The 288,358-nt window shown below is 35.3% G+C and overlaps 4 protein-coding genes across 6 annotated transcripts in view; all 4 read right to left on the bottom strand.

The window, feature by feature from the left end:
• The window catches only part of LOC115411734 (gamma-glutamyl hydrolase-like), a 37,708-nt gene extending 15,260 nt beyond the window's left edge, over positions 1-22,448 (bottom strand). Inside the window, exons 1-7 of one of the 2 annotated variants that reach the window (XM_030123952.1) lie at positions 22,202-22,448; positions 19,018-19,056; positions 17,320-17,428; positions 15,765-15,815; positions 15,575-15,659; positions 14,336-14,474; positions 14,137-14,243 (exon numbers count right to left, since the gene is read on the bottom strand). In XM_030123952.1, coding sequence (XP_029979812.1) covers positions 14,137-14,243; positions 14,336-14,474; positions 15,575-15,659; positions 15,765-15,815; positions 17,320-17,428; positions 19,018-19,056; positions 22,202-22,220 — 549 coding nt within the window. In that variant the 5' untranslated portion in view covers positions 22,221-22,448. The remainder of the gene's footprint in view (positions 1-14,136; positions 14,244-14,335; positions 14,475-15,574; positions 15,660-15,764; positions 15,816-17,319; positions 17,429-19,017; positions 19,057-22,201) is intronic. The other variant, XM_030123953.1, reaches the window with a different exon arrangement.
• A 5,012-nt stretch (positions 22,449-27,460) lies between these two features.
• Positions 27,461-43,415, bottom strand: LOC115411733 (gamma-glutamyl hydrolase-like). Its single transcript, XM_030123951.1, has 9 exons — positions 43,284-43,415; positions 37,196-37,304; positions 37,050-37,100; positions 35,484-35,568; positions 35,268-35,406; positions 35,055-35,161; positions 31,042-31,132; positions 30,812-30,946; positions 27,461-28,853 (listed from the first exon to the last, which is right to left on the bottom strand). The coding sequence occupies exons 1-9, from the start codon at positions 43,378-43,380 to the stop codon at positions 28,735-28,737; spliced, it is 933 nt and encodes a 310-aa protein (XP_029979811.1). The 5' UTR covers positions 43,381-43,415; the 3' UTR covers positions 27,461-28,734.
• A 4,431-nt stretch (positions 43,416-47,846) lies between these two features.
• LOC115411064 (apolipoprotein D-like) lies at positions 47,847-56,093 on the bottom strand. The gene is made up of 5 exons (XM_030123005.1): positions 56,079-56,093; positions 55,854-55,958; positions 50,870-50,991; positions 49,219-49,307; positions 47,847-48,082 (listed from the first exon to the last, which is right to left on the bottom strand). Exons 1-5 carry the CDS (start codon positions 56,091-56,093, stop codon positions 47,847-47,849), a joined length of 567 nt encoding a protein of 188 aa, XP_029978865.1.
• A 10,044-nt stretch (positions 56,094-66,137) lies between these two features.
• Positions 66,138-258,192, bottom strand: LOC115411568 (collagen alpha-1(XVIII) chain-like). 2 transcript variants are annotated; one of them, XM_030123758.1, is made up of 44 exons: positions 258,069-258,192; positions 257,869-257,954; positions 150,303-150,550; positions 148,297-148,467; positions 145,400-145,531; positions 114,534-114,608; positions 110,987-111,076; positions 103,103-103,232; positions 102,887-102,930; positions 101,304-101,504; positions 101,118-101,144; positions 98,104-98,166; positions 97,932-98,012; positions 97,623-97,670; positions 97,283-97,417; positions 96,109-96,162; positions 91,290-91,325; positions 90,410-90,535; positions 88,809-88,868; positions 88,664-88,699; positions 88,493-88,537; positions 88,323-88,385; positions 88,180-88,215; positions 86,168-86,251; positions 85,994-86,059; positions 85,789-85,842; positions 84,270-84,359; positions 84,109-84,144; positions 83,856-83,909; positions 81,568-81,624; positions 80,320-80,379; positions 80,189-80,230; positions 79,658-79,685; positions 79,469-79,537; positions 78,016-78,041; positions 77,817-77,906; positions 77,601-77,736; positions 75,793-75,866; positions 75,487-75,615; positions 73,885-73,932; positions 72,620-72,682; positions 72,332-72,529; positions 70,887-71,002; positions 66,138-66,999 (listed from the first exon to the last, which is right to left on the bottom strand). In XM_030123758.1, exons 1-44 carry the CDS (start codon positions 258,077-258,079, stop codon positions 66,798-66,800), a joined length of 3,720 nt encoding a protein of 1,239 aa, XP_029979618.1. In that variant the 5' UTR covers positions 258,080-258,192; the 3' UTR covers positions 66,138-66,797. The 2 variants fall into 2 exon arrangements, with proteins under 2 accessions (XP_029979618.1, XP_029979619.1); XM_030123759.1 differs by lacking the exon at positions 80,189-80,230.
• Positions 258,193-288,358: the final 30,166 nt, after the last annotated feature.

Here is a 288,358-nt window from a genome sequence, read left to right as displayed (position 1 = left end):
TCTAAATGGATCCAAAGGCCTCAATAGATGGTTTCTGAGGTATTTAAACCTGTTTGAACCCATTGTTCAAGGGGGTCATCAGCGCCCCCCCAGTGGTCAAACATAAGGCTATAGTTCATGCTTCAAAAAATGAAATTTTGGTCAAAATCTATATACCTTTAAAAAGAGTTCTAAATGGATCACAAAGGCCTCAATAGATTGTTTCTGAGGTATTCAAACTTATTTCAACCCATTTTTGAGGGGGGTCATGAGTGGCCCGGTGGTCAAACATAAGGCTATATAGTTCATCCTCGAAAACATGAAATTTTGGTCATATTTTTATATACCTTTAAAAATAGTTCTAAATGGTTCTAAAGGCCTCAATAGATGATTTCTGAAGGATTTAAAGTTGTTTAAACCCATTTTTGAGGGGGGTCATCAGCGCCCCCCCCCCCCCAGTGGTAAAACATAAGGCTATAGTTCATGCTTCAAAATATGAAATTTTTTTCAAATTCTATATACCTTTAAAAACAGTTCTAAATGGTTCCAAAGACCTCAATTGATGGTTTCTGAGGAATTCAAACTTGTTGCAACCCATTTTTGAGCAGGGTCATAAACGTCCCCCGGTGGTCTAACATAAGGCTATAGTTCATGCTTCAAAACATGAAATTTTGGTCATGTTTGTATATACCTTTAAAAACAGTTCTAAATGGTTCCAAACGCATCAATAGATGATTTCTGAGGTATTTCAACCTGTTTTGAGGGGTCATCAGTGCCCCCCGGTTGTAAAACATAAGGCTATAGTTCATGCTTCAAAAAATGAAATTCTGGTCTAATTTTTATGTGCCTTTCAAAACAGTTCTAAATGGTTCCAAATGAATAAAAAGCCAATTTCTGAGGTATTTAAACCTGTTTAAACCCATTGTTCAAGGGGGTCATCAGCGCCCCCCAGTGGTCAAACATAAGGCTATAGTTCATGCTCCAAAACATGAAATTTTGGTCAAATTCTATATACCTTTCAAATCAGTTCCAAATGGTTCCAAAGGCATCAATAGATGATTTCTGAGGTATTTAAACCTATTTGAACCCATTGTTGAAAGGGGTCATCAGCGCCCCCAAGTTGTCAAACATAAGGCTATAGTTCATGCTTCAAAACATGAAATTTTGGTCAAATTCTATATACCTTTAAAAACAGTTCTAAATGGATCCAAAGGACTCAGTCGATGGTTTCTGAGGTATTCAAACTTGTTTCAACCCATTTTGAGGGGGGTCATGAGCGCCCCGGTGATATTTTTATGTACCTTTAAAAACAGTTCCAAATGGTTCAAAAGTCATCAACAGATGATTTCTGAGGTATTTAAACCTGTTTGGAGGGGTCATCAGCGCCCCCCGGTGGTCAAAGATAAGGCTATAGTTCATGGTCCAAAAAATGAAATTTTAGTCATATTTTTATGTGCCTTTCAAAACAGTTCTAAATGGTTCCAAATGAATAAAAAGCCAATTTCTGAGGTATTTAAACCTGCTTAAACCCATTGTTCAAGGGGGTAATCAGCACCCCCCAGTAGTCAAACATAAGGCTATAGTTCATGCTTCAAAAAATGAAATTTTGGTCAAAATCTATATACCTTTAAAAAGAGTCCTAAATGGATCCAAAGGCCTGAATAGATTGTTTCTGAGGTATTCAAACTTGTTTCAACCCATTTTTGAGGGGGGTCATGAGTGTCCCGGTGGTCAAACATAAGGCTATAGTTCATCCTCGAAAACATGAAATTTTGGTCATATTTTTATGTACCTTTCAAAACAGTTCCAAATGGTTCCAAAGGCATCAATAGAGGATTTCTGAAGTATTCAAACTTGTTTCAACCCATTTTTGAGGGGGGTCATTAGCGCCCCCCACCAGTGGACAAACATAAGGCTATAGTTCATGCTTCAAAAAATGAAATTTTGGTCAAATTCAAAATACCTTTAAAAAAAAGTTCTAAATTGATCACAAAGGCCTCAATAGATGATTTCTGAGGTATTCAAACGTGTTTGAACCCATTTTTTGAGGGGGGTCATCAGCGCCCCCCCAGCATTCAAACATAAGGCTATAGTTCATGCTTCAAAAAATGAAATTTTGGTCAAAATCTATATACCTTTAAAAACAGTCCTAAATGGATCCAAAGGCCTCAATAGATGGTTTCTGAGGTATTCAAACTTGTTTCAACCCATTTTTGAGGGGGGTCATGAGCGTCCCGGTGGTCAAACATAAGGCTATAGTTCATCCTCGAAAACATGAAATTTTGGTCATATTTTTATATACCTTTCAAAACAGTTCCAAATAGTTCCAAAGGCATCAATAGAGGATTTCTGAAGTATTCAAACTTGTTTCAACCCATTTTTGAGGGGGGTCATTAGCGCCCCACACCAGTGGTAAAACATAAGACTATAGTTCATGTTTCAAAAAATGAAATTTTGGTCAAAATCTATATACCTTTAAAAACAGTTCTAAATGGTTCCAAAGGCCTCAATAGATGATTTCTGAAGTATTCAAACTTGTTTAAACCCATTTTTGAGGGGGGTCATCAGTGCCCCCCCCTCAAGTGGTAAAACATAAGGCTATAGTTCATGGTTGAAAAAATGAAATTTTGGTCAAATTCTATATACCTTTAAAAACAGTTCTAAATGGATTCACAGGCCTCAATAGATGGTTTCTGAGGTATTCAAACTTGTTTCAACCCATTTTTGAGGGGGGTGATGAGCGTCCCGATGGTCAAACATAAGGCTATAGTTCATGCTCCAAAACATGAAATTTTGGTCATATTTTTATATACCATTCAAAACAGTTCCAAATGGTTCAAAAGGCATCAATAGATGATTTCTGAGGTATTTAAACCTTTTTGAACCCATTGTTGAAAGGGGTCATCAGCGACCCCAAGTTTTAAAACATAAGGCTATAGTTCATGCTTCAAAAAACGAAATTTTGGTCAAACTCTATATACCTTTAAAAACAGTTCTAAATGGATCCAAAGTCCTCAATGGATGATTTCTGAGGTATTCAAACTTGTTTGAACCCATTTTTTGAGGGGGGTCATCAGCGCCCCCCCAGTTGTCAAACATAAGGCTATAGTTCATGCTCCAAAATATGAAATTTTGGTCATATTTTTATATACCTTTCAAAACAGTTCCAAATGGTTCCAAATGAATAAAAAGCCAATTTCTGAGGTATTTAAACCTGTTTAAATGGGGGTCATCAGCGCCCCCCAGTGGTCAAACATAAGGCTATAGTTCATGCTTCAAAAAATGAAATTTTGGTCAAAATCTATATACCTTTAAAAAGAGTCCTAAATGGTTCCAAAGGCATCAATAGAGGATTTCTGAAGTATTCAAACTTGTTTCAACCCATTTTTTGAGGGGGGTCATTAGCGCCCCCCACCAGTGGACAAACATTAGGCTATAGTTCATGCTTCAAAAAATGAAATTTTGGTCAAATTCTAAATACCTTTAAAAACAGTTCTAAATGGATCCAAAGGCTAGAGGATTTCTGAAGTATTCAAACTTGTTTCAACCCATTTTTGAGGGGGGTCATTAGCACCCCCCACCAGTGGACAAACATTAGGCTATAGTTCATGCTTCAAAAAATGAAATTTTGGTCAAATTCTAAATACCTTTAAAAACAGTTCTAAATGGATCCAAAGGCCTCAATAGATGATTTCTGAGGTATTTAAACCTGTTTGAACCCATTTTTGAGGGGGGTCATGAGCGTCCCGGTGGTCAAAATGAAGGCTATAGTTAATGCTTAAAAATATGAAATTTTGGTCATATTTTTATATAACTTTCAAAACAGTTCCAAATGGTTCCAAAGGCATCAATAGATGATTTCTGAGGTATTTAAACCTGTTTGAACCCATTGTTGAAAGGGGTCATCAGCGCCCCCCAGTGGTCAAACATAAGGCTATAGTTCATGCTTCAAAAATGAAATTTTGGTCAAATCTATATACCTTTAAAACAGTTCTAAATGGTTCCAAAAGGCCTCATCGATGATTTCTGAAGTATTCAAACTGTTTAAACCCATTTTTGAGGGGGGTCATCAGTGCCCCCCCCTCAAGTGGAAAAACATAAGGCTATAGTTCATGGTTGAAAAATGAAATTTGGTCAAATTCTAATATAACTTTAAAAAACAGTTCTAAATGGATTCAAAGGCCTCAATATATGGTTTCTGAGGTATTCAAACTTGTTTCAACCCATTTTTGAGGGGGGTCATGAGCGTCCCGGTGGTCAAACATAAGGCTATAATTCATCCTCGAAAACATGAAATTTTGGTCATATTTCTATATACCTTTCAAAACAGTTCCAAATAGTTCCAAAGGCATCAATAGAGGATTTCTGAAGTATTCAAACTTGTTTCAACCCATTTTTGAGGGGCGTCATTAGCGCCCCCCACCAGTGGTAAAACATAAGGCTATAGTTCATGTTTCAAAAAATGACATTTTGGTCAAAATCTATATACCTTTAAAAACAGTTCTAAATGGTTCCAAAGGCCTCAATCGATGATTTCTGAAGTATTCAAACTTGTTTAAACCCATTTTTGAGGGGGGTCATTAGTGCCCCCCCCTCAAGTGGTAAAACATAAGGCTATAGTTCATGGTTGAAAAAATGAAATTTTGGTCAAATTCTATATACCTTTAAAAACAGTTCTAAATGGATTCAAAGGCCTCAATATATGGTTTCTGAGGTATTCAAACTTGTTTCAACCCATTTTTGAGGGGGGTGATGAGCGTCCCGGTGGTCAAACATAAGGCTATAGTTCATGCTCCAAAACATGAAATTTTGGTCATATTTTAATATAACTTTCAAAACAGTTCCAAATGGTTCCAAAGGCATCAATAGATGATTTCTGAGGTATTTAAACCTGTTTGAACCCATTGTTGAAAGGGGTCATCAGCGCCCCCAAGTTTTAAAACATAAGGCTATAGTTCACGCTTCAAAAAACGCAATTTTGGTCAAATTCTAAATACCTTTTAAAACAGTTCTAAATCGTTCCAAAGACCTCAATTGATGGTTTCTGAGGAATTCAAACTTGTTTCAACCCATTTTTGAGCAGGGTCATAAACGCCCCCCGGTGGTCTAACATAAGGCTATAGTTCATGCTTCAAAACATGAAATTTTGGTCATGTTTTTATATACCTTTAAAAACAGTTCTAAATGGTTCTAAAGGCCTCAATAGATGATTTCTGAAGGATTTACAGTTGTTTAAACCCATTTTTGAGGGGGGTCATCAGCGCCCCCCCCCCCCAGTGGTAAAACATAAGGCTATAGTTCATGCTTCAAAATATGAAATTTTGGTCTAATTTTTATGTGCCTTTCAAAACAGTTCTAAATGGTTCCAAATGAATAAAAAGCCAATTTCTGAGGTATTTAAACCTGTTTAAATGGGGGTCATCAGCGCCCCCCAGTGGTCAAACATAAGGCTATAGTTCATGCTTCAAAAAATGAAATTTTGGTCAAAATCTATATACCTTTAAAAAGAGTCCTAAATGGTTCCAAAGGCATCAATAGAGGATTTCTGAAGTATTCAAACTTGTTTCAACCCATTTTTGAGGGGGGTCATTAGCGCCCCCCACCAGTGGACAAACATTAGGCTATAGTTCATGCTTCAAAAAATGAAATTTTGGTCAAATTCTAAATACCTTTAAAAACAGTTCTAAATGGATCCAAAGGCCTCAATCGATGGTTTCTGAGGTATTTAAACTTGTTTGAACCCATTTTTGAGGGGGGTCATGAGCGTCCCGGTGGTCAAACATAAGGCTATAGTTCATGCTCCAAAACATGAAATTTTGGTCATATTTTTATATACCTTTCAAATCAGTTCCAAATGATTCCAAACGCATCAATAGATGATTTCTGAGGTATTTCAACCTGTTTGGAGGGGTCATCAGTGCCCCCCGGTCGTAAAACATAAGGCTATAGTTCATGCTTCAAAAAATGAAATTCTGGTCTAATTTTTATGTGCCTTTCAAAACAGTTCTAAATGGTTCCAAATGAATAAAAAGCCAATTTCTGAGGTATTTAAACCTGTTTAAACCCATTGTTCAAGGGGGTCATCAGCGCCCCCAGTGATCAAACATAAGGCTATAGTTCATGCTTCAAAAAATGAAATTTTGGTAAAAATCTATATACCTATATACCTTTAAAAAGAGTCCTAAATGGTTCCAAAGGCATCAAGTCTGAAGTATTCAAACTTGTTTCAACCCATTTTTGAGGGGGGTCATTAGCGCCCCCCACCAGTGGACAAACATAAGGCTATAGTTCATGCTTCAAAAAATGAAATTTTGGTCAAATTCTAAATACCTTTAAAAACAGTTCTAAATGGATCCAAAGGCCTCAATAGATGGTTTCTGAGGTATTCAAACTTGTTTCAACCCATTTTTGAGGGGGGTGATGAGCGTCCCGGTGGTCAAACATAAGGCTATAGTTCATGCTCCAAAAAATGAATTTTTTGTGAAATGTTATATACCTTTAAAAACAGTTCTAAAGGGTTCCAAAGGCCTCAGTAGATGGTTTCTGAGTTATTCAAACTTGTTTCAACCAATTTTTTAGGAATTTCATCAGCGCCCACCGGTGGTAAAACATAAGGCTATAGTTCATGCTAAAAACATGAAATTTTGGTCATATTTTTATGTACCTTTAAAAACAGTTCCAAATGGTTCCAAAGGAATCAACAGATGATTTCTGAGGTATTTAAACCTGTTAAAACCATTTGTTGAGGGGGGTCATCAGCATCCCCCGGTGGTCAAACATAATGCTCTAAAAAATTCAATTTTTGTCAAATTCTATATACCTTTAGAAACATTTCTAAAGGGTTCCCAAGCCCTCAATAGGTGGTTTCTAAGGTATTCAAACTTGTTTCAACCCATTTTTGAGGGGGGTCAAAAGTGCCCCCCGGTCATCAAACTCATGCTCCAAAACATCAAATGTTGATCATATTTTTATAAACCTTTAAAAACAGTTCTAAATGGTTCCAAAGGCATGAATAGATGATTTTGGAGGTATTTAAATCTTTTTAAACCCATTGTTGAGAGAGATCATCAGCGCACCCCAGGTGTAAACCATAAGGCTATAGTTCATGCTCCAAAAAATGAAATTTATGTCAAATTTTAATATCCCTTTAAAAACAGTTATAAATGGATCCAAAGGCCTCAATAGATGATTTCTGAGGTATTCAAACTTGTTTGAACCCATTTTTTGAGGGGGGTCATCAGTTCCCCCCCAGTTGTCAAACATAAGGCTGTAGTTCATGCTTCAAAAAATGAAATTTTTGTCAAATTCTATATACCTTTAAATACAGTTCTAAAGGCCTCAATAGATGGTTTCTGAGGTATTCAAAATTGTTTTAACCCATTTTTGAGGGGGGTCATGAGCGCCCCGGTGGTCAAAAATAAGGCTATAGTTCATGCTCCACAACATGAAATTTTGATCATATTTTTATATACCTTTAAAACACTTCTAAATGCTTCATAAAGTATCAATGGATTATTTCTGAGGTATTCAAACCTGTTTGAACCCATTTTTTAAGGGGGGTCATCAGCGCCCCCCGGTGGTCAAACATAAGGCTTTAGTTCGTGGTCGAAATCATGAAACTTTGGTAATACTTTAAAAAAAGTTCTAAATGGATCCAAAGGAATCAAAAGCTAATTTCTTAGGTATTTAAACCTGTTTAAACTCATTGTTCAAAGGGGTCATCAGCACCCCCCAGTGGTCAAACATAAGGCTATAATATGTGCTCCAAAAAAAATTAAATTCTGGTCATATTTTTATATACCTTTATAAACAGTTCTAAATGGTTCCAAAGGCATAAAAAGATGATTTCTGAGGTATTTAAACTTGTTTCAGTCAATTTTTGAGGGGAGTCGATTTTGCCCCCCGGTGGTCAAACATAAGGCTATAGTTCATGCTCCAAAAAATGAAATTTTTTTGAAATGTTATATACCTTCAAAAACAGTTCTAAAGGGTTCCAAAGGCCTCAGTAGATGGTTTCTGAGTTATTCAAACTTGTTTCAACCCATTTTTTAGGGGGGTCATAAGTGCCCCCCAGTCGTCAAACATGCTCCAAAACATGAAATTTTGGTCATATTTTTATATACCTTTAAAAAGAGTTATAAATGGTTCCAACGGAATCAATAGATGATTTCTGAGGCATTTAAAACTTCTAAAACCCATTATTGAGGGGGGTCATCAGCGCTCCCCGGTGGTCAAAGATAAGGCATTAGTATGTGCTCCAAAAAATAAAAATTCTGGTCATATTTTTATATACCTTTATAAACAGTTCTAAATGGTTCCAAAGGCATAAAAAGATGATTTCCAAGGTATTTAAACTTGTTTCAGCCCATTTTTTAGGGGAGTCGATTGCGCCCCCCCGGTGGTCAAACAAGTTCATGCTCCAAAAAATGAAATTTTGGTCAAATGTTATATAACTTTAAAAACAGTTCTAAAGGGTTCCGAAGGCCTCAACAGATGGTTTTTGAGGTATTCAAACTTGTTTCAACCCATTTTTGAGGGGGGTCATAAGTGCACCCCATTCGTCAAACATAAGGCTATAGTTCATGCTCCAAAACATAAAATTTTGGTCATTTTTTTTATATACCTTTAAAAAAAGTTCTAAATGGTTCCAAAGGCCTGAATAGATGATTTCTGAGTTATTCAAACTTGTTTCAACCCATTTTTGAGGCGGGTCATCAGTGCCCCCCGGTGGTAAAACATAAGGCTATAGTTCATGCTTCAAAACATGAAATTTTGGTCATATTTTTATATACCTTTAACAACAGTTCCAAATGGTTCCAAAGGCATCAATAGATGATTTCTGAGGTATTTAACCTTGTTTCAATCAATTTTTGATGGGGGTCGATTGCGCCCTCCAGTGGTCAAACATAAGGCTCTGAAAAATGAAATTTTGGACATATTTTTATATACCTTTAAAAACAGTTGTAAATGCTTCATAGGGTATCAATAGATGATTTCTGAGGCATTTAAAGCTGTTTAAACCCATTGTTCAAAGGGGTCATCAGTGCCCCCCACTGGTCAACCATAACATGAAATTTTTGTCATATTTTTATATACCTTTAAAAACACTTCTAAATGCTTCATAAGGTATCAATAGATGATTTCTGAGGTATTTAAACCTGTTTAAACCCATTTTTGAGGGGGGTCATCAGCGCCCCCTGGTGGTCAAACATAAGGCTACAGTTAATGGTCCTAAACATGAAATTTTGGTCATATTTTTATATACATTTAAAAACAGTTATAAATGGTTCCAAAGGCCTCAATAGATGATTTCTGAGGTATTCGAACTTGTTTCAACCCATTGTTGAGGGAGGTCAACAGCGCCCCCCGGCGGTCAAAGATAATGCATTAGTATATGTTCCAAAAAATAAAAATTCTGGTCATATTCTATATACCTTTAAACACAGTTGTAAATGCTTCATAAGGTATCAATAGATGATTTCTGATGCATTGAAAGTCGTTTAAACCCATTTTTCAAAGGGGTCATCAGCGCCCCCCATTGGTCAGACATAAGGCTCCACATAATGAAATTTCTTTCCTATTTTATATCCCTTTAAAAACAATCCTAAATGGTTCTAAAGGCATCAACAGATGATTTCTGAGGTAATTAAACTTGTTTCAATCAATTTTTTAGGGGTGTCGATTGCGCCCTCGGGTGGTCAAACATAAGGCTCCAAAAAATGAAATTTTGGTCAAATTCTATATACCTTTCAAAACAGTTCTAAAGGGTTCCAAAGGCCTCAATAGGTGGTTTTTGAGGTATTCAAACTTGTTTCAACCCATTTTTTAGGGGGGTCATAAGTGCCCCCCAGTCGTCAAACATAACATAACATGCTCCAAAACACGAAATTTTGGTCATATTTTTATATACCTCTAAAAACAGTTCTAAAAGGTTCCAAAGGCATCAATAGATGATTTCTGAGGTATTTAAACTTTTTTCAATCCATTTTTGAGGGGAGTCATGAGCGTCCCCCAGTGGTCAAACGTAAGTCTATACTTCATGCTCCAAAAATTGAAATTTTGGTCAAATTCTATATACCTTTAAAAACAGTTATAAATGCTTCCAAAGGCCTCAATAGATGATTTTTGAGGTATTCAAACTTGTTTCAACCCATTTTTGAGGCAGGTCATTAGCGCCCCCCAGACGTCAAACATGCTCCAAAACATGAAATTTTGGTCATATTTTTATATACATTTAAAACAGTTCTAAATTGTTCCAAATGCATCAATAGATGATTTCTGAGGTATTTAAACTTGTTTCAATCCATTTTTGAGGGGGGGTCAATTGCACCCCCTGGTGGAAAAACATAAGGCTATAGTTCATGCTCCAAAACATGAAATTTTGGTCAAATTTTTATGTACATTTAAAAACGGTTCCAAATGGTTCCAAACGCATCAATAGATGATTTCTGAGGTATTTAAACCTGTTTAAACCCATTTTTGAAAGGTTTCATCAGCGCCCCCCCGTGGTCAAACATGCTCCAAAAAATGAAATTTTGGTCAAATTCTATATACCTTTAAAAACAGTTCTAAATTGTTCCAAAGGCCTCAATAGACGATTTCTGAGGTATTCAAACTTTTTTCAACCCATTTTTTGAGGAGGGTCGTAAGCGCCCTCCCGGTGGTAAAACATAAGGCTATAGTTCATGCTCCAAAACATGAAATTTTGGTCATATTTTCATATACCTTTAAAAACAGTTCTAAATCCTTCCAAAGGCATCAATAGATGATTTCTGAGGTATTTAAACAATTTTAAACCCATTGACATTTTGGTAATATTTTTATATACTTTTAAAAACAGTTCTAAATGGTTCCAAAGGAATCAAAAGCTAATTTCTGAGGTATTTAAACCTGTTTAAATCCATTTTTCAAAGGGGTCATCATCGCCCCCAAGTTGTTAAACATAAGGCTATAGTATGTGCTCCAGAAAAAAAAAAATTCTGGTCATATTTTTATATACCGTTATAAACAGTTCTAAATGGTTCCAAAGGCCTCAATAGATGATTTCTGAGGTATTTAAACTTGTTTCAATCCATTTTTGAGGGGAGTCGATTTCACCCCCCGTTTGTCAAAAATTAAGCTATAGTTCATGCTCCAAAAAATGAAATTTTGGTCAAATTCTGTGTACCTTTTAAAACAGTTCTAAAGGATTCCAACGACCTCAATAGATGATTTCTGAGGTATTCAAACTTGTTTCAAGGGTCAAAAACATCCCAGTGGTCAAACATAAGGCTATAGTTCATGCTCCAATACATAAAATTTTGGTCATACTTTTATATACCTTTAAAAACAGTTCAAAATGGTTCCAAAGGCTTCAATAGATGATTTCTGAGGTATTTAAACTTGTTTCAATCCATTTTTGAGGGGGGTTGATTGCGCCCCTCTGTGGTAAAACATAAGGCTCCAAAAAAAAAAAAAATTTTGGTCAAATTCGATATTCCTTTAAAAACAGTTATAAATGGTCCCAACGGCCTCAATAGATGATTTCTGAGGTATTCAAACTTGTTTCAACCCATTTTTGAGGCAGGTCATCAGCGCCCCCCCGGTGGTAAAACATAAGGCTATAGTTCATGCTGCAAAACATGAAATTTTGTTGATATTTTTATATACGTTTAAAAACAGTTCCAAATGGTTCCAAAGGCATCAATAGATGATTTCTGAGGTATTTAAACCTGTTTAAAACCATTGTTCAAAGGGGTCATCAGTGCCCCCCGGTGGACAAAGATAAGGCATTAGTATGTGCTCAAAAAAAAAAAAATTCTGGTCATATTTTTAAGTGCCTTTAAAAACAGTTCTAAATGCTTCATAAGGTATCAATAGATGATTTCTGAGGTATTTAAATCTATTTAAACCCATTGTTCAAAGGGGTCATCAGCGCCCCCCAGTGGTCAAACGTAACGCTATAGTTCATGCTCCACAAAATGAAATTTTGGTCCTATTTTTATACACCTTTAAAAACAGTTCTAAAGGGTTCCAAATGCCTCAATAGATGGTTTCTGAGGTATTCAAACTTGTTTCAACCCATTTTTGAGGGGGGTCATAAGCGCCCCCCAGTCGAAAAACATAAGGCTCCAAAACATGAAATTTTGGTCATATTTTTACATACCTTTAAAAACAGTTCCAAATGGTTCCAAAGGCATCAATAGATGATGTCTGAGGTATTTAAACCTCTTTAAAACCCTTGTACAAAGGGGTCATCAGCAACCCCCAGTGGTCAAACATAATGCTCCCAAAATGAAGTTCTGGTGAAATTCCATATACCTTTAAAAACAGTTTTAAATGGTTCCAAAGGTATCAATAGATTATTTCTTAAGTATTTAACCCAGTTTCAAATAATTTTTGAGGGAGGTTCATCAGCACCCCCCCGGTGGTCAAACATAAGGCATCAAAAAAGGAAATTCTGGTCAAATCCTATTTCCTATATCCTATATACCTTTTAAAACAGTTCTACATGGTTCCAAAGGTCTCAATAGATGATTTCTGAGGTATTCAAACGTTTTTCAACCCATTTTTTAGGGGGGTCATCAGCGCCCCCCGTTGGTAAGGTTGGTTGGTTCATGCTCCTGAACATGAAATTTTTGTCATATTTTTACATACCTTTAAAAACAGTTCTAAATAGTTCCAAAGGTATCAACAGATGATTTATGAGGTATTTAAACCTGTTTAAACCCACTGTTGAAAGGGGTCATTAATGCCCCCCAGTGGCCAAAAATAAGGCTATAGGTCATGCTCCAAAAAATGAAATTTTGGTCATGGTTTTATATACCTTTAAAAACAGTTGTAAATGGTTCCAAAGGCATCAATAGATAATGTCTGAGGTATTTAAACGTTTTTCAATCCATTTTTGAGGGGGGTCGATTGCCCCCCTCAGTGGTCAAACATAAGGCTATAGTTCATTCTGTAAAAAAATGAAATTCTGGTCAAATTCTATATATCTTTAAAACATGTTCTAAATGGTTCCAAAGGCATCAAAAGATGACTTCTTAGGTATTTAAACTTGTTTCAATCTATTTTTTAGGGGGGTCAATACCCCCCCCCCCCCCCCCCGGTGGTCCAACATAAGGCTATAGTTCATGCTCCAAAACATGAAATTTTGGTCAAATTTTATATACCTTTATAAACAGTTCTAAATGGTTTCAAAGGCCTCAGCAGATAACTTCTGAGGTATTCAAACTTTTTTCCACCCATTTTAGTGGGGTCATCAGCGCCCCCCGGTGGTCAAACGTAAGGCTATAGTTCATGCTCCAAAAAATGAAATTTTGGTCAAATTGTATGTACCTTTTAAAACAGTTCTAAGCGGTTCCAAATGCATCAATAGATGATTTCTGAGGTATTTCAACCTGTTTAAACCCATTGTTCAAAGGGGTCATCAGCGCCCCCCAGTGGTCAAACATAAGGCTATAGATCATGCTCCAAAAAATGAAATTTTGATCCTATTTTAACATACATTTAAAAACAGTTCTAAATCGTTTAAAAGGCATCAATAAATGATTTCTGAGGTATTTAAACTTGTTTCAATCCATTTTTGAGGGGGGTCATCAGCGCCCCCCAGTGGTCGAACATAAAGTTATAGAATGTGCTCCAAAAAACTGCATTCTGGTCAAATTCTCTATACTTTTAAAAACAGTTCTGAAATGTTCCAAAGGCTTCAACACATGATTTCTGAGGTATTTAAACCTATTTCAACCTATTTTTGAGGAGGGTCATCAGCACTCCCCTGTGGTCAAACATAAGGCTATAGTATGTGCTCCAAAAAATGAAATTAGGGTTATATTTTGAAGAAAGTAACCAAAGTTACAACAGTTAGCTCTTTGACTCTTTAATTTTTTTTTTTCTTTTTGAAATAATTTTGTTATTATGTGCTACTAAAAACACCCATTGCTTTCGAAGTAAAATTATCTTTCAAAATGCTGTGTTAAAAACCTCCTCACTCCATTCTAATAATAATAATAATAATAATAATAATAATAATAATAATAATAATAATAACAATAATATTAATGGATTTGATTTCTATAGCGCTTTTAAAGCCACCGAAAGCACTTAAAAGTTATGTTTTTAATAGGGGCATAATAATGACTTTAACGCAGCTGCAGTTATAATTTTAATAAAACACACCTCCACTGTCACACTCCACTTGTGAGAGTTTTCCGTCAGTGGCTGAGTTGACAGATCCTCCATGAGTTCCGGTGGGAAGTCTTTAAACATCCTGCTGTCTTTGGCTTCTGAAAACAAATCATAACATTAATCCAGCCACGACCATGTACTTCATTTTAACTGGTTACATTTGGTGGAAGCAAAAACCCAACTGACGTACCATTGGTGAAATTCAAAGGCAACCCTATACCATGTGTGTCAGTTTGCGTCCGGACACTGTTTTTGCTTGTCAAATGCATCAGCTGCTGAAATCCAAGACAGGTGCCCCACACAGGGAAATAATCGCCACTTTTGTTTGCCTAAAACATCATACAGTCGCAGAAAAAATGATCAGACTACCCCTTGTTTTCTTCAATTTCTTGGTCATTTTATTGTATTCAAGAAAATAATAAATACAGATTTAAAGAATTAATGAAAGAGTATTGATTTGCAAAACAATGCTCGGTGTCTGCCAAGGTTATTATTATAACTAACGAAAACTAACGAAATGATGAAAACTAGAATTGAAAAAACATTTTCCTTAACTGAAATAAATAAAAACTATTATTACAGGATAAAAACGTTGACTAACTGAAACTGTATTGTGTGCTTACAAAACTTACTAAAACATGTAAAAATTAAAATTTCTTTCAGGGGCCACATTCAGCCCGCTTTCATCCACCTGTCAGTTAATGATAGATTTGACTGAAAATGTCACTTTTTCTTTCAGTTTTTTTTTTTTTTTTTGGTTTCTGATTTAAAAACCCTTAAGTTTAATCTGAAGCTTTTATGAAATACGGGAAAATGTCTGATTTTCACTGAAAAAATGCAAAATAAAGATGATAAAATTATAATAAATGGTGACAAATCATGTAAGAAAAGTTAAATGTAGAGAAAATTGCTGCAGTAGTAACACTGCGTCTTTATGGGTTAATTTAATAGCTGATATTCCATTCCATTTTCCATGTTTTCTTAATAATAACCAAAATCACTTCAATTCTTACATCAATATCTATGGCATTGTACTGACAAAAACAGTGCTTTTAGGCATTCCATGTTTTCTTTTCTGTCTGTTTTAGTCACATGATACACACAGGAGTTAGTACTTGATTACAAAACCATTATTTTTGATGACTTTTGATGGTCTAATAATTTTTGCCGTGACTGTATTTATTTATTTTTTCTCTATTATTTGATTTTTTGTGTATTGTTTATCATTATTATTATCATTTTTCTATTGTTCGATTTTTTTTTTATTTGTGTATTGTTTATTATTATTATTATTTTTGTTTCATATGTTTTGTATTATGTCTGTGTCTGAAATAAACTAACCCAAAACCTAAAACTTAAACTGTATAGACCATGTAGCGTAATCCAGCATCAGTACAGAAGAAATGTTTAGGATCTTACAGATATTTACCTCAATAGCTAGGTCATAAAAGATCTGTGCAGCTCTTTGATAACCAGAAGAGGTAATGCTGGTAATTCCACCTGGGAAAAGAATCCTGCCAACACGGAACAAATAGGAAGATCCGTTATCAATGAAAATCAATGAAAAGGTTAAATAATGGAAAGTGATGTGATTTTGTTGATAATGCACATAAATGTACCCGTTAATGGAGTTGAATAGTTTTGTGTACTCTTTCACCGTCCTGTTAATCCTGCAGAAATTCAAAGGGGAGGTTAAAGGTTTTAGTTCACAAAGGCTCATGTAGAACAGGGGTCTCAAACTCATTTTCTTTCAGTGGCCACATTCAGCCCCATTTCATCTCCAGTGGGCTGAACCAGTAAAATAATAGCATAATAACCTATAGATAATGGCATCTCCATTAAATTTTGAAAAAATACCCATTAAATTTTGAAAAATACTTACTTTTATAAACTATGCAAACAAAAGAAGATGTGAATAACCTGAAAAAAACGGAAATTTCTTAAGAAAAATAAGGGCAATTTTAACAATACTATACTTCAACTTATCATTTCTACATGTGCATTATGGATTGGATCAAGGTTATTATCGTTAACGAAAACTAACGAAATGACGAAAACTAGGATTGTAAAAACATTTTTGTGAACTGAAATAAATAAAAAACTATAATTAAAAGAAAAAAACGATCACTAACTGAAACTGTATTGTGTGTTTACAAAACTAACTAAAACGTAAAAAAAATTATGGATAAAATTCCCTTCGTTTTTGTCTTTGTCAATGTCGGATTGATACGAAAGCGATTTATTTCCCTCAAGCAATTTTAGCTGCTGGCACCGTATGATATTTAACGGTCTGTCACTTGTTGTCACTCGTCGTTTAGAGTCGTCTTCTGGTCCCCACTCTACCTGGGAACATGGAGACTAAAGTTGGGAGAAAGCAGCAGAGTCCTGTCTGGGATTTATTTGAATACGACGGTGAAGAAGATAAAAGATATTAAAAAAAAATAAAACTAATACTAAAACTATGCATTTAGAAAATAACGAAAACTAATAAAAACTAACAAATCTGCTCTAAAAACTAATTAAAACTAACTGAATTAGAGAAAAAAAAGTCCAAACTAAATAAAACTAAACTATAATGAAAAATCCAAAACTATTATAACCTTGGATCGGATCTACAAATCTTGGATTTCATCAATATCAATATCGGAATCTACACTAAACATCTACATTTAACATCGGATCTACACTAAACACTTAGTAACAGACAGAAAATAGTTCAAATTGTGCTTAATTTTCTTTAGACATTTCAGGTTGTTCATATTTGTTCAGGTTATTCACATATTATTGTTAAAGGATAGTTTGGAAATGGAAATATTTGTATAATTTCATGTTATTTTTTGCACTAAAACAAAGACAAAAATTTGAAGCTGTTATTATTTATAGGCATAGTGTAATTTTTTTTTTTTTTTTTTCCCACATCAAACCTAGAAGAAAATATGGAGTCATTATTTTTTTGTAGGTTCTTCTGCTGTTATTATTTGACTGTAGATCATATTAGTCTGTATCTGGAACCGGAACTAAAATGAGTTCCACAGCCTTGACTGTGGAATTTTTGCACTTTGCAAATTCATCCAATGGGCCAGACTGGAACCTTTGCCGCATTTGGCCCCCTAGCCGCATGTTTGAGACCCCTGTTTTAGAAGGGGTTAAATAATGACAATGACACATGCTCACATAACAGGCACGACCCGCGCTCCTCCAGACTCCAGGTACTTGACATAAGAAGCAGCAATGTAGGCGGTTCGAAAATCTGTGGGATATTTAACTTCCTGAGCAAGCACACCTTCATGGAGAGACAGAAACACATGGTTCGGTTAGAGCAGTGGTTCTCTGTTTCTTTCTGCTTCACCCCTCGTACCCTACACTGTAATCACTGCGCTACATGCAAAAAGGAAAATAAATGCTTTAACTGAAAACAAAAAACATACACAGCACACAAATCCAAACTACCAACCCCCCCACCACCACCACCAGGTTCCTCAAGCACTCTTAAGTGCAAGGAAATGTGTGTGCAAATTGGCAATGGGAAAAATAAAAACCATAAAACAAGACTTAGTGGAAACAAAACAGGAAAAAAAATTAAGTGGGAAGAAAAAACAGGAAAAACAAGAAAAGCACTCGGAGAGCACAGACCTCCGCCAAGGCGGATCAGTCGCCCCCCCGATCACCACCAAAATTTAATCAGTTGTTCCTTGTGCCAGTATCAACATTTCCTGAAATTTTCATCCAAATCCGTCCATAACTTTTTGAGTTATCTTGGTAAAAAAAAAAAAAAAAAAACACGAAGCAAAGTGATCACAATACCTCCTGGTGGAGGTAAAAATGAGAGGGGAAAAAAATACCAGGGAAAAAAATTGAATGGGGAAAAAAACAGGAAAAAAATACCAGGAAAAAATTTAGTGATGGGGGAAAAAAAAAAAACTGTGGGAAAAAAATACAAGGAAAAAATTTTGCAGGGGAAAAAATACCTGGGAAAAAAATTCCAGGAAAAAAATTTAGTGGGGAAAAAATACCAGGAAAAACTTTTGTGGGGGCAAAAAAGTACCAGGAAAAAAAATTTAGTAGGGAAAAAAATTCCAGGAAAAAAAAACTTAGTGGGAAAAAAAATACCAGGAAAAAAAATGAATGGGAAGGTTGGGAACCACTGTATTAGAGCGTTATCGTCGACCACTGAGGCACATTGATGACCTCAATGACAGGTGGTTTTAAAAAATTCTAAGTAGTTTGTTACAAAATGCGTCAGTTTATTACATAATGCGGCTTTATTACAAGATGACGTGACATTCTTATTACATTTTGAACTTTTATTACATGATGGGAATTTATTACATATTGCGGCTCAAGAAGGCGTGAATACCTGACATTTTAGACATTTTTCAAGTACTTGGTAACAAATTGCTAACTGCTTCTGTGGTGTTTTAGCCTATTTTTCCAGTTTCCTCAGGTGGTGCTCAGTGGTCTCTGGTGATGGAGATGTAAGCCTATATACAATGTGCTAAAAAAAAAAAAGAATCATCATCAAACTTCTACAGTGTTTTAGATCATTTTTCAGGCTTTTTTAAAATGGGTTTTTAAGTTCACCTTGAGGTGTGTGAATATATTCCAAAGTTGTTTTTTTGTCAGGTGTTTGCCAACGTCCCCCAGTGGTTCAGTTGTAAGGTTATACTATGATCTCTGAAAATCATCATTTTGGTGTAGTTTAGGAACTGTTCTAAATTGTTCAGAGACATTCTAGTATTATAAAGTACTCTCTGGGATGTTTCGTTTGTCTTCTATGGTTTTTTCCAGGTTCAGAGTAAAACTGTGGCTCCCATAGTTTTGGATGTAAACTGTAAGGAAGGCTGAACTCATGATACTAAAACAAAAGCTTACCAATAATAGGTCGGTCATTTCTTTTGGATGCTGAATCTGCTGAACAGAGCATGTAAAAGGGAAATGGAAAACATTTATGAAATCATTGCATTTGTAAACAGTGAGAATACAGTGTGTGAAGCAGTGCATGGAAAAGAGAAAAAAAAAACAGGAATATGGATCAGATAACTGGAATAAATTTTGTAGATTTGACAGTTTACAGTAAACAGTGTTGGTTGGTGTTGTTTCAAGAACACCGATTGGTCAAAAATATCACATGACCCCATGAGCAAGTGGTTCCAAGAACAACAAACCCCGCCCCTCACACATACTGTAGTTTATTTTGGCATCGGTCCAGCTGATGTCAGCATATCAGTTACCTCTATATATGTGCCAAATTTGAAGTAAATTGAAACAAAATTAATGTTTTTATAGACATTTGAAATTTCGCCCATAAGTAAATGGGAAAAAAAAAAAAAAAACATTTCATGAAAAATTGGAAGTTTGACCTACTTTTCCCAAAATGTAACCGGATCTATTCTGGGTCACTGACAATCTATAAATCCAATTTGGTATGAATTTAGCCAATAGTTTTGCTGCTACAGATGTGAAATTTCACCAATTATAAGTAAACGGGGGGAAAAAAAAGATATTTAAAAATCCATGAAAAATTTAAACTTTAACCTACTTTTCCCAAATTGGAATCACATCTATTCTGAGTCACTGGCCAACTATAAAATCAGTTTGGTATGAATTCAATGAATAGTTTTGCTGCTACAGACATTTGAAATTTCACCCATTAAAAGTAAATGGGGGAAAAAAGATTTTAAAAATTCATACAAATTTTGAACTTTAACATACTTTTCCCAAAATATAACCAGATCTATTCTGGGTCACTGGCAGTCTATAAACCTATTTTGGTATGAATTCAACCAATAGTTTTGCTGCTACCGACATTTGAAATTTTGCCCATTATAAGTAAATAAAAAAAAAAAAAAGATTTTAAAAATTCATTAAAGATTTGAATTTTGACCTACTTTTCCCAAAATGTAACCAGATCTATTTTGGGTCACTGACAATTTATAAATCCAATTTGGTATGAATTTACCCAATAGTTTTGCTGCTACAGATGTGAAATTTCGCCAATTATAAGCTAATGGGGAAAAAAATACATTAAAAAAATCAATAAAAAATTTAAACTTTAACCTACTTTTCCCAAAATGGAAGCACATCTATTCTGAGTCACTGGCAATCTATAAACTCATTTTGGTATGAATTCACCCTACAGTTTTGCTGCTACAGACATTTGAAATTTCACCCAATGAAAAAAAAATGGGGGGAAAATTTTTTTTAAAAATTCATTAAAAATGTAAACTTTAACCTACTTTTCCCAAAATGTAACCAGATCTATTCTGGGTCACTGGCAATCTATAAACCAAATTTGGTATGAATTCAACTGATAGTTTTGCTGCTACAGACATTTGAAATTTTGCCCATTATATGTAAATGTAAAAAATAAAAAGATTTTAAAAATTCATTAAAAAATTAATCTATTTCTAGATGGTTTCAGATGAATAAACTCTCTCTCAATACCCAAAAATCTAATTTCATCATATTTTGTAACAAAAATAAGAAGTATAACAAGGAAAACAACAAAATATTCATAGATAACTTTGAAATAACCCAGGTATCTTAACGTTAAATTTTTAGGTGTTATTGTAGATGAAAAACTGAATTGGAAATCTCATATTGATCCCATCTGCAAAAAAATCATGAAGTCAATTAGCATTTTTAACAGAGTTCATTCATTGATAAATCATTCCTGTTTCTTGACTTTTTATTATTGCTTAATCTATCCTTACATTATTTATTTCAATACTGTTTGGGCGGCAACCTGTCCCATGTATCTCAAAAAGATTCTCCTAATTCAAAAGAAATTTTTAAGAATGATCAGTTTTTCTGCTCCTCTTTTCAAAACATTCAATCTTCTCTCAGTTTTTGATGTGAACGTTTACCAGACCTGGGTCTTCATGTACAAATATGGTCATTTAACTCATATTCTTCCTAAAGTTTTTCAGAATTTCTTTATGTTGTCTTCTGTTATTCACAACTTTTCAACACGATATTCAAGCAAATTTTCTCTTCCGTACTGCCGAACTTCAGTCTGTCAGTATTCTCTGAAATATGGTGGACCAAATCTGTGGAATAATCTAAGACCTGAACTTCACTCAACATCTACTTTATCACTGTTTAAAAAGCATCTGAAAAGGACTTTAATTCATGGAAGAATGTAAGGCTGTATATCACTTGATTTGTATTTGATGATTTGTAATGTGGATTACATTTTTATTGTTTTTACTTTATTAATTAAGTTATTGTATTTTTAATTTATTTTTGTGTATTTTGTTCATTTTGGGGGAGGTATGCATATAAGCCTCTTTCTTTTTTTTCTTTTTTTTGGCTTCTAACCTCTCCTGCACAAGCTTGTTACTTGTTTGAATATTGTTTTTCTTTTGCTGTTTTTATTATGTGCAAATAAATAAATAAATAAGTGCAAATAAATGAATAAATACATAAGTGCAAATAAATGAATAAATAAATAAAAATAAATGTATAAAAATAAAAATAAATAAATAAATAAGTGCAAATAAATAAGTGCAAGTAAATGAATAAATAAATAAAAATAAATAAATAAATGCGAGGTTTTTGCGCACGATGATGACGCACATGACATGACAGATCAGATCAGCTGGAGACAGTGTTGAAGCAAGTGGTAAGTGTTCAAGAAACATGTTTTTAATGGTTAAAACTGACGATATCTCTCATCCTTCCTTTATTACAGTCCTATGCATCTTTAAAAATATTCTCAAATACATCAAATAGAACTTAAAAACACATAAATGATCCATATTCCTCTGTTTCATATTTTCCTTTAAACTAGTTTCAGTATAAGCATGTAAAGTTTTAACATTAGAAGTTACTTTGTAATAAGTTACAGCGTGTAACAAGACAGGGTGATACTTTTATATGTCGTAATAACGTGAAAATATTTGGTTATAAATGCAAAGTTTTGTCGCTATAACGTTTTTTGTTTTATTTTTCCGATTTTTCCATTGTGCTTCAGTAGTCTATCACCACTCATCTGCACATTAAACCGCAATATACATGATTTTCTGCGCGTAAAAATACAAAATAGTGCACAAACCTTTGACGCCACCACTCATCGTTGTGTAGACTGTAGGTTTCAGGTCCGGACAGGGTTTTACATTAGTGTAAGAAGGGACAAGAAGGATTTAATATTCAGCCTCAGGTGAATATTCAAGTTTCTGTACATTCTGACGCTTCCGCATTTTTCATCCAGGTTTGGCTGCAGCTTGACAGACCTGCATGGATGTTTTTTGTTTTGTTTTGTTTTTTTTACTACAAAACTAAATGTTTAAAAGTACAAAAAAAAAAAAAAAAAAGTTTTTCTCCATGTAACTTCTCCCTCTGTGATTGTTTATATCTAGTGCATGAATTAACTAGGTCACATTATCCAAAACCATAACAGGTGTGCGTAATGATTGGCCACTGTACCACGTGACTCTGTCAGTGCTGGATTTACCTGTTTTAGGAACGGCACAGGACTCATTTATTAACCCTTTCATGCCTGAATTATGAGAACCTGAGTTAATATTTTTTTTGAGTGATTTTATTCCTCTTTAACCCTTTCATGCATACAGGTCACTACAGTGGACAGTTACTCTACAGCTTCATGGGTTTTGTTGTTTTAGTTCCATATCAGCCAACACAGTGGACACTTATGCATCATCTCATAAACTGTAATTCATACCATTATTGTAACTTTGCTGTTCTTGATTGGTTCTTGAGTGGAAATCAATTGTTAATATTTATTTTTTGCATATTATCTCCATGAAGTGAGTAATAACTAGTATTAGAATATGTTAAAATGTGAGAAAACATCAGATTAGCTGCATTAAACATGGTTTCATTTCACTGTTTTCATTTCACTTTATGATATTGGGTTTTAAATACATGTTTCTTTGCTTCAAGAACAAAATTCATGGTGTAGCTGAGTGGACATTTTTGTAACTCCATGAAAAACAGGTTGATTTAAAAAAAAAAAAAAAAAAAATCAATCACATTGTTTTTTTTTTCCATGCCTAAAGAGGAATAAAAACACTCAGGAAAAAAAATCTTGATTAAGGTTCTCATAATTCATGCATGAAAGGGTTAAGCATCTAAAAAAAAAAAAAAAAAAAATGCAGTTGAGGTTGTTTTTAACCCTTTCATGCATAAATTATGAGAACCTTAGTTGAGATTTTATTCCTGAGTGTGCTGTTAGGCATGAAAAAACATTCATTCATTCATTTTCTGAACCCGCTTTATCCTCACTAGGGTCACAGGGGTCGCTTGGAGCCTATCCCAGCTACATAGTGGCGAAGGCGGGGTACACCCTGGACAAGTCACCAGTTCATTGCAGGGCTGAACATATAGACAATCACTCTCACATTCACACCTATGGGCAATTTAGATTAACCAATTAGCCTATTAGTGCATGTGTTTGGATGGTGGGGGGAAGCCGGAGTACCCGGAGAGAACCCACGCAGACACGGGGAGAACATGCAAACTCCACACAGAAAGGTCCCAACCTGTCCCAACCCGTCGACTGGTGTTGGAATCGAACCCAGGACCTTCTTGCTGTGAGGTACGAGTGCTAACCACTGCACCACCGTGTCGCCAATGAAAAAACAATGTGACTGAATTTTTTTATTGAACCTATTTTTTATGAAAGTAGATTTGTTTCTTTAATGCTCTAACCATTAAAAAAAAATTTCAATCCAAAAAAGATTTGCCATAAAAAAAACCCTTTTCAATCAAAGAAAAAAAGTGTTGAATGCAAAAAAAAATTTAAGATCCAAAAAATTGCATTTGAACACTTCGTTTCTTTGAATGATTTTATTTATTTATTTATTTATTTATTTTTGATTGAAAATATTTGTTTTTGGTTTGTACTTGTAGCATAGTAAATGTACTGTGGTTCATTCCACAACTACAAAAACAAAGTCCGATAAAGCAATTTTGAGTGATTTAACTGGTAAAATATTCAATAAAATAATCACAAATATAATTAAAAGTAACAAAATAAAATGAATTAAAAAAATATATATATTCAAGATCCAAAAAATTGCATTTGAACACTTTTTTTTCCTTTGAGTAGTTTTTTTTTTTTTTTATATTGAAATGATTTTTTTTTTTGGTTAAAGCAATGAAGAAACAAATCTACCTTCATATTTTTTTCGTGGAGTTCCAAAAATGTCCAATCCACTGGACACCATGTGTTTAATTTTTGAAGCAAAGAATGCAATATCATAAAGGGATATACTGTGTGAAAACTATCAAATCAAAACATTTTTAATGCAGCTAATCTGATGTTTTCTCACATTTTATTAAATTCCCAATTTTTTTAGCAATTGATTTACACTCAAACATGTTAGTGCAGATCAGGTTTATAAAGATCAGCAAAGTTACAGTGATGGTATGAATGTCAGTGTATTATTATGGGATGGTGCATGAGTGTCCACTGTGTTGGCTGATATGGAATTAAAACAACAAAACCCATGAATATACAAGAGAACAGCTGGAGAAGAACTGTCCACTGTAGTGACCAACATGCATGAAAGGGTTAATGAACCTATTTTTCATGGAGTTACAAAAATGTCCACTCAGATGGACACCATAAGTTGAATTTTTGAAGCAAAGAAACATGTATTTAAAACCCATCATCAGAAAGTGATATACTGTGTGAAAACTATGCGATAAAAACCATTTTTAATGCCGCTAATCTGATGTTTTCTCACATTTGAACATACTCTAATCCTAGTTATTACTCACTTCATGGAGATAATATGCAAAAAAAACAACTTTTTGTTTAAGAAAACTGTTAATTACAGTCTAATAACAATCAGTAATTGATTTACCGTTCTCTAAAACATGTCACTGCAGATCAGGTTTGTCAAGAACAGCAAAGTTACAGTAATGGTATGAATGTCAGTGTATGGGATGATGCATAAGTGTCCACTGTGTTGGCTGATGTGGAACTAAAACAACAAAACCCATGAATATACAAGAGAACAGCTGGAGAAGAACTGTCCACTGTAGTGACCACTATGCATGAAAAGGTTAAGTTGTTGGCTGGTAGAAACAGAGTACACCCACTGTTGTGAATGAGACAAAAACATTTTCCATATTTATTTATTTATTTATTTAAATAATTACTACAAAAATTAAAACATTCTTCTTGTTATATTAAGCTTTTGCTCTCAAAATGACTCAGTCCATATGTGGTTCTAATACTGCTATGTAGTATTTGTACTCTTTCTATTCTCTTTCACTTCAGTCAACAAAGCAATGGGTGACGTCACAACAGCTCATCCATTCTGTCTATGGCACAGGTGTCAAACATGCGGCCCGGGGGCCAAATCTGGCCCGCCAAAGGGTCCAGTCCGGCCCCTGGGATGAATTTGTAAAAAGTAAAAATTACACCGAAGATATGAATCATTTTAGTTCAGGTTCCACATACAGACCACTTAAATCTCCAGTGGGTCAGATCAGTAAAACACTACACTGGTCAACAACAAATTTATTGTTGAAGTTTTCTGAGCTGATTTAGGATCATTTTGGTGTGCTGAATCCAAAAATCACATTAATTTTGCTCAATCAGGTCAACTTCATGAACTATGCTACATATTGGCTTTTTAACATTTTTGCTTACATTTATGGGCATTTTCACATCATATGATATAAAATTCTTTCATATTTCTTGCAATAAACGAGTTCTGAAGATTTTACTTTTGCCAATTTATGATTAATGTTTTTTTTAATATTACAGGTGAATGAAATGGCTTCGACTAGAAGATCTTGCAAAAATAAGCCTGACGTATTCTGCTACATCTGCAGTGAATACACCATTGTACCTAACAGGAATCCTGTTAGAAAATGATTTTTTTTCTCTTAAAACCTATTTTGGGTGAGAACTATATAAAAAATCACTGATAAAGTCACAAAAATGTAATCAATTTTGTGAGAAGATCCATTTTTTCAAAATCAAATTAGCAAAAAAAACCTGACCTGATTGAGAAAAACAGATGTCATTTTTGGATTTAGCGGTGCAAAATGGTCCTAATTCAGTTGAAAAAACCTAGACAACTTGCAAAAAACATTTTTTTTGTAACCCAGTGCTATCATAACCTATAAATACTCACAACTCCAAATTTTTCCCTTTGTAAATGTCAACATTTTCATGTCATTTTACTGTATTTACACTAAAAGCAAACTAAATTTTCACAAAGACACAAACAACCTCAACAAATATGAACATATTGAAATGTCTGAAGTGTAATTTTAACAATATTCTGCCTGTTATAAAATGTTTTGTGTATTTGTTGATCCACTGTGATTTGTATGTTGTAATTTACATGTGTAAATGATAAACTGAGACATAATATTGTTAAAATTGCACTCATTTGTTCATGTTATTCACAGCGTTTTAAAGGATAGTTGGTAAATGTAAACATTTTCATTGCATAATTTTACTTTTTTTGCTCCAAAACATAGAGGAAAGTTTGGAGTGGACATTATTTATATGTTATTATGTTATTATTTCACTGGTGTGGCTGACTTCAGATTAAATTTGGCTTAATGTGGCCCCCGAACTAAAATGAGTTTGACAAAGGTGTCAAACATGCGGCCCGGGGGCCAAATCCAGCCCACCAAAGGGCCCATGGGATGAATTTGTGAAAAGCAAAAATTACACTGACGATATTAACAATCAAAGATGTTAAAATCATTTTAGGTCAATTCAATCTAATATAATAACCTATAAATAATGAAAACTGATAATTTTCTCTTTGTTTTAGTGTGGAAAAAAAAAAAAAGTTACATTACAAAAAAAATGTTTACATTTGCAGACTAGCCTTTTAGAAAAAAAAGTGAACAACCTTAAATGTCTTAAAAGAAGTATGTGGAATTTAAAAATATTCTCCCTGTTATTAAATGTTTTGTGTATTTGTAGATCCACTGTGATCTGTACGTTGTGAGGCACTCGGAGAGCGCAGACCTCCACCAAGGCTGATCAGTGGCCCCCCCCGTGGGCCCCCCCCACCCCCGATCACCACCAAAATTTAATCATTTCTTCCTTATTCCATTTCCAACAAACCCTGAAAATTTCATCAAAATCTGTCCATAACTTTTTGAGTTATGTTGCACACTAACGGACAGACAAACAAACAAACCCTGGCAAAAGCATAACCTCCTTGGCGGAGGTAATGATAAACTAAGGCATAATATTATGGTTAACATTGCACTTTGAATTTTCAGGTTGTTCATATTTGTTCATGTTGTGTTCAAGTACAGTTCGAGGATTTAAACAATTTCATTACAGAATTTTTACTTTTTTCGCTCAAAAGTTCTTATACTATTATATATATAATTTTACTGGTCCTGCCCACTTTAGATCATATTAGGCTGAATGTGGCCCCTGAACTAAAATGAGTTTGACACCCCTGGTCTATGGGGACTGACTGAGCCCCCAGTGGACATTCAAGGTACTGCAGATTCTGACACCACACTGGCTTCACTTTTTCAGACCCTGACATTAAACACAGTCCCTCCAGAAAAACGCAGGCAAACATCCTTGATTACATAATGAAATATGCAGGGTTTTTATGTGATTTAATGCGGTGAAATTGCAGGAATCTGGAAAAAAAATATGTGGGAACTGGAAAAACATGTATTTCAATGAAAAAAAAAACATTCTTCTCCCACACCCTGTTCTAACTCAACTACTACTAAATGAAAAATGTCGAATTACGTCCTATGAAAAGCATACACTACACCCCAGAAAGTGCTGGTTATGTTTTAGTTCTTTATTTTCTAAGCTTGGCTCAAACATGACTAACATTTCTGACTCGTGTCAAAAATAACATAATTGCTTCTTCTTTCACAACAACGAGGTAGAACAGGCCATCTGTTTTAAGGTTATTACAGCCTTTACGTTCATATAACATTATTATCGCTGCAGAAGCAATTTTAAATTTTTCACGCTGGAAAAGTGGCTCCAGCGTCGATTTTCTCTTATGTTCCGACGCACAGTTGCATTGGGTGTAAAATAGTATGACCCTGCTTTCCTGTAGGACATCAGGTACTGGTTTGCTCTGTCTTTTGTAGATATTTGTAGACAAATGAGCTGCATTTTTCATCATGTTGCAGGATTTTTGTGAGGTTTGCGGTTAGTTTACCTTTTAATGATGGTGCGCTTCACATATTACATCACTACACATGTCAAGTTACAATGCATTTTAGTTCAACTTTATGCAGAAAAATGCGGGGATTATGAAATCATGTGAGCCCCACATATTTTGTGGATTTGCGTGGAAATATGCAATTATTGTGGGGAATATGCGCCCTTTTTGAAAAAATGCGGACGCCCACATAATGTTCACTATTTGCTTGATTACGCATTGAATCGCGTTTTTCTGGAAGGACTGATTACAGCTCACTCATAAAGCGAGTAGCTGACCAGCAAAAAAGAATGAGTCTGTGTTAGCAGCAGTTCTGAATTTCATAAAAGCACATTATACGTCACACATTAAAAGTCCAATTTTGGTTAACATTCACATGTCTTGGGATTGAAATAATCAATAAGCAGCTAAAACAGCATCAGTGCACAGACAGACATCAGAAATAGTATATTTGCTCAAAGGTGCTCATGGCCCCGGTGTAAACAGGACTGTAGTTGTATATCAGCGCGTCTCTCTCCCCCTCTTGAGTTTCAAATGCATGGAAATTCTTCCTTGCTGTAGGAGAAGAAAAAAGAATGACACCTCAAATTACCAAATATATAAATATATAATATATATACTAGCTATCCGCCTTTCTCAATGAGCAATCCGTCTGGAATCACGGGACTTGAATGCAAATATGAAAGTGGGACTAACAGGTGCCGAGTAAACCAATCACAGATAAGATGGCCATGAATACAGAGTGTAATCTGTAATTCAATCCAGTGTTTCCTGTGGAATTTATCTCTTGGTGTGGCGATCTTCGGTCGGTTTCCATACTAATTATAATTAGTAATTTGGGTTTGTCAGCCGGTTTCCGTTCTACTTGTAATAAGGGGGGGAGGGTTGTATGAGCTTGTGCGGAAGTGAAAGTTTACATACTAATTATAATATTTATAATTTGGGGGGATGTCGCCGGCTGGTTTCCATCCTACTTATAATACTTCTAATAATGGGCCAGGGGGTCATATGGGGTGGTGCGGTAGTGAAAGTCAAACTTAACAGCATTACTAATTACTCTACGTCTCCCACTGGTGTGAAGCCCACCTTTTCCCCACCATCTGAATCTTCACAAACTTTCATTTGAGGGGGTAGGATGTTTGTCCTGGCCTATTTTATATTATACATACCATATTTTCCGGACTATAAGTCGCACTTTTTTTCATAGTTTGGCCGGGGGTGCAACTTATACTACGGAGCGACATATATGTAAAATTATTAACACATTATTATATAATTTCACATGTTCGTTATTTTCACACTGACAACCGCAAGAGGGCGCTCTAGGCTTGTGTGCTTGTACCTGCTACTTCTGTACCACTGAAAATTTAAAATTTCAACATTACCGGTAACTTAGAAAGACAACTGGGAAGGGCTGAAAAAAATGCCATCAAAAAGAAAAAAATATTCTCCAGATTACAAGCTGCAAGTAGTGAAATATTCATCTGACAACAGTAATCGAGCAGCAGAAAGAAAGTTTGGAGTGAGCAAGAAACTTGTGAGGGACTGGCAAAAAGCAGAGGTTACTCTGACTGCAATGAAGAAAACAAAAAAAGCTAATCGCGGGCTAAAAGCTAGGTGGCCACAGCTAGAGGAACGAGTTCACACATGGGTGCTTCAACAACTTGCTGCCGGGAGAGGCTTGTCAACAGTGCAGCTGCGTCTCCACGCCCAGGTAGTCGCCAAGGAGATGAATATGAATGACTTTGTGGGAGGACCTTCTTGGTGTTACCACTTCATGCAATACAACCGCCTCTCTATCAGAGCAAGGACAACACTGTCCCAAAAACTGCCAGCAGACTTCCAAGCCAAGGTCGACAGTTTCCGTGAGTTCATTGAAAAGCATGTGACTGAGCACAACGAACACCGGATCACATTATTAACATGGACAAGGTCCCCCTCACCTTTGACATGCCCATGGGCCGAAGTGTCGCAGAGAAAGGGCTAAAGAGTGTGAATATAGCAACAACTGGTCATGAGAAATCACACTTCACTGTGGTGCTGGCATGTTGTGGCAAAAAAATGCAACTTATAGTCCAGTGCGACTTACATATGTTTTGTTTCTTCTTTATTATGCATTTTTTGGCTGGTGCGACTTATACTCCGGAGCAACTTATACTCCGAAAAATACGGTATGTACAAGTCTAATGCGACGGTGATGACTTTTTTTTTTTTTTTTTTTGGTGTAGCAGCCCGGATTTTGCAGCAAAACCTTACCAGCAGAAACGCTGCAATACTTACTTCTGAATCAAGTAAACAATCGACAACAGTTGTAAAGAGATTTGCAGACTTGGAACTGACTCTGAGTCGCAACTAAAAGAAGTCGCAACACAAAACACCCGCCCCCCAGACTTGTGATTGGCCGGTGTTGAATAGATTGTGCATATTTCACAGCGACTGGCCCAAATCCAGACTGTTTTTTCAGTACTGAATACACTGAGAAAACCGGATGGCTGGCCAGGCTAGGTTCATACCTTCATTGACGAAGAACTCTGCCATGAAGAAGGTGGTTCTGACTGCAGATCGTGAGTGTGGATAATAAGACTTATTCCATTCAAAGGCATTCTTTTCTGGATGCCATTGCGTCCCGTATATTGGATAATCATAAGCTGCCAAGATGAAAAAAAAAAAAAAAGTCGTAAGTCAATCAGAATCGTAGTATTTCACTGTTTTACCAATAAAGCGGTATTTTATTTTTAACTACCTTCCATTGTTGAAATAAATTCAATATTTCCATCTGTGTTTGTGGAAAGAACTTTGTAAAAATTCTTCAGTTCCTCGTCTGTGTTCAAAGTCTGAAAGAAACAAACAGATAAATGTGATGAGATTTTGCAGCATTTTTCTCCACAAATGAGCCTCTCACCCACATGTAAACAACATATTAGGTTATGCAAGTCATACTCATCACTTAAAACATATTTTCTGAGGTGGAAACAAAGCAATATTTTTAGTAATTCATTTTTACATAACAATATTTTGATGAAATGCATCCAAGCCTGTGATAATGTGCGTAAAAATTGACAAAAGGACTGAACCCACCACTTCCTATTTGAAAATATTCTTACGCTTTCCCAGTGTGATGATTGTACTTTGTATTCATTGCTTTATTTGTCAGTGACAGTGCTTATTAATCAACCGAAACATAAGAAACTATAGGAAAAAGTGAAAAAATACATTAAAATTCAATACATTTATGTAGAGTCACACATTAGCATTAATGTAGAGCACAACTCTACACCATGAAATGAATAAAAATATGTTACTGCCTCTAATCTGAGGTGTTGAGACCATCAGTCCTTTAGTAAAATCCAGCCACACTTAATTCATTTTCCGATGGGTCAAACCGAGGCCACGTTATCGCTCCATTCAGAGCTGCAAGACTCAGGTGGAGGTAGTGATTTTGCATAAAACCACTGCCTCGATCTGTTAATTTATTTGTTGGTTTCAGTCCAAAAAAAAAAAAAGTACTGAAACAAAGCAGTGACACAACAACGCTGGCAGATGAAGTCCTCTTTCAGTTGGCAAATTGGTAGGTTTAACAGGCCTCAGGACTTCAGCTACATGTGGAAAAGGACTATATAAAGAAAAGAAAAAAAGAGGCAAAGATATTCTAAATATAGCTTACACATAAATGAATACTCATTTTCAGACAGGCCATTCTCAGGTGGAAAAACCTGTTTTAAAAAAAAAAAAAAAAAAAAAGCACAGGGCAGCCATGACCTAGATCACAGGTGTCAAACACACGGTCCGGGGGCCAAATCCGGCCCACCAGAGGGTCCAATCCGGCCCCTGGGATGAATTTGTGAAATGTAAAAATTACACTGACGATATTATCAGTCAAGGATGTTCAATCTAAAGTGGGTCAAACCAGTAAAATACTATCATAATTACTTATAAATAATGGAAAAAAAGCTATTTTTTTCTTTTTGTTTTAGTGTCAGAAAAGTAAAACTAAATGTTTACATTTAAAGACTGGCTTTTCACAAAAAATATGAACAACCTGAAATCTCTTAAGAGAAGAATGTAGTATTTTAACAATATTCTGCCTATTATCAAATGTTTTGTGTATTTGTAGATCCACTGTGATCTGTAAGTTGTGATGCATATGTATAAATGATAAACTGAGGTGTAATATTGTTATTTTTCTTAAGAATTTTCAGGTTGTTCATATTTGTTCATGTCACGTTCAAGTATGGTTTGTAGACGTAAACATTTTAATTACGGAATTTTACTTTTTTCGCTCAAAAACATGGAGAAAACTTTGGAGTTGACATTATTTCTAAGTTCTTATCCTATTATTTACATTATTTTACTGGTCCGGCCCAGTTAATTTCATATTAGGCTGTATGTGGCCCCTGAACTAAAATGAGTTTGACACCCCTGACCCAGATGGCTAGAGAGTCATCTAGAGAGTCAGCTTATGACCAAAGGGTTGCCTGTTCGATTCCCTGGACTAGTGGACTAGTGTGCCTTGATGGGTTCAAATCAAATTTTATTTCTATGGCCCCAAATCATAACAAAAGTTATCTCATAATACTTTACATATAGAGCCGGTCGAAACTAGACTCTCAAGCCAATTTACAGAAACCCAACAGAATCCTCCAGGAGCAAACACTTATGACTGATGACGGTGGCGAGGAAAAACATCCATTTAAAGGTAGAAGACAAATTTTGGTGTGTGGTGCATGTGTACGTGTGTGACAAACTACAACTGACAAAATAAAGATTCTATTCTATTCAAAAACTCAACCTCTTCACATGGTTTTGTGTCACTGTCTAGTGATTCTCTATCATGCGGATGTCCTTGAACTACTCCTACTCCACATCTGGACATTCAGGCACAAACCTACACACTCAACACACTGATGACCTCATTTTATGTCTATGTCTGAAACCATAGGAACAGCAGATATATGGCAGATATATAGTTTTCTTTACACATTGTTAGCTCTTGCAATTACAAAGGAATTAAGTTGGATTTACTGCTCATCTTCGTGACAGTGTAAAGCCTCTGCATATGCTGCGTTCATTACTACCTGATCCACAACGCCCACAGTTTAAAGCCCTTCATGAACACAGGTTTGTCTTATTATTTGTAGACATTTTCAAGTGTGCATGGGTATATTTTGTAAAATAAAGATCATGTGGGCAGAATTTTTCTAAAAAGAATGGGGAAAATTGGAAGATATCTGTATTGGTATTAACTAGGGGTGTGACGGAACAGAAAAATTTCGGTTCAGTACATTTTCGGTACAGGGGTCTTCGGTTTGATATATTTTTGATACGTTTTCGGTACAGTGGGGGGGGGGGGACTCTGTAACTACCTGTGGTACAAAAGACATTTATACAAAATACTGTTCAATCATTTGTGCATTAACAGGCACCCCACATGTGTTAGGTATTTTTGTACTTTTGAATGTTCGTTTATGGCAAACGCTGTAATTTACTGAGTGTTTTTGAACGCCTCACAGTACTCTCCGAGGTACTGTGAACGTGACCTCACAGTAACACATATATATATAAAGGAACCCGCGGAAACCAAAAGTGAAATTAATCATGCTTTAAACATCTGACTCGACTTCTATGCCTCTGTTATACTTTCTATTGTCATGTTTTGGTGTTTTTTTGTAGTAGCACTGAGAATTCGCCACTGCTGAATATATATATAGAGAGTATTTGCGTTCTTCACATTGGCTACATGTATTCGTTCAGTACACCTCCGCATTGTATCAAAGGCCCCAAACTGAAATGGTTCGGTACAATTGAGTGCACCATTGCACCCCTTGTATTAACAGGGTATAATGTTATACAGAGTACTCCTAGTTCACAGATATCAAACATGTGGCCTGGGGGCCAAACCCGGCCCGCAAAAGGGTCCAATCTGGCCCGCAGGATGAAATTTGTGAAATGCAAAAATTACACTGAAGATATTAATTAAACTACAAAATAATAATGTGGAAAAAAATTAGCAAAACATTTAAATAAAGTAAAAGAATAAAATTAACAACAAAATGAGCAAAAACAGCTAAACTAATAAATAACAAAAACAACAAGAATTAATAATAAATCAACATGAACAAAATAAGACAAACTGCACAAAAGCGAAGAAAAACTAATAAGTCGTGTCAAAATCATTTTAATTCAGGTTCCACATACAGACACATACAGTCCAATGAGATTTCAAGTGGGTCAGAACCAGTAAAATATTATCATAATCACCTATAAATAATGACAACACCAAATTCTTTCATTGTTTTTTTTGGTGTAAAAAAGTAAAATTACATGAAAATGTTTACATTACCAAACTATACTTTTACAAAAAAAAAAAAAAGGGAATAACCTGAACAAATATGAATAAACGGAAATGAGTTAAGAAAAGTAAATGCAATATTACCAATATTCTGCCTGTTACTAAATTTTTGTGCGGTTGTAATGCACGTGTAAATGATAAACTGATAAACACAGGCATAAAATTGTTAAAATTGCACTTTTTTTTGTAAGAAAATTCAAGTTGTTCATGTTATTCAGACTTTTACAGGAACTTTGTAGATATAAACCTGATCATAACATAATTTTACTTTTTTCGTCTGTTATTATTTTACTGGTCAAATTTGGCTGAAAGTGGCCCCTGAACTAAAATGAGTTTGACACCCCTGTCCTAGTTAAACAACACTATATTCTTCAGCGTCTGCAGATTAGAATAATAATGAAACACACCTCCACCGCCACGCTCCACTTGTGAGAGTTTTCCGTCAGCGGCTGAGTTGACAGATCGTCCATGAGTTCAGGTGGGAAGTCTTTAAAAATCCTGCTGTCTTTGGTTTCTGGAAACAAATCATAATGTTAATTATGGGCCACTTATGTCAAAAATAAAGTACTTCATCATGGCAAAAAACACAAATCCTGGGTACTTTTATTAAGCAGACGTACCATTAGTGAAATTCAGAGGCAACGCCACTCCAGTAGTGTTAGTGGGTGACAGAACACTCTTTTTGCTTGTCAAATAGGCCAGCTGCTCAAACCCAAGACAAGTGCCCCACACTGGGAAATAGTCGCCTCTTTTGTTTGCCTGAAAAATCACATAGAGCATGTAGTATCATCCAGCATCAGCACAGAGGAAATGTTTATGATCCTACAGACATTTACCTCAATAGCCAAGTCATAAAAGATCTGTGCAGCTCTTTGATAACCAGAGGCGATGATGCTAACACCTCCGCCTGGGTAAAGGATCCTGCTGACATGAAAGACAAAGGAGCGTCCGTTAGCAAAATGATGAAAGTGCAAAATAATAGAAAAGCACACCAATAAACACGGTTCGTACACATTTTTCAGGCACTTTGAAGGGTCATTTTCAAATTTTTACAGCACAGCACCTTATCACTGGGGTAAAATATATCTACAAAACACATCTACAAAAATACATATACTCATGATAATTTATTTCACTCTCTATCACAATGATGTACATTGTATTATGCTAAAAACATCTAAAATGAAGTTTCATAATAGCAAAAAGTTCAAAAATTAACAGAGAACACACAGTTTTATCCCAAAAAAAAAATAGGACCAATGGCTCTGTAGCTTACCGGCCAAATTAAAAGCTTTGGGAAATGTATCCAGATGCCATTTATTATCACCTAGTTATGTGTATTTATTCTATTACAGAAATAGCCCATGTTTTGGTCATATTCCAATCAGATCTGTAAAAAATTCAAATTCCAACTTGATACCATTGATACTTGCTGATTTATTGTATCAATCCACTTCCTATCTCTTATAATGGGAAAATTTTTCAAAGTCGCACCAAATCCAGAATCAGATCCGGATGGAAATAATTTCAATACCTTGTGCTGACATCATCATAAAGAAGCTGTATACCAAGTTTGAAGAAATCAGAACTGTAGTTGGAGAGAAAAAGACGATTGAAATTTTTTCCCCATAAGAGCCCATGTTAAATTTTCCGCAAGTTCTCAGATCCGGATCCAAATAATTTCACTAACTTTTGTTGACATCATCATAAAGAAGTTGTATACCAAGTTTGAAGAAATCAGAACTGTAGTTGGAGAGAAAAAGACGATTGAAATTTTTTCCCCATAAGAGCCCATGTTAAATTTTCCGCAAGTTCTCAGATCCGGATCCAAATAATTTCACTAACTTTTGTTGACATCATCATAAAGAAGCTGTATACCAAGTTTGAAGTCAATCGGAATTGTAGTTTCGGAGAAGAAGACGATTGAAATTTTTGTAACGGACAACAGATGACGACAACAGACGGCGACGACGATGCCGGACGCCGCATGATGACGATAGCTTACAGCCTGTCAGCCGGTAAGCTAATAAAGGGAATCCACTTGGTGTTCTTCAGGCACACTCGCATCGAGCCAAAAATTAAGATAAAAATGTACCTGGAATAGAGCTGAGAACACCCGCTAATTATCTTTTTTTACATAAAGTTTTATTTTTCTAAATGTATCACCTCTCTGTAAGTACCTTTGGCTTGCCATCTAACCTGGCAGAGTTAATATTAAAAATAAATAAACAAATAAATCACAGCGTTATAACTGGAAGCACTTTCAAGCACTTGAACCAAAATTCAAGTACTTTTCAGACCTCGAAAACACAACATGGGAATTCAAGCATTTTCAAGGATTTCAAGCACCTGTACGAACCCTGACTTGTGATCTAACTCAATTAGAATTCAAATAAATGTACCCGTTAATGGAGTTGAATAGTGTCTTGTACTCCTCCACTGTCTGGTTAATCCTGCAAAAATGTAAAGGGGAGGTTAAAAGGTTTTATGCACTTAACAACCCAATAACAACTTTTATTACATGGTTATAATGATAACACATGCTCACATGACAGGCACGACCCTCGCTCCTGCTGACTCCAGGTACTTGACATAAGAGGCAGCGATGTAGGCGGTTCGATCGGGTGTAGGATAACGGACCTCTTGAGCCAGCACACCTTGATGGAAAGAAATAGAAAAAATGTCTGCATTAATAGGGCATAGTATATTATTTCATATGACTCTATACTACAAAAGTTGTTTTTTTTTTTTAGATCCAGGTTGTTGTAAACAGGTACTGGCATTGCCGTAGAAAGGTTACACCATGTGACCTTTGGACAGTGTTTCAGCAATGTTTTAGATCACAGGTGTCAAACATGCTGCCCGGGGGCCAAATCTGGCCCGCCAAAGGATCCAATCCGGCCCCTGGGATGAATTTGTGAAATGTAAAAATTACACTGAAGATATTATCAATCAAGGATGTTCAATCTAAAGTGTGTCAGACCAGGAAAATACTGTCATAATAACCTATAAATAATGGAAAAAAAAGCTATTTTTTTCTTTTTGTTTCAGTGTCAAAAAAGTAAAATTACAAAAAAAGGTTTATATTTACAGACTGGTTTTTACACAAAAAATATGAACAACCTGAAATGTCTTAAGAGAAGTATGTAGAATTTTAACAATATTCTGCCTATAATCAAATGTTTGTGTATTTGTAGATCCATTGTGATCTGTAAGTTGTGATACACATGTATAAACGATAAACTAAGGCGTAATATTGTTAAAATTACACTTATCTTTCTTGAGAATTTTCAGGTTGTTTGTATTTGTTCATGTTACGTTCAAGTACGGTTTGTAGATGTAAACATTTTAATTATGGTATTTTACTATTTTCACTCAAAAACACACAGAAAACTTCGGAGTTGATATTATTTCTAAGTTCTTATCCTATTATTTACATTATTTTACTGGTCCGGCCCACTTTATTTCACATTAGGCTGTATGTGGCCCCTGAACTAAAATGACTTTGACACCTTTGTTTTAGATGCTTGCTAAGGCATCAATTTGTTCACTGAAGTGTTACAGGTTGTTTCAAGAGCTTTTTCAGGTGGTTGCCAATGATAGAGTAGTAAGGTTATACTTATGCAGCATTTCTACCACGTGGTACCGGCTCGACTCGACCTTCTTGCGTCTCCATTATGTTAAAGAACCTGGAATCTGGTACCCGGTAGGCCTACTAGTTTTTTGGTATCTGCTCGGCTGATGTTCCAAAACGGGTGAAGAGACACTAAAATGTGACATGTAAACACTGCAGACCACTGACTGGTCAGAGAGTAATCTCTGCGTCAATGTGTCATCAATGTGCCACCTGCCATTTTTAAAAAGACAGATTCAGAAGTTTACAGTAAATATACCAGTAGGTTAATCCACATGATGACAGCATGCAAAACTACACAGTGGTCGGGTGAGGAGGTTCAGACATTTCTGTCCTTGGTGGCTGACGAAAAAATTCAGTGTGAGCTTGACAGGACAACACGCAATGAGCGGGTTTATAAGCAACTCTCTGAGCAGACGTCATGTAAGTTGCGCGCCGCATCACTATGACGTCCAGGTACTCTAAAGTTGGTAGTACCCTGTAATGGAAACAGTTTCCAGGAATAATATCTGGTACCCGAGTCGAGTCGAGCCAGTTCCACATAGTGCCACATAGTGGAAGTGGTCATTTTTGGGTAGTAAATGTTTAGATACTTGAGGAATTAACTGCTATAAATGTTTCAGGTTCATTTTACAATTTCTTCAGGTGGTACTCAGTGGCCTCTGGTGATGGAGTACTAGCCTAAGTCTCCGAAAATCCTATTTGGACAAACTTTCAGAAATATTTCTAAGGTGTTTTTTTTTTATCCTCTGGTGGCGAATTTATAAAACTATACTTTAAAAAAGTTCATTTTGAACAGGTTGCCATTTATGTTTAGAACATTTTTTGACACTCTGTGAGGCATTGGCAAATGTTTCCTGAGGCATTTTATGTTTTTTTTGCAGCTTGACTGGACTCCAACCTGCCCAGTGTTTGCCTGTGTCTGTGTTGTTTTCTTTTTTCTTTCGTCTGTCCACTAACCCCAGCCAGTTGAATCTGTCAACATGGAGCCTGGTTCTGTCTGACGGTTGTTTTTCTTTCTACAAAAGAAGTTTTTCCTGCCCCTTTTTGCCTTGGGCTTGCTCATAAAGGATTTGTTGGGTTGGTTTTCCAGCCAACAAACTATCAGTGTGGTGCCTTGAGATAATCATGTATTATGTCTGGTGCTACATAAATAAAACTGAATTGAAGTACACTTCTTCAGGTGGTCAGTAATGGAACAGTAAGAAAAGAAAAATCTGTTTTTGCAGAAAGTGTTTTAGATAACTGCCAAGGTATTATCAATAAGTTATCTCTGAGGTGTTTGAGTGTATTTCACAGTTTTTTTTCTCCCTGGTGGTTGCCAGAGGGATCTAGTGCTATGGCTGTAAGGCATTACAGTAAACCAAAAAATAATTTTTAACAGGTTATATTTTAGACATATACATTCTGCTTCCAATATTGGAATAGTACAACTATAAAGCTCTGAAGGTATGATTTTATATGTAATTTGGACATAATACTAATAATGTGATGATTAGGGAGTGTCCAGATTTTCATTTTACACCCTATAAGTTACACTAACCAGTTACCCTGTCACATACACTACTGTGCAAAAGTCAGCAGGCAGCCTTAGCTTTGTTGTTGTAGGGTTGTAACAGGCATGTCATTATTTCTAACAAGAAATATACAGAAACTATGTGAACGGAAAAATCTGAACTAACAGCTTCTGCAGGTAAAATCAGTATTTAGTGTGACCTCCATTTGGACTGAGTAAATCTTCAACTCTTTTGGGTTGACTCTGGATGTTCAAGGACTTTAATATTTTTCTCTGTCCAGATAATTCCTTATAGCTTTGACAATATTTTTTTTTTCTGAAATACATGGCCACACATTTGTCTTTGCAGAAATATATATGTACAACTATAATATAAATCAATTATGTAAAAAATCATGAAAATAAAAATGTACTTTCAGGTGGGATCATCTGGACAGAGAAAAGACCATGAAAGCCTCTGGGATATTCTGAAAGTCTGTAATGAAGCGAAATATTATTTTAAAAATCTTCCACACAATCAACCTATTCATGAAAAAAATTCAGTTTCTCCTAAGCGAAGTTGAAGTGATCTTGATCAAAACGTAACTTCTACTCAGTGCAATTGGGAGTGTGGGATCCAAATAAGGCAACAGGTCTTTTTTGTTGTTGTATTCCCACCAGCCTTCACACTTTGGTGCAACACAACTGTAAAAAGGATATATTTGTGAAACATTCAGTACACTCAGTATCTAAGATTTATCTATACAGCTGCGGAAAAAATTATTAGACCACCCCTTGTTTTCTTCAATTTCTTGTTCATTTTAATGCCTGGTACAACTAAAGGTACATTTGTTTGGACAAATATAATCATAACAACAAAAATAGCTCATAAGAATTTAATTTCAGAGCTGATACCTTTCCATTTTGAATGGTTTTCTTGATAATAACCAAAACCACTTCAGTTCTTACATCAATATCTATGGCACTGTACTGACAAAAACAGTGCTTTTAGGCATTCCATGTTTTCTTTTCTGTTTGTTTTAGTCACATGCTACACACAGGAGTTAGTACTTGATTGCATAACCATAGTTTCTGATGACTTCCGATGGTGTAATAATTTTTTCTGCAACTGTATATCCATTGAATCCAAATGGAGGTCATAACGGTAAAATTACAGCAGTATTAAATTCTAATTATCATGATAACCGTATTTGATTACCGCACTTTTAGGGGAAAAAACCCTGTGTAAAGACATGCTTTTATGTCAAATATTTGAGTATAGTTTATATTTATTACAAATTTGATTTTCTATACCAAATATTTGGAACCAATATTCACTTTTAAAGTCTTTGAAAAGGTTCGTTAAGCATCTTTGTGTTATTTAAGCAATAACGTATATACATTTTTCAAATTGGATTTTGTATATGTATATTTTCTGTGCTTTTTGTCCTTTTGTGTTGATATAGTAGGTTAAAGTGAAAATAGGCAGATGATACAGATGAAGTTGTGCTGAAAAAAAAGATACCAAACATGGGTATAGTAAACATTTGTTTATATAGTATATAAAGGCAAAATCAGAAGTACTTAAAAACAGCCAAAATAGGCTCAGACCCCTAAGGGTTAATATTTGAATGCCTCTGCCAAGAGAAAGTGCATTGTGCCTATTATTTTATTTTATTTTTTATTTTTTTAAAATACAACTTGGTTAAATTACTTCACTGTGTGTATACATACTTTTTGAACATTTCGAGCACAATTTCAACAATACTGCGATAATAAAGATAACTGTGATAATTTTGGTCATAATAACCGTGATATGAAATTCTCATATTGTTACATCCCTACACTCAATACTGACTAGTGATGTGACGTTCACGAACGAATTGAATCTTTTGAACGGCTCTTTGAAATGAACGATGGGAACCGAGTCTTTGTAAAGAGCCGTTCGTTTTTGTTTTTTTTTTTTGTTAAGGAGGAAGTGTCCGATTGCCTGTCAGTTTCACGTCACTGGGGAGGCATCGGCTTTATACAGAGTAGAAGTGAGAGAACTCCTGATGTGGTATCATTTTGATATTTACATTAGAGATATCAGGTATTTTGCAATGTTACTTGAACTATTTTATTTGCACTACAGTTTTTTAGATATTTAAGTACTGTAATTGCAGTGATTAATCACTGTTGTGTTTTGTGCAATTTTTTTTCCGTTTGTTTACACACATTTATTGTTATTGTTTTGAGAATTGCACTGTAGTTTAGGTATTTAAGTAACTGCAGTGATAAATCACTGTTGTGTTTTGTGCAATTTTTTCCGTATGTTTACACACATTTATTGTTCTTGTTTTGAGGAGAATAACATGTTATTTCTTATGAAAATTTTTTATTTTCTTCTTCAATTTTAGGCTACAGACTAGTCCATATAATGTACCATGATGTTTTTGGTCAAATTCCAGCATTTGCCTAATGTCACCTCTCATGTCATGTATTTAGCCCACACATTTTAACTAACTATTCTTTTTTACGGTAAGATAATATTTACAATTAAACACCTTTAAAATGTAATGTCAGTCATCACATGAAGCCTATTTAGTCATTAAAACATTGGTGTTTCAAAATACTGCAAAAAAACATAAAAGAGCCAGTTTTAGAATGGTTCTTTTTAGTGAACGGCTCCCTTCAAAGAGCCAAAAGTCCCATCACTAATACTGACTTCACCTATTTGCACAGTACCATACATCAACATTTTTGTATCATATATTACTAATTCACATCATATACTATCAAGCCCAACTATCACACCACATGGGTCTGCTCGAGGTTTCTGCCTGTTAAAGGGAAGTTTTTCCTCGCCACTGTCACCAATCCCAAGGTTTGCTCCTGGAGGATTCTGTTGGGTTTCTGTAAACTTGATTTGACAAAGCACTTTGTGACCTTGTCTGTGAAAAGTGCTCTATAAATAATATTTACTTACTTACTTACTGACGTACTTACTTATTAGGCTATACCTTCATATGTCTCTTATATACTATGTATGTTTGCTTTGTAATAAAACTGTCTGTATATAATGATCAGTTTTCTTATTGCATACAACACCATGATCACATGTTATGTCATAGTGTTTTATGACCAATTCACGTGTCTATTCTTAAACCAGTTTTTCCATGAAAATATGAATGTATTTATCATTTAATTGTTTCAGTAGTAGCCTAAGTTTCACCTCACTTTTATTACTCCTGTCATATATGCCTGTTTTCGTACAGTAACTTTTTTTTAATATGTATAATAAAATGTAATTTTACTTATTTAACGTGTAGATTTAAATTAATAGTGTCTCAAATCGGACTTTTTTGATAAAAAACTGAAAATAGACGAACGGCTACCAAAATCCAGACTATGACCTAGCCTTTAGCTTTTAATGTTTTATACTACGGTACTAAGAACTGCTACTAACTTCACCCTACTTTTCTCTATGAACTATATATGAATGAATTTATAATATTAAAAACTTACCAATAATAGGTCTGTCATTTATCCTGGCTTCCGACTGTAACGGTGTAAACAAAAGGCAACTAAAAAGCACAACTGGAATCATGATTTTAGCAAACATTGAGGCTAGTGTGCGTTTGTTTTTCACTATCGCCATTTGATGAAAACCTGCATCGTTCGCACTTCCGGGCAAACGCATCACCAAAATAAATGTTAAACCTCAAAATACAGTGTACAAAACTTGATTTATAGTCGAGAAATGTGACGTTTGACCTGAAAAAATATATATGTTTCATATTTCAGTGCTATAATTTTTCAGAAAGCAAGAAAACAGGTATTTTGAGACTCTAAGGATATACGACGTTAAAGTTTACAACTTTAGGACTTTTATTTTGAAATCCAGACAAGAAGCGGAAGTTTTGTCTATATCAACAATGAAATTGATGAAGTGATTATGAAACTTTTCAGATGGTCAATGATACTGCATATTCTGGAAGTTTCTACGGTGGCCCAGAGGTGCAACAGGCCAAAAAATTATCCACTGTAAGAAAAAAAAAAAGAAAACAGCCCAAAAAATTATCCACTAGCCCAAAAAATTATCCACTATAAGAAAAAAAAGAACCGCCCAAAAGATTATCCACTAGCCCAAAAAATTATCCACTATAAGAAAAAAAAAAGAAAACAGCCCAAAAAATTATCCACTATAAGAAAAAAAAGACAACAGCCCAAAAAATGACCCACTATAAGAAAAAAAAAGAAAACAGCCTAAAAAATGATCCACTATAAAAAAAAAAAAAGAAAACAGCCCAAAAAATTATCCACTAGCCCAAAAAATTATCCACTATAAGAAAAAAAAGAACCGCCCAAAAGATTATCCACTAGCCCAAAAAATTATCCACTATAAGAAAAAAAAAAGAAAACAGCCCAAAAAATTATCCACTATAAGAAAAAAAAGACAACAGCCCAAAAAATGACCCACTATAAGAAAAAAAAAGAAAACAGCCTAAAAAATGATCCACTATAAAAAAAAAAAAGAAAACAGCCCAAAAAATTAGCTACTATAAGAAAAAAACGAAAACAGCCCAAAAAATTATCCACTATAAGAAAAAAAGACAACAGCCCAAAAAGTTATCCACTATAAGAAAAAAAAGAGAACAGCCCAAAAGATTATCCACTAGCCCAAAAAATTATCCACTATAAGAAAAAAAAAAAAAGAAAACAGCCCAAAAAATTATCCACTATAAGGAAAAAAAGAGAAAAGTGAAAAAATTATCCACTCAAAGAAAAAAAAGAGAACAGTCCAAAAAATGATCCATTAGCCCAAAAAATTATTCACTATAAGAAAAAAAGAGAACAGCCCAAAAAGTTATCCACTATATATTTTTAAAATAACTTTATTTTTAGTGCATCGACCTCCACTTCTGGTAGGTTGCTTCGTTAGCATTAGCCACATTAGCTGAAGGCCTTAAAAATTTTCAGCCTATGCTTTTATTTTTTGTGGTGGCCTTAATTTTAAAGCACAAAACCTTTCAGGTAAACAGCACCCCCTTAATTGAAAAGGTAGATGATGTTTTTTTTTTTTTTTCTTAGAGTGGATAATTTTTTGGGCTGTTCTCTTTTTTTTCTTACAGTAGATATTTTTTTGGGCTGTTCTCTTTTTTTCTTAGAGTGGATAATTTCTTGGGCTGCTCTCTTTTTTTTTCTTATAGTGGATAATTTTTTGGGCTGTTCTCTTTTTTTTCTTATAGTGGATAATTTTTTGGACTGCTCTCCTTTTTTCTTGTAGTGGATAATTTTTTGGGCTGTTCTCTTTTTTTTCTTAGAGTGGATAATTTTTTGGGCTGCTCTCTTTTTTTTTCTTATAGTGGATAATTTTTTGGGCTGTTCTCTTTTTTTCTTATAGTGGATAATTTTTTGGGCTGCTCTCTTTTTTTTCTTACAGTGGCTAATTTTTTGGGCTGCTCTCTTTTTTTTCTTACAGTGGCTAATTTTTTGGGCTGCTCGCTTTTTTTTCTTATAGTGGATCATTTTTTGGGCTGCTCTCTCTTTTTTCTTATAGTGGATAATTTTTTGAGCTGCTCTCTTTTTTTTCTTATAGTGGATCATTTTTTGAGCTGCTCTCTGTTTTTTCTTATAGTGGATCATTTTTTGGGCTGTTCTCTTTTTTTTTTTTTCTTACAGTGGATCATTTTTTGGGCTGTTGCACCTCTGGGCCACTGCAAAGTTTCTGTGGATTCAAGGAATAACCAAGCTTTCTTTGGTTTTTGCATGGATACAAGACAAATTTAACTGAATGTTCAGAACTAAAAGAGGAAGAAATAGAGGGAAAATAGAGTAAATAATCAAGTTTTGATTACCTGTAATGAGGACAATTCTAATTTTTGGGCAATTATTCATCATTCATGAATGTTGACATTTTTAAATGAAGAACTGCAAAAATATGTCACTATTATCAGTTGTTTTTGTAATTAAATGTATTCTTATGGTTTGATCATTTACTTTGACTCATTTGTATGTATTGTATTTTTGTATGCATATATTATTGAAACATGGATTCTCTTAAACAATAAAAAAAAATACACAGTAGGTCATAACACAAGCAAATATGATGAAATACAAACGTGCAAAAGTGTGTGCAGGAATGTGTCAGTGGTCAGTTTTCATCGTAAGTTTCATTTTGACACACAATAAAAAACATGGTTCTGCAAATGTGGGTTTGGGATGAAAATAATTTCCAGTGCAAGTCACAGTGACATTTAATTATGTGTAATAATTAGAGGAGACAAAGAGAAAACACAAAATGCCAAATAAATTATCATGAGAAGAAAACAAAATGCCTATTATGTTGTTTAACCCTTTCATGCTACTGGTCACTACAGTGGAAAGCTATTCTACAGCTGTTCTCTTGTATATTCATGGGTTTTGTTCTTTTCTTTCTTTCTTTTTTTTTTTTTTTTTTTTTTTTTTTTTTACACATATCTTTATTACAGTTTTAAGACACTATATATCTTTTCTGAAATGAATTGGTAACATTATGTAGATCTCTCCTGAGCATAAACCCCCAGAATCACAAGCCCTCCCCATAGTTTTCACACAGTTTATCAGTAAATACATGTTTCTGTGCATCAAAAATTAAATGTGTGGTGTCCAGCTGAGTGGACATTTTTGCAACTTCATGAAAAATAAGTTCATAAGAATTTTTTTTTTTTTTTCATTATTATTATTTTTTTTTATGTAGTTTTAAATTTTTGTTAAACTTTTGTTATTTTAATATTTATTTATTTATTTTATTTTATTTTTCAGAAGAAATTTTTCAATCGCATTGTTTTTTTCATGCCTAAAGAGGAATAAAAACACTCAGGAAAAATTTTTAATTAACACTTTCATGCACACAGGTCACTCCAGTGGACAGCTATTCTACAGCTGTTCTTTTGTATATTTATGAATGTTGTTGTTCTTTTTGTTGTTGTTGTTGTTTTTTTACACATATCTTTATTAAACTTTTAAGACACTACATATCTTTTCTGACATGAATTGGTAACATTATGTAGATCTCTCCTGAGCATAAACCCCCAGAATCACAAGCTCTCCCCATAGTTTTCACAGAATTTATGAGTAAATACATGTTTCTGTGCGTCAAAAATTAAACGTGTGGTGTCCAGCTGAGTGGACATTTTTGCAACTTCATGAAAAATAAGTTCATAAGATTTTTTTTTTTTTTTCATTATTATTATTTTTTTTAATGTATTTTTAAATTTTTGCTAAATTATTTTTATTATATTTATTTATTTATTTATTTATTTTTCAGAGGAAAATTTTCAATCGCATTGTTTTTTTCATGCCTAAAGAGGAATAAAAACACTCAGGAAAAATTTTTGATTAACCCTTTAATGCACAAATTATGAGAACCTTAATCAAATTTTTTCCTGAGTGTTTTTATTCCTCTTTAGGCATGAAAAAAAAAACAATGCGATTAAACATTTTCTTCTGAAAAATAAATGACAATAAAAAAAAAACAATAATAATTAAAAAATTTTTTAAAAATACATAAAAAAAAATAATAATGAAAAAAAAAAAAAATCTTATGAATCTATTTTTCATGAAGTTGCAAAAATATCCACTCAGCTGGACACCACATGTTTAATTTTTGACGCACAGAAACATGTATTTACTGATAAATTGTGTAAAACTATGGGGAGGGCTTGTGATTCTGGGGGTTTATGCTCAGGAGAGATCTACATAATGTTACCAGTTCATGTCAGAAAAGATATGTAGTGTCTTAAAACTGTAATAAAGATATGTGTAAAAAACAACAACAAGGAAAAGAACAACAAAATTCATAAATATACAAGAGAACAGCTGTAGAATAGCTGTCCACTGGAGTGACCTGTGTGCATGAAAGGGTTAAGGTTCTCATAATTTGTGCATGAAAGGGTTAAGCAGTTAAAAAAACAAACAGGAGTAGTTCAAGGACAGAGAATCACAAGACAATGACGCAAAACCATATGATGCAATACTTGTACTGGTAACATGACTTTTATAATAATATCACAACTTGGTGATTCACTTTATTTTGTTGTTCGTACGTCAGTTCATGACACCACAGTCAGTCTGGTTGGTGACTGTTAGCTGCTTTATATTTACACCGGCAGCCTCCAACTTCCCACGGAGCTGATTCACAAAGTCTTCACTCAGCACACGAGTACGGGCCAGGATCCAGGCAAAGTCGATGTGGAAAAGGCTCAGATAATCAGAGCAAGAGTACACCAGAGAGTATGACTTATAGTCTGTAGAGAGGACCCAGTATGGGGAACCTGGAAGACCTGGAACAATCCAAAAAGAATAGTGTTAATTTCACTTTTAATATGAAGCATTTAACCCTTTCATGCACAGTGGTCACTACAGTGGACAGCTGTTCTATTCATGGATTTTGTTGTTTTAGTTCCATATCAGCCAACACAGTGGACGCTCATGCATCATCCCATACACTGCAGTTCATATAATTACTGTAACTTTGCTGTTCTTCATAAACTTGATCTGCACTAACATGTTTGAGTGTAAATCAGTTGCTTGTTGTTGTTATTAGACTGTAATTAACAGGTTTTTTTTTTTTTTTTTTTTTTTTTTTAAACAAAATGATGACAAAAGTAGCACTGGGTTTTTATGGGTTTTGCATATTATCTCCATGGAGTGAGTAATGACCAGTATCAGAGTATGTTAAAATGGGAGAAAACATCACATTAGCTGCGTTAAAAATGTTTTTATTTAATAATAATAATAATAATAATAATAATAATAATAACTTTATTTATATAGCACCTTTTAAAACAAAGTTTACAAAGTGCTTTGACAAACAAATAAAGGGTACAACAGCAGGATACAAGATGTAAATAAAAACACTAAAATAGAAGCAGCATAATAGGAGAGATGTGTACAACAATGCAGAAACAAGACACTTCAAATAGATTAAATGAATCGGAATAAGGAGGGCAGGGGTAATGTAACATGATGCTGTTAAATCAATGCAGAAGTAGAGGTGTGAGATAAAACAACATCATGTATGAGAATATAAACCAACAATCAAACAGGATAAGATTCAAATTAAAAAATTAAAAAATTAAAAAATTAAAAGGGACAAACATCACATAAAAGCAAGTCTATAAAAGTGTGTTTTAAGAAGTGACTTAAAAGACTTAAATTTCATAGTTTTCACACAGTATATCAATAAATATGTTTCTTCATTTCAAAAATTAAATACATGGTGTCCACCTGAAAGGACATTTTTGCAACTCCATGAAAAATAGGTTAAAAAAAAATGTTAATCGCATAGTTTTTTCAATGCCTAGAGGAATAAAAACACTTAAGAAAAAAAAAATTAAGGCTCTCATAATTCATGCATGAAAGGGTTAAAGATATTCCAGTACGAACAGGCCATTACAAAATACTATGACAATATTACCTTTAAAGAAGCTGACAGACAAAATAGCAGGTTGAGATGGGTCTTTGACTTCAGCCACACCCTCGATTGAATTTATTTTTCCATCAGGCCTGTAATTTTAAAGCAAACAAAAAAACATGACATCCTTACATATTACATGTGCATATTTGTACATAACTACTCCTTCACCAGCTGAACTGAAGAGTGTTAACCCTCCGGTATCCGGGTGCGCTTTTTTGGCACACTTCGTACTTCATGTTAAAAAACTTCACTTTATTTTTCACAATTTAAATAAGGTTAGAATTCAAAAGTTGTTCATTTTTGCATGATCTTTTAAATTCTGGTCACCAACTAAAATGTGCACATTGTAAACAAAAGAACATGACAAGACTAGCATCTGTCTCCCAAGTGTGCCTAAAACGCACTATTTCTTCCATCAGAACCACTGTTTTTGATCCGAAAGCCATTAAGGCATAAATCCTGCTTTTACTGATATCTGGGTTTCATTTGAGAGGGGAGGGTCTAAATTAATTTATTAACGTTGTTAATGTTGCTGCTAATCATTGACATATGCCAGGCTGCAAAAATCAAATAATATTTAATCCAATTTTTATGTAGCATTTTGAAAAAAAAACCAACATATTTTGTGGTTTTTTTGGAACAAAAAATGTAGTGACATCAAGATGAAAAGAGATCGTTGAAAGGGTTAAAAAAAAAAAGTAAAATGAATGATTATTTGATATGTATGATTAGGGCTGACCTTGATTTACAAAAATAAAATCAAATTAGAGCAGAAAAATAAATCAATATATAATATTTAATAGTTGGATTTATAGGTGTGCATTTTACGCACACTTGGTGACAGATGCTAGTATTTTTGAACATTTGACTTAGTGCCAAAAATAACAATGCAAATTAACCAATGTTGCTGTTAATCATTGACATATGCCAGGATGAAAAAATCAAATAATATGTGATCCAATTTTTATGTAGTATTTTGAAAAAACAAACAAACAAACATATTTTGTGTTTGTTGCATCAAAAAATATAGTGATATCATGATGAAAAGAGATCGTTTAAAGGGTAAAAAAAAAATGTAAAATGAATGATTATTTGATATGTATGATTAGGGCTGACCTTGATTTTCAAAAATAAAATCAAATTAGAGCATAAAAATAAATCAATATATAATATTTAATAGTTGGATTTTTAGGTGTGCATTTTACGCACACTTGGTGACAGATGCTAGTATTTTTGAACATTTGACCTAGTGCCAAAAATAACAATGCAAATTAACCAATGTTGGAGTTAATCATTGACATATGCCAGGATGAAAAAAATCAAATAATATGTGATCCAATTTTTCTGTAGTATATTGAAAAAAAAAATTTTTTTTGTGTTTTTTGCATCCAAAAAAACAATGGTTTGTTTACATTACAAACATGGCATTTAAAGGGTTACAAAATGTGACCATTATTGAGTATTTGGTATTTTTATTTACAGCTCAAGTTGATGAAATAGAAAAAAGTGTAAAAGAATTAAAAACAAACTGTATGAAATTTTTTTTTAAATTTTTTTATTCCACAAGTGTACCAAAAAGGCACACTTGGTGCTTAGTAAGGGCCTTGCTGGACAGGATACCGGAGGGTTAAATCACATATTTAATACTTACAGGAGCTCTTCATTGTAAACTTTGACCATCCCATCTGGAAGTCGACTGTACGTAGCCTGGACACATTCTCCTCTTTCAAATGCAGCTGGAAGCTTCTCTATTTCATACCAAGTGCCCATATACTACAAAACCAGAAAGAATATAAAATGTAGTCTTATGAGGACATTAGGTACATTATTAGGAGCTTCTCTAATGTTGATTAACCCATAAAGACCCAGTGCTACTTATGTGGCTGTTCCCAAGTTAATTTTTCAGTAAATTTAAGTGATTTATCACCATTTTTAATAATATTACCCTCTATATTTTGCATTCTTTTTAGCGAAAAGCAGGTATTTAACTGTTTTTAAGTCACTGATTATGTAGATTTTCATAAAAGTTCAGATTCAAGTTCAGGCTCAGAGAAAACTGAAGAAAAAGTGAGTTTTTCTGTAAAATATATCAACTGAACATAAACTAAATCTCTCCATCCACTGTCATTGATCCAACTCCATGGGTTTTACTGGTGAATCAATGTTATAGAAGATGACAGTGTTTCCATGGTAACTATGGAGCCTCTGAACATCCAAATGGGTCATATGTGATGACCATGAAAAGATGACAAACTGTATTTTACACCAATTATTTACATGAATTGATAGGATTAATGGATCAATAGGTATTAAACAGTTTATATCAGTAGATGATTTTGGCTGCCAGTGGATGTTTGGGTCTTTATTGGTTAAGCCAGGGGTGTCAAACATGCGGCCCAGGGGCCAAATGTGGCCCGCCAAAGGGTCCAGTTTGGCTCCTGGGATGTTTTTGCCTAGTGCAAAAATTCCAGTCTTGAATTGAATTTTTAAAAAAATTAGCTTGAATTAAGGGAAAAATCTTGAATTAAGCAAAAAAAAAAAAAAAATCTTCAATTAAGCTAAAAAAAAAAAAAAAAAAATCTCAAATTTAGCAAAAAATCTTGACTTAAGCAAAAAAAAAAACTTCAATTAAGAAAAAAAAAAAATCTGCAATCAAGTAAAAAAATCTTCAATTAAGCTAAAAAAAATTGTCAAATTTAGCAAAAAAAATCTTGAATTAAGCAAAAAAAAAAAAAAAAAAAAATCTTCAGTTAAGTAAAAAAAAAAAAAATCTTGAATTAAGCCAAAAAAAATCTTGAATTAAGTAAAAAAAATTTTGAATTAAGCAAAAAAAAAAAATAAAAAATCTTGAATTAAGTAAAAAAATCTTGAATTAAGCCCAAAAAAAAAAAATAAAAAAAAAATAGAATTAACAACTTAATTTTTTTTTCTTTGTTGTAGAGCAAAAAATAACATAATTATGAAAATATTTACATTCACAAACTATCCTGTAACACTAAAATGTGAATAACCTGAACAAATATGAACAACCTGAAATGTCTAAAGAAAATTAAGCACAATTTTAACAATTTTTCTTCCTGTTCCTCAGTGCTTAGTGTCTTTGTAGATCTGATCCATAATACACATGTAGAAATGAAAAAGTTGAGGAATAATATTGTTAAAATTGCATTAAATTTTCTTAGGTTTTTAATTTAAATTTCAGTTGTTTTTTTTTTTTTTTTTTGTTTTTTTGGATAGTTAATAAAAGTAAGTATTTTCATAATTTAATGGTTGTTTTTTTTTACACTAAAACAAAGACAATTAAAGCCGCAAGCGGCATCTAAAGGCCCTCGCCAAGGGCACGTCCAGTGGAAGTATGCTCATCGTTCAGCAGGTGGCGCTCTAGCCCCAAATTTTGTGTCCTCTGATGAATGGGTGTAGGCCTGGGACATTGACAATTGATTTGAGACAAATCAGTGTTCGTATGTCCGAACTGAACAAAATTTTGTATAAATAAATCTGTAGGGGGCGCTATAAGCCGAAATTCAATTTGTTCCATTGAATGGGTGTAGGCCTGTGAGATGTACCACTGAGTCAAATTTGAGCCAAATCGGTGTTCGTATGTCTGAACTGATGCAATTTTCGTGAAGGTAAATTTGTAGGGGGCGCTACTGAGCGAAGTGGCAATTTCTTTTGATAAATGGGTGTAGGCCTGGGAGATTGACAACTGATTCAAATTTGAGCCAAACTGGTGTTCACATGTCTAACATGAAGAAATTTTCGTAAAGGTAACATTGTAGGGGGCGCTATGGCGCTGAATTTAAATTTTTTCTGATAAATGGGTGTAGGCCTGGGATATAGATGTCTGAGTCAAATTTGAGCCAAATTGGTGTTCGTATGTCCGAACTGAAGCAATTTTAATAAAAAATATTAAAAATTTTTGCAGGGGGCGCTGTATTGCAAAATTTCAGTTTCTTTTGATAAATAGGTGTAGGCCTTTGAGACAGATGTCTGAGTCAAATTTGAGCCAAATCGGTGTTCGTATGTCCGAACTGATGTCATTTTTGTAAATGTACATTTGTAGGGGGCGCTATAGTGCGAAATTTAAATTTCTTTTAATAAATGGGTGTAGGCCTGGGAGATGGACGTCTGAGTCAAATTTCAGCCAAATCGGTGTTCGTATGTCTGAGCTGAAGCAATTTTTGTGATGGTAAATTTTCGAAAAAACTTCGCAAAGTTTGCAACCTCGTCACACAAAAACGGTGATGCCGATTCAAAAAATTCGGCTAACTTTTGATGCCCCACTTCTCTAGATACTGTACACTGATTTTGAGCTCATTCGGCCAAACGGCTTAGTAGGAGATAGTTAAAATACAACTTCAGTGAAAACGCTGACTCAGCATTTTGGAAATTTCAATCCAATATGGCCGACAAAGGGTTGGTTTAGGGGTGTGGCCATAATAATATTTTTTGTTTGTCTCCTCATGATGAATCTGTCTACCGATTTTCGTGGCTCTACGACAAACTTTATGTTGGACGCGCTCCCATTGGCGCAATGCATTTCCACTTTTCAAGGGGGCGCTGCCGCAACATTTCTTTACCGACATCTACGAAACCCATATGTAAATTCAATTTCTCGCACTTCTGAATTTTAGGCAAAATTTGGTGAGTTTTTGTAAATGTTCAGAGGGTCAAAATTGAACTCAAAGCGCAGGAGAAAGAAAAATTAAAGCCGCAAGCGGCATCTCAAGGCCCTCGCCAAGGGCACGTCCAGTGGAAGTATGCTCATCGTTCAGCAGGTGGCACTGTAGCCCCAAATTTTGTGTCTTCTAATGAATGGGTTTAGGCCTGGGACATTGACAATTGATTTGAGACAAATCAGTGTTCGTATGTCCGAACTGAACAAAATTTTGTATATATAAATCTGTAGGGGGCGCTATGAGCAAAAATTCAATTTGTTCCATTGAATGGGTGTAGACTTGTGAGATGTACCACTGAGTCAAATTTGAGCCAAATCGGTGTTCGTATGTCTCAACTGATGCAATTTTCGTGAAGGTAAATTTGTAGGGGGCGCTACTGAGCGAAGTGGCAATTTCTTTTGATAAATGGGTGTAGGCCTGGGAGATTGACAACTGATTCAAATTTGAGCCAAATTGGTGTTCGCATGTCTAACGTGAAGTAATTTTCGTAAAGGTAACATTGTAGGGGGCGCTATGGCACCGAATTTAAAATTTTTCTGATAAATGGGTGTAGGCCTGGGATATAGACGTCTGAGTCAAATTTGAGCCAAATTGATGTTCGTATGTCCGAACTGAAGCAATTTTAATAAAAAATATTAAACATTTTTGTAGGGGGCGCTGTAGTGCAAAATTTCAGTTTCTTTTGATAAATAGGTGTAGGCCTTTGAGACAGATGTCTGAGACAAATTTGAGCCAAATCGGTGTTTGTATGTCCGAACTGATGTCATTTTTGTAAATGTACATTTGTAGGGGGCGCTATAGTGCGAAATTTAAATTTCTTTTAATGAATGGATGTAGGCCTGGGAGATAGACATCTGAGTCAAATTTCAGCCAAATCGGTGTTCGTATGTCTTAGCTGAAGCAATTTTTGTAATGGTAAATTCACGGAGAAACTTTGCAAAGTTTGCGACATTGTCACACAAAAACGGTGACACCTATCCAAAAAATTCGGCTAACTTTTGATGCCCCCCTTCTCTAGATACTGTACACCGATTTTGAGCTCATTCGGCCAAACGGCTTAGTAGGAGATAGTTAAAATACGACGTCAGCGAAAACGCTGATTCAGCATTTTGGAAATTTCAATCCAATATGGCCGACTAAGGGTTGGTTTAGGGGCGTGGCCATAATAATATTTTTTGTTTGTCTCCTCATGATGACAAACTTTATGTTGGACGCGCTCCCATTGGCGCAATGCATTTCCACTTTTCATGGGGGCGCTGCCGCAACATTTCTTTACCGACATCTACGAAACCTATATGTAAATTCAATTTCTCACACTTCTGAATTTTAGGCAAAATTTGGTGAGTTTTCATAAATGTTCAGAGGGTCAAAATTGAGCTCAAAGCGCAGGAGAAAGAAAAATAAGACAAAAAAAAAAAAAAAAAAAAAAAAAAAATAATCTGAGCAAGAACAATATAGCCGTTTCTATGGCAACCACGTATTTGCCCTTTTTTGAAAGTTCTCGAGGTCCCCAACATGTCTGTGGGGTCAGATGTCACCTGTCGTGCACTTACACACACGTGACTGACCCCGAGTGGGCGTGTCCCATTGACTCCCATTCATTCTGAGCAGGTGTAAATATGCGATTTGTGCACATGTCATATACATCGTCGGAAAGGTCTCAGTGCCGTGAATGTGAATATGTGTGAGAGTGGCGACAGTGGCGAAAGGCGACCGCGTCACTGGCAATTTCGTCCCCATGCGCCCACTGCAGACTCAATAGGCCCTGCGCCGGCTTTACTCGGCTCGGGCCTAAAAATGTGGAGTTGTCATTATTTATAGGTTATCATGTTATTATTTTACTGGTCTGGCCCACTGCAGATCAAATTTAGCTGAATATGGCCCCTGAACTAAAATGAGTTTGACACCCCTTTGGTTAAGCAATAAAAGACAGACATAGTAAAATGAGTATTTCACCTTTGTAACATTGAAATCTTCTTGGACAGATGGTTTGGGGCACGTGCCGAGGTGAAAAGACTGGCCTTCAGCTGTTTTTGCAGCCAGGAGAAGGACAAACACAACCTTTACACCAAAGAGGAGACAGGTAGTGTTAGACTAAAGGGTCGAGTCTTCTATTTAAAATGCAAATAATCATCCGACATGTGGCAAAACGCTTGTATTAATGATAAAAAATAACAGTACCTTTAATGCAGTCATATCCAGGCAGTCCGAACACTTGAATATAAAGGTTAACGACCTAAAAAGTCTTTAATAAATTTTAAGACAGAAAAAAAAAAGCGCTTCGTATGCTATATTTCAAACAAAACAGATGAAATCACAGTCATTATCCTCAAAGCAGGTTGAGCACTGTTTGTCTTTGTGTACCAGACCTTTGGAAGTTCTACCTCAGTGTTTTGAAAGTTATTTTTAGCTTCTATTTACTAAACCTTTGACCATCAGCACATCCCAAACTCCACCTCAGGTCTAAACACTAAACCTCCACTGACTCATTTAACACCACCTGTGTGTGCAGCTGTAGACGCTGAATGAGCTGGGAATAGTGGAATAGGGAGGAATGAGAAACGGCAAAAAAGAAAGAAAATATGTGTTTGCATGCACCGCTGTAGGAAGTTAAAGTTAGCTAAGTCACGAACATTTTCAAATCCTAATGTGTCATAAACGGTGGAGTGTTTTAAGTCTCATCTTAAGACCCACTTTTATTCTCTGGTTTTTAACTCCGGATGAGTTGTGTGGTCCTTTGCGTCTTTTATTGATTTATTTTCAAAGATTTTATTTAGTGCTGGGCAGCGATTACATTTTTTAATCGCAATTAATCATGTGGATGTCTGTGATTTCTTGCGATTTTTAATCTTTGTGGGGTGAAATATACACTATTAAAAATCTCCGACACAAACAATTAATTTATGCATATCATCGTCAGTCCAGCCGAAAAAAAAAAACAGGTGAGGATAAAAAAAATTCTAATTTCTCTTTTAGTTTGTTACAGTTTACTCAGGCATAGTAATAGATACAATATTTTAGACAATGGGAATAGATTCTGTGAGGTCTCTAAATGCCCATAGACACCAAGAACATCCATATGAACCTTATTATTGGGAAGTAATTCTTCATTTACTTTGGGTATGTCTGTTTAGGTGTTTTTCCCCTGAAAATATGGTCAGGGTTTAACAGGTGAAGCCTTTTTTCCCTATAGGCAGGTGTCTATAAATGAATACACAGCTGTACTGTTAGAAAGTACTGTTGTAACAGTGACATCCAGTGTTATTGTATAAATGTTGGGGGAAAAAGTCTTTTCTCATGGGACACTATTGTTTGGCATTATATTGATTTAATCAAGATAAGATAAGACAAGATAAAATAAGTTAAATGATGGGGAAATTTGCAGTGTTAAAGCAGTATAAGGATAGTAATAGTATAATAAAAGTAAGGATTACAAGAAATATAAAAAAAAGTGTATAAAGTTTAGAAAGTTGCTTTTAGTAAAACCAGTAATACAAAGAAGTACAAAATATGTATGTAAAATGAAAATATGTAAACGATTTGGGCTCCCATACATTTGTAAAATTAGTTGCCTTTGGTTAAATACATTTCTTTTTTTTTTTTTTTTTTTTTTTTTTTTTACTCCTTGTACAGTATTATGCTTTGCCTTTCCCATTTTGACTGTTTAACAATAAGTGGAGCAGACATTTTGGAACTCCACACTATTTATTTTTAACCAAGTAATAATTTTCTTTTCTATGTTTTATAGTATAGCTGTACACAGTTGATTTTATGTGAAAAAGTCGAAAACTTTACTTTTTTATAAGGGAATCACAAAACATACAGTTATAATATATATATATATATATAAATAAAATTGTTTTTTATTTCATGCCTATACTTTTTATTGCTCCCCTGCTGTAATGTTTTTAATGTTTTATGTAAAACACTTTGAATTGTTTTGTACATGAAATGTGCTATACAAATAAACCTGCCTTGCCTTACTATTTAGAAAATTATTTACAAAAATTATTCCTTATTAAAAGATAGAATCAATTAAGTATTATCCTTGGCAGTGGCGGCACCAAGGGGGGGCATGGGGGGTCAAATGCCCCCCAGTCACAACCTTTGCCCCCCCTCCAGATTTGGGCAAATCTTTGGGAAAATTCGAGCAGCTAAGAAATATGAAAAATCTGTCAGTGAAAGCGTACATAACACATTATGATCCACTTATAATACAAGTTAGTGTACCTAAGTCTACAGATGTTGTCAGTGATTCTATACATGTGCATGTAGTGGAAGCCATTGTATACATTTGATTAGTTGGTTAGACTATTAGTTTTATTTTGTTTTCAACATTAATTAACTTGCATACGTTGGCATTGCTGTTTGTTTGCTGCATGTTTTTCTGATGTGTTTAGAGAAATATGAGAAAGTAAATTGTACCTATTAAACAATCAGAACAGAAAGTCTGAGTTGTTCATGCTGTAGTTTTTAACAAATAGCTTGAATACATTAACCCTTTCATGCACAAATTATGAGAACCTCAGTCAGTGTTTTTGTTCCTCTTTAGGCATGAAAAAAACAGCGCAATTGATTTTTTTTTTTTTTTTTAATGAACATATTTTTCATGGAGTTACAAAAATGTCCACTCAGCTGGACACCATGCATTTAAGTTTTGAAGCAAAGAAACATTTCTATAAAAATCATCATCAGAAAGTGATATACTGTGTGAAAACTATGAAATAAAAGCATTTTTAATGCCACTAATTGCTAAATTGCTACTGTTTTCTCACATTTTATCACACTCTAATATTAGTTATTACTCATTTCATGGAGATAAAATCCTCCTGAGACCCAGGAAATAGACAGTTTTAGCTTTTTTACCTTAAAAAAATTGTCTTGATTGGAAACTGCATAATGCAACAGTTTTTTCAGATATATTTTTAAAACTATTTTTATTGATTGATTGATTTTTTTAAATGGAATGTCCCTTGTAATGGACAGCATTTTTAAAGTAAAACTGTCAAACTTTTCTCCCCTACAGAGGACAAAATGCATTGCTGAGTCTCAGGAGGATATGCAAAAAAATTAAAAAATTAAAAAATAATAATAATAATTTGTTTGTTAATTACAGTCTAATACCAATTAGCAATTGATTTACACTAAAACATGTTATTGCAGATCAGGTTTATCAAGAACAGCAAAGTTACAGTAATTGTATGAATTGCAGTGTTTTGGATGATGCATAAGAGTCCTGATATGGAACTAAAACAACAAAACCCATGAATAAACAATAGAACAGCCATAGAATAACTGTCCACTGGAGTGACCAGAATGCATGAAAGGGTTAAGTATTACCTGATTTTACCTAAAATTACCCTCTATACAGGGGTTGGACAAAATAATGGAAACACATTAAAAAATCAACAAAATATAATTTAATATGGTGTAGGTCCGCCTTTTGCGGCAATTACAGCCTCAATTCTCCGAGGTATTGATTCATATAACTTGTGAATTGTTTCCAAAGGAATTTTAAGCCATTCTTCAGTTAGAATACCCTCCAACTCTTTTAGAGACGATGGCGGTGGAAATCGACGTCTTACTTGAATCTCTAAAACTGACCATAAATGCTCAATAATGTTGAGGTCTGGGGACTGTGCCGGCCATACGAGATGCTCAACTTCATTAGAATGTTCCTCATGCCATTCTTTAACAATTCTAGCTGTATGGATTAGGGCATTATCATCTTGAGGTGAAGGTGTTTCCATTATTTTGTCCAACCCCTGTATAAAGTGTAACGGATAGGCTATACATTTTACAAATATACAGGGTGGGGAAGCAAAATTTACAATGAACATTTAGTTGTTTTTTCTCAGCAGGCACTACGTTAATTGTTTTGAAACCAAACATATATTGATGTCATAATCATACCTAACACTATTATCCATACCTTTTCAGAAACTTTTGCCCATATGAGTAATCAGGAAAGCAAATGTCAAAGAGTGTGTGATTTGCTGAATGCACTTGTCACACCAAAGGAGATTTCAAAAATAGTTGGAGTGTCCATAAAGACTGTTTACAATGGAAAGAAGAGAATGACTATGAGCAAAACTATAACGAGAAAGTCTGGAAGATACTATTAAAGAAGAATGGGAGAAGTTGTCACCCGAATATTTGAGGAACACTTGCACAAGTTTCAGGAAGCGTGTGAAGGCAGTTATTGAGAAAGAAGGAGGACACATAGAATAAAAACATTTTCTATTATGTCAATTTTCTTGTGGCAAATAAATTCTCATGACTTTCAATAAACTCATTGGTCATACACTGTCTTTCAATCCCTGCCTCAAAATATTGTAAATTTTGCTTCCCCACCCTGTATATATAAATAAAGTGTTAATTTTGTGCTATGCGCCAAATTTTTTTGGTTCGCCCCCCCCAACATTTTCTTTGCCCTCCAGTTGCCCCCCCCACTTTTAAAATCCTGGTGCCACCACTGATCCTCGGTTAGTATGCTTCCATTTGACCACATTAGTTGACGTTGTATCAGAGCCCTTATGTACTATGAACTATTAACAAGTCCCTCAGGAAAGTCTGTGGTTATGCAGCTTCACTGATAGAACACAAATTAGCACATCTCCGTCCTCATGTACTTGCAGATTTGGCAGTCGGACAGCTCACAGACTTTGGAAACCAGCCTTGAAATCCTAAGTGTGAAGACTTGAACTGGGGCCAGGTCCAACAATCACAGAGTGCAAGGAGTGACTGTGCTTTAATGGACCACATATGGAAGTACATCAGCTCCATCAAACTTTGAATTATAAAAGCCACTGAAGTTCTTGCATTGGATTTTTTTTACACTGTAATTAAGTATCTGAATATTTTTTTTTTTGCACTGAAATTAACCCATAAAGACCCAAACATCCACTGTTGACCGAGCGCATTGACTAATCTAAACTACTGATCCATTAATCCTATCAATCTATGTAAATAATTGGTGTAAAATACAGTTTGTCATCTTTTCGTGGTCATCAGATATGACCCATTTGGTCGTTCAGAGGCTCTGTTGTTACCATAGAAACACCATCTTCTACAACATTGATTCACCAGTAAAACCCATGGAGTTGGATCAATGACAGTGGATGGACACACTGGGTTTATGTTCAGTTAATGACAGATTGAACCGAAAGTAACTTTTTCTTCATTTTTTTCTGCTTTTATAGAATAACCTTTAATTTACTCTGGAGCTTTTATGAACATCTACGTGATAAGTGAATTAAATATAGAAAAATTTAATTATTTTTACTGGAAAAAATGCAACATTCAGAGAATATTATAATAAATGGTGATAAATCAATTAGGGAAGGTTAAATAGAGAGAAACATGTATTTGGGAACTGACACAAAAGTCACACTGGGTCCCTATAGGTTAAGTAACTGAATTTTTTTGCACTGAAATTAAGTATCTGAATTTTTTACATCTGAATTTGGCCTATTGAGTTTGAGCTGCTTGAATTTATATAACTTGAATGTTTTAAGAGTGATTTTTTTATTCTGAATTTATGAACATTGAAAAATTAAAAAAAAAAAAAAGGTATTGAAAACATGAAGAGTTGAATTCAGAAAAAAAAATTCAGATACTTAATTTCAATGCAAAAAAACAAAAAACTCAGTGCTAGAAATTCAAGGGCTTTCATAATTCAAAATTTGATAAGACAGATTTGCTTCCATAACCAAATATTATTTAACTAGCAGTTAATGAAATCTCTCTCCATATTGTTGACAAAATATGCAATGTGAGTGTTTTTGCTCAATATAAACACTGGAAAAAAAATGCCCCTCCAAAAAGAAGTAAAAAAAAAAAAAAAAAAAATACAAGATATTTTTGCTTGAATTCAGCAAATTAAAAATCTGCCAGTGGAACAAGTGAAATTTATCTTGATAAGATTTCTTGAAATAAGATTTTCAAGATCTATTGTCTAAAAATAAGTTCTTATATCTTACTGAAAAGTTACTTACGGAAGAGGATTAGGGCCACTAAAAAAAAAAAGAAAGAAAAAAAAGGTTCAATATGTTGTTTTTTTTTTAATTATCATTTTTGTTATTATGGAAAAAAAAGTCAGAATTCTGACTTTTTTCTCAGAATTCTGACTTTAATCTGAGAATTCTGACTTTTTTTCTCAGAATAATAATAATAATAATAATAAAATATTTGACCTTTTTTGTTTTTTTCCCGGTGGCCCTAATCCTCTTCCGTAGTTACCCTTTAGGTGATTATGTCTTATTTTAAGTGTGTTGAAATATTTTGACTAGAAATGAGAAAAACACACTTGGTAAGATTGGGATTTTTACCAGTGAATGAATGACTTTACATTCATGTTGGTCTGCAAGTGGCGTGTTATTGTTTAAGCATACGTTTCAGAGTCAGTTTTTGTACAGCACTAATGAAATAAAATATTTTTTTTCCTGTGCAGTTACTGTCACCCACACATTCACTCTCTTTCATTGAAAACTCAACACTGTGGGTTAGAGATCATCGAGGCTGAGAATGAAGCAAGCCAAGGTTATGAAAAGAAAAAAAAAAAAAACTTTATTCAACAAAGCACCAATATTTATACAAAAACACGTGTTCTCACTTTTACCCCTGGACTTTCTTTTGCTAGTGTTTTCTTTTCTCCAACATAAAAATTATTGCTTGTATGAACAATATTTTTTACACACAACATGTAATTTGGCTTTGACTGTCATGTCATTCTACGGAAATTTTGAAAAAACAATGTATAAAACCTAGAAAAGAGGCAAAATGTGAGAAGAAAACAGTCTTTTAACAAACAAAGATAAATTACATTCTTAAATTTAATCATCTGATTTCATGTTATGTGCTGTGACAGCATAAATAAGTAATTGAACTTAAATTAAATAGCCTATTGAGACAAAGAGCTGCTAAGAAGTGAGATCACCAGCTGTCTGGAACGCTAACAAACACCATGTTCAAATAGGAAAATGTTGAACTAGAAAAGATTTAAAATGAAGTACAGTGCATTAAAATTACTTTGGTGGCAACACTGGTTGTCTGGGCATCCTGCTGTTGGATAAGGGATTTTGTAAATTGCGGACGTAAAGTTCAGGCCCTTAAACTATTGAGTAAACGTCTCCTGAAAAATCATAAAAATAGGATTAAAAAACATCCATGACAACCTGTAAACACAAACAATAGAAGGTAGCCCTTTACAAGTCCATCACAAATGTCTGTGGAAATCTATCACTGGTTAAATCTACACGTGTCCTAAACACGAAGACACACCAACCCGACTGCTGATCGTCACCAGAAAAGGTAGTCCGACTAATTAGGCAGCTCCCGTCTCCCTGACACAGTCAAAAAGTGTGAAGAACACACCAAATCAACTACCGACTTGAGCGTATGTTCTGCATTCGCTCGAGGTGGAAAACTGGAAATGACAGAAGATCTCTCTAAACACAGAGCACTGTCGTCAGTCGTTGTCAGCAGAGTGTCGAGTAGTCAAGAAGGGCTGTTGTTGTGCTTGTTGAATGGATGGCTAGTAATGAGAAAACTAAGGAGAAATCGCACTATGCTAACAATGCTAACAGTGTTCACTTAATGGAATGAATGAAGTCTATACGCAACAGTAGTCGCTTTTCCATTGACCCTCAAATTGCTCAAATATAACTTATGCATAAAAATTTACCTAATGAAAAACGACAATTTCGCCAAAAGTCAAATTTTTCGATTAGAAGTTTTTGCGCTGGCAAGAGGTGGTTTTTCGGGCGTAGCGCAAATGGTATATAACGCAAAACTGCAATGGAAAGACCTTTTTTTGCAATTAGAGCCGGGTGAGCTAATAAAAACGGATGCTGACATATGCTACAACAAGCGAAAAAGAAGAAAAAGCATGTCGCGGTATGTGTGGACACACCAGGAAACCCAATCATTTTTTAATTTAGTATGAGATAGAGGGGTAATATATAATAATAATGAATATATCTGTAAATCAACACCATATTTACATTCATCATCATGTTTATGGAATGACTTCTCGTGTCATCTCGCGATAATAAATAAACAAATCATCGCATTTGTGATTTAATGGAAAAACCGACATTACGCACTTCTGTTTTTTCAACATTTAGTAAATATTGGTAAAAGTTTGGCGCAGATATCCAATGGAAAAGCGACTAATGCTAACAGTGTTCACTTCATGGAATGAACGAAGTCCATAGGCAACAGTAGTCACTTTTTCATTGACCCTCAAATTGCGCAAATATAACTTGCGGATAAAAATTTACCTAATGGAAAAATGACAATGTCACCAAGTCTCATTTTTTGATTAAAAGTTTTTGCACTGGCAAGAGGTGGTTTTTCGGGCGTAGCACAAATGGTATTTCACACAAAACTGCAAAAGAAAGACATTTTTTCGCAATTAGAGTCAGGTGAGCTAAAAAAACGGATGTTGACGTACGTTACAACAAGCAAAGAAGAAGAAAAAACATGTCGTGGTATGTGTGGACACACCAAGAAACCTGGTCATTTTTTCATTTAGTACAAGATAGGGGGGTAATATATAATAATAATGAATATATCTGTAAATCAACACCATATTTACGTTCGTCGCTGTGTTTATGGAATGACTTCTCGTGTCATCTCGCGATAATAAATAAACAAATCATCGCATTTGTGATTTAATGGAAAAATCGACATTACGCACTTCTGTTTTTTCAACGTTTAGTAAATATCGGTGAAGTCTGGCGCAGATGTCCAATGGAAAAGCGACTAATGCTAACAGTGTTCACTTCATGGAATGAATGAAGTCCATAGGCAACAGTAGTCGCTTTTCCACTGACCCTCAAATTGCACAAATAACTTGCGCATAAAAATTAACCTAATGGAAAAACGACAATTTCACCAAAAGTCTAATTTTTCGATTAAAAGTCACTGGCAAGAGGTGGTTTTTCAAGCGTAGCGCAAATGGTATATAACACAAAACTGCAATGGAAAGACCTTTTTTCACAATTAGAGTCAGGTGAGCTAAAAAACCAGATGTGGACGTACGTTACAACAAGCGAAAAAGAAGAAACGTGTATGTGTGGACACACCAGGAAACCCAATCATTTTTTAATTTAGTACGAGATAGAGGGGTAATATATAATAATAATAATAATAATGAATATATCTGTAAATCAACACCATATTTACGTTCGTCGCTGTGTTTATGGAATGACTTCTCGTGTCATCACGCGATAAAAAAAAAAAAAAATTGCATTTGTGATTTAATGGAAAAACCGACATTACGCACTTGTGTTTCTTCGACATTTAGTAAATATCGGTAAAGTTTTGCGCAATTGTCCAATGGAAAAGTGACTAATGCTAACAGTGTTCATTTCATGGAATGAATGAAGTCCATAGGCAACACTGACTGACACTCATTCAGATATGACATTGTGTAAATAATAGTGGGAAGTGTCTTGGCACAGCTGTATTCACATGGAAACTTCTCCTTCACTGATTCACTAGTCAAGGGCTATCCCTCCACCAATCAGATTGGTCCAACTGAATGACTGGTAGTGGCCGATCACACATGTTGAATCGGCCAAAAAAAATGGTGACGGCATTAACAATGATTGATCGCACGGAACAGAACACGCCAAACACACTCATGTCACGATCTCGCCAGACTGCCCGATGATGTCCGACCGTCGAAAATCAGGTTGGTGCATCTTCGCCTTAAGACTTGTGGAAGCCAATAATGTAATAACTGCCGATAACGTAATAAATTTGCCATTTTTAAAATGCAATAAGCCAATAATGTAATATGTGGCCAACAATGTAATAAAAGTCCTGAACCGATAACATAATAACTTTTGGTCAATAACATTATAACTTATTGGCTAGTTATTACGTTATCGGCCTGGTAAAAAAAAAATTCTTTGCAAATGTAAGAACTGAGCCAATAACATAATAAGTTTTAACGTTATTGGCCAAAAGCTATTATATTATATATTATATTAGCTCAGTTATTACATTTGCAAAGAATTTTTTTTTTTACCAGGCCGATAACGTAATAACCAGCCAATAAGTTATAACATTATTAGCCAAAAGTTATTACGTTATCGGTTCAGGACTTTTATTACGTTGTTGGCCAGATATTACGTTATTGGCCTATTACATGTTAAAAATAGCAAATGTATTGCATTATCGGCCGTTATTACGTTATCAGCTGTTATTACATTATTGGCTTCTACAAGACTCTTCTTCTATTTATGGACAAATCCATCTGTGTTACCTTTAAGACACTAACACTAATACGAACATACAGTATGCTAGTCGCAAAGTGACACAGATGCATCTTGCAATTTAATCCAGTTGCCGGGGATAGACGACAAAGGTGCTGCATGTATCACTTAACATTATTGATCATCACCACATTCACTTCCAGATGTTAGTATTATTACTGATGTGAATACGTATGGCTCCATAAGCATCTGTGCTTGTTTTCCTTTATGTGCCACCAGGTTGGAGTTGATAGGAACTCCACGATAATGGGACAGTCCTTTTTTAAATCCAGGGTTTGCATTCAAATCAGCTCCTAACATTATAACCCTCTTCCATACGATCAATATTAGCTGACTTTGCTTATTGGCTGTTTGTGTTTGTTGCTGCCATTCAAACCTCTCTCTCAAAAAACAGAGTAGAGTGAGAGGAGAAACAAGTAGCGACATCCTCTTTGCAAAAGAACGTGAAAGGGTGTTAATGTAGTCTGTTTGTGAAACACGTAGCACCAGTGCTGCGCTGACAATGACATCCAGAGTTTTTCCACATCAAAAGATCTGCTCTGTTTTCCCCCGCAGCATCTGACATTTCGGTGGCAGGGACGGGCTCCTCGAGTGGAGTGGCATCTGGGAGGTTTTAAAGGTTTTTGTGGGTCTCAATACAAAGGATGATGTACTGGTTTGAGCAGCTCCGCGTCTGCTGACCCAGGAGCAGGCCTGAGGTCAGGCTTGAAGACTGGCCCATGACAGACATGTGATCGGCTCGCCACGTCTCGCAGTGTTTGTCGACGAGTCGGTGACCTCTGCTGGTGGAGCCGTGCCAGATGTTCTTCTGTGGCCTGTAACGTGGATAGTAGATTTATTATTGTTCCTGGTTGGGTTTGTTTGTTTCTTTGATTGTTAACACTCGAACAGTAAAACTATTGGTTGAATTCATACCAAACTGGGTTTATAGATTGCCAGTGACCCAGAATGGATCTGACAAAATTTTGAGTAAAGTACGTCAAAGTTCCCATTTTTTATGAATTTTAAATTTTTTTGTTTTTGTTTTTTTCCCCACATTTACTTATAATAGGCAAAAATTCAAATGTCTGTAGCAGCAAAACTATTAATTGAATTCATACCAAATTGGGTTTATAGATTGCCAGTAACCCATAATAGATATGATTACATTTTGGGAAAAGTAGGTAAAAGTTCCAATTTTTTATGAATTTTTAAAATCTTTTTTTTTTTTTCCCCATTTACTTATAATGGGTGAAATTTCAAATGTGTGTAGCAGCAAAACTACTGGTTGCATTCATACCAAACTGGGTTTATATATAGATGTCTTTATATTTTGGGAAAAGTAGGTCGAAGTAAAATTTTTTTAATGATTTTTTTTACATCTTTTTTTTCCATTTTCTTATAATGGGCAAAATTTCAAACATCTGTAACAGCAAAACTGTTGGTTTAATTCATATCAAATTGGGTTTATAGATTGCCAGTAACCCAGAATAGATCTGATTACATTTTGGGAAAAGTAAGTCAAAGTTCCAATTTTTAAAATAAATTTAAAAAAATTTTTTTTCCCCCATTTACTTATAATGGGTGAAATTTCAAATGTGTGTAGCAGTAAAACTATTGGTTACATTCATACCAAATTAAGTTCATACATAGATTGCCAGTGACCTAGAATAGATGTCATTATATTTTGGGAACAGTAAGTCGAAGTAAAATTTTTAAAATGAATTTTTTACATCTTTTTTTCCCCCATTTTATTATAATGGGCAAAATTTCACATGTCTGTAACAGCAAAACTATTGGTTGCATTCATACCAAATTGGATTTATAGACTGCCAGTGACCCAGAATATATGTCTTTATATTTTGGGAACAGTAGGTCGAAGTAAAAAATTTTTGATAAATTTTTTTACCTCTTTTTTTTTCATTTTCTTATAATGGGCGAAATTTCAAATGTCTGTAACAGCAAAACTGTTGGTTGAATTCATATCAAATAGGGTTTATAGATTGCCAGGTGACCCAGCATAGATCTGAGTACATTTTGGGAAAAGTAGGTCCAAGTTTAAATGTTTCAAGAATTTTTAAACTCTCCCCCCCCCCCATTTACTTACAATGGGCAAAATTTTAAATGTCTCTAAAAACATCAATGTTACTTTAATTTACTTCAAACTTGGCACATATATAGAAACAACTGATATGCTGACATCAGCACACACATAGACATGATGACATCAGCTGGGTCGATGCCAAAATAAAATATAATACGTGGGAGGGGCGACCACTTGTTTGTTATTTTGTTTCATCAACCCTTATTTAATCCTTTACTGAGTAAGTGACTATTTTTGGTAATTTTTGGTAATATTACAAGACAGTGACAGAAACAGTTCCAGTGAGGACAGTGAGTCAACAATCTCAGGTCCAATGTGGTCTACAGGGTCTGTAAGGTCCACCTCTGCAAGAACAGTGAGTGTACCTGCTTTGTTAGGTACCATGAAGTAATGGTACTAATGTAAGGAATGATGTTCAAGGGGAAAATGTGGATGTGGACAGGGGTCTGGATCAGCACTTACAGGGATTGGACAAAATAATGGAAACACCTTCACCTCAAGATGATAATGCCCCAATCCATACAGCTAGAATTGTTAAAGAATGGCATGAGGAACATTCTAATGAAGTTGAGCATCTCGTATGGCCGGCACAGTCCCCAGACCTCAACATTATTGAGCATTTATGGTCAGTTTTAGAGATTCAAGTAAGACGTCGATTTCCACCGCCATCGTCTCTAAAAGAGTTGGAGGGTATTCTAACTGAAGAATGGCTTAAAATTCCTTTGGAAACAATTCACAAGTTGTATGAATCAATACCTCGGAGAATTGAGGCTGTAATTGCCGCAAAAGGCGGACCGACACCATATTAAATTATATTTTGTTGATGTTTTAAGGTGTTTCCATTATTTTGTCCAACCCCTGTATGTTGGTCTAGTGTTCTAAAAGTGATGTTCTTTTCACCTTGCATGTGTATTTCTTGCATTTTTCATATTTACTTTTTTGCCACTTATGGGTAAAGAACCAAATTTGTTAACTTCACTGACCATGACAATACATTTTTTTTTTTTTAAATTTCACAAAAGTAATATGTCCTCCTGTAATACTCAGAGTATTTGTATGAGTGCCCGATAAATGGTTAACCTGGAAAAAAATACCTCGTCGAGGTTAAAAGCGTCTTTTGCTAGTGTCCTGGTGAAGAAAACAGCAGCAGAAGTTACAAAAAATAGAAATTTCAGCCATACGTCCACACTAAAAACATAAAACTCAGCTCTAAAACCATACATGAAGCACCACACTAAAAACATACATATAGAACACCACCAATAATTTCAAAGGCACTAAAAGAATACAATAATGTTCCTTAAACGCATCTCGAAGAAGAACCTGATTCAGTCAGTCGGAAAAACATCTACATCCCATGGAGTTGGATCAATGACAGTGGATGGAGACACTAAGTTTATGTTCAGTTAATGATATATTTGCAGATAAACTTCACTTTTTCTTATGTTTTCTCTGTTTCGATAAAATAACCTTTGAATTTACTGTGAGTTTTCATGAACATCTGAAATAAATATAGGAAATTAAATACAGGAAAATACATAATTTACAGTGAAAAATGCAAAATACACAGGATAATGTCCTAATAAATGGAGAGAAATCACTGAGGAAAGGTTAAATAGAGAGAAAAATTCATTTGGGAACTGCCAGAAAAGTAGCACTGGGTCTTTATGGGTTAAAATGACTGTGTATGTATTTAAAGAGAGCAGCTCTTACTCCTTTGGTTATATCTTATTTTGTCAAGGATCCATCTACAGCTTTATGCTGGAGAAATTGTGGTAAAACAGGTGACCATACACACGTATTTTGGGACTGTCCGAGCTTGTTTATATACTGGAAAAATATCAAAGAAGAAATTGAAAGAATTGTACAAAGAGAAGTCCCTTCAAATGTTTTGTTCTATTTACTTGGAGTCATACCGGTCAATGATTTTAATGCAGAGCAGAGATATATTTTACATATTTTACTATTGATTGCTAAAAAAATAGTAACAGTAAATTGGAAGAGTGTCAAATCACCAACGGTAATAGAATGGAAACAAAGACTGAAACAAGTGTACACTATGGAAAGAATGACCGCATCATTACAGATGAAAATGGATCTTTTTAAGTGGAGATGGCACATGGTCGAAGACTATTTGTATAATTAAACTTTTTGGGTTGTTAACGAGAATTGCTCTTATAAGCCCTGACATGAGGTGTTTTGTATTTATATAGATGTGTGCATATGTATACAAATATATGAATATTTCAATATTTGGCAATGTATCTATAGATGTAGTATAATATTTGTAACAATAATAATACTATGTGGTGTAATTTATTTATTTTTTTATTTATGTCTTGTCTCAGATGTTTTGTTCTGTTTTATATTGTGCAAAAATCTAAATAAAAAGTAAATAAATAAAGCGAGCAGCTCTTTCTGGAGGTTGTTTTAAATCTTCCTTCCCCTGTTCTGTTCTGACTTTTGGAACACATAGAGATAACAGATCCTGGGAGCGGAGACTATAATTATAAAGTCATTCCGATGGATGTAGACCAGTAAATATAAAGGAAGAGATTAGAAACATGACAGACACAAGCCATCAAACAAAGACAAACACAGTCGGCTGTGTTTACTGACCAGAAGGGGTCAGCTAAAACATCGCGACCATCAAAGGAATAGATTGGTATCCTGGTATTGATTGCCCCCCCGTCGCCGTTGAAAATGGATCGCCAGTTTCTAAACATTATATCCCCCTGAAAGAAAAGACAGCAGGTTAGACACAGTCATGGGCACTCTGTCTGTGGTGTGATGAAACAGATTCTATGAAAGTAAAAGGGTGCTTCTATGAAACTGGGTTCATTTTGGTATCTGGTACTTTGCCAGCTTATTAGAGCCAATAATAAAAGAGAAATGTAAACATATTTCCCCCCAGGATGTACCTAATGATGACCTCAGATAAATGCAAAAAAATTTTACTCTTGCTCTGAGCCATCCCAAAATTATTGAATTTTTAATCAAATATTGGGGCCAAAAATAGGACCCAAATTGGGACAGGAAAAGCTTCCTAGGTGTCAGTGCATTTAATCTTGAAAACATGGCTTGAAATGGTCTTATATACAGCTATAAATAAAGACACTGTTAAATTTGACGATCCTAGTGGTTTTCTAATCCAGACATGCAGGTTTTCCATGAATCTCAGTCTCATTCCAGGTTTTGTGTGTAACCCATCGTGTCCACTCACATTACATACAGAACCTGCCCATTTAAACATGTAAATCGCGAATGATTTTGCAACAGCGGTCATTTTTGTGAAACACCCTGCCTTGCATAATTAGTTAAATTCCCAAAATGCACCTGTGAGAAAATAAAGAGTTATTCAAAACAATAGTGGCACGTCATTTTTGTGTCTTTTTGACCGTGTTACATGCAGATTTTAAAATTTCAGATACACAAAAATAAATATGCCAAAACGCGCCCAAATTTTAAAGTCTTTCTGATTGAATTTGAAAAAATATATTAAATCAATGGAATTTATCTTTAACAAAAAACAGCACTAACAGTGGCAATTCATAAAGAATTCTTTAAAATGGACTGAAGTTACTCTCTGATGTATTTATTTGTGTTTCTTAGATCTGTATATTTTAATTTTTTATTATTATTATTATTATTTGTCTATTCTTCTTTGTGTCTCAAAGTCTTTGCATTATTTTAATTTATTTGTTTAGATGCTTTTTCCTTTTGATATCTTGATGTTTGTTCAAAATTTCTCCGTTTTGTATACCTATATATTTTCAATAAAGCTGAGGAAAAAAACAAAAAAAACAAAAACGTACTAAAAATAATGTAAAATAATTAAAATTAAAATTAATTAAAAATAATTTTTTAAAAAAGTGTTTTATCTGAAAAAATAGTTTTTCTTCTATTCCCAGTAAGTATTTATTTTTAAAATAGACCATAAGTGCTTCCAAACTTGCTTCCTAACATTAGTCTACATCTGGTTTTAATTTTCAGCCCCTCTGTCCTGTTTTTAGGGACCAGTTTCATAGAAGCCTCCAAATAAGTGCGAAAGGTTACGGGCTCACCCTGAGGTTGGTAACTGGCAGGGTGTCACGGAAACCGGGGTAGACCACATGGACTAGGTCTTGTCTATGTGAAGAGATGAAGGCACGGTAGTTTGGAGCCAAGCCCATGGCCTTGGCCTGGTCGTAGCACATACGGTCTGCAGTGTCTAGACCCATCATGTCGCCTGAGTGGGGTTGGTTCAAGGCCACCAGGTTGAGCTACAGCCAAACCAAACACATTTAGTCGAATAATTAGGATTTTAGCAGTGAATTGTGGAAATAATAATATAAACTGTGACCGACACTTACCCTCTCTTTAACTGAACGCACTCGCTCCATTGTATCTCCTCTTATCTGATATGCGACTCGAGGCTAAAAGATTAGATTAGATTAGTTGAGTTTATTTATTTGTCATTGTAAAACAAGTTACAACAAAATTGAGGGTTACTACTCCTTCAGTGTCGGCACAATGTATAAAAATGTATATTCAAATGATTAAAAACACAATACACAAAACAACAACACCACAGCAGGAAATATATAAAAAAAAAAAGATTACATTACAAGATTACAAAAGATTAGATTAGATTAGATTAGATTAGACTTTATTGATCCCACAGTGGGGAAATTCAACAGTCAAGAATAAAGAGCAAGAAAAAGTGTGCATGCATAAAGATAGTGCAAAAAAACAAACCAGGAAAAATAATAATAGTAATAAACATAACGTGTTGTGGACTTTTAATACCCCTCGGCCAAATATGGTGTAAGATTCTGTTGTGCTGTTAATGCCCTATACAGTCGCAGAAAAAATTAATAGACCACCCTTGATTTCCTCAATTTCTTGTTCATTTGAATGTTTGGTACAACTAAAGGTACATTTGTTATAATATAATATATTACATAATGACAACCAAAAAAAAGTTGCTCATAAGAGTTTAATTTCAGAGCTGATATCTAGCCATTTTCCATGTTTTCTTGATAATAACCAAATTCACTTCAGTTCTTATGTCAATAGCTATGACGTTGTAATGCCAAATTTTCATAGGAATTTCAGGCACATGATACAGACGAGAGTTTGTACTCGATTGCATAACCATTGCTTTTGACGGTCTAATAATTTTTTCCACGACTGTAATTTAGATTAGACTGTCCTTGTATAAAATTTATTCCATACATTTTACATATTATACATTATTAACTACTCAGATATTATGCACAAGGCCATGTAACCTTGAAAAAGTAGGTCAAGGTCACATATTTTCAATAGGCTTCTGCTCCATGTCAAAATGCATCCACAGTATAAATCTGGTGCAGATATCTAAATGCATTCTTCAGATAATGCAATTATGTTGTTGAATGGACAGACAGACAACAAAATGATTACACTACCTCACTGGCCAGAAGGGGGTAAAAACTATACAGACTACACGCATATTTGCAACAGAGTGCAACAGAACATTAAATATTAAATCATAGTAATAAATATTCAACAGAATATTAAAATGCGATGACATAAATGGGTTTACATATTCCATGAGACTGACTGGTAATTAGTGCAAATAATAAATGCGTACCTCGTCTTGTGGAATGATGTTACTGGAGAGGTAGATCAGACTGCCAAGCTGAAGGACAAAAACAAATGGAAAAACAGATAATCAACTCTATAGTAACACTAATGTTGACTTTTTACACTAGAGCTGCAATGGCTTTTAAATGATACCAAATATCAGTATAAATGTGATCATGGATATCACTGCTCGACAATTTTTTTTTTTTTTTTTTTTTTTTTTTTTTTTTTTTTTTTAGAAATTATCTACCTCAGAGATTAAATGTGCTAAATGTTACATATTTTAACCCAAACAACCACTGGTGACCGACATCATCTACCAATATGAAATGTTTCATAACTTCTGATCCATTAATCCTATCAATACATGTAAATAATCAGTGTAAAATACAGTTTGTCATCTTTTCATGGTCATCAGATATGACCCATTTGGAAGTTCAGAGGCTCCGTAGTTACCATGGAAACACCGTCATCTTCTACAACATTGATTCACCGGTAAAACCCATGGAGTTGGATCAATGACAGTGGATGGAGACACTTGATTTATGTTCAGTTCATGATAAATTTTGTTGGAAAAAGTCACATTTTTTTTCATTTTTCTCTGTTTCTGATATTATGACAATTAACTTTAATATGATCCTTTATGAACATCTACATGACCAGTAAATTAAACATGAGAAAATACCTCATGTGGTAAAATTTCCCTACTTAAATCAATGACAGAAAATTCCAGTTCTTATTGGTCCTTCTGAGCAAGATAACTTTTTTTTCAAAAATTAATTTCCATGTATGAGTTTCAATTTTGTATCATATTTGATACATCAGATCTCAATGCTCAAATATTATTATTTTTGAACAAACAAAAACATAATATAACACAAACATGTCTAACAAATTGGTAATTCCTTTTCAAAATTGGCAAAGTTCTGCCACCCTTCCTTAGTCATGACAGTCTTGTAGTGTCACTGGAAAGGCCTCTGATGAATGAATTCCTCCCCCTGGTGGAATATCTGTGTATTGCATGTATCTAATTGTATACATCAGGTTTTTCAAGAAAAAAAATATAACACTGATCATGTAGAGTGCTTAAAAACTCATGTATTAAAATATGATACGTTGGGTATTATAGGGTTAAAGGTTATTATATCAGAGAAAACTAAGGAAAAAGGGATGTTTTCAGCAATTTTATCAATAACTGAACATAAAAACAAGTGTCTTCATCCACTGTCATTGATCCAACTCCATGGGTTTTACTGATGAATCAATGTTGTAGAAGCTGACGGTGTTTCCACATTTACAACAGAGACTCTGAACGTCCAAATGGGTCATACCTATGCTTAACATGTTACATAACTTATACATGTTTAACAAAATTTTCCTTATTTTTACGGAATACACTATATGCCAATGTGATAACAGCCTAAATAGTTGCAGCCTCATTCAGAAAACTTAAAATCCATGCTACACTTGGAAGTAAAAAAGCCTCAAAACACACACCATTTAATATTCTGAATTAATGTGGCTACATAATGATTCAAAGTACATTTAGCACCATTTTCAGATTTTCTGTTCTACAGTAAATATCCAACACCAATCATCGAATCCGTACCTGTATCTCTTTCCAACCCTGTGACACTTTGATGAAGAGACTTCCTGTCCCAGTGACGAAAGACAGAGTCCCCTCCGTGTCCCTGAGGGTGTTCTGCATCATATTGTCACGGGTAGAAAATATTTTCAGCTGAAACATAATAGATGAAGATGAGATCGTGAATTTGGGCGTGTTTTTGTGTTGGATTTCAGAGCAATAATGAGATTAACTCAAGAGAGTGAGAGAAAATAACACATCATACCACCGCACTGAGCAAGCTTTGGGTAGTAGTTGTACAATATGTTTGGTAGAAACAAACTAACTTACAGATGCAGCGTTTCCTGAAGCTCCAGGTGGTCCAGGTGGTCCAGGAGGTCCCGGGGGCCCAGCAATGGTTATAGCTGACATAAAAAAGTACAAATAGAATAGAATAGAATAGAATAGAATAGATCTTCATTGTCACTGTCACAGGAACAATGAAAATCAGTTTATCAGCTCTGTTCTATTTAGCAGCAAAAACACTTGGTGCAAAAAGGTCTGAGTAAAAATATCACACAAAACACTAAAGATGTGAACATGGGGAAAAGCTCCACCCATAAAGACCCAAACAGCCACCAGTGACACAAACCATCTACAGATATAAACTGTTTAATTCCTGTTGATTCACTAATCCTGTTAATACATGTAAATAATTAGTGTAAAATGCAGTTTGTCATCTTTTCATGGTCATCAGATATGACCCATTTGGACGTTCAGAGGCTCCGTAGTTACCGTGGAAACACCGTTATCTTCTACAACATTAATTCACCCGTAAAACCCATGGAGTTGGATCAATGACAGTGGATGGAGACACTTGGTTTTATATTCACTTAGCAATATTTTTGCTGAAAAAGTCATTTTTTAATTTTTTTTTTTTCTGTTTTGATATAATTAACTTTGAATTGACTCTGAGTTTATATGAATATCTACATGATCTGTGAATTAAATATAGGAAAATACATGATTTACACCCAAAAAAGCAAAATGCAGAGGATAATATTGTTTTTAAAATTGGTGATGAATCAGTTAAGAAAGGTTAGAAATGCAGAAAAAATTATTTGGGAAATGCCACAGAAGTAGCACTGGGTCTTTATGGGTTAAATACACATATGCTACTAAAGTACTACTAGAATATACAAAAGCTAACTCTATGATGAGAGATATGTTCAACTAATAAGAATTTACAATCAATATAGGATGTGTACAGGGTAAGATTAATGTGTAAATGTGTTCATTAGAATATACACTGTAAAAAGTGACTGTAGAATTAACACCAAAAAGTTGTAAAATTTCAACATAAAAAAACTGTAAGTGACAATACAATGCAAAGTTGTTTATTTGAAAAGAGTTTTGTGTTAACGACTAAATCAAATATAGCAGGAGTTTTTACAGGAAGAGTATGTGAACAAAACCAGATTTGTAAGTCGAAATGATGTACTTCTATTGTTTTTAGAAACTAAAACTGTAAATGGAAAAACAATGTGATGCCGTTTAAACTGCAAGACCACAATTTTGAAATAATGGCCTATTTGCTTTATATATATATATATATATATATATATATATATATATATATATATATATATATATATATATATATATATATAAAATTATAAAATTATAAAAAAGTAAACATTTAACAATGCAACATTTTAAATTTGTAAATTGATGGGTTGGCAGAGTTGGTAGAGTGGCTCATCCAAAAACCAAAGGGTTGGTGGTTCGAATCCTGGCTCTGACTGTCCATATGTCCAAGTGTCCATGGAAGACACTGAACCCTAAATTGCTCCCAGTTGGACCTGGTGGTTTTGGAAAGTGCTTTGGACACCATGAAGGTGTAGAAAATGTGCTAAATAAGTGCAGTCCATTTACCAGTTAAATCCAGTGTTAAATCTACATGTTTAAAATGTTAAATCTACATGTTACTCCATAAATATGTTTACAGTTGGATGTGTTTTTTACAGTATTGTTCTGGAAACCCCAGCTGCCAGTTTTTTTTTTCCATAAAACAACAGGATTTTTTTTTTTACAGTGTACATACCATGAATTATGCCATTATCATCTGAGTATAACAGGAATAAGACTAATGGTCATACCTGGGCCATATCTTGAAGGGGGCCCAGGGAGTCCCGGGGGCCCTGGTGGTCCAGGACGGCCATAGCCTGGTACACCAGGTGATCCTGGAACCCCAGGGTGGCCTGGAGGACCCAACACAGACTCTCCCTTGGGTCCCTGAAATGTGCCAAGAAGAAGTGGTTGATTTTGTTCTGATAAAAATCATATAGTTCTGTTTGCCTGAAGCACTGACTCACCACTGGTCCAGGTCTCCCAGGAGGACCCGGTTGTCCAGGAAACCCTGCATCCCCTTTGTCTCCCTTCTCTCCCTTGATGCTCTGTTTACCCTGAGACCAGACACAGGTGTGATGACACACAGAAAAAATAGTTTTGCTCTGTACCTTACAAAACCAGTATGTCTCAAAAGCATCCAAAAGGTTTCTGTGTGAAACTTACCCAACCTCCTCTTGGAAGAAACGAGTCTAGAAAAAAAAAACAAAAAACATATGAAGGGAACAGGGGAGAACATCTGATCAATATACAATGCACATACAAAGTCCTAGATATATTCCAAAAGACAATTAAAACACACAGAGTGAATTTTACCAAGAGATATCATTAGAATTTACAATAAAACCTGTGTCTGCAAATTTTTTTGTTTTGTTTTTTACTCCAAAGAAATTCATTATTCATCCCTAATGATTAGTAGAGGTATTACTGAGGTTTTTTTTAACTCATAAACACCCAAACATCCACTGTCAACCTAAACCATCTACTGATCTAAACTGTTTAATAACTGTCCATCCATTAACCCTATCAATACATTCAAATAATTGGTGTAAAATACAGTTTGTCATCTTTTCATGGTCATCAGATATGACCCATTTGGATGTTCAGAGGCTCCATAGTTACTGTAGAAACACCGTCATCTTCTACAATATTGATTCACCAGTAAAACCCATGGAGTCTGATAAATGACAGTGGATGGACACACTGGGTTTATGTTCATTTAATGATATGTTTTACTGAAAAAGTAACTTTTTCTTCAGTTTTGTCTGTTTTTAATATAATAACCCTCAACTTTAATCTGAGCTTTTATGAACATCTACATGATCAGTGGATAAAATATTGGAAAATAGATGATTTTCACTAGAAAAAATGCAAAATGCAAAGGATAATGTAAGAATAAAATGGTGATAAATCATTTAGGAAAGGTTAACCCTTTCACGCATGAATTACAAGAACCTTAATCAAATTTATTTTTTTCTGGAGTTATTTTATTCCTCTTTAGGCATTAAAAAAACAATGCAATATATATATATATATATATATATATATATATATATATATATATATATATTTGTTTTTTTTTTTTATTAAGCTATTTTTTATGGAGTTGCAAAAATGTCCACTCAGCTGGACACCATGTGTTTAATTTTTGAAGCAAAGAAACATGTATTTATTGATATACTGTGTGAAAACTATGAAATAAAAACATTAAATGCTGCTAATTAGATGTTGTCTCACATTTTAACATATTCTAATACTAGTCATTATTCACTTCATGGAGATAATATGCAAAAAAAAAAAAAAATGTTGTTAATCACAGTCTCATAACAACAACAAGGAACTGATTTACACGCAAACATGTTAGATCAGGTTTATTAAGAATAGCAAAGTTACAGTAATGTTATCACTTATAGTGTATGGGATGATGCATAAGTGTCCAATATGTTGGCTGATATGAAACTAAAACAACAAAATCCATGAATATACAAGAGAACAGCTGGAGAATAACTGTCCACTGGAGTGACCACTATGCATGAAAGGGTTAAATAGAGAGAAAACTGTATTTGGGAACTGACACAAAAGTCATACTGGGTCTTTATGGGTTAAAGTGTAGACATACTTGGTGGAGCCGGTAGTCCAGGTAGGCCTCTATCTCCCTTTTCTCCTTTTAATCCCGTCTGACAGTTGCCTTGGAGACAAAAAGTCAGGTTTATATCAACTGTTTATGAATCCTAAAGATACAACATGAATTCTATGTACAGTGAAAATATTCCTCACTGTATATAGAAAGTAAAAAATTCCATCTTACCGGCTGCAATGGTTCCATTCGGGTTAAGCTACAAAAAAAGGATGAACAAAGACGTTAATAAGAGCCACAGTTCCATCTTATCTGTACTATTATTCACCATATCACCATCACCTTGAACATGCAATAACACGTGCAGATTTTTTAGTAGATGTGATTTTAGTTCTACCTCGGTTCGATTACGGCAGTGAACCATCACTTTGCCGGACTTGACATGCAGCATGCAGGAATATTTCAGAATCATCCCTGAAATATTCTGAGCAAAAATAGTTAGAAATATGAATGCAATACTGAACAATATGTGCATGTGCTGAATAAATGAAGGAAACAGTCAATGTAAAAAAAAAACAAAAAAAAACATCCAAGTGTCAAAGAGGAAAACTGATGTTCGGAGGTGTGAATGGGATCGACATAAAAGTGCCAGCACAGGACTGGGTGTTACGATGTGAGATTATATAGGCGAGTTTAATAAGGGAAGACAGACACTATGGGTGTTCAGTTCAGCTTTTATAACTGAATGACCCAGAAACTTACAGCCATTTTGCAGTGGGGTCTGGGAGGGATGGGGAACACTGTCTTCAGACAGCAGAGCGGACAGTGAATACATCACAAATCAGACACTATTATTCAACAGTTCAGTGTGACGTGTGATGTGTTTGACTTACTCCTTTGGGGCAGTTGAAGATTCCTGGTCGGCCTGGTGGTCCTGGAGGGCCCGGAGGTCCCTTGGAAAAAAGAGGAAAGTGAGCTGAATCCATTAAATAAAAAACAGAGATAATCAACTAAAAGTGAGGGGATTTGATTTTAACCCATAAAGACCCAGCGCTACTTTTGTGCGAAAATTGAAATGAAATTTTCTCTATATCTAACCTTTCTTAAGTGATTTATCACCATTTATTATAATATTATCCTGTGTAAACATTATATTTTCCTGTATTTAATTTACTGATCATAAAGATGTTCATAAAAGCTCAGATTAAAGTTGATGGTTATTATATCAAAAACAGAGAAAACTGCAGAAAAAGTCACATTTTCAGTAAAATATGGCTTTAATTGAACATAAACCTGGCATTGCCATCCACTACCATTGATCCAACTCCATGGGTTTTACTGGTGAAACAATGTTGTAGAAGATGACAGTGTTTCCGTGGTAACTATGGAGCCTCTGAATGTCCAAATGGGTCATATCTAATGACCATGAAAAGATGACAAACTGTATTTTATACCAATTATTTACATGGATTCATTGGATTATTGGATCAACAGGTATTAAACATTTACATCAGTAGATGGTTTTGGTCAACGGTGGATATTTGGGTCTTTATGGGATAATTTTTCTGTAGTTTTAGGATGTTTAGGTTGGAAAACATATGATTACTATTGACAGGAATGTATGTGATTGTTTTTCCTTCAGTGTCACTTACTTGTCAAAGTTATTTATGGCTAATTTTCTTATTTTTGCATTGAGGGATATTATATCAAAAACAGAGAAAACTGCAGTAAAAGTGACTTTTTCAGTAAAATGTATCATTAACTGAACATAAAAACAAGTATTTCCATCCACTGTCATTGATCAAACTCCATGGGTTTTACTGGTGAATCAATGTTAGATGACAGTGTTTCCATGGTAACTATGGAGCCTCTGAAAGTCCAAATGGGTCATATCTGATGACCATGAAAAGATGACAAACTGTATTTTACACCAATTATTTACATGTATTGATAGGATTAGTGGATCAACAGGTATTAAACAGTTTAGATCAGTAGACGTTTTTGGTCCATGTTGGATATTTGAGTCTTTATGGGTTAAATGAAATATTCTGAAAGGACTTATAAATCAATAGACTGCATTCTGTGGTTGTTCCAGTAGTGTACAGTGTATCCATATGCTCTTAACTGAGTGTATGACTCACCGGCTGCCCGACAGAGTCCCCCCTCTCTCCTTTAGGTCCCATCAGACCTGGACGACCCTATATAAGAAGTAAGACATTATACAGAATGATCTAAGTTCTCAGTCGAATGCAAATTTAGATTGGATTTTACTTTAATGATTCCCGCAGGGAAATGTGGGAAATTGGGTAGTTTGTTGACTGTGTCAAAGTGTGATTTAATTTAAAGTAAAACCAATCAACAGCAAGTTTATTGAATTTAAGCCACGGGCTTCAAGCATCTGCGCTGATAGACAATTCTTTTTTAAAAGGGATTTTTTTTTTTCCATCTACTTTATTGAACTTTTACCCCACTGAATAACCTGAAACACAGTGATAGACCCAAAAGTATAGGTCTCTTCATGTGAAGGGGTAGGGGTGTCCTGATTTTCAGTGAGTTGGAGAGGAAGGGCTAAGACGGAGGTCTGTTTGGGCCTCGAAACTGAGATTTTTCAGGACCACACTACAAACGGAGGGGTATGAGAAATCTCCCATAACTCTGTTTAAATTTTCGTTGAGATGGAGGTAAACACAGCCAAAAAGTGCAACAGTGTGATGAAAGAAACACACAAATGTACATATTTTCTTCATAAGCAACTTAATCATTTGATCGACCGTTTAATGCAGTTTCACTGTGTTATAGATCGCATTTCTGCAGTTTGTGGTTGATAGCTGTAAAAAGATGATCTAAGCCCATGGAACAGAGACAGTTACAGCTGCTGACGGCATGAGGAATTTTTTCGGAAACAAATTTGCCGCATCTGTTTATAGTGGCATCGATAACTGCTGATGACGTAACAGGTGTCGAAGGGTTGTCTCATTTCATAGGGGAATGTTTCAACCCCTACCTCTTGCAACTCCGTTTGACGGGGTAGTGCCAAATGCAAGGGTCAAGGGGTAGGGGTAAGGGCCTGTTTCTTATTTATAAAAAAAGAGGGGGAAGAGGTGCATGTAGGGTGTAAGTTTGTAGATGTATATGTGTGTGTAGACATGTGTATTAGTCTAGGCCAGTGTTTTTCAACCTTAGGGTCGTGACCCCACTTGGGGTCGCCTGGAATTCAAATGGGGTCACCTGAAATTTCTAGTAATTGATAAAAATAAAATAAAAACTTACTAATAAAAATATATGGTGAGTTGAGAGAGACAATCACAATCCATAAAAGACATGACAAACTGTGAAGCTGAAACTGAAACACTGTGGTTCTGTTTATCTGTCAAATGTTCATTGTGGTCAGTTTCAGATGCTGCAGCTCTTTCATAATTCATAGTTTGAGTTATTGTTTGTTCAGTATTAATTGTCAGCCTTGGAAATCCAAGCTGGACTGACTGTACATATCCTGACCAAGGAAAATCAAATTCTCACTTTGTGCAGTAATCTACACCTGGCTTTTCTGTCTCCGTCCATAAGAATATACATTATATAGACTAAATGTCGTCTAAAATTAATGTTTATTACAACATAGTATAGCAAACTATTAAATGATCAAAAACAAATTAATTTTAGCAAAAAAAAAAAAAAGTCTCCATTTTGAATGTCTTGGGTTGCCAGAAATTTGTGATGCTAAAATGGGGTCATGAGCCAAAAAAGGTTGGGAACAACTGGTCTAAGCACATATGCATTTGTTATTGTAAATATATGTGTTGGTGTATATTTATATGTGTGAGTGAATATACAGATATTTTATCTATGTGGGGTCAAAACAGTATTCGAAATCTCACTGACGGGATATTTTAGAGACAATTTGACAGATTAGTGTTGCTAAATAACTTACGTTTTTAATTTTAAATTCATTTTTTCTTTAGTTGGACCATAAGGGATTATCCAAAACAAGGAGCTACGTTATATTGAAATAAATGTTGGAATGACAATCAATTAAAGTTCGATCTCTGACGGGACATTAATGTGTTTTGACCCTTATTCATCATCGTGAAGTGTATATTTTTATGAGTGGGTGTATATACAGGAGGGGAAATATGTATGCAGTTATTAAGTATAGATGGATATGTTTTTGTGTTTTGTAATGATTTGTAAAATCTCCTTAAATTAAATAAAGGCTATTAAAAAAAAAATTAATTAAAAAAAAGGAAGGGGGAGGGCCAAGGGGTGAACTGGGATTGGGCCTCGGAGTTGTATAACTGATGAATAGTTTTAACTGCTGATGTACAGAATTCAAATCCAGAAACCAAAATCGCTCCTTTTTGTTCTTTAATGTTATTTTTAGTTTTCATTGTACATGTAGTGCCTCAGAAAATGGAGAGTTCAAGGTACTTACAGGTCGTCCCGGAAAGCCAAATTCTCCCTTAGGTCCTTGTGGTCCCATAGGTCCCTGTTGTGAACAAATCAAAGTCACTTACAGCGTTTATTGAAGGTACTGTATCTACAGCACAGGTCACAATGACAGAGAGGGTCATGGTGTAATTTTAGAATCTATTGCTTTACATGACAGTGGAGAGAAACCAATCACATGCATGTATTATGATGCAAATGTAAATTCAACATATAGAATAGAGAGTGAAGCGCCTTACTGTAATTCCAGGAGTTCCGGGAACACCATTATCTCCCTATAAATATGTAAAATGTATGTCATGAATAATTCTACAATATGCATTCCCCTGAGGTACATTCATGTAACTAACAGAATAAAGAAATTAAGGGAAATCTGTGCATGGGAATTGGGAAATCTAACCTTGACTCCTTTGGGTCCCGTGGGACCAGCCAGACCTGACATCATGGATCCATCTGCTGCAATGACAAGTCCTGGTTCACCTTTTTCACCCTGTGCATAATAAAGCAGGTAAACAAACCAAGCAGACTGATAACCTTCATGAATGTGTTTTTGTATTTGTTGTTATACAGTATTACAAGGTTAAAAGAAAGAAACAAAATAAAAATACCCAAATATGTGTGGAAACAATTATGGTGTCGTTGTGAAGCTGTGGTAAAATTCATAAGAAATACACAATTATTCTAAAGATAAATGCATTACCCTGGCCCCCGAAGGGGAGGCACGGGGTATTGTTTTTGGTTCGGTTTGTTTTATTGGTTGTTAACACTCTAGCAGCAAAACTATTGGTTGAAATCATACCAAATTGGGTTTATAGATCACCAGTGACCCAGAATAAATCTGATTACATTTTGAGAACAGTAGGTCAAAGTTCAAATTTTTTATGAATTTTTAAAATCTTTTTTTTTTCCCATTTACTTATAATGGGCAAAATTTCAAACGTCTGTCGCAGCAACACTATTAGTTGAATTCATACCAAATTTCAGTTATACATTGCAAGTGTCCCAAAATAGATGTCATTATATTTTGAAAACAGTAGGTCAAATTAATTTTTTTTTAGTGAATTTTTAAATTTTTTTTCCCCATTTATTTATAATGGGCGAAATTTCAAATGTGTGTAACAGCAGAACTATTGGTTGAATTCATACCAAATTAGGTTTATAGATTGCCAGTGATCCAGAATAGATTTGATTACGTTTTGGGGAAAGTAGGTCAAAGTTATAATTTTTTATGAATTTTTAAAATCTTTTTTTTCCCCATTTACTTATAATGGGTGAAATTTCAAATATCTGTAGCAGCAAAACTATTGATTGAAGTCATACCAAATTACAATTATACATTACAAGTGTCCCAGAATAGATGTCATTACATTTTGGAAACAGTAGGTCAAATTTTACATTATTATTATTATTATTATTATTATTATTATTATTATTATTATTATTATTATTATTATTATTATTTTATTTTATTTTTTTTCCCCCATTTACTTATAATAGGTGAGATGTCAAATATCTTTATCAGCAAAACTATTGGTTGAATTCATACCAAATTTGGTTCATAGATTGCCAGTGACCCAGAATAGATGTGGTTTGGGAAAAGTAGGTCAAAGTTCAATTTTTGTATATATTTTTAAAATCTTTTTTCCTCTCCCCTTTACTTAAAATGGGTGAAATTTCAAATGTCTATAAAAACATCAATTTTGTTTGAATTTACTTCAAACTTAGCACATATAGAGGCAATTGATATGCTGACATCAGCACACACATAGACATGATGACATCAGCTGGATCGATGCCAAAATAAACTACAATATGTGCAAGGGGTGGGGTTTGTTGTTTGTTGTTGTTCACTTGTTTTTTTATTTTCTATAGATTTTGTGTGCATGTGACTAGAAACAACAGATGTACGTTTGACTTACTTTCAGTCCTGGAGGTCCTTGAACACCTGGAATCCCAATGTCACCCTTTAGACCCTTTGAACCATGGAAACAGCAAGGAAATTCATGCATTTGAATAAACCACACATCCGTACATATTATATCTCAATGTTGAAGTGTTAGGAGGAACATATTTGTCAAGCTTTGACAGGTGAAAGTCTGTGTTTTCTTTTGGTCTGGTACTCACAGCAGGTCCCTGAGCTTCAAAAATCCCTGAGTAGTTGAAGGCACCATCTGTGTCATTAAGCAAAAGCTGGATAAAAGCAGAGGGAGAGATCCATCAGTAAATACACACTGACTAATTCTATTTATCTCTCTTCTGTTGAGCTTGTCTTGATGCTTTTAGTGAGATGCTACTTACATCCTGGAGGTTGATAATGGGTCCTGGAGGCCCGGGTGGTCCCGGAGGGCCAGGTAGACTGATGCCATCACGTCCTGCCTCTCCCTGGGAACACAGTTAGATGTAGTGTTATATTTGCAGTTTTACAAACGTATGACTGTTTCTATGGACGATGTACGTGGCATATTCCATGCGTTTACATGACAACTTTTACTCCTGGTTTAATCTGATTAAAGGTTAGATCCTATTTCAGATGCCCATGTAAACACCTTATGCCAGTTGAAAAAGAAAAATTCGGATTAAATTTAAACCCGATTAAAGTCACTGGTTTAATCCACTTTTAATTCTGGTCTAAACTCTTCCTGGGACATGTAAACCCTTAATTCCATTTGGACTTTATTCCTGCCATTCTGCACATTCTCGTTGTCTTGTCCTGTTGCGATGACGCACACATTCTGCGCTGGCGGAAGGATATGCAATGCAGTCTAGTCAACCCAAACTGTTCCAGTGGGCTATTCTGATGGGATCTACCAGCCTGGAAAACCCTGAAGGAAGAGTTCATCACCTGTTTTTTTATTAATTCATTTGTCATGCACCAATGAGTTCGATAAGTGGGCAAATCAGTTTGCACTGCAGTGCACCGATTGCCTTGTTCTTGCAGCCCTTCCGTTAGCTTAGCTTAGCCTAGTTTAGCATAATTGTTTCATTCCTATGGTCAGACGCAGCCAGGCTTTTATAGGTGATTCGTAGTATTTTATGAGTGATTTTGTGAAATTCAATTCTCTTTAATCATTCCTTTAGTCCGGTGGGGTCAATATGATCACAAATTGAGGCTCAAATCATGGCAATGTGACTTACTGCAGTAATAAAATCTTGGGAAACAAAAACTAATGCAAAGCTAAAATGGTAAAGCTAAGCTAATTTAGCGCATGCATCCATTCCAACAAAAAGATTTTCCAACTTCCGTCAACACAACAGTCCCAAGATTGTATGAGTGCAGTAAGTCATGGATCTAAAGAAATAATTAGGGAGAATCGGATTTCAGAAAATCACTTACAAAAGACAACAAATCAGCTTTAAAAAACTGGCTACGTGTGACCATGGGAATACAGTGACTATGCTAAGCTAAGCTAACAGAAGGGCTGCCAGAACAAGGCAATGTTAGCACTGCAGCACAAACCCTTTAGCTCACTTATCTACCTCATTAATACCTCATGTAAACCTTTATTCGGGTTTAACATTTCCATGTAAACAGAAGAGAAAATACTTTAGTTCCAAATTAATTTCTTCTGGAAAAATAAATCGGATTTAAAAAACATCATGTAACCATACCCACTGTGTTTACTGCTATACTCCATGTTGAACAGGTTGGTTTTTGCCACTCAGTCTGATTTAGAGGGATGTGGCTCGGGGGGGAGTGATGTATGTGCATACCCTCTATAGGTGATTTGTAGTATTTTATGAGTGATTTTGTGAAATTCAGTTCTCCCTAATCATTACTTTAGTCCAGTGGGGTCAATATGATCACAAATTGAGGCTCAAATCATGGTCATGTGACTTACTGTAGTAATAAAATCTTGGGAAACAAAAACTAATGCAAAGCTAAAATGGTAAAGCTCAGCTAATTTAGCGCATGCATCCCTTCCAACTAAAAGATTTTCCAACTTCCGTCAACACAACAGTCCCAAGACTGTATGAGTGCAGTAAGTTGCGGATCTAAAGAAATAATTAGGGTGAATTGGATTTCAGAAAATCACTTACAAAAGACAACAAACTGGCTATGTGTGAGCATGGAAATGCAGTGACTATGCTAAGCTAAGCTAACAGAAGGGCTGCGAGAACAAGGCAACGTTAGCACTGCAGCGCAAACCCTTTTACTCACTTATCTACCTCATTAATACCTCATGTAAACCTTTATTCAGGTTTAACATTTCCATGTAAACAGAAGAGCAAATACTTTAGTTCCGAATTAATTTCTTCTGGAAAAATAAATCGCATCATGTAACCATACCCATTGTGTACACTTTTATTACCTTTGGTCCCAGGTCCCCTTTATCACCTTTTTGCCCCTGTAGAAGACACAACATAAAACCACCAAGGTTAAACATGCTGTTGTGCTGCAGATTTCAACAATGACACATGAGATTTATTAGTTCGTGTCAGTCTGTTTACTGACCTCTGCCCCTTTAAGTCCTTCCATTCCTGGAAACCCTGGTGGTCCTGTAAAACCTGGCTCCCCCTACAGACACCATTAAAAACAGCTGTGTTTGAACATGGATGTGTTTTGGTGTTACACACAGTTAGCTGGTGTGTTTCTTACTGGACTAGACATTACAGTAGACTCACCTTCTGACCTGGCTTTCCTGGGGGGCCAACTAAACCAACTTCACCCTGCAAGACGAAAAGGAGGGAAAAGGGGAAATTCAGGAAGCAACGTCAAGCAAGCTATCAATATTAGATCAAAACACTCTAACCATAATCGAAAAACTGTACTGAATCTTAATATACACATCTTACCTTTGGTCCTGGAAGTCCAGGAATTCCTGCAGGACCCTGAGGGAAAAAGATAAGTGCTAAAGTGATTATGTAAAGGCTGAAATGATGAAAGGCATAAAAGGGTCATACTGTAGATTGCTGTTTGTTTTACAAAATATAGCTCTACCTGAGGACCTCTGGACAGCACAGCTCCAAAGCCACTCTGCAGCTCAGATCCTTCCATATCCTTAGAAGTGGAATAAATTATTAATGATTAAACTAGACTTGAACTTACTGTTTTAATCTTACATAATCTTACTCCATGGATACAGTGAGCAATTTGGTGCATTAGTGTAAATACAAAAGTAAAACACGGTGCAAACTTGGAAATAAGGGAGATATATGCAACATAAAAACAGAGTTTTTTGCAGGTGTTTGCATGTCAGATATTACAATAACCAGTAGTGGGGAGTAATGATGTACAAAGGCTTAATTCTGTACTTTTGTACAGTTCACAGATAATTATTTGTCTGATGTTTTACTGTTCCATCCAGTAATTTATAATATCTGTAAAACTACCTATCTAATATCTGTATTACTTCCTACATTATTTCCAATTAAACAATTTTAACCGTAACCCTTAGGAGTCCACGGTCACGGCCCCATGACTGAATCACATGACATTTTCAACGTGTCGTAGCGTTACAAGTCGGTCACGTAGACCACTGGGGATGTGGTATGACGTTTTGAAACCAGAGCAAACAAACGTAAATAAAAGTATGAAAATGGGGTGGGGCGGGCGTTATATTTCTTACCATATCTTTGTCATTTTTTTTGAGTATAGTTTTAATTTATTCCAATTTTGATTTTATATACCTAATATTTGGAACCAATATTCACTTTTAAAGTTTTTGAAAAGGTTCATTAAGCATCTTTGTGTTATTTATGCAATAAATTATATACATTTTTCAAATTGGATTTTATATATTTTGTGTGTTTTTTGTCCTTTTGTGTTGATATAGTAGGTTAAAGTGAAAAAATAATAGGCAGATGAGATAAAGGAAGTTGTGCTGAAAAAAAAGATACCAAACATGGGTATAGTAAACATTTCTTTATATAGTATATAAAGGTGAAATCAAAAGTACTCAAAAACAGCCAAAATAGGCTCAGACCTCTATGGGTTAATGTATTCGACAATATGCCATAAAAACAATGACAATTTCTGGTGTAGCCATTGTTAGATGTCATACATAACAAGTATGCAAGTATTTGTACTTCTGCTTGAAGAAAGAATGTGTGTAGTTTTGCCATCTCTAACAAAATTGTTTTATGATTGCCTTTATATAAATAAAACTCAGCTGAATTGAATTGATAATAACTCCCAATGGAACAATCATATTCATCCTGTCTACAGTTGTGGAACAAATTATTAGACCATCAAAAGTCATCAGAAACAATGGTTATGCAATCAAGTACTAATTCCTATGTGTATCATGTGACTAAAACAGACAGAACAGACAACATGGAATGCCTAAAAGCACTGTTTTTGATGTAAGAACTGAAGTGATTTTGGTTATTATCAAGAAAACCACGGAAAATGGATAGATATCAGCTCTGAAATTAAACTCTTATGAGCTATTTTTGTTGTTATCCTTATATTTGTCCAAACAAATGTACCTTTAGTTGTTTAAAATGAGCAAGAAATTGAAGAAAACCAGAGTGGTCTAATAATTTTTTCCACGACTGTATGTTATATATCCTGGTCATCACACTGTAAACATTGTGTACCTCAAAGTCCAAGGTATAGCTCCTTCCAGGGGGACCAGGAGGGCCAGGTGGACCCCTTGGTCCAGGCTGCCCCTCTGAACCATCTGATCCTGGTAGGCCTGGGAATCCTGGTGGGCCCTGATCTCCCTGGGGAAAACAGTTGATTTTGTGAAGTCAAGGCTAGATCAGGTTTTAAACTGTTGAAGCGCAAACTCAAAGATAGCTACTGGACTGAAACCAGCTTTTTAACACGTTCAGTGACATTAACTTAATCTGTCAGTAATCGTTCTTTTAGTTCGGAAAGTGGCTACAGTTACTTCATTTAACATACTGGCCGATCAGCATCCTTCCTATTATTTCTAAGGATTTCTGTGAGGTAGGTAGCAAAGCTTTTAAACAGACAAAATAAGGGTTATTCTGTTTTTCTTTCTGCGCAGTTTGGTTTCTGTATAAACAACTCGACAGAATCAACCCACTTTTTTAGGAAATAGTCAGATATTTACTGCACAAAAATGACTGGTTTGGCGCTAAAGAAGGCATTTGAGAAGGCAAACCATCACATTATTTTATTTAAATTAACACATTTTTCTGCAGAAACTAGACTATGGATAAATTCATACCTGCCCTGTAGAAAATAAGTGTTTGTTTTGACAGTGCTGAATCTGTTTATCATTAATGGCCAATTGGGGTCCCACAAGGCTCTATTATTGGCCCATTAATATTCTCACTTTTTACCAAAGATGTACATGTCATTTTTTTTTAAAGTTTTTAAATGGGTTCTCCACATTATGTTTTATTCTAATATGGATGTTCATCAATGAGCACTCTTCCTGTAAAAAAAAACAAACAAAAAAAACTAATAATATTTAATGTTCAATCAAGACTCGCAAAAAATCTTTACCTTTGGCCCTGGTGGTCCACCCATGCCATTTTCTCCCTGTAGACAAATCAAACAGACAAATGTTAAAAAAAAAATTCCTATCTAACTTAATATTTCAATGTTTTCCCCTGAGTGTTTTCACTAATAAAATGCTTAATTACAAACATTGTGTAGGCGGGTCTGAAAATTACATCAAGTACTGCAAAAAAAGTGGTTGAACAACAAAGGAAAACAAATCGATGTTTTGAGCTGTGATGACTGACAAGTAAGAGATAAGGCAGCTGTTTACAACACAGACTTGTTTACACTTAAGCCTGTCAGGATTATTAGTGCTTGGGATCACCTCATTAAGAGCCTGGCTCTTTGTGTTAATTATTTTGTTTGTGGGTAATTGTTTTTGCTAAGTGTGAAGTGCTTTAAGAGCTCTGCACAAGGGAAATCAGAGTGGCTCATATTAAAAGGCAGTGTCACAACAGCAGCTACACAACCATTAGCCCGTTCAGTTGTGTTAGTGCTTCAGTCACGTGTGAGAAAATACTTCAGCAGTTTTCATGCACTATGTGAACAAATGCATGAATTCAAAGAACATTTTTAAAAACTTCTTTTAACCCATAAAGCCCCAAACAGCCACTGGCAACCAAAACCATCTACTGACATAAAATGTTTAATAACTTCTGATCCACTAATTCTATCAATACATGTAAATAATTGGTATAAAATATAGTTTGTCATCTTTTCATGGTCATCAGATATGACCCATAGTTACCATGGAAACACCATCATCTTCAACAACATTGATTCACCAGTAAAACCCATTGGAGTTTGATCAATAACAGTAGATGGAGACACTTGGTTTATGTTCAGTTTATGATAGATTCAACTGAAAAAGTCAGTTTTCTCTGTTTTTGATACAACAACCCTCAGTTTTGTGTCTGTGCTTTATCACCTCACAGGTTTTCCCCGAATAATCACAGGTTTTCCAAGGACCAATTCTGGACCTGCTGCTGTGATCCTGCCCCTCTCCTGTGATAGTATTTATTATATAGTCCCATAGATGGTAGAGGTTTCTATTATTTGTACTAACTGTTGTAGTAGTAGTACAGTACAGGCCAAAAGTTTGGACACACCTTCTCATTCTTTGCATTTTCTTTATTTTCATGACTATTTACATTGTAGATTCTCACTGAAGGCATCAAAACTATGAATGAACACATGTGGAATTATGTACTTAACAAAAAAGTGTGAAATAACTGAAAACATCTCTTATATTCTAGTTTCTTCAAAGTAGCCACCCTTAGCTCTGATGACTGCTTTGCACACTCTTGCCATTCTCTTGATGAGCTTCAAGAGGTGGTCACCTGAAATGGTTTCCTAACAGTCTTGAAGAAGTTCCCAGAGATGCTTAGCACTTGTTGGCCCTTTTGCCTTCACTCTGCGGTCCAGCTCACCCCAAACCATCTCGATTGGGTTCAGGTCCGGTCACTGTGGAGGCCAGGTCATCTGGCGCAGCACTCCATCACTCTCCTTCTTGGTCAAATATCCCTCACACAGCCTGGAGGTGTGTTTGGGGTCATTGTCCTGTTGAAACATAAATGATGGTCCAACTAAACGCAAACCGGATGGAATGGCATGTCACTTCAGGATGCTGTGGTAGCCATGCTGATTCAGGTTGCCTTCAATCTTGAATAAATCCCCAACAGCGTCACCAGCAAAGCACCCCCACACCATCACACCTCCCCCTCCATGCTTCATGGTGGGAACCAAGCATGTAGCATCCATCCGTTCACCTTTTCTGCGTCGCACAAAGACACGGCGGTTGGATCCAAAGATCTCAAATTTGGACTCATCAGACCAAAGCACAGATTTCCACTGGTCTAATGTCCATTCCTTGGGTTTCTTGGCCCAAATAAATCTCTTCTGTTTGTTGCCTCTCCTGAGCAGTGGTTTCCTAGCAGCTATTTGACCATGAAGGCCTGATTCACGCAGTCTCCTCTTAACAGTTGTTGTAGAGATGTGTCTGCTGCTAGAGCTCTGTGTGGTATTCATCTGGTCTCTAATCTGAGCTGCTGTTAATTTGCGATTTCTGAGGCTGGTGACTCAGATGAACTTATCTTCAGCATCAGAGATGACTCTTGGTCTTCCTTTCCTGGGGCGGTCCTCATGTGAGCCAGTTTCGTTGGAGCGCTTGATGGTTTTTGCGACTGCACTTGGGGACACATTCAAAGTTTTTGAAATTTTCTAGACTGACTGACCTTCATTTCTTAAAGTAATGATGGCCACTCGTTTGTCTTTACTTAGCTGATTGGTTCTCGCCATAATATGCATTCTAACAGTTGTCCAATAGGGCTGTCAGCTGTGCATCAACCTGACTTCTGCACAACACAACTGATGGTCCCAACCCCATCAATAAGGCAAGAAATTCCACTAAGTAACCCTGACAAGGCACAGCTATGAAGTGAAACCATTTCAGGTGACTACCTCTTGATGCTCATCAAGAGAATGCCAAGGGTGTGCAAGGCAGTCATCAGAGCTAAGGGTGGCTACTTTGAAGAAACTAGAATATAAGAGATGTTTTCAGTTATTTCACACTTTTTTGTTAAGTACATAATTCCACATGTGTTCATTCATAGTTTTGATGCCTTCAGTGAGAATCTACAATGTAAATAGTCATGAAAATAAAGAAAATGCGAAGAATGAGAAGGTGTGTCCAAACTTTTGGCCTGTACTGTATATCCACTGTTAATACTTGTACGTGTAGTAGTAGTAGTATTAACAGTTATGGACATTTGTTCTGGTTAGTGGTATTTATACTAACACCAGCTGATCGACTTTTGACAGTTCTAGTTAATTTTTCTGTGCATCATGTTTGCTCCTGGAGGATTCTGTTGGGTTTCTTTAAATTAGCTTCAGAGTCTAGTTTCGACTAGCTCTATATATAAAGTGTCATGAGATAACTTTTGTTATGATTTGGCGCTATATAAATAAAATCTGATTGACTGATTTTAATCTGAGTTTTTATGAACATCTACATCAGGTGTCACCAACCCTGGTCTTGGAGAGCTAGACTCATGGCCAAAAGACTGATACTTGTTTTTACATTCAGCTGTCGATATCTTTGCTCAAAAAAAGTAACTTCCTCTGTTTCTGATATAATAACCCTCAACTTTAATCTGAGCTTTTACACTGTAAGCCCGGCCTTTGTATTTACTAAAATGCCTTAATTACAATGTACTTAAATGATTTAAGTTTTATTACATTACTATAGAATCTTAAGTATATTCTACTAATTTGTACACATAGTCGAAAGTACAAAAAAGTTGAAGATGAATGGATTTAAATCACTAAGTTGTAGTCGTGACCACACCTTTTTATCTCAACATTGCATTGTGGGTATTGGGCATGTTGTTGAAAATGTGTTATTTTTATGTGCAGGGGTTCAGCGGGGTTGTGTTGTTAGTGCTAATTTTGACTTGATATGTGTACGGCAATGTTTATTGGCCTTTTTGTGTTTGTTTTTGTATTTTTGTAGAGCTGCACCATGAGTCAGAGCCATAGGCCCAACAATGGTTTTCCTGTTCCTCTATAATTGTTTTAGTTTTATGTGAATCTTTATGCTTTGCCAAACTGAAAACACTTCCTGTACTGACAAATTACTTTGAGTTAACTTCCTGCCTAACTTCCATACTTGCTACAATGTATTAAACTGAATAAATAAAACAATTTATATGGCAAAATAGTTAAATTTAAATCTACTTTGAATTGAATACAATGAACTGATGATATTAAGTCTAATGATTAAACAAAGCAATTGACATTGCAACAAATTTTAAGTTAAATTAATTTGGCATTTAGTGTGTTCTTTAAATAGCAATTCCATTCAAATCAAGCATTTAAGTTGAATACACTCAAGTTTTCATTACTTCATTACTTAAAAATTTTAAGGTAACCGGTTTACTAAAATTTTGAAAGTAAACTCAACTTACTCGGTCTTACAGTGTATGAACATCCACATTATTAGCAAATAAATAAAGGAAAATACCTGATTTTTATGGGAAAATGCAAAAGACAGAGGATAATATCACAACAAATAGTGATAAGTCACTGAAGGAAGGTTAAATAGAGAGAAAAATTCATTTGGGAAGTGACGTACAAGTAGCACTGGGTCTTTATGGGTTAAGACCAACAATGCTGACAGATTCTTAAAGGTGCTGGAGTCTTTCGTGACCAATTTTTCATCAAATCTGTCAAACCTCAGTCATAGCCTAAGTATCACGAATCTGTGAGTCTTTCTGTGATTACTCACCTGAATCTCTTGCATTACGGTGAACAATTTCTTCGTGCCATCCACCATAAACAGTCCATGTGTTTACAAACAAGCTGTGAGGTTACTTGGGCATCTTTGGAATTTTGTCGCGACGTGCATTGTGGGAAGCGAAGGCTCGCGCAGCCACCTTATAGCAGCAGCTGAACAGACAAGATTGGAAACAGCAGGAACTCCCTTCCTTCTGTGCATATTCCTCCAGTTGTTTTCATGTTTCTGCGTGTTTGTTTCATCCATATAATACCATATGGTCGTGCTGCCGCTGTCAGGTGGCTGTGTGAACCTAAGTTTCCCACAATGCACGTTGCGACAAAATTCTGAAGATGCCCGAGTGACGTCACCGGTCGGTTTGTAAACACACGGTTAACAACAGAAAGACTTACAGATTCGTGATAATTAGGCTATGACTGAGGTTTTACAGATTGATGAAAAATTAGTCATGAAAGTCTCCAGCACCTTTAAAAGTCAACTTAGTATATATCACACGTGTGTTTGTCTTTAGTGTGAATACATTCTCACCTTGTCTCCCTTCTCCCCTGCAGGCCCTGGATCACCATCCTTTCCATCGACTCCCTGCAAAGGTGATAAAATGCTATTAACATTTCAGACTTCACATGAATACATGACCTTTTTGGGAGAATCTGCACTTTCATTTAATGGCTTGCATGGATTAAAAAATTTTTTTTTTACAACAAAGGTTTAACCTAAGTTCAAGCAAACAAGACTAATTAGCTCCCACAAAATGATGAGGCTAAATCCTTGAAGCGTTTTAAGCACTGTAGAAACATTATAACCCTGTGAGTTTTATTTTCTTACGGTTAGTAAAAGCATCTAACATTGTAAAAAGACACATTTTCCCCAACACACACTGCAGCTCAAAACCATGTTCAGAAGCTGTTGAAGTTTCTGCCAAAAGGCTGTTAGCTCTCTATGGTAAAAAAAAAAAAAAGTGCATGACCTGTTTGAGCTTCTGATGTCTCAGTGCATATGTATTCTAGTGCCCTGCTGAGGAGTAACATCAACTAGACACACTGATCCTCTTAAACCAGCTTTTTTTTTTTATTCACTCTATATACACATGCTTCAAAAAGTCCTGTTTCCATTACATCTCAATACTTTATTTTCTTATGTCTTAGGGCAAAAAGCAGTGGCTGGAAAGCGGTGAATGAACATGGTATTTAGAATAAAGCTGGGGAAAATACTGTCTTTTCAGCCCCTTGGATTTGCAGGGACCACATCTGAATACCTGACCAGACCCAGAACCAGACCAAGAGCCAGACCCAGAACCAGAGCCAGACTCAGAACCAGACCCAGACCCAGAACCAGAGCCAGACTCAGAACCAGAGCCAGACCAAGAGCCACTAAACCACTCTTCAATGACCTGAAAACAGATTCTAAATCAGTAATAACAAAGGTTCTGAATCCCAGAGAGACTGAGGTGTAGTTGGAAAACTGTACAGACACGGAGCTTGTGTAGTTTTACACATCACTAGCTACAATAAATCACATTTGAGAGAAATTCTTGATCGTATGTCTCCTCTGGCTTTCTAAAGTTAAGTTAATAACTGATGTTACTTGCAGGAGATCATCAATAAAAGCTGACGGGTCATTATCTACATTTAATAAGATATTAATTATGAAGAAGTAATTGTGAGATCGTGTATGTAAAAGGAGAAAGGAAAGAAAAACTCACAGGGAGTCCAGGTTCACCCTTCTCTCCATCTATCCCATCTCTTCCGGGAGCCCCAGGCGGTCCCGGAAACAGGTCCTCGCTCGGGGGTCCAGGAAGGCCTGGCTGACCAGGGGGCCCCGGAGGTCCAGGAGGTCCCTAGAAGAAGTCACACAAATAGGAACGGTAATGGTATATATGTATTTTTGGGTTTTCTGTACAGCAACAGGAAAGGAAAGCTGTAACATGATGATGAGAAACAGAACAAAGATATAAAGAATCAATGCAAGATGAGTCACAGCAAAAGAGGAATCCGATGCCAAATAGAGAGAAGAATGTTGAAGAGTTCCTGAAGGTCACTCACTCTAAGAATCTCTGCATCGCTATCGAAGTCTTCAAATCCTGAACCCTCCTGCAAGACATAACCAGGCCAGACAGTTAACGAACTATTGAATAAGATTGGGCCATATTATGATTATAAATGATTAACTCCTCTACTCAAAATTCACACCTGAGTATAAAGTTTGAGCCATAATAGCCTGATATCACCCCATTTATTTGACAGTAATCCCATAAAGTCATTCTTACATGTACGCAATAAAGTGAAAATACCAACCAGGTTTTATGGCGACCTTGTGAAAGTCAAAATAAAGGATCCTCAATAATAGCCTACCATGATTATAGATGACTTGCTGGGTCGTCCCGGAGGTCCAGGAGGCCCTGGAGGACCCGGCAGTCCAACACCGGTATCACCCTAAAGGTTAGGAATTCATATATTCTTGTGTTTGTTTTATATATTAGTGTGATATCATATAGTGTGGTTGAAAAACAGGGATGTTATCTACCTTTTCCCCTTTAGGTCCAGGGTCTCCAGGCATACCTGGGAATCCTGGAATCCCAGTCTGTCCCTGATGAGAGGACGGAAGGGTCAAAGATAAAGCTAAGCACACTGATACCATTTTAGAAGTAGATCCAGTAAAGGAAAGAGGGGTGATGATTTAACCCTTTCATGCATGACTTATGAAAAAAACTTGTGTATTTTTTTTTTTGTTTGTTTGTTTTTAGATTGATTTTATTACTCAAAATTAGGCTAAAGTTGAAATGCATTTTTATTTTTTTTAAATTTTTTTTGGTACATATTGTTTTATTAAGAAGATATTTAACCTCCAGGGACCCAGGAATATAAAAGTTTTGGCTTTTTTAAATAAAAATAGTTGCCTGTATTGGAAAAGTCATGATGCAGCAGTTTTTTCAGATGCGTTTAAAAAAAAAAAAAAAAAAAATGGAATGTCCTTTGTGGTGGACTTTTTTTTTTTTTTTTTGTATAAAGCTGTGAAACTCTTGTCTACAAATATGGACAAAAAAACGATTGCTGGGTCTTAGGAGGTTAAATTTATGAGATCACAGCAGACCAAATACTAAAACTAAAATGATATTTTTTTCATTGTATTGCTTAGGGTCTATAGCGACTGCCCCCATGTGATTTGGAGAATATTGTCTTTATAACCCTTTGGAAAGTGAGCTTCAACTATGGCTACGTTCAGACAGCAGGTCTTAATGCACAATTCGGATTTTTTGGAGAAATCTGATTTTTTCATGTACTTGTTCATATTACACATTAAATGCGACTTGTATCAGTTTTGAGTATGAACAGAATGTGACCCTGAAGTGACCCACATGCGCTAAAGAGATCCTGATGTAATACGTGACAACGTAAGCACGCACTGTGTTTATAGAAGTAAGTATGGAGGGATGCAGAATTGTGACGGTTGTCGCATTTCAGTGATGTAAAGGTCGGATAAATGCGACCTGGCTGTTCAGACTGAAGTCGCATTGCAAAATATCAGATATGTATCGGATTTAGGACCATATATGAAAGTGGCCTGGGTCGGATTTGAAAACATCGGATTTGTGCTGTTCAAACTGTCTTTAACAGATCGGATACAGGTCACATATGGGCAAAAAAATCGGATTCGGGCCACATTTGCCTGCAGTCTGAACGTAGCCTTAGTGTCTCCAACTCCATGGGTTTTACTCACTGTTGTAGAAGATGACGGTGTGTTGAGCCGCATCATGTAATAAATTCCCATTATGTAATAAAAGTTCAAAATGTAATAAGAATGTCACGTCATCTTGTAATAAAGCCGCATTATGTAATAAACTGACGCATTTTGTAATAAACTACCTCAGTGCATTATGTAGTAAATTTTTTCGCATATATCGGATTTGTGCTGTTCAAACTGTCTTTAACAGATCGGATACAGGTCACATATGGGCAAAAAAATCGGATTTGGGCCACATTTGCCTGCAGTCTGAATGTAGCCTATGTGTCCACAAATGTGGACGTCATGCATGAAGGGGTTAATACTGTTGCTGCCGTAAGTTTGGGGGAAAAAAATGGTATACAACATACAATTGACAAAATATATATAAACTTATTGAAAATGTATTAATGTTCCATTGTGGGAACTTCATGGTATCCAGTATAATCAGCGAACATGATTTAATAAAGTCACAAATTCAGTTGCTTCACATGTTAGCATGAATGGGTCGACTTGCACAGGATATTAAAACCAGTAAAACTTTGAAATATTGATCTTGTTTGTATTTACACTTGTATAATTTCCGGATATTGGTTTATTATTCTCATCTGGAACCATGAAACTTCTGTTAGGTTTACTTTTTTTTTTATTTATTTATTTTTTTTTTAGAGTTTTGTCCAAGTGTTGTCTCCTGTGAGAACATTGTTTACATATATAGTTGCAGAAAAAATTATTAGACCATCAAAAATCATCACAAACAATGGTTATGCAAACAAGTACTAACTCCTGTGTGTATCATGTGACTAAAACAGACAAAAAAGAAAACATGGAATGCCTAAAAGCACTGTTTTTGTCAGTACAATGCCATAGATATTGATGTAAGAACTGAAGTGATTTTGGTTATTATCAAGAAAACATGGAAAATGGATAGATATCAGCTCTGAAATTAAACTCTAATGAGCTATTTTTGCTGTTGTCATTATACAGGGGTTGGAAAAAATAATGGAAACACCTTCACCTCAAGATGATAATGCCCCAATCCATACAGCTAGAATTGTTAAAGAATGGCATGAGGAACATTCTAATGAAGTTGAGCATCTCGTATGGCCGGCACAGTCCCCAGACCTCAACATTATTGAGCATTTATGGTCAGTTTTAGAGATTCAAGTAAGACGTCAATTTCCACCGCCATCGTCTCTAAAAGAGTTGGAGGGTATTCTAACTGAAGAATGGCTTAAAATTCCTTTGGAAACAATTCACAAGTTGTATGAATCAATACCTCGGAGAATTGAGGCTATAATTGCTGCAAAAGGCAGACCTACACCATATTAAATTATATTTTGTTGATTTTTTAAGGAGTTTCCATTATTTTGTCCAACCCCTGTATTTGTCCAAACAAAAGTACCTTTAGTTGTACCAGGCATTAAAATGAACAAGAAATTGAAGAAAACAAGAGTGGTCTAATAATTTTTTCCGCATCTGTAAATACAAAAAAAAACAAAAAAAAAACATAGTCAAATTTGATTAAAAATAGTGAATACATAGAAAAATTCTGTAGAGTTAAATGTACATACATCATAATAAAGGACAGTCATATCAGCCAAACTAAATCTGTGAGTTATCCAAGTGTCCAGTCAACAGTTCCCTACAGACAATAGGTTTGAGCATCCGGCCGACTGTAATGTGAAGCATACACTGAAACAGTATCTGCATACTCAAAATGAGAGCAGTCCAGTCCTGCAGAAGTTTATTTAGACACTAAAAAATGACTCCTGCCTGGACCTATAAATCTATTGGACTGAATCCACTTTACTTACTGGGACGCCGGCTTCACCTTTGCTTCCCTGGAGAAAACACAAAAATGGAAACCAGTTCATTATTATATTTTGACCTGAAGGACTGACGTAAACAACAGGCTGTGCTCTAAATAACTCCCATACACTTAACTAAAACACACACCTTTAAGTACTGCAAATGCTATTAAAAGACTACATTTAACTTACACGCTCTCCATCTTTCCCAGGAGCTCCGGGCAGGCCTGGTGATCCTGGTTGCCCTTGTGGACCCCGGGGTCCAGGTAATTCTTCCCCTCCAGACACCCTCCACTCCTCTGATGCTTGCCCTGGTGGGCCAGGAGGTCCTGGGGGACCAGCTGGACCTGGATCACCTCGCTCCCCCTTTTGCCCCGGTGACATCAGGATGGGCTGATGGGAGGACGGACTCACATTTGACTAATGTATTCATATATTGACTGAAATATAATAATAATAATAATAATAATAATAATAATAATAATAATAATAATAATAATAATAATAATAATAAACTTTATTGCAGACACAAGTCCACATCCCACAAGCACACAACATACAGAATAAATAAATGTAATAATAATAATAATAATAATAATAATAATAATAATAATAATAATAATAATAATAATAATAATAATAATAAACTTTATTGCAGACACAAGTCCACATCCCACAAGCACACAACATACAGAATATATTATTATTATTATTATTATTATTATTATTATTATTATTAATAATAATAATAATAATAATAATAATAATAATAATAACAATAATAATGAACTTTATTGCAGACACAAGTCCATATACCACAAGCATACAACATACAGAATATAATATTATTATTATTATTATTATTATTATTATTATTATTATTATTATTAATATTAATATTAATAATAATAACTTTATTGCAGACACAAGTCCATATACCACAAGCACATAATAATAATAATAATAATAATAATAATAATAATAATAATAATAATAATAATAATAATAATAATAGATTTTATTTATGTGGCACTTTTTGCAGAAAGTGCTTTACAATAAAATCAGGAGTAAAATACATTACATACACAGACACAGGCGTAAAAGTATAAAACCAAAAGGTTATAAAACCCACCCTTAACTAAAAAAAATGTCTAAACAAGAAGGTCTTCAGTTGCTTTTTAAATAACTCAATGGAGTTTAAGGTCATATTTAAGATAATATTACTTATCTGTGCAGAGGAGTTATAGTATCTAATAAATCTAATATTTTTAGAACTTCAATGATTAATCAACTACTTGCTGACTGCTACATTTATTAACTAAATTTGATAATCAATAATTAGTTTGAGTACTTTTTTTTTAGTTTAAATTACCAGATTCCATCTTCTCAAATGGGAATATTTGGTGTTTTCCCTCCACTGTGTCAATTTAGACTTTTCAGAACAACGTATTGGCCTTTGGGAAACACTTTTTCACTGTTTTTTTTGACGCTTTAGGACCAAAAATTAACAACATTAGATGAAAATTTTATCAGCAGATTAATTGACACTGAACATTATTTTAATTTTATTAATTAGCTGCAGCCCTACTTTTTATGAAAGGATTTCTTTTTATCGCTAGTATTTCCTGTGACGGGTGAGAAAATGTTGAGTTTTATTTATAAAAGGAAGTGATAATCCCACTGCAGAATAGAATGATACTATACAACCTTATAGACAAATGTACTGTATGTATTGCATTATTTCCTCAAACAGACAAAAAAACAAAAATACTTACTGTGTCAGGTGTGGAGACTGGAGTAGTAGTGTATGCTGATCTTACTGTGACACAGAAAAAGTGAACATGTTAAAAATACAGCAACATTTTAACACAATTACCACAGAAATGTATTAAAATGTATAGAAAACCATTGAGGTCAGTATGTCTTTCAGCACTCTCTGCTGGTAGATTTAGGAAATAACACATCACTGGCAGAGTTAGAATAGTTTGTACCTCTAACTGTGGTCATCTCCATCTCCTGTCCTGAGGTTTCAGCTGCATCTTCATCATCATTGTCGAAGGACGCCTCAGTGGGCGGAGCTGGGACTGGAGTGCTGTGAAGGTTCTCCAACTCTGGGAGGGGCTGCAAACAGTAGAAGAGTAAAGCGAAAGGTTTTCTCTTCGTGTGGATACAATTATTATTAGTTTTATTAGTTTATAAAGAGCCACTGTGGTGAATGCAGAAACAAAAACCACTAACTTTGACTGTGTCTTTTATTTTCTTTTTTCTATGTTATGACAGCTAGAGTTATTTTCTGTATTTTTTCTTTTTTTTTTTTGTTTGTAGGCTTTATTTTTGCCTATTATATGTCATGTTAAACCAAACAATTCTGATTCCAATATAACAAATACACCGCAGGGGAGTTGGGAAACTATTACTGTTGCATGTCTCTTTATTGTTTTTTTTTTTTTTTTTTTCTTAACTGTCAACTGAAAAAACAGAATGTGCTCATACCTCATAGTAATCAATACATCTCATGCAAAATGACACGTACTGTGACAGTAAACATAGAAAGCTTGCTGCCATATTTATTGTTGGTTATGTTATGTTCAATTAGCATCATTTCACCAGTGGCAAAGGCTGAGATTTTTCTGTTATATCGAAAAAAAAGTTTAATGAATATATAACTTCACTATATCATTTAATACATGATGAGTGATAAATAACAACAAAACAAAATAAATAAACAGAAAATAAGTCTGTTATTGGCCGAACTGTCATTTTAACCCATAAAGACCCAGTGTATTTTTGTGGCAGTTCCCAAATGATTTTCTCTCACTGTTTATCTTTTCTTTAAGTGATTTATCATCATTTATCACATTATTATACTCTGTATTTTGCTTTATTTCAGTGAAAATCATGTATTTTCCTATATTTAATTCACTGATCATGTAGATGTTCATTAAAGATCAGATTAAAGTTGAGGGTTATTTTGTCAAAAACAGAGAAAATTGAAGAAAAACTGACTTTTTCATTCAAATAAAACTGCAGGTCATTTCTTTTAAATCATGCGTGTCAAACTCATTTTGGTTCAGGGGCCATATTTGATCTCAAGTGGGCCAGACCAGTGAAATAATGGCTTAATAACCTATAAATAATGATAAATCCAAGTTTTTCTTTTTTTTAGTACAAAAAACCCCAATTAAATTATGAAAATATTTACATTTTTCAAAAAAAACATGTGAATAGCCTGAAAAAACAAAAATTTCATTTGAAAAATTAGTGCAATTTGAACAATACAGGGTGTCCCATAAGTCTCCATACATAGGAAAAATAAACGTTTCTTGACATAAACCATTTTTATTTATATAATATGCTCTATATGACTGCCATTTTGTCGGGAACACATTTCAGTGTGTGTCCTCCACTGCTGAAGAACTATAAAGAAGAAATATAAAGAAATACATGTTAGAACCATATGTATTATGTCTCCTATGTATGGAGACTTATGGGACACCCTGTATTATGCCTCGACTTATTATTTATACATGTGCATTACACACAATGTTACATAAACATTTGGTAACAGGCAGAATATTGTTAAAATTCAGGAAAAGTTTGGAACTAAAATTTGAACAATTTCTACAATAATCCATCTCTTATTATTAACACAACTCCAGATGACAGTGGATCCATAAATGCACCAAAACATTTAGTAACAGGCTGAATATTGTTAAAATTGCACATTTCGGGTTGTTCATCTTTGTTTTTATTTATGTATTTATTTGCGTTTTATTGTGGAAAAAATAGTTTTGTAAATGTAAATATTTTCGCAGTGTAATCTTATTTTTTTCACTTAAATTTTTTCCACATAATTTTTCACAAAGAAAATCTGTTGTTGTCATTATTTATGGGTTATTGTGTTGTTATTTTTACTGGAGATCACATTGGTCTGTACCTGTGGAACCTGAACCAAAATGATTTTGACAGCCTTGACTGTTAGGTGAATTTTTGCTCTTTCATCCTGCGGGCTGGAATGGAACCTTTGGCGGGCCAGATTTGGCCCCCGGGCCGCATGTTTGACACCTGTGTTTTAATTCAAGGTTAAAGACTCATTTGTTTCCTTCGATTAAAGAGTTTTTTCAGTTCTAATACCTGCACTGCAACTCACAATTTTAACTGTCTTGATTGATTTAACATTAAATTCTTAACTTTAGTCCAGACTGTTTCTAGCTTTTGTTTTAACTGTCTCTTATTCCTGTTTTAATTGGCTTCTTTATTATTATTATTTTTTTTTTTATCTTTTCTGCACGTTCCTTTTTGTTTAATGCTTTATTCTCTATAATTTTAATATAATTTCATGCCTTTGTAAAGCACTTTGAATTGCCTTGTGTATGAATGGCGATATATAAATAAATTTGCTGTGCCTTGCAAAAAAAGGTGACATTTTCATCATAATATATCATTTACTGAACATAAACCCAGTGTGTCCATCCACTGTCATTGCTCAGACTTCATTGGTTTTACTGGTGAATCAATGTTGTAGAAGATGACGGTGTTTCTGGAGCCTCTGAACGTCCAGATGGGTCATATCTGATGACCGTGAAAAGATGACAAACTATATTTTACACCAATTATTTACATGTATTGATAGAATTAATAGATCAGAAGTTATTAAACATTTTATATCAGTAGATGCTTTTGCTTGCTGCCTGTTTGGGTCTTTATGGGTTAAACTGGTACCAGCATGAGTGCCGAATTTGCAACCAATGCATCCCTGAATAAATCTTTTCCTCACTGAAAAACCTCTGATCTGGGATTTATTAAGTTGCTGACAGCCTCACGATGCTAAAGAAAAAATATTTCAAAGACCCGCTTCAAACTGTCATAAAAAGAGCTCACGCTTCCATAACTACTACGATCCCAGTTATAACATAAGACACAGATGAGTTTGTGAAAGAATTCCCTGAGCATCAGTGAAGAATAGTCAAACCAAATGGGCTTAGTTCAGCACAAAGAAAGGAAATGGATGGTCTGCTTTTGTGTATTTAATCTGGGCAAATGGTCATTTATTTAATCTACTTCTTGGATGGAAGGTCAACAAGCAGTCAGACGGTGGAGACTCCAGGAAATTACATGCACTATCACCTCTGTCTCATAACAAACTATGCATTTTTCCAAGATATTAGATGACAGTCGCGGAAAAAATTATTAGACCACCTTTGTTTTCTTCAATTTCTTGTTCATTTTAATGCCTGGTACAACTAAAGGTACATTTGTTTGGACAAATATAATGATAACAACAAAAATAGCTCATAAGAGTTTAATTTCAGAGCTGATATCTATCCATTTTCCATGTTTTCTTGATAATAACTAAAATCACTTCAGTTCTTCCATCAATATCTATGGCATTGTACTGACAAAAACAGTGCTTTTAGACATTCCGTGTTTTCTTTTCTGTCGGTTTTAGTCACATGATCAAGGTCAAGGTCAAGGTTACTTTATTTATACCTGTAGGTAGATTTGTTTTGCAGTCTAGGTGATTGCCTTGGCATTACAACAACACATACATTGAACATGCAAGACAGGCGCTTGATCACGCTTACAGACAGGACAAAAAGTGCTCAGTGTTTCACCATTCATCGGTATAGCAGCATTGATAGGTAAAAGAATAAAATAAATAAAAACAAGATGCAATAAAAACACAATAAAAACCAGAAAGGGTAAAATAAAAACTATCTGGGATAAAACCAGGATAAGAACATAAAATTTAAAAAAATGTAAAAATTTAAAAAATTTGAAGTTGCAATAATAATACATAAAGCAAAGAAATGGGATAAATAACTAAATAAGTTGGTAAAGTGCAATGTCACATGATACACACAAAAGTTAGTACTTAATTGCATAACCATTGTTTTTGATGACTTTTGATGGTCTAATAATTTTTTTGTTTGTTTGTTTGTTTGTTTTTTTTGTTTGGACAAATATAATGATAACAACAAAAATAGCTCATAAGACTTTAACCCATAAAGGCCCAAACATCCACCGGCGATGTAATGTACTGATGTAAACTGTCTAATAGTTGTTGATCCACTAATCCTATCAATACATGTAAATAATTGGTGTAAAATACAGATATTCATCTTTTCATGGTCATCAGATATGACCCATTTGGACATTCAGAGGCTCTGTAGTTACCGTGGAAACACCGGCATCTTCTACAACAGTGATTCATCAGTAAAACCCATGGAGTTGGATCAATGACAGTGGATGGAGACACCTGTTTTTATGTTCAGTTAATGACAGATTTTTACTGAAAATGTCACTTTTTCTTCAGTTTTTTTTTCTCTTTCTGATATAACAACCCTTAACTTTAATCTGAGCTTTTATGAACATCTACATGATCAGTACAATAATATAGGAAATTCTATAATTTTTACTGAAAACATGCTAAATACAGAGGATAATATTATAATAAATGGTGATAAATCACTTAAGAAAAGTTAAATATAGAGAAAATTGCCACAGTAGTTGCACTGGGTCTTTATGGTTTAATTTAAAAGCTGATATCTATCCATTTTTTGTGTTTTCTTGATAATAACCAAAATCACTTCAGTTCTTCCATTAATATCTATGGCATTGTACTGACAAAAACAGTGCTTTTAGGCATTCCATGTTTTCCTTTCTGTCTGTTCTAGTCACACGATACACACAGGAGTTAGTATTTGATTGCACAACCATTATTTTAGATGACTTTTGATGGTCTAATATTTTTTTTTGTTTGTTAGTTTGGACAAATATAATGATAACAACAAAAATAGCTCATAAGACTTTAACCCATAAAGGCCCAAACATCCACCGGCGATGTAATGTACTGATGTAAACTGTCTAATAGCTGTTGATCCACTAATCCTATCAATACATGTAAATAATTGGTGTAAAATACAGATATTCATCTTTTCATGGTCATCAGATATGACCCATTTGGACATTCAGAGGCTCTGTAGTTACCGTGGAAACACCGTCATCTTCTACAACATTGATTCACCAGTAATACCCATGGAGTTCGATCAATGACAGTGGATGGAGACACCTGTTTTTATGTTCAGTTAATGACAGATTTTTACTGAAAATGTCACTTTTTCTTCAGTTTTTTTTCTCTTTCTGATATAACAACCCTTAACTTTAATCTGAGCTTTTATGAACATCTACATGATCAGTACAATAATATAGGAAATTCTGTAATTTTTTACTGAAAAAATGCAAAATACAAAGGATAATATTATAATAAATGGTGATAAATCACTTAAGAAAAGTTAAATATAGAGAAAATTGCCACAGTAGTTGCACTGGGTCTTTATGGTTTAATTTAAAAGCTGATATCTATCCATTTTCCATGTTTTTCTTGATAATAACTAAAATCACTTCAGTTCTTCCATCAATATCTATGGCATTGTACTGACAAAAACAGTGCTTTTAGGCATTCCATGTTTTCTTTTGTGTCTGTTCTAGTCACATGATACACACAGGAGTTAGTACTTGATTGCAAAACCATTATTTTTGATGACTTTTGATGGTCTAATATTTTTATTTTTGTTCGGACAAATATAGTGATAACAAAAATAGCTCATAAGACTTTAACCCATAAAGGCCCAAACATCCACCGGCGATGTAATGTACTGATGTAAACTGTCTAATAGCTGTTGATCCACTAATCCTATCAATACATGTAAATAATTGGTGTAAAATACAGTTTGTCATCTTTTCATGGTCATCAGATATGACCCATTTGGACATTCAGAGGCTCTGTAGTTACCATGGAAACACCGGCATCTTCTACAACATTGATTCATCAGTAAAACCCATGGAGTTGGATCAATGACAGTGGATGGAGACACCTGTTTTTATGTTCAGTTAATGACAGATTTTTACTGAAAATGTCACTTTTTCTTCAGTTTGTTTTCTCTTTCTGATATAACAACCCTTAACTTTAATCTGAGCTTTTACGAGCATCTACATGATCAGTACAATAATATAGGAAATTCTATAATTTTTACTGAAAAAATGCTAAATACAGAGGATAATATTATAATAAATGGTGATAAATCACTTAAGAAAAGTTAAATATAGAGAAAATTGCCACAGTAGTTGCACTGGGTCTTTATGGTTTAATTTAAAAGCTGATATCTATCCATTTTCCATGTTTTTCTTGATAATAACCAAAATCACTTCAGTTCTTCCATCAATATCTATGGCATTGTACTGACAAAAACAGTGCTTTTAGGCATTCCATGTTTTCTTTTCTGTCTGTTTTAGTCATATGATACACACAGGAGTTAGTACTTGATTGCAAAACCATTGTTTTAGATGACTTTTGATTTTTTCTGTGACTGTATGCTTTTCTAAGATTTTAGTTTCTAACATGTAGTGGCATCTAGTGTTGAATCTGCAGATTGCAACCACTTAAAATCCTATTGGAAAAAGCCAATGTTTGTTCTGTCTGGTCCTCACTCAAACACAGTTAAAAAGTAAAAATCTACCTTAAGACAGGACGCCAAATGCTATAAAATGTAAAAAAGGAGAAGGGGTTTAAAGAGGAGCTACTGTAGAAACAACAGTGTATGCTTTTCTTCTGTGGATAGAAAAGGTTCAGTCTACGTTAAAAACAAAACAAAACAAAACAAAACAAAACAAAACAAAACAAAACACAATGACTGATATTTTAAAAACATTATTATGAATTCTGTATTTTATTTCTGCATATACATCCTCCTAAATTTTATACGTTGCTTTCTAAAGGTGCAGTCTATACGATTTAGAACAGGGGTGTCAGACTCATTTTAGTTCAGAACATTAAAATTAAAAAAAAAAAAAAAAAAGAAATTATGCAGATAATTATTTACATTTACAAACTATCCTTTCACAAAAAAACATGTGAATAACCTCAAAAAAAAAGAAATTTTGTGAGAAAAATATGCGCAATTTTAACACTTAAATGCCTCAATTTATCATTTGTACATGTGCATTACAAACATTTGGTAACAGGTTTAATATTGTTAAAAATTTGGAGTTTGGAACTAAAATAAAAACAATTTCTCATTCAATATCTCATTTGTTAGTCATTATTCTTTTTGGTTCTCATCCCATCTGGTCACTTTCTCACAAAGAAATTTAGAACTCATTTTCTACTCACCCTTAATGATAATTTTAGGTCATTTTTTTATATTTCAAAGTAAAAATACAGTAAACATACAGCCCCTTTAAACAAAAACTTCATATATTTACGATAGAAGTCGACCGATATGGGTTTTTCTAAGGCCAATGTGAATTTTTTAAAAATTTGGTAAGCTGATGGTTGATATTTCAAGCCGATTTTTTTTTTTTTTTAAGCACATTGACCGTAAAATGCAATTGAAACACTCAAATAATTAAGATTTTTATGCAGCAAAATAAATGAAATTATTAATACACATACATATACACATACACATTAACATTTACTGACCGTCAAGTGCTGCCCAAACAGCTGCCTGATCAAATATCTTATAATATTTTTACTACTGATAAAATATCGGCTTAAAAAAAAAAAAAAAAAATTAAGACCGATGGCCGACACTGAAAAAAATCTGTATATCGGTTGGCTGATATATATCGGCCTACCTCTAATTTACGGCCTGGCTACGAGACGCCCCATAGTATCAGAGTTAGCTAACGTCGGAGGATTACTCTGTCCTCACTTTCTTTTTTCTAAAAGCGCAGAGCGGGCAGAGATCAACTCATAAGGCCATGTTCCAGCCTCTACCAGGCCTGTAAAGATAAGAACTGTTGCTTTTGGTCCGAGTCCAGCCGGCAAAAAAAGAAAACCGTGGACATTGTGTGTGCATTCATACACTCACCATGTACTCTCTCTCCTCCACAGTCTTCTTCACTTCATCCATTCCCTCAAGGTCGTCATATGCATCATCACCACTTCCATATCCTGAGGCCTGGACATAGATATGAGAGCAGAGAAGAAGGAGTCACAACATCAACACCATTAAATGTTCTTTCACTGATGTATTAGTATTAGTTACAAGGTTTAATTTGTCCTGTGTAAAGTATGTGTCTATGTGTACATGTATATATATGTGTGTATATGTATGTATGTGCATGTATGTATGTCTATATATATATATATATATATATATATATATATATGTATATATGAGCTCGTTTATTAACTGACTACTTCCTTGCAGTGTATTTATTTATTTTATTTTATTGTCTCCTGGGTCAGTTTTTATGCACTTTTTTATATAAATATTTATAGATGTACGTGGCTTTTTATAGAATTTTTTTTATAGAATGTTCTTTCTAGTATTTATTATCTGACTCTGTGAAATGACCGCACAGGAATTCCTATATGTATATGCACAAATGGCCAATAAACTTTGGAATCTTTTTTTTTTTTTTTTTATTCTACTAAGCTCTATTCTTATGGCACTTTGTTAAATTGTAATTTTTTTTTGGTTATATTTTCTTAACTTTTTTTTTAGTTTTTGTAATTTTATATTCACTGTATTCTTTTTTCTGTAGCAATGGTGTTTGCAAATACTGCTACTGCTTCTATTCTATTCTATTCTATTCTATTCTATTCTATTCTGTACATATTTATTCTTTCATTTTATATTTAGTTATTTATTACACTACCTCACCAGTATCTTATAAGTCATTTAATCTCAGGTGTTTTTTTTTTTTTTTTTTTAACTATATGTGTTTTTAATGTTGACCTGCATCGTTATTTCATTCTGCAGCGCATCTTTGATGTAATTTGCCTGAATGACAATAAAGTAATCTGATTTTTCTTTTCTCTTCTCTTCTCTTCTCTTCTCTTCTCTTCTCTTCTCTTCTCTTCTCTTCTCTTCTCTTCTCTTCTCTTCTCTTCTCTTCTCTTCTCTTCTCTTCTCTTCTACTATTCTATTGTACACTTTCACATTGTATTCTATTCTACTCTATTCTATTGTACACTTTCACATTCTATTCTATTCTATTCTATTCTATTCTATTCTATTCTATTCTATTCTATTCTATTGCTTTCTATTCTATTCTACACTTTCACATTCTATTCTATTCTATTCTATTCTATTCTATTCTATTCTACACTTTCACATTCTATTCTATTCTACTGTTCTATTTTGTGTAGAATGTGTAGAGTGTAGGATATAATAGAATAGAACAGAATGCAATAGATAGAAAAGAATAGATAGAATACAACAAAATAGAACAGTAGAATACAATACAATAGAATAGAATAGAACAGAATGCAATAGAATAGAATAAAATAGAATGTGAAAGTGTAGAATAGAATAGAATAGAATGTGAAAGTGCATTATAGACTATTGCATTCTATTCTATTCTATTCTATTCTATTCTATTCTACACTTTCACATTCTATTCTATTCTATTCTATTTTATTCTACACTTTCACATTCTATTCTATTCTATTCTATTCTACACTTTCACATTCTATTCTATTCTATTCTATTTTATTCTACACTTTCACATTCTATTCTATTCTATTCTATTCTACACTTTCACATTCCATTCTATTCTATTCTATTCTATTCTATTCTATTCTATTCTATTCTATTCTACACTTTCACATTCTATTCTATTCTATTCTATTCTATTCTACACTTTCACATTCTATTCTATTCTATTCTATTCTACACTTTCACATTCTATTCTATTCTATTCTATTCTATTCTACTCTACACTTTCACATTCCATTCTATTCTATTCTATTCTATTCTATTCTATTCTATTCTATTCTACACTTTCACATTCTATTCTATTCTATTCTATTCTATTCTATTCTATTCTATTCTACACTTTCACATTCTATTCTATTCTATTCTATTCTACACTTTCACATTCTATTCTATTCTATTCTACACTTTCACATTCTATTCTATTCTATTCTATTCTATTCTATTCTACACTTTCACATTCTATTCTATTCTATTCTATTCTATTCTACACTTTCACATTCTATTCTATTCTATTCTATTCTACACTTTCACATTCTATTCTATTCTATTCTATTCTATTGCTTTCTATTCTATTCTACACTTTCACATTCTATTCTATTCTATTCTATTCTATTCTATTCTATTCTATTCTACACTTTCACATTCTATTCTATTCTACTGTTCTATTTTGTGTAGAATGTGTAGAGTGTAGGATATAATAGAATAGAACAGAATGCAATAGATAGAAAAGAATAGATAGAATACAACAAAATAGAACAGTAGAATACAATACAATAGAATAGAATAGAACAGAATGCAATAGAATAGAATAAAATAGAATGTGAAAGTGTAGAATAGAATAGAATAGAATGTGAAAGTGCATTATAGACTATTGCATTCTATTCTATTCTATTCTATTCTATTCTACACTTTCACATTCTATTCTATTCTATTCTATTCTATTTTATTCTACACTTTCACATTCTATTCTATTCTATTCTACACTTTCACATTCTATTCTATTCTATTCTATTTTATTCTACACTTTCACATTCTATTCTATTCTATTCTACACTTTCACATTCCATTCTATTCTATTCTATTCTATTCTACACTTTCACATTCTATTCTATTCTATTCTATTCTACACTTTCACATTCTATTCTATTCTATTCTATTCTATTCTATTCTACACTTTCACATTCTATTCTATTCTATTCTATTCTACTCTACACTTTCACATTCTATTCTATTCTATTCTATTCTACACTTTCACATTCTATTCTATTCTATTCTATTCTACACTTTCACATTCTATTCTATTCTATTCTACACTTTCACATTCTATTCTATTCTATTCTATTCTACACTTTCACATTCTATTCTATTCTATTCTATTCTATTCTATTCTACACTTTCACATTCTATTCTATTCTATTCTATTCTATTCTACACTTTCACATTCTATTCTATTCTATTCTATTCTATTCTATTCTATTCTATTCTATTCCATAACACCGTAGACATTTCTTTGGGTCTCTTTCTGCCAGTTTTCCTTAAACCTGTTGAATACCACTCAGGTCCCTCCAGACCCTTCAACTCCTTTCACGCTAAACTCAGAAAAAACAGTCCTCAACAGTGTTGGCTTAGTTCTTTTTGACATTTCATTGAAACCAGAAAGAGCCGTCAGTTCTATAAAATATGCTACAGCAATAAGATTGACTTCCATAGGAACTGAGCTGTCCAAAGCACTAAAAACCAGCTGCAGAACACGCAGAAGGTATGTCGACATCATTTTGGCTGTGGGCCCTGTGCTCTGAATCCCCTGTAGTACACTGGTTCTACCACTAGAGGGTGGTGTAGTTATGCTGTTTGACTGCACCGAATCTCTGGGTTCAATTTGGGGGTGTGTGGTGTTTGTGCGCACACTCACATAAGGATCATCCTCCTCACACTGGTCATCTGGGGCCGTGGGATCTGACTTCAGAACCAGCTGCTGGATGGAGCCCTGGAGGGAGAAAGAGGAGAGTCTGGGTTATGTTGCACGGTAATTTAGCTCATTCTCCGTCCTTAAATTTTTATCGAAGCAAGAAGCATATTTCCCACACACTAACACACTCCCCCCTGTCTTTCAGAACAACTATGGCGTCCTCATTTAGCTAAAACGCACATTAACACTCACAGTGAAAAGAGCAAAATCCTAAACATCTGCACAACGCTCATTAACTCTTTTCATGCATGAATTATGAGAACCTTATAGTTGAGTTTTTTTTTTTTTTTTTTTTGAGTGTTTTTATTCCTCCTTTGGCATGAAAAAAACAATGAGATTGAGTTTTTTTTTTCCAGAGTTCCAGAGTTTATTTCAGTGAAAATCATGTATTTTCGTATATTTAATTCACTGATCATGTAGATGTTCATTAAAGCTCAGATTAAAGTTGAGGGTTATTTTGTCAAAAACAGAGAAAACTGAAGAAAAAACTGACTTTTTCATTCAAATAAGCATATTTCCCACACACTAACACACTCCCCCCTGTCTTTCAGAACAACTATGGCGTCCTCATTTAGCTAAAACGCACATTAACGCTCACAGTGAAAAGAGCAAAATCCTAAACATCTGCACAACGCTCATTAACCCTTTTCATGCATGAATTATGAGAACCTTATAGTTGAGTTTTGTTTTTTTTTTTTTGAGTGTTTTTATTCCTCCTTTGGCATGAAAAAAACAATGAGATTGAGTTTTTTTTTTCCAGAGTTCCAGAGTTTATTTCAGTGAAAATCATGTATTTTCGTATATTTAATTCACTGATCATGTAGATGTTCATTAAAGCTCAGATTAAAGTTGAGGGTTATTTTGTCAAAAACAGAGAAAACTGAAGAAAAAACTGACTTTTTCATTCAAATAAGCATATTTCCCACACACTAACACACTCCCCCCTGTCTTTCAGAACAACTATGGCGTCCTCATTTAGCTAAAACGCACATTAACACTCACAGTGAAAAGAGCAAAATCCTAAACATCTGCACAACGCTCATTAACTCTTTTCATGCATGAATTATGAGAACCTTATAGTTGAGTTTTTTTTTTTTTTTTTTTGAGTGTTTTTATTCCTCCTTTGGCATGAAAAAAACAATGAGATTGAGTTGTTTTTTTCCAGAGTTCCAGAGTTTATTTCAGTGAAAATCATGTATTTTCGTATATTTAATTCACTGATCATGTAGATGTTCATTAAAGCTCAGATTAAAGTTGAGGGTTATTTTGTCAAAAACAGAGAAAACTGAAGAAAAAACTGACTTTTTCATTCAAATAAGCATATTTCCCACACACTAACACACTCCCCCCTGTCTTTCAGAACAACTATGGCGTCCTCATTTAGCTAAAACGCACATTAACACTCACAGTGAAAAGAGCAAAATCCTAAACATCTGCACAACGCTCATTAACTCTTTTCATGCATGAATTATGAGAACCTTATAGTTGAGTTTTTTTTTTTTTTTTTTGAGTGTTTTTATTCCTCCTTTGGCATGAAAAAAACAATGAGATTGAGTTTTTTTTTTCCAGAGTTCCAGAGTTTATTTCAGTGAAAATCATGTATTTTCGTATATTTAATTCACTGATCATGTAGATGTTCATTAAAGCTCAGATTAAAGTTGAGGGTTATTTTGTCAAAAACAGAGAAAACTGAAGAAAAAACTGACTTTTTCATTCAAATAAGCATATTTCCCACACACTAACACACTCCCCCCTGTCTTTCAGAACAACTATGGCGTCCTCATTTAGCTAAAACGCACATTAACACTCACAGTGAAAAGAGCAAAATCCTAAACATCTGCACAACGCTCATTAACCCTTTTCATGCATGAATTATGAGAACCTTATAGTTGAGTTTTTTTTTTTTTTTTGAGTGTTTTTATTCCTCCTTTGGCATGAAAAAACACAATGAGATTGAGTTGTTTTTTTCCAGAGTTCCAGAGTTTATTTCAGTGAAAATCATGTATTTTCGTATATTTAATTCACTGATCATGTAGATGTTCATTAAAACTCAGATTAAAGTTGAGGGTTATTTTGTCAAAAACAGAGAAAACCGAAGAAAAAACTGACTTTTTCATTCAAATAAGCATATTTCCCACACACTAACACACTCCCCCCTGTCTTTCAGAACAACTATGGCGTCCTCATTTAGCTAAAACGCACATTAACACTGACAGTGAAAAGAGCAAAATCCTAAACATCTGCACAACGCTCATTAACTCTTTTCATGCATGAATTATGAGAACCTTATAGTTGAGTTTTTTTTTTTTTTTTTGAGTGTTTTTATTCCTCCTTTGGCATGAAAAAAACAATGAGATTGAGTTTTTTTTTTTCCAGAGTTCCAGAGTTTATTTCAGTGAAAATCATGTATTTTCGTATATTTAATTCACTGATCATGTAGATGTTCATTAAAGCTCAGATTAAAGTTGAGGGTTATTTTGTCAAAAACAGAGAAAACTGAAGAAAAAACTGACTTTTTCATTCAAATAAGCATATTTCCCACACACTAACACACTCCCCCCTGTCTTTCAGAACAACTATGGCGTCCTCATTTAGCTAAAACGCACATTAACACTCACAGTGAAAAGAGCAAAATCCTAAACATCTGCACAACGCTCATTAACTCTTTTCATGCATGAATTATGAGAACCTTATAGTTGAGTTTTTTTTTTTTTTTTTGAGTGTTTTTATTCCTCCTTTGGCATGAAAAAAACAATGAGATTGAGTTTTTTTTTTTCCAGAGTTCCAGAGTTTATTTCAGTGAAAATCATGTATTTTCGTATATTTAATTCACTGATCATGTAGATGTTCATTAAAGCTCAGATTAAAGTTGAGGGTTATTTTGTCAAAAACAGAGAAAACTGAAGAAAAAACTGACTTTTTCATTCAAATAAGCATATTTCCCACACACTAACACACTCCCCCCTGTCTTTCAGAACAACTATGGCGTCCTCATTTAGCTAAAACGCACATTAACACTCACAGTGAAAAGAGCAAAATCCTAAACATCTGCACAACGCTCATTAACCCTTTTCATGCATGAATTATGAGAACCTTATAGTTGAGTTTTTGTTTTTTTTTTTAGTGTTTTTATTCCTCCTTTGGCATGAAAAAAACAATGAGATTGAGTTTTTTTTTTTCCAGAGTTCCAGAGTTTATTTCAGTGAAAATCATGTATTTTCGTATATTTAATTCACTGATCATGTAGATGTTCATTAAAGCTCAGATTAAAGTTGAGGGTTATTTTGTCAAAAACAGAGAAAACTGAAGAAAAAACTGACTTTTTCATTCAAATAAAACTGCAGGTCAGTTCTTTTAAATCAAGGTTAAAGACTCATTTGTTTCCTTCGATTAGAGAGTTTTTTCAGTTCTAATACCTGCACTGCAACTCACAGTTTTAACCGTCTTGATTGATTTAACATTAAATTCTTAATTTTAGTCCAGACTGTTTCTAGCTTTTGTTTTAACTGTCTCTTATTCCTGTTATAACCCTTTCATGCATGAATTATGAGAACCTTAATCAAGATTTTTTTCCTGAGTGTTTTTATTCCTCTTTAGGCATGAAAAAACAAACAAACAATGTGATTGATTTTTTTTTTTTTTTTTTTTAATCAACCTGTTTTTCATGGAGTTACAAAAATGTCCACTCAGCTACACCATGAATTTTATTCTTGAAGCAAAGAAACATGTATTTAAAACCCGATATGATAAAGTGACATGAAAACAGTGAAATGCTCAGCTAAATCAGCTAATCTGATGTTTTCTCACATTTTAACATATTCTAATACTAGTTATTACTCACTTCATGGAGATAATATGCAAAAAAATAATTGATTTCCACTCAAGAACCAATCAACAACAGCAAAGTTAAAGTAATGGTATGAATGTCAGTTTATTAGATGATGCATAAGTGTCCACTGTGTTGGTTGATATGGAACTAAAACAACTAAACCCATGAATATATAAGAGAACAGCTGGAGCAGGGGTGTCAAACTCATTTTAGTTCAGGGGCCACATTCAGCTAAATTTGATCTGAAGTGGGCCGAACCAGTAAAATAATAATATAATAATATATAAATAATGTCAACTCCAAACTTTTCTTTATGTTTTAGAGTGAAAAAAGTAAAATTACATTATGAAAATGTTTGCATCTACAAAATATCCTTTCAAACAATGTGAATAATATGAACAAACTGAAAAAAAGTGTAATTTTAACAATGTTATTCTTCAGTTTATCATTTACACATATACATTATTACTTATAAATCACAGTGGATCTACAAATACACAAAACATTTAGTAACAGGTGGAATATTATTAAAACTGCACTTACTTCTCTTAAGACATTTCAGGTTGTTCATATTTGTTCAAGTTATTCAGATATTTTTGCGAAATTATATTTTGTTTTCGTATAAATACATGAAAATATTTACATTTACAAAGAGAAAAATTTGGAGTTGTGAGTGTTTATACGTTACTATGATCCACTTGAGATTGAATTGCTCTCAATGTGGAACCTCAATGAAAATGATTGTTAATATCTTAGGGTACGTTTACACGGCAACACTCCGCAAAGATTTCTCCTTTGCGTTATAAAATCATTCCGCGTTAAGACGAAGCCGCTATGATAACGATCTGCGTTAACATGAGTCCGCGAGGACGGCTGAATACGCTGTAGTGGCCATGCCAGACCAGTAGCTGGCGATGTAGAGCTGTAGTGAAACAGTGGCGGTACCTGCGCACAAACGATTTCCGGTTTAGACAGCCTTTAAATGAAGAGAAGAAGAAGAAGAAGAAGAAGAGGAGGAGGCGGACAATACTATTTACAAACAACAGTGGCGAGTGGTCGTACAAAGACGCAGGACTTCTTTGTCTGGACAGACGATCTGAGCACAGTTAGCAGCACGTATTTTGTTCTGACACCGGCCATTGTTGTTGTGGTTGTTCGTTCTTTTTCTGCAGCTTTATTGTGTCATAGAGGCTGGCAAACCAGCTTGGAGGCGCATTACCGCCACCAACTGGCCCGGAGTGGGTTAACTGGCGGTTCTTGGCTGCGCGCGCATGCGGTGACGTCATATATTTTACCCCGGAACGCTCCGACTCACGTTAACACGGAGCTGGAATGCGGAGCGTATCGATAACGTTCCACCCTGGACCCTGGTATCAAAAGTTTCCGGATTCAGGCACTCTAGGCACCGTTTCCATGTTAACAGAAGGCTAATCCGCGATGAAATCTTCCCGGAGTCGACTGAATCCGACGCCGTGTAAACGGCCCCTTAGTGTAATTTTTGCATTTCACACATTCATTCAAAGGGCCGGACTGGACCCTTTGGCAGGCCAGATTTGGACCCCGGGCCGCATGTTTGACACCTGTGAGCTGGAGAATAGCTGTCCACTGTAGTGACCACTATGCATGAAAGGGTTAAACACTTGAGATTTTTTCAATCAACCATCAGGTTTTTGAGGATTTCATTTAGGGATGCACGGATAAAAACCAAGATGTAGATTTGCAAGAGTTTCTCCTTTCTTTAGAACACAGAATGTCGTCTCTATAAGGGTGTATTCCAAAAAAAAAAAAAAAAAAAAATAGGACCAATGACCCTGTAGCTTACCGGCCAAATTAAAAGCTTTGAGAAACGTATCCAGATGCCATTTATTCTCACCCAGTTCTGTGTATTTATTCTATTACAGAAATAGCCCATGTTTTGGTCATATTCCAATCAGATCTGTCAAAAATTCAAATTCCAACTTGATATCATTGATACTTTCTGATTTATTGCATCCATCCACTTCCTATCTGTTATAATAGGAAAATTTTTCAAAGTGGCACCAAATCCAGAATCAGATCCAGATCCAAATAATTTCAATACCTTGTGTTGACATCACCATACAGAAGCTGTATACCAAGTTTGAAGTCAGTCAACTAAAGGCCAGCACAAACCGTCTGAAAAACAGTTTTTATCCCAGGGCCATAATTGCACTGAATACTGCTGGAGATTAATTAATTGTGTGGAATGCTGAATGTTGTCCAGAGTATATGATGTTTTATGTCTCTTTTATTCTTCTAGTAACACTCTTTTTTTATGCTGCTTTTTAGATATTTATGCTGTCAGGGTTTTCTTTTTATATTTTAGTTTTTATACTCTTTTATATACATTATTTATACTTTTTTATGACACCTAGGACGATTGCACTTTTTAATTTTGTTGTACCTGTACAATGACAATAAAGACATTCTATTCTATTCTATTCTATTCTATTCTATTCTATTCTATTCTATTCTACACTTTCACATTCTATTCTATTCTATTCTATTCTATTCTATTCTATTCTGTATACCAAGTTTGAAGTCAATCAGAACTGGAGTTTCAGAGAAAAAGACGATTGAAATGTTTTCCCCATAAGAGCCCATGTTAAATTTTCCTAAGTTCCCGGATCCAGAAGAAGATCCTGATCAGCATGTGGACATTATGTTTTGGTCATCTCCCCATCAGGGCTGGACTGTAGAAATTTACACTGGATATCATTTATATTTACTGAGTTATTGCATCCATCCACTTCCCATCTCTTATAACGGGGAAATTTTTCAAAGTGGCACCAAATCCAGAATCAGATCCGGATCCAAATAACTTCACAAACTTTTGTTGACATCATCATAAAGAAGCTGTATACCAAGTTTGAAGTCAATCGGAATTGTAGTTTCGAAGAAGAAGACGACGATTGAAATTTTTGTACCGGACGACAATAGCTTACAGCCTGTCGGTCGGTAAGCTAAAAACAAATTAATTTTAGCAAAAAAAATGTCTGGGGTCACCAGAAATTTGTGATGTTAAAATGAGGACATGAGCCAAAAAAGGTTGGGAATCACTGGGTCAAAGGGTTAAACTATTTATTTACTATGTGCAGGTTGAGAAGCTAGCAAGTTTGAAGTCAATCGGAATTGTGGTTTCGGAGAAGAAGACGATTGAAATTTTTGCACCGGACGACAGACGATGACGATGCCGAAGGACGCTGCATGATGAGAATAGCTTATGGCCTGTCGGCTGGTAAGCTAAAAAAAACGATACATTTTGAAAAATTACCCCCAGTTCCGCATTTGATCATTTTTGGAATTTTCTTTTATGGACGTCGGTAGGTAGGGGATTGGTGGATATTTGTTCAAATTTACAAATCCAGGTTTTCATGCATGAGTGAGCAGGGGACAATTTTGCAATCCAAGTTAAAACTAGTTTGCACCAAGTAGCGGTGGGATTTAAATACATTCAAAGGTCATGGGAGGGGACAAAGCTAATTGAAGGGTTAGGGTTAAAAGAAAGAAAAGAAAGTTAAAAAAGCATTTAAGGTAATGTTACAACATGAGGTCCAATTAAACTGTGCATGCATGAAGGCTGTCCCCTATTGGACACCATATGTGATGTTTAACCCTTTCATGCATTAATTATGAGAACCTTAATCAAGATATTTTTCCTGAGGGATTTTATTCCTCTTTAGGCATGGAAAAAAAAGGAAAATTTTTATGAGCCTATTTTTCATGGAGTTGCAAAAATGTCCACTCAGCTGAAGAAGCAAAGAAACATGTATTTACTGATATATTGCATGAAAACTATGAAATAAAAAAACATTTTTAATGCTGCCAATCTGATGTTTTTTCACATTTTAACATACCTGCATGGAGATAATTTGCAAAAAACAAAACAAAAACCTTTTTGTTTAAAAAAAACTAAATAGTTAATCACAGTCTAATAACATTTAGCTTTATTTATTTATTTATTTATTTATTTTTTAACACTCAAACATGTTTCTGCAGATCAGGTTTATCTAGATCAGCAAATTTACAGTAATGGTGTGAATTACAGTGGATGGGATGGTGCATAGGCGTATCCACTGTGTTGGCTAATATGGAACTAAAACAACAAAATCCATAAATATACAGGGTGGGGAAGCAAAATTTACAATATTTTGAGGCAGGGATTGAAAGACAGTGTATGACCAATTAGTTTATTGAAAGTCATGAGAATTTATTTGCCACAAGAAAATTGACATAATAGAAAATGTTTTTATTCTATGTGTCCTCCTTCTTTCTCAATAACTGCCTTCACACGCTTCCTGAAACTTGGGCAAGTGTTCCTCAAATATTCAGGTGACAACTTCTCCCATTCTTCTTTAATAGTATCTTTAAGAAAGTCGACATTGCTGTGTGATGTTCTATTGGTAGCATGTTCTAAAACGCCCCAAATAGCAGAATCCAGAGGGTTTAGGTCTGGGCTAGAAGGCGGCCATAAACATGATTCCCAAAAACTGCTGAAGTTGGATTTGTTGCTGTTGTCAACAAGTGTTTTGGTGTTCTTGTGTAAGATTTTAACTTCATATCATATTTTATGTATTTCTAACGGTCTTGTTGTCTACCTCAAGTTCAATTACCATTTTTCTCATGGATTTGGTTGGATCCTTTAGGATTTTGGATTTGAGAGCTTTGATAGAAGCTTTTGGTACGTTTTTTTTTTGCTTCCTCCACTTCCAGACTTTCTCGTAATAGTTTTGCTCATAGTCATTCTCTTCTTTCCATTATAAACAGTCTTTATGGACACTCCAACTATTTTTGAAATCTCCTTTGGTGTGATGAGTGCATTCAGCAAATCACACACTCTTTGACGTTTGCTTTCCTGATTACTCATATGGGCAAAAGTTTCTGAAAAGGTATGGATAATAGTGTTAGGTATGATTATGACATCAATATATGTTTGGTTTCAAAACAATTGCCGTAGTGCCTGCTGAGAAAAAACAACTAAATGTTCATTGTAAATTTTGCTTCCACACCCTGTATGTTCAATAAAAGTAGAGTATTTAATGACCATACAGTTCCAGTGATCTGAGTATTAACAGAAGATGCTTCACAAACATGTGCATCCAATATAATAGTGGGTGTTTATCTGTTAAAAAAAAGATTTTGCTTTAAAACTCACTTTTTCTTCAGTTTTCTGTGTTTTTGATAGATTAATGCTTCATTTTAACCTGAGCTTTTATGAGCATCTACATGATCAAGTGAATTAAACACAGGAAAATATAAGTTTTTCACAAAAAAAAGCAAAACACAGAAGATAATATGACAATAAATGGTGATAAATCACTTCAGAAAGGTTAAATATAGAGAAAAAATCCTTTGGGAACTGTCACAAAAGTAGCACTGGGTCTTTATGGGTTAACAAAGACAGAGATCAATGTGGTGAATTCATTTTTGAGTGGCTTTGTTAGCATGTGTATATCCTGTATTCAACATTATACTGTATTGCACAAAAACACAACGGTTACTTTTTTATTATAATGAAATAACCAGGTTCATTTATGAGCACAGGCTTCGCTACCCGTTTCTAGCAAAAAACTTGAAATATTAACACAATAACAGTTTGGTTTTATTGCACAAAGTCACTTTGCACCTGATTAAATCTCTATCAGATCTAATCCATTTGCATGAGTGTGTTTTCATAGAAACACCCTGTACTCTCTGTCCTCCACAGACCATCATCCACTCCCTCAAGGTCTTCACATGCATCACACACTAATTCAATTACAGTTTTATTTGCAAATGAACTGTCAAGAAAACAACATTCATCAGATTTGGCCATGGCCGTGGAAAATAACCGGACTAATAAAAGGCAAAACAAAAACGTAGGATTCTCCAGAGGATTTACGTAGTCTGATAGGAGTTGATTTTTTCTTCTTTTTTTTTGCCATTTGTGGTACAAGTTTATCAGTCAATAAAAGATTCACTGAAAGCATCTATTTCCATAAAACCATGGCAAAGATTCTTGTAAACAGTTTGTGATCAGCTGTGTGAATAACTGAGTAGGTCCAGCAACTTTCATTGTGTCAAATTTACACTTAAAGGGGTTATACGTAGTATTTCTATTTTTTGATATAAAAGAAGAATTTACAAAAACTATAATTTGTGTTTAGAATAAAGAGTTATGAACTTTTCTTCCCCTCTAATTTGTGGTCATTTTCTCCAGTTTATTAAACCAAGTTCATAAGCTCAAAACTGAAGAACCCCAAGACCAAAGTTAATCAATGACACCCCACCTTTGAAAAGTAAAACCTCTAGTTCCAGGTTTTTTTTTTTTAACCCATAAAGACCCAGTGCTACTTTTGTGTCAGTTCCCAAATGAAATTTTCTCTTGATATAACCTTTCTTAAGCAATCTATCACTATTTATTACAATATTATCCTCTATACTTAGCATTTTTTGCTGTGAATTATGCATTTACCTATATATCAGAGAACACATCTGGACACCAGACATTGAACTTTTGTCGGTGTTGTTGCGCCCATTTTACCTGCAATGGGAGTTCCCTCAAGGCCCGGAAAAAAACAAACGTCTTGCCCCCTCAAATTAAAGTTTGCAAAGTTTCAGGAGGTACGGGAAAGATAAAAGAGCTTTACAACAGTGGGAGACTTAGAGGAATTAGGAACATGTCTTAAGTTTCACTTTCACTTTTCAAAGGGAAATGCCCATTCTGCCTCCCACACTGTATTTGATGTTGTACAGAGATCGCAGACTATCTCACCGGATGCTCCGAACTTTATATTGTGTAATTATAACCATGTCTCACTGAAGAAGCCCCTTGTAAATTTCTTTCAGTATGTCTCCTGTCTTGCCTCAGGAAGTTTACCAGCATCAATGGCTTGACAACAAATGTGCGAGTATTACAGAGATAGAGATTTTACAACAGTTGTTACTGACAATACCGTTTCTTGACTTTAGGGGGACCCCGCAAGCAAAAGTTCTGTGGTGTTTACTTTAACTATCAGTAGTCGTTTTTCCATTGAACCTCAAATTGCAGGAATGTAATTTGCGCAAAAAAAATGTGCCTGATGGAAAAAGGACAATATGAAAGAATTTTGTATGATATGATGTGAAAATGCCCATAAATGTAAGCAAAAATGTTAAAAAGCCAATATGTATCATAGTTCACAAAGTTGACCTGATTGAGCAAAATTAATGTGATTTTTGGATTCAGCACACCAAAATGATCCTAAATCAGCTCAAAAAACTTAAACAATAAATGTGTTGTTGACCAGTGTAATTTTTATATGTTTTAGTTAGTTTTGTAAACACACAATACAGCACAGGTGTCAAAAATGTGGCCTGGGGGCCAAATCCGGCCCGCCAAGGGGTCCAATCTGGCCCGTAGGTTGAATTTCTGAAATACAAAAATTACACTGAAGATATCAACAATCAATAGTGTAAAAATCATTTTATTTCAGGTTCCATACATACACATAGAAACCAATTAGATCTCAATTGGGTCAGACCAGAAAAATACTGTAATTTAACCTATAAATAAGGACAACTGCACTCACTTCACCAAAATTATCCTAAATCAGCTCAAAAAACTTAAACAATAAATTTGTTGTCGACCAGTGTAGTCTTTCAAACTTGAGAATCAGCAGGCACGTCTTCTTATTAGATCAGTAAAGACGTTCTATGGAAATGTTATTAATATCGAGTGTGGGCTAGAGGATAAACACCTGTTTCTAATGGATTAAATCACGGTCTATGAACTTTAATGTGGGTGAGGTACTGGGGAATAGCGCTGAGACAAAAAAAAAAGTAAAATGGGTGCACATGGAATCGGAGAAACAACCAAATTAGAGACATGTGTATGAGCACTGAACACGTTGGAAACAAACAAACAGTGTACCATGCGACTTCTTCCGCTCTGTAGCTGAAATCCCCCCATCGCAATGTAGTGGAATTATTCTTCAGAATGTCAGTTTGTAGATTTGTGTTATTATAAAAGGCAGTGTATTCAAAGGATATTGGCTATTTATGTCAAATGCAGACTTGCTTGTATGAAACGTGCCCTATCTGCTCATGATTATTATTTTTTTTTCTGTGTGTGAATCCTGTGGCAAACTCTGAACGGTTGCTATGCGTATAAATCTCTTTATACACGGAAAATGTTGGCGTGATACTTACAGAATAGCTTGCATGCTTCTTCAACTGTGACAGAATACAAGGCGTGAACACTCTGCTTGTGCCTTTTATGGTCCAACCGTGCAATCATAACAGTCTTTCCAGATTATACACCGGATGTTGTGCCACGGGCTAGTATTTAAAATGTTTTTTTCCTCTCACTAAGGTTATAACAAGTCTGCAGAGTACTGGATATGAATGAGGACAGTTTGTGTATATATATATATATAGCAGTCTGTTTAACGTTCACAGGATGGTACTGAGGATTTCTCAGATGTTAGGGATGCCTAAATAAAGGTTAAGTACTTACAGGGAACTGCTTTTTGTCATCCTAGCACTCACCATATCGGGGATGGTTAATGTCGTAACATCAAACACCACATTAGTTCAACCGTTCTTTGCTTATAAAGTCAAAAATAGATGTGTCATTGAAAAAGACTGTATGAGAGTGTTTATGCCACAAGAGGGTGCCATTTAAACTGAATGTAAATTGATTCAGACATGCTATCCATAGGCATTTGTGCAGAACATCCAGTTTTATTTAGCTATAACATGCACATAACTTGAACTTTTGCATGCATGCATTATTATTTCATAAACTGGACTATCATGCTACACTTCACTGATGCTGGTTCATACACAATATTTCACATGAATCTACAGGATAAGTTGTCGCTACATACAGGCATTGCTCGGTAAACCTTAACTCTAAAACACAGGTGTCAAACATGCGGCCCGGGGGCCAAATCCGGCCCGCCAAAGGGCCCAGTTCGGCCCTTGGGATGAATTTGAGAAATGCAAAAATTACACTAAGATACTGACAATCCTTTTAGTTCAGGTTCCACATTCAGACCAATTCAATCTCAAGTGGGCAGGACCAGTCAAATATGATCATAATTACATAAAAATAATGACAAGTCCTCATTTTTCTCTCTGTAAATGTAAATATTTTCATGTATTTACACTAAAACAAAGTTTAATTTTGCAAAAAAATGTGAATAACCTGAGCAAATATGAACAACCTGAAATGTCTAAAGTCAAGTACATACAATTTTAACAAGGTTCTGCCTGTTAATAAATGTTTTGTGTGTTTGTAGAGCCACCGTGATCTGTAAGTTACAATGTACATGTGTAAATGATAAACTCAGACATAATATTGTTAAAATTACACTTATTTTTTCAGTTTGTTCATGTTAATAACATTGTTTGAAAGGATACTTTGCAAATGTAAACCTTCTCATAATGTAAATTTACTTTTTTTGTTCTAAGACATAGAGAAAAGTTTGGTGTTGACATTATTTATAAATTATAATGTTATTATTTTACTGGTTCGGCCCATTTCAGATTAAATTTAGCTGAATGTGGCCCCTGAACTAAAATGAGTTTGACACCCCTGCTCTAAAACCTTTTGCTGGTTGACTTCTCAAATTCTTCTGAGTTCACCTGAGAAATACTCAGAGTTCAGGAAAACTTCAAATTTTATGTATGCAACACGTGCATGGAATTGATTGTGAAGCATCATTTTTCTTAAGAAACTACTTCAAATGGCTTGAAAGACATTTTAGGTGCTGATATTAAAGAAACATGTTCATAATTTTACATATATCTATGTAGAAGTATGTGTTCTTTTCTTACATATTTTCATGTTCCTTTCTATATCGCATGTTTTATATATGAATTGTGTTATATGTGAAACTGCAGTAGTGGCCAAAATAATTGGAACACTTCATCATTCAGATTCTATCTATCTATCTATCTATCTATCTATCTATCTATCTATCTATCTATCTATCTATCTATCTATCTATCTATCTATCTATCTATCTATCTATCTCTCTCTCTCTCTCTCTCTCTCTCTCTCTCTCTCTCTCTCTCTCTCTCTCTCTCTCTCTCTCTCTCTCTATCTATCCATATACATACATATATAAAGCTATAAATAAACAAACATACATATATATAGTTCTAAAAAAATATCTAAATCTATATCCATCCATCCATCCATTCATCCATCCATCTGGTGGCCCTTAGCACAACAAATATCAGATGAAGTGAGTACAGAGGTTATTATTGTCAATGAAAACTAACAAAATGAATACTGAAATCGGAAAAAAAAAAAAAACAAAAAAAAATTCATTAACTGAAATAAATAAAAACTACAATTAAAAGAAAAATGATAACTAACTGAAACTGTATTGTGTGTTTACAAAACTAACTAAAACATGTAAAAATTATGGATAAAATTCCCTTCGTTTTCATCTTTGTCAATGTCGGATTGATATGAAATGGATTTATTTCGCTTGAGCAATTTTAGCTAGCGGCACCATATGCCACTTGACAGTCCGTCATTTCTCATCTCTGTCGTTTAGAGTCGTCTTCTCGTCCCACCTCTACCTGGCAACGTGGAGACTAAAGTTGAGAAAAAGAACCAGAGTCTTCTATGGGATATACGACGGCGAAGAAGATAAAAGATATGAAAAAACTAAAGTAAAACAAAGCATTTAGAAAACACGAAAACTAATAAAAACAAGCAAACCTGTTCTAAAAACCAATTAAAATGAACTGAATTAGAAAAAAAAGTCAAAACTAAGTAAAACTAAACTATAATGAAAAATCCAAAAGTATTATAACCTTGGTGAGTACTGATATTTTCATCCTTTTTTAATTAACTTTAATATTTACTTAATGGGCAGGATAGGACTTGTATATTCAACAGAATCCCACAGCTTTGTCCTAAGACTCACTCGACCATCAATTTAACCACAATCACACCTGAAAATGCACAAAACAACACAATACACAAGGAATTTAGCTTCTTCTATGAAAGAGCATGATTGTGTAATACTGACATGAAATAGGCCTAGCTTCTTTACTGTCAGGAAAATGACCCAAATCTCCTTATGATGGCTCTATTCTATGGTTTATAGAGCATTTATAGAGATGTTTCATTCATTTTATGGGTGTTTTAATGCACACAGATGGAACCTCTGAAATATGCTCATTGTTTTAATTATTTTGGCCACCACTGTATTTGCTTCTGCCATGTCCAGGATTCCACCGAAGAATACAAATTGTGTCTCGGTGGGAGCTTTATGGATAAATAAAGGACGGACAAATAAAAAACAGACCTCAGCACGAGCTCACAGACAAATTAAACATGTCCTTACAGAGATACATATATAGAAACAGATAAAGTAAATGTAATGATGCTAAAAACATCAACGCTATGGATTAAAAAAAGAGCTAAAAAACTTGTTAAATCACTTTTGCCTTTGACCACTTGCACTTGCAAAGAGTGAAAGTAGATTTTTTTTTTACTGTTTATATCCATTTGCATGTGTGTGCTATGGCGAGGCTTAGTTTGAGTGCAGTCTCAGAGCTACTGTGGCTGAGATGGATGACCTGAAAGAGCTGCCAGTTCAAACATGGAAACAGCTGGAAACGACTGGAGAGAGGAAGACGGTAGAGACGAAGACGGAGATTCATTTAACCCATAAAGATCCAAAAGCATCTACTGATCTAAACTGTTTAATACCTGCTGATCCACTAATCCTATCAATACATGTCAATAATTGGTGTAAAATGCAGTTTGTCATCTTTTTTTGGATGTGCAGAGGCTCCGTAGTGAACATGGAAACAATAGTTGCTTTTCAGTTGACCCTCAAATTGCGCAAATATAAAAATTTTCCTATTGGAAAAACGACAATTTTGCCAAAAGTCTCATTTTTCGCTTAAAAGTTTTTGCGCTGGCAAGAGGTGGTTTTTCGGGCGTAGCGCAAATGGCATATCACGTAAAACTGCAATGGAAAGACCTTTTTTCGCAACAAGAGTCAGGTGAATTAAAAAAACTGGATGTTTACGGACGTTACAACCAGCGAAGAAGAAGAAGAAACATGTCATGGTATGTGTGGACACACCAGGAAACCCGAACATTTTTTAATTTAGTACGAGATAGAGGGGTAATATATAATAATAATGAATATATCTGTAAATATTTTTGTTCGTCGCCATGTTTATGGAATGACTTCTCGTGTCATCTCGCAATAATAAATAAAAAAATAATCTCATTTGATTTGATTTGTGATTTAATGGAAGAACTGACATTACGCACTTCTGTTTCTTCAACATTTAATAAATATCGGTAAAGTTTGCGCAGATATCCAATGGAAAAGCAGCTACCGTCATCTTCTACAACATTGATTCACCAGTAAAACTCATGGAGTCGGATCAATGACAGTGGATGGAAACACTTGATTTATGTTCAGTTAATCATATATTTTGGTGAAAAAGTCACTTTTTCTTCAGTTTTTATGAACATCTAAATTAAATATAGGAACTTAAATATAAGAAAATACATAATTCACAGCAAAAAATGCAAAATATGGAGGATAATTTGTTATAAATAGTGATAGATTGCTTAAGAAAGGTTAAATCAAGAGAAAAATTTATTTGGGAACTGACACAAAAGTAGTAGTGGGTCTTTATGGGTTAAAAGAAAGTTAAAAAAAAAACCCAAACCTTTAAGGTAATGTTATTGCATGAGGTCCAATTAAACTGTACATGCTTGAAGGTTGTCCCCTACTGGACACCATATGTGATGTCTAAATAAAGATAGAGTATTTAATGACCTTATCAACACAAGATGCTTCACTAACATGTGCATTAAATATAATAGTAGGTCTTTATGGGTTAAAAAAAAAAGATTTTGCTTTAAAAGTCACTTTTTCTTCAGTTTTACCCTCAATTTGAATTTGAGCTTTTATGAGCATCTACATGATCAGTGAATTAAATACATTAAAATACCAGTTTTTCCCAAAAAAATAGAGGGTTAAAAACATAGATTTTGCTTTAGAAGACATTTTTTCTTCAGTTTTCTCAGTTTTTGATATAACAACCCTCAGTTTTAATCTGATCTTATATGAACATCTACATGATCAGTTTATTAAATACCGGAAAACACCAGTTTTTCACTAAAAAATGCAAAACACAGAATATAATATTAGAATAAATGGTGATAAATCACTTCAGAAAGGTTAAATATAGAGAAAAAAATCAATTGGAAACTCTCACAAATGTAGCACTGGGTTTTTATGGGTTAAAAGAAAGTTAAAAAAAAAAAAAAAAGGATTTAAGGTAATGTTACAGCATGAGGTCCAGTTAAACTGTACATGCATGAAGGTTGTCCCCTATTGTGATATTTAAATAAAGATAGAGTATTTATTGACCATACAGCTCCAGTGATCTGAGTATCAACAGCAGATGCTTCACAAATACATGCATCAAATAGAATAGAGGGTTAAAAACATAGATTTTGCTTTAGAAGTCACTTTTTCTTCAGTTTTCTCAGTTTTTGATATAACAACCCTCAGTTTTAATCTGATTTTATATGAACATCTACATGATCAGTTTATTAAATACAGGAAAACACCAGTTTTTCACTAAAAAATGCAAAACACAGAATATAATATTAGAATAAATGGTGATAAATCACTTCAGAAAGGTTAAATATAGAGAAAAAAATCAATTGGAAACTCTCACAAATGTAGCACTGGGTTTTTATGGGTTAAAAGAAAGTTAAAAAAAAAAAAAAAGGATTTAAGGTAATGTTACAGCATGAGGTCCAGTTAAACTGTACATGCATGAAGGTTGTCCCCTATTGTGATATTTAAATAAAGATAGAGTATTTATTGACCATACAGCTCCAGTGATCTGAGTATCAACAGCAGATGCTTCACAAATACATGCATCAAATAGAATAGAGGGTTAAAAACATAGATTTTGCTTTAGAAGTCACTTTTTCTTCAGTTTTCTCAGTTTTTGATATAACAACCCTCAGTTTTAATCTGATTTTATATGAACATCTACATGATCAGTTTATTAAATACAGGAAAACACCAGTTTTTCACTAAAAAATGCAAAACACAGAATATAATATTAGAATAAATGGTGATAAATCACTTCAGAAAGGTTAAATATAGAGAAAAAAATCAATTGGAAACTCTCACAAATGTAGCACTGGGTTTTTATGGGTTAAAAGAAAGTTAAAAAAAAAAAAAAAAAGGATTTAAGGTAATGTTACAGCATGAGGTCCAGTTAAACTGTACATGCATGAAGGTTGTCCCCTATTGTGATATTTAAATAAAGATAGAGTATTTATTGACCATACAGCTCCAGTGATCTGAGTATCAACAGCAGATGCTTCACAAATACATGCATCAAATAGAATAGTGGGTTAAAAACATAGATTTTGCTTTAGAAGTCACTTTTTCTTCAGTTTTCTCAGTTTTTGATATAACAACCCTCAGTTTTAATCTGATCTTATATGAACATCGACATGATCAGTTTATTAAATACAGGAAAACACCAGTTTTTCACTAAAAAATGCAAAACACAGAATATAATATTAGAATAAATGGTGATAAATTACTTCAGAAAGGTTAAATATAGAGAAAAAAATCAATTGGAAACTCTCACAAATGTAGCACTGGGTTTTTATGGGTTAAAAGAAAGTTAAAAAAAAAAAAAAAGGATTTAAGGTAATGTTACAGCATGAGGTCCAGTTAAACTGTACATGCATGAAGGTTGTCCCCTGTTGTGATATTTAAATAAAAATAGAGTATTTATTGATCATACAGCTCCAGTGATCTGAGTATCAACAGCAGATGCTTCACAAATACATGCATCAAATAGAATAGAGGGTTAAAAACATAGATTTTGCTTTAGAAGTCACTTTTTCTTCAGTTTTCTCAGTTTTTGATATAACAACCCTCAGTTTTAATCTGATTTTATATGAACATCTACATGATCAGTTTATTAAATACAGGAAAACACCAGTTTTTCACTAAAAAATGCAAAACACAGAATATAATATTAGAATAAATGGTGATAAATCACTTCAGAAAGGTTAAATATAGAGAAAAAAATCAATTGGAAACTCTCACAAATGTAGCACTGGGTTTTTATGGGTTAAAAGAAAGTTAAAAAAAAAAAAAGGATTTAAGGTAATGTTACAGCATGAGGTCCAGTTAAACTGTACATGCATGAAGGTTGTCCCCTATTGTGATATTTAAATAAAGATAGAGTATTTATTGACCATACAGCTCCAGTGATCTGAGTATCAACAGCAGATGCTTCACAAATACATGCATCAAATAGAATAGAGGGTTAAAAACATAGATTTTGCTTTAGAAGTCACTTTTTCTTCAGTTTTCTCAGTTTTTGATATAACAACCCTCAGTTTTAATCTGATTTTATATGAACATCTACATGATCAGTTTATTAAATACAGGAAAACACCAGTTTTTCACTAAAAAATGCAAAACACAGAATATAATATTAGAATAAATGGTGATAAATCACTTCAGAAAGGTTAAATATGGAGAAAAATTGATTTGGAAACTGTAACAAAAGTAGCGCTGGATCTTTATGGGTTAACGAAGATGGAGATTAATATAGTGAATCTGTTTTTGGTCACAGTGGCTACATTACCATGTGCAAATCCTGACTGGATTTTACAGATTTTGTCGGATTATTGGGGTGAGAGTTTAGATTTTTTAAAACTGTTTTTATGTATTTTTCCCCTCATTTTATATCTCCTTAAGCTTCTTGGCCACATCCTAAGATAACTCAGGATGCAGTACTTTACTGGAAGTTTTTTTATTATTATTTCACAAACATATTTCACAGATTATTTCATTCCCATGCACTTTTGACTGCCATTACTGAAGACCTGTGGGATAGAATAACCTTCATTTAATCTTAGTTCATCACTGAATTGAATTATTGAACAGCATAACTCTAAGAACTATGTAATTTCCTGTTGCCGTTATTATCTGTCCACCCCCACGGAGTCGCAATAAAGCACGAGTATTGGTCCCATGTCTGCTAAAAATACAAGTCATTATGCGGAGCTTTGGGTCGGTAACACAATGCATTTCACAGTATTGACCTTTATTAACCTATAAAGATCCAGTCCTACTTTTGTGTGCAGTCTGTTGGGTGAAAAAACAACTTTAAGATAGACTTATTTTGTCTTTTGTAGCTGATCCATGACTGTTCGGGAGTCCTAAAACCAACTTTACTGTTTCTAAATGATGTCTACCAAAAAAAAACAAAAACAAAGAGAGAGAGCCGATTGATTTTCATTGGTTTAAAAGAGTATATTTAACGTCCACATTTAAATTTTTGTGTCATACTTTACTCACCCAAGAGAGTACTGGCTTATATCTTTTTTTCTTTTCTTTTTGCGTGCATCATTATTTTATGCTTCCTTGAATTTTCATTTCTATATTATGTCATTTAAAGAAGTCAGTTTGTAGCAATCAGGAAGCTTGTATCATTTTCATATTCGAAATAAATCAATAATAAAAAAAAATAAAAAATAAAAAAAATATCTCAACCTTAACCCTACAACACCAAACGTATCATATTTGATACATGAGTTTCGAAGCCCTCTACATGATCAGTATGGTATTTTTTTTTTTTTTTTTTTTTAATCGAAAAACCTGATGTATACAATTAGATACATGCAATACACAGAAAATCCACCAGGGGGGAGGAATTCACTCACCAGAGGCCTTTCCAGTGACACTACAACATTGTCATTAGTGAGGAAGGAAGCAGAACTTTGGCAATTTTGACAAGAATTTACCAATTTGTTAGATGTGTTCTGTTTTTGTTTGTTCAAAAATAATAATATTTGAGCATTCAGACCTGATGTATCAAATATGATACAACATTGAAACTCATACATGGAAATTGATATTTGAAAACAATGTTTTTGGTTGTTCAGAAGGACTAATAAAGGCTCCACTTTCAAAGAACTGGAATTTTCTGTCAATGGTTTAATGGTTCAGGCTTTACAGGGTTAAAGATTATAGGTTTTAAACATCATTTATACTTAAAATTATTCACTCCAAGTATGATATTGGGATAGTATTAAATCATTTGTGCTTGACATATATCTGATTACCAGCCTTGAAGATTTGAGAATTTACCCTACGTAACAAAAATCACTTAATCCTACGTAACCAGACTTCCCTTCATATTGATATCCCCCAATCCTAGACCGATTCGTTTTTTTCCACCAAAATTGTAGGAGTTGCAGTCAACAATATACCTGACACTATGGTAATGTTAATTTTGGCAACTTTAAGTGAAAACAGCAACTTTTGATTTGCCAATTTTTTATGTAGTTTTTTTTACCCTATGCAACCGAAATGTTTTTATTAAGATTTTTGGTGAAAATTGTTAAAATTGAAAAATGTCTTTGCAAGGCCTCAAAGTACTAGAAATACCCTTTCCATCCATGTATGACACTTACATGCCAGGTAAATGTAGGCCGACTCATTATCATCTGATCTATTTTTTTTTACCCTACGTAACCATACCCAGCATGTCCCAAGTGGATTTTTGTCTCTATTTATCCTTTCTTAAGGGTTTTATCACCATTTATTATAATATTATCCCTTATATTTTGCATTTTTTCTGTAAAAATCTGGTATTTTCCCATATATTAATTTACTGATCATGTAGATTTTCATAAAAGTTCAGATTAAAATTAAGGCTTATTATATCAGAAACAGAGAAAACTGAAGAAAAAGCGACTTTTTCTGTAAAATATATCATTAACTGAGCAAAAAATAAGTTTCTCCATCCACTGTCTTTGATCCAACTCCATGGGTTTCACTGGTGAATCAATGTTGTAGAATAGGGTCATATGTGATGACCCTGAAAAAATGACAAACTGTATTTTACACCAATTATTTACATGTATTGATAGGATTAGTGGATCAACATGTATTAAATATTTTAAATCGGTAGATATTAGGGATTTCCGATAATACCGACCAACCGATATTATCGGCCCGATATTGGCATAAAAATGTAATATCGGTGAATATCGTTATCGGTTTTTTTGCCTATCATTAAAACCGATAAAATAATGCCTTGATTTCACCAGCATTTACCGACGCGTAAATGAAGCATTGTTTGTAGCTGAAAGAAATGCGGGGTTTTCAAAATTGTACAGTAGAGTTGCCACACTGTAATAGACTCATGGAGGGAGGGAGAGAAAATAAATAAATATGGCATTTTTTCCACAACTTAAGTTGAAGTATGTATTCTTTGCACAGACAGTGTTTACATTTTGAAAGCCTTGTTGCATTTGAAAATGCATCACAATAAAATTAGGCATGATGTGTTAATTCCATGACAGGAGATATGTGATGTTACCTAAAATTAGTTTAATATCCCACATATATCGGCAGCGGTATCGGTAGATATCAGAATCGGAAATTAAGCATTGGACAATATCGACATATTGGTTTTTGGCAAAAAAGCCAATATCGGACATCCCTAGTAGACATGTTTGATTTGCAGAGGCTGTTTTTTTTTTTTTTTTTTGGTTAAACGTGAATGTCACAGAATGCAAAAAATGACGGTGAAACGGAACTCTGTGTGATGTAAAATCCCACGTCAGAGGTTGTTTTAAGGCACATTAACCCATGAAGACCCAAACATCCACTAGCAACCAAAACCATTTGCTGATATATAAAGTGAAATTCCTGTTAATCCACTAATCCTATTAATCAGTGTGAATAATTAGTGCAAAATGCAGGTTGTCATCTTTTTATGGTCATCCGATATGACCCATTTGGATGTTCAGAGGCTTCGTAGTTACCGTGGAAACACCGTCATCTTCTACAACATTGATTCACCAGTAAAACCCATGGAGTTTGATAAATGACAGTGGATGGACACTCATGTTTTACTGAAAAAGTCACTTTTATCTCCTTTTTCTCTGTTTATGATATAATAACCCTCAACTTTAATTTGAGCTTTATGAACATCAATATTGATCAGTAAATTAAATATAGGAAAATACCAAATTTTCATTTAAGAATGCAAAATACTGAGCATAATATTAGAGTAAATGGTGATAAATCACTTAAGAAAAGTTAAAAATAGAGAAAAAAATCATTTGGGAACTGACACAAAAGTAACACTGGGTCTTTATGGGTTAAACTGCTGCAAACTGTTCCAGCAACAAAAACTGACTCATATATTTCTGAATAAACACACTGGATTTCTTTGAAACTCTCCTCAGATTTCTCTAATAAAACCTTAATAAGAAAAACCGCTTGGCGATAAGGACTTCTTTCCACTGTCCTGGAAACTAAACGTCTGGTAGCACGTCTGTTAAGAGAGAAAAAAAAGGGTGGGGGATTAAAGGTTTGGATTTGTGTTGTTGTTAAAGAAAAGTACATAGGTTACTTATTTGTCTGTCTCAAACATCGGGGCAGAGCTGATTTACTCTGGAAAAGAAGCGCTGCCAAATATGTGCTTAGCCGCTCTATTAAACGTAATACTCTCACATTGCTTTGGATTACGTTCAGGTTTAACATCTTGACTCAAACACTGAAACTCAGATACATTTTCTGGCTCGGACAAACATAAACCCCACTTCTGCTGCTCCCTGCTTGTTTTCAGAAAGGAGCATTTTCCGAATTACAAGTGATGCTAATGCGAACATGCTACTATAGTTCCAGTTTTATCAGGATCTATAAAACACACAGAGTGAATCTAATTTGCACATTTTACCACATGTTGCAAAACAAGAAAAACTGGGTTAAGACCTAGAACTATTTTGCGGTCACTTCTAATGTGCCTTTCTCTGCATTAACTTCTTCCTAAGTGATTTAGACTTGTTAAAAATCAGATTTTTTTTGTATTTAATTGACTGGTCATGTAGAGGTTCATAAAAAGCTCAATGTAATTTCAAAAGTTTCTGTATTAAAACAGAGAAAACTGAAGAAAAAGTCACTTTTACAAGAAACTATTGTTAATCGAATGTTAAAAAAAGTATATAAAACCACCGTAATTTGTCAAACATTTAAAAATCAGATATTTTTCTGTATTTAATTTACTGATCGTGTAGATGTTCATAAAAGCTCAATGTAAATTCAAAGGTTTCTATATTAAAACAGAGAAAACTGAAGAAAAAAAAATACTTTTACAAGAAATCCTATTGTTAATTGAATGTAAAAAAAAAAAAAGTATCTACAACCACTGTAATTTGTTAAACATTGAAAATCAGATATTTTTCTGTATTTAATTTACTGATCACGTAGATGTTTCGCTTTCTCTTTGTGACCACAATTGTCCAATTTTTAACCTGCCTTTTATTTTTTATTCTCTTTCATTGCTTGTTTTATATTCTCCTGTTTACTGTAGGGTGTCCTTGAGTGCCAAGAAAGGTGCCTATAAATAAAATGTATTATTATTATTATTATTGTTATTGTTATTATTATTATTATTATTATTATTATTATGTTCATAAAAGTTCAATGTAAATTCAAAGGTTTCTACATTAAAACAGAGAAAACTGAAGAAAAATGACTTTTACAAAAAGCTGTATTGTTAATTGAACATAAAAAAGCATCTAAAACCACTGTAATTTGTTAAACTATGGGTTTTGCTGGTTATTTTGTTGCTCCTTTTACACAGCAGTTGTTATGGGAATATGTCGCCTTTATTCGGGAACGAAGTCTGTGTAAACGAAATGGTGGGATCATTTGGTCCCACCTTTATCGTGGCTTTGAAACGCTTTGTAAGGTGGAACCATGATTCCGGAACACTATGTAAAAGGAACACCTCTCGTTCCGCAACCAAGGTGTGATGTTTTAAAGACAAACATAACAAGTTATACTTCCTCCCACTCCATTTCGAATGTGCAAATGAAATCATGTATATGTATATGTTTTTTTTTTTCCATGACCTCTCACTACCTGTTTTAATTCTAAGGACTAAGTAAGATTACTGTGTCTAATTGCATATTGAAAATAAACTAAACTACAGGGTGGGGAAGCAAAATTTACAATATTTTGAGGCAGGGATTGAAAGACAGTGTATGACCAATTAGTTTATTGAAAGTCATGAGAATTTATTTGCCACAAGAAAATTGACATAATAGAAAATGTTTTTATTCTATGTGTCCTCCTTCTTTCTCAATAACTGCTTTCACACGCTTCCTGAAACTTGCGCAAGTGTTCCTCAAATATTCGGGTGACAACTTCTCCCATTCTTCTTTAATAGTATCTTCCAGACTTTCTCGTAATAGTTTTGCTCATAGTCATTCTCTTCTTTCCATTATAAACAGTCTTTATGGACACTCCAACTATTTTTGAAATCTCCTTTGGTGTGACGAGTGCATTCAGCAAATCACACACTCTTTGACGTTTGCTTTCCTGATTACTCATATGGGCAAAAGTTTCTGAAAAAGTATGGATAATAGTGTTAGGTATGATTATGACATCAATATATGTTTGGTTTCAAAACAATTGATGTAGTGCCTGCTGAGAAAAAAACAAGTAAATGTTCATTGTAAATTTTGCTTCCCCACCCTGTAACAAAAACCAAAAACTGCGACCAGAAAGATGTTGAACTGGGGAGACGCCAAGCTCCGCGAGCTGTTGTCACTCAGGGCGGATGACTCTATCCATGCTAACATTTGTGGAACGGTGAAAGACGGGCCAATTCTGGAGAGGCTAGCAACACCACTATGCTTTAAATTTCCGACATGCAAGTTATACGTCACACTATACGCTGCACCACCACCCCTTTGATTCCGGAATGCAGGTCCGTTGGGTAAAACTCCAGCCTGTCGAACCTCTGTTACTCCTTTGGCTCAGCTGTGGAAATCGGTCAATAGTGGAAAAAAGGTGGGATCACCATCTCACCTTTCTTTGTAAAAGTGCCTAATGTCACAGACGATCATGGTGTTTCCACAATGGAGCTTCAGGACATCCAAACGGTGACAAACTGCATTTTATTTTGTTGATTCTTAACAAGTATTGGTAAGATTATTTAGTTTAGTTTAGTTTATTTCGAATATGCAACAAAACCAAGTAATCCCATTCAGTCTTTACAAATGAAACAGATTAAAAGAAAACAAAACAAACAAAAACCTGTACATATTCATGAAAATAAAGTGACGTCATTTGCATATTTGAAAAGGAGTGGGAGGAAGTATAATTTATTTAATCCCACCCGTTCTCCACAAACAGTCTATCGTTTAGCTTCCTATTAGCATAATATGTGAAAAATCAAGTCCCTTGGATCAGTTAACCTCACTTCTCTTCAATTGTCATCATTCTTGTCATTCTCATCATTATCAGTTCAGAAGTTATTAATCACTTTAGATAAGTACATGCTTTTGGTTTCTGGCAGTTGTTTAGGTCTTTGAGGGTTAAAGACAAAAATCCTCTGGAGTAAAATTCACATTTCTTCCCAGTTACTGTTAACCCATAAGGACCCAGTGTGACTTCAGTGTCAGTTCCCGAATGAATTTTTCTCTCTATTTAGCCTGTCCTAAGTGATTTATCACCATTTATTATAAAATTATCCTCTTAATTTTGCATTTTTTTTCTGGTGGAAATCATCTATTTTCACAAGTTTAAGTGACTGATCATGTAGAAGCTCATAAAAGTTCAAAATAAAGTCAAAGATTATTGTATCAAAACAGAAAAAGTCACTTTTTCTTCAGTTTTTTTCTGTCAAATCTCTCATTTACTGTGTCTCCATTCACTGTCATTGATCCAACTCCATGGGTTTTACTGGTGAATCAATGTTATAGAAGATGACGATGTTTCTACGGTAACTATGGAGTCTCTGAACGTCCAAATGGGTCATATCTGATGACCATGAACAGATGACAAACTATTTTATACTAATTATATACACGGATTGATAGGATTAATGGATCAACAGTTTAGATCAGTAGATGCTTTTGGTCGACGGTGGATGTTTGGGTGTTTATGGGTTAAACATCACGACGGTGGATATCAACATGCTTGTAAATATGAGTAAATATCAAAAAGCTGATATTTTTAAAGAGTATTTGTAACAACAGGAAAGGGTTGAGTTCACACAGTAGAACATCTGTCGCCAGTGGAAAAAGTCTGAATGTAAACAGGAATATTAGGGGGAATATCCATATTCATCAGCCATGTAAACAGCTGATGAGCTGTAACACTCACACGTTGCTTTGGATTACTTACAAATTTAACATCTTGAATCAAACACTGAAACTCAGATACATTTTCTTGCTCAGATAAAACATAAACTCCACCTCCCTGCTCCATACAGAACTGCATTCCCTTTACTCTGAGCTATTTCCTTTTCATCATCCCTCCTGTTACTTTGGGACAAACACAGCCTTCTTGTGCAAATACCGATCGGAGATGATTGGAAGGAAACTGACAAAGCATTATTTTCATTTTACAAGACCACTGAGTGAAGAATACAACTTTACATATGTTGCTACCTCTTCTACTCTGCCTCATTAGTTTTAGCTTTTCCATTGACCCTCAAATTTCGCAAATAAAAATGTACCTAATGGAAAAATAACAATTTCATCAAAAGTCTCATTTTTTGATTAAAAATTTTTGTGCTGGCAAAAGGTGGTTTTTCGGGCGTAGCGCAAATGGTATATCACACAAAACTACAACGGAAAGACCTTTTTTCGCAACTAGAGTCGGGTGAATTTAAAAAACAGATGTTGATGTACGTTACAACAAGTGAAGAAGAAGAAATATGTTGCGGTATGTGTGGACACACCAGGAAACCCAATCATTTTTTAACCCTTTCATGCATGAACTATGAGAACCTTAATCACAATTTTTCCTCCCTGTTTTTATTCCTCTTTAGGCATAAAAAAAACAATGTGATTAACATTTTTATATGAACCTATTTTTCATGGAGTTGCAAAAATATCCTTCAGATGGATATGATATGTTTAATATTTGAAACCAAGAAATGTATATTTACTGATCTACTGTGTGAAAACTATGAAATAAAAACACTTTTAATGCTCCTAATCTGATGTTTTCTCATATTTAAACATACTCTAATACTAGTTATTACTCACTTCATGGAGATAATATACAAAAAAAAAAAAACATTTTGTCAAAGAAAAAATGATAATTACAGTCTATTAACAATCAGTAATTGATTTACACTCAAACATCTCACTGCATATCAGATTTATCAAGAAAAGCAAAGTTACATGATGCATAAGCGTCCACTGTGTTGACTGATATGGAACTAAAACAACAAAACCCATGAATATACAAGAGAACAGCTGGAGGATAACTGTCCACTGTAGTGACCACTATGCATGAAAGGGTTAATTTAATACAAGATAGAGGGGTAATATATAATAATAATGAATATATCTGTAAATCAACACCATATTTACGTTCGTCGCCATGTTTATGTAATGACTTCTGATGTCATGTTGCGTTAATAAATAAACAAATCATCGGATTTGTGATTTAACCCTCCGGTATCCTATCCAGCAAGGCCCTTACTAAGCACCAAGTGTGCCTTTTTGGCACACTTGTAGAATAATATATATAAAAAAAAATTCATACAGTTTGTTTTGAATTCTTTTGCACTTTTTTCTATTTCATCAACTTGAGCCGTAAATAAAAATACCAAATACTCAATAATTGTCACATTTTTTAACCCTTTAAATTCTGTGTTTGTAATGTAAACAAACCATTTTTTTTGGGATGCAATAACAAAAAAAAAAAAAAAATTTTCAATATACTACATAAAAAGTAAGTGGATTGCATATTATTTGATTCTTGGAGCCTGGCATATGTCAATGATTAACAGCTACATTGGTTAATTTGCATGATTATTTTTGGCGCTAGGTCAAATGTTCAAAAATACTAGCATGTGTCACCAAGTGTGCGTAAAATGCACACCTATAAATCAAACTATTAAATATTATATATGAATTTATTTTTCTGCTTTAATTTGATTTGATTTTTGTAAATCAAGGTCAGCCCTAATCATACATATCAAATGGAAGAAATAGTGCGTTTTAGGCACACTTGGCAGACAGATGCTAGTCTTGTAATTTTCTTTTGTTTACAATGTGCACATTTTAGTCGGTGGCCAGAATTTTAAAGATCATGCCAAAATGAACAACTTTTGAATTCTAACCTTATTTAAATTGTGAAAAATAATATGAAGTTTTTTAAAACAAAGTGCAAAGTGTGCCTAAAAGGCGCACCCGGATACCAGAGGGATAATGGAAAAACCAACATTACATATTTCAGTTTTTTTGACATTTAGTAAATCTCATTAAAGTTTTGCGCAGATGAACTTCCCCATCGTAAACTCCCGCTATAGTCACACGGGGATATTTTCACTTACAATTACATGGCATTAAAATCTCCACCCTTGTATTCTCACTATTGTCCGATCCTGCTCTTCTTTTTAATTAAAGAGTTGGCGTTCACAGTAGCGCCATGTGTGAGTCACTCAACATGACAGAACATCAGCTATATTCCAGAAATGTAAATCACATGCAGCTTGTCATTTATGAGCTCTCACAGGATAACGCAGTGCTCATAAACACATGCACTCATTCATTCCTCCTCTCCTGTGGTGGTCATAAAATTGCCAACAATGACTATTGTATTCACGTCTCAAATGTATAATAAGAACCCGCCCGAATGCCACGGTTGTTTCTGCAGTCAACAGTGAATTTAACATCTATTCTTTAATTACTGATCCAAACAAACTCTACACTGTCAAAGCAAAGAATAAACAAAGAATAAATTAAAAGCTGAAGATGAAGAGACAGAACAGGAAATAGTGGGAATATGCTCATTGCTGCAATAGGCGATAACTGGTTGTTCACAGTATTTTTGCACACTTATATATGTATATTTCTTTAATTATCATTTTGATAATATATTGTCTAGTAGTTAATATTGTACAAACTGCTGTTGTAATTGTCTCTTAATATCCTAATAAAGTGATTTAATATGTATATTGGTTTGTTTTTGCTTTGTTTATTTATCTATTTAAAATTTGCATTAAAACCAAACAAAAGGATTATATAAAAGAAAATCCAACATTCAAAAAGGAGCAAGATGAAGTTAAACTTATAATTTTCTGCCCCATCCTTCAACCTACCCTAAATTCCTACACAAAACACGAAATTACTATACATATCAAGGATAGATTGTCCGTTTTACAGCAGCGTTTTTCATTAAAAAAAAAACAAAAAAAACCTGTCCTTTTCGTAGCAGTAATAGTGCACATATCAAAAACAAAAATAAACTCTGTCCTTTTCATAACAATAATACACATATTAAAAAAAAAAAAAAAAAAACTGTCCTTTTCATGACAATAAGACACATAAAAAACAAAAGTAAACTATCCGTTCCATAATAATGCACATAAAAAAAACCCTGTCCATTTCTTTCTATTTTAATTGTCTTAATATCTTCATAGAGTGATTTAATAGATAGATAGATAGATAGATAGATAGATAGATAGGTAGATAGATAGATAGATAGATAGATACTGTAGATAGATAGATAGAATCTGAATGATTCCCCCAGTGCAGTTTCGCATACAAAACAATTCATATATAAAACATGCAATATATAAAACAACATTAAAAAAAAGTTGTTGACTGATTTGCCATTGAGCAAGGCACATTTGTTCCTCAGGCGCTTGATATGGCTAGTGATGAGTTAAAAACAAAAGGTTAATTTTAGTGTGTGGTGCACGTCTACACGTGCCTATATACTGACAAATAAAGAATCTTTATCTTTGTGGGGTTTTTTTCTGTTCTATTGATCATTTCTTTCCTGCTACTTTTCATTTTACTTGATTGGAGCAACTGTAACACCCACCCTAGGATTAAAAAAGCATTCTGATTGTGGTTCTTGTATACAGACACGGTGGTAAATCCAGGATGTTCCAGACTCACCACAAACCTCGCCAGACCCGTTCCTCCAGCGTTCCCGACAAAGATCCCTGAGCTGGCCTCGAAGGTCAGAGGCTGAGGGCTTCTGGTGAAGGCGACCCGGTGATACTCCTCACAGTCCATGTAGAGACGCACCTGAGGGAGGAGGACACCATGAACACATGATGGATTTACTGTTGAAATGAGCTCATATTTAAGCCAGGGGTGTCAAACTCATTTTAGTTCAGGGGCCATATTCAGCCCACTGTGATCTCAAGTGGGCCGGACCAGCAAAATGATAACTGTGAAAAAAGTAAAATTATATTATGAACAGGTTTACATCTACAAAGTTTCCTTAAAAATCTGAATAACATGAACAGCTTGAATTGTCTTAAGAAAAACAAGTGCAATTTTAACATTTTAACAATATTCTGCCTCGGTTTATCAGTTTATCATTTACACATGTGCATTACAATCGCACAAAAGAGTTAGTAACAGGCAGAATATTGGTAAAGTTGCATTTACTTTTCTTAAGACATTTCCGTTTGTTCATATTTGTTCAGGTTATTCACATGTCTTGTAAAAGTATAGTTTGGTAATGTAAACATTTTCATGTAATTTTACTTTTTTACACCAAAAAATAGAGAAAATGTGGGGTTGTCATTATTTATAGGTTACTATGACAATATTTTATTGGTCTGACCCACTTGAAATCTAATTGGACTGTATGTGTCTGTATGTGGAACCTGAATTAAAATGATGTTGACACCATTGATTGTTAATATCTAAAGTGTAATTTTTGCATTTCACAAATTCATCCCGCGGGCCGGACTGGACCCTTTGGCGGGCTAGATTTGGCCCCTGGGCCGCATGTTTGACACCTGTGAGTTAGATAAACACTGAAAGGCCTTTCTACTAATTGAAAACAAGTCATACACACAATAATTAATATTCAGGTATTAATCACAATATAACAATATTCTCAGTATGTCAGGTGTTCCCTTTAGATATTCTGCATTATACCTATTTCTGAAAGTAGAATTTTCCAATTACGACAAGTGATGCTAATGTCCATCCATCCATCCATTATCCACCGCTTATGTGGGGCCGGGTCGCGGGGGTAACAGTCTAAGCAGGGATGCCCAGACTTCCCTCTCCCCAGACTCCTCCTCCAGCTCTTCCGGGGGGACCCCGAGGCGTTCCCAGGCCAGCTGAGGGACATAGTCTCTCCAACATGTCCTAGGTCTTCCCCGAGGTCTCCTCCCAGTGGGACATGCCCGGAACACCTCCCCAGGGAGGCATCCAGGAGGCATCTGAAACAGATGCCTGAGCCACCTCAGCTGGCCCCTCTGGATGTGGAGGAGTAGTGGCTCTACTCCGAGCTCCTCCCTGGTGACTGAGCTCCTCACCCTATCCCTAAGGGTGCGCCCAGCCACCCTGCGGAGGAAACTCAATTCGACCGCTTGTATCCGGGATCTTGTCCTTTCGGTCATGACCCAAAGCTCATGACCATAGGTGAGGGTAGGAACATAGACTGACCGGTAAATCGAGAGCTTCGCCTCTCGGCTCAGCTCCTTCTTCACCACAGCTGACCGGTACAGCGACCGCATCACTGCAGACGCTGCACCAATCTGTCTGTCAATCTCACGCTCCATCCTTCCCTCACTCGTGAACAAGACCCCAAGATACTTGAACTCCTCCACTTGGGGCAAAGACTCTCCGTCGACCCAGAGAGGGCAGACCACCTTTTTCCCGTCGAGAACCATGGCCTCGGATTTGGAAGTGGTGACCTGCAAACCGCCCCAGGGCACACTGAAGGTCCAGGCTCGATGAGGCCAACAGGACAACGTCATCTGCAAAAAGCAGAGATGAAATCCTGTGGTCCCCAAACCGGACCCCCTCCGGCCCCTGGCTGCACCTAGAAATTCTGTCCATAAAAATTATGAACAGAACCGGTGACAAAGGGCAGCCCTGCCAGAGTCCAACATGCACCTGGAACAGGTCTGACTTACTGCCGGCGATGCGAACCAGACTCCTGCTTTGGTCGTACAAGGACCGGACTGCCCTTAGCAAAGGGCCCTGGACCCCATACTCCCGAAGCACCCCCCACAGGATACCACGAGGGACATGGTTGAACGCCTTCTCCAAATCCACAAAACACATGTGGACTGGTTGGGCAAACTCCCATGAACCCTCGAGCACCCGATGAGGAGTATAGAGCTGGTCCAGCGTTCAACGACCAGGACGAAAACCACATTGTTCCTCCTGGATCCGAGGTTTGACTATCGGTCGGATCCTCCTCTCCAGTACCCTGGAATAGACTTTCCCCGGGAGGCTGAGGAGTGTGATCCCCCTGTGGTTGGAGCACATCCTCAAAAAGGGGGACCACCATCCCAGTCTGCAAATCCAGAGGTACTGTCCCCGACTGCCACGCGATATTACAGAGACGTGTCAGCCAGGACAGTCCCTGCACATCCAGAGACTTAAGGTACTCAGGACGAATCTCATCCACCCCCGGGGCCCTGCCACCGAGGAGCTTGCCAACCACCTCGGTGATTTCGGCTTGGGTGATGAACGAGTGCACCTCTGAGACCTCAGCCTCTGCTTCCTCTATGGAAGACGTGACAGTGGGATTGAGGAGATCCTCGAAGTGTTCCTTCCACCATCCGACAACATCCCCAGTGCTAAAACAACAAAACCCATGAATAGACAAGAGAACAGCTGTAGAATAGCTGTCCACTGGAGTGAAGGCTATGCATGAAAGGGTTCAACTGTTGCTATCTTATAATTTAATCATGCTTTTAGATGTAAAGCACTTCAGTCTTCTTTATGTTGTTGTAAAATGTTATATAAATAAACTTTGATTAACTGATTGATTGATTAATTGATGTAAACAGGCTCCACGCTGACATTAAACCCACCTCTGTGTCCTGAACTGTGAGCGTAAACCTCGCCCATCTTCCTGTCATGTCTCCCATTTTGAAGGAAGCGGCTTCTTGGGTTCCACCTGTCGTTCCGGGGTCGGTGTAGTACAGGATGACTCTCTGAGCACCATCCTCCACTTCTGACAAGGCTACACCTAAGTGCACGATCTTTACAAAAATAAATAAATTAGAAGACATAGAAGTATCATCGACATGTACGTACAGCAGAAATATTTGTGTTGAATTTGTGTTAAAGGGGTCATATTTTGCTAAACCCACTTTTATCAGTCTTTGGTTCATTTATTTGTGTATTTGGACCCTAATAGTTCATAAAGTTTGAATTTGAACCCTCCAGGTGCTGCAAAACTATCTTTATATTCATTCCGGCAAAAATCAAGTGGATTTCTTTCTGTTTACTTGGAGTCATACCGGTCAATGATTTTAATGCAGAGCAGAGATATATTTTACATATTTTACTATTGATTGCTAAAAAAATAGTAACAGCAAATTGGAAGAGTGTCAAATCACCAACGGTAATAGAATGGAAACAAAGACTGAAACAAGTGTACACTATGGAAAGAATGACCGCATCATTACAAATGAAAATAGATCTTTTTAAGCGGAGATGGCACATGGTCGAAGACTATTTGTATAATTAAACTTTTTGGGTTGTTGACGAGAATTGCTCTTATAAGCCCTGTCATGAGGTGTTTTGTATTTATATAGATGTGTGCATATGTGTACAAATATATGAATATTTCAATATTTGGCAATGTATCTATAGATGTAGTATAATATTTGTAACAGTAATAATACTATGTGGTGTAATTTATTTTTTATTCATGTCTTGTCTCTGATGTTTTGTTCTGTTTTATATTGTGCAAAAATCTAAATAAAAAGTTCCAAAAAAAAAAAAAAAAAAAAAAAGTCAAGTGGATTTCTACAACCTGTTTCAATTCCTGCTTAATTTGTTACATTTTATAACTAGTTACGTCACATATAAGGTCAAGACTTCCGATGAGGATTTCTCAGAGTACAACATAATTGTTTGTCAGCAGCAGCACTTGCTGTAAAAACTGAAAATATGTCCAAACTTTTACCTAAAATGATCAATTGTTGGTCGTATTAACAGACACAAGTGGCTGAACAGGACAGAAAAGCAAGGTCAAAAACCTGGAAGGGGCGGGGCATGAAGTGGCTCATTTGCATTTAAAGGGCCAGCGCTCAAATCAACCTTTCTGGTGTCATTACTCAGAAATAAGGTTGAAGATGGACCTGTGGAGTTGAATTAATCAAGAATTCAGACCCAAACACAGCATTTACAGTTTATGTAGACCACAGGGAAAAGTTTTAAAATGCATAATTCCATAAAAAAAAGCAAAATATCACATCTTTAAGTGATTTACACCCTTGATTGTAATAATATCCTCCTTATTTTGTGTTTTTTTTTTTCAGTGTAAATCATATATTTTCCAATATTTAATTTAGGGGTTGGGCTCATTTGCATTTAAAGGGCCAGCGCTCAAATCAACCTTTCTGGTGTCATTACTCAGAAATAGGGTTGAAGATGAACCTGTGGAGCTAAATTAATGAAGAATTCAGACCCAAGCAGAGCATTTACAGTTTATGTAGACCACAGGGAAATGTTTTAAAATGCGTAATTCCATTTTTTAAAAAGCAAATTATCACTCCTTTAAGTGATTTACACCCTTGATTGTAATATTATCCTCCTTATTTTGTGTTTTTTTCAGTGTAAATCATGTATTTTCTTATATTTAATTTAGGGGTTGGGCTCATGTGCATTTAAAGGGCCAGCGCTCTAATCAACCTTTCTGGTGTCATTACTCAGAAATAGGGTTGAAGATGGACCTGTGGAGTTGAATTAATGAAGAATTCAGACCTAAGCAGAGCATTTACAGTTTATATAGACCACAAGGAAATGGTTTAAAATGCATAATTCCATTTAAAAAAACAAAATAAGAGAAGGAAAAGTATCATCTTACTTTCTGGTAGGCGTCTGTGATGGCGAAGAGCACACCTCCTCGCCGTGTTGTGGGTTTAGCCGTGACCGTGATGGCAAAGTCATTGTAGAACGGATCTGGGATGAAGGACTTCGTCAGGCGGCCCACGTTAGCGTCTGGTCCGAAGCTGTAGGCGGGGTAGCCCTCGAAGCCCGTAACGAAGGATACGGAAGGAGGGAGGGGAACGCCGATCAGCTCCGTCAAATCCAAGGAGCGATGACCATCACGATCTGAGGAGAACATGGAGGTGGAAACCATTTTAGACAAAATGTTTCAAGTCATAAAACTGTCTGATTTATTAGTGATGTACTCACACTTAAACCCTTTATAGAACACTCACAGAAATACTCTGAAATTCAACATTTCAACATGAGTGTGTTATTGGAGGACCTGACAAGAATGTATTACTTTTGTGAAATGTTTCAAAAATTTTTATTGTTATGTATGAAGTTACAATATTTGGTTCCTTTCCTTTATGTGGCAAAAAATAAATAAATCCAAGAAGTATATACCGTAAATTCTGGACTATAGACCGCACCTGAATATAAGAAAATAAATTTTGTACACGTATAAGCCGCGCCAGTTTATAAGCCGCAGGTGTCCACCAGTGGCGATTTCTCATAGACTGCAAGAGAAGCCCGGCTTCCCCTATCATTATGAAAATTAAATGGTTAAATATGTTCGGTTGTGTTGACATTTCATTGACTACACGTGTTAAAACACGTTCATCTCACAGACGAGTTCGTTCAGAATCAGCTTTATCACAAATCATCAGACTCCATGTTGTTCACTTCTCATACATTCCCGTTGCGCTGTTTCCTCATACGATCTATGGTCAGTGCATTTCCCCGCTGAAGCCTGGCTTCTATGGGAGTCTATGGGACCGAGTGGAACCTTTTTTTTCATTGCGTCAAAACTGGACGGTAATTGGATAAAGGTTTTCTTTGAGTTCAAATGAAATTATTCCCTGTATGTAAATGGGTATGATATGTGTGAGCTTGCTGTCATATCTATAGGTTGATTCGTTGTTAATATGATGATTAAAAAACAAAAGACAAAAAACGAGGCAATAAAAGGATAGTAATAAAAGCACATTTTCTCTTTCTTTTTTTTTTGTCGGTGGACTTATCGGGGTTTCCTTTGGATTCGTGCCGATAGGGGATTGACTTGCTTTTGCGCCAGCTGTGGATTCACGGACTTAAAATGACTTGAAAGACACTTGAAAGTGAACAAATTTTTGTTTTTTGTTAGAGTAGGACTTTTAATTTATTTTTTTAAAATATAAAGATTAAAAACAAGTAATTATGTCTGTTGTGATATCATTTTCATTTAACATTACGCACGACGTGCAGTAGGGACGAGATGCCACGGTACCGAGCCGTGGTACCGAGCTGAGCTGTGGTACCGAGCCATGGTCCCACGGCGCCATGGCACCTGGCACCGAGCCGTGGCACCGCAGTACCACGGCTCGGTACCAGGTGGCGCAGCACCTCGGGGCCAACGCTAGGTGCCGTGGCACCGGTAAAATCGTCGTATAAGCCGCGTCGGAGTATAAGCCACAGTGTTTAAAGCGTGGGAAAAAAGTAGCGGTTTATTGTCCGGAATTTACGGTATATAAAAAAATACAAGAAAAACATATGTATTTAAGAATACTAGAACATCCCTTTTAGAACTGCTGATCCAGACCCCTGTCCACATCCACATTTTCTCTTTGAAAATCATTCCTTACATTAGTACCATTACTTCATGGTACCTAACAAAGCAGGTACACTCACTGTTCACGCAGAGGTGAAAGGTAAATGGTTAGTACTTACATATACAGACCTTTATGGTGCCCAAAATGCTTTACAAAGCCACACATGCACCCATTCACAGTCATACACCAGTACACCAGACTCTGACCTTGCAGACTCTGCAGACCACATTTGACCTGAGATTGTTGCCTCACTGTCTTGTAATGTGTGCAAAACTGACAAAAAATAGTCACTTGCTCAATAAAAGGTTAAACCAGGGGTGTCAAAGTCATTTTCTTTCAGGGGTCACATTCAGCCCAGTTTGAAGTGAAGCAGGCCGGACCAGTAAAATAATAGCATATGAATGAATGAATGAATGTTGAATGAATGTTTTTATTCTTGTGTCTTGCATAAAAAACATGCCCAGCCCTTACATGGGCTTACAAGACACCAAAAATACAAACCAAAAATCAAACACCAGACAATTGGCACAATAGATATGAACAAAACAAAATACGGACCTATTTAAACAAACACATCTGCCGCTTTTTCCAGGCTTTACAAACAAATAATGCTAATTTATATACATTAAAACTAAACAACCATTTCATCTTGTCATCATCAGTGCTCCAAAACAAATCAGGATTTCGGATACACATATCATCAAACAAAGGGGCTCTCAGTTCATCATATAGAGGACAATACAAAAGAAAATGTGATTCATTTTCCACTTCCCCCAAAATCACACAGTCCACAAAGTCTGTTTTCTTCTGGGGTTTGGGTCAATCTCCCAGTTTCTACGGCCAAGGGAAGGATTCCTGTTCGCAACTGAGCAATTAGGGACATAGCATAATAGCCTGTAAATAATGGCAACGCCAAAATTTTCTCTTTGTTTTTGTGCAAAAATACTACTTAAATTTTTTTTGATTATGAAAATATTTAGATTATGAAAATATTTTTATTTTATTTTTAATCTCCTTTCACTAAAAAATGTTAATAACCTGTAAATAGTGAAATTTCTTAAGAAAAATAAATGCAATTTAATAATATTACGCCTCAACTTATTATTTATACATGTGCATGTAGAAGCCAATAACGTAATAACAGCCGATAAACACAAAATACGTAATAATAGGCAGAATATTGTTAAAATTGCACTTCATTGTCTTAAGCCATTCCAGGTTTTTCATATTTCTTTGGGTTATTCACATTTTATCATTAAAAGATAGTTTGTAAATGTAGAAATTTTCATAAACTAATATTATTTTTTCACATTAAACCCAGAGGAAAGTTATCATAATTTATAAGTTGCTATGCTATTACAGTTCACCTTCACTGTTAATATCTTCAGTGTAATTTTTGCACTTTGAAACCTTTATCAGGCCAGTTTTGGCCTGCGGGCCTCATGTTCAACCCCCTGCTTTAAACAAATACACAAGTAAGTAACCATCAATCAAAAGGAGAAACAAAGAAATAGTCAACTTTTCGCCCCCCAGAAACAACAAGAGTAAAAGAATTATTAAACACTGGAGTTTGGCAGGCGTGTATTGGCTTTTTGCTGTTGCCAAGAACCTCTTTAATCTCAGTCACAGCAAAACAAAGTTTGTTTGCCTTAGCATCTAAAGCCAGATGTCCCTCTTATTAAAACTAAAAGCTTCAGATTGCTTCATTTTCATCTCTGGGGTGAAGTTAAACTTTTAATTTCACCTTTTTACTTTATGCTTTTGCTGATTCATTTGACGTGTATTTTAATCGCCTTGGGCATTCTGAAAATTGCATTGTTTTTATCAACTTGTTGTAATTCCTTCAATTAGGCTATGGCTTTTATTGTTGACTGAATTACCTTTTTATTACTCTTATCACCATTGTTTCTGTTGTTCGCTGCTATATTGCAAAAGACGCTCCTATCTTAATATGCTTTAATATTGCTACATATGTCTTAACGTGGAAATAAGTTAGCGTTCTCAGTAGAATTAGCATTATCGCTCATTCGATTTTCTGGAAAGCTCCGGGGTTGATCGTAAAAACTGCTGCCTGGTGAGGTCGATATAGATAATACACAGAGAGGAGGAAGGATAAGGAGCTAGGGAGGGCCTGGAGTCTATGTTTACCCTGGTGGGTTAACCTGGCCTTGGGTCAGAAGACGGAAACGTGGCTCCAGAAATGTAAAGCCCTCCACACACAGTGACAGTACAGACAGTGTGTGAGTTGCTTCATTTTATAATTCACCGTTTTATTCCCAGCTGCACCGCTAACACTCATCCGGTGATGTAATAAGCCCTTCAAATATTAAAATCTGAGTAATCACTATTAATATTTAACCCATAAAGACTCACTGGTTCTTTTGTGGCAGTTCACAGATTATATTTTTTTTCTATAATTAACCTTTCTTGAGTGCTTGAGTACCTTTCTACATAGATTTATGTAAATTATCAACATGTGTACAACATGCATGAAAGGGTTAAACCTCAGAGTAAATTAAAAAAAAAAAAAAAAAAAACTGAAGAAAAAGTCATTTTTTCAGCAAAGATATCAGTAATTGAACATGAATCCAAGTGTCTCCATCCATTGTCATTCATCAGATTCTATGGGTTTTACTGGTGAGTCAATGTTGTAGAAGATGACAGTGTTTTCACGGTAACTACGGAGAAATGGGTCAAATCTGATGACCATGAAAAGATGACAAACTGCATTTTACACCAATAATTTACATGTATTGACAGGATTAGTGGATCAACAGGTATTAAATGGTTTAGATCAGTAGATGCTTTTGGTCAGTGGTGGGTTTGGGTCTTTATAGGTTAAGCTAGGGGTGTCAAACTCATGTTAGTTCAGGGGCCATATCCTTCCAATATGATCTGCAGTGGGCCGGACCAGTAAATTAATAACATAATAATATACAATTTCAATTTCAATGTGTTTTATAGTGAAAAAAGTAAAATTACATGATGGAAACATTTACATCTATAAACTGTCCTTTTAAAAATGTGAATAACATGAACAACCAGGAAAAAACTGAAATTTACTAGGAAAAATAAGTGCAATTTTAACCGTATTACGCCTCTGCATTACAACTTACAGATTATAATGGATCTGCAAATGCACAAAATATTTTAGTAACTGGCAGAATATTAGTAAAATTGCACTTACTTCTCTTAGGACATTTCTAGTTTGTCATATTTTTTGGGAAAGGCTAGTTTGTAAATGTGCACATTTTCATGTAATTTCACTTTTTTTTTGATGCTAAAACAGAGGAAAAATTTGGAATTGACATTATTTGTAGGTCATTATGATAGTATTTCACTGATTTGACCCACTTGAGACTAAAGTATAGCCCCTAAAGTAAAAGGATTGACTGTTAATATCTTGAGTGTAATTTTTGCATTTCACAAATTCATCCCGGGGGCCGGATTGGACCCTTTGGTGGGCCGGATTTGCCCCCATGTTTGCCGCATGTTTGACACCTATGGGTTAAGCAGTGGGTTGACCACAACATCAGCCATCACCACCAACACCACCATTAGCAAAGTAGGTCAGTGAAATATCCTTTTGATTTCTTCATACCATATTTTAGGCCTGTATAAATTTCTGTCAGATATATGAATATGTTAGAACATGTCAGATACACCCAATTAAGTCAAGCAAGAGGTCAAGAAGGGCTTCCATCTGCGTAACATACATATTCAGCGAACTTACTATATAAAAGTACACCGACCTGCTCTATATCTGTCATACATGTACCCATAAATTAACGCAAACACAAAAATGAGCATCCATGCCAAAATGCACACACTTCCACTTCTGTCCGAAAGGCAAAATAAAGCACTTTGTGAATACCTGCTTATTGGAACATCTCTTTTTCTTGCACCCAGATCCCCTCTACACCTGGTTCTCCTTAGTGGGAAGACCCCTGGAACAATCGTCTATTTTCTCAGCGCGTACAGGCGGCGGGGTATAGCCGGGCTGGGCATCTGGAAGGCATTAAGTTAGACTAATACACGCGTGCAGCGCAGTGGCAGCTCCTGTAAATGAGGCTTACCGCGTGGCATGGCGTTTGTGTATATGTGTATATGCACGTGCGCTTTTCTTTGTGTTGACAAAGTAAGCGGGGGGAAAAGGGAGACAGAGTGGGAGCGACGGTGCAAACGTTCATGTCTTTAATGGCCATGATATAAAGTGGAAAGTAAACATGGCTGGTAAAGAGCAGTGCACTCCTTTCCCCTCTTGCATTAATTGGATTGAAACCCATGCAGACTCAAGTTCAACCCACACTGTGACCTGTGCTGTAAATGATTACTATACAGCAATTTAAAGCTGCTCTCCTGAAATCTTGTGTACAGTAATGGTTTTAAAGCTATTCTCGTCCCTTTTAGATTGAGTCGCTGAATGTGTTTACAGTTAACTGTTCCTAATTTCATAATAAATTGTCAGGTTGGAATGGGTGGAACTGAGTCGACTAATGGCACTTTCTTTGCAGCTTGGACAATTCCCAGGCACATTTAACCCTTTCATGCATAGTGGTCACCACAGTGGACAGTTCTTCTCCAGCTGTTCTCTTGAATATTCATGGATTCTGTTGTTTTAGTTCCATATCAGCCAACACAGTGGACACTTACGCACCATCCCAAACACTGCAATTCAGACCATTACTGTAACTTTGCTGTTCTTGATAAACCTGATCTACAGTAACATGTTTTAGTGTAAATCAATTGTTATTTGTTAGACAAAAAGTTTTTTTTTTTGCATATTATCTCCATGAAGTGAGTAATAACTAGCATTAGAATATGTTAAAATGTGAGAAAACATCAGATTAGGAGCATTAAAAATGTTTTTATTTCATTGTTTTCATATCACTTTCTAATATTGGGTTGTAAACACGTTTCTTTACTTCAAAAATTAAATGCATGGACATTATGTAACTCCATGAAAAGAAAAACAAAACAAAACAAAAAACTCAACATTGTTTTTTTCATGCCTAAGGAGGAATAAAAACACTCAAGAAAAAAATTTTGACTAAGGTTTTCATAATTCATGCATGAAAGGGTTAAACACAACCAGTGTTGGGCAAATTACTTAAAAAAAAAGTAATTAGTTATAGTTACTTTCCCCCAAAAAAGTAATTGAATTAGTAACAGAATTAATCCTTCATAAATGTAATTAGTTACCAGGGAAAGTAATCATGGTGTTACTTTTTTGAAAAACCTTCAAATACATATTATATATATATATATATATATATATACACACATATAAAAAAAATCTGATTTTTGTGCATGTTTCATGGGCCAGTTGCATAGAGTAGAAGAGCATAGATGGGTACTTCATTTAAATTAATATTTATTGGAGTGTGAACAAAATTAAAGACATTATCTCATACTCATACTCATTCAGATGGAACCGATGTTCCCACTAAACAGAGCTTCTGTACCATGACTTTGTTGGTAAGGCTGATGTGCACCAGGGCCTGGCTTTTCCACCACATAAGTGCACATCTGCATTTATAGGAAGAAGATGCTCCTCCAGTTAATCCCGCATCTACTCTTTTTTCAGTTGTTCCTCCCTGATCCAGCGGTAAATGTCTTCAGTCCAGTCAGTCAGACTCACTGATAACTCCTTCCCTAAATTAGCTGCACACGTAGCTGCGTTCAAATGATGAGGTGTGCTGTGGACAACTCCAACTCGGAGATGTCATAAATCGTTCACCTGAAGGCAGCGTGGGCAACTCTGACTCATGGGGCACACAGTTGAAGCATGAAGGCAGTGTGTGCAATATGAATATAAGAACGGTTCGTAAACGAACGGCTCACAATGAATCGGATCTTATCGTTCACTGAAAAGAGCTGTTCAAAAGACTCGACTCGTCCGCAAATGTCACATCTCTCGTGCCTGGCGGATAACAGCTGTCAGATATCAGTGCATAGTAATGTGCCATATTTCACTGCCGGCAACGGTAACGGCGTTGTAACGTTTCAAATGGTAATTAATTAGATTATGCATTACTGGAAAACAACAACGTAAGTAACACCATTATGTTTAACGACATTATTCCCAACCCTGAACACAACACTGTGAACAAGTTTATAGCACCATGTATTAACCCTATAATGCCAAACATATCATATTCGCCCTCTACATGATCAGTGTGATATTTTTTTTCTTGAAAAACCTGATGTATACAATTAGATACATGCAATACACAGATAATCCACCAGGGGGAGGAATTTGTTCACCAGAGGTCTTTCCAGTGACTATATATAATGAGGAAGGAGGCAGAACTTTGCCAATTTTTGAAAAGGAATTACTAATTTGTTAGACATGTTTGTGTTATATTGTTTTTGTTTGTTCAAAAATAACAATATTTGAGCACTGAGACCCAATGTATCAAATATGATACAAAATTGAAACTCATACATGGAAATTGATATTTGAAAAAATAAAAATATAAAATTTGGGGGGTTGTTCAGAAGGACCAATAAAGGCTCCAGTTTCAAAGAACTGGAATTTTCTGTCACTGATGTAATGGTTCAAGCTTTACAGGGTTAATGCTAAGTATTCTAAAACAATGTCAGAGACATATTTTTCAAGTATCGTGAAAAGTTTTCGAAATTTCAAAGGTTGAAAAGCTCTGCCCACATGTCTTCTACCTCTTTGTTATTAACCTTACATCAGTGTTTCCTTAGTTTATAATAAAAGCTCCAGTTAGGTGTTAAAACTCCATGCAAAAGTGTGTTCGATGTTACGTTACTACGCGCTCTCAATCAAAACAACAGCTAAAGATGCATCTGTAGATGACGTAATACATAATGTGGAATATATTATTACATAGTATAGCTTTAAGGTGTTTTTCCTGTACATGAGAAAAACTAGTAAAGATTATGGAAAAGTTATGAATTCTAATAAAGTTTCTTGTTCATAATAAAACCTCCCTTTGGGTACTACAACTCCATGCATTAGTATGTTCAATGCTATGTTAACACGTGATCTCAATTAAAATCAAAATCAAAAATAGTAAAAGACACAGCTGTAGGCGACAGTAACACAGAATTACTGCAGATTGCTTATCTTACAAGACTCAAGCACTGTATTAAATTCTTACACACATTAAGTTTAGTGATATATTTTCACATTATGTCATTTCTTTCTGATGAAACAGCTGTGCGAAAAGTGAAATTGAACGGTAGTAAAGGTGATGTGACAGTACTGACCGGCAACCAAATAGAAAAGGGCTAACAGAGTGTACAAAATAAAATGTCTCAGAAAAGTTTAGGAAACATTTGACATATTTGACTGACATGTAAAGCCCTGCACACACAGTGACAGTACAGACAGTGTGTGAGTTGCTTCATTTTATAATTTACCATTTTATTCCCCACTGCACCGCGAACACTCATCTGGTGAAGTAATAAACTCTTGAAATATTAAAAATCTGACTAATCACTGTTAATATTTAACCCATAAAGACCCAGTGGTACTTTTGTGGCAGTTCACAAATGATTATTTTATCTATATTTAATCTTCTTAAGTGATTTATCACCATTTCTTATAATATTATCCTCTTTATTTTGAGTTTTTTCAGTGTAAATCATGTATTTTTCTTTAATTCACTGATCATGTAGATTTTCATTAACCCTTTCATGCATGAATTATGAAAAAAAATTATCTAGATTTTTTTTTTGGTATTGATTTTATTTCTCTAAATGAGGCTAAAGTTGAAATGGATTTTGATTTATTATTTTTTTTAAGTGATTTATATCCATTTATTGTCATATTATCCTCTTTATTTTGAGTTTTTTCAATGTAAATCATGTATTTTTCTTTCTCGTCTTCTTTCTCTTTCTTTTTTTTCTTCCTCTATTTTACTTACATTTTTTTTTACTGACCATGTAGATTTTCATTAACCCTTTCATGCATGAATTATGAAATAAATTATCTTTTTTTTTTTTAATTGATCTTATTTATCAAAATTAGGCTAAAGTTGAAATGCATTTTGATTTATTTAAGTGATTTATCACCATTTATTGTCATATTATCCTCTTTATTTTGAGTTTTTCCAATGTAAATCATGTATTTTTCTTTCTTTTCTTCTTTCTCGTTCTTTCTCTATTTTACTTAAATTTGTTTACTGACCATGTAGATTTTCATTAACCCTTTCATGCATGAATTATGAAAAAAAAAATATCTAGATTTTTTTTTTGTATTGATTTTATTTCTCTAAATGAGGCTAAAGTTGAAATGGATTTTGATTTATTTTTTTTAAAATGATTTATATCCATTTATTGTCCTATTATCCTCTTTATTTTGAGTTTTTTCAATGTAAATCATGTATTTTTCTTTCTCGTCTTCTTTCTCTTTCTTTTTTTCTTCCTCTATTTTACTTAATTTTTTTTACTGACCATGTAGATTTTCATTAACCCTTTCATGCATGAATTATGAAAAAAATTATCTAGATTTTTTTTAAATTGATTTTATTTCTCAAAATTAGGCTAAAGTTGAAATGCATTTTGATTTTTTTGAGTGATTTATCACCATTTATTGTCACATTATCCTCTTTATTTTGAGTTTTTTCAATGTAAATCATCATGTAGATTTTCATTAACCCTTTCATGCATGAATGATGAAAAAAAATTATCTAGATTTTTTTTTGTATTGATTTTATTTCTCTAAATGAGGCTAAAGTTGAAATGGATTTTGATTTTTTTTAAAAAAAAGTGATTTATCACCATTTATTGTCATATTATCCTCTATATTTTGAGTTTTTTCAATGTAAATCATGTATTTTTCTTTCTTTTCTTCTTTCTTTCTTTCTCTTTCTTTCTTTTCTTCCTCTATTTTACTTAAATTTTTTTACTGATCATGTAGATTTTCATTAACCCTTTCATGCATGAATTATTAAAAAAAAGTATTGACTTTTTTTAGATTTATTTTATTACTCAAAATTAGGCCAAAGTTTAAATGTATTTTTAATTTTTTTTTTTTTTTAACAATATCGATTTATTAAGAAGATATTTAACCTCCTGAGACCCAGGAATATACAAGTTTTGCCTTTTTTTTTTAATTAAACAATTGCCTATATTGGAAACATCATGATGCAACAGTTTTTTCAGATGTATTTCCAAGGTACATAATACAAAGTGAAGGCCAAGTAACTGTTGGATATTTTAAGGTGCAAATATTACAAATTATAGCTTTAATCTGACTTTTCCAAATCAGTAAAGAAGAAATACTAAAAAAGATATGCAATAAACTTGTAGTAAAATGCTTTGTCGTTGCCTTAAATAAATAAAAAATTGATAAAACAAGCTTTGAGAAATATTTTCCAAATCCTCTGACCTATATTCTGAAATTTGGACGTGGAATTTGGTGATTGGCTGATGGGCCGGCTGCCTTCAGACGCTGACATTATATCTTCTCTGTGTTGTCAGTGGTAAAATCCTGCCAAAGTACGTCTGCCAACATTCCCACAGCTCAGCCTGTCACTCTGCGCCGACTTTGCCTGAAGGTGACATCACCACAGATGTCGGTCTCTCCACTGGGTCGGAGACTGAACAGCTGGACACGTCGCCACGGTAACCAAGACATGTACACACTGTAGTCACCCAAGTTGCAGCAGCAGGAGAAGCAGCAGCATCTTGCAAGTTATTTATTTTGGGATTGCACCAACTCACATGTATTTTGGATTGATTTAAATAATTTCATAAACACCAAAATTGACCCTTCATGTAAACTGAATTTTCAACATGTTTTATTTGGCCTTTCACAAGTTGATAAAATCACTCCAGAAAAAAAGATATATCATCAACCTTTTAGTAATATTTGGCAAATTTCATATTCATTGCACTAAATTTGCACACCAGCGTCCTAATATTATTGCTTTTAAAGCACTTTTTTCCAACTATTTAGATAATTTGACGAATATAATAAACACTAAAGTAAGTAAAATAAAAGGACTGTGCCAAATATATAATCTTACTTAATTTATATAATTTCTATTTTTAACTTGAGCTTTATTATTTTATTTATTTATTTATTTTACTATAATTATGTCATCTTTTTATTTTTTACTTACATTTGTATTTACACTCAACAAAAATATAAACGCACCACTTTTGCTTTTGCTCCCATTTGTCATGAGCTGAACTCAAAGATCTAAAACTTTTTCTGTGTACACACAAGGTTTATTTCTCTCAAATATTGTTCACAAATCTGTCTAAATTTGTGTTAGTGAACACTTCTTCTTTGCTGAGATAATCCATCCACCTCACAGGTGTGGCATATCAAGATGCAGATTAGACAGCATGATTTTTGCACAGGTGTGCCTTAGGCTGGCCAAAATAAAAGGCCACTCCAAAATGTGCAGTTTTATCACACAGCACAATACCACAGATGTCACAAGTTTTGAGGGAATATGCAATTGGCATGCTGACTTCAGGAATCTCCACCAGAGCTTTTGCCTGTGAATTGAATGTTCATTTCTCTACCATAAGCCATCTCCAAAGCTTTTTCAGAGAATTCATGAAGAAGACTGTGCGAGGAAAATGGTGGTCACACCAAATACTGACTGGTTTTCTGACCCCCCTGGACCACCCAATACAGTAAAAGTGCACATTTTAGAGTGGCCTTTTATTGTGGCCAGCCTAAGTCACACCTGTGCAATAATCCTGCTGTCTAATCAGCATCTTGATCTGCCACACCTGTGAAGTGGATGGATTATCTCAGCAAAGGACAAAGGAGAAGTGTTCACTAACACAGATTTAGACAAATTTATGAACAATATTTGAGAGAAATAGGCCTTTTGTGTACATAGAAAAAGTTTTAGATCTTTGAGTTCAGCTCATGAAAAATGGGAGCAAAAACAAAAGTGGTGCGTTTATATTTTTGTACAGTGTATATCCTCCTGAGACCCAGGAAAGTCAATTTTTTTTTGGCTTTTTTACATTCAGTAATAATCTTGACTGGAAAAAGCATAATGCAACAGTTTTTCCAGATACAATATTTATTTTTATTTAATTGTTTTATGGAATGTCCTTTGCAGTGGACAGGATTTTTTTTTTTCTAAGTAAATTTGTGAAACTCTTGTCCCCTACAGAGGACAAAAATGCATTGCTGGGTCTCAGGAGGATGTATTGAAAAATTTAAATATTTTGTGAAATGTGACTATTTTTTTTTTTTATCCTACTTTGATGTAATATTATATATATGCATACTGTTCACTTAGAGCTGCAACCGATTAATCAACTCAAAGTGATCCAAAAAATGTCATTCAACTACAATTCTCTTGAATCAAAGCTTTGTTTCCTTCATTTCTCTACTGTTAAAGATTGGTTCCATTGTTGTGTTTCACACGGACGCTTATTGTGACGCACAAAAAAGCTTCAGTTCAGGAACAGTGCAATAGAATATCTCCCTTCAATTAATTCGAGTCGATTAATCGAATCGGGAATTTTTGCATTGGCTTTAAGCACCTAGTCGATTAATCGGTTGCAGCTCTATGTTCAATTGTTCATTCAGTTAAATAAATAAATGCATTGTGGGCATTGAAAAAAAAAGAAAAGAAAAAAAAAGCATCTTGCAAGTTGTGTCGACTTGCATTTGCACCGTCAACATACTAGTACGCAAACGGCAGCTCATGTTAGAGGAATTTAGCCCCGCTGATGAGCTATGAATGTCCTCGTTTTCAGAATGTGAATAATACGGACAGACTAATGAAAATGTAAAACATCCCACCGCGAGGTAATGTCAGCTGTGAGAAACTTCTGAGTCATTCTGCTAAGGGTGTGACTTCTCATTGCAATCAGCCTTGGCCGAGTCTGAACACCACCTGCACCGAACAGGCAAGAAAACAGAGCAGAGATGAGGAAGAAGACTCAGGAGATACAATGCGAGTCTTAGTGTTTACAGTAATAACTTCAAGGTGTTTGAGAAGAGCAAGTTAAAACGCTGCTGTGTCATTGCATTCTTGAGTTATTGAGAAATAATACTGGAGAAAGTTAAGTAAACTCCCCTGTGTTGAGTCTTAAGAGTGCTGTCTTTGCATCTATTTCCATGTATTATCTTTAACTTTATACAGTGATAAGCGATCACAACAACAATCGAGCAGGGAGGATGCATCAGTCACATACACAGGAGGATTAAAACCAAGATTTATTTCATCAAAGCTTTTTTTTTTCCTGGTTATAATAATTAAAATGCATAATTATTTCTGCCACTAGGGGTCCTTCTGTCAAAACACTTCTAAATAGCAGTAATTCATGGTGCCACGAAGCAATGTGAGATCGTGGGAGTTGATGATATCATATTATAATGGAGGCAATATGTTAAAATTTTATTCATATTATGTCATTTAGTTCTCATGAAACATTTGTGTGTAATGTTTAGCTTTTTGGGAAATGATGCTATTGACAGGTGAGCAAATGAAAGGGGATGTTAGCGCTGGAAACATTTAATTTAATGAAAAAAACATGTTAATAAATTATGTTTAGACTAGTTCTGGGTGATTTAATTAAATAATTTGATTGTGATTGATCTTAATTTAAGGTTAATTCACTTATTCTTCTCCAAATTTGGTGTCTTTCTACCCATACTAATTCAGACAGGAGCTAGAATTAGCATTAGCATTACTTTTGTGAGCAATCATGCAGATAATGTCATTAAATCCTGTAAATGTTTTTTTTTTTACTGCCTTTTTAAAACTTGGCCAGGGGACTACAGATGAAAACTAGCCTTCTGGCTAATTCTGGCTTTTTTTTTTAACCATGTGTAACCATGTGTTTTATGAAAATGCTTTGTCCCATTTCAAATAAACTAAACTAAACTAAACTAAACTAAACTAAACTAAACTAAACTAAACGAAAGAAAATAATATAATAGAGCTCTTAAAACTTTCCTTTGCGGCAAACATTAGTTTTAAATGTCTTGTTAATCAGTGTAATTGTATATTATAGAGCACATTGCACTAGCATTAGCATTGCCAGGCTGTTGCTAGGCTAGTGAGTTTTAAGTCTGTTTATAATGATACTTTAGCATCTGTCTACATCAACGCGTTCAGCTTTACTAAACTAGCAGAGTTTACGTAAGATCTTTGCTGTTGCTGATAATGATGAAACCACTGCAAGTCTGACTCCTGAAATGTGCAGTGGGGCTGATTTACACAGATACTTTACAATGATTATACAGGGAAAGATGTTTCTGATTCATTAGAAAACTCTGGTGGGACTAATCAGGTCAGCACAATAAAACACTGAAGCAGTTTGCACAACAAAATGTGACTAACGCTAGTAATTCATCTAGATATTGTCAACATTTTAGCAATTTGGGTCCAAACTGAAGCAAAAATGCAGATGTTTCTAGTCAAATATAACAAGAAAAGGCCAGTACACACAACCTAAGTATTCAAAATCAAGAGAAAATGGTTGCAGTTATTTTTTTTTGTTTTGTTTTTAATAACACTGGGGAACACAATTTTTGTTGAGTTAGGTCTGACAGCTGTTTTTAAACAAATTTTTGGATGCGGAATCCAAACCTGATCTCAGTTTTTCTCTATTATGTCAAGTTTTTGAACTATAGGATAACGTTTTTGAACTATAAGATGAATTTTTGAAATGCAAAAATTACACTGACGATATTAACAATCAATGGTGTAAAAAATCATTTTAATTCAGGTTCCACATACAGATCAATTAGATCTCAATTGGGTCAGAGCAGTAAAATAGAATCATAATATCCTATAAATAATGACAACGGCAGATTTTATCTTTGTTTTAGTGTAAAAAACTAAAATTACATGAAAATGCGTGCATTAACAAATTATTCTTTACAAAAAATATGAATAACCTGAACAAATATTAACAACCTGAAAAGTCTTAAGAGAAGTAAATGTGTAACCAATGTTATTTCAAGAAATCTTACCAAGATAATTATCACTTGTTCCACTGGCAGATTATTTTGCTTGAATTAAGGAAAAAAAAAAAAAAAAAAAAAATCTGCAAATGGAGCAAGTGAAAATTATCTTGGTAAGATTACTTGAAATAAGATTTTCAAGATCTATTGCACAGGTGTCAAACATGTGCCTGGGGGGCCAAATCTGGCCCGCCAAAGGGTCCAATCCGGCCCGTAGGATGAATTTTTGAAATGCAAAAATTACACTGAAGATATTAACAATCAATGGTGTAAAAAATCATTTTAATTCAGGTTCCAAATACAGATCAATTAGATCTCAATTGGGTCAGAGCAGTAAAATAGAATCGTAATATCCTATAAATAATGACAATGGCAGATTTTATCCTTGTTTTAGTGTAAAAAACTAAAATTACATGAAAATGCGTGCATTAACAAATTATTCTTTACAAAAAAATATGAATAACCTGAACAAATATGAACAACCTGAAAAGTCTTAAGAGAAGTAAATGCAATTTTACCAATATTCTGCCTGTTACTAAATGTTTTGTGTATTTGTAATAATAATATAATTTGTAATACACATGTATAAATGATGAAATGATAAACTGAGGCAGAATATTGTTAAAATCGCACTTGTTTTTCTTAAGACATTTTAAGTTGTTCATGTTATTCAGATTTTTAAGGAAATGTTGTAGATGTAAAAAAAATTATCCTGATGTAATTTTACTTTTTTCACTGTTATTATTTTACTGGTCTGGCCCACTTGAGATCATATTGGGGTGAATGTGGCCCCTGAACTGAGTTTGACACCCCTGGTCTATTGTCTAAAAAAAAAGTTCTTGTATCTCACTGAAAAGTTACTCTTTAGGTGATTATGTCTTATTTTAAGTGTGATGAGATATTTTGACTAGAAATGAGAAAAATACACTTGGTAAGATTTAGATTTTTTTTTTTTTTCTTCTGCAACAAATTAAACTGTAACAAAACAACATATTTAACAGTATTCTGGTAAGTCAAAAGTAGAACAAACAATTCAGCAGAACATGAATAGGACCCTCAAGAGAGGTCTGTGAAATAAATAATGAACAAATAAGATTCTAAATCCAGAACAACCATCATTTCAAACCAAATAAATACATCTGCTTTGGTTTATTAGTCGAGTTTGTTCTACACTTGGCAAAGATGTAACGATATTCAAGCTCCATCCGAAAGAAAGCGAAGAATAAAAGGTCATAATAAGGCGGTGATGACGGATACAGTATTTGGACAGCTAAGGCCAAAGTTATTCAGCTGTCAGTCAGTCCACAGCAGCTTGTAATGAGCTGTCAAAGCAAATGACAGAGACTTTGTTTGGAATCTAATCAAATCTCAATTATCTACGGTACCACGCCACGTCATCGGAGATAGTCTTATAGATCCTGTTAAGGCATTTACGAGTGCGCACACATGCACCGGCAAAACCTCACTACAGCGCAAACAAAGTAAATGGATTATAAACATTATCCAAGCATTTAGAGATTGAAAACCTCAGTGTTACACAGCAAATCCTCTGTGGCTGTGGTCACACCACATGTTACAAACCCACTGCGCTCTTTTCCCAGGACCCACCTCAATGTGTAATCACGTAACCTTAGTCTTTTCCCAAACATCTTTAAGCCTGAGTGACACAAACTTCAAACTTGTACGTAGAAAAAAAAACATAGAAATAGAAAAACATGACAATCATCAAGAATCAGCTCCGGAAAAAGAAGACTGTAATAATAAGCGATGCAATGGAAAGCAACAAACAGTGTGAAAATGCAGAAATAATCAGGTTTCATTGATGACATAAAAATGAACAAATGTTGAGTGTTTTCTCATGTAACGCTGGGTTTGCACCTGACATGTTGACAATCACAGTAGACTACACAATAAACTTCCTGTCTGCTACTGCTAATTCAAACTGTTCTGTCTTTATAGTGTTTTTAATGAACTTAAAGGGGTTATATTTTGCTAAACCCACTTTTATTAGTCTTTGGTACTTTTATTTGTGTATTTGGACCCTAATAGTTCATAAAGTTTGAATTTGAACCCTCCAGGTGCTGCAAAGCTATTGTAACGTGAGGGTTCGTTAGTGGTTAATAGTTCATTCTTGATAAAATGAGACTGCAGGATGGAGACGGATTTCTTCATACAACAGTGCTTAACTGTGCATGTGTCGTGACAGCTACAACACTTCCTGAAACAACAACTCACATGACCAAAAACCAGCCAATCAGGAACTAACAGTACCTAGACCGGTAAATGTAAATGATTTAGAAAAGGCACATTCAACACATTATTTTAGCTGCTTATATACAACAAATGAAAATAATTAAATGTATATATGTGTAAATAATAATTCTGCAACACAAATGTAAATAGTTATTTGTGTAAACACTGTCAATATATATTTTTTTTAACAAATACCTGAGTTAACTTATTCCATGTAATTTACTCCATTGTTAAACCTTACATTCCTTCAGCATAAATTATTTTAACTTCTGAGCCTTACACTATCTTTATATTTATTTCGGCAAAAACTGAGTGGATTTCTACAACCTGTTTTAATTCCTTCTTAATTTATTGCATTTTATAACTAGTTACATCACGACATTTGCACATATAAGGTCAAGACTTCCGACGAACATTTTTCCGAGTACGACATAATCGTTTAGCAGCAGCAGCGGTTGTAGTAACAATTGAAAATATGTCCAAACTTCAAGCCAATTACCTAAACTGTTCAGTTATTGGTTGTATTAATGAACACAAGTGGCTGAATGAACTAAAAGGATTGTTAATATCTTCAGTGTAATTTTTGCATTTCACAAATTCATCCCAAGGGCCGGACTGGACCCTGTGGCGGGCCGGATTTGGCCCCCGGGTTGCATGTTTGAAACCTGTGTTCTAGGGGATTGAAAATCAAATCAACAATTGAGCTTTTCATTTTAAAAAAATTGGATTTTTTTTTTTTTTTTTTAGGCTGTATATGCCTTCATCAGACATTATATTTTATTGTAAAGTTGCTGTAGAGCTCTGTGTGCAATGACAGCTGAGTTAAAATGAATGCTCAGAAGAAAAAAACAAAACAAAACAAATGCTCAAATAAGGATTTTCTTTGTCTTAGCTTCAATTCTTTCATCTTTCTTTATGCAGACAAAAGCAGCCCCCTCACATCCTTTCCTTAAAGCCTCAGTGTTTGACTGACAGGCCAGAGGTGATGTCAGCCATGTGCTGTTGTGGGAGGCAGGAAGTTGTAGGTAAATTGCAAAGACCACACAGCCTGTGTATTCAGCCACTGAATGTATACATGTCTGTGTGAGACCAGGTGAGACTACAGGCCTCCTATTTAGCACAAAGCTGGTCTGTTAGCGTTGAGCTAAAGTGTTAAGTCTGCCCGGTCATTAAAAACAGGAGAGTGGAGTGAAGTGTTAATGCTCCCACTGTGATCAAAGAGCCACAGCGCTTAGTTCAGCAATGAACAGATGTAAAGGATGACGTCCAGAAAACAGAATCGCTGAGATTTGGGTATTGTGTATGAAAAAAACAGAGCTCAAACAGTCTAGTAATAATAGGGTTTGTTCTGTGGAACGAAGTTTTGATGAACGTGTCGTGTGTTGATATATCAAAAATATAGCATCAATCTGTTTTTCTGTTCTATTGATATGAGCAGGGTGCGATTTGTTGGGGGGGGGGGGTCCAGTCCCCCCTCTGGTTTTTACATCCCTACTTCTGCTCAATGAATTTCATCCTGGGGGGAGGGGGGGGGGTATAACCAACCAACTGAAATGACAGACAGGTTACTGAGTTTTCTTAGACCTACACTACACTGTAAAAAATGACTGTAGAATTAACACCAAAAAGTTGTAAAAGTGCAACATAAAAAACCTGTAAGTGACTATACAATGCAAAGCTGTTTATTTGAAAAGATTTTTGTTTTAACGATTAAATCTAATATAGCTGTAGTTCTTACAGGAAGAGTATGTGAACAAAACCAGATTTGTATGTAGAAATGATTTATTTCTATGTATATCTGTATAAATTGCAAGACCATAATGTTGAAATAACAGTGTATTTTCTTTTCTTTTCTTTTCTTTTTTTTTTTTTTTTTTATAAAAAAGTTATTTAAAAAATAGTAAACATTTAACATTGTAACATTTCAAATTTGTACATTAATGGGTTGGTAGAGTTGGTAGAGCAGCTCGTCCAATAACCAAAGGGTTGATGGTTCGAGTCCTGGCTCCGACTGTCCATTTGTTAAAGTTTACATGGAAGACACTTAACCCTAAACTGCTCCCAGTTGGACCTGGTGGTTTTGGAAAGTGCTTTGGACACCATGAAGGTGGAGAAAATGCGCTAAATAAGTGGAGACCATTTACCATTTAAATCCAATGTTAAATCTACACGTTTAAAATGTTAAACCTATATTTTACTCCGTAAATATGTTTACAGTTGAATGTGTTTTTTACTGTATTGTTCTGGAAACCACAGCTGCCAGTTTTTTTTCTGTAAAAACAACAGGATTTTTTTTTTTTTTTTTTTTTTACAGTGTACAGACAAAAAGTTAAGGATATTTTGAATTTTTGGGCCATTTTTTTCAGTTGGGATTCTTTCACAGCTCTTTTTACTTTTTTGTGTGTAAACTGAATTGAAACACTTTTTTTTTTTTAACCCTTTCATGCACAACGTCCACATGTGTGGACACATAGTTTAATCTCACTTCCCTAGGGTTTATAAAGGCATTATTCTCCAAACCACACGGGGGCAGTCTCTACAGAGCAATAAAATGAAAAACAATTTCATCTTAGTTTTACAATTTTGACTGTTCTGTAATCTTATAAAGTTAACCTCCTTAGATCTCACTATGGGTTTTCTATCCACATTTCTGGACAAGAGTTTCCCAGCTTGATTAAAAAAAAAAAAAAAAAAAATGCGGTCCACCGAAAGGACATATTCCATTAAAAAAATTTAAATGCAGCTGAAAAAACTGTAGTCTCATGATGTTTCCAATATATGTAATTATTTATTTTTTAAAAAGGCCAAAACTTGTACTTTCCTGGGTCTCAGGAGGTTAAATATCTTCTTACTAAAACCCTATTTAAAAAAAAAATTCTAAATACATTTCAACTTTAGCCTAATTTTGAGTAATAAAATCAATCAAAAAAAAAAAAAAATCTAGATACTTTTTTTCATAATTCATGCATGAAAGGGTTAATGACCAGATATAGTTTTATTTACAAATGGCAAAAATGACAAAAAAATAAATAAATAAATAAATATCCTTAACTTTTTGTTTGTAGTGTATATCCTACATTACTAGCACTAACGTTCACCTGAACCAAACTGTCAGCAGTCTCAGAATTCGGGGGCCCAGCATTTGTGTGTGGGGGGTATAGAGTAGTGGAGGGGGTCCAGTGGATACAGGGTAGAAGTTGTGAAAATTTCGTGTAAGATTCACTGTATAATAGAGGAATAGAACCCAGGAGTTGGACGTTGAAAGTATGTAAAGTTTCAGTTTCGTTTTACGCCAGCATTAGTGACGTTAGTTATGGACTGCACCCCCACATATATAAGTGCTGCCCCCACCACTCCAACAAAAAATAAATAAATAAATAAACCTTTTTTTGGTCAAATCCCACCCTGGATATGAGCATAATCTAGTGTGAAAGAACAATACTTTGATCACACTGACTATTGAAAGTCCAAAAATGGCTGATAGAAAGAACAATACCAAATTTCAGCACTTAAAGACGTACATTGTAAGCCCAGACTTTGCATTTACTAAAATGCTTTAATTACAATGTACTTAAATGATTTAAGTTTTATGATGTTACTCTAAAATGTTAAATATATTCTACTAATTTGTAGACATAGTTGAAAGTATGAAAAAGTTTAAGTTGAATGGATTTAAATCACTAAGTTTTAGTCATGACCACACCTTTTTATCTCTGCATTGCATTGTGGGTATTGGACATGTAGTTGAAAATGTGTTATTTTTCTGTGCAGGGGTTCAGCGGGGTTGTAGTGTTTGTATTAATTTGGACTTAATGTGTGTATGGCAGTGTTTATTGGCCTTTTTGTGTTTGTTTTTGCATTTTTGTAGAGTTGTACCATGAGTCAGAGCCATAGGAAGAACAATGGCTTTACTGTTCATCTAAGATAGAAATTGTTTATTGAAAATCTTTATGCCTCACCAAAATAAAAGCACTTCCTGTTCTGGTAAATTACACTGAGCTATCTTCCTGCTTAACTTCCATCCACGCTGCAATATATAAAGTTAAATAATTTCATAAAGCAATTTATACAGCAAAAGATTTTAGTTTAAATCAACTCGGAATGAGTCCAAAGCACTGATGATATTAAGTTAGTGATTATCCGAAGCAATTGACATTGCAACAAATTTTAAGCTAAATTAACATGGCATTTAGTGTGTTGTACTTAAAATAGCATTTCCATTCAAATCAGGCATTTAAGTTTAATGCACTCAAGTTTTCATTACTCATTACTTAAATTTTTTAGGGTAACTGGTTTACTCAAAATTTTTAAGTAAACTCAACTTATCCGGTATTACAGTGTAATGACAGTTGGCTTTAATCCAATTTTATGAAGTGGTGTTACAATACTAAACAAAGTGCCACTTAGCCATCAGCCCTACATGGATAAACCTATTGTGACCCACAGGATGTACTCTGTGGGAATAATCCTCCCTCTGGGCAACTATTTCAGTCTGTGTTATTCTTCCTGTTTGTGTCCCATTTACACTGAACAAAAATATAAACGCACCACTTTTGTTTTTGCTCCCATTTTTCCATGAGCTGAACTCAAAGATCTAAAACTTTTTCTACAAACACAAAAGGCCTATTTCTCTCAAATATTGTTCATAAATTTGTCTAAATCTGTGTTAGTGAGCACTTCTCCTTTGTCCTTTGCTGAGATAATCCATCCACCTCACAGGTGTGGCATATCAAGATGCTGATTGGACAGCAGGATTATTGCACAGGTGTGACTTAGGCTGGCCACAATAAAAGGCCACTCTAAAATGTGCACTTTTACTGTATTGGGTGGTCAGAAAACCAGTCAGTATTTGGTGTGACCACCATTTTCCTCGCACAGTCTTCTTCATGAATTCTCTGAAACAGCTTTGGAGATGGTTTATGGTAGAGAAATGAACATTCAATTCACAGGCAAAAGCTCTGGTGGAGATTCCTGAAGTCAGCATGCCGATTGCATATTCCCTCAAAACTTGTGACATCTGTGGTATTGTGCTGTGTGATAAAACTGCACATTTTGGAGTGGCCTTTTATTGTGGCCATCCTAAGTCACACCTGTGCAAAAATCATGCTGTCTAATCAGCATCTTGATATGCCACACCTGTGAGGTGGATGGATTATCTCAGCAAAGAAGAAGTGTTCACTAACACAAATTTAGACAGATTTGTGAACAATATTTGAGAGAAATAAACCTTGTGTGTACACAGAAAAAGTTTTAGATCTTTGAGTTCAGCTCATGAAAAATGGGAGCAAAAACAAAAGTGGTGCGTTTATATTTTTGTTCAGTGTACAATGTCCAAAAAAAACAGCAACCTCCAAGTTCCAACTACACACTGGAAATGCCAAGCACTGAGAAGATAGGTGCTTCCTTTATGATACAGTACGATATTATATACTATACTGGGGTTTGGGAATCAGTATTGTTGCATACATTACAATGAATGAAGCTGAAATTATTAAGTGAAAGCTCAAAATCAATTTAGAAAAGCAAAATCAATGGATAAATAAGGATGTAGTTAACACTTCTATCACAGTCGGAAGGTTCTGTGTTCAAAAGTGAGACTTTCTGTGTTGAGTTTCTTTGTTGTCTCATTGCTGTATGGGTTTCCACCATCAGAAACAAGTATAAGTATGTTAATTCTTCTGTTAGTGTCCTTGCCCTCGGTAGTGATGAAGATCTGGAGTCGGTTCCGATCGCCGTCAACACAAGCTCACAGTTCCTAATGGGCTAATGCTAATCACTAATGCTAATGCTAAGTGCTGTATATATTAGGATGGCTAAAGAGCATAAAGCGAGTTAACCATCAATCCTTTACTTTTACCAAAAGCTTGTTTCTCCACCTTCCCAGCCAAGAAACAAACCGGCAACCCATCCAAGACCAACCCTGCATTCACCTGATGTGAGCTGAAATTGGCTCAAATTATCACTCCTTCAATAAATTAATATAATTAATATTAACAGACTTCAGGTGATAATTTTTTTTGTCTACTACTGCTTCATGTTTCAAAGTATAAACCTGCAAATGAATGGATATATTTTCTAAAAATGTGACGTTATATCAGTAAAATCATAATTGGTATTAAAGCCAAAGTGGTAAAAAAAAAAAAAAAAAAAAAAAAAAAGAGAGACTAGAAAAAGAAGATAAATGAGAGAACAGGGTGCTTGTTCTTTATCCAAGTAAAATTCCATCCAGACTTTTTCCGTACATTTTCCAAACTGATATTTTTTGCCCCGAAGACCTTGACTTTATGTACTTTTATACTTGCGTCCTTACTGTTTTTTGGTTGAGATCGTACCTGATGTGTGTAGTAGAAGAGTTGATTTTAATAAATGTATGAATGAATGAAAGCAGAATTTGCTATAAATTACGTTACAGTGCCAGAAAAGTTTTCAAAACATATGAAAATCACAAAAGTGCAATATCAAGTTTTTTATATGCTTCCTCATGTATTTTTTATCGTACAAGATTATGTGCCTTTGAGCATACTTTAAAATTTGACTATGAGAGAAACTTTTTTCCATACTTTAAGAGCTTCACACAAAATCCCAGTCTTTTCAGTGTTTGTTAAAAAATGTTTGAAAATTCCATACTTTTTAAGACTTTCAAGACCTGCACAAACACCCTGGAGAAGAAAGAAGTACAACTGATCATTCATTTAACCCTTTCATGCATAGTGGTCACTATAGTGGATAACTATTCTCCTGTATATTCATGGATTTTGTTGTTTTACTTGCATATCAGCCAACACAGTGGATGCTTATTGGTCAAAACACAGTAATGTCCCGTCAGAGAGCGAACTTTAATTGACTGCCATTGCAGCATTTATTTCAATATAAAGTACAGGGGTTGGAAAAAATAATGGAAACACCTTCACCTCAAGATGATAATGCCCCAATCCATACAGCTAGAATTGTTAAAGAATGGCATGAGGAACATTCTAATGAAGTTGAGCATCTCGTATGGCCGGCACAGTCCCCAGACCTCGACATTATTGAGCATTTATGGTCAGTTTTAGAGATTCAAGTAAGACGGCGATTTCCACTGCCATCGTCTCTAAAAGAGTTGGAGGGTATTCTAACTGAAGAATGGCTTAAAATTCCTTTGGACACAATTCACAAGTTGTATGAATCAATACCTCGGAGAATTGAGGCTGTAATTGCCGCAAAAGGCGGATCTACACCATATTAAATTATATTTTGTTGATGTTTTAAGGTGTTTCCATTATTTTGTCCAACCCCTGTAGCTCCTTGTTTTGGATAATCCCTTATGGTACAACTAAAGCAAAAATGAATTTAAAAGTAAAAATTTGGGTCATTTAGCAACTCTAATCTGTCACATTGTCTCTAAAATGTCCTGTCAGAGAGATTTCGAATACTGTGTTTTGACCCTTATGCATCATCCCATACACTGTAATTCAAACCATTACTGTAACTTTCCTGTTCTCGATAAACCTCATCTGCAGAAACATATTTGAGTGTAAATAAATTGCTAATTGTTATTAGACTGTAATTTTTTTTAAACAAAAAGTTGTTTTTTTTGTTGCATATAATCTGGGTGAGTAATAGCTAGTATTATACAAGGTGGGGAAGCAAAATTTACAATGAACATTTAGTTGTTTTTTCTCAGCAGGCACTACGTCAATTGTTTTGAAACCAAACATATACTGATGTCATAATCATACCTAACACTATTATCCATACCTTTTCAGAAACTTTTGCCCATATGAGTAATCAGGAAAGCAAACGTCAAAGAGTGTGTGATTTGCTGAATGCACTCGTCACACCAAAGGAGATTTCAAAAATAGTTGGAGTGTCCATAAAGACTGTTTATAATGGAAAGAAGAGAATGACTATGAGCAAAACTATTACGAGAAAGTCTGGAAGTGGAGGAAGCAACAAAAAACGTACCAAAGCTTTTATTAAAGCTCTGAAATCCAAAATCCTAAAGGATCCAACCAAATCCATGAGAAAAATAGCAACTGAGCTTGAGGTAGACAACAAGACCGTTAGAAATGCAGGAAAATATGATTTGAAGTTAAAATCTTACACAAGAACACCAAAACACTTGTTGACAACAGCTATGAAGGGAAAGAGATTGGAAAGGTGCAAGAAAATTATAACATGGTTCAAGAAAAAGTCCTCCATTGTAACGATCTTTTCAGATGAAAAGATCTTCACTGTCGATGCTGTTCTGAACCACAGAAATGACAGATTTATCGCAAAATCTCCTTTGGTGTGACGAGTGCATTCAGCAAATCACACTCTTTGACGTTTGCTTTCCTGATTACTCATATGGGCAAAAATTTCTGTAAAGGTATGGACAATAGTGTTAGGTATGATTATGACATCAATATATATTTGGTTTCAAAACAATTGACAAAGTGCCTGCTGAGAAAAAACAACTAAATGTTCATTGTAAATTTTGCTTCCCCACCCTGTAGTATGTTAAAAATGTGAGAAAATATCAGATTGGCAGCATTTTAAAAAATTGTTTCATAGTTTCAGTCAGTAAATCCATTTTTTTTTTTGCTTCAGGAATTAAATGCATGGTGTCCAGCTGAATGAACATTTTTGTAACTCCATGAAAAATAGGTTCATAAAAAAAAAAAAAAAAAAAAAAAAAAAATTCAATCACATTGTTTTTTTATGCATAGAGGAATAAAAACACTCAGAAAAAAAAATCGTGAATAAGACTCTCATAATTCATGCATGAAAGGGTTAAGTTCAATAGAATATTATCTAATGTCTCTTTATGATAAAGGCCAAAACCTCCTCAACCTACTGCACGAAGATTGTAGAAATATACGGTTTCCAACAACGTTTCTGTCCACGGAATTTGAGAAAAGTCCACGTAACAAAGTCCACACAGTAGCAGATGAGTTAGCTGTATCTTGGGAATGTGGTTTTCAGGTTGAAGTAGAAATGTGAGATTCATATATCCTAGGAATGAGGCAGCACCTGTGTATGTGGCAGTCATGTATGTTAGGAATGCGATAACCATGCTCCGATAGGAATAAGAGGTCTGCATGGGACCGTGTGCGCAGAAGGAGACAGTCTGACACACAAAGAATGTCTCAAAATCAGCGAGCTACCAGATTTCTTCAATCTGATGCAGCTTTTCCACAGTGTTTTATCCAAAGCAGACAGCCTGTGGTCGATATTAAATCCATTTATTGATCCCAGTGGGACAAAGCAATTATATAGTGTTGCAAGTACCTTACTGCAGCATCTGAACCATCTGAGCCACACATGGAGACAAAAAACGCGAAGATGCGCCAGGAATGATTTGTATGGGAAAAGTTCTCCTGTTTCAAGTATGAAATCACCCAAATAAAAAGCAAAATATGACAGTTATTGTGCAACATTATCAGCCATGTGTCTTTCATGAATGACAACAGTACTGTCTGTGTTTATATGTATTTTTAACTACTAGTTTGCTTTCTAATACATTTCAGGGAATAGCACAACATACTTGGATTATTTTTACTGGAAAAATACATGTTTTGCCAGTCAACGCCAATGCTGGATTTGCAGCATTTCTGAGGTGGGATAGTTTCAGGGGATTGCAACAAAGAACTATTTGATTCACCCTAGATTCACCTAGTCAGTCAGAGAAATGCAAATATGTATCTGGGAAGTAGCTTTAATGTACAACATGAGTATAAAAGGGGCTTGTTCTTAAATGGGGGTGAAATTCCAAAACCGTAAACATGACGCTCATTTAAAGTTAGGAGAAGTGAAATTACTTTGAAGTTTTTGTGACCGCCAACATACATTAACCTCAATTCAAAAAGTTGGGACACTAGGTAAGGCGTAAAACACAACATATGCAAATTTCTTGAATAAGCATGTAGCAGTGCAAAAATGTAAATCTTACCAAGTGTACTTTTCTCATTTCTAGTCAAAATATCTCCTCGGACTTAAAATAAGACATAATCACCTAAAGCAGGGGTGTCAAACTCATTTTCTTCCGGGGGTCACATTCAGCCCAATTCAATCTGAAGTGGGCTGGACCAGTTAAATAATAGCATGATAGCTAATAAATAAGGACAACTCCAAATTGTTTTAGCACAAAAAGTAACATTCAATTATGCCAATATTTACATTTACAAACTATCCAAACAAAAAGGATGTGAATAACCTGAAAAAAATGAAATTTGTTAAGAAATGCAATTAAAATCTTAGCAATATTCTGCATCGATTTGCCATTTATACATATGCATTACAGATCCGATCTACAAAGGCACAAAACATTCAGTAACAGGCAGAGTATTGTTAAAATTGCACTTCATTTACTTCAGACATTTCAGGTTATTCACATTTTATTGTTCAAGGATAGTTTGTTACCGTAAACATTTTCATATTTTAATGTTTTTTGCACTAAATCAAAGAGAAAAAAATTGGTGTTGTCATTATTTATATATTATATTATTTTTGAGTTTGATGCCCTAACTTGCACTTCGCAAATTCATCCCACGGGCCGGATTGGAACCTTTGGCGGGCCAGTTTTGGGCCCCAGGCCACATGTTTGACACCTGTGACGTAAAGAGTAACTTTTCAGTGAGATTTAAGAACTTCTTTAAGCACAATGGATCTTGCAAATCTTATTTCAAGAAATTTTACCAAGATAATTTTTACTTATTCCATTGGCACATTTTTTTGCTCAATGCAAGATTTTTTTTTTACTTCACTCAAAAACACAGTACAAAAACTCAACATCATTATGGACTCTCCTACAGACCCTTGTAACATCAGTGCAACAGCCCAATCGCAAATTCAAATAAAATTGTCATTATAAAAACGCACAGCAATCTTACCAAGATAATTTTCTCTTGTTCCATTGGCAGATTTTTTTTTTTTTTCTTAATTCAAGACTTTTTTTTTTTTTTTTTGCTTAATTCAAGCAAAAAATCTCTCAATAGAACAAGTGAAAATTATCTTGGTAAGATTTCTTGAAATAAGATTTTCAAGGCCTATTGTCTAAAAATAGGTTCTTATATCTCAGTGAAAAGTTACTCTTTAGGTGATTATGTCTTATTTTAAATGATGAGATATTTTGACTAGAAATGAGAAAAATACACTTGGTAAGATTTAGATTTTTTCCAGTAAGGCTAGTTTAGGTCCTGGTGTTTTTACACTGTCTTTTTGAAATATGCAAGGCCTTCATCTGGATGTGAGCATATGACCCTCGTAAAACCTGTATAAACCTGTCAGCACTGATGATGTCTTTCCAGATGTGCAAGTTGTCCATTCTATAGGCCAGGGGTGAGCAATCCTGGTCCTCAAGGGCTGGTATCCTGCATGTTTTAGATGTTCCCCTCTTCCAGCACACCTGAAGGTCATTATCAGTCTTCTGCAGAGCTTGATGATAGGCTTATCATGTGAACCAGGTGTATTGGAAGACGGAAACATCTAAAACATGCAGGATACTGGCCCTCGAGGACCAGAATTGCCCACCCCTGCTATAGGCACTAATGCATCCCCATACCATCATAGATGCAGCCACTGATAACAAACTGGATAGTCTCGGACCTCATTAGTCTGGAGGATGCAGCGTCCGTGGTCCATTTCCAACATGATATCGTGAAATTGCGTAAATATACACGCCACTTTTAATTGGCGTGTTATCTGTGTGCATTATAAGTTTGTGAACTGGAGATCTTGGCGTAACTTGACAGGCGATCACATGGCATTGAATAACACACGAAAGGATGAAAATGCGTACATATAGCACGCCAAATGCCATAAGAACTGGTGTGGCATACAATGCAATTTGATGAGATCAGTCTCCCATTTCAATTCAGCAGATCTCAGAGCCATTTTGTCTCAGTCTATTTCAAATGACCTTTGGTCCAGAAAAGACAACAGCATTTCTAAATCAGGTTCACATATGTCCTCACGTTTGCATAATAGAGGTTTAACCTGTGTTCCTGAGTCTATGTAATAATTTCTGTAACATAATCTTCTCTGATTTTAATGCAGTGCAGACTGAGGGCCTGAAGATCATGTGCTGCACACAGATATTTCTCCAGATTCTCAGAATTATTTTGATTGTGTAGATCAGGGGTCACCAATCCTGGTCCTCAAGGGCCGGTATCCTGCATATTTTAGATCAGGGGTGTCAAACTCATTTTGGTTCAGGGGCCATATTCAGCCCAATTTGATCTCAAGTGGGCCAGACCAGTAAAATAATGAATTAATAACCTATAAATAATGACAAATCCAAGTTTTTCGTTTTGTTTTAGTACAAAAAAAACCCCAATTAAATTATGAAAATATTTACATTTTACAAAAAAGATGTGAAAAACCTGAAAAACAAATTTCATTTGGAAAATTAGTGCAATTTTAACAATAGTATGCCTCGACTTAATATTTATACATGTACATTACACACAGTGATTTATAAACATTTGGTAACAGGCAGAATATTGTTAAAATTGCACATTTCGGGTTGCTCATCTTTGTTTTTATTTATGTATTTATTTGTATTTTATTGTGAAAGAATAGTTGTGTAAATGTAAATATTTTCACAGTGTAATGTTATTTTTTTCATTTAAATTTTTTCCACATATTTTTTCACAAATAAAATTTGTCATTGCCATTATTTATGGGTTATTGTGTTGTTATTTTTACTGTAGATCACATTGGTCTGTATGTGGAACCTGAACCAAAATGATTTGGACAACCTTGACTGTTCAGGTTAATTTTTGCATTTTCATCCCGTGGGGCCAGAATGGAACCTTTGGTGGGCCAGATTTGGCCCCCGGGCCACATGTTTGACACCTGTGTTTTAGATGTTTCCTTCTTCCAGCACACCTGATGGTCATTATCCGGCTTCTGCAGAGCTTGATGATAGGTTTATCATTTGAATCAGGTGTGTTGGAAGAGGGATACATCTAAAACATGCAGGATACCGGCCCTCGAGGACCAGGATTGATGACCCGTGGTGTAGATGATGAGATATTCAATGTCTTTTTTGGGGGAAATTACTCTGAAATTGTAGGTGTTTTCAGGGATCGCTAAACCTCTTTCAATATCTTTACCTTGTAGAGACTCTACCTCAAAGATGCTCATTTTTATGCCCCTTCATGTTATTAACCTGTTTCCAATTCATCTAATTTGTTTCAAAATGTTTATCCTGTTTCTTTTTAATACCTCTGAGTTTTCCAGCCTTTTGTTGCCCCCATCCCAACTTTTTGATGACATGTTACTGCCAAGAAATTGCAAATTAATGTAAATATTTCATAAGTTTTCCATTTTCTATTGTGAATAACATATGAAACTGAAGGATCTGGTTTCGTTGGATACTTTTAAGAGGATGTTGTATGACTTAGAGAGGGAGATATCTGGCTGCAGATGTTTTACCTGACACACTTTTGTCGACATTTCATGAGCACTTTTTGCAGAATGAACTTTGGAAGGTTTGACTTGTCTATGCGCTTTTTGTGTATTCGTTTTATGTATGGTAAAGATATTGAAAGAGGTTTAGCGATCCCTGAAAACACCTACAATTTCAGGGTAATTTTCCCCAAAAAAGACATTGAATATCTCATCATCTACACCACGGGTCACCAATCCTGGTCCTCGAGGGCCGGTATCCTGCATGTTTTAGATGTATCCCTCTTCCAAACGATCTGATTCAAATGATAAACCTATCATCAAGCTCTGCAGAAGCCTGATAACGACCATCAGGTGTGCTGGAAGAAGCAAACATCTAAAACACAGGTGTCAAACATGTGGTCCGGGGGCCAAATCTGGCCCGCCAAAGGTTCCATTCCGGCCCGCGGGATGAAAGTGCAAAAATTAACCTGAACAGTCCAGGTTGTCCAAATAATTTTGGTTCAGGTTCCACATACAGACCAATGTGATCTACAGTAAAAATAACAGCACAATAACCCATAAATAATGACGACAAATTTTCTTTGTGAAAAATTATGTGGAAAAAATTTAAATGAAAAAAACAACATTACACTGTGAAAATATTTACATTTACAAAACTATTCTTTCACAATAAAATACAAATAAATACATAAATAAAAACAAAGAAGAACAACCCGAAATGTGCAATTTTAACAATATTCTGCCTGTTACTAAATGTTTTGTGCATGAATGGATCCACTGTGATCTGCAGTTGTGTTAATAATAAGAGATGGAATATTGTTGAAATTGTTCAAATTTTAGTTCCAAACTCCAAAATTTTAACAATATTCTGCCTGTTACCAAATGTTTATGTAACATTGTGTGTAAATGTACATGTATAAATCATAAGTCGAGCCATAATATTGTTAAAATTGCACTAATTTTTCAAGTGAAATTTCTGTTTTCTGTTATGGTCTGTAACTATTTAATGTACTGCTGCCCGTCTTGGCCAGGACACTCTTGAAAAAGAGATTCTTAATCTCAATGATGTTTTCCTGGTTAAATAAAGGTTAAATAAATAAATAAATAAATATGGGTGTGAGATATATGTACATTTTATTAACCACCACAACTTTTAGAATTGAGTTTATATATCTAAAATGTATAATATAAATAGTTAATTAAACACAGACAGCCGACTCCAGGAGTCCTCAGAAACTCCAAGGGTATTTTCAACAATATCCAGCAGGACTTTTCAAGCACTAATAGCCCTGCAACAGGACATCAACACAACCGAGCACAGCTGACTGTCCCATAAAATGGAAACAGCTTTTACAGCCTTTTAACGACTGCTTGTGAGATGAAGCAGATGGTTTATGGGAATGTGAATAAGGTGTTTCATGCCATGTCATCCTTAGAATTGGATGACAGCCAAACATATCTCCACAGGTATTTGGATTCACATTTATATAAAGCTAACACCCCACTTTCAGAGCTATCAAAAGACTCTTTTCGACCGTGTTTATCAGTGTAAAAGCCGAAAAAGAAAAATATACACAAATAATATGCGGAAATAATCAGTCTTTGCAAGATAAGAGGTCCTTCCGTGATAAAACTGTATTCAAAAAGTTTCCCCAACGCTCTGTTTTTGTTGTTGCATTCTGCATTTATGAGTGTTGACGATGAATAAGTGTGCTCTACATGCACTCTTGATGGTTGCTATATAAACAAGAGTATCCCTGACGCAGCTGCTGAGAACCAAACAACTTAGAATCGTTAAAATCTGGAGAGGAAAAGAAAATCTTGCCTGCATTAATTTGACATTACCAAAAAACACTGCCCTCAATCACATCCAAATTCAATTTTCCATGACATATTATGTTTTTGGCTTACGGAGAGTGCTCTACAAATTCTCAGCGCCAAGAATGACTCAACCAAACTGTGTCCATGTCCTCAGTTACCCCTATGTAGAGGTCTGCAGAGAAAAGGCCACTTCAGCATTGTTCTGCAGTCTGACTATGTAGACACAAGTGATTAGTACCCAGAGTGGAAAAAGAAAATAAATACACTAAAATGCAATTAGCTCACTAGGCAAAAGGAAACGAATCTTAAACCTTAAATGTTTGGGAGGAAATTCCACAGTAGCCAAACTTGTATAAATAATACACGATTCCTCTGGGAGGGAAGGATAAGCTGGAGATGGAGACTTAATACTAAGTGGCATTGGTTGCAGACTGAGCAGCGCTAATCTCTGTGGTTTTGTTTAGATGTCACATTTTCCAGAAATCTCCCCCAAAAAAACACACACAACAAAGACTTTTTCATTATGGCTTTGATTGTGTTGTTTTGTTTGTTATATCTTACTTTTCCAATAAAGAGAGACTAACCCATAAAGACCCAGTGTTACATTTGTGTCACTTCCAAACTATTTTGTTCTCTATATTTAACTTTTCTTAAACGATTTATCATATTTTATTACAACATAATCATAATCATCTGTGTTTTGTGTTTTTTCAGCGTACATCTGGTATTTTCCTATATTTCATGTAGATGTTCATTAACCCTTTCATGCATGAATTCTGAAAAAAGGATCAAGATTTTTTTTTTGGGATTGATTTTATTACTCAAAATTAGGCTAAAGTTGAAATGCATTTTGAATTATTATTATTATTATTTTTAAATAGGGTTTTATTAAGAAGATTTTTGAGCTCCTGAGATCCAGGAAAATACAATTTTTAGCAATTTTTTAATCAAATAATTGCCTATATTGGACTGGAAACATCATATGCAACTGTTTTTTCAGATGCATTTTTGAAAATTTTCATGGAATGTCCTTTGAGGTGAACATTTTTTTAACGCTGAGTAACTCAAAACCCATAACTGGGTCTTAGGAGGTTAACTTTATGAGATCACAGAGCAGTCCAAATTATAAAACTAAGATGATACTTTTTTTTCCACTGTATTTCTTAGGGTCTATAGACACTGCCCCTATGTGGTTTGGAGAATATTGCCTTTATATCCCTTTGGAAAGTGACTTTAAACTATGTGTCCACAAATGTAGACATCATGCATGAAAGGGTTAAAGCTGAGATTAAAGTTGAGGGTTATTGTATCAAAAACAGAGAAAACTGAAGAAAAAGTGACTTTTTCTGCAATCATAACAATAACTGCACATAAAAACAAGTGTCTCCATTCACTGTCATTGATCCAACTCCATGGGTTTTACTGTTGAATCAATGTTGTAGAAGATGACGGTGTTTCCATGGTAATCACAAAGCCTCTGAACGTCCAAATGGGTCAAATCTGATGACCATGAAAAGATGACAAACTGTATTTTACACCAATTCTTTACATGTGTTGATAGGATTAGTGGATCAACAGGGAATAAACAGTTTAGATCAGTTGATGGTTTTGGTCGTCGGTGAATGTTTGGGTCTTTATGGGTTAAAGAAGTTTTAGGTAGTACTGATAGTTCAAACTCTCAATAGCACATACCAGAGCACATTTAAGACTATAAAAACTACCAACAAATCAATGCTATGTATCCACAGACTGGAAAAGTTAGATGTAGTGGAACATTCATTTGGAAGTCACAACAAAAGTAGTTCTAGGTCTTTACCCCTTTATTGGGCAATTTCTGCATACATTACAAAACAGTGACAGTTACACAGATTCCAGTGAGGACAGTGAGTCAACAATCTCAGGTCTAATGTGGTCTACAGGGTCTGTAAGGTCCACCTCTGCATGAACAGTGAGTGTACCTGCTTTGTTAGGCACCATGAAGTTATGGTACTAATGTAAGGAATGATGTTCAAAGGGAGAATGTGGATGTGGACAGGGGTCTGGATCAGCACTTATGTTGGTTTAATGTTCTAAAATGCATGTTCCTTTCACCTTACATGTGTTTTTCTTGGATTTTATATATATATATATATATATATATATATATATATATATATATATATATATATATAAAGTTCTTGGATTTTTTATTTTGGTCATTTATGGGTAATGAGCCAAATATAGTAACTTCATTGACCTTAATTTTCTACATGACAATAAAACATTTTGACAAAGGAATAGGGTGTATGTTGACAGAATGTGTATCAGCACTTATGTTTTTGTTACCTCCGCCAAGGAGGTTATGTTTTTGTCGGCGTTGGTTTGTGTGTCTGTCTGTTTGTCCTTTTGTGTGCAAGATAACTCAAAAAGTTATGGACGGATTTGGATGAACATTTCAGAAAATGTTGATACTGGCACAAGGAACAAATGATTAAATTTTGGTGGTATTGGGGGGGGGACTGCCATGGCGGAGGTCTGTGCTCTACGAGTGGTTTTCTAGAAAAGACAGCGCAGACCTCCGCCAAGGCAGATAGATCAGTGCCCCCCCCCCCCCACCACCACCACCACCACCCCCGATCGCCTCCAAAATTTAATAATTTCTTCCTTGTGCCAGTATCAACATTTCCTGAAATTTTCATCCAAATCCGGGACACTGATCTGCCTTGGCGGAGGTCTGCACTCTCCGAGTGCTTCTAGTTTTGGATTTTTTTTTTTTCATATAAAATTCTTGGATTTTTTTTTTTTGTTTTTTGGCCATTTATGGCTAATGAACCAAATATAGTAACTTCATTGACCTTCATTTTCTACATGACAATAAAACATTTTGACCAAGGGATAATGTGTATTTTGACAGAATGTGTATCAGCACTTATGTTGTTGTTTATGTCGTTTTTGTTTTTTTTTTGTTTTTTTTTTTAAATATTTTTACATCTTGGATTCTTATTTTTATTTTTTGCCACTTATGGGTAATGAACCAAATATGGTAACTTCATTGACCTTGATTTTCTACATAATAAAAGATTTTGAAAATTTCACAAGAGTAATAAAGTCTTGTTATGTCGTCCGATAACACACTAAGGTTGAAATTTTGACTTTCAGAGTATTTCTATGAGTGCCCGATAAAGGGTTAAAAAAAAAAAAAAAGAGCTTCTTCTTCTGACTCATTTTATTTCTTCTCAGTACATTAGCTTTCCCCTTGGAATTAATACTAATAGAGACACACCTCTTCATGTTGTTGCTTAATCTTAAGACTTATCCTTCTTCATTGTGTCAAACCCCGCTCCAAGAAATGATGCGCTGTACCCACCACAACGAAATGAGGTAGTGCATAGTGTCTGATTTTTATTGATGCCAGCTGTAGAACCGAAACCACCGAGCAAGACTGCCACATGAGAAGAGCCAGGATTTATTGTTGCAGAGATTTTTAGCCTTGTTACAGATTCTGTTTGCGTCTACAGATTTGGTCTTTAGAAATCACAGTCGATGAGGTCGTTGGAGTCTGATGTAATTCAGTTAATGTCATCAGTCCATGACTTCCAGGATGCACTAAGCTTAAATACTAACAAACATTAGCTTGATACTCCAACCTCCTCTGTTCTCCTTAAAAACGACTAAGATTTAAACTAAAGTGACGTGGGCACATCCAGTCAAATCTTAATCTATGTTTTGACTTTGTTTCATCTCAGTTGCTAAATCCTGTGAAACTGACACCACGCTGCACTGAGGAAATACACGGAGTAGTTCCTGCTTTTGGAGTGTTTTTTCTTTCCTTATCCAGTCACATGGAATTCATAATGAATCATAAGGTGTGATTCCATAAATACATTTTAAAACACACATAAGAAAGCATTTAGAGAAAACTCAAAAAAGTTTATTTGCAAACTTGAGGTGGTATTTGTCATTATTTGTTAAATATTAAATGCAGACAGACAACACAGAAACACCGTTTTTGAATAAATCCTGTAGAGAACATTTAAGTCATGATTGGCTGTTTGTTTTTTCCAGATATTCCCATATATTTTTTCCAAATATTCTGATATAGAATGAAAAAAAATAGTCGTGTAGCAAAGTCTCCAGCAGTGTTTTTCAACCTTGGTGTCATTGTCTGGAATTCAAATGGGGTCGCTTGAAATTTCTAGTAATTGATAAAAATAAAAACTTAGTAATAAACGAAATATATGGTGAGTTGACAGAGACAATCCCAATCCATAAAAGACATGGCAAACTGTGAAGCTGAAACTGAAGCACTGTGGTTCTATTTATCTTTCAAATGTTCATTGTGGTCAGTTTCAGATGCTGCAGCACTTTCATAATTCATAGTTTGAGTTCTTGTTTGTTCAGTATTAATTGTCAGCCTTGTAAATCCAAGCTGGACTGACTGTACATATCCTGACCAAAGAAAATCAAATTCTCACTTTGTGCAGTAATGTACACCTGGCTTTTCTGCCTCCTTCCATAATAATATACATTATATAGACTAAATGTCGTCTAAAATTAATGTTTATTTGCAACATAGTATAGCAAACTATTACATGATCCAAAACAAACTAATTCTCGCAAAAAAAAAAAAAAAAGTCTCTGTTTTGATTGTCTGGGGTTGCCAGAAATTTGTGATGTTAAAAATGGGGTCACGAGCCAAAAAAAAGTTGGGAACCACTGGTTTACAACATTAAAGCTGTATTAAAAACCCGAGTCCCGACATGAACAATTTCGAAGTGTGCTCCACCATAAATACTGTATGTGTTTACAAACAGTCGGGCAATGCATGTCACGACGAATCTCCGAAAATGTCTGAGTTACCTACCGGCTCTGTTTGTAAAGAAATGGACTGTTTATGGTGGAGTATACTTTGAAATTGTTTACCATGAGTGAAGAGATTCAGATGCATAATCACAGAAAGACTTACAGATTCGTGATACTTACGCTATGACTGGGGTTTTACAGATTTGATGAAAAATTGGTGACGAAAGTCATACGCAGCTTAATTAGCCTATATGTTTTTGCTTCAAACCAGTTTAAGGAAACTGCTATTGATGATTGTGTTTCCATATATAAAAGGATCAGAATCAATGTATCAGGATGATATTTAATCTATTCTTGTATTTTATTCTTTCATTTTGGTTTTATCTATTCTTCTGTATTTTACATTTTTTTTTAATTTTTAATTTTATTTTTACAATTGTTCTGTCTTTTAATCTATTCTTGCATTTTACTCTGTTATTTTGGGTTTTTTTTTAATTTATTTTTCTGTACAGTACTTTGGTCCACTGTGGTTGTTTTAAAGTGTTTTACAAATAAAGTTGGATTGGATTGGTTTGGATATCAGTACATGGTGATTTACTCTGTTTCCCACCTGCTAGATTTCTGTGAAACCTCATGGTAATCTCAGTTTTTTCTGCATCATTTCTGCAAAACTAGGTTGAATAAACTTCCCACTATAGCTAATGTAATGAAACCAATTTGATTTCCAATTAATTAAAACAACATTTGGTTTACGAAATGTTTCCTGTAAACTAGCATAATTTGCTTGAATGTCTTGTTTTTTTTTCCCCATAGAAATTCAGTTTACAACCACAGAAAACGACAGAAACCAAGATTTTTTTTGCCTTTTCAGCCAAAAATCACTTCATTAATCCATGCAGTTCTATATTATTATTATTATTATTATTATTATTATTATTATCATTATTATTATTATTATTATTATTATAGTTGTTATATTTTGGACAATCAACCATCATATCCAAACAACATGCTCTTCTTCCACAGGATGGACGTAAATGTTTATCCATCATTTTTATTTCCATGTTTTTCCTGGATAGAGTGCTTCGTATTGGCTTTTCCTTTTCAGTCATTTCTGATGCTTTTAAAGGAATTTCTGCTGAGCCCAAATATTCTGTGGAAAAAAGGACTAATGTGCAGCAGCTCCCGGATTTGGATGATATTCATTTGATTTCAGCCGAAATGTTGCTGTTATAAAGGTTTTTTTCTTCGTTCTATAGCCTTCGAACACAGGCCTACACACAGAGACACATGCACACACAACGGGAGCTTTATATGTGACAGGTAAAGTGAGGTCTGGTCTGGGGTAAAAGGGGCTGAGCGGTAAGCGGAACACATTCTTGTGTTTCATCCAGGATTCATGTTAGGGAGCGGGGTTGAGTGTTTCTCACTGAGGCGGACCAGTTTCTTCTCTGCCGGTGGTCTTATACACTACCGTCCTCTTAATGTATGATAATGTATACAGTGGAAAGCTCGCACTGAAATACAGAGACAGCTTGTGTACAAATGATCTCTAATCTACTTTCACTTGAGGTGTCATCACTAGTCGCTTTTAAATTGGACATCTGCGCAAAACTTAACCGATATTTATTGAATGTCGAAAAAACAAAAGTGCGTAATGTCGGTTTTTCCGTTAAATCTGTCTGTTTTTAAATCCCTTCTTAAAACCTGTCTTTTCTCCTTTTTTTTAAAAATTAGTGATAGTTAACAAGACAATGGGTACGGTTACATGATGTTTTTTAAATCCGATTTATTTTTCCAGAAGAAATTTATTCGGAACTAAAGTATTTTCTCTTCTGTTTACATGGAAATGTTAAACCCGAATAAAGGTTTACATGAGGTATTAATGAGGTAGATAAGTGAGCTAAAGGGTTTGTGCTGCAGTGCTAACGTTGCCTTGCTCTTGCAGCCCTTCTGTTAGCTTAGCTTAGCATAGTCACTGCATTCCCATGGTCACACGTAGCCAGTTTTTTAAAGCTGATTGTTTGTCTTTTGTAAGTGATTTTCTGAAATCCGATTCTCCCTAATTATTTCTTTAGATCCGCGATTTATTGCACTCATACAATCTTGGGACTGTTGTGTTGACAGAAGTTGGAAAATCTTTTTGTCGGAAGGGATGCATGCGCTAAATTAGCTTAGCTTTACCGTTTTAGCTTTGCATTAGTTTTTATTTCCCCAGATTTTATCACTGCAGTAAGTCACATGACCATGATTTGAGCCTCAATTTGTGATCATATTGACCCCACTGGACTAAAGTAGTGATTAGGGAGAATTGAATTTTACAAAATCACTCATAAAATACTACGGATCACCTATAAAAGCCTGGCTACGTCTGACAATAGGAATGAAGCGATTATGCTAAGCTAGGCTAAGCTAAGCTAACGGAAGGGCTGCGAGAACAAGGCAGTCGGTGCACTGCAGTGCAAACTGATTTGCCCACTTATCAAACTCATTAGTGCATGACAAATGAATGAATAAAAAAACAGGTGATGAACTCTTCCTTCAGGGTTTTCCAGGCTGGTAGATCCCATCAGAATAGCCCACTGGAACAGTTTGGTAAGACTAGACTGCATTGCATATTCTTCCGCCAGCGCAGAATGTGTGCGTCACCGCGACAGGACAAGACAACGAGCATGTGCAGAATGGCAGGAATAAAGTCCAAATGGAATTAAGGGTTTACACGTCCAAGGAAGAATTTAGTTCGTAATTAAAAGGGGATTAAACCAGTGACTTTATTCGGATTTAAATTTAATACGAACTTTTCTTTTTCAACTGGAATAAGGTGTTTACATGGGCATCTGAAATAGGATCTAACGTTTATTCAGATTAAACCAGGAATAAAAGTTGTCATGGAAACGCACGGAATGTGGACAGAAAAACAACAACGACACATAAAGGGAAAATCCAATAAACAAACTAGAAGCACTCGGAGAGCGCAGACCTCCGCCAAGGCTGATCAGTGGCCCCCCCCATGGGCCCCCCCACGCCAAGGAGGTTATGTTTTTGCCAGGGTTTGTTTGTTTGTTTGTTTGTCTGTCTGTTTGTCTGTCCGTTAGTGTGCAACATAACTCAAAAAGTTATGGACAGATTTTGATGAAATTTTCAGGGTTTGTTGGAAATGGGCCCTCCCGTGGGCCCCCCCACCCCCGATCACCACCAAAATTTAATCATTTCTCCCTTATCCCATTTCCAACAAACCCTGAAAATTTCATCAAAATCTGTCCATAATCTGTCCATAACTTTTTGAGTTATGTTGCACACTAACGGACAGACAAACAGACAGACAGACAAACAAACAAACCCTGGCAAAAACATAACCTCCTTGGCGGAGGTAACAAACAAACCAAAAACAACAACAACAGCGACAGAGTATTGACAAACAACAATGACAACATCATATTACAATGAAAAGGATCATAAATGTAAATAGCAACTAAACAATATAGCTTGGTTAGGGGCAATAGGGAAAAGGGGAAGGGGTGTGTGTGAATGAAAGTGAGAGGGGGGGGGGGGGTAAGGGGGAAAATAATAACTGTTGTAATAATACAAAAATATAATAATAATAATAATAATAATAATAATAATAATACCAGTAGCCTAATTTGCTAGTATTATTGTGGCGGCGGTAGTGGCGGAGGCAGTCACAAAACAACTATGAGTTCAATAATTTAATATTTATAATAATGTATTTGTATCAGTTACTTTCTGTTTTGAGTTTATAAACTAATATGGCAGTGGGGGTGGTGGTGGTGGTGGTGGGGGGGTTGGCCATCTTTTCTCCTTGGCTTTTGAAACCATTTGAGATGTTTTAAGGTATTATTTTTATTCTATTGTTTTATTTGGTACCGGTTTATTGTTCTTATTTATCTATTTATTTTATTTATTTATTTTGTTGTTTTAAATTCTATGGCTTTTTATGTTTTTTTTTTTTTTTTTATCAATTCTTGTATTTTATTCTTTTATTTGGGTTTTATTCATTCTGCTGTATAGCACTGTTTTCTTTTTAGTACAGTTCTATGTCTTTAAATCTATTCTGTATTTTATTCATCTATTTTGATTTTAATTATTCTTCTGTACAGCACTTTGGCCCACTGCGGTTGTTTTAAAGTGCTTTACAAATAAAGTTGGACTGGATTAAATCCCAAATGTGATGATTTGTTTATTTATTATTGCGAGATGACATGAGAGGTCATTCCAAAAACATGGCAACGAATGTAAATATGGTGTGGATTTACAAATATATTCGTTATTATTATATATTACCCCTCTATCTCGTACTAAATTTAAAAAATGATTGGGTTTCCTGGTGTGTCCACACATACCACAACATGTTTCTGCTTCTTCTTCGCTTGTTGTAATGTACGTCGACATCTGTTTTTAGCTTACCGGCCGATAGGCTGTAAACTATTGTCGTCATGTGGCCTCCGGCGGCGGCGGCGTCTGTCGTCGTTTGTCGTCGTCTGTTACAAAACTTTCAATCGTCTTCTTCTCCGAAACTACAATTTCAATTGACTTCAAACTTGGTATACAGCTTCTTTATGATGATGTCAACAAAAGTTAGTGAAATTATTTGGATCCGGCTCTGATTCTGGATTTGGTGTGACTTTGGAAGTGACAGTAAGCTACTAGGCCATTGGTCCTATTTTTTTTAAATTCACCTGACTCTAGTTGCGAAAAAAGGTCTTTCCATTGCAGTTTTGCTTGATATACCATTTGTGCTACACCCAAAAAACCACCTCCTGCCAGCGCAAAAAATTTTAATCGAAAAATTAGACTACTGGCAAAATTGTCGTTTTTTCCATTAGGTAAAGTTTTATGCACAAGTTATATTTGCGCAGTTTGAGGGTCAATGGAAAAGCGGCTACTGTTTTACCAAGAATAGATACTTGAGGAAGTTAGTTACATTATACGCACTTATATTTATGCCAAAAAAAATACACAGAACATGATAAAAACTGTTGGAGTCGACAAAAGTGGGCATTCATACACAGCCTCCATCCTTACTGAACTCTGAGTTGTCTTGGAAAAATGTCTAAGTCCTGCCAGGAAAGACTAGTTGACAGTCCACTGGGTTTTCAGGCCGGCGCTGCTGTAGGTTTCACAAGGGGTTAAAGGTCTCGGTGCGACTCCAGCCGACCGAGACAGAGGAGCATATAATGACTTCCTAATGACAACAGTGTAATTGTAGCATCTGTAAGAAGTGGGGTTATTACAGGTCAGGGCCGCATATTTTTGTAACGTCTTGATTTATGTGTATTTTCTTTTCACGTGTCGCAGGTTTGATTGAAGAAACTAAGGTAAAGTTCAGGATTGGGTCTGGCTCAGTACGATGGGAATCCAAAGTGTTTTTTTGTTTGTTTTTTGCATATTTAACCCATAAAGGCCCAATGCTACTTTTGTGTACATTTTCTGTATATCTAACCTTTCTTGAGTGATTTATCACCATTTACTATAATATTATCCTCCGTATTTTGTATTTTATCAGTATAAATCAGGTATTTTCCTGTATTTAATTCACTGATCATGTAGATATTCATAAACATTCAGATTTAAGTTGTGGGTTATTATATCAAAAAAAGAAAGCTGCGGAAAAAAAATTACTTTTTCGGTTAAATAGAACTGCAGGTCAGTTCTTTTCAATCAAGGTAAAAGACTCATTTGTTTACAGCTGCCTTTGATTAGAGAACGTTTTTTTTTTTTTTTTTTTTTCAGTTCTAATACCTGCGCTGCAACTCACAGTTTTAATTGTTTTGATTGATTTAACATTAAATTCTTAATTTTAGTCCAGACTTTTTAGCCTTTGTTTTAACTGTCTCTCATTCCTGTTTTAATTTCCTTATTTTTTTTTGTCTTTTCTGCACTTTCCTTTTGTTTAATGTCCTATTCTCTGTGATTTTAATGTAATGTTATGCCTTTGTAAAGCACTTTGAATTGTCTTCACTGCAAAAATCCAAATCTTACCAAGTGTATTTTTCTCATTTCTAGTCCAAATATCTCATCACACTTAAAATAAGACATAATCACCTAAAGAGTAACTTTTCAGTGAGATATAAGAACTTATTTTTAGACAATAGATCTTGAAAATCTTATTTCAAGAAATCTTACCAAGATAATTTTCACTTGTTCCATTGGCAGATTTTTTTTGCTAAATTCAACATTTTTTTTTTTTTTTTTTCTTAATTCAAGCAAAAAAAATCTGCCAATGGAAAATTATCTTGGTAAGATTTCTTGAAATAAACAAAAACAAAAAAATAACTGTTGTTATAACCAAACTGTAACCATTTTCTGTTGATTTTGGATGCTTACGTGCATTAAGCAAAAAAAAAAAAAAAAAATTGCCAATGGAACAAGTGAAAATTATCTAGGTAAGATTTCTTAAAATAAGATTGTCCAGATCTATTGTCTGAAAACAAGTTTTTATATCTCACTAAAAAGTTACTCTTTAGATGATTATGTCTTATTTTAAGTGTGATGAGATATTTTGACTAGAAATGAGAAAAATACACATGGTAATATTTTGATTTTTTTTTCCATGACAAAGGAATTTTTATATGATATATATATTTTATATTAATATGTATATTAATGGTGCTATATAAATAAATTTGCCTTGCCTAAAATATGTCATTAATTGAACATAAACCAAGTGTCTCCATCCACTGTCATTGATCCAAGTCCAATCAAGGTTAAAGACTCATTTGTTTACAGCAGCCTTTGATGAGTTTTTTTTTTTTTTTTTTTTCAGTTCTAATACCTGCACTGCAACTCACAATTTTAACTATTTTGATTGATGTAACATTAAATACTTAATTTTAGTCCAGACTTTTTAGCCTTTGTTTTAACTGTCTCTCATTCCTGTTTTAATTTCCTTATTTTTTTTTTTTTTTGTCTTTTCTGCACTGTCCTTTTGTTAATGTTCTATTCTCTATGATTTTAATGTAATGTTATGCCTTTGTAAAGCACTTTGAATTGTCTTCACTGCAAAAATCCAAATCTTACCAAGTGTATTTTTCTCATTTCTAGTCCAAATATCTCATCACACTTAAAATAAGACATAATCACCTAAAGAGTAACTTTTCAGTGAGATATAAGAACTCATTTTTAGACAATAGATCTTGAAAATCTTATTTCAAGAAATCTTACCAAGATAATTTTCACTTGTTCCATTGGCAGATTTTTTTGCTAAATTCAAAAAAAAATTTTATTTTATTTTTTTTTCTTAATTCAAGCAAAAAAAATCTGCCAATGGAAAATTATCTTGGTAAGATTTCTTGAAATAAACAAAAACAAAAAAATAACTTTTGTTATAACCAAACTATAACCATTTTCTGTTGATTTTGGATGCTTACGTGCATTAAGCAAAAAAAACAAAACAAAACAAAAAAACAACATTAATCTTGAATTAAGCAAAAAAAAAAAAAAAAAATTGCCAATGGAACAAGTGAAAATTATCTAGGTAAGATTTCTTAAAATAAGATTGTCCAGATCTATTGTCTGAAAACAAGTTTTTATATCTCACTAAAAAGTTACTCTTTAGATGATTATGTCTTATTTTAAGTGTGATGAAATATTTTGACAAGAAATGAGAAAAATACACATGGTAATATTTTGATTTTTTTTTCCATGACAAAGGAATTTTTATATGATATATATTTTTATATTAATGGTGCTATATAAATAAATTTGCCTTGCCTAAAATATATCATTAACTGAACATAAACCAAGTGTGTCCATCCACTGTCATTGATCCAACTCCATGGGTTTTACTAGCGAATCAATATTATAGAAGATGACTGTGTTTCCACGGTAACTACGGAGCCTCTGGACGTCCAAATGGGTCAAATCTGATGACCATGAAAAGATGACAAACTGTATTTTACACCGATTATTTACACGTATTGATAGGATTAATGGATTGACAGGTATTAAAGAGTTTAGATCGGTAGATGCTTTTGTTCGACGGCGGATGTTTGGGTCTTTATGGGTTAAAGTGGTTTTGGTGCATGTCTGGAACAAATGATTCAAAGCTCTGGTGTGTGCCCATATAAGCCAACACTGGACAGGACTGGGGTCACTGATAAGGGTCTTTTTTCTCCATTCTTGTACAAGCTGGCACATCCAAGGCTGCAGAGGGCTTAAGGCCAAATAGTTTAGTCGGTTAGGTCAGTACAGCCAAGTATCCCTCCTGTCTGTCTGACCCAACACACACACACACACACACACACACACACACACACACACACACACACACACTGCCGCCAGCCCTCAGCTCTTATCTTCCATCTTAATATGGGGAACCAAACTTGGCAGCATCAGTGAGAGAACAGTATTACCTTTGTAGAGCCGTGTATTTGCTGTGTTTTTTTCTTAATTTTTCACTTAAAAGCCCTCAGGTCACTTTTCAGCAAAATATTGCCGTTACATGCTGGTTTGGCATGCCTGTTTGTGCCGTTTGAACCAACCAGATATCAAACATGTCCTAACCTCGCCTTTGCTAATGGACATCTTATCTGTCAGAGTTGGACAAATGAAGTTAAGAGACTTTTTAGAGTCCACGGTGGACAGCTTGAACAAATTATAAAATAATAGCTGGAGATGTAATGCTGTCATGGTAAAACTGGAGTGATTATTCAAGATAATCTGAAAAAGTATCTGAGAAATCCCTGAATGTAAAACAAAACAAAAAAAAACACAGCTTTTAACCCATAAAGACCCAGTGTTAGTTTTGTGGCAGTTCTCAAATGATTTTTTTCCTCTATATTTCACCTTTTTTAAGTGATTTATCATCATTTACTACAATATTATCCTCCGTATTTTGCATTTTCAAGTGAAAATAAAGAATTTTTCTGTATTTAATTCACTGATCATGTAGGTGTTCATAAAAACTCGGATTAAAATTGAAGGTTTTTATAACAAAAACAGAGAAAACTGAAGTGACTTTTTCAGTAAAATATATCATTAACTGAACATAAACTGAGTGTCTCCATCCACAGTCATTGATCCAACTCCATGGGTTTTACTGGTGAATCAATGTTGTAGAAGATGACAGTGGTCAGTTTTCCATTGGACAAAACTTTACCGATAGAGTCCACGGTGGACAGCTTGAACAAATTATAAAATAATAGCTGGAGATGTAATGCTGTCATGGTAAAACTGGAGTGGTTATTCAAGATAATCTGAGAAAGTATCTGAGAAATCCCTGAATGTAAAACAAAACAAAAAAAAAAAACACAGCTTTTAACCCATAAAGACCCAGTTCTCAAATGATTTTTTCCCTCTATATTTCACCTTTTTTTTAAGTGATTTACCATCATTTACTATAATATTATCCTCTGTATTTTGTGTTTTCAAGTGAAAATCATTTTTTTTTTTCTATATTTAACCCAAAAACACCCAAACATCCACTGTCGACCAAAAGCATCTACTCATCTAAACTGTTGATCCACTAATCCTACTAATACATGTAAATAATTGGTGTAAAATACAGTTTGTCATCTTTTCATGGTCATCAGATATGACTCATTTGGACGTTCAGAGGCTCCGTAGTTACCGTGGAAACACCGTCATCTTCTACAACATTGATTCACCAGTAAAACCCATACAGTTGGATCAATGACAGTGGATGGACACACTGGGTTTATGTTCAGTTAATGCTATATTTTGCTGAAAAAGTCACCTTTTCCTAAGTTTTTTTCTGTTTTGATACAATAACCTTTGACTTTACTCTGAGCTTTTATGAACATCTTCATAATCAGTCAATTAAACATATGAAAATAGGTGATTTTCGCTGGAAAAAAAGGCAAAATTCAGAGGATAATATTATAATAAATGGTGATAAATCACTTAGGAAAGGTTAAATAGAGAGAAAAATTCATTTGGGAACTGCCATAAAAGTCACACTGGGTCCATATGGGTTAATTCACTGATCATGTAGGTGTTCATAAAAACTCAGATTAAAGTTTAAGGTTTTTATAACAAAAGCAGAGAAAACTGAAGATCAAGTGACTTTTTCAGTAAAATATATCATTAACTGAACATAAACGGAGTGTGTCCATCCACTGTCATTGATCCAACTCCATGGGTTTTACTGGCGAATCAATGTTGTAGAAGATGACAGTAGTCGCTTTTCCATTGGACATCTGCGCAAAACTTTTCTAAAAGTCAAAGAAACATAAGTGCGTAAAGTCGTTTTTTCCATTAAGACACAAACGCGATGATTTGTTTATTTATTATCGCAAGATGACACGAGAAGTCATGCCATAAACATGACGACGAACGTAAATATCATGTTGATTTACAGATATATTCATCATTATTATTATTATTATTATTATTATTACATATCACCCCTCTATCCAATCTGAAATTTAAAAAATGATTGGGTTTCCTGGTGTGTCCACACATACCGTGCCATGTTTCTTTTAAAACTCTTCTTCTTTGCTTGTTGTAACGTCCGCCAACATCTGTTTTTTTTGTTTTTTTGTTTTTTTTATTCACATGACTCTAGTTGCAGAAAAAGGTCTTTCCTTTGGAGTTTTGCGTGATATACCATTTGCGCTATGCCGAAAAAACACGACCTCTTTTAATCAAAAAAGGAGAGTTTTAGCGAAATTGTTGTTTTCCCATTAGCTAAATTTTTAAGCGCAAGTTATAATCGCACACTTTGAGGGTCAATAAAAAAGCGACTGGTGTTTCCACGGTAACTACGGAGCCACTGAACGTCACATGTGATGACCATGCAAAGATGACAAACTGTATTTTACACCAATTATTTACATGGATTGATAGGATTATTGGATCAACAGGTATTTTACTTGATGGGTTAAGGATACACTGATTCAGATAAGTGACACAATGGGACCAAAAAAAAGAGTTAAATTGTTCAGTGATTCTCTAGCAAAGTAAAAAAAAAAAAAAAAAAAAAAAAAAAAAAGTTAAATGACTGTATTAAGGCAGAAATCTTAGATGTCAAACACAAAACAAATGCTTATTCAGGAACAAATCTTTTAATCTAGGGTCATGTGAATCTATTGATAAGTGAGATGCCTTGGATTTTTCTTCGAGGCGGTCTCTTTTCTGCTTTCAAGTTAATTAAAGCAGCTAGAGGCCGGTGGTAAAGGCGGATGTCCACAGGGGTCAGAAGTCAGGGGCTCCATGTAAATGGCACGTTGTCTGGGCTTACCCCAAGCTGTGTTTAACCAGCTGTAGAAACTGCACTCTGACCAAAGTGTCGGAGGAATTATAACCCAGCTTAAAAAGAAAAACAAAATAGTGCCTGTTTTTGGCAGCTGGCCACTATAAAGCCCCGCTTTCTGTATTGAACGTTTGAAGAGGTGTAAGGCCTTTTTCTTCCATGTACAGGAAGAAGGCCAACTTTGATGAATTGGCTAAAGAGTGCAGGAGTGAAAAGAAGAGAGAATCGAAGAGATGAAAAGTGATAATGAAGCAGAAACCTCAAAATATACAGTTGTTGAAAAAATTATTAGACCATCAAAAGTCATCAAAAACAATTGTTGCGCAATTAAGTACAAACTCCTGTGTGTATTATGTGACTAAAACAGACAGAAAAGAGTTTATCAATTTAATGGTCCACAACTAATCAATTATTCATGCAAACTGTACACTGTAAAAAAAAATCTGTAATTTAACAGAATATTTTACAGATTTTTCCTGTATTTTTAAGATACAGGAAAATATCAATGAAATGACAAAAAATAGGCTGTGATTTTACACGTCAAATGTAAAATAACACGAAAAAACTGTAACTGTGAATAACCAAAAAAATTTCCATTTTTTAAAAGAATTTTTTTTCTTTTTTTACAGAAAAATACAGTTAAAATACATTTGCAAATGTATTGCAATTTCACAAATATTTCTTTTCTATTTATGAGATTAAACTGTTAATTTAAAGTTGTCAGTGAAAATTAACTGTAAAAGAAGTATTTGTTCTATAAGTTTAACAAGACTTGTTTGTTAATTGTCAAATATCTTGTGTAATTACGGGAGGTATTCACACCAAAAATGTTGAATAAATGTATTTTTGTGAATGTATAACATTATAAGCACTGATAAACTGTCAAAATACAGTTTTTATCAGTGGATTGTACAACTTAGTCTAATTAAAAATAATATATATATGTAATTTAATTGTTTTAATACAGGTAAATATTCTTTATTAAACACTAAAAAGTCACAAAAAAGCAAAATCTCATGTAAAGTTAGGGCAAAAAACTGTATTTCAATTACGGAAAATTACCGTATTTTTATGAGACGGTTATTTTCCGTTACTTTACAGTATTTTTTCGGTGCCCCTGCTGCCGGAATAATGTTGTTTTTTTATGTTTTTTTTTTTCAGTGCATATAAAAGTGCCAACGTTTGCAATTATTAAGTGCAGAAAACTAAATAAATATTCAATAAAAAAATCAAAGTACAGTTACTGGTAATAAGTACAAAGTACTAATAATTGACAATGAAAATAGTCAATCAATTTAACAGTCGACAATTAAACAATATTTCGTGGCTGTTCTATATAAAACTACCAGCTGTTGTTGCATTAAATGCAGAAAACAAAATATTCAGTGCATTGATTACTGGCATCTCCTAAAATATGACACCTCCAGTCATGGAAAAAATTATTAGACCATCAAAATTCATCAAAAACAAAGGTTATGCAATCAAGTACTAACTCCTGAATGGGAATTCTATGCAGCATCAGTTTCACCGTCTCTTTATCAGTGCTGAACCCAAATGTGGCCTTTACCTCCAACCACCAACTATACTCATTCTTTAAAACAACCCTGGTGGTCTGCATAATTTTTTACGTTGTAGTGATCTGACTCATTTTCTTGACGAATCTCTGAGATTCACTTGGTCGCCATCTTTGTTGCTCTGAAAATTTTCGAAAATGCCCGAGTGATGTTTCGGTTTGTTACGTAAACAAGTGGACTGTGTTTATGATGGAGTCATCTTCGAGGTTGTTCATCGTGAGGGAAATTATTCAGGTGTGTAATCACGGAAAGACTAATAGATTAGTGATAATTAGGCTATCACTCAAGTTTTACAAATTTGAAAAAAAAAAAAGTGATGAAAGTCATACGCTGTATTAAGAGAGGCTAAAGCACAGGTGTCAAACATGTGGCCCGGGGGCCAAATCCGGCCCGCCAAAGGGTCCAGTCCAACCCCTGGGATGAATTTGTAAAATGCAAAAATTACACTGAAGATATTAATAATCCTTTTAGTTCAGGTTCCACATTCAGACCAATTCAATCTCAAGTGGGTCAGACCAGTAAAATACTATCATAACAACATAAAAACAATGACAACTCCAAATGTCTCTCTTTGTAAATGTAAATATTTTCATGTATTTACTCTAAAACAGTATAATTTGCAAAAAAAAAATGCGAATAACCTGCACAATTTTAACAATATTCTGCCTGTTACTAAATGTTTTGTGTGTTTGTAGATCCACTGTGATCTGTAAGTTCTAATGTACATGTATAAATGATAAACTGAGGCAGAATATTGTTAAAATTACACTTATTTTTTCAGTTTGTTCATGTTATTCACATCTTTTGAAAGGATAGTTTGTTGATGTAAACCTGTTCGTAATGTAAATTTGCTTTTTTCGCTCTAAAACATAGAGAAAAGTTTGGAGTTGACATTATTTCTATATTATTCTCTTATCATTTCACTGGACTGGCCCACTGCAGATCAAATTTAACTGAAAGTGGCCCTTGAACAAAAATGAGTTTGACACCCCTGGGCTAAAGAGATGTAGGTGCACTTAATCTTCTAAACAACTGGGACCGTTCGACATTGCCTCTGCTGGACGAGAAGAAAGCATAAAGGAAAGTACTGACTGCTTGAATGAGAAACAAAAAGCCTGGGAAATGAAAAAAGACAACCATAGAGAATGTGCTTAGGTGCAACGTCAAGCATCAAGATGTGCAACTCAACATAACCCCCCTGACCTTTTCATCTCCATGCATATCAACTCTTCAAGCCATAAAAGAAATCCCTTAAGATCCCGTTTCCTTTTTTTTTTCCAGAGACGAATGCCAAAGATTTGCGGTCAGCCGAAGGTTTGGCGTGTTTGTATTCATCACACAGAAGATACTCGTGTAGCTTATCCAAACTGTTCTTACAGGAGGGAGGGTAGGTGGGGAGGGGGGTCTGAGTAATACCATCTGCTTTGGCTCTGCAGTGCTAACTTGCTTGCTACAGTTTTAAGAGTAGGCGACGGGCCAATCCACTCGAAGCCCCGTCCATTTATTGTATGAACTCTGGCCATTTCTTTGGACCGGTCATGCTGACCCGGATGACAATGAACAGAGTGACCCGATTACAACACGCTAATTTCCAGTATGTTATTACGCTCATACAGTATCTAGACTATTCCCAATGGTACAACACCTATACGTATGTTCCATCCCGGCTTTGTCAAACTGCATCGGTCAATTAGCCGCTAAAATTGGGTCAAAATGGAGTCCAGGCCCACAGCGGGAGGAAATGACTCTTATCCTTGACCTCCAACCGAGAACACTCAGCAGCTGTTAGCATCATTTGTCAGGTCACAAGCAGGTCAAGCTCATTGGCTTGTTATTTTAACATAGAAATTCCTCTTGTCTCTCAAGTGCTTGGATTATTACGGCCTAAACAAGGGACACCCCACTAATTTGGAAGTGGACTGCTATGTAATTCTATGATTTTTTTTTTTTTTTGTAAAATGAATAACATTGACAGGAGAATGCTGAACGTGTCCTAAATTTGGGTAAAGAAAGCGAGGGTAGAAAATCCAAACCAGCATTTCCCATAGCTTTCTTCAGGAGACCCTTTTTACCTCAGCCAAGGAGGTTATGTTTTCATCGGAGTTTGTTTGTTTGTTTGTCTGTTAGCAAGATAACTCAAAAAGTTATGGAAGGATTTTGATGAAACTTTCAGGAAATGTTGATACTGGCACAAGGAACAAATAATTACATTTGGGTGGCGATGGGGAGAGGTCGGCCTTGGCAGAGGTCTGTGATCTCCAAGTGCTTTTCTAGTTTTTATTAGCTTACCAGTCGAGAGGCCGTAAGCTATCGTCGTCATGCGGCGTCCGTCGTCGTCATCGTCCGTTACAAAACTTTCAATTGTCTTCTTCTCCGAAACTACAATTCCGATTGACTTCAAACTTGGTATACAGCTTCTTTATGATGATGTCAACAAAAGTTAGTGAAATTATTTGGATCCGAGTCTGATTCTGGATTTGGTGCGACTTTGAAAAATTTCCCCATTATAAGAGATAGGAAGTGGACCGATACAATAACTCAGTAAATATAAATGATATCAAGTTGAAATTTCTACAGTCCAGCCCTGATGGGGAGATGACCAAAACATAATGTCCACATGCTGATCAGGATCTTCTTCTGGATCCGGGAATTTACGGAAAATTTAACATGGGCTCTTATGGGGAAAAAATTTCAATCGTCTTCTCCGAAACTACAGTTCTGATTGACTTCAAACTTGGAATACAGCTTCTTTATGATGATGTCAACAAAAGTTAGTGAAATTATTTGGATCCGGATCTGATTCTGGATTTGGTACGACTTTGAAAAATTTCCCCATTATAAGAGATAGGAAGTGGACCGATACAATAACTCAGTAAATATAAATGATATCAAGTTGAAATTTCTACAGTCCAGCCCTGATGGGGAGATGACCAAAACATAATGTCCACATGCTGATCAGGATCTTCTTCTGGATCCGGGAATTTATGGAAAATTTAACATGGGCTCTTATGGAGAAAAAATTTCAGTCGTCTTCTCCGAAACTACAGTTCTGATTGACTTCAAACTTGGTATACAGCTTCTGTATGATGATGTCAACACAAGGTATTCAAATTTTTTGGATCCAGATCTGATTCTGGATTTGGTGTGACTTTGAAAAATGTCCCTATTATAAGAGATAGGAAGTGGATTGAGCCAATAAATCAATAAATATCAATGATATCAAGTTGGAATTTGAATTTTTTACAGATCTGATTGGAACATGACCAAAACATGGGCTATTGCTGTACTATAATAAATACACATAACTGGGTGATAGTAAATGGCATCTGGATACATTTCCCAAAGCTTTGAATTTGGCCGGTAAGCTACAGGGCCATTGGTCCTATTTATTTATTTATTTTTTTTAAAGCAGTCATGAAAAGACAAAAATCGTGCATAAACAAACAATCCTGACCATTTGTACTGCTATTTCTGCACCATCTTACAACATTTAAAACAATTATAAAGGCCATTTTGTAGTACTTCGCCTATACACTGCATAACTATAAAAAAAAAGCTGAAAACACAATGCGTAAAACAAAATGACACATTAAAAATAAGACTTTTACAAGACCAAATAAATGCATGTAGGCTAAGGTAACCGTTCTGAAAACATGCACTTAAACATCCTGCTTTTTCTACTTGGAACTAAATGCAAAATGACTTGAAACTTAAGGAGCTGGTCTCATTAAAGGGATTCAAAGTGATTTTAGATGACTTACAGGCAGAAACATCTGGCCCTAGAATGTTTGCCTGATTCGATTGTATGTTGATGACTCTCATGTTGATGACTGTACTGATGACAATTACGTGACACGACAGGTGAACATGGCGTGTTAAGGAAATCGCTATATACTATATTCTCTGCCAAATAACACTTTTAACTCAAGTTTTAGCCTAACTGCTGGAACTCAAGCTGGTACTACTCAAATGTCTGCACAATGGCCTCAGAGGAAATCTCAGAGGAAACGCTGAGGTAGGTTCAGCATCGGCGATTTTGACATCCTCCAGAGGTTGATCCCAGAGTAACAAGACCAAAGTTGTAATTAACAGAACATCTATTGCAGGAGTACAATACTGATGGAGCAACAGTAAAACAACTCCTAAAGCATGTTAAACCTCTGCATTAAAGGGTAATAAACATCAAGAGCATAGGAAGAAGGAACAACAACCGAACTTTTGGGCTGAAAGACTATGCTGATGGACGATGATGAAGACTATTGTTGCATCTATGCTTCTCCTGAGCTCCATAAGAAATTGGAAAGTGACACAAATGTATTCTTGCCTCTGTACACCACCACAGAAGAACTGAAGTAAGGCAACCAAGGTGCAAAAGAAATGTGAACTGTAGAACTTCCATTTTCAGTAACTGAACACACTAAGACACAGGTGTCAAACATGTGGCCCGGGGACCAAATCCGGCCCGCCAAAGGGTCCAGTCCAGCCCTAGGGATGAAGTTGTGGAATGCAAAAATTACACTAAGATATTAACAGTCCTTTTAGTTCAGGCTCCACATTCAGACCAATTCAATCTCAAGTGGGTCAGACCAGTAAAATACTATCATAATAATCAATAAATACTCACAACTCCAAATTTTTCTCTTTGTAAATGTAAATATTTTCATGTATTTACACAAAAACAAAGTATAATTTCACAAAAAAATGTGAATAACCTTAACAAATATGAACAACCTGAAATGTTTTAAGAGAAGTAAGTACAATTTTAACAATATTCTGCCAGATATTAAATGTTTTGTGTGTTTGTAGATCCATTGCGATCTGTAAGTTATAATGTACATGTGTAAATGATAAACTGAAGCAGAATATTGTTAAAATTACACTTATTTTTTTCCGTTTGTTCATGTTATTCACATTGTTTGAAAGGATAGTTTGTAGATGTAAACATTTTTCATTGTTTAATTTTACTTTTTCACTCTAAAACATGGACAAAATTTTGGAGTTGAAATTATTTATATATTATTATGTTATTATTTTACTGGTTTGGTCCACTTCAGATCAAATGTAGCTGAATGTGGCCCCTGAACTAAAATGAGTTTGACACCCCTGCACTAAGATGACTGTAAATATAAGGATTGTTATTAATAGTTGAATGAAATTCCAGTGTGGTTAATAACTACCTGAAGTGTGGAAGCCATGAACATCACCAACCCCTGATGCTTATAGACTGGACTCTGTATACAGCTAATTCTAATAAATTGTGCTGCTTCTGGTCAAGGACAGTCAGAAAATCTCAAGGAGGTTTCCTGGTTAATTAAGACGAAGACCACAATGATAATTTAGTTGGAAGTCTAAAACATCTACTATAAATAAAGTCGTTCAATAATCCCTCCTGAGGTATAAACAGTAGGGATATACCATTGTCAGACTGAATCTGCTTTTATTTCCTTCTTGGACTGAGACACAGGGAATGATGTAGTATTAATATTAGTTTGTCAAGCCACATCAGCATCTCAGGTCAATGGAGTTATCCAGGCCCACTCTGATCTAACAGAAGTCACTCTCTACCTGCAGGAGCAGTTACACCTGTATGGAATGCTAAGTCCCATGGTTCTCCCTAATCACTACATCCATAGCAAGTAACTGATACAAGATCTTGTAATTTTGAGATCCAGATCTAAATGTTTTCACTAAAAGAAATACTTTTTTTTCTCCTTAGCTGAATGCAATGTGCTACCATAGGTTACACACTAAAAGAACATGACATTTGTATTTGTATAGTACAGGGGTAGGCAACTCCGGTTGTTGAGAACCAGTATCTTGCATGTTTTAGAAATTTCCCTCTTCAAGCACACCTGGTTCAATTAATGATCAGCTCATCATCAAGCTCTGCAGAAGCCTGATAATGATGTAATGGCTTCCAGGTGTGCTGGAAGAGGGAAATATCTAAAAAATGCACAGTACCTGCCCTCGAGGACTGCAGTTATCTACCCCTGGTACAGTGTACATACATACATACATACACATACATACACATATATATATATATATATATATATATATATATATATATACATACATACATATATATATATATATATATATATATATATATATATATATATATATATATGTTTTGGGGTTTTTTTTGTTTTTTTTTACCCTCGCCACAGGGTATTGTCATCAGTTTGTCATCCATCTGTATGTGCAAAAATTTTGGCGTGGACTGAAGACTGAGGGTTTTCAAGTGCGGGGACGTTAGGTTTAATCTTAAATTCATTCTTTGTTAAACAGAGCAAATATAAAATTTTAAAACAATAACGCAATACAACAAAAGGCCAATACACACAGCCTGAGCATCCAAAATCAAGAGAAAACTGTTATAGTGTGGTTGTAACAGCAGTATATATATATATATATATATATATATATATATATATATATATATATATATATATATACATACAGGGTGGGAAGCAAAATTTACAATGAACATTTAGTTGTTTTTTCTCAGCAGGCACTACGTCAATTGTTTTGAAACCAAACATATATTGATGTCATAATCATACCTAACACTATTATCCATACCTTTTCAGAAAATTTTGCCCATATGAGTAATCAGGAAAGCAAATGTCAAAGAGTGTGTGATTTGCTGAATGCACTCGTCACACCAAAGGAGATTTCAAAAAGAGTTGGAGTGTCCATAAAGACTGTTTATAATGGAAAGAAGAGAATGACTATGAGCAAAACTATTACGAGAAAGTCTGGAAGTGGAGGAAGCAACAAAAAACGTACCAAAGCTTTTATTAAAGCTCTCAAATCCAAAATCCTAAAGGATCCAACCAAATCCATGAGAAAAATGGCAATTGAGCTTGAGGTAGACAACAAGACCGTTAGAAATACATAAAATATGATATGAAGTTAAAATCTTACACAAGAACACCAAAACACTTGTTGACAACAGCTATGAAGGAAAAGAGATTGGAAAGGTGCAAGAAAATTATTACATGGTTCAAGAAAAAGTCCTCCATTGTAACGATCTTTTCAGTTGAAAAGATCTTCACTGTCGATGCTGTTCTGAACCGCAGAAATGACAGATTTATCGCAAAATCTCCTTTGGTGTGACGTCAGATTAGCAGCATTAAAAATGTTTTTATTTCATAGTTTTCACACACAGTATATCAGTAAATACATGTTTCTTTGGTTCTAAAACTAAATGTATGGTGTCCAGCTGAGTGGACATTTTTGTAACTCCATAAAAATAGGCTAACAAAAATCAATAGAATTATTATTTTTATCCCTAAAGAAGGATAAAAACACTCAGGAAAAAAATCGTGATTAAGGTTCTCATAATTCATGCACAGAAGGGTTAAAACCCATCATCAGAAAGTGATATACTGTGTGACAAATATGAAATAAAAACATTTTTAATGCCATTTTGTCACATTTTAACATACTCTAATACTAGTTGTTACTCAATTCATGGAGATAATATGCAAAAAAAAAAAAAAAAAAAAAACTTTTTGTTTAAGAAAACTGTTAATTACAGTCTAATAGCCTAATAATTAGCAATTGATTTACACTCAAACATGTTACTGCAGATTAGGTTTATCTAGAACAACAAAGTTTTATCTAGAACAACAAAGTTACAGTAATGGTATGAATTGTGGTGTTTGGGATGATGCAAAAGTGTCCACTGTGTTGGCTGATAAGGAACTAAAACAACAAAATCCATGAATATACAAGAGAACAGTTGGAGAATAGCTGTCCACTGGAGTGATCAGTATGCATGAAAGGGTTAAATGAACCAAATAAAAATGGGGTTATCCTGAACCAGATGATACTTGACACCTGTTTGTTGATGCTTGACTTTAGAAATATTTAATACTACCCTAGTAGGGATTGAAAGCTATTCTGGGTCTCTCAAGGTTAAATATCGGCGAAGTTCTTCCTTCTTCTCGGATTAAAAAAATAAATAAAATTAAAAGAAAGAAACAGAAGTGAATTGGAGGTTGCCAAGCCTCATTAGGATGATTAATACGCATTGAAGTTAAACCCTCTGGTCTGCCAACTCTAACTGACCTCACAACGCTTTAATCAGATATTAATGACCAAAGAACAGTTTTTTGCACATGTTCGTATTTAAAAAAAAATATAAGGAAAATAAAATTGATTCCATGGAGGAGCTGGAAGTTTTCTAAGCTTCGTGACCACAATCCCAGCAGTGTAGTTACTTTTAATGTGCAGTGTAACGGTCCAGCTCCTCAGGATCCCCAAAGCGTGTGATGTCTCACCTCCATCTGCGCTGTTCTGCATTGTGAAAACATCAGCAGTGTTTTTACAGTCGGGGTTAGCGGCTTCCAACGCACTGTTATTCCCTTTGTGAGCGTATTACCCCACGGGGAATATCTCGGACTGTATGTGTGGCTTTATTATATCAACATGTCAGTGAAAAACTGGCTGCATGTATGGATTGATGATGAGTTTTTGAAGTGTAGTGTTTTGACAAAAAACTGTAAGGGAAAAAAAAAAAATCTAATCCATAACGTCTACGGTTCAACGACTTCACTGCGAAGATGAAACAAATGAGAGGAAAAGCTATTGTTGTGTTTTTGATGTCTCCAACGGCTAACACTTCATTCTGTGGAGGATCAAATTTGGAGCAAGAGACAGTCCTGGCAAAAACCAATGAAGACTCTTGAAGGTTTCCAGCAAACACATATGGCAAAGAAGAAAATGGAAATAAAGTAGAGTTACAATACTAGACACTCCAATTAAAGAAAAAGGACATGAAAATTACGTAAGAAGAAGAAGATCTTTACTTAAGAATGGCTGAAAAGTCAGAAGTTAATGAACATGAGGAAACAATACTGGCTCTGAGAGGTCATTTTTTTGAGAACAGAAGTGCAATTTATCATTTTTGGCATCATGAAATGTGTCCGTATTGTTCACATTATCTTTAAAAAGGTTAAATATGCACTACAGAAGCCAGAAATGTCTTAACCCATAAAGACCCAGTGCTACTTTTGTGACAGTGCTACAGTTGTGAAGTGATTTTTCACCATTTGTTGTAATATTATCTTCTGTGGTTTGCATTTTTTTGTGAAAAACTAGTATTTTTTCTATATTTAATTTACTGATCTTGTAAATGTTCATAAAAGCTTAGATAAAAATTTAGCATCACACAAGGAAGAAATTATTCAATTTTGTTGGTGATCGGGGGGGGGGGGGGGGGGGGGGGGGCTCCACTGATCTGCCTTGGCGGAGGTCTGCGCTGCCTTTTCTAGAAAAGCACTCGGAGAGCGCAGACCTCCGCCAAGGCAGATCAGTGGGGCCCCCCCACCCCCGATCACCACCAAAATGTAATCATTTCTTCCTTGTGCCAGTATCAACATTTCCTGAAAATTTCCTGAAAATCTGTCCATAACTTTTTGAGTTATCTTGCTAACAAACAAACAAACAAACAAACACGGGGGGGGTGGGGGGGGGGGTGGATCTGTCTTGGCAGAGGTGTGCGCTCTCTGAGTGCTTTTCTTGTTTGGTTTGTGACCCCATTTTAACATCACAAATTTTTGGCGACCCCAGACATTCAAAACGGAAACATTTTCATGCTAAAATTAATTTGTTTTTGATTATGTAATAGTTTGCTATACTATGCTGCAAATAACAGTTAATTTTAGATGAAATTTAGTCTATATAATGTATAATATTATGGACGGAGGCAGAAAAGCCAGGTGTAGATTACTGCACAAAGTAAGAATTTTATTTTCCCTGGTCAGGATATGTACAGTCAGTCCAGCTTGGATTTACAAGGCTGACAATGAATACTGAACAAACAAGAACTCAAACTATGAATTATGAAAGAGCTGCAGCATCTGAAACCGACCACAATGAACATTTGAAAGATGAACAGTACCACAGTGCTTCAGTTTCAGCTTCAGTTTGTCATGTCTTTTATGGATTATGATTGTGTCTCAACTCACCATACATTTTCTATTAGTAAGTCTTATTTAATTTTTATCAGTTACTAAAAATCCCAGGCGACCCCATGGTTGAAAAACACTGGATTAGCAGATCAACAGGCATTAGACATTTTAGATCAGTAGATGATTTGGGTCTTTATGGGTTAAATTGCTCTGATGGGATTCCGTTTATAATAATTGAAACAAATGACACAAAGCTTTGGCCAAATAAAAAAAAAAAACAGTGATTTGTATCAATATAAAAACTCCTGCACACACACGAACACTTCAGCGACCTTTCCTCAGACCTCATAAGGACTGATTTACAGAGCCATTGTCGCAGTAACTTAATCCAGAAGCGAATGTTACAGCTCAGGTTTAGCTTTGCTCTTACACCCCAGGTGTGCCTGTGGATGTGTGTTCGACTTCTTGCATGGGTGTAAAGCTTTCCAGATTTAGCAGCTGGCTTCGCTCCTCGCTAACAGGCATCTTAAAACGGAGGATATTACACGTAACTGTTAGCCTCCATAAAAAATCCTCAGCAAGTACCCGCTTGGCTGCCTGACAAGCTCAGTGGTTCGAGCTGAAGTTCATATAAGAGTCCAGGAGATAAACTGCTGACAGGACGACGAGGTTGAAAAAACGTTTTAGCCTTTTGACCGATTGAAGAAGTGAAAATAACTGCTGGTGAACATTCGAGAGGTATCCAAAGACAAAGCAGCCGACTATGTTGAGTTTGTTTTACTGCAAGCCTTTGCTCTAAATAATCACAGGTGCATTTATGCTCTAATTCAACTTGTTTCCAAACTCTTCACAAAACAGTTTACCGTACGTGTACTGTATATAAATATGACTTTTCAACAAAATTGGTTCCAGCCCTTGGACTATGTACTGACAGCACATACAAATTGCTAACAAATGCTCCAAAACCAAAACACCTGTTGGGATAGTTTAGGATGGACGACCGCATTTCCCGAATGATAAGACATAATCCGCTTTAAGAAGCTTTGATGTAAATTTATGTTGTCTGTGATTCTTTGCCAAAATCATCTTCACTGGATCTGACATAGACTGATGAGACAATAACAAAAGTTTGTTTCTTTAAGAATCGGTCGGTAAATTTTGCATCTGTGCAGCAATTGAATCACTTCAGCGTTTAAAGTGAATTTTCTACCAGTGTGACCTCTTTTGTCTACATTCATCTGAAATGAGATTACACATTATCATCCTCCAAATGACTCAATACAGATAAGACGCTTCAGTAATGAAAAATAAACATCACTATTTTGGAGCTCTTGTCTTTGGTCTTCCTTTTTTTCATTTTGCTCCTACTTTTTTTTTTTTTTTTTTTACCTAGGTATAAGCACAGATTAACCCTTTAACCCCTGATGTATCTGTGGTGAGTGTTCTGAACGTATGATTTATTTTAACCCTTTAATGCCAAACGTATCATATTTGATATACGAGTTTTGAAGCCCTCTACATGATCAGTGTGATATTTTTTTCTTGAAAACCCTGATGTATACAATTGGATACATGCAATACACAGATAATCCACCAGGGGGGAGGAATTCGTTCCCCAGAGGCCTTTCCAGTGATACTACAAGATTGTCATTAATGAGGAAGGAGGCAGAACTTTGACAATTTTGAAAAGGAATTACCAATTTCTTAGACATGTTTGTGTTATATCCTGTTTTTGTTTGTTCAAAAATAATAGTATTTGAGCATTGAGACCTGATGTATTAAATATGATCTATAATTGAAACTCATATATGGAAATTGATGTTTTTGGTTGTTCAGAAGGACCCATAAAGGCTCCAGTTTCAAAGAACTGGAATTTTCTGTCAATGATGTTATGGTTCAGGCTTTACAGGGTTAAATATTCATGAAAATTCAACCATTTGTTCAACAGGAATAATTTCAAAACGTGCTGATAGAATAGACCTTGCACTTCCCCTAGACATTTGAGCATGCTCAGTGCACCCCCACCACCTGTGTAATAGGGGGCAAAACACTGAGCAGTGAGAAACACCGACTCACCATAAAAATAGACGATTTGGACTTTTTTTTTTTTTTTTTTTTTACAGTTTTCCTGTTGTAATTTGCTTTTACTGTCATCTGCAGTGTTATAATTTTCCTTTACTTTTTTACAGTGTTTTTACCGAGTTTTGATCATGTAACTACTTTTTGGAGTTCAACCAGGTGCCAAAAACAGATGGACTGGTTTAGAAAAAAAGAGCCCCAAAAAAATAAACTACTAGGCCAAAATTCAAATACTTGTTCAGTGTGTTCCAGTTCACACTTCATGTTCAACACCCTAAATCTCTTATTGATGTACATTCTGAGTGCCTTATTTCGAATTCTATTTAGTGAAACTTCAATTCCTGTCTTTCTCTGTTATTCCAGCCTGTTTTGAGCCTAAAACACACAGTAAAACAAAACCACTGAAGAAAAGGAACAAAAGCACATACTCACAGCAGCTTTTATGACACTGAAACAGACACAAATTCACTGCATCATTGAAATAATGTCTCAGGAGTTGAAGGGTCTGTTTTTGGCAACAGAAACAACTTTTTAACAGATGTTTCGATATTTTTTACACTATTTACCATTGACCACTGATTCTGATGACCATCATTGCTCTCATTTCTTTGCAGGCCTCAACTCTTTACTCCAAATTCTGTTGCCAGGTAAATATACAGGGTGGGGAAGCAAAATTTACAATATTTTGAGGCAGGGATTAAAAGACAGTGTATGACCAATTAGTTTATTGAAAGTCATGAGAATTTATTTGCCACAAGAAAATGTACATAATAGAAAATGTTTTTATTCTATGTGTCCTCCTTCTTTCTCAATAACTGCCTTCACACGTTTCCTGAAACTTGCGCAAGTGTTCCTCAAATATTCGGGTGACAACTTCTCCCATTCTTCTTTAGTAGTATCTTCCAGACTTTCTCGAAATAGTTTTGCTCATAGTCATTCTCTTCTTTCCATTATAAACAGTCTTTATGGACACTCCAACTATTTTTGAAATCTCCTTTGGTGTGACGAGTGCATTCAACAAATCACACACTCTTTGACGTTTGCTTTCCTGATTACTCATATGGGCAAAAGTTTCTGAAAAGGTATGGATAATAGTGTTAGGTATGATTATGACATCAGTATATGTTTGGTTTCAAAACAATTGACGTAGTGCCTGCTGAGAAAAAACAACTAAATGTTCATTGTAAATTTTGCTTCCCACCCTGTACATTATATGGACTAAAATATTTGGACATGTTACAACTACAGCTTATAGGACTTCCCATTTCTGTTGTTGTTATTATTAGCTGTCCATATTTATCCTGATAAATCAACAATTCTTTTAAGTTTTAAGAGTTGTGAGACAGGAAAGACCTGAATTTCAAGGTGTCCAAAAAGTTTTGTCCCTATAATGTTTTTTCAATGCTGGTATCGTAGCACAATATTTATTGAGATAGCAGATTATTCGGAAATACTGCTATTAGCTCTGGCAGTATCCAATATGGATTCTCTTAAAGTGGATAAAGTGCATAAATCTGGAAGGTTCACATCTTTAGTTAAAAAACTAGCTGTGCAACCATTGCCAAAGGAATTAAATGTCGATGACAGATTTGTTTTAGGAAAAAATTGTAGCTACTGGAGAAGTCTTAATCCAAATCAAACTACATTAAAGGTACATTAAGCATATGTAACATGTCAAATAACCTGCCTCTTTAAAGAAAAAATGATGAAACACTGCAGACTCGCTGTAACTGAAGTGTGTACCAGGTGTTGTATAGTCACTATAATAGACCTTTAATATTATAATATACTCTGGGGCAACGATAATTTAAGTGATATTTTCCAGATAACCGGGGGTGGGCTGTTGTAGCTAAATGAACATGGAAGAAGCATATCACTGAAACCGCAACAGCCATAAACTCAGAAAGGCCCCAGTCATGACCCTGAGGAATGCCACGATTCCTTCCACTTCAGAGCTGCAAGGTTACAATACAAGCTGTTGCACAGGACTAGACTGTAATAATCATATAACAGTAATTAGAATACTGAATGTCTCTCACATCTTGTTCCATTACTGCGCGTGGAAGTTTACATCATCTGTCCTACAGCCTTGAAACCAACTTTAACACAGTGAGAATGGAGGCAGGAGTGATCCGTCAGCTTTATTATCCTGCCATCAAAAACATGCCTTTCAGGAGAGGGATGAGGAAAACGTAGAAGGAAAGGAAACTGTTACAGTGTTTGATGCATGTTGTCAAGTTTCCAGCTGGGCTTTACAACAAGCAAAAAGCAGATCAGAGAGTCAGTCTTAAGTTTTATGTGAGGGTCTTTTATGTGCATTAAGCATCTTTGTTTCATGCAGCCTTTTCTTTCCGTTGCCACGTTTCTTTCTAATCATAAAACTTTGAAGGAAAACCTCTAATCTGCTTAACCCTTTATAGGGCACTTCATAGAAATACTTTGAACTTCAAAATTTCAACTTAAGTGTATGTGAATTTTTTTTTTTAAATTGTTATGCACAAAATCAAGGTCAATGAAGTTACCATATTTGGCTTCTTACCCATAAGTGGGAAAAAAAATCCAAGAAGCATATATATATATTTAAAAAAAAATAGGACCTAGGGTCTAACGACATATATAAAGACATCAATTGACATTTGTTTGACCTTTCAAGGTCACTCAAGGTCAAAGGTCATGGCACCAAATGAAAGCCCATATATGACTTCCTATCTATTGTCAATAGTAATACATCAATATCTTCAACTGTTTTGAGCACTTTGACATTTTTCCTGTTATAAACCAAAGAGGATTTTTAAAATTTCAAAAATTCATAAAAAATTCAAAAATCAATATTTGTCAACTATTTGAACATACTTGGTAGACCTTACCCCAAGGAACATCTGCTGTGAATTTTAATTGATTGTGGTTGACTCTTTTGGAGAAGAAGTTTCTAGAATTCTGGACATTGATGACCTTGGGTTTGACCTTTCAAGGTCACTCAAGGTCAAAGGTCATGACACCTAATGAAAGCCCAGATGTGACTTCCTATATCTTGCCAGTAGTACTTATATCAATACCTTCAACTGTTTTGAAGTTATAGCATTTTGACATTTTTCCTGTTATAAACAAATGGGAATATTGTAAATTTCAAAAACTCATAAAAAATTAAAAAAATCAATATTTGTCAACTATTTGAACAAACTTGGTAGACCTTACCCCAAGGAACCTCTGCTATGGATTTCAGTCAATTGTGGCTGATGGTTTTGAAGACAAAGTTTCTAGAAATCTGGACACTGATGAACTGGGACTTGACCTTTCAAGGTCACTCAAGGTCAAAGGTCATGGCACCAAATGAAAGCCCATATGTGACTTCCTATCCATTGCCAATAGTAATTATTCCAATATCTTCAACTGTTTTGAAGTTATAGCACTTTGAAATTTTTCCTGTTATAAACCAATGGCGATTTTTAAAATTTCAAAATTTCATAAAAAATTCAAGAATCAATATTTCTCAATTCTTTGAACAAACTTAGTAGATCTTGCCGCAAGGAACCTCTGCTATGAATGTCAATAGATTGTGGCTAACAGTTTTGGAAAGGAAGTTTGTTGAAAAATTGTTTATGGACAGATGGACGGACGCCAACTGATACCAACAGTCAATCAGACCGTTGGGCTATTGGACTAGAAATACAAGAAAAACATACTTAAGGTGAAAGGTGTTCTCACTGTCTTGTAATGCTTGCAGAAATAACCAAAAATAGTCGCTTGCCTGATAAAGGGTTAAGTTTATATTGAACTGTCTTAATAATAATGAATTGGATTTATATAGCGCCTTTCTAGACACCCAAAGCGCTTTACATTATTGACCCATTATTCATTCGCTCTCACATTCTCCCTGTAGTGGTGGTAAACTACATCTGTAGCCACAGTTGCCCTGGGGCAGACTGACAGAAGCATGGCTGCCATTTTGCACCTACGGCCCCTCCGACCACCACCAAACATTCATACACCAGTGTGGGTGGCACGGGGCAAGGGTGAAGTGTCTTGCCCAAGGACACAACGGACTGACTAGGACAGAGCGGGATTCGAACCGCCAACCCTTCGGTTATTGGATGACCCGCTCTACTAACTGAGCCATGGCCATCTTCCATAGGTATTTTGTTTATCTGAAATGTCTTCTATCAAAAAAAAAAACTAATAACAAATTATACATATATGGAAAAAAAACCAATCCCTTCCAAAACTGGAGGTCTAGCATTCATAGTCAAGTTGTACTCAATAATGCATCAAAGATAGAAGTGATTTCCCAGTTGCTATTATCTGCTAAAAAGAGATAATATTCAATGGGAGGCTTTCAAAATCCAGGATTTGCTGCCAAATGGAAAAAAAAAAAAAGAGTCTCCTCAAGCAAACACACAATCTCATTAAACTGGCTCACCTCACCTTGGCTGCATTACCAGCTTTAACTCAGCTGTAAAGTTTGCTGATGAATGGATATGAGGGGTAGTGCTGAAAACTGGGAAGACGCAAGAATACTTGGATCGCTGGTTCAGTCCGGAAGCCGATTTCTGGTTGAACAACGTGCAAATAAAACGGTCCGTATTCCCACCCAAGATTATTCTATAAAAAAAAACCAAGTCATGTTTACTATAAAGCAGAAAACTATGATTCTTTCGCATCCCAGATCTTTATAATTGCAAACCACCGACAGCTGCAGTAGATGAAAAAACACAACATAATCTAAGAGTTAAAGCCATTGCTTCCTACCAGAGAGACAGTTAGGTTTGCCAGACAAGCCACAGGCAGAATTTACCATCATTTCACTGTTGAGCAGTTAATTTCAGGCCTTGCTTGCCAGATACATCCTTCAAACCACCAGTGTTTTCCATCAAACCTACCACCTACCGCTCCCCCACAGAGCCTAGTTTCATTTTGCTTTTATGGCTTAAGACGCCGCTGAACCATTAGAGAAGCAGCTGTTTTTTGAGGAAGGAGACTTACTGCATATCATGGCTACTTAGGCTAAACAGACATTCAGGAGATAGTCCCTTTCCAAACTAGTGAAATCAACCAGCGACAGAAGACATTTCACCGACATCTTACATCATATTCTATATGACTTAGTGGGCTGGATGTCATGAACCATCCGTAGACAAAAACACTGGTTTATGTTCATCTATAAAGCTCTGCTGGGTGAACTCCCAAAACACCTCAGTGATCTTCTTTCTGTTAGCTCTAGTAGTTTTCACTTACGTTCCTCCAGGTGGTTGCTTTTGACTGTTCCCCGAGTTCTGACAGACTTTGGAAAAAACGCATTTTCCTACCATGCACCATGGTCGTGGAATAATCTTCAAAAAACTTTTCTATTAATGATTTTAAAAGTATCATGGAGAATGCAGTGAAGGAGGAATGTCACTGTTTTTCTTGATGTCATTATGGTTGAATAGTTACTTGGCGGAGGTTATGTTTTCATCAGGGTTTGTCTGTCTGTCTGTTAGCAAGATAACTCAAAAAGTGATGGATGGATTTTCATGAAATTTTCAGGAAATGTTGATACCGGCACAACGAAGAAATGATTAAATTTTGGTGGTGATCGGGGACGGGGGAACGGGGGATTTTTTGTTTGTTCGTCTGTCTGTTAGCAAGATGACTCAAAAAGTTATGGACGGATTTGGATAAAATTTTCAAGAAATGTTGATGTTGTTGTGTTTTATTGTTCATTGTGTATCATGTATGTGTTTTATGTTGTTTGGACTTTGAATGGCTGCTACGTTGGCCAGGTCTCCCTTGCAAAAGACATTCCTAATCTCAACAGGACTTCCTGGTTCAATAAAGGTAAAATAAAATAAAACTAGAAGCACTCGGAGAGCGCAGACCTCCGCCAAGGCTGATCAGTGGCCCCCCCCCGTGGGCCCCCCCACGCCAAGGAGGTTATGTTTTTGCCAAGGTTTGTTTGTCTGTCTGTCTGTTTGTCTGTCCATTAGTGTGCAACATAACTCAAAAAGTTATGGACAGATTTGGATGAAATTTTCAGGGTTTGTTGGAAATGGGCCCCCCCGTGGGCCCCCCCACCCCCGATCACCACCAAAATTTAATCATTTCTTCCTTATCCCATTTCCAACCAACCCTGAAAATTTCATCAAAATCTGTCCATAACTTTTTGAGTTATGTTGCACACTAACGGACAGACAAACAGACAAACCCTGGCAAAAACATAACCTCCTTGGCGGAGGTAACAAGAAAAGCACTCGGACAGCGCAGACCTCCGCCAAGGCAGATCAGCCCCCCCAACACCACCAAAGTTTGTTCCTTGTGTCAGTATCAACATTTCCTGAAAATTTCCTGAAAATCCATCCATAAGTTTTTCAGTTATCTTGCTAACAGACAAACAGACAGACAAACCCCCGATGAAAACAGTGGCGGAGGTAATACAATTTCAGTTTATTCACTAAAATCAGCAAAAATTAGAATGCCAACACATGCAGTAAATCAAATAATATTCCAGGTGTTTTGTTAATATTCATGCTATAATCCACTTCTTTAACCATGTTGACACATCTGACTCAGGGCTTTCAGACTAACTGGAAGGATGCTGCTGAAACAGCAAGGAAATTGCATTGTTCAAAGGAAGAGGACTAAAAAAGGACTGGCCTCTGCTCCAACATCACCAGGATCTGATGTTGGAATCTGGCCTTATGACAAATGAAGTGGGCTCTTTCCTTTGTTCCCGCCAAAGAAAGCCAAAGCAAATTATGCATAAAACAACCAGTTTTCCAGATAAGTGTAAAGAAAACACCAGGCCTGTTTTCAGAGGCTGAATAAGTGTTGAAGTTGCTTTCAAAGACTGAAAGCTTTTTGGGGAAATTAATCTGTTTTTTCTCTGCACTCTGGTCCAAAGAGGCTGTTGAAAGCTTTAGGGGCCTGACCACCAGACTGTCTGGACTTGCCTGAGGGACTGACTGATGACAGCTTTGTTCAGCTGAAGCCTAAAGCAGAAGAACAGTTCTCTGCAGCTCATGAAGGAGATTTTAGAGCTTTAGTTCCACACGCTAGATGTTCTTCCATGTTTAAATGGTTTTTGTGGCTTCAGTAAAGAAGGAATAAAGAGTAAGGATCCACTGTAGTAACCCAAACGCAAGAGCAAGTGAGGGCTGTGTGCATTTTAGTTCATGGATATTTGAGAAGTTGTTTATCATTTCCATAATTTTGTGACATTATAGTAACTAACAATCAGACATAATCTAGATCCGATATTGTCAAGGAAGTAATATCAAATTTCTGTAACTGTAGGTTAAAGCATTGGACAAATACACAGAAATGACTACAGTCTGCATTTTACAGTTACTTTCATAATTTGTCTTTAATTAAGATTCAAGTGCTTGCTAACAACTGTATGCTAACTGAGCTAACATTAATTAGCATCTTACCTCAGGGTTTCAGTAGATCAGATTAACAATGTATTGTGAAAAGATGTACTATTTAGTACACTACAAACAAAAAGTTAAGGATATTTTTTAAAAAATTTTTGGGCTATTTTTTTTGTTGGAATCCTTGCACAGCACTTTTTACTTTTTGGTGTGTGAATTGAAACACATTTTTTTAATGACCAGACAGACATAATTGGACAGATTTAATGAATAGCACCTGGGAATAATAATAATAAAAAAAGGAAATATCCTTCACTTTTTGTTTGTAGTGTATGTGCTTTCAGACACATTTTTGATTGTTTCCTTTGTAATATCACTCTGCTAACATGTAAAGTTACATGGCAGGTTCCAGTGTTTACATCAACTAAGAGGGGAGCACTTAGTGAAGGGTCAATAGAGAACTGAAGTGCTGACAGACCTGAGGATTTTGTTCCTATTTTCATTGGGCAAACAAAATGGGGGCCAAATTCAAAGACAATTTTATGAGCCAAGAATCTCGCATGGCAAAGATAGTAAGAAAACATCTAGTTTAATGTCAAACAGTTCAATAGACTGTGTTTCTCATCGTACGTGATACATGTCGCTAACATTAAAATAGCTACTGCCTTGGCACATTTTCTCTCAAACTTTAAGAGTGAGGTGAAAAAGCATTAAAACAGGTTTAAATCCCTACAAGTCTGTTGGTGTTGTAGCTCCAGACACATCTACAGCCTTTTAACAGATAGTGGGGAGAAGACGTGATGACACCACCTCTGGTACTTTCAGGTATGTCATCTTTATCTTCATGTAGTTTCAATATCTGACACTTCAACAGTTTTAACGGAGGCCTTCTTGAATGTAAAATTATGTTTTAAATTGACAAACATTCATTTACTCATTCATTCATTTTCCAAAGATCATTGAGGTGCTAAAGCCGATCCATCCTTCCAGTGGGCTGGGGTGCCATAAAGGGGGGGTAAACGTGACAAATTCATGGGGCAAGCATTTCTGGGGGGCCCATAGAACAGTGGAGGGGGTCCATTGGATACGGGTTAGAATTTGTGAAAATTTCGTGTAGGGTCCGCTGTATAATAGAGGCACAGAAGCCAGGAAGCATATTAAGTTTCACTTTCGCTTCACGTCAACGTTAGTTACGTTGGTTATGGACCGCACCCCCATGTATATAACTGCTGCCCCTACCCCACATACATACCCCCCCACCCCCGCTCCAACAATTGGACAAGATACTAAAGGGCCTGCAATGTCTAGCTTGCATGGAGCCCACACTTGCTAGCAGCACCCCAGCTAACGGGTGAAGGTTGAAGGTTCAAGGTGACTTTATTTATACCTGTGGGTAGATTTGTTTTGCAGCAAGCTCTCACTCAGGTGGATTACACCCTGAATTTTGTCGCCCATTCCTTGCGTGGATGACATAAACAGATGAACATATGTGTAAACGATGGTGTAATTCAAATCAGATAAAAAAAAGTGTCTTCAAACCTGGACCGCCATTCATATTTTTCCAAAGGAAGCTGACGGGTGGTAATTTGCTCTGTGTATTTAGTGGTAATATAACTGAATCCCCTTGAATGCTGGCAGCGAGTCTAATTGAGCTGCAGATTCAAACAGAGTTGAACATTTCTGCAAATCAACACCGGAGTATTAAAACAGAGACGTGTTCTTACAGAAACTAAAACCTGCCAAATGGAAAAGGATGAAAAAGGGGGTTACATTTGCTTTGCTTGTTTGAAAACTTGATGAATTAAATCAAATTTTACTGCCTGGGATGATATTAAGCAATAATCCGCATGGTTTTGACGTTAAATGAACCAATTAGAAAGTAATCAGAATGGTGATTACTGCTGCGCTGCATTGCTCTTCCACTCCGGTACACAAACCTGGTTCTCATTTGGATCTTGGCGGTGAATGAGTCTGACTGTCGTCCTTCATTAAGAAGAATCTAAACACAACCGGACCGTCCTCGTCCTGTGTTGTCTTTACCTCTAACACAGGTGATGGACAGTGACGGTCAACACAGTTTGTAGCTTGTTTTTCCTTCCACTTCTTTACCGCAAGCTCTTTCGACCTTTTGCTTTTCGTTTCTTCACAAAAAAACCCCCACAACTGAAATAATCCAAGTCGCATATATCTGCTGGATCTCACTTCAGCTTGTATTGCTTCACAACTTTAGAGTTTTCCAAAGAAATGAAAAACACTTTGTCTCATCAAAATTCGAGATTTGCGGGCAGATAATGTACTCATGACCACATCAGTAACATTTTATCGCAAACCACAGACAAATACAATTACAGAGTCAATAATTCAGGACTTATCATTCCCGTATGATGCTGCAGAAAAGAATAACATTTACATCTGATTTTCACTTAAACTAACATTTGTCAAAGCACCTCTAGTTCAGCCACAGATTCAGTAAAAAGACACCACTCAAATGTTTATCCCATAAAGACCCAAACAGCCACCGGCGACCAAAACCATCTGCTGATCTAAAATGTTTAATAACTGTTCCATCCATTAATCCTCATAATACATGTAAATAATTGGTGTAAAATACAGTTTCTCATTTTTTCATGGTCATCAGATATGACTCATTTGGACGTTCAGAGGCTGTTTCATTCCCATAAGGCGTGAACTCTAATTTTCTTTATTTTCAGGAGTGTTAATGAATGGCAAAATGTACTCGGATGTAAACAGCTGCTGGCAGCCAAAAGCATCTACTGATCTAAAATGTTTAATAACTTTTTAACGACTAATCCTATCAATGCTGTGAAATAATTCAGGTAAAATACAGTTTCTCGAGTAAACATGGAAACACTATCATCCTCTGCGACATTCACCAATGAAACCAAGTAGTTCGACAAATGACAGTGGTTGTAGACCAGGGGTGTCAAACTCATTTTAGATCAGGGGCTACATTCACCCAAATATGATCTCAAGTGGGCCGGACCAGTAAAATAATACTAGGGGAAAAAAGTAAAATTACATAATGATAATGTTTATATCTACATTGTTTCCTTAAAAATCTGAATAATGTGAACAACTTGAAATGTCTTAAGAAAATCATGTGGAGTTTTAACAATATTCTGTCTCAGTTTATCAGTTACACATGTGCATTACGACTTACATTACAATTACAAAAACACAAAACATTTAGTAACATGTATAATATTGATAAAATTGCATTTACTTTTCACTTCACATTTCACCTTGTTGGTATTTCTTCAGATTATTCACACTTTTTTGTAAAAGGATAGTTTGTTAATGTAAACATTTTCATGTAATTTAACTTTTTTTTTTTTTTTTTTTACACTAAAACAAAGATAAAATCTGCAGTTGTCATTATCTATAGCTTATTATGACAGTATTTTTCTGGTCTGACCCAACTGAGATCTAATTGGTTTATATGTGTCTGTATGGAACCTGAAATAAAATGATTTTTACACCACTGATTGTTAATATCTTCAGTGTAATTTTTGCATTCCACGGGCCAGATTGGACCCTTTGGCGGGCCGGATTTGGCCCCCGAGCCCCATGTTTGACACCTGTATTGTAGACACTTCAGTTAATGATATATTTTGATGGAAAAAGTCTAATTTTCCTTAAATATAGGAAAATCCCAGATTTTCACAAAAAAATGCCAAACCAAGAGACTAGTATTACTTAAAAAAAAAAAAAAGGTGATAAATCAGTGAGGAAAGATTAGATGTAGAGAAAAACTGATTTAGAAGTTGTCCCAAAAATAGATCTAGGTTTTTAAGGGTTAATAAGAAGGTAACACAGCTGGGCATTTACAGAAACACATTCTAAGGTAAGGTAAGGTAAGGTAAGGTAAGGTAAGGTAAGGTAAGGTAAGGTAAGGTAAGGTAAGGTAAGGTAAGGTAAGGTAAGATAAGATAAGATAAGATAAGATAAGATAAGATAAGATAAGATAAGATAAGATAAGATAAGATACTTTATTGTCATTATACAGAATGCACAATGAAATTCAGGTGCACTATCAGGATACAGACTCATAAAACAGCAATAGTAATAAATAGTATTAATAACTATAAAATATAAATATATAATAAAAACAAAATATAACAACAAAATTTACAGAAACACATTCTCATTTAATGAAGGAAAAAAAAAAAGAGTTTCATACAATCAAACAAGGGCTTTTCTGCTCTCTTTTATTTCTGGAAAGAGGTAACACATGGCTTGTTTTACAGCTCTAATTCAGACACATGCATAAACATTAGCTTGTAGCGCTAATGAGAGGCTAACAGCCGAAGCAGCAGGAGAACGCTAACCACAAACCAAGGTGAATATTGGACAAGTGAACATTTGTATGCTTACTACTTGCAGCATGAATTCCTAATATAAAACCCAGATGGTAAATGTCAAAATAAGACAAAAAAAAAAAAATAAAGGATATAAGTGTGTAAAAGAGAAACAGAGAAGAGTCGACCGACAGAAGAAGAAGAGCAGGGACACGCTCAGATGTTTACTGATGTTTACCAGCCAGTCGTCCTGAAACAATAGAGTAAATTAAGGCCAAACCATTAATTAGATTTGTGACGGGACTCTGAGGAAGTGAGTCGACAGCGTGCTCAGAACCAACGCAGCTGCGGACCAGCTGAGCGCATTCCCACAAAGAGACGCCGTCGCCACAAAATGACCATCAACACACCTCCCACTGCGAACACCCACTACAGACGCTCCTCTGAGGACGTTTCTGTCTCAACACATAAAGACCCAGAGCTAATTTAAACAACATTATGCCTTGATTTATCATTTACGCATTTGCATGAAAACGTACAGATTCCAGTGGATCGATAAATGCATAATACATTTAGTCGCAGGCATCTGAAATGAAAAAATGTAGGATTTAACCCATAAAGACCCAATGCTACTTTTGTGGCATTTTTCTCTCTATTTAACCTTTCTTAAAGGATTTATCACCATTTATTATAAAATTATCCTCTGTGTTTTGCTTTTTTTCAGTCTAAATCAAGTATTTTCCTATATTTAATTCACTGATCATATAGATCAGTGGTCTCAAACTCATTTTCTTTCAGGGGCCACATTCAGCTCGATTCGATCCGAAGTGGGCCAGACCAGTAAAATAATAGCATAATAACCTATAAATAATGACAAATCCAAATTTTTGTCTTTGTTTTAGTGCAAAAAAACACATCATTAAATAATGAAAATACTTACTTTTATAAACTATGTGAATAACCTGAAAGAATTGAAATTTCTTGAGAAAAATAAGTATAATTTTAACAATATTAGCTTCAACTTATCATTTCTACATGTGCATTATGGATCGGATCTACAAAGACACTAACCACTTTGTAACAGGCAGAAAATTGTTAAAAGTGTGCTTAATTTTCTTTAGATATTTCAGGTTGTTCGTATTTCTTCAGGTTATTCAAATTTAATTGTTACAGGATAGTTTGTAAATGTAAATAATTCATAATTCAATGTTATTTTTTGCACTAAAACAAAGAAAAAAAAATTGAAGTGGTTCATTCAAGATTTTTTGCGAAATCTGAGATTTTTTTTCAGCTTAATTGAAGATTTTTTTTACTTAATTGAAGATTTTTTTTTTTTTTTTTTGCTTAATTCAAGATTTTTTCCTTAATTCAAGCTACATTTTTTTTTGCTTAATTCAATTCGACTGTGGAATTTTTGCTCTTGACAAATTCATCCCACGGGCCGGATTGGAACCTTTGGCGGGCCGCATTTGGCCCCCGGGCCGCATGTTTGAGATCCCTGATGTAGATGTTCATAAAAGCTCAAATTAACGTTGAGCGATATTATATCAAAAACAGAGAAAACTGAAGAAAATGTGACTTTTTCATCAAAATATATCATTAACTGAACACAAACCAAGTGTCTGCATCTACTGTCATTGATCCAACTCCATGGGTTTTACTGGTGAATCAATGTTGTAGAAGATGAGGTGTTTCCATGGTAACTATGGAGCCTCTGAATGTCCAAATGGGTCAAATCTGATGACCATGAAAAGACGACAAACTCTATTTTACACCAATTATTTACACGGATTGATAAGATTAACGGATGAACAGTTTTTTCACTTATTATATCAGTAAATTACATTGGTCACCAGTGGATGTTTGGGTCTTTATGGGTTAAGTGGTTCCTTCGTTTGTTTGTGTTTTGTGTGTGAAACGTTCAAGATTCTACTCTGGGAATTTATTTATTTATTTATTTATTTTAACTCTTCTTCTTGAAATTAGAACAATGTTGGTGTAACGGAGTTAATGTATGTAGTATGTGATTCCACTTGCCATCTCACACTGTTTTATTGTATTAATTACAATTTTATTTTATCGCCACTGAACGCAACTTCCCTGCAGACTAGGGTCGTGCACCCTAGGGAGATAGCAACAGTTTCATTGTACTGTCTACCTGGTAAGTACACACATTGTCAGTCCCGTCATTATTTTACATTTTTTAAATTTTATTTTCATATGTAAGTGGTTCTATTACACTATTATATTTGTGTAACGCTTAGCTCCCTATCGGTTGAGCATATTCTTGAGTGAATATTATGATATCTTTTAATTATTTGTTCATAGCATGATTAACATGTGGTGTGTTAGCTAACTTTGACTGTTTTTATTTTAGCTTCGCAGTGTGAGAACAAGACTCGGGTGTTACTAATGAGACTGTATACTTTTCTGCCAGGAATAAACGGCAAGTGTCCAAAGAAGTTTGGTTTTGTCGTATCTAATACAACCGCTACTTTGGCAATATAAAAAAAAGTCATATCGGCTAAAATTTGCTTAGAGGTCTTATTTATGTCTTTGTGCATAAGAAATCAATATAAGTGAATCCCCAAAGGAACTTTGTGTTGGTAAATGCAAGTTCTGCAAACTGACAGGATTTCAGTTCTGTTCAACATGTTGATGCTCATATGAACTATGTTTTCAGGTCAAAAATGTCCAATTTCATCACAATTAATGCTATATTTTCATGTCACAAATGGCCAAGTTATATTTGAACTGAATTTACCTGAAAAACAAATATTCTATTCGTTTAGATTCCCCAGTTTTTCTTACAAGATTCTATCCTACATATCACATGTTTTATTTTTACAGGTTCAATATGGAGTATGGTGCTGATCCATCCTGCTTATGTTACACCAATACATACATTAAGAATGTCACATGTCACTTTTTAAATCAACAGTTTTCTAATAATAAGCATTTTTATAAAGAAAGAACAATTCTATATTGTTATTTCCTCTTTAGTATGATGATAAACTATACAATAAATAATTCTGATCCTAGTTTTTGCACAGGGATCATTAGTGTAAACGGTGACATGGCTGCCGAGCATCAGTATGATGGGATCTGTAACAACCATGTCACATCCGTCCACTGCCACATTTTGTGTTTTTGTGTCAGCTGTTATTGTTTTAGATCCACAATACTAACATTTATGAATAAGAGGAGAATTAGCAATAGTAAGTCTATAAGTTTATTACTAATACAGTACTGGTACTGACCAGAGCATCATGGGTAATGTCACGTCCGTCCACCAGTAAAAGTTTTCACATACACGTGCTATTCAAAACCCAATATTTCTGAAAATATAGCTTCCACTGTCAAATAATATCAGTAGTCTGTGCACAAATGGATTAGCATTATTTCAACACAGTTCGATAATAATAATAATAACTAGAAGCACTCGGAGAGCGCAGACCTCCGCCAAGGCTGATCAGTGGCTCCCCCCGTGGGCCCCCCCACCCCCGATCACCACCAAAATGTAATCATTTCTTCCTTATCCCATTTCCAACAAACCCTGAAAATTTCATTCAAATCTGTCCATAACTTTTTGAGTTATGTTGCACACTAACTATCAGTGCCCCCCCCCCCCCCCCCCCCCCCGTGGGCCCCCCCCACCCCCGATCACCACCAAAATTTAATCATTTCTTCCTTATCCCATTTCCAACAAACCCTGAAAATTTCATCCAAATCTGTCCATAACTTTTTGAGTTATGTTGCACACTAACGGACAGACAAACAAACAGACAGACAAACAGACAGACAAACAAACAAACCCTGGCAAAAACATAACCTCCTTGGCGGAGGTAATGATGGATTAGATTTATATAGTGCTTTTCTATGAACACATACTCAAAGTGCGTACAGAGGATCCAATATTCATTCCCTCTCACATTCTCCCTCTGGTGGTGGTAAACTACATCTGTATCCACAGTTGCCCTGGGGCAGACTGACAGAAGCGTGGCTGCTAATCTGCGCCTACGGCCCCTTCGACCGCCACCGAACATTCACACACCAGTGTGAGTAGCAGCACTGGAGGCAAGGGGGTTGAAGTGTCTTGCCCAAGGACACAACAGCACATGGATAGATCGGGATTCGAACCACCAACCCTTTGATTATTGGACGACCCGCTCTACCATCTGAGCCATGGCCGCCCAGTTCTATGGCTTCTTTACAACTTTTTTTTTTTTTTTTGACAAAAATGGCCGCTCATTTGACCCCCTAAGTAAATTTTAGCCGATATACAGTATCCGATATATGTGATGTCACACTACACCTACACCTACATTTACACCCACACACAAAAAAAAAAAGGGGTGGGGGGGGGTGGGTCTACCTCTACTTACTTAGTATTAAAGTAATCTATAAAGGGCTGTGTTTGTAATTTTTGAATCAAACCATCTTCAGCTGGTCTCATCCTGTCTTGTGTTCGGTGAAACAGCCGTCTCACAGCAGTGACAATGGTCTCATCACACAAACACTTTATAAGCTCAACAGCCATCCAGCAGGTGGTCTTCAGACTGGGCAAATAAGTTCCAACTAAGCAAACAAGACACAGAGTTTAACAGAAGATCCACGGCTCAAGTTCCTGTGGTAAAACAGTCCTATTCCCAAACACAACAGACCTCCTTTGAAGTCCGTCTCTTTGGTTTTGCTCGTGATCAGAAGTCATCCATTAACTAGACAAAAGATGAACCCAGAGCCTAAAGGGCCAAAGTACAAGAACCACTGAGTGTGACCGTGTGGAAGACTGTCTTATCATGACTTTCAGGTAGGTATGAATCAACAATTATCACTTGAATGACACTCGACCCCATGCAATGTTTCCCAGACTTAGGGTCGTAGGTCATGGAACTGTTTTTACAAGGTCGCGACTGAGGAAAATATACAGCCTGGTAATAAAAAAAAAAAAAAAAAAAAAAAAAAAGTTCCCACCTGGATTTAACCAAGTCAAGAGGTAAGAGCCTTTCACCAGATAAGTGCTGCTAAGATTAACAGGCTAAAGCTGGAAATTAGCTTTTTAACCCTTTCATGCATAGTGGTCACTACAGTGGACAGCTGTTCAAAGGTGTTCTCTTGTATATTCATGGGTTTTGTTGTTTTAGTTCTATGTCAATCAACACAGTAGACGTTTATAAGCATAAAATTCATACCATTACTGTAACTTTGCTGGTCTAGATAAACCTGATCTGCAGTAACATATTTGAGTGTAAAAAAATGGCAATTGTTATTAGACTGTAATCAACAGTTTGTTTGTTTTTTACACAAAAATTTTTTTTTTGCATATTATCTCCATGCAGGTATGTTAAAATGTGAGAAAACATCAGATTGGCAGCATTAAAAGTGTTTTTATTTCATAGTTTTCCCATTGTATATCAGTCAATGCATGTGTCTTTACTTATAAAATTAAATTCATGGTGTCCAGCTGAGTGGACATTTTTGTAACTCCATGAAAAATAGGTTCATAAAAAAAAAAAAAAAATCAAATTGTTTTTTTTTTTTCATTCCTAAAGATGAATACAAACACTCAGGAAAAAAACCTTGATTAAGGTTCTCATAATTCATGCATGAAAGGATTAATGCAGTGGTTCCCAACCTTTTTTGGCTCATGACCCCATTTTAACATCACAAATTTCTGGTGACAGAGACATTTTTTGCTAAAATTAATTTGTTTTTGATCATGTAATAGTGTAAATGTCATCTAAAATTAATGTTAATTAATGTAAACATTAATTTTAGACGACATTTAGTCTATATAATGTATATTATTATGGACGGAGGCAGAAAAGCCAGGTATAGATTACTGCACAAAGTGAGAATTTTATTTTCCTTGGTCAGGATATGTACAGTCAGTCCAGCTTGGATTTACAAGGCTGACAAATAAGGTTTCAGCTTCTGAGTTTGTCATGTCTTTTAGATATTGTAATTGTCTCCCTGAACTCACCATATATTTTTTATGAGTACAATTTTTTATTTTTATCAATTACTATAAATTTCAGGTGGCCCCATTTGAATTCCAGGCAACCCCGTGTGGGTGTTTTTCGACCCCGAGGTTGAAAAACACTGCTCTAACAGATGCAGTGAGTTGCTTCTTATTTCTTAAGCAACCAGCATTTTTTTTTTTTTTTTGAGAGAGAATAAAACTGGACAATGTCAGTAATCACTGGGCTTATCAGGCTTGTGAAAAAGTGATTAATGGAGCATTAAATGTAATTTTCACACATGGATCTGGCCACCATAGAGTCCAGAATCATTGAAAATCTTTGGGATGCACAAATTAATGCAGCTATGGATGAAAAAAAAATGTTTTGACACGTCTTGTGACATTACATAAGCATTATGTAATGTAAACAACACCACAGTGAATGTGTCCTGTAACCGAAGCTTAAGGTGGTTCAACAACACTTTGCACATGGGGCATTTTTTGTGGTTCATAAAGCAATAAAATAATCTGTGAAATCATTTTTTTTTACTTAAGTGCAGGAAGAGAAGTTGAAGCCACTAAAGCCATGCAAAATGCACAGGAGAGGTGTCAGTATTTAGACAAAAATGATGGATGTAATGTGACATAACAAGATATAAACAAGTTAAAGTATTCTAGTCTGTGAATGCATTTTATCTCTGATGATTTTAATGTCTATTTTTTCCCTTTTTTGATTTTAATGCAATTTCAATGTCTTGCTTTTTTTTTCCTTCTGTGATTTTTTTTATGTTTGTAAAGCACTTTGAGTTACCTTATGTATGAATAGTGCTATACAAATAAACTTGCTTTGCCTTAAAAGATGCAACAAGACAAGACAGAAAAATGTCCTGTGTTGAAGATATGAGATGAATATGACATGATGATTCAAATATAGCATTTGTGACATATTTTTGTACTTTTAGATCCAGAGGAAACACCAAATTGCTCTTTTGGGTTTGAGGATTCTAACCTTAACATAATGTCTGGATGCCTACACGTTTTTGGCTGCGTAGTGAATCTATAAAAACAATGACATTTGACATTTCCAGGCTCCGAAAAAAAGCAATGATGCTTTCACAACTGATCCACTTTCTGCAGATGATTAGCTCAAAATCAGTGATTAACCCTAACCTTGTAGTCGACTAATAATCAGCCTTAAACAGAGAAAACATCCTGATCCACTGCACCGACATCCTGCCTGAAAGCATCTTAGGAGCAGAGATCAGACGGAAAAGGTGATACGTCAGGTGAAATGTGGAAAAAGGAAGTGTTCATAAATCTGTCCTCACTGTTGACTGCTCTGTCATTAGATGAGTTGTCCTCCTGCAGTGCAACAGACAGAAAAACATGTAGAAACATGCTCATATACCCAAACATGCATGCACTAAATAGAATAGAATAGAATAGAATAGAATAGAATAGAATAGAATAGAATAGCCTTTATTGTCATTGTGTGTACAATGAAATTAGTCCAACTCCACTCAGTGCAGCAATATTTACAAACACCAGAGCTACCGAAACACAAATAAAGTGAATATAAAATTACAAAAATGAAAAGAATATAAGAAAAAATAAAATTTTGAAAAAAAAAAAAAAAAAAAAAAAAAAAATATATATATATATATATATATATATATATATATATATATATATATTCATTCATGTATTTATTTATTTATTTATTTACAGGGTGGGGAAGCAAAATTTACAATGAACATTTAGTTGTTTTTTCTCAGCAGGCACTACGTCAATTGTGTTGAAACCAAACATATACTGATGTCATAATCATACCTAACACTATTATCCATACCTTTTCAGAAACTTTTGCCCATATGAGTAATCAGGAAAGCAAACGTCAAAGAGTGTGTGATTTGCTGAATGCACTCGTCACACCAAAGGAGATTTCAAAAATAGTTGGAGTGTCCATAAAGACTGTTTATAATGGAAAGAAGAGAATGACTATGAGCAAAACTATTACGAGAAAGTCTGGAAGATACTATTAAAGAAGAATGGGAGAAGTTGTCACCCGAGTATTTGAGGAACACTTGCGCAAGTTTCAGGAAGCGTGTGAAGGCAGTTATTGAGAAAGAAGGAGGACACAGAATAAAAACATTTTCTATTATGTCAATTTTCTTGTGGCAAATAAATTCTCATGACTTTCAATAAACTAACTGGTCATACACTGTCTTTCAATCCCTGCCTCAAAATATTGTACATTTTGCTTCCCCACCCTGTGTATATATATATATATATATATATATATATATATATACAAAAAACAAAGTAACATAAGAATAGAGCTTATTAGAATAAAATATACAAAATAAAACTGGATAAAATATGAATAGGTGCAATTTATAGTATTAACAGTATGTATTACCATGAATAACAGTATGTATATGAGTTTGTATCTCTATTAACAGTATTAACAGTATGTATTTCCTATAAAAACACTATGTATATCTATGTAAAACATACAAATATTGAATAAATATTGCATTAATATTGCAGGACAGAAGATTATTGCACGGTTATACTTACTGCACATAATTCACATATGAGGAATTGTTGCACATTATGGGAGTGCAGTAGCAATAGAATAGAAAGAAACCAGAGTTATATACTGTATATCTATGTGACATATCATGTGCATCTATATTATAAAAGCCAAGTAGCCTCTGTGAGTGTGTGTGAGTGTGTGTCCGGGGATTCACACAGAATCCTCAAAGAGCTGACTGTTGCAGTTTGACATACATGTGTATTTTTGGTCAAGGAACAGACTAGTGAAAACAGCAAGATGACAGGACCAATATTTTGGGAGATATTAGTAATTTTGGAATACAATAGCCTTACAATCACGTTGCTATGGCCAGAACACTTTGGCGGTGACTGCTGGACAAATCCGGTACAGTATGCACAAATAGACAACAGCATAAAAACTGTCATATCTACAGTCACGGAAAAAATTACTATTGTGATACTGCAGGTCTTCCATGTAGTTTTTAAAAAATTGGTAACAATCTTTTGTTAAATAATGGTTATTTCAAACATCCTAAAAGCACTTTTTACTGTCTGAAAGAGGCAAATATCACTTTTCCAGGAAAACAATCAAATAAACAAACAAAAAAATATCGCCTTGTTAACAATATTGTGATATATTGCGATATATCATATTGTGATACTAGTATTGGGATTTGTATCATATTACCAGATTCTTTTTATTTATTTTGAACATGCAAAGAAAAAAACTAAAACAAAACGAAGCAAATTAAGACAAAAACAAAATAACATTTAAATGAACAGAATCTATCTTCAAGTAAGGGATGTAACGATTACCGGTATAACGATAAACTGCGGTAAAATTGCCAACGGTTAGTATTACCATTTAAATTCCAATTATCATGATCACCATGTTTGATTACAGCATTTTTCCGGAGAAAACGCCTCTGTAAAGATCTGCTTTTATGTCAAATATTTGAGTATAGTTTTAAGTTTATTACAATTTTAATTGTATATACCTAATATTTGGAACCAACATTCACTTTTAAAGTCTTTGAAAGGTTCGTTAAGCATCTGTGTGTTATTTATGCAATAAATTATATACATTTTTCAAATCTCATTTTGTATTTTTTTGTGTGTTTTTTGTCCTTTTGTGTTGATATAGTAGGTTAAAGTGGAAAAATAATAGGCAGATGATATAGATAAAGTTGTGCTGAAAAAAAAGATACCAATCATGGGTATAGTAAACATTTGTTTATATAGTATATAAAGGCAAAATCAAAAGTACTGAAAAAAAACCCAGCCAAAATAGGCTCAGACCACTGAGGGTTAATATTTGAATGTTTCTGCAACAGAAAGTACATTGTGCCTATTATTTTATTAGGTTTTTTTGTTGTTGTTGTTTTTTTAAATGCAACTTGGTTAAGTTATTTCAGTGTGTGTATAAGTACTTTTTGAACATTTTGAGCACAATTTCAACAATACCGCGACAATAATGATAACCGTAATAATTTTGGTCACGATAACCGTGATATGAAATTTTTATATCGTTATATCCCTGGGGTGGAACTGGGTCGACTAATGTTACTTTGTGCCCCAAGGCTCTGTCCTGGGACCAGTCCTATTCTTACTCTATGTCCTCCCACTTGGCCACATTATCCAACAGTATAGTGATGTCTCCTATCATCTATTCGCGGATGACATCCAGATATACTGCTCCTTTAACTCCTCTGAGCCCCACAAACTGAGTTCTTTAATCAACTGCTTGTCAGAGCTGAAGCAGTGGCTAAATGATAACAGCCTCCAGCTGAACTCCAGCAAAACTGAGACCCTCATCATTGCCCCGGATAGTGCAATCCCAGGGATCAAACATCACCTTGGAGACCTGAGTTCCTCGGTAAAGACAAAACTGAGGAATCTGGGTGTCATCTTTGACCAGGACATGTCTTTAGAATTCTACTCCAAACACCTAGTCAAAAACTGTTTCTTCCACCTACGCAACATCTCCAAACTCAGATCTATGGTGTCCACAAATGAGCTCGAGATGATCGTTCACGCTTTCGTATCTTCTCGCTTAGACTACTGCAACAGCCTGTTTACATGCTTAAACAAGAAGGAGCTGGCCCGTCTACAGTTTGTCCAGAACTCTGCTGCCAGGCTCCTGACCCGCACAAACAGGAGAACCCACATCACTCCCATCCTTAAATCTCTCCACTGGCTCCCTGTTCTATATCGTCTTCATTTCAAAATTCTTGTGCTAACTTTCCGGGCCCTACATGGCCAGGCCCCTGCATACATTGCTTCCCTGATCCAGCCCTACAGCTCAACTCGTAGCTTGAGGTCTTCAGGACAGTACCTGCTGATGGTTCCACGGACCTGTTTTAGCACACGCGGTGACAGGTCTTTTAAAGCTGTGGCACCACGTCTATGGAATGACCTGCGTCTACACCTACGGTCCATGGACTCTGTAGAGAGCTTTAAGAAACACCTCAAAACCCTCCTGTTCAAAAAGGCTTTTTAGTCTCCCACCTGACCCAGGACCACCACAGACTGATTACACTCTATGTATTCATCATAACGTACTCCATGTGTCACCCCCCCCCCCCCCCGCCCCCCAGTCTCTCTATATCTCTATCGCTCTCTCTTTTCTCCTCCTTTACTCTCTCTCTCTCTCTTTAACCCCAACTGGTCAAGGCAGACAGCCATCCTTCAGGAGTCTGGGTCTGCTCGAGGTTTCTGCCCGTTAAAGGGAAGTTTTTCCTCGCCACTGTCACCAATCACAAGTGTTTGCTCCTGAAGGATTCTGTTGGGTCTCTGTAAACTTAATTTGATTCTGATTTGAATTGATAAAGCACTTTGTGACTCTGTCTGTGAAAAGTGCTCTATAAATAAAATTTACTTTACTTACTTTACTTTCTTTGCAGCTTGGGCATTTCCCAGGCACATTTAAACACAACATAGCAAGCAAGCATACCCATGTTTGGAATCTTTTTTTTCTCAGCATAGCTTCATTTATATCATCTGCCTATTATTATTTTTTTTTACTTTAACCTGCTATATCAACATAAAAAGGCAAAAAACAAAAAATATATAAAATCCGATTTGAAAAATGTATATAATTTATTGCATAAATAACACACAGATGCTTAACGAACCTTTTCAAAGACTTTAAAAGTGAATATTGGTTCCAAATATTAGGTATATACAATTAAATTGTAATAAATTAAAACTATACTCAAATATTTGACATAAAAGCAAATCTTTACATTAATAAAGTGCGGTAATCAAACACGGTTATCATGATAATTAGAATATAAACGGTATTACTAACAGTCTGCAATTTTACCGCAGTTTATCATTATACCGGTAATGGTTACATCCCTATTTGGGATCCTGAATGTTTTTACACCACTGTTCTGTACTCCATTTACTCTCCATAACAGTCAGATGCTCCACTGCTCTATGACACCACTCATCCTCTGTGGTCTCCATACAACTAAACAGACACCTGCTTGTTTCGACTATCTTTCCGCTCTTTCCAGACTGTTATAAATTCCATGTTTTCACCCATCCAGATTCTGTGGTGCAAAGCCAGGAAGCCTGCCTCTCCCAGAAAATAAACAGGCCAATTCAGATCACTTTGCATGATCATAAATTGCCGTTCTGATGCACATCTAAGGTCTTATGACAGCGACCCATGAAAGCGCTATTTCCTACAGGAATGCACGACGACTCACACCACAGTATAATTATATTTTAATGATTTCATTCAGTACACAGGGTTCACTGTTGGTCACTCACAGCTGTGCCTATTACAGCCGTTTCCATGTTTTCATGCTGAAATGTTCCAACACTCAGCTACCGAGATTCATTTTCATTTCATCTTGGAAACATTGACCCAGAATCTTTGACCTTAAACATAACAAGCCTTCTACTATTAGACATTTAGCAACAAGTGGGAGTTAAGAGCATTCACTGGAGGGTTTTTCCATGTTTGGAAAGCGATGATAAAAGAAGCCAAAGTGTTCATTTGATCAACCCGACTATCAACAGTTCAACTCAGGCCAAAAGTAAAATGGAAGCAGTCGACCACATCAGACAAAAGCTCCATGATGGACAAAGTTTGGATTTCGGTAAGTGACGATAAATGTTAACCCCGCTGCTGGCAACCAAAGGATCCACTGATGTAAAATGTTTAATAACTTCTGAACTAATTATCCCATCAGTACTTGAACCCGTAAAGACCCGGTGGTTCTTCTGTGTCAGTTCCCAAGTGAATTTTTCTATCTGTTCAATCATTCTTCATTGATTTATCACCATATTTTCTGTATAAATCATGTATTTTCTTATATTTAAATATCTCATCATGTAGATGTTCATAAAGCTCAAATTAAAGTTGTGTTTTATTATATCAGAAACAGAGAAAACTGAAGAAAGAGTGACTTTTTCAACAAAATATATCAATAACTCAACATAAACCCAGTGTCTCCATCCACTGTCATTGGTCCAACTCCATGGGTTTTACTGGTGAATCAATGTTGTAGAAGATGACTGTTTCCACGGTAACTACAGAGCCTCTGAACGTCCAAAAGGGTCATATCTGATGACTATGAAAAGATGACAAACTGCATTTTACAGCAATTATTTACATGTATTGATTGGATTAATGGATCAACAGGTATTAAACAGTTTATATCAGTAGATGGTTTTGGTCGCCAGTCACTGTTTGGATTTTTATGGGTTAAATAATTCAGGTAAACACAGTTTATCAGTTTTCCATCAGTTTCAGATATGACTCATTTGGATGTTCAGGCTCTGTATTGAACATAGAAAAACAGTCATCTTCAGCAACGTTTGTTAATTACTAAAACCAATGTAGTCTGACCAATGGCAGTGGTCGTAGATGGCTCCGTTAATGACATATTTTACTGAAAACACTTTTTCTTAATTTTTGTCTGTTCTAATATAATAACCTTTGAACTCACCCTGAGCATGTTCGTAATCGGTGAATTAGCCTCAGCCTAGAAGGCTGGAGAGTCGGCTTGTGACCGAAGGATCGCTGGTTCAATTCCCTGGACTGGCAGAAAAGTTGTTGGCTGATGTGTCCTTGAGCAAGGCACTTAACTCCCCAGGTACTTGATATGGCAACCCCATTGCTGCTTGTGATATGTTCCTGCATGCTCTAGTGAGGGGTTAAAAGCAGAAGGTTGATTTCGGTGGTTGGTGCATGTCTATCAGTGGCGGCTGCTCGTCTTTCAGACAGGGGAAGCTCATTGTCGGCTTACGTAAAAAAAAACAGTCAAGTTATTTAAACATAAATTCGTCCCTCTGTTCCTTTTTAAGAAAATGGTCAGTGACCTTATCGTACCAACTAAACAAGAAAACATTGAAATTACGTTAAATTGAAACAAGGAAGTACAATGAGTGTGTTTTATTTCCAGTGCAAGAAATGAACGAGTAATTTCGTAGTGGTTTCTCTCTCCATTTCACAGCAGAATGTGTGACGGTATTAAACTGAACTGTGTCAGTGATGGAGTAGATCTCAAAATAGCTGTCAATCAAATGGGATTCAGCCTTTCAACTGATCCTCCAATCAGCACGTGGAAGCCCAGCATCCAGCCCGGCCAAGCTCCGCCCACAGCTCCATTCACCCCCAGAGACACAGAGCGTCTGGGGGCGGGACAACATCGTGGCATTTATCTAATTACCGTCCAGTTTTGAGGCAATGAAAAAAAACAGTTCCACTCAGTCCCATTGAAGCCCAGAGTCTACGGGCAAATGCACTGAGCAGAGATCGAATGAGAAAACAGCGCAACGGGAATGTATGAGAAGTGAACAACATCTAGTCCGCTGATTTGTGATAAAGCTGATTCTGAACAAACTCGTCTGTGAGATGAACGTGTTCTAACACATTTGTAGTCAATGAAATGTCAACACAACCGTACATATTTAACCATTTAATTTGAGTAATTTTAGGGTAAGCCGAGCTTCCCTTGCAGTCTATGAGAAATCGCCACTGATGTCTATATACCAGGGGTCTCAAACTCATTTTCTTTCAGGGGCCACATTCAGCCCAATTTGATCTCCAGTGGGCCGGACTAGTAAAATAATAGCATAATAACCTATAAATAATGACAACTCCAAGTTTTTGTCTTTGTTTTAGTGCAAAAAAAACCCCATTAGATTATGAAAATACTTACTTTTCTAAACTATCCAAACACAAAAGATGTGAGTAACCTGAAAAACTGAAATTTCTTAAGAAAACTAAGTGCAGTTTTAACAATATTATGGATCGGACCTACAAAGGGAACAGCAACAGGCAGAAAATAGTTAAAATTGGGCTTAATTGTTTTTTTTTTTTTTTTAGACATTTCAGGTTGTTCATATTTGTTCAGGTTATTCACATTTTATTTTTACTGTGGAATTTTTGCACTTTGCAAATTCATCCAACGGGCCGGATTGGAACCTTTGGCGGGCCGCATGTTTGAGACCCCTGCTATATACCGACAAATAAAGGATCTGAATCTTAAATACAGAACCATCCCTGTTTTCGCTGGATAAAGTAATATAATAGACGACGAAGGAAAGGTTAAATGTAAAGGAAAATTCATTTGGAAGTCCCAACTAAAGTAGTTCTTTAAGGTGGAAGACAATTACTTGAATGAAAGTAAATATATTTTTTGTTTGTGTTTTTGATTAAACAAATGGAAAGTTAATTAGACACATGAAAAAATGTCATTGTCTGATTCAGTGCAAGTCCAGGTTTTTGATAACAATAGGACTGACAGCAGGATGGACAACGGACACAAAAGCAGAGGCTGAATTGACGTTTGGTGAAACACCTTCACCCTCCTGTGCAGAAACACTCCTGACACTTCCTGTGTTTGTCCTCCCATTTCTTGCTTTGAAGAGCTTCATCCATCTCATCTGACACCATCTGTGCTCACGCTGCGTCCGTGACTTAAAATAGTGACTCCTGTGATTTGTTTAGTCCAGGACAGATTTAGCTATTCCTGTTTACCCGCCAGGATAACGCACATGTTCTAGGCTTAAGGTTTGTTTTAGATTATTTGCAGATGCAGCCAGTGAGGCTCTGAGAATGTGGAGCAGCTTTCCTTTAAGTGTTATGTCAGCAGAATCCGCAGATCTTTATTAAATTTGACCCACGAGGACAGTGTGGCCGCGATGTGAGGTAACAGTTTCCAGCCAGTTTCCTTTCGAGAGCTTCTTTATCAAATGTATTCATCCAAACAGCAAAAAAACATTAGCCACGTAGTGCCTTTACACTTCATCACAAACAGATGCGGACAGTAACGGCTCTGATATTCACTGTCCTCTGGAGGAAAACATGAACACTGTGAGATGCGATGACATGTGCAACACACGACCTGCGGCACATCTTGAATCCATTTGAGTTTGCCGACACATGAAAGTGTCAGAAGTCCTGAGAATATCACAAGTCGGTATCCACTGAACAATAAAACAATGGAGCTCAGGACGCCTCTGAGCAAAACTAAGATGAAACTGATTTTACATTTCAGTGGTGCTCAAATGGGTTGAATTCGAAAATGTTTAAGAGGATCAATTTTACCATCAAACGCAGGCAGATGTCCTATCTCAAATGCTTGAGGCTGACTGCTTTTTCTGTTTTGTAAAAGAAGAGGTGTGACCTTACATTACCCCAGTAAAAACCCACAACAGTTGTGACGCATTTTGACAAACAGAAGTCGCTTTTCCATTGGACATATATGCAAAACTTTATACAGGGTGGGGAAGCAAAATTTACAATGAACATTTAGTTGTTTTTTCTCAGCAGGCACTACGTCAATTGTGTTGAAACCAAACATATATTGATGTCATAATCATACCTAACACTATTATCCATACCTTTTCAGAAACTTTTGCCCATATGAGTAATCAGGAAAGCAAACGTCAAAGAGTGTGTGATTTGCTGAATGCACTCGTCACACCAAAGGAGATTTCAAAAATAGTTGGAGTGTCCATAAAGACTGTTTATAATGGAAAGAAGAGAATGACTATGAGCAAAACTATTACGAGAAAGTCTGGAAGATACTATTAAAGAAGAATGGGAGAAGTTGTCACCCGAATATTTGAGGAACACTTGCGCAAGTTTCAGGAAGCGTGTGAAAGCAGTTATAGAGAAAGAAGGAGGACACATAGAATAAAAACATTTTCTATTATGTCAATTTTCTTGTGGCAAATAAATTCTCATGACTTTCAATAAACTAATTGGTCATACACTGTCTTTCAATCCCTGCCTCAAAATATTGTAAATTTTGCTTCCCCACCCTGTATGTGTCCTCCTTCTTTCTCAATAACTGCCTTCACACGCTTCCTGAAACTTGCGCAAGTGTTCCTCAAATATTCGGGTGACAACTTCTCCCATTCTTCTTTAATAGTAGACATTGCACAGAAGTGTGCAATGTCGGTTTTCCATTAAATCACAAATACAATGATTTATCTATTATTGCGAGATGTGACGAGAAGTCATTCCATAAATATGGCGACGAACGTAAATATCTGTTGTTTTGAATCTAGAATTCTCGTTACCCCTCTATTCCGTACTAAATTCAAAAATGATTTGGTTTCCTGGATAAGGCTAAAGACGTTCATTTTGTCTTCTGTTTATGTAATTATACTTCTCTTTTTTCCTTCTGTTCAGACAAGGTATAGCTTTTTTTAGATGTTTCCTGCTTGACAGTTTTGACAGTCGAAACTGTCAAGCAGGTAACATCTAAAAAAAGCTATACCTTGTCTGAACAAAAGAAAAAAGAGAAGTATGATTTGGTTTCCTGGTGTGTCAACACATACCACACCATGTTAGTTTTAAAACTCTTCTTAGCTTGTTGTAACATCCATCAATATTCTTTTTTTTTTGGTTCATGTGACTCTAGTTGTGCAACAAGGTCTGATGTCATCATGTCTACAGGGTGGGGAAGCAAAATTTACAATGAACATTTAGTTGTTTTTTCTCAGCAGGCACTACGTCAATTGTTTTGAAACCAAACATATATTGATGTCATAATCATACCTAACACTATTATCCATACCTTTTCAGAAACTTTTGCCCATATGAGTAATCAGGAAAGCAAACGTCAAAGAGTGTGTGATTTGCTGAATGCACTCGTCACACCAAAGGAGATTTCAAAAATAGTTGGAGTGTCCATAAAGACTGTTTATAATGGAAAGAAGAGAATGACTATGAGCAAAACTATTACGAGAAAGTCTGGAAGATACTATTAAAGAAGAATGGGAGAAGTTGTCACCCGAATATTTGAGGAACACTTGCGCAAGTTTCAGGAAGCGTGTGAAGGCAGTTATTGAGAAAGAAGGAGGAAACATAGAATAAAAACATTTTCTATTACGTAAATTTTCTTGTGGCAAATAAATTCTCATGACTTTCAATAAACTAATTGGTCATACACTGTCTTTCAATCCCTGCCTCAAAATATTGTAAATTTTGCTTCCCCACCCTGTATGCATGTGCTGATGTCAGCATATCAATTGCCTCTATATATGTGCCAAGTTTGAAGTAAATTGAAACAAAATTGATGCTTTTACAGACATGAAATTTCACCCATTATAAGTAAATGGGAGAAGACAAAAGATTTTAAAAATTCATAAAAATTTTAACTTTGACCTACTTTTCCCAAAATGTAGTGACATCTATTCTGGGTCACTGACAATCTATCAATGAAATTTGGTATGAATTCAACCAAAAGTTTTGCCGCTACAGACATTTGAAATTTCGCCCATTATAAGTAAATGGGGAAAATATAGAGCACACGTGTCAAACACAAGGCCCAGGGGCCAAATCCGGCCTGCCAAAGGGTCCAATCCAGCCCATAGAATGAAATACACTGAAAATATTAACAATCAGTGGTGTAAAAATCATTTTAATCCAGGTTCCACATACAGAACAATTAGATCTCAATTGGGTCAGGCCAGTGAAATATTATCATAATAACCTATAAATAATGAAAACTACAGATTTTGTCTTTGTTTTAGTGTAAAAAAGTAAAATTACATGAAAATGTTTATATTAACAAACTATCCTTTTACAAGAAATGTGAATAACCTGAACAAATATGAACAATCTGAAATGTCGTAAGAGAAGTACATGCAATTTTACCAATATTCTGCCTGTTACTAAATGTCTTTTTGTATTTGTAGTTGTAATGTACGTTGTAATGCACATGTGCAAATGACAAACTGATAAACTCAGGCAGAATATTGTTAAAATTACACTTGTTTTTCTTAAGACAATTCAGGTTGTTCGTGTTATTCAGATTTTTAAGGAAATATTGTAGATGTAAACATTATCATAATGTAATTTTCCTTTTTTCACTGTTATTATTTTACTGGTCTGGCCCACTGGAGATCATATTAGGCGGAATGTGGCCCCTGAACTAAAATGAGTTTGACATCCCTGATATCGAGTTTAAAAATTCATAAAAAAAATTTAAACTTTGACCTACTGTTCCCAAAATTTAATGGCATCTATTCTGGGTTACTGGCAATCCATGAACCCAATTTGGTATGAATTCAACTAATAGTTTGGCTGCTAGAGTGTTAAACAAACAAACAAACCAAGCCAAAAACAATACCCCTTGCCTCCCCTTCAGGGGGCAGGGTAATAAATTCAGTTTATATCTGTGCAATCCAATACACTGGCATCTTTGGTGGAACATCAGAGCTCTTTACTCTAAACCACAGGTGTCAAACATGCGGCCCAGGGGCCAAATGTGGCCCGCCAAAGGTTCCATTCCGGCCCGCGGGTTGAAAGATTAAAAATGAACCTGAACAGTCCAGGTTGTTCAAATCATTTTGGTTCAGGTTCCACATACAGACCAATGTGATCTACAGTAAAAATAACAACACAATAAGCCATAAATAATGACAACTACAGATTTTCTTTGTGAAAAATTAGGTGGAAAAAATTTAAGTGAAAAAAATAACATTACACTGTGAAAACATTTGCATTTACAAAACTATTCTTTCACAATAAAATACAAATAAATACATAAATAAAAACAAAGATGAACAACCCGAAATGTACAATTTGAACAATATTCTGCCCGTTACTAAATGTTTTGTGCATTTATGGATCCACTGTGATCTGTAGTTGTGTTAATAATAAGAAATGGAATATTGTAGAAATTGTTCAAATTTTAGTTCCAAACTCCAAAATTTTAACAATATTCTGCCAAATGTTTATGGAACATTGTGTGTAATGTACATGTATAAATAATAAGTCGAGGAATAATATTGTTCAAATTACACTAATTTTTCAAATGAAATTTCTTTTTCTTTTTTCAGGTTATTCACATCTTTTTTGTAAAATGTAAATATTTTCAGAATGTAATTGAGGGTTTTTCGTTCTAAAACAAAAAAGAAAAACTTGGATTTGTCGTTATTTATAAGTTATTAAGTCATTATTTTACTGGTCTGGCCCGCTTGAGATCAAATTGGGCTAAATGTGGCCCCTGAACCAAAATGAGTTTGACAGCCCTGCTCTAAACACTCAACAAACATGACTTTTTTTTTTATATCTGAAAGTAAAAATACTATATATAGCCCACTTACTAACAGATAACAGTATCAGTTCGGTAACCAAAGTGCTAAGTAGATGCTAAAATGATGCTATCAGTGTTTAACTGTAAGACAACAACTAAAAGAATGTAATAATTAGATGATAATCTATCAGAGAAACCACTTCCTTCTGTGGAAATTCCTTCAGCCACTTTGTATTTGACACACAGTTGCAGCCAAAGAAAACATCTGGCTACTTTTAACGTTCTAATGGTCAAATAAATTGGTAATGATCTTGATGTCTTTTGTGTTTCTTATTTGACAACAGTGTTGGTGCTCCGAGTTCACAACAGATCAACTTAACTTCATGTGTTTGAAGAGAAAAAAAAAAAAAAAAATTTCCCTGAAGTGGATCTAAGTGTTTCTGTTACATCATGTAGCGAATGGAAACAAAGTGGACATTCATTTATAGGAAAATGTCACAAGCTCTTACAGATGCCAGCGCTGTACGTGTTTTTTCTCACTCATTCATGAAATCATAGTTGGACGCGGTTGACGATCTTACCGTACGGGAAGTTAAATTACGCTTTTAATCAAAACCTGACGGGGTTACCTCTGTACGGGGCTGCTGTCCAGATGACCTACATCAAACTGAAGCCAAATTGAGTCACAATCAAAACTCAGTGGATGTGATGAGTCTGTTGCTATGGAAGAATTTACACATCATCTTCAATGATTATGATCGGAATAAAACTCAGCAGATGGACTTGAAAGCTGCTCAAGAGTGGATCTCTGAGTTTAAACAGTTCTGTCTGAGTTTTACTGTGTCCTTTGTGTTGAGGTCAACGCCATGAAAGGCTGTTTTATGACTCTGCTTCTTGTTTTTTTTCAGCAACACACTATTCAAACTTCCTTCATGTTTCTATTCTATCTTTTATGATTCGATACGATGTCGATGACTTTTTTGGCATTCATATTCGATACCTGATACCAATACTTGTAGTGATTTTTTAAAAATTAACCCATAAAAACCCAGAGTTATTTTTCTAGCAGTTCCCGAATGAATTTTTCTCTGTTTAACCTTTCTTAAGCAATTTATCACCATGTATTATAATATTATCCTCTATATTTTGCATTTCTCCGATAATAATCTGGTATTTTCCCATATTTAATTCCCTGATCATGTAGATGTTCATAAAAGCTCAGATTAAAGTTAATTGTCAGAGAAAAATGAAGAAAACGTGAATTTTTCAACAAAATCTATCATTACCTGAACATAAACATCCACTGTCATTGATCCAACTCCATGGGTTTTACTGGTGAATCAGTGTTGTAGAAGATGACAGTGTTTCCACGGTAACTACAGAGCCTCTGAACGTCCAAATGGGTCAAATCTGATGACCATGGAAAGATGATAAACTGTATTTTACACCAATTATTCACAAGTATTGATAGGTTGAATGGATAATAGAATAGAATAGAATAAACTTTATTGTCATTGTACTCATGTTACAATGAAATTATGCAGGCCTCCCCCCCAGTGCAATCCAGCATAAACAACATAAAAACACAATAGTATATAAATAAGGCTTAAGAATATAGAGATAATAAAAATATTAAAATAAATAAAATAAATATTTAGGCATAACAGTTAAAAACTTAAAAGCTTTAAAAGTTTAAAAGAAGTTATCAAACATTTTATATTAGTAGATGATTTTGGTCGCCAGTGGTTACGGGTTAATATGTTGCACTTAAAAGACATGTCACATGACAAATACTGTCCATTTAACAGCTTTAATGTGCATAACCTTTGGTGGCCATTTATTAAGCAATGAAATAAATTTCGAAAAACATATAAATAATACATAATTAACTAAAATATAAAAACAAAACAAAAAATACATACAAATTGAAGTAAATAAAAATGTCATAAATAATAAATAATCAACACATATGAATTAAATAAATAATAAAGAAATAATACACATGAATAAAATGGTCACAACTCCAAAGACCTTTTTTTGTCAACAAAACTTACACATTTCACATTTTTACAACAAAATGAAGTTAGAAAAGAATAAAATTGACAGCAATTCTGACGGAACTGGACTCATTTTCAGGTGTTTAAAGGTTGCAGGTGTTGCTGCAGTTGTTTACATTTTTACAACACAAACTACACTTTACTGTAGTTTTATCCACAGGTGAAAAGTACGCCCACACCACACTCTTTCTCTCAGCCATGTTCTCCTTTCGTACTTGTGCAGCCGCAGACTGAACTGATGCTAACAGGCTAACGACAGCTAACTGGAATCACCACACATCTGGTCACATGACATGGATGAACTAGTTACCCCGACCCCTGAAAGAGAGGGCAAGGGGTATTATTTTTGGTTCAATTCATACCAAATAGGGTTTATAGATTGCCAGTGACCCAGAATAGACGTCGTTACATTTTGGGAAAGGTAGGTCAAAGTTCAAATTTTTTTATGATTTAAAAAAAAAAAAATCTTCCCATTTACTTATAATGGCCGAAAAATGTGCAAGGGGCGGGGTTTGTTGTGTCTGGCACCACTTGTTCAATTTCATGCTGCTGGGGAGGGGGGGGTTGATGGTACAAAATCTTGACGTAAGTTACCTTATGACATTCAGACATTACGCAGGCGCTTCTATTTCACATTTATTAATTAATATCGATACTTTATTAACACAATCAATCCTCAAATGAGTAGTGTGTGAGTATCGTTATAATCAATACCACAGAATCAATACACCCACTACTAGTTTCTAATCATCTTCACGACCCTTACCATCACCGTGACGACATTCTCTGATACACGCATCTTCTCATTTGTTATCCGTAAATGCCAAATACATCCCGTGTGATCATTTTGTTCCATCACGATCATTAAAAACATTATTATTCGTCAGTAATTACCATGTGTACAGCAGATGCACCGCAGCAGTGTGTGTGTGTGTGTGTGTGTGTGTGTGTGTGTTTGTGTTGTTATTTATGTGCAGTATACAGGCAGATGTAAGCTGGTGAACGTTGTAGAGTTCACATCTATAGCTGGAGATGTCATCGCCGGGTTTGTTTACATGCTGCTCATTAGGGAAGATCTACAGCGGCTGATTCCCAGAGGGTGCACTTTTATGACTTTATGTAGAATGAAAACCATAACTAAAGCAAAACAAAGGAGGTACTCATGTTGGAGAAGTTCTTGTTAAAAAGACATCCCACTGCTGGATGGAGATGGAGATGGAGAGTACATACATTAACTCTATTTTTTTTTTTTTCCATTTATCCATTCATTCATTATCCTGTGTTTTTCTTCCCATTATTAACCCTTTAAGAACTGTTTTTGTGGCAACTTCAAAATGGATTTCTCCCTATATCAACCCTTTCCTAAGGGATTTATCACAATTTCTTGTAACATTATCATCTGCATTTTGAAGAGGAAATGATATATTTTCCTATATTTCATTTGCGGATCATTGAGATGTTTGTAAAGTAGAGAAAACTGGAGTAAACGTGAGCTTTACAGCAAAATATATCATTAAAGGCACATAAAAACAAATGTCTATAATAGAGCTGCAACCGATTAATCGATTAGGTGCTTGAAGCGAACGCAAACATTCATGATTCGATTAATCGACTCAAATTGATTGAAGGGAAATATTCTATTGCAGTTTTCCTGAATTGAAGCTTCTCTGTGCGTCACAATAAGCGTCCGTGTGAAACACAACAGTGGAACCAATGTTTAACAGTAGAGAAATGAAAGAAACAAAGGTTGGATTCAGGAGAATTGTGGTTGAATTATTTTTTTTGGATCACTTTGAGTCGATTAATCGGTTGCAGCTCTAGTCTACAATGGTTTTATTGTTGAATATTTATCAGTCTCCTCCAGTTGTCTCTGTCCTGATATAATACCGTACTTTCCAGTGTATAAGTCGCTACTTTTTTCCACACACTGTGAACTGACTCTAAAATGATGCGGCTAATTTATGTTTTCTTGGGCTAACAATCGATCTGGCTGATGAAGAAGGAAATAGAGCTGCTGCACATGAGCTTGGCATCAATGAATCGATGGTGAGATGTTAGAGACAGGGTGGGTGTGGCTTATTGTCCAGAAAGTACGGTAATCAATGAAATGTCTTTGTCTTGTGTGTGTATATTAGCGCTGTTGAACAATTAAAAATTTTAATCAGATTAATCGCAGGGTTGCTGTGGATTAATTTTTATTAATCATAATTAAATATCATTCATTTTTAGTCTATATTAATCGCGTTTCTTTTTTCATGAGCAAACAGACTCAAGAAAGAAGGGAATATATATGCACTTAACGACTTTGTGGCAAGCTGGGTGACACATTAGCTGAAGTGCTAGCAGAATCCCCAACTAACGTATGCTTCGCGTTAATGTGGTATTTTAAGCTGGAAGTGCTTCAGTGAAAAGAAAACTCCTTCCAACAAAGTGTGTTTAATACTTTTAGTCAATCTACTGTTCCATCTTGGGGGTTTTTTGTACTCAAATTCCCCATCCAGAGGGCCAACGTGCTGCTTAGCTGCCTGTCACCACTGGATTAACTGCCCACTGGTTCATGTGCAATGCGAACTCTACTTGGATGAACTGCCTCAAATGTGTTGGCAGAGACGTTCAGAGTCATTCTGTGCTACAGATGGCTTAATTGCGTTAAAAATTTTAATCAGATTTATCATGACGATGGATTAATCCGCATTAATTTCGACAGACCTAATGTATACAGGGTGGGGAAGCAAAATTTACAATGAACATTTAGTTGTTTTTTCTCAGCAGGCACTACGTCAGTTGTTTTGAAACCAAACATATATTGATGTCATAATCATACCTAACACTATTATCCATACCTTTTCAGAAACTTTTGCCCATATGAGTAATCAGGAAAGCAAACGTCAAAGAGTGTGTGATTTGCTGAATGCACTCGTCACACCAAAGGAGATTTCAAAAATAGTTGGAGTGTCCATAAAGACTGTTTATAATGGAAAGAAGAGAATGACTATGAGCAAAACTATTACGAGAAAGTCTGGAAGATACTATTAAAGAAGAATGGGAGAAGTTGTCACCCGAATATTTGGGGAACACTTGCGCAAGTTTCAGGAAGCGTGTGAAGGCAGTTATTGAGAAAGAAGGAGGACACATAGAATAAAAACATTTTCTATTATGTACATTTTCTTGTGGCAAATAAATTCTCATGACTTTCAATAAACTAATTGGTCATACACTGTCTTTCAATCCCTGCCTCAAAATATTGTAAATTTTGCTTCCCCACCCTGTATATGTATTTAATTTACATGATCAATAAATCAAATACAGGAAAGTGCCTGCTTTTCACTGAAAAATGCTGAAGATAATATAATAACATCACCAATAAATTTGAAATATTTTTTAACCTCTCCTCATAAAATGATGGCGATAGTGTGATTTATTACTGATAGATAAAGTGTAACTGGGGCTCAGTATGTAATCACTGGATATGGCCAAAGGTCATCACTGATGTGTATAAATAAGAATACAAAGAGGAATTTGTCTGAAAATTCTTCCAACTTTATGCTTTATCGCTGCTGCAGAACATGACAGAGTTTCCATATTTACTACGGAGCTTCTAAACGTCCAAATGCATCATATCTGCTGCTGATAAAAAAGCTAAGAAACTGCATTTTACCTGAATTATGTACATATATTGATAAAAAATAGCAGTCCAAAAGTTATTAAAGATTTTAGATTAGTAGATGCTTTTTGTCACTGGTGGCTATTTAGGTCGTTGAGGGTGAACTTATTCAGTTTTGCACAGAATCTGCCCTTTTAAGCCAATAATAAACACATGCGACTTGGTTTTCTGTAGCTTCCATTAAAGTCCCAGCAGCTCTCAATTCAGTTGCATCCACCGGTAAACCACTAAGAAAACAGTATGCACTATTTCACATAAAGGAGGAGCATTATATCAGCGTTATTTTACAAAGCGTGCATAGAAATGTGAGCGTTGCCATGGCGACAGCTCTGTTTTCAAGAACATTTTACAGCGTGCAGCCTGGAAATATTTGTCCCTGGTGCTCTCTGTCTCTGACAAGTGAGCCAGCATGAGCGTGCACACATACTGTTCTCTCTTTCTCTTTCTTTTTTTTCTTTTCTTTCCCCTCTTGAAAAAGTGAATCATGGAGGATTATGAAAATGGCAAACACACAAGCAGCCTGACAGTGGAGCTTCTGGCTGGATCTACAGCGGAGGAAACTGGACCATGAAATCACACTGTGAAAACTTCTCTGGAGTCAGACACCGACCCAGATCCACCCACCAAGACCTAGTCCTTCTAAGTTGCAAGTTTTTAGTCCCCTCCTATTACGATCCATCCAAAATGTCATTACAGCAGAACAGTTTGCCTTTAGATTTTTAAAGGTCACTCGTACAAATACTCTGACATTCAAGATTTGGAAACCAGTGATGTCATATATGGAAAGGTCGGACAGTTAAGATCCACTACATAAGCAGTACAGTGATCCCTTATTTTTCGCGGTTAATGGGGACCGGCGCCCCCTGTGAAAATCGAAAATCCGCGAACTGGAGCCAGAGCCCCCCGAGCCTATCCTAAACCTAGGTACATGTATGTACGTATCTATAAATAGTATATAAGTACTGCAAATGTAATAATTATGAAATGAATGAGATATATGTAAAAGAAAACAATGATTAGTACATGTATACATGCATATATATATAGATCGGATACATGTACATGTACGTACTGTAAAACATCTGAAAGAAAAGAATGATTAATAACACAAGAAAATGTCAGTCGGATATGTACATGTACATGCACAAAAATATATACATAAATTTAATGTACATGTATACAAATGATAATACGTACTACATGTATAAATTACATAAAAGAAATTACATATAAATAAATATATTTTATGAATAAGTAAACAAAACACACACATGCATACGTACTAACAGCTGATACGTACTCTCTCCTCTCTTCATTCGTGACGCTTATCCATCGTATACGTACGCATGAACACACGCACATCTACTCCCAGCTCTCTTTTCCTCTCATACACACAAGAAACGAATCAGTTCTCTCTCTCTCTCTCTCTCTCTCTCTCTCTCTCTCTCTCTTTGGTCTCGAGCATCAACACACACAAACACACGTACATGGGCATGCATGAACTGACATTTCTACATTTTCTCTCTCTCTCTCTCTCTTTTAACATTTTTATATAAAATAACACAAAAAATCCGTGAATAACTAAAACCGCGGAACTTAAAGCGCGAATTGGCAAGGGATCACTGTAGTCCACAGCATAGCATTACATCGATTTATCTTAGTGGCTCTGGGGATGGGGAGGGGGGTTGGAGGGGGGGGTGACATGTCAAATTGTGTGCATGCGTTGTTGTTTTTTTTTTTTTTTCTCTAACTTTACCAATGTTTTCATTTTATTTCTGATTGTGCATTTGTTATGTTGATATCAAAAATGAAGCATAACGTACCAATCGGGGGGATCTCAAATCTGTACTATGATAAGGCTTCGCAATAAAAAATATGCGAAACAGAAATATTCTGAAATTCTAAATTTCAACCTTAGTGTGTTATTGGAGGACCTAACAAAACTTTAGGCTAATACTTTTGTGAAATTTTTCAAAATGTTTTATTGTCATGTAGAAAATGAAGGTTAAGGAAGTTGCCATATTTGGTTCCTTACCAATGAGTGGCAAAAAAAAAAAAAAAAAAAAAAAAAAAAAAAATCCAAGAAGTGTATATGTAATAAATTAGTGGTGTCAAACGATTAAAATTTGTAATCAGATTAATCACAGGGTTGCTGTGGATTAATTTTCGATTAATCACAATAAAATATACATTTTGAATCTATATTAATCAAACTTAAGGGCGTTTTCACACAGCGTACTTGAGTCTGTACCGTACTTGGATACGTTCACACATTTCCCGCAGATGTTGCGTTCACATGCGAGTACTGCGGCCCATGCCCGAGTACGAATGGGTGTTACAGGGCCGAAACAGTAGGTGGCAGTGTGAAAGGAATTCTGTCGCTATCCTACAAATGCAGAAGTCAGAAGAAGACAAACCCTTACCTATCTGTTAGCCTGTTTGAGGCAAAGTGAAGCAGAGCGACCTTCGTTGTCCCTGATATATCACCGAGTGGTTCGGTTGATAAGGCGAGTCCGTGCTGCGCGAATCCGAGGCTTTTTCAGGAGACAAAAGGAGTACCACCGGAGCTCATAAATATCACTTCACTCCCTCTCTTCAAATCCAAACTCAAAACCCACACTTTTTCTTCAGTTTTCTCTGTTTTGATGTAATAACCTTTGAATTAACTCTAAGTTTTTATGAAAGTTTGTGGAATGACTTCTCGTTTCATGTCGCGATAATAAATAAACAAATCATCGCATTTGTGATTTAATGGGAAAAACCGACATTACGCACTTCTACAGGGTGGGGAAGCAAAATTTACAATGAACATTTAGTTGTCTTTTCTCAGCAGGCACTACGTCAATTGTGTTGAAACCAAACATATATTGATGTCATAATCATACCTAACACTATTATCCATACCTTTTCCGAAACTTTTGCCCATATGAGTAATCAGGAAAGCAAACGTCAAAGAGTGTGTGATTTGCTGAATGCACTCGTCACACCAAAGGAGATTTCAAAAACAGTTGGAGTGTCCATAAAGACTGTTTATAACATAAAGAAGAGAATGACTATGAGCAAAACTAGAACGAGAAAGTCTGGAAGATACTATTAAAGAAAAATGGGAGAAGTTGTCACCCGAATATTTGAGGAACACTTGCGCAAGTTTCAGGAAGCGTGTGAAGGCAGTTATTGAGAAAGAAGGAGGACACATAGAATAAAAACATTTTCTATTATGTCAGTTTTCTTGTGGCAAATAAATTCTCATGACTTTCAATAAACTAATTGGTCATACACTGTCTTTCAATCCCTGCCTCAAAATATTGTAAATTTTGCTTCCCCACCCTGTATTTTTTCGACATTTAGTAAATATCGGTAAAGTTTTGCGCAGATGTCCAACGGAAAAGCGACTACTGTTTTGCAATGTATGGAGAAATGACCAAAAACAGTCACTTACTCAATAAAGGGCTAACAATTATGATTTTCCAGACCCTGTCAATTAAACTCTGTGGGGCCATGTTAGCTAAAGAGACTGAGCCCAAACAATGAGGCCTTTAGACATGAAGGTCCCCCCTGGTAATCATAGGTCAAGATATCCCCACACAAACACACACACACACATATACACACACATAAACACACACAGTTGCAAATGTCAGCGTGGATGCCAGCGTACTGACGAAAGCAGCGATTACATACAGGCCTGTCTGTCTGAAGGCCGGGGATGAAAACTCATAAAACGAACCTCTCACACATAATTGCTGATGACCACAGACGCACACTCATTAACAAACTCTACCGCCACAGCATTACATCATCATCACCGCCTTAATTGTGCGGTGCTACTGATTGCTGGTCTGTCAGAGATTTGCCTGCTTCCAATTGGAAAAGAAAATCCACTGCTCTTTTTTTGCCCTAATTGGGAACACATTGAAGACTCTTGATTGATCCATTAATTGCGGTTTTGGAAAAAAAATCAACTTTAAAGCTGTGAAAACACACAAGGAGAAAATCCACATGGTCTCCAAGAAACATATCAGTCAGAGGAATAATCCAAACCATCACATGGCACAGAAGCTTTTACAGGTACTTTCCCTCGCGGACTTGAAAATACAGGAATTAGAAGCAGGGAAGGTTTTTTTTTTTCTCACTTCGTCTATAAACGGTTACGCACAGTTACTCTGGACCAGGTCCAATCTGGCATTAAGCATCCCCCGGGAGGTACTGATCTTATCAAACAGGGGTCTAATGTAAATACATCCTTGGTCACTTTCAAACCCCTTAAGACTTTCCCAGGGTCTTTCCAATACGTGTTGTTTCATTTCAATAAAATGTGCAAGAATTAAGAAGAAGTTTTGCTATAAAAGGAGATTAAAATGTGGTACTTTGTGATGCTACATAGATAGTGCACCTATTCTTGTATTTTATTCTTTTATTTAGGTTTTATTTATTCTTCTGTATAGCTTTGTTTTTGGTTTCTTTTTGCACAGTTCTATGTCTTTTAATCGATTCTTGTATTTTATTCTTTGATTTTGGTTTTATTAATTCTTCTGTACAGCACTTTGGTCAACTGCGGTTGTTTTAAAGTGCTTTACAAATAAAGTTGGATTGAATTGGATTGGATAGATGGAGAATGTAATGAACTATGCCTTAAACACCTAAACAGCTGCTAGCAACCAAAAACATTTATGCGTCTAAAATGTTTAATAGGTCTTTAACCACTAATCCTATCAAATTCAGTAGTTACTATATCAGACTAGAGAAAACTGAAGAAAAAGGGAAGTTTTAGCAAAATATATCATTAACGGGACATAAAAACAAGCATCTACAGCCACTGCCACTTGTCAAACTACACAAAAAAAAGCACTGTTTACAAGTGAATCCTAAAAACTGCACAAAATGACTGTTTCTGCATTCACTATGGAGTCTCTTAACATCCAAATAACACATATGAAAAGTTGCGCACCTGATTTATTTCAATGCACACTGGAAAAAATCCAAATATTACCAAGTGTATTTTTCTAATTTCTAGTCAAAATATCTCATCGCACTGAAAATAAGTCATATTCACCTAAAGAGGAATTTTTCAGTGAGATATAAGAACTTATTTTGAGATAACAGATCTTGAAAATCTTATTTCGAGAAATCTTACCAAGATAATTTTAACTTGTTCCATTGGCTGATTTTTTTTTTTTTTGCTTAATTCAAGATTTTTTTGCTTCATTCAAGCAGAAAAAAATCTGCCAATGGAACAACTGAAAGTGATCTTGGTAAGATTTCTTGAAATAAGATTTTCAAGATCTATTATCTAAAAATAAGTTCTTATATCTCACTGAAAGGTTACTCTTTAGGTGATTATGTCTGATTTTAAGTGTGATGAGATATTCTGACTAGAAATGAGAAAAATACACTCGGTAAGATTTGGATTTTTTCCAGTGTGCATTGAAATAAATCAGGTAAAATGCAGTTTGCCCAACTTTTCATGTGTTATTTGGATGTTCAGAGACTCCATAGTGAATGTGGAACCAGTTATTTTGTGCAATTTTTATGATTCACGAGTAAATTGTGCTTTTTTTGTATAGTTTGACAAGTGGCAGTGGCTGCAGATACTTGTTTTTATATCCAGTTAATTATATATTTTGCGAAAACTTCACTTTTTCTTTAGTTTTCTCTAGTCTAATATAGTAACTACTGGATTTTCTTTGATCTTTTATGAACATTTACACTGATCAGTGCCCGTAAAGTTGGAATAATTTTGTTTTCAGACACATTTCTCTTTTATTCCCATTTATACACATCAGTCTTCACCTTTGACTTGTTGCAATGATTACATACCTAGTCCCAGTTAGACTTTATCTATGAAGAATAAATCACACAGTCACAATAATTTCACTGAAGGAAGTAAAAATATTTCACTCCAACTTTATGGGCAAGTGCACATATTTGGTAAATTAACCCATAAAGACCCAAACAGCCACCAGCAACCAAAAGCATCAACCGATACAAAATGTTTCATAACTTCTGATCCATTAATTCTATCAATACATGTAAATAATTGGTGTAAAATACAGTTTGTTGTCTTTTCATGGTCATCAGAGGCTTCATAGTGAACATGGAAACAACACTGATCCACCAGTAAAACCCATCAATGACAGTGGATGGACACACATGGTTTATGTTCAATTAATGATACATTTTGATGAAAAAGTCACTTTTTCTTCAGTTTTCTCTGTTTTTGATATAACTACCCTCAACTTTTATCTGAGCCTTCATGAACATCTACATGATCAGTGAAAAAAACATAGGAAAATGCATGATTTTCAGTGAAAAAATGATAAATACAGAAGTTAATATTATGATAAATGGTGATAAATCACTTAAATAGAGAGGAAAAATCATTTGGGAACTGCCACAAAAGTAGCACTGGGTCTATATGGGTTTAAAGCTTTGAATGTTTTTAAAATTTATTATATCAGAATAGAGAAAAGTGGAAAAAATGACTTTTTCAGCAAAAATATATCATTAACTGACATAAAAACAAGTGTCTACAACCACTACTATGGTCTTTATGGGTTAAATATAGAAAAATACCTGCTTTTTAAGTGTATAAATTGGAGGATAATATATAAAAAATGATGATAAATCACTTAGGAGGGATTTAACCCTTTCATATATGAATTATGAGAACCATAATCAAGATTTATTTTTTTCTTGAGTGTCTTTATTCCTATTTAGGCGTGAAAAAAAAAAAATGCGACTGAATCTTTTTTTATGAACCCATATTTCACAGTTACAAAAATGTCCACTCAGCTGGACATCATTTGTTTAGTTTTAGAAGCAAAGAAAGATTCATTTACTGATATACTGTGTGAAAACTATGAAATAAAAACATTTTTAAAGCTCCTAATCTGATGTTTTATCACATTTTAACATAGTCTAATACTGGTTATTACTCACTTCATGGAGATGAAAAACCCAAATTTTTGTTTAAAAAAACAAAAAATAATAATAACAATTAGAATTTTTTTTACGTTCAAACATGTTAGTGCAGATCAGGTTTATCTAGAACAGAAAAGTTACAGTAATGGTATGAATTGCAATGTATGGGATGGTGTATAAGTGTCCACTGTGTTGGCTGATACGGAATTAAAACAATAAAACACATGAATATATAAGAGAACACCTTCGAATAGCTGTCCACTGTAGTGACCACTATGCATGAAAGGGTTAAAATAGAGATAAATTCACTACAAAATAGTTCCAGGTCTTAGTTCAAGTCCATAAAAGTGTACAACCACACCAGCCATCACCTTTTCAAAGAAGCATCAGTATAAATCTTCCCTCAGTGCAACAGTTCCACCGGTCATATTCTGCAGAAGAAAACTCCTGAGCCAGCAGAAAGTTTCCAAACACTTGCTCCATCCAGCAACATGCAAATTCAATCAGTAGATAAACAGAGTGTGCACACATACCGTCCAGCAGTTCGTAGGCAGAGGAGCGCCTGCAGCAGAACCGGAGAACCAGTAGAAGTAATCCAAAGAACCAGGGAATGGGAACACTGCATGACACACACACACACACACACACACAGAACCACAGAACCACAGTGTCAGACAACAAAGTTCACTGAAAATTACTCTTTTCTCTTCAAAACACAGCGGCTTTCATTTACCGGGAAGTCATCTTTTGGTGAGGTTGAGCTTTAACTCTGAACTGAAGTTGTCCTGTTCATGAGTATCAGCCTCAGGAAGTAAGAGAGAGAGATGGAGCTCACTCTGCCTCTCCGTCTTACTCACTCCAAACTAAAAGCCTCTCCTCCTCCTCCTCCTCCCTCCCTCTCCCTCTCTCTCTCTCTCTCTCTCTCTCTCTCTCTCTCTCTCTCTCTATGGTCGAACAAAGGCGGCTTCAGTGCGTTGGGGCTCGAGGGGCCCTCACAGAGCTGAAACCTGACTCCTCCCGTCTCTCTTCGGGCCACCGCTTTCTAATCCAGCCCTCCCCTTCAGACATCACAAACCCCAGATACAAATTAACACACTCCGGTTAAGTCCTCCTCCCACTGCTCCTCCTCACTGGTGTGGTTTCTCTCACTTTTTCCTCGCAGCTTTAAAACGCCTTTCCTTACGTGTGTGTGGCCTTGGACTGATTGGGGAGGATGCAACGTCAAGTCCTAACACTTTTAAGTTCAGCAAAGTCACCATGGATGAAAGGGAATATCATGAAATGGACAGTTTACTTTTGATATGTAATAATTTTATGAAATGGACAGAGTTTAACCCATAAAAACCCAAATATACCATACCAACTTTATTTTTTAAAGCACTTTAACCCATGAAGACCCAGTGCTACTTTTGTGGTACTTCCCAATTTTTTTTTTTTGTCTATATTCAACATTTCTTGAGGGGTAAGTCACCATTTATTATGAAATAATCCTCTGTATTTAGCATTTTTTTCGGTGAAAATCAGGTATTTTCAAATATTTAATTTACTGATCATACTGATGTTCATAAAAGCTCAGATTAAACTGGGAGCGTAAAGTTGGTTCTGTAAACTGAACCAGTTCCGTTTAAGGATCTAGTTCCATTTACTTAACAGTTCCGTTTAAGGATCTCAGAACCAGCTCCGTTTAAGGATCATGGAACATTTTTTTTTTTTACAGAACTCAGAACCAAGCTGTGCTCCGATCTCCAAGCCCCGCTTCGCCCGCATCAAACCCTCCAAGCCCGGCTCCTGTGGGGCTGGGAGGTGCTCTACACCGTGGCCAACCGGGAGACCAAGCCGCTCCTCCTCGGACCTCGGATCTAGTTCCGAGTAATGCTCTCCTTAAGGTCTGAGCCTTAAATTTATATACCTTGCATTCTTTTGCTGCTTATGTTTTCTTTAATGCTGGCAAATGTCATTTTATTTTACTTCATTAATGCCAACACCAACTCCCAGATCACCGCGTTGTGCCCTGCAGGAAGCGGGGCTCCAGGCTTCTAGTGCCGGCTCCTGTGGGCTTGCAGACCGTTGCACTAAGCGGCTGTGACCCGGTACACCAAGCCGCAGTATGGACCGCCAAGCTCCAGGCTTTTCTTCAGCTACCAGCTACGTTTAACTTAAACGGACCTCGGAAGTCCAGTTCTATGCTGGTTCCGAATAAGCTTTCTCGTATCTGTTTATTCGGAACCAGTTCCGTGTAAGGATCTCGGATTCAGCACAATGGACAGCGCACGATTCATTCCTTATATCACATTATATACGTTTTTTCCCCTTAACTTTAAAAATGTCATAAAGTTCTATAATCATACCGTTCAAGGAAAATATGACAGTATGACACAATAATCAAAATTTTCTCGGACAACTAAACACGTATTATCACACTGACATCAAATCAAAGGGTTTTATCATCATGTAGTTCATGAGTTTATTCTGCTTATAGTCCAATCCTTTATCCGGCTGTCAAAACATGTCTCTGGTGAAAGCAGATTCTAGCTGAGATTCCAGAAATGCTTGAGGTAAAATACCACACACTGTATAGCACCGCTCTATCAAATTATTGGTTGAGTTTATTCCTAAATGCTTATCTGCAGCCTTGTTTTCAGCAGGACGACTTCCCAAAGCTCATTTAACCTCTGTCAATTTATGATGTGCATGAAGAATCACTTACTCAATTACTATCAGAATATCAGTCAATAGTTTATATTTGGGCAAGAGAGATTTATGTTATGTTATGTGTTGGGAGTAACGCATTCCAAACGTAACGCATTACAGCAATGGATTACTTTTTGCTGTAAGGCAGTAGTGTAAGGCATTACTAATCAATTTTTAGTAATATTTTACTCTGTACATGTTCAATAGCGCTTGTGTTACAACACAATTTTTGACCATAATTTAATTGCTCAAATGGAAAAACGAAAGAAAAACAAATCAGAAATGTCATGAGACCTTAAGGAATCCAAGAAATGCATCTGTAAAGTTCTATTTCCTGTTGGTGTTCAGCCAATGGGTGAAGATGGCAGAAGACAGTCCATTGGCCACATGGATGTATGATCATTACGAACCCTAAACCTGCTTTAAGAAGCTAGTTAGCATTAGCATGATCCCTGTGATCAGCAATGACAAGGTTAGCTAATGTTTCTATGACTAGTTAGAATACTTTATTAATTGCGGATTTATGTACCAACAGGCCCCCTGTTTGAACACGTAAAATGTTGAAAAAAATGCAAGTGTTCCTGCTGGGATTCGAACATCATACACTGTAGCGTTACTTATTGAGCTATCCTTTCAAATGTACTTCAGGGATGGGGGGGGGGGGGGGGGGGGGGGGGCTGTCATGATGGACATAACCACCGGGGGGGTTGCATTGACATAACATGCTGCTTGATATTCATACTTATACAGACTAACGCCCCCCCATTTTGGTCTCAGCGCCCCCCTCTAAGCTTTCTCATTTCCCGCTGAGAAACACTGATTTACATGATCAGCAAATTATATATGGAAAATTCTTGATTTTCACTCAAAAAATGCAAACTACAGAGGATATTATTAGCATGAATGGTAATAAATGACTTAAGAAAGGTTAAATAGAGAGAAAAATTCATTTGAGAACTGCCACAAAAGTGGCACTGGGTCTTTTTGGGTTAAATCTAGGAAAAAACTTGCTCTTCACTGTGTGAAAACTGTTGTATTAGTTTTAAAGGGGTCATATTTTGCGAAACCCACTTTTATTAGTTTTTGTCACATTTATTTGTGTATTTGGACCCTAATAGTTCATAAAATTTAAATTTGAACCCTCCAGGTGCTGCAGAGCTATCTTTATATTCATTCCGGCAAAAACTGAGTGGATTTCTACAACCTGTTTTAATTCCTGCTTAATTTGTTACATTTTATAATTAGTTACGTCACGATATTTGCACATATAAGGTCAAGACTTCCGATGAAAATTTCTATGACATAATTGTTTATTAGCAGCAGTGGTTGTACTAAAAACTGAAAATATGTCAGAGTTTCAAGCCAATTACCTAAAATGTTCAGTTGTTGCACTGTAAGCCTGGAATTTGTATTTACTAAAATGCTTTAATTACAATGTACTTAAATGATTTAAGTTTTATTACATTACTATAAAATGTTAAGTATATTCCACTAATTTGTAGACATAGCCGAAAGCACAAAAAATTTTAAGTTGAATGGATTAAAATCACTAAGTTTTAGTCATGATCACACCTTTTTTTTATCTCCGCATTGCATTGTGGGTATTGGGCATGCTGTTGAAAATGTGTTATTTTTATGTGCAGGGGTTCAGCGGGGTTGTGGTGTTAGTGTTAATTTGGACTTAATGTGTATATGGCAATGTTTATTGGCCTTTTTGTGTTTGTTTTTGTAGTTTTGTAGAGCTGCACCATGAGTCAGAGCCATAGGAAGAACAATGGCTTTCCCGTTCATTTTTGATCTGTCATATTCCAAACAAGTCTGGAGAACTTAACAAATGGGAGGTGCTTCCTGTATTGACAAGTGAAACTGATCGGTCATCCTGCCTGGCTTTCATCTATGCAACAATATCTTAAGTTGAATAATTATGCAAAGTGATACATTTTGCCAAACAATTTAATTTCAGTCACCTTGGAACCGAGCACAATGGACTGATGATATTCAGTCTAATGATTCTACAAAGTAATTGATACTGCAACAAATTTTAAGTTAAATTAACTTGGCATTTAGTGTGTTGTACTTAAAATAGCAAATCCATTCAGATCAAGCATTTAAGTTTAATACACTCAAGTTTTCATCACTTATTATTTAAATTTTTTAAGGCAACCGGTTTACTTAAATTTTCAAAGTAAACTCAACTTATTCGATCTTATAGTGTGTGTTAACGAACACAAGTGGCTGAATAGTTAAATAGAGAGACAAATTCTATGAAAACTGCCACAGAAGTAGCACTGGGTCTTTATGGGCTAACCTCAAATAGCTGTAGATGTGTGATAAGAGTCATATTAATTCCTAAAGCATCACAGATAAGAAACACTATGAAAACAACATTAATCAAAGTCCTCTAATCCACTAAGGCCGTTGTCCGAGACCTAAAAGTGAACTTTCTCAAATACTTCTCACTGACCAGACTAAGACTCACTGTTTCAATGTTTTGCTTCATCATTACAAGTATGGTGAGTCTTCTTTTGGAGGTGATGCCATCGCTGACTCATGTGCCACAATGTTTGGACTCAATGTGTTTCGGTGCCGCAAGGAATCTGCCTGAAACACACAAACACATATCTGCAGGGGCCTGTGTGGTGCAGGGGGAGGACAGATAAAGATGTGTTCAGACCTTGTCTCTGACAGCTCAGACAGATAAGAGCCCACCACGGCCGGCGAGGGATGCTTGTAAAGAGAGGCAGCACCGGTGATAAGACGTCCTCACTCGACCGACGACCGGCCGCCCTCATGTACGCTGACCCGTGGCACCTGCGACTGACATTTCCTTCCTAAAAGTGTATGACTTGTACAGTGTTGTATAAAGTACTGGAAAGTCATACTTGAGTAGAAGTACAGGTACCCTGGGGTGCCAATAAGGAGGGGTAAACATGACAAATTCATGGCGCCCAGTAGATACAGGTTAGAAGTTGTGAAAATTTCATGTAAGATCCGCTGCATAATAGAGTCATAGAAGTTGAGAGGCGAATGGTGAAAGTACAGGGTGGGGAAGCAAAATTTACAATGAACATTTAGTTGTTTTTTCTCAGCAGGCACTACGTCAGTTGTTTTGAAACCAAACATATATTGATGTCATAATCATACCTAACACTATTATCCATACCTTTTCATAAACTTTTGCCCATATGAGTAATCAGGAAAGCAAACGTCAAAGAGTGTGTGATTTGCTGAATGCACTCGTCACACCAAAGGAGATTTCAAAAATAGTTGGAGTGTCCATAAAGACTGTTTATAATGGAAAGAAGAGAATGACTATGAGCAAAACTATTACCAGAAAGTCTGGAAGATACTATTAAAGAAGAATGGGAGAAGTTGTCACCCGAATATTTGGGGAACACTTGCGCAAGTTTCAGGAAGCGTATGAAGGCAGTTATTGAGAAAGAAGGAGGACACAAAGAATAAAAACATTTTCTATTATGTCAGTTTTCTTGTGGCAAATAAATTCTCATGACTTTCAATAAACTAACTGGTCATACACTGTCTTTCAATCCCTGCCTCAAAATATTGTAAATTTTGCTTCCCCACCCTGTATACTCAGTGCCAATGAAAACGCAACACTTGAAGATTCTTATTTTTTTTTTTTTAAATCGATGAGGATTTTTATTCCATAAGCTCTTTGGAATTAATCATAGGCCATTTCTATACAGTAAAAGTAAAAAAATCACATCCAAATTTGTTGACAAAAAATAAGGATAAAGAAAGAAACTCAAGGACCCCCAAAACCAAAAGTCCCAAAGCGGTCCTGGAGGTGCTGCAGCTCAATGTAGCGATCCTGCTGTGGCGTGGTCACACGTGCTCGTCCAGGGCGAGGTCTGTCTGCAGTTGAGCCAGTTTCTTCATGCCTCTGTTGCATCCTGACTACGGTGGACACATTGCATCCAAAATGGCGCGCCACCTGCCGAGCAGAGATTCCGGCCTCCAGGAGCCCCATAGCATGGTATCTGTGGTCACGTGTCAGTCTAGGTATCGCTGAGTTATTGTAAATGATTTTGGTGCTTTTCAGCTTGCCTTTATATACAGAACATGACCACTCCTTAACTGACCACAATTCCTTAAGTTGAGCAGTTCATGGCTGAGCAATGAGAAAAACAAGTCTTATGAATGCAGACAAGTTCATTCAAGCGTGACAATAGCTCAACCCGTCTCAGGTTGTTAAGAAATTGTCTGGGATTATCTTCTACAGGAGAAACTTAAACATACTGATGCAGCTCAGGAACAATAAAACACATTCAAGTGTTGCGTTTTCATTGGCACTGAGTATATGTTAAGTTTCAGTTTAGTTTTCATGCTATTGTAAGTGACACTGTGTATGTACACCCCCACCTATATACTTAACCCCCCCGACCTGGTCTGACAGATTGAGAAGAGAGGCAATTTCTGTAGGGTCCACAACGGTTACACTTTCATGGGGCCCATAATTGGTAGCGGCATCCCTGCGGGTACCCTACCAAAAATGACTTTGGTAGAATGAATCAAGGTTATAATAGTTTTGGATTTTTCATCATAGTTTAGTTTTATTTAGTTTTGACTTTTTTTTCTCCAATTCAGTTAGTTTTAATTATTTTTTAGAGCAGGTTTGCTAGTTTTTATTAGTTTCCATTTATTCTAAATGCTCAGTTTTAATTTATTTTTTGTATTAGTTTTAGTTTTTTCGTATCTTTTATCTTCCTCGCCGTCGTATTCATATGAATTCCATACAGGACTCTGGTGCTTTCTCCCCTCTTTAGTCTCCATGTTTCCAGGTAGAGTGGGGACCAGAAGATGACTCTAAACCAGGGGTGGGCAATTAATTTTCCTGTGGGGCCACATGAGAAACTTTGACAGTTATTAAGGGCCGCATCAATTCACTTGCAGCTCTGCTCAATATACTGTATATGTCAGGTTAGAGACTGCGATCTGGTAGGATCGGCGATTCTACCAGTAGAGACTCCGATCGTAGTCTCTACCGGTAGAAACTCCGATCCTGCCAGTAGAAGGGTTAGGGTTAGGGGTTAGGGTTAGGGTTAGGGTTCGGATCGGAGTTTCTACCAGTAGAGACTCTGATCGGAATTTCTACTGGTAGAGACTACGATCGGAGTCTCTGCTGGTAGAATCGCCGATCCTACCAGATCGCAGTCTCTACCCTGACATATATCTCTATAAAAACAGTAAATGAAACAGTACAATGATACAATGAAAATGTGGAGCACAGAATACAACTATTTAATGAATATTCGCAAAAACATATTCAAAAATGTGCAAAACCTGACCGTGTTAACTTTACATGAAAAATCATAAATGCAGCTTTGTTTGTTTGCATATCTCAGTTCCTTTTCTGACTTCAGTGAAGAAATACTTAGACGTCCATGTCTTGTTAAAATCTCTGCATTCTTAATCGATTTTTCTTTCTTTTTTTGGCATTAGCTGGCATCTTAATGGGCTGAAACTGGCCAACAAACCAATAAGCTTTATTATAACCATAAGCTTTATGCTGAGAATGGAAAGTATGTGCGAAAACATGCTAATTTAGCAGATCCTACTAAATAAAAGCTGTGGCGTTGTATTGGTTGCATCTATTACCCTGATAAATATTTACATTGACTTTTAATTTGCCAGTGACCTCATGCGGGCCGGTCAGGGTCAGCCATCGGGCTGCATGTGGCCCGCGGGCCTTACTTTGCCCAGGTCTGCTCTAAACCACAAGTGATGAGAAGTGACTGTATGGTGTCGCTAGTTAAAATCGCTAGCTCGAAATCAATCAATTTCATATCAATCCAACGTTGACAAAGATGAAAAAAAATGGAATTTTATCCGTAAATTTTATACATTTTAGTTAGTTTTTTAAGCACACAATATGGTTTCAATTAGTTATTGTTTTTCTTTTAATTATAGTTTTTATTTATTTCAGTTCACGAAAATGTTTGTTCAGTTCTAGGTTTCGTCATTTTGTTCGTTTTTGTTAATGATAATAACCTTGGAATGAATGAATGAATATTTTATTTAAGTGTCATACACTTGGGTGCCCAGCCCATATAGGGTTATAAGACACTACTGACTTTTAAAACAGGAAGATGACCAACATATAAAGCATATACTCATGCCAATAATAATTACATAAAACGAAGTTCTTTTAGTTTGGGATACAGCAGTGATTCCCAACCTTTTTTGGCTCGTGACCCCATTTTAACATCACAAATTTCTGGCAACCCCAGATATTCAAAATGGAGACATTTTTTGGGGGGCTAAAATCAATTCATTTTTGATGATGTCATAGTTTGCTGTACTATATTGCAAATAAACTTCCATTTTAGATGACATTTAGATTATATAATGTATATTATTATGGACGGAAGCAGAAAAGCCAGGCGTAGATTACTGCACAAAGTGAGAATTTGATTTTCCTTGGTCAGTCCAGCTTGGATTTGCAAGGCTGACAATTAATACTGAACAAACAAGAACTCAAACTATGAATTACGAAAGAGCTGCAGCATCTGAAACCGACCACAATGAACATTTGAAAGTCAAACCGTACCACAGTGCTTCAGTTTCAGCTTCACAGTTTGTCATGTCTTTTATGTATTAGGATTGTCTCTCAACTCACCATATATTTTTATTAGTAAGTTTTGTTTTTTTTTAAAATTTTTTTATCAATTACTAGAAATTTCAGGTGACCCCATTTGAATTCCAGGCGACCCCAAGGTTGAAAAACACTAGGATACAGAGTTCTTTGAGTTTCCATGCCTTCCTTCAAAATCTTGCCAAACTATATATTTCATTTCCAAATAACCAACTCAACACATCCCGATCAAGCATCCGAGACAAATCAAGCTTTTTACATCAACAAAAATAATCATATTCATGTATTTGTGTGTGATGCAGCTACATTTTTTGAAACACAAAAAAGCTTTTTCTGCAAATTTTTCATGTTTCATATTTCAGTATATGTAAAATGTTCAGGGTCTCCGAAAGCTTGTTCTCACCACTGCATAGATGAACAACCATTCACTCTCACATTCACAACTACTGGTCATTTAGTGACTAATCGACCTGGTAGAGTATTGTAATTTACTATTTATTTGTCTGAAGAAAACATCTACCGATTGGATTCGGTTTGTACAGAATGTGACATCAAAGCTTTTAACTGGAACAAACACAAGAGCACATCTTATTCATTGGTGAATGACTGATTGTAGAATTCAGCTTGTTGTTTGTTCAGTTGGTTCTTGTAGGGGCTTTAGAGGCATAGTCCTGCACTCGTAACCTCAGGTCAGTTGGTCAAAGTTCACTGGTGCTTCCTCATAATCATTTCAGACAGTGGAGGGATCAACCTATTCCAAATGCACCCAGATTTCAGAATACACTCCAATTATTATGATGTCCTGATTTAGTTTTATTTAACCCATAAAGACCCAGTGCAACTTTTATGGCAACTCCTAAATGGATTTGTCTCAGTTTTTAACCTTTTTTAAGTGATTTATCACCATTTATTGCGATATTATCCTATGTATTTTGCATTATTCAGTGTAAATAATGTACTTTTCCCTATATTTAATTAACTGATCATGTAGATGTTCATGAAAACTAGATTCAAAGGTTATTATATTAAAACTGAAGAAAAAATTGACTTTTTCTGCAAAATATATCATTAATTGAACATAAAAACAAGCCTCAAAACCCAATGTCACTGATCCAACTCCATGGGTTTTACTGGTGAATCAATGTTGTGGATGACGGTGTTTCCATAGTAACTACGGAGCCTCTGAACATCCAAAATGGGTCATATCTGATGACCATGAAAAGATGAAAAACTGCATTTTACACCAATTATTTACATATATTCATAGGATTAATGGATCAATGGGTATTAAACATTAGAGATGAGTAGACGCTTTTGGTCACTGGTGGCTTTGTGGGTTTTTATAGTTTGAAGTGGAGTTTTGTGGCTTATGTTTCCTTGTTTTATGTAGCTTGTACTGTGTTTTCTATTGGTTATATTACGCAACAATTTCATGGAAGTACTTAGTAATTTTTATCTGTTACAGGGCAATATAAATACATTTATTATCTGTCTTTGTACTTTTATTTTACAACATGTGTTTTAACCCATAAAGACCCAAACATCCATCACCAACCAAAAGCATCTACTTATCTAAACTGTTTAATACCTGTTGATCCACTAATCTTATCAATATGTCAATAATTGGTGTAAAATATAGTTTTTCGTCTTTACATGGTAATCAGATATGACTCATTTGGACGTGCAGAGGCTCCATAGTTACCATGGAAACACTCATCTTCTACAACATTGATTCACCAGTAAAACCCATGGAGTTGGATCATGGAGACACTTGGTTTATGTTCAGAAAATGATGTATTTTACTCAAAAAGTGAGTTTTTCTGCAGTTTTCTCCATTTTTGATATAATAACCCTCAACTTTCATTAAAGCTTTACTGAACATCTTCATGATCAATAAATTAAACATGGGAAAATAGGTGATTAATACTGAAAAAATGCAAAAAAAAAAAAAAAAAAAGAAGATAATATTAACCCTTTCATGCATGAATTATGAGAACCTTAGTTGATTTTTTTTTTTTTTCCTGAGTGTTTTTATTTCTCTTTAGCTGTGAAGAAAACAATGCGATTGAAATTTTTTTATGAACCTATTTTTCATGGAGTTACAAAAATGTCCACTCAGCTGGACACTAATTTTTGAAGCAAAAAAAACATGTATTTAAACCCCATTATCAGAAAGTGATAAACTGCGTGAAAGCTATGAAATAATGCTGCTAATCTGATGTTTTCTCACATTTTAACATACTCTAATACTAGTTATTACTAACTTCATGCAGACAATATGCAAAAAAAAAGCCTTTTTGATTAAGAAAAGTGTTGATTACAGTCTAATAAATATTAGCAATTAATTTAACACGTTACTGCAGATCAGGTTTATCAACCTGGTCTGCGAAGTTACAGTAACGGTATGAATTACAATGTATTATGAGATGGTGCATAAGCGTCTGCTGTGTCGGCTGATATGGAACTAAAACAACAAAACTCATGAATATATAAGAGAAGAGCTGGAGAATAACTGTCCACTGTAGTGACCAGTATGCATGAAAGGGTTAAAATAAATGGTGATAATCACTTAAGAAAGATTATAGATATAATTTCATTTGGAAAGTGACAAAAAAGAAGCACTGGGTCTTTATGGGTGAAGCACATTTTCTGCAGAAATAATCTTTCAAACTTTTATGAACCCAGGTGTAAGAAGGTTTTGCAGTAGCTCTACACGAACTGTGACAAAAGGTGCCAAATCCTCATCTAGAAAACTGACTCACTGTGCTGCAGCATCACAACATCATCAGTAACACAGGCTGCACACACACTTCTTCCATTATGATAGCCAGTACTAATTGTTGTATATAAAGTAGAAGTTTCCAAATGACATACGCAATGTCATAAATAAACATCAAGTTATCTATGTGAGGGAAACTCATTTATTGAATAGATGTTTGTTTTTGGCAAAATCTAAAGTGAAAATAATAAACTCAGAGGGTTGCCAAGATTACTCTACGCCCACTCTGCACCCACTTTCAGACTTTTAGGGTGAACGCTGTGTTTACTTCTAAATACACAGACTGCTATGGAGATGTCAGAGTAAAAAGTGAAGTCTTTGTGAAGAGACAAAGAGCAACAGACAGGCGTTTCTATGCAAAGAAAACACTAACACAGAGAAGGGAAGGGGAGGGGAGGGGGGGTTAGACTGTGGGTGGCTGCAGATTAAAAAAAGGTCCCGGTCCAAGGTCTTACGAGTGTGAGTCAGTCAGATACCAGATCGTCGTCGCTTTTCAGCTGACGGCTGTGAGAAACCAGGCTGAGCTCCCCCAGCTGACATCAAAACACACCAGCGGACCAGAAGAAAAGGCATTATTTAAGGGAATTTCCAAGTGGTGGATCAAAGCTGCTTGATGTTATAATAAATAACAACCAAAAGAGACATAGTGGGGGGAAAAAAAAACAACTGAATTTTTTTTTTTTTTTTTTATATATTAGCAAGAAATATAAGAAAACTGGCACTGCAACAGCTAACTGATCGGTTTAACAGTTAATTGTGTAATTTTTTTTTTTTTTAAGAAAAGAGATCTAATCATCTGAATCCTTCTTCTTCAGTTCTAATTTTTTCTTGCTTTTTTTTTACCCCTCTATGACAGTAAGATTTATGTCTTTGGGCTAGCAAAGAGGAAATTCAAGGATGTCTTTTTTGGCTTTCAAAAGCACATTTTCCAATATTTATTGGCGATGCAAAACTCCATGTTGTTAATCAAGGTGTTGTCATTCTGCCTCTGATGAAGATTTACATCTACAGCCTTATTTTTGGAAGTGGACATTGTTTGTTTGTTATAATTAGGCCCAAGCCCAGACATACATGTCGGCGAGGGCCTATTAAAATCGCATGGTTCTGTTTTTGTTTTTTTGGGTTTTTTTCTCTCGCTACCTTGAATGCAAATTTGACCCCCTGAACATTAACGAAAAGTCAATTTTATTTGACCAAAAATTCAAGCCTGGCGAAATTTTTTTTTATTTGAAGTCGTCAAGAAAAAATATCGCAAAATGACTCGGTAGCGCCCCCTCAAAAATCAAAATACATTACGCGGATGGGAGCCCTCCCCAAATTTTTGTCATCGAACAAACATGAAACTTGGTCCAGACATAGCCCATGGTAGGACAAGTAAAAAATTACATTATGGCCCCGCCCTAAACCCAACAGGAAGTCGGCCATATTGGGTGGAAGTGTGGACCTGTAAAATCCCACCCCTCATACTTTCTTCATCTCCTCCTAGGGTTTACATCCAATTTGGACCAAACTTGGCAAAAATTACCTACACACATGTGTGATCAAAAGTTATCGCCTACATTTTTGATCAAATTTTGGGTGTGGCTGTGATGACCTCACAACGAAGTGGCCGTTTTCAGAAGTATAAAATTGTGTATATATCGCACAGACAGTGTCAGATTGAGTTGGACCCAATGTAACATTTGTGCAGAATGACAACCTGAACACGATGATATGTCACTCATATAGCTGGATCGTAAAATGGCTCTCTGACGCCTCCTACAGTTTTTGAATGGGACAAAATTATTTTTTTTTTTGACATAGTCAAACATAATTTGGCACACACATCCCTCATGCCAAACTGAACTAAAAAGCCAATGAGGACACACCCCTATTTACAATCGTGTTGCCATGACAACATCAAAACTGTGCCATAGTAACGAATGGGTTTTCTTAGAATCCCACCCCTCATATTTTCATCATCTCCTCCTAGGGTTTACATCCAACTTTGATCAAATTGTGTAAAAATCACCTACACACGTGTGATCAAAAGTTATCACCTACATTTTTGATCAAATGTTGGGCGTGGCTGTGATGAGGTTGCAATGAAGTGGTCATTTTCAAAATTATAACACTTTGCTTAGCTCGCAAAATGTCGGATCCAGCCCACGATACAGTGTCCTCTCACTGTCGGTGGCCTCGGCGGTCGCGCGGGAGGGTGAGGGCCTTAACACCGCTTGCAGTTTTAATTGTTATTGTTTTCTTTCATTTCCATCCTGCATTACCTGTGGAGGTTTATAGGAATACACATGCTGCTGTGAAGGGGAAAAAAACTAATTGAACTGTACTTGAATGTATACATTGTATTATACTGAGAAAAGGAAAATCTACTAAAAACTAAGTAAAAAAAAAAAACACATTTTCCCTCATTTTCTAGGATTTTGAAGGCCAAACAACTAACTTATTGATAGAGAGGATAACTGCCAATTGTTTCATGAGCAAAATATGACAGATTGTTTAAAACCAGGCTAAAAAATACACATGCACTGTCATTATGAGCCTCAAAAAACACAAAACAAGATACACATACTATATAGTTTCATTGGTTCGTTTAAAACATTGAGTAATTATAACAATTGAGATGTGTTTGCAAAGGGTAAGCATACAAAATAGACTATTTTTACTTAAAATTATTTTCAGTTTTGGCTTTTCATTCATTTGCAGTTTTGACATATCTTCTCTCCTTCCTGAGGTCACATTTGCATTATATCTCATCAAAAAAACAACATTGTGAACTTCGATTTCACTTTTCCAACAGCCAGCCTCAATGTCTGTCAAGTCAAAGTCCAACATTTAGAGCAGGGCTGTCAAACATGTGGCCCTCGGGTCAAAACTGGGCCCGCCAAAGGTTCCAATCCAGCCCAAAGTACAAAAATTACACTGAAGATATTAAGAGTCAAGGATGTTGAACTTGTTTGTGTGAATGTGAATTACGAAAATGTGAATAACCAGAACAAATAGGAACAACCTGAAATGTCCAAAGAAAATTAAGTGCAATTTTAACAATATTCTGCATATTACTAAATGCGTTCTGTAATGCACATGTGTAAACAACATGATGAAGCATTATACTATAAAAAATGCACTTCTGTTTTTTTCAGGTTATTCACAACTTTTTTGTTTGGATAGTTTGTAAGTGTACATATTTTCATAATTTAACCCTTAGGGGTCCAACGGTCATAGCCCTGTGACTGAATCACATGACATTTTCAACATGTTGTAGTGTTGGAAGTCAGTCACGTAGACCGCTGGGGAAAGTGCAGACTTGAAACACTCTCCCACTTTTTATTTGATGTTGATAGCCAATATAAAAATATGCTTTTATTTCAAATATTTGAGTATAATTTTAATATATTACAATTTTGATTTTATAATAAACAATATTCAGAGTTATATACATAATATTTGGAACCAATATTCACTTTTAAAGTCTTTGAAAAGGTTCGTTACACATCTTTGTGTTATTTCTGCAATAAATTGTATAAATTTTTCAAATCAGATTCTATATTTTGTGTGTGTTTTGGCCTTTTATGTTGATATAGTAGGTTAAAGTGAAAAAAAATAATAGGCAGATGACAACGATGAAGTTATGCTGGAAAAAAAAGATACCAAACATGGGTATAGTAAACATTTCTTTATATTACATAGTTTAAAAAGGCAAAATCAAAAGTACTCAAAAACGACCAAAATAGGCTCAGACCCCTAAGGGTTAATAAGGTTTTTTGCACTAAAACAAAGACAAAAATTTGGACTTATCATTTTTTATAGGCTGTTATGTTATGTTATGTTATTATTTTACTGGTTGGGACCCACTTTTGGTCCACAACCCACCAGTTGAGAAAGCTCATAATATAATAGAACAAGACGTTGATGTTTCTAATATTGCAATTTTCCAGCTACTGATATTTTGGATTTTTTCCACAGAGGCTGGGATTCCTTTGCAGCACCTTTGACCCATTGCAGGGTACCTATTCGCCTTCAAGCAGCAGCGAAGAATGCCGATAAATGTGTGTGTGATGAAGAAAATCAGGCCGAAACTGCCAGCAGATGAGTCGTCTGGATAATTGGAATCATCTCATCATATTTATTTTATCATCTTTGCTTTACCCTTTTCCTTGTCTGGTCTCCTCATGACTGACAAGGACTCCCCAGTCTTCAAGTTGGAGGGTCTTCGTATTATGAAGCCTCCTCACAAAGCCGGGGGCCTGTCATGGGGTCAAAGGTCGCATTTTATCTGAGGGTAGGATGATGGTAAAGCCCCACAATGTGGTCCTGTGTGTGTGTGTGTGTCCGGGGTCACGCAGAAAGATGACAAGTGCTTCTGGTGACGTTTAAGCTGAAATCCAAACGAAATGTTCACAAAAGGAGCCGCCTCGCTAATGAAAACAGAAGAGAGGTTTTCTATTCAGGCTCAGGATGACTGGCAGGGACGTGAGCTACGAGGTCAGAACGCTTTTTAAAATGTGAAAGAGGAGCTTTAAATGGATTTAGACCTGAAATAACTAATAGACTGAGGCAAGAAATACCCAAATATTCATTACCCAGTGGGCGAGGAAAGGAAGGTTTCAAGACCAGTGCAAACAAATAAGAGTTAATGTGGGCTCTGCATTAAAAATATGTTAAAAAAATTCATTTTAGATTTATATTCACACATTTCTGGGGTCATTTACATTTTCAGTTAGTGGTAAAGTAAAGTCCAAATAGCCACAGACCAAACCGTCTAACTGATCTAAAATGTTTAATAACCTCGGATCCATTAAACCTATCACTACATGTATATAATTGCTGTTAAATACAGTTTATCATCTTTTGATGGTCATCAGATATGACCCATTTGGACGTTCAGAGGCTCCATAGTTACCATGGAAACACCGTCATCTTCTACAGTATTGATTCACCAGTAAAACCCATGGAGTTGGATCAATGACAGTGGATGGAGACACTGAGTTGATGTTCAGTAAATTATATATTTTGCTAAAAAAGTCACTTTTTCTTCAGTTTCCTCTATTTTGGATATAATAACCCTCAATTTTAACCCGTAAGGACCCAGTGCTACTTTTGTGGCAGTTTACAAATGAATTTTTAGCAATATTTACCCTTTCTCAAGTGATTTATCACCATTTATTGTAATATTATCCTCTTTGTTTTGCGTTTCTTCAGTAAAAATCACATATTTTCCTATACGTAATTCATTGATCATGTACCGTAAATGTTCATACATGCTCAGAGAGTGATGAAAGGTGTTATTACCTCTGCCAAGGACGTTATGTTTTTGTCGGCATTGGTTTGTCTCTTTGTCTGTGTGCAAGATAACTCAAAAAGTTATGGACAAATTTGGATGAAAATTTCAGGAAATGTTGATACTGGCACAATGAACAAATTATTAAATTTTGGTGGTGATCCGGGTGGGGAGGGGGCCACTGATCTGCCTTGGCGGAGGTCTGCACTCTCCGAGTGCTTCTAGATTTTATTTTATTTTTTTTTTACCTGCTAACAGTTTCGGCTGTAGCTTCAGCCTTTATCAAATTTATCTTGAAAAGTTTCCCAGCCCAATCAGCTGTTTTTCAACACATCACACAGGAAGTGTTTGACAGCTCTGATCAAGGCTGAAGCTTCAGCTGAAACCGTCAGCATGTACAAAACCATTTTTCCTCAGTTCTACTTGTCTGATCACAAGAAAATCTGAAACTCAGAGGGGTTTTGTGTTATTAAAGCTAAGGCTGCGTGATTTTGGCCAAAAACAAAATCACAGTTTTTTTCCTCTAAAAACTCTATTTTTGATTTTGTAAAACTGCAGAAGACAACAGAAGTCGGCATGTTGTTTTTGTGTGCAGCCCGCAATGCTAGGCACTGCTCCCTACCTCAAATCTGTGATGGTGTCACGGAATCCCTGAAAATTCCATGACAGGCTCATAGAAGTTATACCAATGTACGTCAGTGACAGGCATCAGTCATGTATGCGTGCGTGGACCTCATAAAATAAGTGATCCCCATGCAGTTCTATTTGAATTGGGGGATCCATGTGTGGACTGCGGCTTACATTGGTATCACTACTGCGGGCCCATCACAGATTTAAGGTCTGTGGTCATCACATGGACTTCTGTGAAAGACCGCTCTCACAGATAGGAGGAGGAGCCTATGGTAATCCAGAGCTGCATGGCTTGCAGACACGAGAGAGATGAAATCCATTTGACAATTTTGCTTTTTTAACCCTTTCATGCACAGTGGTCACTCCAGTGGACAGTTCTTCTCCAGGTGTTCTCTTATATATTCATGGGTTTTGTTGTTTTAGTTCCATATCAGCCAACACAGTGGACGCTTATGCATATGTAACTTTGCTGTTCTTGATAATCCTGATCTGCAGTAACATGTTTGAGTGTAAATCAATTGTTATTAGACTGTAATTATCATTTTTTCTTTAACAAAATGGGTTTTTTGTACATTATTTCAATGAAGTGAGGTATAACTAGTATTAGAGTATGTTTAAATATGAGAAAACATCAGGTTAGCAGCATTAAAAGTGTTTATATTTCATGGTTTTCACTGTATATCAGTAAATACATGTTTCTTTGCTTCAAAAATTAAACGCATTGTGTCCATTTGAGTGGACATTTTTGCAGCTCCATGAAAAATAGGTTCATAAAAAGCTGTCAACTGCTTTTTTTTTTCATGCCTAAAGAGGAATAAAAACGGGGGAAAAAATCTTGTCTAAGGTTCTCATAATTCATGCATGAAATGGTTAAAAACCGTCCTAATTTTTAAAAAATCTCATTTCGATTTAAAATTGATTAGTCGTGCAGCCTTATTAAGAGCATAAACATATTTTTCATTATAAAACTGCAAAAAAAAAGGATATACAGTCTACTCTCGTTAAACCGCCCGCCGTTATACCGCCATTTCCGCTTATCGCCATCCGCCAGCCCAGTTCCATGCACAAACAACACTTATACCATTGATTTCCCGACCGTTATACCGCCAGCATTGCGGCGCGGCACCTCCGAGGTGCGCCGCCGTGGCACCTCCGAGGTGCGGCTCCCAGTGTTGTCTTTTCCGTGGAAACCGGGTCGAAATGGCTCTTTGAGTGTTAAAGGTTGCCGATCCCTGCCTTACAACATAACAGAATCAAGATTTATTTAGAAATGCAATTAGAACGGGTTAACGGAGGCAGCATAGACATCATATAGTAAAGACATGCACATTATGGACGCAACCCGTTGTAACGCCATTTTCGCTATACCGCCAATTTGGCCGTGAACGGAAGTTGGCGGTATAACGAGAGTAGACTGTAGATCTTTTTGGGCTAAAGATGCAAACACTAGTGCGGTTTTATGTCTGCGATCCAACACAAACTCAAACTATACTGCTATAAATCCACTTTTATATATTTCATGCAAATTTCTTAGCACACAACCCAGTATTTGCAGGAAAACATAACTCTCATGGATCCTTTGGGAATATCAGGGTGTCTTCATCATCATTTATCCTCTTGGGACAAAAAAAATTCCAGCCCATTTTACTGACTGAAATATGAAACCATCAAAATACCCTGGTTTCAACGTGTTTTTGTACTTCAATCCTTTCTGTTTCTTTAGCTTTATAGGACCTTGCTTGTGTTTACAGGTGTGTAAACTCCTAGACCAGAGGATGCCAAAGCTGTCAAGTTGCATTTTAAATCCCATATATCTTTAGATTCACAGTTCCAGCATGGATGTAATTATTTTGCTCATGTATAACAATCATTAAAGTTGTTCCTGGCAGGACTTTTACTGTAAAACGCCAAAAAATGCGACCCCTGAGCTCAATGTCCTTGACACTACAGCAATACCTGGCTCATTGTATTTTAACCCAGTGTGATGATGGAACCGACGGTGCACAGTCAGGGCTGCAGCCGGCGTGTTATTATGATGTTAAATTGTCATAGTGTGTTAGCGTTTTGCTTGGAATTTAAAGAGTGAACGTAAGCAGGCTGAGTGTAATGGAACCGTCAGTCAGGGGAGGATTCGGTAGCAGACGCAGCCAGACATTGTTCATTCATCTCAAAACTCGGCCTCAGCTGCAGTTGGGAGGGGAAAATAAGGCGGAAAAATGAGAAGTACTCCACACGATGGGTGTTACATGTCAAGGCTGGAAGATTGCATTATATGAGTCGTACATGCACTATATACTGTATTTTGTGGAAAAACATACCCAGTGCTACTTTTATGGCACTTCCCAAATGAATTCATCTCTCTATTTAACATTTCTCAGTTGATTTATCACCATTTATTGTAATATTTAACTCATTATTTCATGTTTTTCCAGTGAAAATCGTGCATGTTCCTGTATTTATTCCACTGATCATGTCGATGTTCATAAAAGCTCATATTAAAGTTGAAGATCATCATATCAAAACAAGAGAAAACTGACTTTTTCAGCAAATACAGGGTGACACAAAAAAACGGGAACTTTTTAACAATCCAATAAAACCAAGAGTGATGGAAGAAAAATATTTTATTCATAGTAATTGAAACCTTAAAGCATGCCATTTAAGAAACAATAATGGAATTTTCATTTTTTAAAAATTACTTCCTGTAGATGGCATCCTCCTGTACGAATGCATTCTTGAAATCTGCTGCTGAGATTCCTCATTGACCGCTGCAACATCTCAGCTGGGATACTGTGAATTTCTTGCTGAATTCTCTGTTTTAACTCATCCAGAGTTCTTGGTCGAGTCGTGTACACTTTACTCTTGAGATAGCCCCACAAGAAAAAAATCACAAACGGACAAATGTGGCGATCTAGGGGGCCAGGGAACGTTACCGAATCTTGAGATCACACGGTTACCGAACAATTCTCGCACAGCCGCCAGTGGTTACTATGGCCAAAAAAACGGGAATTTTTGAAGTGCGTATTGGCAGACATGAACAAGTGGCAGCACTGCGAGACAGTGACCTTGAGCAAGTAAACACACCCCCATTTTAGTAACCATTGGCGGCTATGACTAAAATGGGGGTGTGTTTACTTGCTCAAGGTCACTGTCTCGCAGTGCTGCCACTTGTTCATGTCTGCCAATACGCACTTCAAAAATTCTCGTTTTTTTGGCCATAGTAACCACTGGCGGCTGTGCGAGAATTGTTCGGTAACCGTGTGATCTCAAGATTCGGTAACGTTCCCTGGCCCCCTAGATCGCCACATTTGTCCGTTTGTGATTTTTTTCTTGTGGGGCTATCTCAAGAGTAAAGTGTACACGACTCGACCAAGAACTCTGGATGAGTTAAAACAGAGAATTCAGCAAGAAATTCACAGTATCCCAGCTGAGATGTTGCAGCGGTCAATGAGGAATCTCAACAGCAGATTTCAAGAATGCATTCGTACAGGAGGACGCCATCTACAGGAAGTCATTTTTAAAAAATTAAAATTCCATCAGTTTCTTAAATGGCATGCTTTAAGGTTTCAATTACTACGAATAAAATATTTTTCTTCCATCACTCTTGGTTTCATTGGATTGTTAAAAAGTTCCTGTTTTTTTGTGTCACCCTGTATATCATTAACTGAACATAAACCAAGCACCTCCATCCACTGTCATTAGTCGCTTTTCTATCGGACATCTGCACAAAACTTTACCGATATTTACTAAATGTCGAAAAAACACAAGTGAGTAATGTCGGATTTTCCATTAAATTACAAATGCGAGTTGTTTATTTATTATCGCGAGATGACACGAGAAGTCATTCCATCAACTTGGTGACAAACCTAAATATGGTGTTGATTTACAGATATATTCATTATTATTATATATTACCCCTCTATCTCGTACTAAATTAAAAAATGGTTGGGTTTCCTGATGTGTCCACACATACCGCGACACGTTTCTTCTTCTTCTTCGCTTGTTGTAACGTACGTCAACATCCATTTTTTTAATTCACCTGACTCTAGTTGAAAAAAAAAAGGTCTTCCATTGCAGTTTTGCGTGATATACCGTTTGCGCTACGCCCAAAAAAACACCTCTTTCCAGCACAAAAACTTTTAATTGCAAAATGAGACTTTTGGCGAAATTGTCTTTTTTCCATTCGGTAAATTTTTATGCACAAGTTATATTTGTGCAATTTGAGGGTGAATGGAAAAGTCACTAATGATCAAACCTCATGTGTTAGAAGATGACGTTGTTTCTATGTTCAACACTGAGCCTCTCAGCGTCCAAATTTGGTCATATCTGATGACCATGAAAAGATGACAAAGTCCATTTTACACCAATTATTTACATGTATTCATAGGATTAGTGGATCAGAGGTTATGAAACATTTTACTTCTACAAACTAAGAATATATACATGTTCATTTAAGAGAAGAAAATTACTTTAAACACTCACTACATTGTCTTGTTTTCAGTTCTAGTCTCGTTTAAGAAGTGCGTTTCTTTCTCCTACGATCCATGCTGCATATCAGGTATCTGGTCTAATAAGCTAGTGTTGAGTTTTCTTTGCAGATTCAGTAACAGTAACATTCAGGGTGCATTATTACAGCTGGAAAATTCATAAAGTTAAAAAAAAAAAAAAAAAATTTATTTACCTATAACTCGAATACAAATGTTTCCAGAAGCATAAAAATGAAATGTAAATGCAATGTAGCACAAAGTCAAACTAAATATAATTACAGGGTGGGGAAGCAAAATTTACAATATTTTGAGACAGGGATTGAAAGACAGTGTATGACCAATTAGTTTATTGAAAGTCATGAGAATTTATTTGCCACAAGAAAATTGACATAATAGAAAATGTTTTTATTCTATGTGTCCTCCTTTCTCAATAACTGCCTTCACACGCTTCCTGAAACTTGCGCAAGTGTTCCTCAAATATTCGGGTGACAACTTCTCCCGTTCTTCTTTAATAGTATCTTCCAGACTTTCTCGTAATAGTTTTGCTCATAGTTATTCTCTTCTTTCCATTATAAACAGTCTTTATGGACACTCCAACTATTTTTGAAATCTCCTTTGGTGTGACGAGTGCATTCAGCAAATCACACACTCTTTGACGTTTGCTTTCCTGATTACTCATATGGGCAAAAGTTTCTGAAAAGGTATGGATAATAGTGTTAGGTATGATTATGACATCAGTATATGTTTGGTTTCAAAACAATTGACGTAGTGCCTGCTGAGAAAAAACAACTAAATGTTCATTGTAAATTTTGCTTCCCCACCGTGTACATGCGAAATCATCTATGTCATAATAAATACTAACCATGATCTAAATTTGACTGAATAAAGTATCAACCTCATTGTTTATACACATCTGTATTATGGTATCATCAAGTTTTTTTCTTCAAAATGAAACTCATAGACGCTTATTTCAACAATTGGTCAAAATAACATTGTGTTGTATAATCGTAACGTACTGCATCAGCTGATTGTTTACCATTATAGCTCTGTTAGCTTAGCTCTGTTAGCTTAGCTCTGATTTTAGACTGAAATACAGCCACAGTAAAACCACAAATCACCTCTGTTTTCTGTATGGTTTGTGTTGTCAATAGCTGAACTAAAGATCTGTTTGGAATCATCCAAAAAAAGGTCACAACTATTACAGTTTAGTCTGAACCGTGAATCAACAAACCGCAACTTAGCAAAGATAATAACATCCCATAATAACTTTTAACCTTCATAATATTCATATTCAAACTCTCCCGAGTAGAAGAAATGCTACCATTTCAACATGAAACTCAGTTCTTTTCATTCAGTGATGAAAACTACAACAGTGCTTCTAGCTTTTCTCACTTTCTTTGACTCTAAAAGTTGCTTCTTAATGGTTCTCATCTCATCTGGCCACTTTTTGATGCTTCGGAGCATGAGAGTAACTCACTACTCCCTCTAGTGGCCACATTAATCCCCCTGGCCTGTTGTTGTGAATATATTCAGTTCATATCACTATAAACTAATATGTTGGTAACTTTGTCAGAACATTAGAGCCCTTTATTCTAAACACTAATGATGATTTTAGATATTTATAGCCCCTTTAACACTGGAAATATTAATATTAACCCTTTAACAACCGTAATCTCTCCAGCGCTGAATTGTGCACTTTAAAGCATTCAAATTACTATGACTCCTGAACCATTTGTGCTATCCACGGCATTCAAAGAACATCGGAAAGCTGAGATGCTGAGCTTTCCAACACTATATAACACTTTACAGCAGCAATGTGGGACTGTATTACAAGTAGAAAGGAACCACAGGCTAAAAAAACTAAGAAATAAAAAAAAATATGAAGTCATAATATGGATACTGAATATTCACAACCATAAAGCATGTTTGAGCAAATGTAAAATAGTTTCAAGTTTAGTTTTGCAACCTCAAAAAGTTTTGTTATGGACATTTACAGTTGTTTCTGATAATAATACATATTTAAAAAGTCTGTTTTTGTCTTTTTTACTAAAACACAGTGTTTAAGCATTTATTATTTAAAATACTGATAATTAAATGACCAGATATTCAAAGTCAAGGTCTTCCTGAAAACAAAGGTGCAAAAGAATTGGCAAAAAAAGATATTTTCTGACGCTTTAATTGCAAAAAAAACCATGAAGACACCCAGGCGGTCTGTTGTAATGGTAGTTTTAAAAGGGTTGGCTACAAAAAAACAAAACTAAACTAGACAGTGTCTCAAAATAAATATAAGTCTTCATGCACTTGTACCTAAAGTCTAAATCAAATAGTAAACGGAACTACAATAACGTCCACAGACAGCCTATATACAGATGCTACTGTTCTATTCTGCAGAGGTTTCAGGAGCCTCAGGCAGACCATGTTGTTATTTTGATGAAGTTGGGTGAGAAGCAGCTGGTTTCAATGAACACAGATGGATTAGGTGCATTCCAGCGCCGCCTACTCCCCCAAAATCTAATTCACTGGACGAAACTTGTCTTATTTTTTTTTTTATTTTTATTTTTTTTACATCTCTTAAAGTTGTGGAGAAATTGGCTCATAAACACTTTCATAAACCACTTTTCACATTGAATTGTGGGCATCCCTCAGCCTCGTCCTCCCCAAAACCCCTGATCTTATACAAAAGAGGCACCGTCTGATCTGCAGGTCAGTTCGGATTCTATGAGTAAAAGCACATGCACTTGGATTATTTTAGCAAGTTACATGATAATGTGTGTTTTAGCGAGCTAACTACTATAAAAGTTAATTTATCAAAGCAACATATGAACCTCAATGTTAACACCAAAGCCTGGTCTGCTCTGTAAACATATAACTTGATCCTATGTAAAATAACCAGGTCCTGCTCAAACAGCTGCGGCAAGAAATTCATCAAATCCATCACAGGAACATTAAAATCTTCAATATGATGATGATAGCATGGGAAAAAAAATCAGTGGGAAAAGGATACATCTGGATGCAGATTTTTTTACTAAATGATTGCACTGGGTTCTGCTATTTTGCTTTTTTAAATGGAATTATGCATTTTAACCCTTTCATGCATGAATTATGAGAACCTTAATCAAGATTTTTTTTTTCCCTGAGTGTTTTTATTCCTCTTTACGCATTAAAAAAAAAAAAAAAAAGCTATGTCATTGAAATTTTTTATGAACCTATTTTTCACAGAGTTACAAAAATGTCCACTCAGCTAGGCATTCATGCATTTATTTTTTGAAGCAAAGAAACATGTATTTATTTACTGACATACTGTGTGAAAACTATGAAATAAAAACCTTTTAATGCAGCTAATCGGATGTTTTCTCACATTTAAATGTACTATAATACTAGTTATTACTCATGCAGATAATATGCACAAAAAACCCTGATAATTACAGTCCAATAACAATTAGCAATTGATTTACACTCAAATATGTTACTGCAGATCAGGCTGATCAAGAACAGGAAAGTTACAGTAATGGTATGAATGTCAGTGTATGTGCATACACGTCCACTGTGTTGGTTAATATGGAACTAAAACAACAAAATCCATCAATATACAAGAAAACAGCTGTAGAATAGCTGTCTACTGTAGTGACCACTATGCATGAAAGGGTTCAAACATTTCCCTGTGGTCTACATAAACTGTAAATGCTATGTTTGGGTCTGAATTCTTCATTAATTCAATTCCACAGGTCTATCTTCAACACTATTTCTGAGTAATGACACCAGAAAGGTCATTTTGAGCGCTGGCCCTTTAAATGTAAATGAGCCACTTCATCGTTGACCGTGTTTTCTGTCCTGTTCAGCCACTTGAGTTCGTTAATACAACCAACAACTGAACATTTTAGGTCATCAGCTCAAAGTTGGGACATATTTTCAGTTTTTACTACAACCGCTGCTGCTGACAAACAATTATGTCGTACTCGGAGAAATGTTTACCAGAAGTCTTGACCTTATATGTGCAAATGTTGTTATAGATGTAACAAATTAAGCAAGAATTAAAACAGGTTATAGAAATCCACTCAGTTTTTTTGTTGGTTTTTTTTTGGAATAAATATAAAGATAGCTTTGCAGCACCTGGAGGGTTCAAATTCAAACTTCATGAACTATTAGGGTCCAAATAAATGAACCAAAGACTAATAAAAGTGGGTTTAGCAAAATATGACCCCTTTAATGAGCATTGTTGTATACTTTTTGTACGTTTTAAAATAATGGTGGTGTTTTATACTATATGTATGTTCTTATTTTAGTGTTTTATGTATGGTTTTCGAAATAACCTCTATTGTGTTTTACGTATATTTTTAGTGTGAATGTATGGCTGTGATTTCTATTTTGTGTAACCTTTGCTACTGTCTTGGTCAGGAAACTCTTGAAAAAGAGATTTTTAATCTGGATGAGCTTTTTTTCCTGGCTAAAGGGGTCATATTTTGCTAAACCCACTTTTATCAGTCTTTGGTTCATTTATTTGTGTATTTGGACCCTAATAGTTCATAAAGTTTGAATTTGAACCCTCCAGGTGCTGCAAAGCTATCTTTATATTCATTCTGGCAAAAATGGAGTGGATATCTACAACCTGTTTTAATTCCTTCTTAATTTGTTACGTCTATAACCAGTTACATCATGACGTTTGCACATATAAGGTCAAGACTTCCAACAAACATTTCTCTGAGTACGACATAATTGTTTATCAGCAGTAGCGGTTGTAGCAAAAACGGAAAATATGTCCAAACTTCGAGCTGATTACCTAAACTGTTCAGTTGTTGGTTGTATTAATGAACACAAGTGGTTGAACGGGACAGAGAAGCACGGTCAACAACCTGGAGGGGGTGGGGCGTGAAGTGGCTCGTTTGCATTTAAAGGGCCAGCGTTCAAAACGACCTTTCTGGTGTCATTACTCAGAACACTGTAACAAATTACTGTAAAAAAAAAAAAAAAAACAGTAAATTTTGTACAGTATCATGCTGTTATTTGTAAATACAGTATAATGCTGTAAATAATTAGGTCTGTAAGGTGCAAATTTAAAACAGTAAGCTACAGCAAAATTTCACAGTATTATACAGTATTTTCTTCAATTCCTCCACTGCTGTCCGCCCATAACTGGTCTGAACAAAGTCATCTGGCATCAAACCCCACCAGCTCATTTAGAAAAAGATTCAGTCCAATGAATATTAACTATAGACTGGCTGCATCAAAGGTAAGTGGTTCTTTTCTGAAGCAGAAGGATAAAATAAAAAGAGAAAATAACTGAGGATGGCTGTTTTCACCTGATGCTTCTCTACCAATGCCAGAACTCCATTCTGCTCCAGTTCTTCCTTTATCAAGGGAATTGTGATTTTATCAACGTAACTGTGGCATTTTGGGTTCATTAAACATTAAATTGCCTCCATAAACTACGTTCACACCGGATCCAACTTGCACGGTATAACACACATGATAATACTGCTTCATATTTCGGGGTGCTAACCGTATGTAGCAAACATGCAGCTAATTTAAGTTGAAGCATAGTTGCTAGCTGTGAAGTGGACACCGTTAAACTAAACAGCGTGTCAGTTAACATAGTTATATATAATAATGTCATCTCTTGTTTGGGCTTTTTCTAGCAATGTTCATGATTTTGTATTTTAAAATGTAACTTGAAATGTTAAAATCCTAGCTTTTCGCTGTGTTATACCGTAAATATTACATTAAATATGTTTGACAGTAATATATTGTTTCTTGGAATACGGTAGTTACTGTAAAATGCAGCAAATGTGGCTAACAGTATTTTACTGTAAAAGGTACATTATGTACAGGGTGGGGAAGCAAAATTTACAATGAACATTTAGTTGTTTTTTCTCAGCAGGCACTACGTCAGTAGTTTTGAAACCAAACATATATTGATGTCATAATCATACCTAACACTATTATCCATACCTTTTCAGAAACTTCTGCCCATATGAGTAATCAGGAAAGCAAACGTCAAAGAGTGTGTGATTTGCTGAATGCACTCGTCACACCAAAGGAGATTTCAAAAATAGTTGGAGTGTCCATAAAGACTGTTTATAATGTAAAGAAGAGAATGACTATGAGCAAAACTATAACGAGAAAGTCTGGAAGATACTATTAAAAAAGAATGGGAGAAGTTGTCACCTGAATATTTGAGGAACACTTGCGCAAGTTTCAGGAAGCGTGTGAAGGCAGTTATTGAGAAAGAAGGAGGACACATAGAATAAAAACATTTTCTATTATGTCAATTTTCTTGTGGCAAATAAATTCTCATGACTTTCAATAAACTAATTGGTCATACACTGTCTTTCAATCCCTGCCTCAAAATATTGTAAATTTTGCTTCCCCACCCTGTATAGCCCAGTACTGTAATACTTTTTACAGTAAGAAACTGTAGTTGCAGATTACAGTAGAGATACTGTAGAATAACAGTAGCATGCTGGCAACTCTAGCTGCCAGTATTTTACTGTTATTTAACGGTTAAATTTGTTACAGTGTAGGGTCGCAGATGGACCTGTGGAGTTGAATTAATGAAGAATTCAGACCCAAGCATAGCATTTACAGTTTATGTAGACCACGGGGAAATGTTTTAAAATGCATAATTCCATTTAAAAAAGCAAAATAATACTCCTTTAAATAAAGGTTATAAATAACATGCATAATAGTATTTACACCTGAAAGTTTAATCGAACAGATCTGCTTTTATATTATTTCATTTTCAGATGTATATTATATAGACTGATGTTGCTTGTGCATATGTTTTCAGGATTATACAGGTGTTAAAGACACCTACAACCCCCCCAGTGTCAGTCATTCCGCTGAAGTTAAAGAAAACACAGTAGGTAAACGCAAAGACATGCTCCGGCCTCGAGCCAATATTCAGCCCCTGCCATATTTCAGTCGATTTTCTCACATACTATCATCTGTCTGCCAAGAAAGTCAACATAATCCTGACATTTTTTCACATAAAGAAAAGACTGTTGAAACATTTTTGTACATTATCACCTCCGTCTGTCTGCCGGTGTAAGAAACAGGGTCAAGAAGTTTGCTGAAAAGCCTAGTCTAGAGTAAACGTATGTACGCAGCAATTTTCTGTACATTTCTGCTCAATATCACGTTTTATACGAGACCATTTACAAATAAAACAAACGTCGTGTTTCTAGCGTCAAAAGCTCTCCCTCGAATCGGAGTTTATTTCCACATCAGCACATGTAAACACAGTCATTAACAAGTATGGCGGCTGGGGTGTGTGTTACTTATCAACATGTACACACTGCAATCAAAGAGTTTACTTTAAATTACAGTCCGTGTTCTCACGCCCAAAAAAAGTCCCATAGATACATATTTCTCCCAACAGCAAGAACAACTAATGCCTTAGATGAAATGGGCTGAAAACTTTAAATTACAGTGTTATTTTCTTGGAGAACATGTGTCGGTGTTCCTGTAAATGTTTGTTCCGACATACATGCATTTGTCTGACGTGTTTCTGACAAGCAGACATGATGAATCAATTGTTGAGATTACAGAAACAAAGCGTCGTCTTTGGGGAAAAGCCGTCCTTGTACGCACAATTTGGAGGACGTTCAGGAAAGACAGACAATTGCAGCCAACTGTTCACTGCCTGTCATTCCAGACTGGCCGATATCTCATGCGCATCACTCAAAAAATTAAAGGCACAAGCAGTTTAATGCTGAGGAAAATTTTCGGTTTGCGAGTTGGAGTGTTGGGAGGCGTCTCGGCCAAGCGTCTGGGATTAACGTCTGACTTGGGACAACCCAGCCTCTTCCCTTCATGTTTGCTGCCCTGACAAAAAAATAGAAAATGAAAAAAAAGCCCCTTGAACCATAAATAATCTCCATCCCGTCCAGTATTTCCATTCAGACCTCGACGACAGACATCTCAGCTGTGGGTGGATCACATATTTGACCATCGATCAACAGTCTTTTTTCTTTCCCCCCAGATGGAGAGCAGAATTTCAGCTCAAATATTCTGAGACTGGACTTTTTTTTTTTACTGAATTGTATATATTCTTTCTTCTCGTATTGCATGAACGCTGCATTGTTTGAGCCAAAATTCTGAGCTCGAATTCAACACTGAGCAGCAGCGTGAGAAATGAAGCTCTGTCAAAGTGTGGTATGAAACAAAAGAGGTGTTTACATCAGATTTAAGTTGGTGCTGTGCTTTACTTAATCCTATTAGAATAGTGGTTCTCAACCTTTTTTGGCTCGTGACCCCATTTTAATATCACAAATTTGAGACATTTTTTGCTAAAATAAATTTGTTTTTGATCACGTAATATTTTGCTATACTATGTTGTAAATAAATGTTAATTTTAGATGACATTTAGTCTATATAATGTATATTATTATGGATGGAGGCAGAAAAGCCAGGTGTAGATTACTGCACAAAGTGAGAATTTTATTTTCCTTGGTCAGGATATGTACAGTCAGTCCAGCTTGGATTTACAAGGCTGACAATTAATACTGAACAAACAAGAACTCAAACTATGAATTATGAAAGAGCTGCA

Source organism: Sphaeramia orbicularis, chromosome 20 (genome assembly GCF_902148855.1).
Source record: "Sphaeramia orbicularis chromosome 20, fSphaOr1.1, whole genome shotgun sequence".
Taxonomy (NCBI): Eukaryota; Metazoa; Chordata; class Actinopteri; order Kurtiformes; family Apogonidae; genus Sphaeramia; species Sphaeramia orbicularis.
This window is presented reverse-complemented; position numbering and strand designations above follow the sequence as displayed.

Excerpts from the sequence above, each read along its gene's own strand:
- LOC115411733 (XM_030123951.1), bottom strand. The coding sequence starts at position 43,380 with ATGTTTGCTAAAATCATGATTCCAGTTGTGCTTTTTAGTTGCCTTTTG. Across the intron at positions 31,133-35,054 it reads AGTGGAGCGTGGCGGTGGAG|ACTTTGAACACAGACGAGGA; the intron begins GTGTGTTTCATT and ends TGTTTCTTTCAG. Across the intron at positions 30,947-31,041 it reads ATTTATTTCAACAATGGAAG|CTTATGATTATCCAATATAC; the intron begins GTAGTTAAAAAT and ends TCATCTTGGCAG.
- LOC115411064 (XM_030123005.1), bottom strand. Across the intron at positions 50,992-55,853 it reads AAGATTTCAATGTTACAAAG|TATATGGGCACTTGGTATGA; the intron begins GTGAAATACTCA and ends CTGGTTTTGTAG. Across the intron at positions 49,308-50,869 it reads GTTTACAATGAAGAGCTCCT|GCCTGATGGAAAAATAAATT; the intron begins GTAAGTATTAAA and ends TTAAAATTACAG.
- LOC115411568 (XM_030123758.1), bottom strand. Across the intron at positions 88,700-88,808 it reads TGCTGTCCAGAGGTCCTCAG|GGTCCTGCAGGAATTCCTGG; the intron begins GTAGAGCTATAT and ends TTTTTCCCTCAG. Across the intron at positions 67,000-70,886 it reads GTTTTAGCTGACCCCTTCTG|GCCACAGAAGAACATCTGGC; the intron begins GTCAGTAAACAC and ends TCCACGTTACAG.